The 288358-nt window shown below is 41.3% G+C and overlaps 2 protein-coding genes, 1 non-coding gene and 1 pseudogene across 3 annotated transcripts; 2 read left to right on the top strand and 2 right to left on the bottom strand.

Moving 5' to 3' along the window:
- The first annotated feature begins 56932 nt into the window (after positions 1-56932).
- CHRDL1 (chordin like 1) lies at positions 56933-181618 on the top strand. Its single transcript, XM_041741286.1, is given in 13 exon segments — positions 56933-57218; positions 57220-57335; positions 61128-61276; positions 90177-90289; positions 92256-92349; positions 141262-141404; positions 143064-143157; positions 157331-157398; positions 164119-164287; positions 167695-167889; positions 173843-174010; positions 176035-176124; positions 179208-181618. Coding segments are annotated over 13 exon segments (1566 nt in total). The 5' UTR covers positions 56933-57182; the 3' UTR covers positions 179339-181618.
- Positions 181619-217199: 35581 nt separating this feature from the next.
- On the top strand, positions 217200-217585 carry LOC121482613 (annotated as a pseudogene).
- Positions 217586-236517: 18932 nt separating this feature from the next.
- Positions 236518-236931, bottom strand: LOC121483449 (60S ribosomal protein L32-like). Its single transcript, XM_041742003.1, has one exon. It carries the CDS (start codon positions 236899-236901, stop codon positions 236518-236520), a length of 384 nt encoding a protein of 127 aa, XP_041597937.1. The 5' UTR covers positions 236902-236931.
- A 1898-nt stretch (positions 236932-238829) lies between these two features.
- On the bottom strand, positions 238830-238932 carry LOC121483651. The gene has a single exon (XR_005985779.1). It is a non-coding gene; the product is annotated as a U6 spliceosomal RNA (small nuclear RNA).
- Positions 238933-288358: the final 49426 nt, after the last annotated feature.

Here is a 288358-nt window from a genome sequence, read left to right as displayed (position 1 = left end):
TCAATGGATGGTTGATGACATTGAGTTTGTCTCCACTTTTTGACTATTGTGAATAATGCCACTATAAACATTCAGGCACAAGGTTTTGCATGGACATATGCTTTCATTTCTCTTGGGTGTATACCTAGGAGTGGAATTCCTGGGTCATGTGGTAACTCTGAGTTTAATCTTTTGAGTAGTGCCAGACTGCTTTCCAATTCGATCTTCTTTTGCTTGAATTATTTCAACAGCTTCCTAATGGTCCTCTCTACTTCTGCCTATACTCCCCTTCATTTTATCATTGCACAGCAGCCAGAGCAATTCTGCCATAAAGACATTTAGATGGCACTTCTTAGTCTCATGTAGAGTAAGAGACAAAGTCCTAGAAGCTCTATATGGTCTGAGCTCTCAATTACCTCACCTGACTTCATTGGCCAGCACTCTCCATTGCGTCACTTTGTAGGACAATGGCTACGTCCTTATTTCTCCAATATGCCATCTCTTCCCATACCTCAGCATTCTTGTGCTTGCTATCTGTCCTGCCTTAAATGCTCTTCTCCCAGATAACTCCCTGGCTGCTCTACCGCTTCCTTCTGGATGTTGTTTCAATGTCATTTTCTCAATGAGACCTTTCCTGGCCACCTGATTTTTACCTCCAAACACATCATATCACCGCTGTTCTGTTTAATTTATTTTCCTTTGGCACTTAGGATTATCTCACATACTATACACTTCTTTATCTAGCTCATTGTCTGTCTCCTGTATTAGAGTGAAAATTCAGTGACAGCAGGGATTTGTATCTGTTTTAATCGTGTTCACTTCTGCCTACCCAAGAACCAGACCATGTCTGTACCATAGTATGAAGGAATACAACAAATATAGCAATCAATAAAGTAACAAACAATGGAGTGAATGAATGAATAGTTAAGACCATGAGCTTTGGAGTCAGACAAGCCTAGTTTTAAATCTCAGCACTGCCACTTGTTAGTAGTATAACCTTGGGCAAGTTTCCCTGAGTCTCAATTTCTTGTATGACTCATAGAGCTGATGTAAGAATTTTAATGAGATAATCTATGTAAAGCCCTCAGTGTAGTTCTTGGCATACAGAAAGTATAAGTGACATATAAAACTAATAATTATGAAATGTCTTTTAAAGTGTAGTTTGAAAACAAAGAGGATGAATTCCTAAGCCATGTCTGCTTGAGGGTGGACATGGCATCCTCAGATATAAATCGTCAAGATTCCTGAACCAGGAAAGAGATAACACACTTTGGGGGGTTATAACGTATCCCTAGGGATCCTGTCCATTTCCCAGCTTAAACACCCCTCTGAATGACCTCTATAAGAAGAGATGAGTAGGAATGCTCAGTCAGTTATGCATTAGACTGTTGGTTTCAGCTCAGGTCATGATTTCAGGGTGGTGAGATCAAACCCCATGTTGGGCTCTGCACTCAGCGCAGAGTCTGCTTGAGATTCTCTCTCTCCCTCTTCCTCTGCCCCTTTCTTTCTCTCTTAAAATAAATTAAAAAATCTTAAAACAAAAAGAAGAGATGAGGCTTCCTCTGACTCCAAGTATGTTTGAAGCCTGTCCCTTCCACACAATCCTTGCACACCCTGACTTAGCTCACCCATGATTCATTCACTATAGTGACCAGCCTGCCACAAGAGATTCCCAAGAAGGAGCAGCCCAGAAAATGTTGTAAGTCTAACTTTGCTGGAATCTCATCAGGAGGCAGCAGTAACTGACTTCTATGCCCAGCTGCAACCAGTGGGAGCTCAGAATCATTATGATGTGGCAGTGGAATGAGGGGGTGGTGACTGTCAAACTTGAGCCTGCATCAGAATGACATGGAGCACTAATGATCAAGCCTGGAAAAACACAAATGATTGAGTTCCACACCCAGAGTTTCTGATTCAGTGAGCTAGGGCCCAAGGTTGTACATTTCTGACAAGTTCCCAGATGATATAATGCTGTGGGGAACATGGGATGAATACTTTGAGAATCACTGCTCCAGTCCAACCACATAATCATCCCTAAGCCTAAGAATCTGGGGCCCAGTTCTAGGAATCTTCATTTCAAGCAAGCCCTCTGGGTAATTCTGATGCAAGTGTTCTATGGACTGACCACACTTTATGATGCATGGTATGGGTGCCCAGACCCTATCCCTGACGATACTGGTTGAGTAAGTTCTGGGGGGAGGCCAGAGAATCCATGAGCTGAGCAAGCCCTCAGATGGTTCCAATGCACATTACAGTTTTGAGGTCATTGATTTATCCAGTTGGATGGACTGATGAAACAGCTCTCATCTATCCTTTGTAAGTCACATCCAGGAGATGGAAAGGATGTTTGAGAGAACTGCTTTTGAGAGTAAGGGCCATTGTGTAGGTCACAGTAGTGGGGAAGAGAAGGCAGTTAAGTAGCTGCAAACCTCAACCAAGGTTTCCAGGTGGGCCAACTTTTGGTCAATTGAGTAAGAACTTCTCTGATAGCAGTAGATACGGGCAGAATCTTACTCACCCTTCAAGACCCTCTCTGAAGCATCTGTTGTCGTCTGCCTCAGCAGCTTCCCGAGGGCCAGCTCAAAGTTGTCCTTTGGAAAACTCATGGAGAATTCTAAGATGGCAGGGTTGAGAGGAATCTCAGAGATCCTGCCCCTAACTTCCCTGTCGTTTCCTCAGACAGTGGCATTAGGGTGTAGAGACAGGCCCAGAGAGAGGAAAAGGGATCCTGCACAAAATCTAGTAACAATAGCTAGGAGCGGTGCTAGACATTTTATATACATTGTCTCCTGTGATAATCACAACAATCTCATTAACTGAGCACTCATTATTCCCCTTTATACTGTCCCCTACGCCTTGAGACCTAGAGAAACTTCTGCTCCTGGGTGTATGTGTACACTAGAGTAGAGGTTGCTACAAGGGCATGAGGTGGAGAAAACAATAGCCAAGTAAACATTACCATCTCCCTGGTGGCAAATTGCAACCACCTAGCAACCATGCTTGGGGAGGAGGATTGGCAGCTCTTTCATGACAGGGGCCTGGGGAGGAAAGGAGGCAAAGTGGCTGCCCACCTGATAACTGCGCATGTGCAGTAAGCAGGGAGGAGGGGGCAGATTCACACGTGGAGATGGCCTTTCTTCTGCCCAGAGTTAGGGAAAAGGCAGCTATACAACTGAGCATGTGCAGTTGGGACAAGGTCATCAAACGGGATCCTGGGACCCAAGCAGCGAGTTGACTGTAACACGTGTGAGGGGCAGGGGCTTCTACACGGCTAGGGAGTAGCTGGACTGAGAGTTGAGCTCAGGTCTGTCTGAAATAAAAGCTTCATTTTCATAACTTTTATGTCAGTGGATCTCACAAGTTAGTGTGCCTCGGTGAGATCTGGAGAGCTAATTACAAATACAGGTCCCTGGGCCAAACCCGCAGACATTCCGATCCAGAAGATTCTGGGGGGTTCAACCAGGACCTCTAGGAGGTTTTGCTGCAGCTGATCCACAGCCCATAATTTGAGATTTACTACTTTGAACATTCTAATAGACCAACACCATTTCCTGGCCACAAAAACAGTGGTCATTGTCCACGCCCACACAAAGATGACCCACATCTTCCCTTGCACTCTGTGCCCAGATGTGTTCAGGCTTGGCCACTACCACACTGTTCATCAGAAGAGTGCTGCATCCCAATCTTCAGCACCAAATGTTCTGGCCAATGGTCCCAATTCATGGCCTCCCCCCCACCCCGTCCCTTAATACAAAAAGGTATAAAGTGACCACAGCTGGTCCCTAATTACTGACTACCCTTTAGTAGTTCTTGAATTTTGTAATTCACATGGGGTAAAACAAATACAAGAAGGTCAAGAAAGCACAAAATTCATTGTAGGGACTTCTTTCTCACCTGCCGTCCTTTATCCCTAGTCATTCCCTCTAAAGGAAACCACTATCAATAATATTTTGTGTTTTCTTCCCATTTTTTTAATCAAGTACTGACTTTGAGGGCCACTCTTCAAATCTACCTGTTTGCCATCCACAGGTCAATACTTAGAGTTAACGCTGAGCGAGTTTGTGCCAGTCACTTTGCACAGGGTAGCCTACATAATCCTCGCAATGATCCTGGGAGGTTAGGTAGTATTATTCCCATTTCACAGATAAAGAAACTGAGGCTCAGAGAGAACGAGTTGTTTTCCTAAAGTCACACAGAAAATGCATGGCAGAGCACTAGGACCTAACTTTCTCCGAGCCGATATGACCAACAGGATATTAGAATAAAAGCTAATAAGTACTGGATTCATACTGTGTGCCAGGCACTGTTCTGAGCACATCACCTGCCCTGCCTAATTTCAACTTTCACAATAACCAAATGTGCTGGGTATAATTTTAATTCTATTTTATAGATAAGGCAGGAGAAGTGCAGAGAGGTTAAATAACTTACCCAAGACCACACAGCTGGTAACAAGCAGAGCTGGGATCCAAGCTGGGCAGTGTGGCTTCAGTGTCTGCCTGTTCATACTTGAAGCTCTGTCGTTTCCTCAGATAGACGGAGCACATATATGAGTCTAAAATCCTCAGATTTCAGGATGTCTTGGTGGCTCAGCAGTTGAGCGTCTGCCTTCGGCTCAGGGCTTGATCTCAGGGTCCTGGGCTCAAGTCCCACATCAGGCACTCTGCTTAGCGGGAAATATGCCTCTCTCTGTGTGTCTCTCATGAATAAATAAATAAAATCTTTAAAAAATAAAATAAAAGCCTCAGATTTCATACTGCTAAATTCACACACAATTACTCCTGGTGTCCCCAAGTCAGATCACCCCCTGTAGTGGCAACTTTGATGTCACCTTCATGCTTTCCTGCACCCCCAGGCTCCCTCATGCTAAACCTCCAAAGCCAGCAGATATGCCTGCTGGTCTGCAGTGGCATCACCCAGATGGCATCAGGATTACCCAGCAGACTGCTCTGCTTTAGTGCTGCCAGATTGTGGCCCTCTGGCTTCTCAGATCCCTTGGTTGGCTTCTTTGGGCAATCCCTAGACCTTGAATGTGGGTTTGGGACTGAGTCTTTTTAGCATCCCCCCCTTTATTTTTCTCTGATGGCACCTGCCTTGGATGGCCCTCCAGATTTTGTGGCCTGGCTTGTCTCAGCAGGAATGCCCGCTCTTGCTCTCATCCTGCAGGACCAAACCTCAACAGCAGCTGCTTTTTCCTCCTTCTGGCTGGGCCAGCCTCCGCCTCCAGACCCCCGCTGTTTGTGGGGAGTCAAACAGGTTGCCTCCAACTCAAGATTGCTCCGCAGAGCCGCCACCTGCCGTCTGGGGACAGGAAAAGGCTGATTGCTCTTGGCAGGTGCTCATTCTGGCAGCTAAGTTAGCCACAGATTGGCCAGAGCTTCTCCTCTGTGGGTGATGATGCCTCTGGGTACAGCCGCCACAAGATCTCCAGCCCTGCCTCTACGCCACCATCTGGAGAAAAGAGGAAGCGACCTCAGGGGGAAAAAAAACCCCTAGGAACTACAGCAATATCTGCTCCCTTCCTACCCTTCCCTGCCCCAAATCTCTCTTCCTACAGGAGCCTGAACACAGGGGAGTGGGAAGCAGAGAGGGGGCACTTCTCTAGCAGCCAATCAGCTCCCTTGCTGGGTCTTCTAGGGATTTCCTGACCACTGTCCTCTGGAACTTGTCTGAGAGGGGTGAGCCAAGGCTGCCATCTGCAGCCCCCTGGCCTGGAGATGCTCTAAGGGCTCACCCACACAGAGAGGATGTGGGAACTCAGATACCGAAAAACACATCCTTGTCTTAAGTTCTAACTTCAGTTTCCTTCAATTCAGCATAGCATTTCTTTCAGTTAGAAGTATAAGCAACAGCCTGAAGTGGTCCTAACAGTACCTGTGACTTTGTCATCAAGTGGAAGTCACAGATGGTTGCATATCACATTGAAACAGCTGCACCCATCTCCAAGTAACGTTTCCGCTCATCGCTGCTTTGAAATGATGGCAGTAATGAGACTTGCCACTGGATCTTGTCATTTTATGTGTGATCAAGCAGCACATAAATTGCATTATCACAAATTCACTTTTATTATTTTGAGAACCATGTTTCAGTATAATGCGTCCCCTTTTTTATTCCTACCAGCTTGTTTTATGCAGTTAAAATGTGATTCTAAAAAGGGGGTGCTGTCTGTTTCAATGGCCTTCCAAAGGGCTCCATGCACCCCAAGGTCAAGCATCCTAGCTCCTAGGAATTCTGTCTAGCTCTGGCCCATAAAACTGGAGGGATTGGGTCTGCATTTTGAGCCACACTGGGAAGTTTGGGTTTCTGGAAGGCTGAAACTGCAAGCAGAATACAACAGAAACTTAGGTAGAAGCTGTCATACCACGATGCCAGCCCTCACCTCTCACCTTTGCCCCAGGAGCCCACCCTCCCTCTCCCAGGCCAGAATAGCTCTGCTTCAGTAGGAAACACACACTGCAGGCATATACCACCAGATGGCACCATTGTATGAGCTGGTGGTCAGGAGGGGACTCTGAAAGGAGCCCATTGCTGTGACAGTCACTATTCTGAAGTTGGGGTGCCTGTCGTCAAGGCCAGGCTAGGACCCTCAGAGGCCTGAGAGCACCGAAAAGACTACAGTGTCCCCCTCATGGGAAACTAAAAATAAAAGCAAAACCGAAGTGCATATGATTTTGCTGAATTTCCAAGGATGTATTTCTCAATTTCCTGATTGCAAAATTCTGGATAAGGTCCTTGAAGTTGAATGTTTCCTGTGCCCCTGATGTGCATTTTGTCTGCCTGTCCATCAGGAAGCCCAACACTGCCTGTTGGTGAAAGGGTAACCACATAAAATCCTGCTCTGGACCCTAACTGAGCCTTGATCTCCCCCACCCTGCCCCCAGTCACAGTGTATTGGACCCTGGCAAAAACCCAGGATGCCTGGTAACAACCTCAAGATTATTGGTGGGCTAAGGGGCTTTGGAGAACTCTGGGGATCCTGTCCCAGCCAATTCACATGGTTCAAGCCAGCCCCAACATGGGTGGGCCCCAAAACATGATTTGGAAAATGAATAACCCCTAAGTACACATAAGAGTCCACCATGTGAATGTTCTGGCCAGATATAATGTCGCCTACAAATCTTACCTGTCAGTGTCACCCTGCCCTTTGCAACCTAGGCATCTCAGGATTTTAGCAGTTGCTTCTACAATCACTCCTGCATGAAGTTCTGTCAAGCCTCATCAAACAGGCTACCTGCCCTCCCTCCCCCATCTGCCACCACCATCAAGGGACCCAGTACTCTGTAAAAAGCAAAACTGAGAACTCCAGGTATGGCAGGACTCTGCAGTGCATTTCTGTGACCATATGGAACCCTTCACAATTCCAGTAATTCTCAACCTCTTGGATGAACTCCTGTGGAACTCAGGCCAGTTCAAAGTTGGAATTCCAAATCACGTACATCCCCAATCAAATTCAGGAGCATGACCAAAAACAACCCCACCATTTTATACCTGTTCCAGGTTCCTGCATCTGATGGTGGCCTGCAGCTTGCGAATAATCTCAGCTTTTCTAAACAGCAGCTTGCACCAGATCCCACAGGACCCTCTGTCTCTGGACTTCATTGTGATCACGCCTGTACTCCCATTAAGTTCAGCCAGTCCCGGACCTGCTGTAGCAGTACTTATACCACTAAAATGAACATTTTAGAAGTGGAGGGGTCCTTGGCCTCTCTCTACCTGTCTGAGTCAGCTTCATGGAGTCATGCGAGAAAGAAATCCACTGATCAGGAGAAGGATCCTTCTGGACCCTTTGGGATAAACGGCAATTCCTGCTTTCCCCTGGGCACTGTTTTAGTTTTCTGCACTTGCTGTCCTACTGCTGCTAAGTGCCAGAGAACAAACAATTGGGTAGAAATAAAGGTCCACTGCCGAGGGTTATAGCCTTCTGTCATACAAACTTGAAAAAGGCTGCCCTTAGGAGGGCTGGGGCTGGTGGGGGTGGGGGGAATGGCAAGAGCGAGATCTAGCCCATTCCTGCCTGGTGCCTGCAAGCCAGCTGGCTGCTACTGTTCCCTGTGGGCCACCGTCAACCATCAGGAAGGCCAGCCCAGGCCTACAAAGTGTTCATAGTTGAGTTCCATCTACCTCCTCACAGCTCTGAGCTTAACCCTGTCTGAAACTTTTCAAACTCCTTTAACAAATACATTTTACGATTGCTATGCACCAGGTACCATTCTAAACTATTTGCATGAAACAAATTATGTAATCTTTGCAACAACTCTCTAACATAGACACAATTTTTCTTTCCAGTTTAGAGATGAGGGAACCCAGGCACAGAGAGATAAAGTAACTTGCTCAAGGTCAAACAGCTGGCAAGCAGCAGCGTCAGAATTCAGACCTGAGAAGCCTGACCCCACAGTTTGTGGGCTTAATCCCTGTGCTTGAGTCCCTTATGCCATGTGATGCCTCTGACAACTCCCTTGGCTTCTCTTTTAAGTTGTAGTCTACAGTCTCTACTGTGTTTATTTTTTATTTTTACTTTTTTACTTTATTTGAGAGAGAGAGAGAGAGAGAAAGCAAGTGGACGGAGGGTCACAGGAAGAGGGAGAGAATCCCAAGCAGACTCCACTCAGAGTGCAGAGCCTGATGCAGGGCTCAATCCCACAATGCCAAGTTCATGACCCCAGTGGAAACTGAGAGTCGGATGTGTAACTAATGGAGCCACCCAGGCACCCCTGTGCTGTGTTTCATTTGGTCCCCCCTATTCAGCATCAATGTCCTGCCTGTTGCCACCCATCCACCAAGACTTCACCCAAGCAGAATCCCAGGAGGATTAGTTATTCCCCCCAACCCCCTTATGGTGTAGTGAAACTCTTTGGATGGGCTCCAAAAACAGATGGCAGCGGTGGCGGGTGGTGGTGGTGGTGGTGGTGGTGGCAGTAGTCAGGGGATGAACGGGAAAGCCTAGCAGTGAGGATGAAGGAGAGGCCGCCAATGCCAAAGAAATTTTGAAGGCATAATCAGCGGGATTTCGATGCTTGAGAAAGAGGAGGTCGGAGCCCATTTCCAGGCTTCTTCAAAGATAATCATCTGGCTTGCGTGGCTGAGCAGGTGGATGACAATGCCACTCAGTGAGATATGGGCACAGAAGAAAAAGCAGGTTGGCAGGGAAGGTAGTAATAACAGCTGGCGTTTATGACACACACACACCACCCAAGTGAGAAAGCAGTTGCTGATCAGTATGCTCACTTTAGAGATGAGGGAATGTGAGCCTCTGAGAGTTGAAGGAATTATCTTCAAGTCACACACACACCAGACCTGTCTGACTCCAAGTCTGCGCTTTTCATCAGCTGGACAGAAGACAATCTGCCTGTGTTCACACCTTCTCTTGTTCTGCCTGTTATTTTAATCCTGGTTATTGTCCCACCTTTGTGCTTCCTATTTTGCTGCTTTTCTAGAATCTTCATTTTGGCTTCATTCTGGCTGCCGACCTGGCAATGACTCCCAGACTTTCTACAGTCTTCAGTGTCTAAATAGCTGCACCCCCTCCACCAGTGCTGCTCCAGCCCCTCTCCAGCCCCTCTCAAGCCCCACTGCTTCCTCTTCCCTACATCCAGGTTCATGACTACAAATCTGCAGGTTTTAGGCCCCTTCTCCATGTCCCACCCACAGCTGAGCTTCCATGCCTGCATTTCTCTCTTCCAGACTAACTCTGTGATGAATATCAGAGCTCTGACTCAGTGTCGCGCTTGAAACTATGTGTCTGCATCTGGGGGCTCTCCAAGCACGTGTGTTTTGGGTTCATGCCTGCGTGTATAAGGCAAGGATTGGTTCCACTTGAGGGCGCCCTACTGGTATTTATTGGGCGGAAGGCTAGACCTCACCCATACCCTGAACAGTCCCACACAGTGAAGAAAGCTCTAGATTCTGCCCAACTTTTGAATGCCCACCCTTCTCAGTTAGTCCTGTGGGTAAAAAAAAATGTTTGTAATGATCTGTGCCTAGAACATCACTCTGCTTCACACATCAACACCAAGTGGGTTTATTTGCAGGGTTTTAGTATATGCTGAAATCTCTAGGAATATGACTACAGTGTAAACTGAAGGAAAACTGTACGTTGTTTTCCTCAGAACTCTCCCAAGAGTTGTTTCATATTTTTGAAGGCCACGTGGCAGACAGTAATCCTGCTTGTAGTAATTAAATCAATGCCCCGGGGTGGATGTGCATTTGTAGCATTTGCTTTCCCGGTGTTTCTACACATAGTGGAAATTTCTGTCTGTTCCCTTAGATCTTCTAGCGTGGTGTGGCCTGAACATCTGCAGATGGACTCATGATTAATCACAAATACTTTGATTTCTCCTTTGCATTACAGGTAGGTCTTTTTCTCTCTGTCTCCTACACACACACACACACACACACACACACACACAGAGATGCATGAACTTACCTGTACAGTAGATACATTATATTGCCTAAAAGTTTCATTTTTCATTTCAGGATAGTAACGCTGTAGTAGTAAGTTATTCATCAAAAATGCAAGCAGTTGCAAACCATAAATCATGCAGTTTCGGGTTTACTATATGTATACATCATTTAACTCTCACAAAAACTGAATGAGCTGTGGATCATTTTCACGTGTATCTTGCAGATGAAGAAACTGAGACACACAGAAGTTAAGTAATTTTCCCAAGGCCACACAGCTAGTAAGTCACTGAACAGCAATACCAAACTAAATCTGTTTGACCCCAAATGGAGGACATATTCAGCTGCTGGTATACGTGGTAGATCACCTATAATGTTTCTTACTGGTGTTAGAACAGGCTCAGGATGATTACAAGGGCCATATATTTTAAAAACGTTTGAAGGTTCATAGGAAAAGTCTACACAGCTCCAGGATGACTGCAAACTCTCGTGTACACATTTGGATATATATTTTTTAACATACATGACACCCATTCAAATGCGTTGAGTCAAATTTAATGGTATCTCATTCCTTAATTGCTTCTTGCAGCCAATCAGATTGTATAAGGCCTGAAAGCAGCTCTTTGGCAATCATCCTTTCCATTTGAAAAAGTAAGGTACGTTATCTGACAGTGATTGTAGCAGTGAGACCTGAAGTTTCCATCTGGACTATCCCGGCAAACCCCTGCTTCATCAGCAACTGGCCACATTCATAGGACTTGGTGTGACTATCAAGCGAGATACTCAAATCTTTACTGTTCCCAATTAGCGAGATAGATCAGGTGAAAATGCATATCCCACACCTGCCTTTTTCCCAGAAGTTGTTCTTTTATCTTGTTTGGCTTAGCAGTGCCTCTGCTAAGAGACCACAGGTCTCTCTCTGAATTCCAATCTCTGAATTCCAATCACTAGGTGGCAGCCTTCTCAAGGTTTTGAGTAGCCCGAGAGGCTAGTTTGGTTTAATGCCGGGTTTTTTTCCCCCTTGTTCATGAATCATAGGTCAAGTTCACCATTGTTTCTACTGCCGGAAGAATGCCCAGATGTTTTCCACGCTGTAATTTCAGAAAAGGTAACTTGTCTTTGGCAACTTGTTGACATTTTAACAATGATCTTAAGCCTGCTCTGGTACAGCTGGATCTCCTCAGTCAGGTTCAAATACTCCTTGAGCCCATTGTCCGTCACAAGCACTGTGCTAGATGCTAGATGCGGGGGGGGGGGGTATAGTAATGAAGCCAAAAGGGCTTGGCTCTTAAGAAAGGGGAAGTCTAGTTCGGGAGACTGATGTCTAAACAAAGCAAAACAAAATCCTATATGACAATATCCTAAGCACTGTGATGGGGTGAGCACAGACTAGGACACCCACTTCAATCCAGCGTCTCAGAGGAGTCCTGGATCTGGTGACACCAAAAGCTGAATCTTGACAAATGGGCAGGTATCATCCAGGAAAGAATGGGGGAGAGGATTTCAAATAGAGGAAACTAAGCAGAAAGTTCACAACTATGTGGCATGTGCTGGGAAACCAGATGGGAGATGTTGGGCATGGTAAGAGAACAGCTGTATGAGGTGCACGGGGTAGGGAGAGGTCAAGTCAAGGGATGCAAGAATCATGTCACAACCAGAAACCACTATGTAAACCATCTATTCCTCTCAGCTGCTTCCTGAGAGAAAAGCATCGTGATCTTCCCTGGAGAAGGAACCATCTTCTCGTTTTTCGCAATCCTGTGGTGGCAGGTGAAAATGACCTTTGCAAACCTTTGTGGAGCCTCTGCTAAGTACTGAGCACTTTCCCAAGGGCTTCTGCATGCAGCGCCTTCTCTTCTTCTGAACCACTGTATTTTACACGTGAAACTTATAGAACACTGTATATTAAGTATGCTGGAATTAAAATAGAAACTGAACCCAAAAAATATTACCTCACTTAATCCTCTCGACAGGGGACTGTTATTATCCCCATTTCACTGATGAAGACACTGAGGCACAGAGAAGTTAAACAGCTGGCTCAAGGTCACTTGGCCGATAAGTGACAGAGCTGGGATTTGAATCCAGGTAGTGTGGCTTGGCAGCCACGAGGAAATGAACTGGGGAGCGGTGGGGGGGCAGGAAACAAGCAGGGACATCTCAGGCAGGGGACACAGCCACAGGAATGATGCAGCACGGAAGGCTGGGAGCCGCTGAGGGATTGGTGGACTGTAACGTGGGGGAGCTGAGAGGTCGGAACTGTAAGACTAGAGAGGCCCGCAGGGGCCCCTGGGGGTAAAAGGCCTCTGGTGCCCTGGAGGCAGCGGGCACATGGCAGGCAGACACTGCGAAGTTTCCAGCAGGGGGCAGATCTAATGCTAGTGGTACCACAATCGGCTCCCTTTTGAGATCTCCATCAGGTAACAAACTCCCCCTGCAACACAGGCATCACCCCCAAAGCTTGTACACTGCAGTTCCAGATGTGTTCGAAGCCAGAGTCTCACCATGAGGTTCCTGGTGGGCAGTAGCTACAGCACCTGGATGGCAAACTTGTTAGAAAGGCCTTTTCTCCGGCCCCATCCTGGACCCACTTGAACTGGAAATTCTGGAGGAAGGGCCTGGTGATCCGTGTTTTGACAAACGTCCAGGTGAATCTGAGGCCTGCTGATGCTTGAAAACCACTGTCTGAAGCTGTCGCTTCGATATTGCGTGTGTGTGTGTGTGTGTGTGTGTGTGTGTGTGTGTGTGTGTGTGATTTCTTTCTTTTCCTTGCTCCCTGAGGGCAGGAAGAAAACTTTCTCTTTTAGCACCCTGCCTGCCACCTCTCCCTCCTGCCCTTGGCACAGAGCACCATGCAGATCCCCGCTCTGGCACTGGATACCTGTGCAGAAGTCCATTATTCTTTCTAGGCCTCAGTTTGGTCATCTGTAAAATGGAAAGAATAGTAATAACACCTACTTCGTTCCTTATTGTACCAAGAATTAATACAAGGGGCACCTGGCTGGCGCTGTTGGTTAAGCAATGACTGGTGATTTTGGCTCAGGTTACGATCTGGGGGTGGTGACATTGAGCCCCAAGTCAGGCTCCAAGCTCAGTGTGGAGTCTGAGATTTTCTCCCTCTGCCCTCTCTCCATTCATACTCTGTCTCTCTAAAATAAATAAATAAAATAGTTAATGCAAGTTAAAACTATGAGCACAGCTGTTCTTTTTTCTTTTAGCACAGCTCTTCTTGATGCATATTATTTCATATATTATTTCATGTATTTTTATATTATTTTATAAATTGTATAACATCTGATGCTCTACTTTTACATGAATTATATTTTAAATGATTATATAATATATACATAAAATTGCATAATAGTTATACTAATATTATACAATAATTAAATAATAATCATATAATTACAGTGATCCTACAGGGCTGTCCTAGCACTCCAGGAGCCTGACTTTGCAGGGAGTCAGAGAGGAAGAAGGGGGAAAAGGATAAGTGGCAAAATAGGCCTGGTCCCATTATATGAATTGTCCAGAAGAGGCAAATCTATAGAAACAGAAAGTAGATTAGTGGTTGCCAGGGGGTGAGGTGGGTGGGAATGGAATGTGGGTATGAGGATTTCTTTTGGGGGTGATGAAATTGTTCTGGAATTAAAGAAAGGTGATGGTTTCACAGCTCTGTGAATATACTTAAAACCACTAAAATGGGTACACTTTACAGCATGTGAATTATATCTCAAATTTCCAAGGCTTAAAAAGAAAAACCCAACCTGAGTCAATCAGATTGGTCAATCTGAGAAAAGAAGTCGGGACCTTTGCCTTTTTTTCTCCCACTAAGCCTCAGGAAGCTAGGCACAGAGCAGGTGCAGGAAAAGAGTCTTTGGCTGTATTTTATTCTAATTTATTTGCTTACCACATAGGGGCACCTAACTCATTTCTTGTGTCATTATTTCAAAAGATATTTTTAAAAAGTCTGACGTTTTCATTAAGATCCACCTTATCAATGGCATAAAATTAAATTGCAAGAGACAGCACAACCCAGACTGGCACATAATGGGGTATCTCGCAAACATGTGTCATATGCATGAGTTCAACTTGGGTGAAAACAACAACTTTTTTTTTTTTAAATCTCTAAGGCCTCAGGCAACATAACCTATTCAAATAGTCCTGGAAGATCTAATTATATCCCCAAATGACCCAAACCACTTAATTTTCCCTTTCTGCTTTTAGAGTTTCCAAGAAAATTATTCAATGATTATTTTACGGAGTGATAAAAGCAGCCTTGTACCTTTGTAATACAGAATGGATGAATTAGGGCTTGAGAAATTGTAGAGTTTAAGTAGATGCTCAACATTGTTAATTGTGGGGGGAGGCCACTTTATTTTATTAAAGATAGTCTAAACATGTCTGCCTTAGAGAGTCTCCCTGTGACAAGACTGCTTGCTGCCAAGAGAGTTCTACCAGGAAAAAAAAAATCTAAGACCAAAGAACAACAACAACAACAACAACAACAACAACAAAAAATACCCAACTAAATATGCATGAAACAATGAATGCTGGCAAAAGTAATTGAAATTAAGGCAAAAGGGAGCGGGTACCACTATCTAGTGGTTAGAGGCAAGGATGCTACATGCCACAGACTTAACTTTATTAGGTCTCAAAGAATAAGCCAATCTAAAGAATGTGACTGCGTATATAGTACAAGGGTTGAGCATGCAAGTTCTAGAATTAGGCTTCTTGGGTTCGAATTATTGACTCTGTTCTTGGTTGTCCCAGCTTCCCTAAGACATTATTCTATTTCTTTCCTTCATAGTACTTTTCACAATCTTTATTGTTATGCCCTGACTCCCACTAGATTACAAGTTTTATAAATAAGGCAAGGAGCCATATCTGGCTTGGCATACAGGAGGTTCTCAATAAATACTTGTAGAAATGACTAGAACCCTTAGCTTTGTGTTCTTGGGCAACTTGCCTCTCTAAGCCTCAGGCTTTTTTACCCCTTATTTGTTAATTGAGGATAGTTATAATATCCACTTAAAAGGGTTGTTGAGAGGAATCTACATAAAAGTACAGTGCCGGGTACCTAGCAAAAGCTCAAAAAATAATACATATCATTATCCTCCTCCTCCTTTTTCTCCTCCCCCCTCCTCCATCTTCTTCTCCTTCTCCTCCCCCTCCTTCTCCTTCGGGGAGAATTTCTGGATAAGCAGTATGCAGATACTGAAATCAGCAACTCAATAGGCTCTCCTTTTTTAAAAGTGTCATTTTGTTGGTTTAAAAAAATCATCTGAAATAAACCTAGCAAGAATATTAATGCATACATCTGATTCATGAATAATTGGGTGGTACTTTTTATTACTCCTAAATTTTTATATCTGTGACGGTTTTAAAATATGGCCCCACAATCTTTGACACTTTCCTATACATAGGTGGGTCTCTCCCCAGTTGTTGAATTTTCTGTTGTTGGTATTTGGTTTTCCCCCAGCTTCATTGAGGTATAATTGACTAGTAACATATACATTTCAAACAAAGTTGGTGATGATTTGATATATGTATACATGGTGACATGATGACCACAGTCAATCTAATTAATACATCCATTACCTCACATAGTTGCCATTTGTGTGTGTGTTGTGAGAACACTTAAGATCAACTCTCTCAACAAATCTATTTGTCTCTGTTTATTTTCCTTAGCATAATGTCCTCCAATTGCATCCATGTTGTCATGGATGTCAGGATTTCCCTTTTTATGGCTAAATAATATTTCAGAGAGAGAGAGAGAGAGAGAGAGATGTTTTCTTTATGCATTCATTTATCAACAGACTCTTAGGCTGTTTCCATTCCTTGGCTATTGTGAATAACTCTGCAATAAACATGAGTGTACAGATATCTCTTTGAGAAACTGATTTTGCTTCCTGTGGATATAAGCTCAGAAGTGAGACTGCTGTCTCACAGGTTAGGTCTATTTTTAAGTCTCTGAGGAAGCCCCGTACTGTTTTCTTTAGGAGTTGCACCAGTTGTCATTCCCACCAACCATGCATGAGGGTTCCCTTTTGTCCGCACTCTTACCAACTCTTCTTATTTCTTGTCTTTTTGCTAATAGCCATTCTGGCAGGTTTGAGATGATATCTCATTGTCATTTTGATTTGCATTTCCCTGATGAGTGACATTGAGCATCTTTTCATGTACCTGTTGGCTATTTGTGTGTCTTCTCAGAAAAATAATTATTCACGTCCATCCCCCACTTTTAATCACATTAATTTTGGCTGTTGAGTTGCATGAGTTCCTTATGTATTTTGGATACTTCTCTCTTATTGGATATAGGGTTTGCAAATATTTTCTCTTATTCCATACGTTGCCTCTTTGCTCTCTCGATTCTTTCCTTTGCCTCACAGAGCTTTTTAGTTTGTTGTAGTCCCATTTGTCTATTTTGCCTTGTGGATTGCATTTTTGGTGTCATATCCAAGAAATCATTGCTAAGACCAATGTCAAAGAGCTTTCCTCCACGTTTTCTTCTGGGAGTTTTGTGGTTTCAGTCTTCCATGGAAGCCTTTAACTAATTTTGAGTTGATTTTTTGTGAGCAGTATAAGGGTCTCATTTCATTCTTTTGCATGTGGCTATCCAGCTTCCCTGATACAATTTAGTGAAGAGACTGTCCTTTTTCTATTGTCCATTCTTGCAGTCAAAGATTAGTTAACCATATATGTATAGGTTTATTTCTGGAGTCTCTATTCTGGGCTATTGGTCTGTGTGTCTATTTAGTGCCAATACAATACTGTTTTGATTATCATAGCTTTGTAATATGCTTTCAAGTCAGGGCATGTGATGCCTCCAACTCTATCTTTTCTTCAGATAGCTTTGGCTGTTTGAGGTCTCTTTGCACTTCCATAGGAGTTTTAGGATTTTTGTTGGATCTTGCAAGCTCACTTGTATCCCATAAGGTGTTATAGAAGTGACACCGTGAATTCTGAGGCCAGATGAAGAAAGTGATTTCCATTTTCACTATGCTTGCTCAGGCATTCACTCTTGGAGCCCTGAGCCCCCATGTAAGAGTTTTGACCACCTTGAAGCCACTAGACACAGTGGAAACCAGTCATGTGGACAGGCCAAAAGTAGGATTTCTAGTCTTTGAGTCCATCCAGGCACCAGGGAGGTGGGTGAACAAGACTTCAATGAGTCCAGCCCCAGGCTATCAAGTCAAGCCCATCCTTCAAGTTTTCCCAGCAAAGCGAACAAACACTGTGGAGCAGAGAGAGCTCTCCCCATTGTGTCTTTCCAAAATTCCTGACCCAGTGATTCCATGAGCATCAGGGCTATTTTAAGCTGCTAGATTGGGCAGTCATTTGCAATAGTGTGTTTGAAATATTTCATCTTTTTTTCAGTTTATATTTATTTTTTTAATTGAGACATAATTGACATGTAGCATTGTATTAGTTTCAGGTATACAGCATAATCATTCAATACTTGTATATATTGCAAAATGATAACCACAATGAGTCTAGTTAACATCCATCAGCATATATACTTAGAAAAGTTTTTTCTTATAATGACACCTTTTAAGATCTACTCTTGAGAGTATGCAACCCAGCAAATATGCAATACAGCATTTTAATTATAGTCACCATGTTGTACTTTATATTCCCATGAATGACGTATTTTACTACTGGAAATTTGTACCTTTTGACCCCCCTCAAGCACTTTACCCATCCCCCACTCCCCGCCCCTCACAACAACTCATTTGTTCTCTGTATCTATAAGCTCAATTTTTCTATCATGCCATAATTTTATTTTTTTTAAGATTTTATTTATTTATTCATGAGAGATGCAGAGAGAAAGGCAGAGACACAGGCAGAGGAAGAAGAAGGCTCCACACAGTCTGATACCGGGAAAGGGGTGCATGCCTGCCTGTGGCCCATTCATTCCCCGCAACTCTAACCCGGCCTCCCCAACTCCCTAAGCCACTAGGCAGGGCCGGCCAGCAGAGGGCGCTACACCACCCCCTGTAGGGCCTGCAGACTGCCCTGAGGGGCTTCACTCAGTTGCTGCTGCCACCTTGTACCCTGGGAGGAGGAACAATTTTTTCTTGAGAGAGTAGCTCCCCCTTTCAGTGAGAGAAACCTCTCCCAATAAACAGAGTGGCTGGCTTGACTGTCTCCCACCGCCCCACCTCTACCTAGCCACCAACTGGCCCAGGGTCCCCCAAGATTGCTAGGTAGGGGCTAACCTCTTCTACGTATCATTCTCTTCTGTGGGCTTGCCTTTACTTCTCTCCTGTCTTCCCTGCCTCTTTTTTCCCTCCTCCCACGTTTCTCCTGATCCTTTTTCGTATCTTTTCCCTGCCCACTTTCTGCTTCCCCTTTACTTCTTGGGCTTCCCATAACGGCCTCTTTTATTGCCCTTCATTTGATCACTCTTTCGTTTCTTTTTTTTCTAAGATGTTATTTATTTATTTATTTATTTATTTATTTATTTAGGGAAGAAGAAGAAGAAGAAGAAGAAGAAGAAGAAGAAGAAGAAGAGAGAGAGAGAGAGAGAGAGACACTCAAACAGACTGCACCACCCTCTGATCATGACCTGAGCAGAAACCAAGAAGTCTGGGGCTTAACTGACTGAGCCACGCAGGTACCCCTAGTTGCTTCTTTTTTTCTTTAAATCTCTCTCCTTTTCTCCTGTTTCCTCTTTTCCTCTTTTTCTTGTTCTCTGATTCTTTCTTTCTCTCTTCTTCCTTTTTGGTCTGTAAACTAGGCTCTATCTGCCATTTATATCCAGAGGTTGCAAACTAGTGGCCGATGAGCCAGATTCAGCCTATAATTGGGTTTTGTTTAGCCTACAGGGTACTTTTTCCCCCAATATATATATCTTTTGCTAACGTTGAACAATCATGAGATTTCCTTTAAAAAAATCTGAATCTCAAGCTTTACTTGAAAAACATTATCTGGTAAACCTGATCCACATTTCTACCAGAAGATAATCAGTGGGAACAGAGTTGGCATTGCCTTTGACCAAGCCCAGAAGCCTCCTTCCAGCACATACACTACCCGGTTGGACCTTGCAGGTATGAGGATTTCAGCTCCCTCCCTGCATCTCTTCTTTTTTCTTTCCATGGTTTTTCATGGGAGGCGGTGATCCCACTGGTTAAGCTCCCAACCTTTGGGGTCATTCAGATCTGTGGTCAAATTTCAGTGTGTCAAGCTGTGTGACCTCAGGTAAGTCTCTCAAGTTCTCTGAAGCTCATTTTTCTCATCTGTAGAATATGGGCCTGTCAATGCCGATCTTGTTTTTGGGTTTATTGGGGATTATTGACGGGGGGCGGGGGGTGCAGGGGGGATCAAATTAAATAATGCTTATAAAGTACATAGAACAGTGTCCTACACAGGGTAGGCCCTCAAATAATGATATTAATTTTCTTTCCATTCTTATTTACATATTTTTCATTGCTTTTCAGCCTCCTTTCTTTGTCCTTATGTCATTCCTTCTTTTTTTCTCTCTTGCTTCTACATCCATTAGTGTATGTAAGTGTATAGACTCTATTATTCTCCTTATTTTTGCTCTCATTTCCTCTTATTTCTCTCTCTTCTCCTTCTCTTGATCTTTGGGCTTATTTAAGTATTGACTCTCTCTCCAGGCTTGCTTTCTTTCTTACCTTCCCCCTGGTTCCCCACCTTGCTCCCTCCGTATATATATGCCCCAATTCCTCATAGGTTTAAAAATATGAAGTTCCAAGAGCACCTGAGTGGCTCAGTCGTTTAAGTGTCTGCCTTTGGCTCAGGTCGTGATCTCAGGGTCCTAGGATCGAGCCCGGAGTCAGGCTCCCTACTCAGTGAAGAGCCTGCCTGCTTCTCTCTCCCTCTCCCTCTACCCCTTACCCACCTCCTGCTCATGCTCACTCTCTCTCTCTCCCTCTCAAATAAGTAAACAAAAATCTTTAGAAAAAAAGGAATATGAAGTTCCAGGGTTATGGAATATGTGTGCAGTTAACCCTTGGGCAATGCAAGGGTTCAGGGCACCCACCCCTATGCACTTAAAAAAAATCTGTGTATGGCTTTTGATTCCCTCAAAATTTAACTACAAGTGACCTGCTGTTGACCAGAAGCCTTACCAATAACATAAACAGTCCATTAACACGTAACTGGTATGTTTTATGTATTACATACTATATTCTTACAAGAAAGTAAGCTAGAGAAAAGTGTTACTAAGAAAATCAAAGAAGAGAAAATACATCTCCAGTACTCTACTGTATTTATTGAAAAAAAATCCATGCATAAGTAGACCTCACAGTTCAAACTCACTTCAAGGGTCAACTGCCTACATAATATTAAATTGTTTCTCATGGCCCAACCTTGAAAGGATTTAGGATGGGTTAAAGGAAGTAAAAGCTACAAATCCAAAGATCGTTCCTTGTGAGGCAAAAGTAAGAATGATGCATCCCCACTTCTAGGTTCTTCAGGCTCTAGTACACCAAGTTCAACACCGTAGATTAAGCTCTTCCCTCTGTCCAAGACAGTGCAGTTTCTAGGAGCCTTTAAAAAGAATCTTATTGTGGGGCACCTGGATGGCTCAGTCAGTTAAGCATCTGCCTTTGACTCAGGTCATGATCCTGGGGTCCTGCCTAGCATGGAGTCTGATGTGGAGCTCGATCTCATGACCCTGAAACCATGACCTGAGCCAAAATCAAGAGTTTATGCTCAATCAACTGAGCCACCCAGGTGACCCTAAATACAAGCTTTCAATTAGTTATAGTGATGGGCAATTGTTAGGTAATGAAGGTGGAAGCCTTCTTACTTAGGCTTCAACCAAGAGAGGCCTCAACTAGATACTGAGTAGTTGCTGAAATTCCAAATGGGAGGAGGCATTTCATGGGTGTGGGTGAAATTGACGTAAAGTAGGAGTAGTTTGGGGCCTTCCTTATTCCAATTGGTGCCTTATAAACATATTTATTCTTGCAAAGTAATTTCTGCGGAATCCTCTAAATTTACTTCTAAGGGTACCTTTCTGATAAGAGCTTGGGGATTTTGCTATAAAAAGATGATACTGGGGATGCCTGGGTGGCTCAGCAGTTGAGTGTCTGCCTTTGGCTCAGGGTGTGATCCTGGGATCCGGGATCAAGTCCCACATCGGGCTCTTTGCATGGAGCCTGCTTCTCTCTCTGCCTGTGTCTCTGCCTCTTTCTCTCTGTGTCTCAAATAAATAAATAAATAAATAAATAAATAAATAAATAAAATCTTTAAAAAAGATGCTGTGATAACGTCTATGCAATGATAACAAAGCAATTTTAAACCCATCCCTCTTTCCCTCCCTTGGAAAAAAAAGGCCCTGGTTAAGTGTCTGATTTTGGCTCAGGTCATGATCTCGGGGCCCTGAGATAGAATCCTGTGTTGGGCTCCCTGTGCATTGGGGAGTCTGCTTGTCCCTCTACCCCTCTCTCTACTTGTGTGCTCTCTTTCTCAAATAAATAAATAAAATCTTTTTAAAAGAATTTTAAAAATTAAAAAATATATCATCTACAAAGAACAACAAAAATAGAAACAAACCATGGATTTGTCCTAATTTAATGCTATAGACTTCTAGGTCTGATTCTGGGAGCCTGGGAGTATGGTGGTGCCCCTGATGTTCACAGAAACATTGAATCAAGGAAGCAATTGAGAGACAAAAAGTAGGAAGGCAGTTGCCCATTCATTAGTTTACGAAATAAAGGTTCAAGTAAAGGAAGCTGTTTGCTCAAAATAAAGAGCAGTAGTTCTTGGACTTTAGGCTGCATCACTTGGCCTTATTAGGGTTTAGAAATCCCATCTTAAATAGTCTTGTAAGTGGCTCTGTTAAAGGAGGTCTTTGTACAGAGCACACTTTCGAAATTTCCATACATACTGCGATGGAGGGAGTTCATCATGTGTTAGGAAGAGGTGATAGTCCCAAAATGATGCAAAGGCAATGTCAAAGACCAATCTGGGCAGCTCCACACAAGTGTTTGCTCAGGAGCAGCCCAACCCAACCAGGCCTTTGGTTGGTAAGTGGGTCCAGATCCTTCCTTCCATTCCAGTTCAGTGTTCCCTGCCCTGACTGGGTAATAGATCATGTATTTCCTTGCACTGTTATATTAGGGTCTTGTCTTTGGTTGTTGGTATCTGGCTTCAGGGATATGGGGATATGGAGACTAATCAGTAGTGGGGTACAGGGAAGTGTTCGGTGCTTTGGGATAGGGCAACTCGGATGCACACAGAGATGAAGGCTCTGGGTTTTGCACTGAGATTTCACAGATTTCTCAACATGAGTTGAGCTTGCCACTTTGAAAGATATTGACCCAGGACATAGGGCAAAAGATCTGTACTATAAAGGTACATTTCAGAGTTACGAGTATAGATAAAGCATACCTCAGCTATGCAGAATGAAATGATTTGGTAAGTATGCTGTTTATTCGTCAGTATAGACAAGTGACCCAGACAATTCAGGCCATCCGCAATGACTACATGAACTACACAATTGCCAACTCACCCTCTCACTTTGGATTATTGTAAACATGGTTCCAGTTACCACTTGGGAAACTTGCCTTGAGAAAGATCAAGTGAAAAGTGAAAAGATCCAGATAAAGAGAGCTGTGCTTGAAGAGCCATAGAGCTGAGGATTGCTTTGAGATTGTAAAAACCAAAGGAATACTTGGCCAAAGGAGACAGACTCGGGGAGGACAGCTTGAAGCTGTTTCAATTTCTGGAGAGACCAATAAAACTAACTGACTCCTTTCTTCCCTCTAATCCACAAACAAAGGTTACTCAATGAAGCCAATGGCAAATAAACACAGGAGAAGTAAAGTGGATAATGTCCTCCTGCAGTATGTCACCCGTTTGTAGAAGTCACTGCTGCAAGGAGCTGGAAATGCTGAGGCCATCCTTTCAAAGTGGATGGGCTAATTCCATAATTGGCTCTAGTAACATTTGCATCTTTGGCCTCAGTTAGGGAGAATTCATCTTTTTGCCTCACGTTCTAAGCCCATAACTTGGTGGGGTCGGGGTATAGCTTCAGATTCATATCTCCTAAGAGAAGCAATATACAATTAGCACACACTAGGAATTTTCTTTGGCTGGTTTGGATCAGTGGTACAGGAGGCTGGATCCTGGATCCATTTGGCTCTCTCTTCTCTTGGAGCCTTTTTGTTTTTGTTTTTGTTTTGAGTATAGCTGAATTCATGTTTCACAGAATCACAGTATCACACAATTCAGAGTGGGAAGCATAATTTAAAAGGACTTAATTCAGCTGTGTCATTTTTTAGATGGGATTTGGAGCCCGGAAATGACTGGCTTAAGGTCACAAATCTAGTTCTATGCAGAGAAAGGGAGAAATGTAGTCAAACCAGTTATTTGCTGTGGTACAGATGAAATACTCAGATACTTGTCTGAATTGACTAGATCAGTGGTTTTCAACTCTGGCTGCAGAAGTGGTATTCAAAATATTTAATAATGGGTACAGTGCTGGGCACTGACTAATTACAGTGGAATCTGGCTATCTGCTCAAGCAGGGTTCTGGAGGACTCCTGCTGGGCCAGTCATTAACCCTTTAGTTACTGATTGTAGGGATGTCTGGGGTTCTGGGTAGGAAAAGAGGAAGTGTCCAGGATAGTTGGGTCTCAGAGGATTTACCAACTTAATTGAAAGCATCCTTGTTATTTTCCCAACTGGTATGGCTATACCGGTGAATACTGACTTAATTATTCACCTTGCTGGGCCTGCACATTAGAATCATTTGGGAATCCTTTAAAAATATCAGTGCCCAGGAAATTTTCATGTGCAATGAAGGGTGAGAACCATTGGAATAGATGTTCTGGCATCTAGTTCTGGAGGTTTGGGAGACCTATTTCCTTTTAAGCTTAGCTCACAACCATTATTCAGAAAGATAACTAGAATGAGAACCAGTGATCAAGCTTGTTGGACTTCTTCTAAGACCTCTGGACTTAATCTTGTTTTCCAAACAAAAGTATCATGTGAGGGAAGGCCTTGATGACACTGCCTGGGCTCCACTTTCTGGACAAACTGTCTTTGCAATAAACTGAAGTCATCATATTTGTCCCTTATTAGAGGACAGTCTGAAGTGGCGTTGTAGTGGAGTTAGAGAATCCAGGGTGTGGAAGTGGATAAGAAGTGTGAGGAGACAAACGATAGCCTGGAGAACAAAATTTGAGAAGGCGAGTCAAATGCTAAATATGGGCGAGCATGGGGAAGTCAGACACAGGAAGAGATGCGGGGAGAAAAGGGATGCTTCTAAATGATCATAACTACCATCGCTTTTGTTCTCCAACATTTTATTATCAGTATTTTAAAACATGCAGAAAAGGTGAAAGAATTTCAACTTCATCTCCTCATCCTTCTACCCACGTTCATCATCTTATTATTTTGATACATGGTGAAGTAAACTGCAGACAACAAACTTCTCCCCAAATACTTCAGCATACCTAATCATGAACCAGAGTTCAGAATTTGTTTATGGCACATTTTTCTTTTGAGATAGAAGTTACATAAAATGAGACGCACAAACCTGCACTGAAACACCAATGAGTTATGCAAAATTAATACACATGTGTAACCCAAACCCTTTTCCAGATACACACCACCACCATCACCTCAGAAAGTTCCTCATGTCCCTTTCCAGTCAATCTCTACTCTTAGCCCTGCCTCGAGCAACCACTGTTTTTTTTCCTTACCATAGATTAATTTTGCCTGTTTTAGAACTTTCTATAAATGGAACCACACAGTTCATATTTGTTTGTGTAAAGATTCATTCAGCATAATATTTAAGATTCATTCATGTCATTGTATTAGTAATTCATTCCTTTCTATTGCTGAGTAGATACATTCCATTGTATGACTATACCACAGGGTTGTTGTTGTTGTTGTTGTTTTTTTAAACCATTCACCTATCAATGAACACATGAGTTATTTTCAATCTGGAGGTATTATAAATAAAGATGTTATAAACATTCATATACAAGTTTTCATGTGAACAAATGATTTCATTTCTCTTGAGGAATACTGAGGAATAGAATTTTTAGGCATTAGGGTTGCTGTAAATTTCGTTTTAAAATAGCTACAAGATATTTTTCCAAAGTGGTTATACCATTTTACACTCTCAGCAAAAATCTATGCAAGTTCCAGTTGTTCCAAATGCTTGCTAACATTTGGTGTTGTCATTCTATTTAATCTTATTCATTCTTTCGAATGTGTGATGGTATCTCATTATGAGTTAAATTTGCAATTCCCTAATGACTAATGATGTTGAATACATATTCATATGTTTATTAGCCATTCATATATCTTACTTTGTGAAAATTCTGCTAAAATATTTTGTCCGTTTTAATTAGATTATTTGTCTTTATATATCCTGAATACCAGTCCTTTATTAGATCCAAGCTTTGTGAATATTTTCTCCTATTATGTGGCTTATTTACTCATTTTCTTAATGGTGTCTTTTGATAGAGATGTTTTTAAATTTGGTAGTCGCATTTATCAATTTTTTATTATATGGTTATTATATGTGTCCTAAGAAACTTTCATCTACCCCCCAATGTAGAAATATGCTCTTGTGTTTTCTTCTTAAAGATTTACCACTTATGCTTTTACATTAGGTATGTGATCCTGCTAAAAAAAATCAAATTAATTTTTATATGATTTGATATAGGGATGAAGGTCAATTTTTTTTCCAATTTAGATATCCAGTTTTACAGCACCATTGATTTAAAAAACTACTTTCCCAGTGGATCATGTTGGTTCTTTTGTCAAAAATTAAGTGTGGGTCGGTTTCTTGGCTTTATATTTTTCTTCCATTGCTCTGTGTGTCAATCTTTATGTTGATACCATACGGTCTAGATTATGATAGTTTTACTGTAAGCACTGAAGTCACATAAAGTCAGTTTTCTGATTTTGTTTTTTTGAAGTTTGCTTTAGATATCTATGTCCTTTGCATTTTGAAATAAATGTTGGAATTAGCTTGTGCATTTCTACAAAATGCCAGATGTGAGACTGAATATTTTTTAGAATTCCATTCTAAATTAAAATATGTTTATTGGCATTTTGGTTGTTATAGTTTCCTTGTGTTATACTTTTAGTGGTTGCTCTAGGGATTATAATATACATTCCCCACTTTTCTTTATCTACTTAATCTCTTACCTTTTCACATATGATATAGAACTCTCTCAGTTGTTTAAGTCAATTTACCTCCCTATCTATATGCTGTTGCTATCAGGGGCAATATATCAATGTACATATTGTTTTTTGAATATTTATTTATTTATTTATTTATTTATTTATTTATTTATTTATTTTAGAGAGAGAGGAGGGTGAGTGTGTGTTTGGGGGGTGGTGCGGGCAGAGGGACAGGGAGACAGAAAATCCTAAGCAGGCTCCACACCAAGCTTGAAGCCCTACATGGGGCCTGATCTCATGAACCTGAGATCATAACCTGAGCCAAAATCAAGAGTCAGATTCTTAGGCAAGTGAGCTACCCAGGCACCTCATATCTACTTTTTAGCATTTTAAAGATATTACTCCACTGTTTCTACACTCCATGTTTTTCTACTAGTTCCAACATTTGGATCATTTCTAGATTGTTTGAATCATTGTTCACCTGGATAATGTCTCATTTTCTCTTTTCTTGTTCTCTCTGGCTTTAATCAGTTTGACTGTGATTTGCCTAAGTGTGGCATTCTTTGTATTTAACCTATTTGGGATTCACTGAGATTCCTGAACCCATAAATGTGTATCTTCCACCAAATTTGGGATATTTTCAGCCATTATTTCTTCAGAAAGCTTTTTGACTTCAGTCTCTCTCTTTCTTCTTCCCTTCTGGAACTTCATTTGCACATAAGCTAGGACTTTTGATATTGCCCCAGTGTTCTCTGAGGCTATGTATTAGTCTTAGGGGTTTTCCCCCATTTTTTCTTTTTTCTTCATATAGTATCCTATGGATCTATCTTTAAGTTCACTGATTCCTTTTGTCATCAACATTTGGCTGTTAAGCCCATTGGGTATATATATATATATTAATTTCAGATATTGTACTTTTCAGTTTTAAATTTTTCATCTGTTTCTTTTTCTTTTCTTTCTTTTTTTTTGAGAGAAAGAGAGAGAGCTCATTTGAGTGGCAAGAGAGGGGGAGTAGAGGGAGAAGGATAGAGAGAATCCCAAGTAGCCTCCATACCCAGTGTGTAATGTGACATGAGGCTTGAGTTTGCAACCCTGAGATCATGACCTGAGCTGAAATCGAGTCAGACGCTGAACCGACTGAGTCACCTGGGTGCCCATCATCTATTTCATTTTTATAGTTTCTATTGCTCTTCAGAGGTGCCCAATATTTATGTCCATTTTAGGCCTATTTTCTCTCATTGAGCACATTTACTTATAACATTAGTAAGCAATATAGTTACAATCGCAGCTTAAAAGCCTTTGCCTGATGATTCCAACATGAATCATTTCAGATTTGCTCTTCATTGGATGTTTGATCTCTACAGAATAGGACATAGTTTCCTGATACTTCATTTATCACATAAGTTTTGGATTGTCACCTGGATGTCATGAAAATTACATTGTGGGAACTCTGGGTAATGTGATATTTCCTTGAGGATTGTTGATATTTTTGTTTTAGGAAATTAAATTGGTTGGACCCAAACTGCCATCTCTGATTCCGGGATGGCAACTTGATCTCAGATCAATTGTTTTATACTTAGCTGAAATTCTTGGAGTCCATTCTGCACCTCTAAAGTTCAGAGGTCAACAAAAGTTGGGGAAGAATTTGTAGGCAGAATTCATACCTTCTCCTCTTTGCTGCTTTCCTTTCTGAGAGTCTTTCTTCACTTCCTACCAGTTGTGGTTGCCTCAAATCCTAACTTGTGGTTACTCTATCCAGAAAAATTGTCAGTTTTCTGTCAGAGCATTAGCTTCCTCCATGTGGCAAGGACAAGGGTCTGCCTTCTGCCAAAATACTGTGAAAAAAGTAAACGTACCCTTTGCCATTCTCTTTTACCAAGTGTTGACTCCCCTCCAGAATCAGCCTGCTATCTGTTGCTTTCCAGTCTCTTGAAGGAGTTGTTTTTCAAATTTTGTCCAGAGTTTCTATTTTTTACCTTCAGGAGGATTGGTCCAATAGATGCTATGTTTGCCATTATCAGAAGTAGAACTCTAGCTTATTTTGAAAATATTTTAAGTTACAGAAATAATACATGGCTATAGTCTTTATTCTATGTATTAAAATTTCAAATTGTATAAATGAGTAAAGTGTCTCTTGGCTGACATCATCTCACTTTTCTGCCTGAAGATAAGTATATGACATATAACTTACTGTATTAATCACCATTATCAGTTCGAAACACATCCTTCCAGATCATTGTTTACAAAATAAAATACATATACATGTATACTAATACAAAATCCAGGGGGGTGCTTTACTAATGTAATGAGATAGGTGGTATAATATGGAGGTTAAAATGATAGGTTCTAGAGTAAAACTGCCTAAATTCAAACCTCCATGTTAAAATTTACCATCTATATGTCCTTAGAGAATTTTCTCAAACATTCTTTGCCTCAGTTTTATCACCTGTAAATAAGGATAATGGTATTACCTACCTCCTAGGTTGGGTTGAAATGATGGTAATAATCAATTAATATATGTAAAAGACTTGGGACGATGTTTAGCCCATATGAAGCCCTCAATAAATGCTAGCCATCATTGTTATGCTATAAATCACTTCCGCCTTTATTAATGTCTGAACATATCTATCTATATAATTTTTATCCTTCTGCATAATATTATATATTACAGCTGCATCCAGATTTTTTTTTTTGCCCATTACCCTACTTAGGGATATTTTTCCACTCTTCTCTGTCTTTCATGAAGTACACCACAATAAATATCCTGTTATGTGCCCCTTTATGCACACAGAGGAGCATTCTTCTAGGGATAAATACCTAGAAGTGAAATTGCTGGGCCAAAATATATGTACAGTTCAGTTTTGAACATAATGTGGAATAAAGCAGATGGGTAATTGAGTGATACTCTTTTTTTTTTAATTTTTATTTATTTATGATAGTCACAGAGAGAGAGAGAGAGAGAGAGAGAGGCAGAGACACAGGCAGAGGGAGAAGCAGGCTCCATGCACCGAGAGCCCGACGTGGGATTCGATCCCGGGTCTCCAGGATTGCGCCCTAGACCAAAGGCAGGCGCCAAACCGCTGCGCCACCCAGGGATCCCGAGTGATACTCTTAATTCTCTCAACACTACCGTACTTACAAACAAGTATTTCCAGTGTGGGAAAAGAGGGAAATAGATGTAGTGTAAAAAGAGATTTAAAAAAATATCTCATGTCATCCTGAGTATGAATTGGGATGGCTAGCATAAACAAATCAGTAGGGTATTTTACTTAAATAAAAAAACAATGCTCAGAGATTGGTCTTAAAATAACATTTTCTGTGAAAACTGGACTTCTGGGAGAAACAGCTATCAACATCCTTCCAGTGGCCTGCAAGACCCAGCATGATCTGGCCCCAACAGTCCTGAACTCCCATAATACTTCCCCCCTCCCTCACTCTGCTCTTGCCACAATGATCATTCCATTTCATATGGGAAGTCACTCCTGGAGACATTGGCACTCCTGATCTCCCTTACACTTTTACTGTATTTTTTCCATGTATATAGTTTTTTACATATATATGTATATATAGTGTATGTATGTGCATACTGATACAATATATAACTTACTGCATAAATCAAGTACTGAAAAAATAATTCTGCATTAACAAACTATCCCAAACCTCAGTGGCTTAAAACGATTGTTTATTCTCAATCACGTATCTCTGGGTTGACTGTGGGTTGGCTCTAAGTGGCAATTTGGGTCTGGTTCTCCTCCACCTGCCTCTTGTCTTCTTTGCGTCAGTGGGTTCCCAGGGACACATCCTTCTCAAGCCTGTGGCAGAAGCACAAGAAAGCTAGCCCCATTGTAGAGGCACATTTCAAGCCTTTGCTCGTACCACCTCCACCAACATTCCATTGACCAAGGCAAGTCTCATGCTCAAAATCAATATTAATGGGCTAACACAAACTAATAATATACTCTGTCTCTTGTAGGAGAAGTTATAGAGTCACTAGGCAAAGAGGACAGGTAGAGAGATGGTACAAGTTGGAAGACAATACTTAGCTAACACATGAGTTGTGTTTATTGTTTATCTTCTGTCTTCCTTGACTGGACTAAGATCCACAAAGGCACGTTTTTATTCATTGATATATTCCAAGTACCTAGCACAGTACCTGACACCTAATAAGTGTTTAGTTAAACACTTCTTTAGTTAATAGACAATTGAAGTATTCCAGTTGGAACGAATGTCTCCTCCCTCCTTGTTTCCCCAGCACCTGCTTTAGACCTTCCAGGTGATACCCAGTGCATCTGCCTTAAATGTGGCTTCTTCAGGGGATATGATGGGACTTTGTATCTACTAGTACATCCACCCGCCCAGTAGCAAGGGAAGAGGGCAGAGACCTCAAGTCTCAGCCTGCTACTCTGAGCTGTGAGAAGACACTCTAGCTTGGCGGGGGGAAGAGGGAGCAGGGAGGGCGGGGGTTGGGGAGCATGGCCTGCTGCTCTATCCCACATGCTGTGTTCTTACAATGACAAGTGAAAAGCAAAGGTCGCTTATGACTCAAAAAGAACAACTATGATCATGATGTAGAATCAAAGGAATGAGACGTGAGACTTTTTATCCCCAAGCAAAAATTATTTGTGCTTTCTCATCTCTTCCAGGTCCTGTATGACACTAGTAACATTCTGAAAAATTTCCTTTAAGATGTTATTGAATCAGGCATAATATTTTACCTTCTTGGGGGATCTCTGGGTGGCTCAGCGGTTTGGCGCCTGCCTTCAGCCCAGGGTGTGGTCCTGGGGACCAGGGATCGGGTCCCGCATCGGGATCCCTGTGTGGAGCCTACTTCTCCCTCTGCCTGTGTCTCTGCCTCTCTCTCTCTCTCTCTCTCTCTCCTTCTCTGTGTGTGTGTGTCTCATGAATAAATAAATAAATTCTTAAAAAATATATTTTACCTTCTTTGCAAATGAACAGGACAGAACTTTAACCCTAAGGATCTAGAAGGTGGGAAAGAAGCTATGTGGGGACAAATGACTTCTTTTTTTGTTTGTTTGTTTTAAAGATTTTATTTATTTATTCATGAGATACTCACACAGAGAGAGGCAGACACACAGGCAGAGGGAAAAGCAGGTTCCATGCAAGGAGCCTGATGTGGGACTTGAACCCGGGAATCTGGGATCATGCCCTGAGCCAAAGGCAGATGCTCAACTGCTGAGCCACCCAGGCAACAAATGACTTCTCTAGTGCTCATTGAGTCATCTAGCAGCAGGCCTGGCCAACAATAATAATTTTACACACACATACACACACACACACACACACACACACACACAAATCGCTGAGCCCCAACTACAGAGATTCTGATTTAATTGATCTGGGCATTGAGATTTTAAAAAGTAAAGCTCCCGCAGGTAATTGTAATATATGACAAAGCTTGAGAGCCACTGCCCGTGGCTTGATACAATTGTCACAAACTAGTGAACACCTGATGGATGGGGATGCTAAGAAATTTCTCTCTACCGGATCTTTCCTAATGGCATAAAAACATGTCATTAGTCCATCTTTAAACTGAAAGCCTCTTCTCAACTCCACTTCCCCCCCTATAGCTATGTCTCTGTCTTTTCCTTTTCTCCTTATAAGAAAACTCCTGGAAAGGCTTCTCTGTACTCTAAGTTGCCCACTTTCTTCTTCCTACTCCCTCTCGAACCCACTCTAAGCAAGTGTTGGCTTTCCACCACTTCTCCAAAATTGCTCTTATCAAGGTCACCAGTAACATCCACATGAGTAATCCAAGGATCAATTCTAAGTCCTCAACCCACCTGACCCATCAGCGTACATTTTCACGGCTGATCACTCACTTCCCCTTGAAATAGTTTCTTCACTTGGCTTCTAGGATGCTACACTCACTTCTTCAGCCTCTTACCTCTATGGCCACTTGTTCTCGGTCTCCTTTGCTGATTTGTACTTGTCTGCCTATCTTCTAAATGTTGGAGTGTCCGGGGCTCAGTCCTAGTACCTCTTCTATCCTCACTCAGTCCTTAAAAATCTCATTCAGTCTTAATACTAATGATATTATATTTAAGGAGGCTTTTGAGGGTTTGTGTGTGTGTGTGTGTTTTTTTTTTTTTTTTTGAGAGGGAAAGTGCCTGCATGCATGCAAGCAGGGTGCGGGAGGGGCAGAGAGAGAGGAAGAGAGAGAATTTTAAACTGGCTTCATGCCCACCACAAAGCCCAACATGGGGCTCCATCCAGAAATCATGACCTGAGCTGAAGTCAAGAGTCAGACACTTAGCTGACTGAGCCACCCAGGCACCCCTAGATGTCTGTTAGGTATTTTAAACATTGACACGTCCAAAACTCAGCTCCTGATCTTCCTGCCCCAAACCTGCTTCTACTGCCATCTTTCCCATTTCAGTAAATGGCAACCTTTTACTCATATGCTAAGATCCGAAACCTTGGAGCTTTACCTTACATCTGTTCTATCAGAAAATTTTGTCGACTCTACCTTCAAAGTTTACTGACAATCTGGCCACTTCTCAGCACTCTGCCACCGTGGCCAAAGTGACCAGCGTTATCTTTCATGGATGATTACAGTAGGGCTTCTAGCTGATATTCTTGCTTCTGCCCTGGCCACCTTAAGTCTACTCTCAAGGTAGCAACTAGAGTGATCCTATTAAAGTGCAAATTAGATGACACTCCTCTGATCAAAATCCCTTAACAGTTTACCATCTCACTCGGTGTTAAAACCAACAACTCAACTGTGACCTTCAAAGTCCTATATGACCTTGCCCTGTTCCCTCTCTGACCCTCATCTCTTTATTACTCCCCTCCTCAGCCCATCCCCTCCAGCCACATGGGTCTCTGCCATTTGCTGACCACACCAGGCACAGTCCCCACCTTAGGGCCTTTGAACTTGCTGTTCCTTCTGCTTGGAACACTTCTCTTCCAGACGTCCACATTGCTCACTTCCTTGGTCCCTTCAAATGTCACCTTCTCAGTGAGGTCATCCTATTCCAGAATTGCAAAGTCCACCCCCACCTTCATCATATACTCTCCCTACTTCCCTCTACTTGATCTAACATAATATATATTACAAGTTAACATATTAGATATTTTGCTTATTTGTCTTGTTTATTGTCTTTCTTCCCAGTCCCCACTAAAATGTATACTTTGTAAGAGTGATTTTTGTCCTTTCTTTTCTAGTTGTTCCCCAGCTGATGTTCCCCAGCTGATGTTCCCCAGCTGATGTTCCCCAGAGCTTGCAACAGTGTTTGGCACATAGTTGGTGCCCAATAAATACTTGTGGAAAGGATGAATGAATGAGAGTAGAAGCTAAGTTCTTTATTAATAGCATGTATCATTCCTGGATGAACTATCAAGGCAGTTATCAAAGTGGTTAAAGGCATAGGTGCTGGAGTGTGATAGTCTGCATTTACAAGCTGTATGACTTTGAGCAAGTACTTAACTTGCCGGAGCTTCAGCTTCCTAGAGAGACACAGGCCCCTCAAGTGAGACACATCATTGAAGTGATCAGCTTATCTGCAAAATGGGTCAAAACAGGCTCTGCCTGATTCCATGTATATGAAGTATCTAAGATAGTCAAACTCACAGAAGCAGAGAGTAAAATAGTTGACAAGGGCAGAGGAGGAGGAATCAATGGGGGTAATGTTTCAGTAGTGCAAGATGACTAAGTTCTAGAAATCTGCTGTACAGCATCGTGCCTATAGTTAATAGTATTGCTACTATACACTTAAAAAAAATCTGTTAATGGGAATTGAATGGGGAAAAACCAGAGAGGAAGACAAACCATGAGAGACTCTTAACTCTGGGAAATAAACTGAGGGTTGACAAAGGGGAGATGGGTAGGGGGATGGGGTAACTGGGTGACGGGCACTAAGGAGGGCACAGGATGTGATGAGACTGGGTGTTATACACAACTGATGAATTATTGAAAACTACATCTGAAACAATTGATGTACTATATGTTGGAAAATTTAATTTAAATAAAAAAATAAAAATAAAAAAGAAGATAGATCTCATGTTAAGGGTTCTTGCCCAATGAATAAAATTTAAATTAAAAAACAAAGACAAAACTAAAAAAAAATTGAAGAGCCCCGTAACTGTGAAATAAATTGATTTCTTAATTAAAACTCCAATTATCACACACAAAACACAGGTTTTGCATGCATGAAGAAACTAAATACTCAAGGAGGTTCAAAACCATTAGGACCATGGGCCTTAACTTCGATGCCAAGTTGAATGAACATCTGTCCTAACTCGAAGTAGATATGCTGACAGAAGCCAATATGTGAAATAGTGAACAATGCAGGAACTTTACCCATGATCTGGATTCAAATCTTAGCTTCATCATTATATGACCTTGACTTAATGATGACTTAGCTCCTTTAAGACTTAATTTCCTCCTCCGTCAGATGGAGATAAATACAGCACTGGCTCATGAGGTTGTGAGGAGTACATGAGATAAAGCATACTTAGCTCAGCATGTGGCACATATTACTATTATAATTATCATTATTTCAAACACCATCATTCATTGATTTGGGCTTTCTAAATTATTTATTATTATTTTTATTTGTTTGTTAAGATTTTATTTACTTATTCATGAGACACACACAGAGGCAGAGACACAGGCAGAGGGAGAAGCAGGCTCCATGCAGGGAGCCCCATGTGAGACTCGAACACGGGACTCCAGGATCACACCCTGGGCCAAAGGCAGGCACTAAACCGCTGAGCCACTCAGGGAACCCCTTTATTTGGGGTTTTAAGAAACTTTGAAGCCTAATAAATATTAGATGCTGCATAAATGTTTATTTAACATGTGAATGAATTAGAATCTGAACCAGGTTCATCTGCTTAGTAACCCATACCTACCGCCCAGCCCATCAGCGGATTGTTTTCTTTTACAATTATGGACTGCGATGAAGACCCCAAATGCACCTTTCAGGAGCATCAGGCAAGCGGTGATGATCATTTAATTAACATTGTTAACATTTATACTTATGCTTCTGAAGCAGCTGGAAAATCAATGAAATCTTTAACATTTCAGGAAAAAAGATAAGACTGAGAAAGTGCAGAAGAGGATCAAATGGGTATTTTTTGGTAATTAGAATATTTTTGATTAAAATGAAATCTATGTGACATCAAATATATGTTGAGAATGGAAGAGGGGTCGCTGGAGTCCATTTTCAGCTGGAATTCCTAGTGTCTCCTCGATGTGTTAATATCCAACTGTACACAAATGCAAAAATTGATGTAAAATTGCTTCTGAGGCTGCCCTCATAATTGTCAAACAACTAATGAAAATGTCACTTCGAAGTCTGCTTGGTTACACAGTTGAAACATGTGGTTGGCTTAATTTTTCACTTCTCACCAGGTTCTTTGGGGGGCAAGCAGACAAAGCCCAAATTTACGGGCTTTTTTTTCATTTTTTATCTGATATCATGAGTTTAAAAATGGAAATATCTGAGCCCTAATAGGTCACAATCAATTTGTCATCGAAGCACAAAAAACACAGAAAGCGAGAGACATTCTGCAAGAAACCAAGAATGCCAAGCAAGCTTCAGCTTTGAGAATGGTTCTTTTTTTAAAAATCATTTATTTATTCATGAAAAACACAGAGACAGAGAGAGAGGCAGAGACACAGGCAGAGACGGAAGCAGGCTCCATGCAAGGAGCCCGATGCGGGACTCCATCCTGGGCCTCCAGGACCATGCCCTGGGCGGAAGGCAAGCGCCAAACCTCTGAGCCACCCAGGGATTCCCTGAGAATGGTTCTTGATGGAAAATCAGTTGACTCTGGTTTTAACACAATCACATTCTTATTTTTATTAATAAGGGTACCTTGTATCTGAGTCACTTTTTGTCCACTTTTCCTCAAAGGACATTATCTCATTTGCTCCTCCAAATAACTCCTCAAGATGAATGGAGTAAGTAAAACTCCGTATTCATTTTAGAGATAAGAAAACAGAGGGAGAGAATTGGTTGGTGAATTCCAGGTCACGTAGATGTTGAATGATCGTATATAGACTGGAACCCAAATTTCTCCCCGAGGGTCAAAAACTTTCATTATACCACAGCACTTCCTTCTGCCCTCACTGCTTTACACATTTTCCTGAACTCATGAGGTGAGCATCATGGAAAGAAAAAGTTCTGAAAAAACTGTCCAAAATTATTTGAATCTTTTAAAAGCCTCTTAAGGGGTTTCTGGGTAGCTCCATAGGTCAACCTTTAGCTCAGGTCATGATCTTGGGTTCCTGGGATGGAGCCCCACATCAGGCTCCCCGCTCAGCGGGGAGTCTGCTTCTCCCTCTTTGTCTGCTCTCCATTCATGCTCTCTCTCTCTCTCCCTCTCAAATAAATAAATAAAATCTTCTTTAAAAATCTCATTAAATTAAAATGTATTCTTCCCAGCCTTGCATCACCTTCTTTTCCATATTGTCATTTCCTCCAAAACTCATGATGCAACTGCAAAATCTAATAAGGAACTTGCTTTAGGCATTAAGGGCCTTTTCTCACATGTCTCTCTAATTTCATTGGTTCTTCTCATTTAAAGGATAATTCCCTAAATAAAATGTTATTTTCTGGATGGAAGCCTAGGACGGAATAAGGATGTGAGAAAAACGCGAAATCTGAATAAAGTGCATAATTTAGTTAATAGTAATGTACTAGGTGTTAATCTCTTCACTTTGAAAAGTGTGCTAAAGTTATGTGAGATGGTAACATTAGAGGTAACCGGGTGAAGGGTATACGGAAACTCTCTGTATTATTTTTCAACTTTTCTGTAAATATGAAACTTTTCCTAAATGAAAACTATGTTAAAATATAATTGCAAGGTACAGTAAATTTGAAATTCACCTTTAGTATATCTCACTTGGAAAGATATATATATATATATATATATATATATATATATATATAATCAGTATATATTATATATAGATATAGATATAGATATAATTATCAGTACCATATATTTACTTTCCCCTTTTTACTCTATGTAACTCCCATGTTGGTGGGCAGTGGAGGAGGTGAATCAAGAAAAATATAGTCTCCAGAAATAATTTCAACCTTGATTTCTCCTTTGAAACATCTACCCAGCTTCCAGCAAATGCTTCTTGGAGTTGTAAGCACATGGCATCCATCTGAAGAATAAGCTTTGTATTGACATTGGAAGTTAAAGGAGTAGAAAGCTGCCCACTGACTCATGAAGATAAACAGTGAGTATCACATACCCTCCCACCTGCCAACAAACTGCATGATCTTTTCCCTAAATCAAAGTTCATAAGCCATACACCGATGGATTGAAAGGGGAGGCGATTCTCAAAGCAAACCCCATCTTAAAATAATTTTGTAAACCATATAAACCACCTTCCTTCTTCTTCCAAACACACTTCACACCCAGAATCTCCAGTAAAATTCTCTATTTCCAGCATGTTGCCTCTAAGTGGCACTTGTCAGTATCATAAAAAGTACTGAGTTGTGACAAAGAAAGGGAAATATGTTAAGAAATCTAGATTGGAATTGCGTTGGCACTAATGGTGCTGTAACTTTAGCAGAGTCCATGTTCTTTAGTAAATGGTGAGATAATCTAAAACATGAGTAGAGGAATACCAATGGTAATGTTGATCCAGGAACCACATTCTTTCTTAAATTTTCCCCACCCCACCTATCCTGTCTTTCAAGCAAAACTATCAGGAGAAAGAAGAAGAGAAAAGAGGCTAAGTGCTATACCATGTTTTTACCATACAGACAATGCCCCTACAAAACAAGTCCTTTGAGATTCTCTTTTTTTTTTTAAGATTTATTTATTAGATAGAGAGAGAGAGCATGCGAGCAGGAGAGAGGGGCAGAAGGACAGAGAGAAAGAATCCTCAAGCAGACTCCCCACTGAGCTCGAAGCCCAAACCGGGGCTCTATCCCAGGACCCTGAGATTGTCACTTGAGCCCAAATCAAGAGTTGGCCACTTAACTGACTGAGCCACCCAGGTACCCTTCTGTCTCTCTTTTTTTTAAGTGAAATTATAGGCATATATGTTTATTGTGATTACAGATATACTTAGATTTATTTCTATCACCCTTTTGGGGGACATTTTTTCTTTTCCTTTTTTAAAGTTTTTATTTAAATCCCAGTGAGTTAACATACAAGGTAATATTAGTTTCAGGTGTATGATTTAGTGATTCAACACTTGCATACAACATGTGGTGTTCATCGCGTCAAGTGCCCTCCTTCATCCCCATCACCTATGTAACCCATCCCCCCCACCCCTCTAGTGACTATCAGTTCATTCTTTAGAGTTAAGAATCTGTTTCTTGGTCTCCCTCTCTCTCTTTCTCTCTCTCTCTCTCTTTTCCCCCCCTTTGCTCATATATTTTGTTTCCTAAATGCCACACAGGAGTGAAATCATATGGTATTTGTCTTTCTCTGACTAACTTATTTCACTTAGCATTATATACTCTCTAACTCCATCATGTCTTTGCAAATGGCAAGATTTCATTCTTTTTATGGCTGAGTAATATTCCATTGTATAGATATACCACATCTTCTTTTTGCATTCATCAGTTAATGGGCAGTTGGCCTGTCTCCATAATTTGGCTATTGTAGATAGTGCTATTATAAATATTGGGGTGTGTATATCCCTTTTAATTAGTATTTTTGCAGTCTTTGGGTAAAAAGTAGTGCATTTACTAGGTCATAGGATAGTTTTCTATTTTTAACTTTTGGAGGAAACTCCATACTGTTTTCCACAGTGGGTGCACCTGTTTGAATTCAGTAGGGAGCCATCCCCATCCTCCCATCTCCCTTAGACTTCTTTTGATCTTTGAGCGACATGCTTAGGATCTGATTATTTAAAAGTCTTTGAGTTTATATCTGTGTAATTCTTTTTTAGAGAGAGAGAGACAGACAGAGAGTTTAAGCAGAGGGAGGGGAGGAAGGAGAGAGAGACTCCCAAGAAGGCTCCTTACCAGCACAGAGCCAAAGTGAGCTCAATCTCACAACCCTGAGATCACAACCTGAGCTGAAATCAAGAGTCAGACACTTAACCAATTGAGACACCCAGGTGCCCCTTTGAAGTTCTTGATATATTAACCAGTATGTGATATATATATATATATATATATATATATATATATATATATATATATATATATATATATATATATATATATATATATATATATATATATATATATATATATATATATATATATATATATATATATATATATATATATATATATATATATATATATATATATATATATATATATATATATATATATATATATATATATATATATATATATATATATATATATATATATATATATATATATATATATATATATATATATATATATATATATATATATATATATATATATATATATATATATATATATATATATATATATATATATATATATATATATATATATATATATATATATATATATATATATATATATATATATATATATATATATATATATATATATATATATATATATATATATATATATATATATATATATATATATATATATATATATATATATATATATATATATATATATATATATATATATATATATATATCTCTATCACAATTATTGGGGATAATAACTAGTTAAATCAAAGGGGGTCACATGTGGACCAATGATGAGGTTGTATCTCAAAACAAGGATTTTGATTAATCCATTTCTTCCAAATGGGGGAGTCAGCAAGGAAACTGGTAGTGAGTCAGCATAGGGAGCCCTGAGTGGAGGTTCTGTGTCTGAAACTTCACTTAAGAGGAGTCCTGAGAGCAGGAGGAACCATCGCCTTCCCAACTAGTTTAGGGAACCCAAGAGAAGACTGATCTTGTGGGTTCAAGAAGGACACAGAAATAAGTACCCACAGCCCAGAGGTATGTGAGATCAGAAGGAATGTCTACAGATGGGCCTGAGGCAGCCCCATTGAATTTCCTGCAGCTTCGAAGGGACAGACATAGAGAAAAATGCTGTGACCCATGAGCAGAAGGATCCTGGATGTCAAAAGAGAGCTGGACATGGAGTACCCTCATGCAGAGAAGGGACAATGCAACAGGGATATGCTTGAATCCACTGCCAAGGACCAGGCAGAAGGTATCATATGCAAGCAGACTCTGGTATCTCCCCCTACTAGACCCCCACTCACATCTCCCCAACTCCATTTGGAGCAAACTCTGGAAGTGCCTTAGAACTTAGATACAACTCAGGAGAAAGGGGAGGTACCCAAAATGGAGGACCAGAAGTGGTGAGGATTGAAAGTTTACCAAGGGCTTGAAGGAAGACTTGATATAGAAATTAGTTTTTTTTTTTTGTGGAAGATTTAAGAAAATTTCTTACACAACTGAGCCAGTAGCCTCACATACGCAACCCCTGCATGTATATACATTGTCCAGTCAATCCCAATGGCTAACTGGGAATATGAGATATGGCAGCAAAGCATACAGATTTCCCTGGCCTTTGTGCCATAACAGACTGTGCAAACTTTGGCAAATCTCTGGGCTCCCACTTCATTTATATAAAATAAGGGTGTGGGTAGAACCTAGGTCAAGCTCTGACCTTGCCAGTAACTCACTGTGTGACCTTGGTCATGTCTTTTCCCTTCTCTGGATCTCTGGTTCCTCATTCGTAATACAAGGGAAATAGATGAAGTCTGCACCTTCCTTTTTAGCTCCAACTATCTATAACTGAACTTTCATGTGGTATTCTTTGGACTTTGAATATACTAGATGCAACTAATATTCTCTGCTTTCACAAACTATTAATGTGAAGGTAATTCTTACTTTCTTCTAAAAAATTTAGAGCCAAATTGGGTTTATAGAGGGTCATTTATCCAGATCTATAGCCTGCCACTCAGGTGGCCAGAAACAGTTGGGATATTAATATTCGACCATGAATAACCGGCAGGATTCCTCCACAGAGCTAAATATAGTCCATTATTTTAATTTTTCTAAATATTATTGGCTTGGCTGTCTCTGCTTGAGAACTGTTTCTAGGGTCATGAATACAATCAGATAGCCTTCTTCTCCTAAAGCAACCTCTAAAAAGGGAAGGTGAGTCTACTTATTTTTTAGGAGTCTGTGTATTATTTTGGCCCCCTGCCTATTTTATTTATTTGCCTGTGAAACACCACGAAGATGGGGAGGTGGATAGAATGAGACATGGTATGCACAGATCTGATGAGCTAGGTATCTGGAGATGGGGAGCCAGGGGATTCACTGTTAGGTGGATGGGGAAAAGGAAGAGAGGCAGTGGTGCATACCAAGCCATGTGTAGACACATGACCTACCATCTTGAATGCATGGATACACAGATGGGTGGGATAGTGAGGGGTTAAGAGCACAGGCCTTCAATTCAGCTAGACATGAACTTGAATCTTGACTTACTAGCTGTGCAAGCTTCCTGACTCCTAAAAGATAGGATGATAGTAATAGTGCCTGCCTCAGACGGTAGTTCTGAGGCCAACATAAAAGAATGCATGTAATGAGTACCTAATAAATAATAGTGGCTTGATTATTTTAAAAAAGAATTTATTTACTTACTTACTTATATGAGAAAGAGAGAATTAGAGAGTGAGAGAACATGAGTGCGGGTGGGGGAGCAGCAAGCAGAGGGAGAAGCCAACTCACAGCTGAGCAAGGACCCAATGCAGGGCTCCATCCCAGGGTCCCAGGTTCACAACCTGAGCCGTACACAAATGCTTAGCCACTAAGCCACCAGGTGCCCCTGGTGGCCTGATTATTAAGAACAAACAGCAAGTCCACAGAATTACAAAATGAGAAGGGATCCTCAAGACCACTTACCTCAGCCCTTCGATTGTATAGATGAAGAAGCCAAGACCCAGAGAAGTAAAGGAACTTGTCTGAGGGCACACAGCTGCCTAATGATAGTGACAGCACCCGGGACCATGGCCTGGCCTCCTAAAGTCTCTTTCTGAGATCTTTCAAATCACAGCATGGACTGATATAACTTGCCAGGATTGCGATGAGGCTCACTTCGCTCTTCTGGTCCAGGACAAAGGCCTGGGTAGATTCTAGTCCGTGGGAACCAGCTGGTCCCCAGGGAAGCTTGAGGACAAAAAACGGGTCAAGAGCAGCTCCCTCAGCAGCCATGAGCAGCTGCTTCTGTGCCCCCTGGTGCTCGACCCCCGTGGGTCGGCTCTAGTACTAGACACCTCACTCTCTCCCCAGAGGGTACTGCAGCAATGGAGTCACTTGTGGCTTCAGCACTACCTGGAGGAGTGAAAACAACCTGTGGTTTTTCTCCTGAGAAGTACGTGGTGCTTTGCCCCACCAATAAGTTCCTTCTCACCACCACCAGAAGAAGCAAGAGAGATACCATTTCATGATGTACACAGGGTGATATCCAAAGTAGTTAGTTTCTGGCCCAGCGTGGGCAGCTTGCCACGTGGAGAAGATGCCAGAAGACCCACAAGTGCTGGGCACTGAAAGCTTTCTGCTGTCCCAGCCATTAACCCTCTAGCTGTGAATTGTGTGGAGAGCCCCAGGGTCCCAGGGGAGGGGCAGGAGGTCTAGAGATTGCAGTTGACCCTTGAGGGATCCATGATCTAATGGTGGTACAACTGTACTGGAGCCAACTGCTAACTGTTAGCCTGAGTGTACTCAGGGAGGGCCTTTAGGCCTGTGGCTGACAGAGGGTACCAGCCAGAGCTGGGCCCAGCCCTCTTGAAGCTCATGTGTTAGAAAGTTGTGCCCATGCCAGGGTTCTAAGACAGCTGGGCAGAAGCGTGAAACCCCAATCTGGGAGCAAGTGAGCAGTTGACAGCAATGCATTCATTGTTCCCAAGTCTGAGAAGGCTCCTTGCGGCCACTACCTTGGCCTTTAAAGGCTTCAACTGGGGACACCTGGGTGGCTCAATGTTGAGTGTCCACCTTTGGCTCAGATTGTGATCCTGGGGTCCTGGGTTAGAGTCCCACATTGGGCTCCCTGCAGGGCACCTGCTTCTCCCTCTGCCTATGTCTCTGCCTCTCTCTCTGTGTCTTTCATAAATAAAAAAATAAAGTCTTAAACCAAAAACAAAACAAAGGCTTCAACTGACGAAAGAGTCAGGAGCCTTTAGACACTGTGCTCTAGTTTTGAGATGACCTATCTGCAAGGGATTGATCTAGCATTGTTCTGAAGAGAAGCTAAAGGAAAAGATGCTTGCTCTGTAGACACCTATATATATATACATATATATATATGATATATATGTTATGATATATATCTTATATATACTCCGATGAATTTGCCAGGTAGTCACTCTCTTTCTTATCTCCTGTGGTGAGGTGTTCCAGGAAGCTGCAGGAGCACTGGATCTCAAAGTGACTCTGCAAAAGCATATTGAGCCCATGGTTTTTGAAAAAAGTCGAACTTGTCAAATGGGCTGCCTGGAGATGATAATTAAATTAAATTAAATTAATCCCAAGAACTACTATTATAGGATTGGCTGATTACATAGGTAGCTAAGACCCACTAACTACCATTTTCCTTGCTGGACTAAAAAAAAAAAAAACCACGGCAGTTTTTGTTATGTACGAAGAAGTAGTGAGAGCGGCACAGCCCTGTCCACAGAAGGAGCTCCTCTTTACGTGTAGTGTAAATCGAAGGCTAGGACAGAGGCCCCGAGTGTGCTCTGGCCTGATGGCCTCCCCCCTGAAAGCACCTTGCTGTGCTGTGCCACAATTAATCAAGCTTTCTAGGTTTTAGTTAATTTCAGGACCCCAATAAATTGGTTTGTACTGGCATTAGTCCAGCCCTGCTAATTTCACAGCCGTATGCTCGGAAACGTGTTGCAAGTTTGCACAGGACTTAGCAAGCAGGAAGCCGGAGCAAAAAGCATAAAAGAAACTCTTGTTTGGCTTAAGTTCCATTAATATTGGGGAAAGCTGCACTCTAAGTGACAGAAAACATGGTTGAACACATGGACTTTGTAGCTGGGAGTGGGTTTCTCTGTGTTCTTTATATCCTCCCCAACCCGTCGTGGATTTGAAAACATTAAAATTAAATAAACCCAAACCTTCGCTTGACATTTCTCTTTGTCTGATTGTTCTCAAGTTTTTGTCTCTGATTTCACAAGAGTTCCTTGAGGAATAATCACTGGAGCCCATAATCTAGTAAAAGGTTCATTTGGGTTTAGGCTTTTTATTTTTAAAGATATGATTCTTGGAGATTTTTTTTTCTGATTACAGGCGGCTTTTATGACTGAGAAGTTACCAGGGAAATTCAAAAGCAGCGAGAGCAGGGGTCCCTAAAGGAGAACAGACATTTGGGGCCCCATGTGTGAATTAGCTGCTATGGAGCATAACCCCAACTACCAAGTCTTTCAGGCTTTCAAGAGGCTCAACGATATCTCTGGCATTGCTGACATTGGGTTCTAGAATGTCCTGCTGCCAGAGAAAAAAACACAGGTTGGAAGGGGCCAATAGGCTGAGTGGATAGGCACCTGGAATATGATTTGACCGGGACTGCTTGAACTTGAAGGAATCTGAGATCAGTTCTACTCTTCCATTTTACAGATGGGAAAACTGAGGCCCACAGGAGGCTGGGATACCACCCATCCAAGGCAGAGACAGGACTAGAGCCAAGAGTCCTAGTTCTCAGTTCAAGGATCAGTCCAGGTTCTGCTGCTGCTTCCCTTGTGTCAAGAACATTGTATTTTCTCCCCTATGAAAAGGGGGGAAAAGACATGGACACTTGGTTATTAGGCCAACGTGAGAGTGGCTGTTTAGATTTTCAGATTGTCTTGGCAAAGCTCTCTGGACGTGCCTATTCCTTGCTAGGTTTTAAAATCATCTAAACACAGAGAACACTGGAGATGAGTGTTCGACACTGTCTACATGATGCCTAAACAGACAGTTGATTCAGTTAAAAAATATTATTCAAGTTACTGGTTTGGCAAATACAATCAACTGGTGGACTGAATCTTTTACTTTTTAACTCCTTGAAAGGCAATATGGGGTAGCAGAAAAAGCCCTTGACTGGCTGTCAGAAAACCTGGCTTCCAGACCGAAGAGAGCCACTTACTCGACAACCCGCCCGCCCCTCACCCCAGTCCCGGGCCTCAGTTTCTCCCTTTGTAAATTAATTGGATTTGGACTAAGTTCTCTCTAAGATGCCTTAGAATTTTTGTCTTCGAGGGGCCTTTATCTTTTTAAAAATATTTTGTTTATTTATTCATGAGAGATGCAGAGAGGGAGGCAGAGACATAGGCAGAAAGAGAAGCAGGTTCCCGGCAGGGAGCCTGATGCAGGACTCGATCCCGGCACCCCAGGATCACGACTTGAGCCAAAGACAAATGCTGAACCACTGAGCCACCCAGTCATCCCTCGAGGGTCCCATCGTATACAGACTTGGTTATTTTCCAGTATGGTATGGGAAAGGATGATGTCCCTGCCTGTGGTCTTTGCCATCTGTGTGAGGTCAGCAACCCTGTTTCCAGCATGAGCAGAGTTTTCTGGATGTAATTCACAGCCTATTTCCATTTCACTCCCAATATGGCTTCTAAATAAGCAGCTTACTGCTATCCCTGGTCCTCTCCCTTAGTGTCCTTCTAAAGAGAAAGGGGTCCAGGTATTCGGTTGACAGGAAGGAGTCAGCAGTACTGTCAAGAGGGCGTGTACTTTGTCATCTGAACTCATCAGACTAGAGCCAGCCCTTTGTCAGCCCACACTTCCTTCTCAGGTCACCCAGGACCAAACGCCTGTGGGATTTTTAAAAAGAGATGGCGAACAACGAAGTAGTGTTGACTTAATGATGGGTTCCATGTCAGGTGCTGAAGCCGACCCTTTCTGGTTGATTTCTGATGCTCAGCCTATGAACAAGATCTCCTGGCTTATGCCCCTGACCCTCCCCATTTACTTGCTGAAGGTTTTCTGAGTGGATTCAAGCCCATGGTGTTCTGGCGCCAGCTCCCACCAACTTGTGAGAGGCAATTTTGCACATCTCTTACTGATTCCACGTTAAGTGACAACCATTAGGAGGTTGAAATTGGCCATGTTAGGAATATTTACATAACAGAAATTGGAAATTGCTACAAATCTGGATTCCCCCCACAAAGAGTCAATTGTTAGACAGTTATCACTATATGGCATGGTTCAAACTCAAATGCTTCCAGGAACCAGAAAGGTCACTTGAATGACTACAGCAGGCCTTCTGGTAATGAGGGGAACACAGTCAGGAGTGATGGGGACTATGACAATTGGTGACCACTCATGCTGTGTAAAAGCAGCAGCCAACTTCTGGCCTATGTTACTGGGCAGAGATGTCAGCCACACCTTGCCATCAATTCCAATTTTTATAAGAGGAACCAGAAATCAAGGGTTTTTTTTTTTTGTGACATCTCTAAATGACAAAAATTAAAGATAGTTTGGAACCAATTCAAATTTCGAATAAAAAAAAATCCCTGTTTGATCCAGGCAAAACCTGCGGGCTGGCTCTCCTCGACCTTTGGGTTAACAGCTTGCCATTTTGGCTTTTGGGACCCTCTGTTTCTTGCTCTTATTCCCTGGGTTACAGCTCTGATGCTGAGTGGTCGGTGTCACAGCGTAATAGAAAACAAACTTTCTTCCGCTCCTCGTGAACTGAAAGAATAAGAGAATTTTGGAGCCAAGAATATCCAGGTGGCTTCTTAGGATTCTACTCAGGCCCATGTCCTGTTTTCTAGTTTATGTGCCATGAAGCTGGATAAAAGGATGTGAGGCCCAAATCTGCACCTAACATTTTGATATTTTCCCGGCACCAGGAAAATACCTGGTGCTTGTGTGCGAGGAGAGCGTGACTTCCATCTTGGCATCAGCTTCTCTACTGTTGCACTTGAAGGCATGTTGGCACTCTACTCTCCAACTCACTCCCTGCTTAGAATAGGGTGGGAAATTGGGCTAATTATTGGTTTTCTCTTCCTGTTTTTTTTATCCCTACTCTCTTCTAAAGACAGGCAAACTGAAGCTTGAGTAGCTAATAAAGGACGTTCCTGAATGTGGAGTAACTTCTCACATTTGGACTAAGTAGATGGGAGTAGGGAGGGAAAAGTAAGGATGGAAACAACTAATGAGCACCTACTGTATGTCAGGCATCATGCCAGGCACTCCACATGCATCAGGATACTGAATCTCCACAGAAACATTGTTGTCCTCCCCTTTACATATAAAGAAACAGACTCAGAAAAGGTATATGGTTTGGTGGGATTCACATTCAGGTATGCTTGATTCTAAAGCTTTAGTTCTTTTGAGGATATCATGCCACCTCCCCGAGGAGAGCTAGATGCTGTGCTCAAGACAATGAGATAGTTACTTCTGTTAGTTCCCCTGAAAAATACTAGTGGATAGCTCTGCTACTTTGCTTGAGTAAAGACAGATACTCTGGGATGCACCCTGGTGGTTCTAGGAAATTGTGGGAACCTGGGGGGTCCTATAATAAGCTATATCTCAACCAAGGCGATCTAAAGCAATTAAATGCTCTATAGCGATAGAGCTTCTAGAAAGGCAGTTTCTATTCCACCATATGGCATTTTTCTATGTACAGTATAATGCTTGGACACATTATATCTTGTTTGTTTTAATGACATCCCTGGTTAACAAGTTTTACACGCCTTTGTAAGACTACTCAGAAATGCAGTTAAACTATGTGAAACCAATCTCTGATCAGAAGTGGGTGTATGTTATGCTCTGTCCATTTGGCTCATTCATGGTAATTGTGAGCACCCTACAATTTTGGATGAAGGGATGCACCTCCTTTCAGTTTTTGTATATTTACTACAATCCTGCACACTATGATGAACTTAACCTTGAGTTGTTTTTTTTTTTTATTTTTTTTTTTATTTTTTATTTTTTTAAATTAACTTTTATTGGTGTTTAATTTACCAACATACAGAAAAACACCCAGTGCTCATCCCGTCAAGTGTCCACCTCAGTGCCCGTCACCCATTCCCCTCCAACACCCCCCCTCCTCCCCTTCCACCACCCCTAGTTCGTTTCCCCGAGTTAGGAGTCTTTATGTTCTGTCTCCCTTCCTGATATTTCCCAACATTTCTTTTCCCTTCCTTTATATTCTCTTTCACTATTATTCATATTCCCCAAATGAATGAGAACATACACTGTTTGTCCTTCTCCGATTGACTTATTTCACTCAGCATAATACCCTCCAGTTCCATCCACGTTGAAGCAAATGGTGGGTATTTGTCGTTTCTAATTGCTGAGTAATATTCCATTGTATACATAAACCACATCTTCTTTATCCATTCATCTTTCGATGGACACCGAGGCTCCTTCCACAGTTTGGCTATTGTGGCCATTGCTGATAGAAACATCGGGGTGCAGGTGTCCCGACGTTTCATTGCATCTGAATCTTTGGGGTAAATCCCCAACAGTGCAATTGCTGGGTCGTAGGGCAGGTCTATTTTTAACTCTTTGAGGAACCTCCACACAGTTTTCCAGAGTGGCTGCACCAGTTCACATTCCACCAACAGTGTAAGAGGGTTCCCTTTTCTCCGCATCCTCTCCAACATTTGTTGTTTCCTGCCTTGTTAATTTTCCCCATTCTCACTGGTGTGAGGTGGTATCTCATTGTGGTTTTGATTTGTATTTCCCTGATGGCAAGTGATGCAGAGCATTTTCTCATGTGCATGTTGGCCATGTCCATGTCTTCCTCTGTGAGATTTCTCTTCATGTCTTTTGCCCATTTCATGATTGGATTGTTTGTTTCTTTGGTGTTGAGTTTAATAAGTTCTTTATAGATTTTGGAACTAGCCCTTTATCTGATATGTCATTTGCAAATATCTTCTCCCATTCTGTAGGTTGTCTTTTAGTTTTGTTGACTGTATCCTTTGCTGTGCAAAAGCTTCTTATCTTGATGAAGTCCCAATAGTTCATTTTTGCTTTTGTTTCTTTTGCCTTCGTGGATGTATCTTGCAAGAAGTTACTGTGGCCAAGTTCAAAAAGGGTGTTGCCTGTGTTCTCCTCTAGGATTTTGATGGAATCTTGTCTCACATTTAGATCTCTGATCCATTTTGAGTTTATCTTTGTGTATGGTGAAAGAGAGTGGTCCAGTTTCATTCTTCTGCATGTGGATGTCCAATTTTCCCAGCACCATTTATTGAAGAGACTGTCTTTCTTCCAATGGATAGTTTTCCTCCTTTATCGAATATTAGATGGCCGTACATTTCAGGGTCCACTTCTGGGTTCTCTATTCTGTTCCATTGATCTATGTGTCTGTTTTTGTGCCAGTACCACACTGTCTTGATGACCACAGCTTTGTAATACAACCTGAAATCTGGCATTGTGATGCCCCCAGCTAAGGTTTTCTTTTTTAAAATTCCCCTGGCTATTCGGGGTCTTTTCTGATTCCACACAAATCTTAAAATAATTTGTTCTAACTCTCTGAAGAAAGTCCATGGTATTTTGATAGGGATTGCATTAAACGTATAAATTGCCCTGGGTAACATTGACATTTTTACAATATTAATTCTGCCAATCCATGAGCATGGAATATTTTTCCATCTCTTTGTGTCTTCCTCAATTTCTTTCAGAAGTGTTCTATAGTTTTTAGGGTATAGATCTTTTACCTCTTTGGTTAGGTTTATTCCTAGGTATCTTATGCTTTTGGGTGCAATTGTAAATGGGATTGACTCCTTAATTTCTCTTTCTTCAGTCTCATTGTTAGTGTATAGAAATGCCATTGATTTCTGGGCATTGATTTTGTATCCTGCCACGCTACCAAATTGCTGTATGAGTTCTAGCAATCTGGGGGTGGAGGCTTTTGGGTTTTCTATGTAGAGTATCATGTCATCGGCGAAGAGGGAGAGTTTGACTTCTTCTTTGCCAATTTGAATGCCTTTAATGTCTTTTTGTTGTCTGATTGCTGAGGCAAGGACTTCCAGAACTATGTTGAACAGCAGTGGTGAGAGTGGACATCCCTGTCTTGTTCCTGATCTTAGGGGAAAGGCTCCCAGTGCTTCCCCATTGAGAATGATATTTGCTGTGGGCTTTTCGTAGATGGCTTTTAAGATGTCGAGGAAAGTTCCCTCTATCCCAACACTCTGAAGGGTTTTGATCAGGAATGGATGCTGTATTTTGTCAAATGCTTTCTCTGCATCTAATGAGAGTATCATATGGTTCTTAACCTTGAGTTTTAAAATAAATATATTCCATGAAATTTTCAATAAGCCAAATCTTGCCTTTTTGATGGCCTTTATGATTAAACCTGGAAGTGTGCTCCTTGAGAGTGTTTCACTTCAAATTCTTCCACAAAAATCTTTAAATCACTTAAAATGAAAATAATTTCTATAAAAACTCTGTCAGACATAGTACAAAGCACAAACAAAAAAAAATACCTTGGGTTCTTTTTGTTGGATACAAGCACAAGTGGAAAATGACAGCTTGACTAAAAAGAATATACCAAACCAAAGCAACATAACTGCTTCTATTAACTCAGTTTCTGAGATTCTATAAGCTACTCTCTCTGTTTGCTTCCATAGTTTTCATAGAGTTCTAGGAAACAGAATTGTTTTTACTGGTGCTATCAGTCAGGATTGGCCAAGTTATGCTGCAAAAATAAGCAACCTCCAAATCCCAGAAGCTTAATTCATAAAGTTCCATTTATTACTCACTTCAGATAGCTAAAATGAGTCTGCTGCAGGCTGTATTCATCTTTGTCACTCAGAAACCCAGGCTTTAAACACATGTATTCAGGATTCCTATGGTGGTGGGAAGGGAATGGGGCAAATCATGCAGTGGTTCTTAAACCTGCCACCCAGAAGTGACACATCACTTTTGTTAAGATTTCAACAGCCAGGGATGCCGGGTGGCTCAGCGGTTGAGCGCCTGCCTCTGGCCCAGGGCGTGATCCTGGGGTTCTGGGATCGAGTCCCACATCAGGCTCCCTGCAGGGAGTCTGCTTCACCCTCTGCCTGTGTCTCTGCCTCTCTCTCTGTGTCTCTCATGAATAAATGAATAAAATATTTAAAAAAAGATTTCAATGGCCAATGCAAATCAGATGGCCATTCTCAACCCCAAATAGGGAAGGTGGGGGGGTAAATTTCGACCACGAACCTGAAAGGAGAAAAGCTGGAACTCTCAGAAGAACCACACCAATGATCATGAATTCTGTATTCTAGCACTTTTTAGGAATGACAGGCGGGAAGAAAATATAATAAAGAGACAAAAATTTGGTAACAAACAAGAATACATGCAAGTAATAAAGAGGCTCATATTAAAATATAACTGAAAGGCCCTAAAAAGGCTTATAGAGTGAATTGTCAACTTTTAAATATTGAATCGAGGATCTGATTAATACATAGTCAAAGTCGGTCTGTTTTCCTGTATAAAGAAGCAAACCTATACCATAGTACACTCCTCATCAGTCTTTATGGGTCCTGCCATTTTTTTGGAAAAGTAATCAAATAACCTGAGTTTTCCAAGTTCAGATAAGACCAGAAGCATTTGAAAGGCTGAAATTTATATTATCAGAACATTGTTCAGTAGGCTTCATTCTGAATACCTCTACTTTCACATTCATTTCTGCCATTTGTGACAACACAGAAAGACCTTGAGTGTACTAAGATAAGTGAAATAAGTCAGATAGAGAAAGACAAATACTCTATGATCTTACTTCTATGTGGAATCTTAAAAAAAAAAAATCCAAACTCAGAAACAGGGAGTAGAATGGTGGTTGACAGGGATGGAGGGGTGGGAGAAACGGGGAGATGTTGGCTAAAGGGTACAAACTTCCAGTTATAAGATGAACAAGTTATGGACGTGTATTGTACAGCATGGTGACTAGTTAACAAAATTGTACGGTATACTTGAAAATTGCTAAAAGAGCAGCTCTTAAATGTTCTTACCACATACCCAAATTGTAATTACATGAGGGGATGGATGTGTCAACTAACATTATGATAATCATTTCAAAATATATAAGTATAGCAAATTATCATGTTGCCTGCCTTAAACTTATACGGTGTTATATGTCAATTATATCTCAATAAAGCTGGAAAAAATAAGATGAGTATGAGTTCTGCAATACACAGTATTGTGACACATGACAGTCAATTGGATCAATATATACTAGCAGCAAATACTGGAAACCAAAATCCAAAACACTATAATATTATGTTGTACACCTGAAAATAACGTGACATTGTGTGTCCCCTATACATAAATCAATAAATTTTTTAAAACCACAATAACATTTGCAATTGCTCCAAAGAAAATGAAATATGTAGGTGTGAACCTAACAAAACATGTACAGGATCTATATGCTGGAAACTGCAAGCACTGATGAATGAAATCAAGGAAGACCTAAGAAATGGAGAGACATACTCTGTTCAGGGACTGGAAAGATCAAACACATGAAAAGTTGTTAATTCTCCCCAAGTTCATTTATAAGTATAATGCAATTTTGATCCAAATACAGTCATGTTTTTTATAGACACAGATAAGCTTATTCTAAAATTTATACAGCAAGGTATGGGACCCAGAATAGCTAAAACAATCTTCACAAAAAATAAAATGGGACAAATCACTCTACCTGATATTAAAGCCTCTATGTGACTACGATAATTAAGACCATGTGTTGTTCGTGGAGCTCAGACACATAGATCAATGGAACAGAGTAGAGAAAGTAGAAATAGAGCTGCACAAATATGCCAAACTGATATTTGACTAAGGTGTAAAAACAATTCAATGGCAGGAATATATTTTCCAACAAATTATGCTGGCGCAATTAAATATCCATAGGCAAAAAAGTGAACCTTGATCTAAATCTCAAACCTTGTGTAAAAATTAACACAAAATGGATCATAGATTTAAATGTAAAACTTAAAGAGTGGCTGGCTGGCTCAGTCAGAAAAGTATGTGACTCTTGATCTTGTGGTTGTGAGTTCCAGCCCCACGTTGAGTGTAGAGATTAAATGAATAAACTAAGTTACATTTTTTAATTGTAAAACTTAAAGCCAAAACACTTTTAGAAGAAAAATATAGGAGAAGATGTTTGAGATCTAGGGCTGGGCAAAGAGTTTCTTAACATCAAAGCACGATTAACAAAAAGAAAAATTAAAAAACAAAACAAAACAAAAAGAAAAATTAATAAATTGACCCTCATCAAAATTAAAACCTTCTGTTCTATGAAAGCCCATGGGAAGAGGATGAGAAGAGAAACTACAGACAGGGAGAAAATATTTGCAAATCCCCTATGTGACAAAGGACTAGTATCTAGAATATATAAAAACTCTCAAAATTCAACTGTGAGAAAACATTCCAATGGAAAAAAAAAATGTGCAAAATACAATGAGGAAACAGTTCACTGAAGAGGATACACAGATGTCAAATAAATACATGAAAAGATGGGAGATATCATTAGATATTAGGGCAATGTAAAATATAACCACAATGAGCTATCCCTATACACCTATCTGAATGGATAAAATTAAAAATAATGGCAACCATTGGGCCTTTATCCCTGGGAAATGAAAAGTTATGTTCACTCAAAATCTGTAGACATATGTTCGTAGCAGCTTGATTTGTAACTGCCAAAATCTGGAATCAACCCAGTGTCTCGCAATTGATGAATGGTTGAACAAGCTGTGATACATCTGTACCACAGAATATTAATCAGCCATAAAAAGGGAATGAATTATTAATATATGCAACCACTTGGATGGGTCGCCAGAGAATTTTGATGAGTTAAAAAAAAAGCCAGTCTCAAAAGGTTACATAGTGCATGATTCCATGTAAAACTCCTAAATGACAAGATTACAGAGTTGGAGAACAGTTTAGTGGTTGGCAGGGAGTTGGATGACAGGGAGAGAAGCTAGGTGGGACTGTGAAAGAGTAACACTGGGAATCTGTGGTGCTGGCATTGTTCAGTATTCTGACTGTGGTGGTGGCCACATGAAGCAATACACGTGATAAAATTTCATATAACTATATACACAGGCAAATGGATGCATGCAAAGCTGATAAAGTTGGAAGAAGGTGGATGAATTGTACCAATATTGTACTACAGCTAAGCATGATGTTACCATTGGGGATGAAGGGTATTCGGGATCCCTCTGAATTATTTCTTAAAATTGTAAATCTACAATTATCTCCAAATAAAAAGTTTTAAGGAGTAAGTCATGATCTGTGCTCATTTGATAGGAAAAAATTAGGTATGGAGAAAATCCTCAGTTTAGTTTAAATAAGACCTGGTAGGAAGTATAGGTTTGGACTCACCCAAATTGGAGTTCCCAATTCAGAAATCCAGACAAAGTAATACAAGGACCACCAGCATTTCCAATAATCAAGAACCTTTCAGAAAATTCTGGCAGCTGCCTTATATAGTTTTCAAGTATGTAAGAGATGATAAGCAAAAACTGCCCAGTTGGTAAGAACCATTTGATCACTCTATATTGCTTTAAGCTTTTTAAAAAAATTTTTTAAGCTTTTAAGCCACTAGGTTTTGGGATGTTTTATTATGTATTAATCAGAATATTACATCAAGCAACGGGGAGTGAGTGAGTGGTTGTAGCCAGATAGATGAGTTCTATTTTATTTTATTAAATATTTTATTTATTTGACAGAGAGAGAGAACATGAGAGAGCACAAGCAGGGGGAGAGGCAGAGGTAGAGGGAGAAGCACGCTCCCCACTGAGCAGGCAGCCTAAGTGGAGCTCCATCTCAGGACCCTGGGATCATAACCTGAGTCAAAGGCAGACACTTAACCAACTGAACCACCGAGGTGCCCTCAAATAGATGTTTTAAATTTCAGTAAGTCTGCTGATTTTCAATGCTGGGATTATGTTTGTCTCAGGCTGTTTTTCCTGAGACCCATTTTCCTGAATACACAGTCTCTCATCAAGTTGGCAGTGATGATGGGTGTTGGGGAATGTAGATACAAAGGAAATCGAACAACCAGTCCTTGACTTGAAGAACTCACAGTCTTGTGAGACAAAACATCAGCACATTAAATGGCATGAGAAGTTATAAGGCAACAAATCAGCAAGTTCAAACTAATATACTACAGCCCAAAATTGAATGCATGTGGCAATGTATGGCTACTCAAACAGGGGGATGGAGCTAGACATTTTCAACCCTGAAGGCAACACTTTAGAAAGGGCCCCTTTTCCTTTGTTAACACTGAAATAAACATCTCCAGCAATGCAGGGGCTAGCTGAATGATATTACCACTTCCAAAGAAAGAAAAAGGAGGTAATTTCCAAAGACAGTTATTCTTGTTTTAATTTTCCTTTGTTCTGATATGTGATTTGGGGGCAAGCTACAATTTCCCTGAGCATCCATTTCCTCATCTCCAGGCTGGAGTAACAATCAGAGGGTGTGGGATGAAAGTCAGGAAACCTGAGTTGGAATCTCAAATATGTCATTTACCAGCTGCATGACCTTGGATACATCATCTCCCTCCAGCCGGCTAATTTCCTCATCTATGACATGGAGATATTGAGCTTCATGGTTCAGAAGATCCCCACGGATTCTGACACTGGAGGCCACAGACAGTTCACAGTTGATCGTGAAGGGTTAAAAAGGAATGCTGATGTATATGAGAGTACTCTGTAAGCTATAAAAATACATAGATGTTAGAAATATCAGTATGATCCAGTTCTATGAATAATAATAATAATAAAAAGCCCTGTAGTTCTCTTCCAAATTTAGGAGCTTAAAATAAAAATGGTACTGTCAATGCAGCGCTTTTTTGGGGGCCCTTAGAGGATTCTGAGAATTCTTTGTAACTGCCACTCATCAAGTAAACACAACTTTGCAGTAGTCTGTCTCAGGCTCACCAAGGCATCTGCAGTGCTATTGTGATTTCAAGGCTGGGTCCTTGGCTCAACTGGAATCCTATGGACTGCTACAACAGTGGTGGCTGTGGTGGGCTATTCCGAGAGTTTTCTTCAAAACCCTTGACAGTAAAGGCCCTTTTTCAGGGAGCACGGGGACCTTCTTTGTGGGAGAAAGCAGATTTCTAAATCGTCCCCTCTCCCTACACACACACACACACACACACCCATCTCCACTCTGCTTTTAAGGACACCAACACTTTGCCACTTTTCTAGCCCGTAGTGTGGATTCGGGAAGCGCCCCGAAATGATAAGCAGTTTGCTGGGGCATAATCTGCGAGGCCAGCTCATCCTTCGTCCGGCACACCGGCTCAGGACCGGACCACGTGCACCAGAGGGGCCCTGTGCCGGAGGAGAGGGGTTGCGGGCTTCCAGACACGGAGGTCGGAGGGTGGCCGGGGTCTCCAGGGCCCGCGCGAGTGGTGGGGAGCTCCTGGGTGCATTCCAGCGCAGAGGGGGAGGAGGGGCCGGAGAAGAGGTGCGGTCCCTTTAAGACCCCAACGCTGGCTTAGCCAGAGGAGGGGGGTGCAGTGGGGGCGTTGCGTGATGGGAAAGTCGCCGGCTGAGCCTCACACTTTCTCCTGATTTCTTAACTTTTGGGCCTGGGGAGCAGGAATAAAGCGGCCGTGCCGGGGTGGGGACGGGGTGCGGGCGGCGGCGGCTGCGTGCCCGCGGACTTCCCGCCTGCGCCCAGGCGGCCGGCCTCTCCGGCCAAGTGGGGAGCGAGCGGCGGGCGGCGGGCAGGCAGGTGGCCCCGGGCCGCCGCCGCGCCCGCGCCTTGGCTCTGCCTCCAGGAGCCCAGCGAGCCGCCGCTCCCTCGTGGTGTGAGGGCGGTGATGTTTTTCCTCCCACCCACTTCTGAGTCCCCCCTCCCCCCCTCGTGCGCACTCTAGCTCTCGCCACAACCTGCAAGCCCCAGACTTCGGAGGAGCGCCCCGGGGAGCTCGGAGCGCGTGCACGCGTGGAAGACGGAGCAGGCCAGTGGCCAGGTCAGTGAGCAGTGCCTGATGCCCGCTCCCCCTGCCTTCCTTTCCATGCTTTGCACAGGTGGGGTGACTTCTGTTGGCCCAAGCCGCCCCTGGACGGTCCTCCCGGGGTGCCCCAACTCGCTCTGGGGTCCAGTTGCTGGCGCCGGGCTGGAGGTGGGCTCTCCGGCTACGGACCCGCGCAGATTAGGGACCTCGGATTCGAACTCATCACTTGCCGCTCCTCGCTGGGCTTACTTATCTTCATGCTCTGGCGCCCAGGGGAAGCCACTTGGGTAGCCACCCATTGGGTTCCGCAGTCCTCTTAGTTACTGCCCGTGTCCGGAGCCTTTTTTTCTGGCTTGCTGAAGTGCCCTGGACCAGCGGGTGATTAATATGTGCTAAAATTAATGAAACAGGGCGGTCGGGCGAGAGGCTTCTCTGTCCTCTGGGTATGTCTCATTTTCCGGCCCAGACCTCTGGGGTCAGAGCTTGAGACGCTAGGCTCAGGAAGCAAGGGAGTACTGCCAGAGCTTAGGGCCTGGAAAGCCTGCCTTCCAGACCCTCCCTGCTGGCCCTGCCACTAACTCTGTGAGAATGGGCAGTTGAGTTCTCCGGGCTCCAGGGTGCCCATTTTGAAGGTGGAGTTGTTGTGGGGCATAAAATGAAATGATGGATATAGCAAGGTGTTTTGCAAGCCAAATGCAAGGCATTGTTTGTCAATCATAAGCAGCAGTGAAGGCATTGACTCTGAGACACAGACACCCTGGGCTAGATAGGGTTGCATTTTTTGGTGGAAACCCACCACCAGTGAGCTGAGCTTTTCTTGTTGGGTGGTGGAGTGGGGAGAAGATTTCAGCAGATGGACGGGGGCCCGAGACCCCAGGGTCTTCTTGTTTGTCCCAGAGAGAATGCTACCCCAGGGGGCTGTACCACAGGAGACAGTGAATGTGAATTTACAAGGTCAGTCAGGCCTCTCAGGAAGATTAAAGAGACACTGTGGACCAAGAAGAACTGGCTGATGTGCCCATCCCTTAGCCTTCCTTTGGGAATGTCCCTTTGGTTCTCTTCTATCCAGGAGACCTCTTCTAAGAAGGTCTGGACTTCTGACAACTTGATGGCCCTGATGGCCTGGCAGTCCCAGCCCCGCAAGGAGCCTTTGGTCTCTTTGCTTGATGCAAATGAATTATGTGAATGCTTGTTTCATGGAGGTACCTTAATGGATTACACTTCTTTAGGTTCTGACATGTTTCTTGTTCTCTTGCAAAGCCCCTGCCTCCCCACACTCCTCCCCAGTGTTAGTTGCAGGATTTTGTTTTCTTACTTGCTTTCTTGTGGGGGAGGGGGCCTGGATCCCCCAAAACATGTCGGTGGCTATGTTTCTAAGTAAACTGTACAAGAGTCAGTGCAAGTTCAATGGCACAACAGCCTGTGTGAAGCAGAGAGTTAATGCAGAAATAACTCCAGTTAACTGGGTCAAAGTATAATTTGAAAAATTAAGGACACTTTGGCTCTTTGCAAGTATAAGAGTCGGCATGTTTGCTGAGCAATGCTTGCTTAGGTTTATTGCTTTCTGCCCAACAAATGTCTTGAAGCACCTCCCTCCCCCAAAAGAAAAAGTTAAAGGGATCAAGAGAAATTGAACGGGGCGGGGTGGGGGGGGGAGTCCTAGGGAGAGAATTCTCCTCAGTTTATATTTCTGCACGGAATACAAAGACAGGACTTCAGATCTTGTAAATCAAAAGTGAATATTTATAAAGCGATTCATTTTCTGATGTTCTCCGTCACAGCCTGGGAGGCCACACAGATGACAGGAACGCCAAAAGAGATTAATTGCTCTCTCGTCACCAACTTTTCTATTTGCTCATTACATTAGTTGGGACCCAAGAAAAGCAAAAAAATTCTGAGAGCCGTTTTCTTGCCAGCTTGAGTTATGAAGCAATGCTACTGTTCGCCAAATCGCCCAGCCATTGTACAAGAAAAACAACCCTGTTGGTTCTTGCTTGGGGAGACCCGCAAATTGCAGTTTGAGAACTACTCCCTGAGATCCATATGTGATTGTGATAAATTGGATTTCAGCAGTTAGAAAAATCTTTCTTGTTCGAAGGCTTGGGAGATAAGCTTATTAAATGAGGCTCAGAAAGAGCCTCACTGGGGTGGGAAGCTATGTTAAACTGTTCATGGAAATTATTTGCTTCAAGGGAACCTGGTCACCCTCAGAGGACAGAGACGTTCTGAGTGATTGAAGCTGGATCACAATCTTGGGAAGGAGGTAGAGAAGACACGCGGGTTCCGCAAATCAATTGTGGCATGTGATTCTGTATGATCAGTTTTTCTTTGGCTGCGTAGCCATAGTTTCAAACAATGGCTTTCCAGTTATCCAGACAAGTTAGAAACGTTCGAAGTAGGAGCTATGGCATCTGCATCGCGGCCCAAAGACAGTTCAGTTTTCCAGAATGATCATCTTGCATTTCTGGCAGATCTTTATTCTTAAGATTTAGGTTGGCTCCTCAGAAGATATCAATTCTGCCTTCAGCTTAGGTTAGGGATCCTGGGATCCAGCTGTGAGTTGGGCTCCCTGCTCAGCGGGGAGCCTGCTTCTTCATCTCCCCCTGCTTTTGCTTTCAAATAAATAAAATCATAAAAAGGGCAATCAGTGTGTTCTCTTCCCATCTGGGGTTAACCCCGCATTAAAACGTGGTGTTTCCTGAACGTTTAAATATTTTCAGATCATCTGTTGGAAGGGTGTTGCAGACTCTGAAGTCTATGGAAATGACCTGTGGCGGGACCTGAGCTATAGCAATCTTTCTATGTTCTAAGGCTCAAAAGGTTGAAGATTTCCACCCCTTCAACTAGAAATGCAAATATCAAACTTTTTTTTTTTTATGATAGTCACAGAGAGAGAGAGAGGCAGAGACACAGGCAGAGGGAGAAGCAGGCAGAGGGAGAAGCAGGCTCCATGCACCGGGAGCCCGATGTGGGATTCGATCCCGGGTCTCCAGGATCGCGCCCTGGGCCAAAGGCAGACGCCAAACCGCTGCGCCACCCAGGGATCCCCGCAAATATCAAACTTTTAAGAGTTGTCGCTGTTTTGATGGTCTTTGGCATGGTGGTGGAGTGTGAACACATTGTCTATTTAAATTTGCCTAATGTCTTTTAAAAATGGCCCACTGGAAATTTCCATTTCTCAGTAGATTTCATGTGAGAGCAGTATGTCTGAACCATCAAGGTGTTTAATTGTATCCATTTGCTAATAACATCCATCTTTTCCATCAAAAGTAACCAAACTGCGGATCTTTATAGATCTCATAGAAGACACAGGAGAAACATTGACCAATTTATGCCTCATCCCTGAAGGATTAATCATAGCAGTAGTCTTGAAGCTGAGATGAGTTAACTTTTCATTTCAGGAAGTATTTGGGTCCCATGCCTATTATTTTTGTCTTGGTTGCCAAAGGAGCCGTTTTGCAAACCTATTTCCCTTTTCTCCCAAAGAAAATCTCTTGAGAAATCAATTCTAATTCTGTTAGAAAGGATGATTTCAATATTCATTTTTATTTTCCTACGACTTGCTTGTAAGGATTTTAGCCTTAGCAGTGGATAGGAATGCATGCTCATCTGCTTGAATTCCCCCCCCCCAAACTTTGTAAGATAGGAGAGGCAAGTTCTCTTTCTTACACAGAAAAACAGGGCTTACACGTGCATAAATACTCCAGCATATTTTCCCCCTGACAAGTTAAAAGCATAAGCATTGGTGATCTTCAGTCAGTTTCAGAGGACCTAAGTCTCTTTTTTTCTGCTTTTTTTCCCCAGCAGCTTGAATACACCGGGCCCTGAAAGTTTTGAGTGGCCTTTTACAGTGGCCAGGATGAGAAAAAAGTGGAAAATGGAAGGCATGAAATACATCTTCTCCTTGTTGCTGTTCTTTCTTTTCCTAGAAGGAAGCAAAACAGAGCAAGTGAAACGTAAGTATCTTGAGTTTGAAAAACAGGATACTTTCTTGTAATTTCTATGAAAATGTGGTTATAATCTGTAGGGATGGTGATTTAGCTCAAATGTGGCCATACCATTATTCTAGGAGGAGAAAGTCAATGTTACTGGTTTATGCACGAGTTGATAAAAGAATAAGAGCTTTGAATCGGGCCAACTCAATTTGGGGCTGTTTTTTCTGAATATCATATAGTTTTCATCTCCTAGAACACATGACACATTAGCCTATTTTCCTTTTCCTGTTCTAAACTGTACAAATATCATTCCATTTTACGTAACTCTAGAAATATCTGACAGATGAGCTGGATTTTTTCCCAAATTTCAGACTCTTCAGCAAAGGTTTTTAGTTTATGAAAAAAAAAAAAAAACACAGAAAAGAAAAAAAAAGAAAAAGAAAAAGTCAAGCAGGCTCTGCCTATTCCCTTATGCCACAAAATAAAGAAGGAAAAAAATCTTCACATGAACTGGATTCAGATGAGAAATCCTTTGAGGAAATTGAGATTCCAGGGACCGTGAACAAATTGGATGCCGTTTATTGAAAGAACGTCCCCGCAAAGCCAGGGAATATTTCTAGAAAGTCAGCGATCCGTGTGATGGGCTAACACATTGGAGAAAGCCGAGTGGCAGCAAGGCCAGGGGGGTGGGGGGGATAATTAAGCCTCCTGGCTGCCACATTTGGGGGATTTATGCGTAATCGTTGACATTGCTGCTCTGGTTAGGAGCTTTCTGCTGAAAGGACGAGCCTCACCTTCTTGGGGCCACTTGCAGCCCTCTCTGGAGGCGGACTCTTGCTCTAAACTGGAAGGAAAAGCGACAGCTCCAGTTCCCGTCTTTGGCTGCATCAAAAGAAGCTCAAAATGGAGCTGGTCCAAGAGGGGCATTCATTCTCTGCTCCACTGAACTTATTCATGAGGAGGAACTGGGAAAATCTTCTTGGTCGGAGCTGAAGCAGCATCTGAAGCCCATCACTTAAACATTTCTCTCCATTATCAACAGAAGTTGAATGTTGCAGGCATGAGGCTTGGCGGCAGGAAAATTGGTGCCGGATTCATACCACCATTAGGTGTCTTTCTGACCCACAGTGCTTTTCATAATAATCTCTGTCTTCTGCCTGGGAGAAGGGGTGCTCTTGATGGGGCTCCTATGAATGAGTGACCTATGGTGGTATCTAGAGCAATGGGAAGGAAATTTGGCAGGGCACAGTTATTGGCAAGGAAACCTACATCAGTCTCCCTTCCTCTTTCTCTCTCTTCCTCAAATTGACCTCCTCCTTCTATCAGGAAGCTCTTCTTTGAGAGGCTGTGATAGAAACATTGTCCATCCATTCTCAGCTCTGCTTACAAGCCAGCTGGGCCAAAGATCCTTGCTCTCTTCTGAAGAAACTTCCCTTATGACCTATTTCTGATGGCATCACGGGGAAGCTTGCAAGTCTTAGAAGCCATCTCTTCTGGGAAGTCTTCCATATGTATGAAGAACTGAGGAATGCAGTCCATGCAACCTTGAGCTTAACCGACAAACCGAAGAAAAATAGGACTTCAAAAGCATTTACAGGCCCTAAGCTATCACATTCTAAAGTGTTCTGCTACCTATGAATTTGTCCCAAGCCCTTTTGTTACTCAGTTGGTGTCAGAATAATTATATAGAAGGTGGCCTAGGGCCCCAGTTCTGTTCTAGTGGCTCAAGTTCACAGTCAGATGATGAGGCTAAGGGCATAATTATTCCCTGAATGAACAGCTCATTCCGGGCCACAAAGTGCCATTCTGTGTGGCCACGCCCAAGCTAACTGTCTCGAGGACATGTGCTAAATTATCTCCACTAAAAGGGAAATCTCAAAGCATATGATGTCTGTATGTTGCCTTGATACACACACATACACACACACAATCATACACACACACAATGCATGCACGGAGATTGTACTGCAGCTCTAACAATGAGACATTAGAAGCAATGGAAATGTCAATCTACTGGGGAATGGTTACATAAACGATCCATGTAATGTACTACTATGCTACCATTAAAAACATCACATATTACAAATTTGAGAGCCCTGCTAAATGCCGAATTAACTCCTTTTTAAATTTCTTGAATTTTATTTTTTAAAAGATTTTATTTATTTATTAATGAGAGACACAGAGAGAGAGAGAGGCAGAGACACAGGCAGAGAGAGGGAGAAGCAGGTTCCATACAGGGAGCCCAATGCGGGACTCGATCCCCGGACTCCAGGATCACGCCCTGAGCCGAAGGCAGACACCCAACCTTTGAGCCACCCAGGCGTCTTGTATTTCTTAAATTTTAAAATTAATAGTACTTGTGCAAAATGATCTGAGAGTATCTGGGCTTTATGAAGAATGTGTGTCCCTCAGCTATCAACACACTTTCCAAGGGTAGCCATGACTAATAATTTGCTATGTATTCTTCCAAACTCTTCTCTCTGTGTCATAAAAACACACATACATGTTTGTAGGGTTTTTCCTTTTCCAAAGATGGGGTATGATATGTAGTGTTCTGTAACCTTTTCTTCAGGTACGGTCTAGGACATCCTTCCGTGTCAGAACCTTGCCACATAATGGTGCCATATTCTTTCTCATGCTTGCGTGCTATCTGGTTGTATAAGCATGCCACGGTTTAATTAACCAGTCGCTAGTTGTATATATTGAGGTTGTTTCCAGGCTTTGCTCTCACAACTAAGGCATTGATGAACACCTTAGGGCACTTAGGCCAGTATTTGCGAGGAATTGTTTTGTCAGAGTGGCTGTTTGGTTTTCACCTTGGTAAAGTGCCATCAAATTGTCCTTCAAAAAAAGTTGACGTCAGGTCACACTTCCACTGTTTGTGTATGAGTGTCCTTTTTTAATTCCTTCACCAAAAATTACAATTAATCTTTGTATCTTGGGGCCCATTTAATAGGGGGAATTAGATTTCAGTTTTGCTGTGATACTTTTCCTATTACTAGAGAATCTTTGCATTTAGTTTTCCATCCAATCGTATTTCTTCAGTGAGCAACCTATTTTGCAGTTAGATTGCTTGACTTTAGTGGTTGGGAAAAACTTATTTATTAACATGTTGTTATTTCGAACCTTGTTTAGTGACTTTTGATATTTACTTTAAAAAAATTTTTTTTTATTTATCCATTAATGAGAGATATGGAGAGAGGCAGAGGCCTAGGCAGAGTGAGAAGCCCAATGTGGGACTTGATCCCTGGACTCCAGGATCATGCCCTGAGCTAAAGGCAGGCATTCAACCACCGAGCCACCCAGGCATCCCAACCTTTGGTATTTTTTTTTAAATTTTTATTTATTTATTAGTCACACACACACACACACAGAGAGAGAGAGAGAGAGAGAGAGAGAGGCAGAGACACAGGCAGAGGGAGAAGCAGGCTCCATGCACTAGGAGCCCGATGTGGGATTCGATTCCGGGTCTCCAGGATCGCGCCCTGGGCCAAAGGCAGGCGCTAAACCGCTGCGCCACCCAGGGATCCCCCAACCTTTGGTATTTAAAATACTATTTTCCCCCTCTGCCGTTTGCTTTAAACTTTAATTTGGATTTTCCCAAATGGAGGTTTTAAGTTTTTGTGTAGTCAGGACGGTTATGTATTTCCATTATGGCTTCTGAATCTCTTCTTATTCCTAGGGAGGTCTTTACCACTTACTCTATTATATATATTTTTTTTTACTACTGCTTCCATAATGTGGGGTTTTACCCGTAGTTCTCCATTCCATCTGAAATGTGTAGCCATCTATGGTGTGCTATGGGGAGCTGACTTTTTTTTTTAATCTGTGGGTGGAAGGTTCATGACTTCTTTTTGCTCATCCTTGTGCTTCTGTTCATTCTGGAATTTCCACAGTTGGCAAGCATGACATTTAAAACATGGATAAAAATCTGCAATAACTCCAGGAAACATAAAAGTGTAAGGGCTGTAAACCCTCACATCTCTCCTTGCTGCCTGATGCCATTGTACACAAGGAAGCCAAGGCTTTTGACTCTTCGTGGGTTGGTTTAAGTATAAGCTTCTGTATCAATTCAGATGCTCTGCAGCCTGCTTGCGCCCTCCTGTCTAGGGCATCAGGGTGGAAGGAGGAGTCGTGCCTTTGGTTAAAGATGCTCACTCAAAAAAAAAAAAAAGATGCTCACTCCATTGGTATAGAGGAGTCTAAAGAGGTCTGGAGAAAAGGCCATATTTGCAGAAAGCTGTTTCACCAGGAAAGGAAGGGCTGGATGCTGCCACTTGCTAGTGGCTAATTAGCTGTAGTTATGTTGCTCTCTCAGGAGACAAGATGGGTTCAGGAACCCAGAGAATCCTGATCGTTTATTGCAATGGATGACGGAGCCGTGTGCGGCTTATCGAAAAGTCTGTGTCCAGAATCAGCAAGGTTTGAGGTCTGCAGCCAGGGGGAAAAAGTCTTTCTGTAACTGCATTATGCTCTGTTGTTAAAGTTGCAGTCAAAGAGGCCAGGAAGCTCTTTTGAAGTTCAAAGGAGCGGAACATTCAGCGCATAATAACTCATGCAAATATGGGACAAACGAGTTGAAGAGTTTGCCTCTTTTGGCAGTTCTAACGTGGGTAATGAGCGATCAATCAAAGTGAGGTGGAAGAAGTGAGTTGTTGGGAATGTTCAGTGATGTATTTCCAAAGGACCAGCCTGTGCCAGGACTGGCAAAGGTTCTGGAGAGAGGGATTGTCCGTGTTATTTCATGGAGTCCGTTCCTGCTGTATAAGGTGACTTAGCTGGATCTTCCAAGGGACTAGAATCTCACTCATTTTTTCTCTTCAGGAGAAAAGCATCCAACATTCACATTTGGCCAAAAATGGGCCTTTTATATGAACCTACCCAGAGCTTCTCTGTTGTGAAAACCAACCAGAGAGGCTTGAGTTTTCCTCTTCCAGATTCTCGCTTGGAGATTTGAGGTGATTATCGGACAGTAGAAAGAAGCAAGCAAAAGAGTTAGATATCTTTGCCTCTTGGAGGCTCTTGTAGGTGGGAGCAGATGAAAGGGAAAACACCTTAACTTTGGATACCTTAACGCTTTGCAAAGTACATTCTTAATTATTCTTTATGTTGGGAGTGCCACCAGGGTGGGGTGTAGAGGCTCTGGAGTCAGCTTAGATCCCAACCCCCAGCTCCATGGCTGGCTTGCTTGCTTGCTTGCTTGCTTTTTTTTATTTTTTTGCTCCATGGCTTTCTTATGGGCTTTGAGAATGTTACCTAAGTTCTCCAGCTTTAGTTTCCTTATCAGCACAAGTAGGGGAAATTATAGCTTGACAACCATGAACATGGTCACTAGCAAAATCATTGGTATTGTGTGTGCCAAGTGCCTTGCCACAGGGGCTGGCATGTAGTTAGCCTTAAATGAGCAGTAACCAGTAGAGGAACTCTCTTGCAAGCCAAATGATATTATGCTCTTAATTTTTCAGTAAGAGATTTGAAACCCAGTGAGGTCAAGTGCCTTGATAAAGACAGACAACAAGTCCGAGCCAGGACTAGAACTAAAACCCAGGTCTTCAAAATCAGTGTTGGGTTCACAACCCCACTTTGGTTCTAGCAGGTCTCTGGGGACAGCCGGTTCATTCTCTTGAATAGAAGCCCATTCCTTTGCTTATGGCAGCCCCTTAACACATAACAGATGATCCAAGTGTGTGAAGAGAGAACTTCGTGACCAGAATTCTTGATAGGCAGTATACTATGTGGGAATTATTATTATTATTTTATTTTATTATTTTATTTTATTTTATTATTTTATATTTTACTATGTGGGAATTAAAAGGGACTGACACAAACGTTATTCAGGAACCTGAATAAGCTAAGCCAAAGCAAATTTGTGAGGAAGGGTAAAAATATGTGCCTTTATGTCCATGCTTCTTAGATTTCCCTGACTTCTCAGTAGGATTGGAATGTCCTCATAGTCTGATGGGAAGAAGTCTGTCCTGACTTTAAAGTCAGGAGACCTGGTCATTTCTGTTGCTTGCTATGTGGTATTGGTTGAGTCATTCAGGCTCTCTGAGCTAAGAATTTTCTACTTATAAGTGAGGGTTCTTGCTTTCTGGACAGCAGAGTAAAAGACACCAGAGTAGGCACTGAGGAAGTGGGGTAAGGGAAGTTGAGACCCTGCCTTTATGTCCTTGGAGCATACCTGGACTTTTATCATTGTCACGAGGTTATTGCAAAGGGTATTACTCCCGTAGCTTTATAGGCTGCCTGCTTCTAAAAAAGATTTAGATACAGGTTGTATGTGAAAGAATAGCTGCAAGCTAACAGTTTTAAAGATGAAATAAAATAGAGCACATCTGAAGAAAGTAGAAAGTGTAGATGTTTTTAGCACCTGGTTTGGTGTGCTATGGTATTCACACTCTAAATTTGGCTTGTGCTTCCGAAAAGATAAAAAGAGGCAGTTTGGGTTGGCTGGCAAGAGGAAATGACAGTTTTATCTACAGGGACTAGTCCCTACCTCCCACCCACTCAGGCAGTATCAATCATGGGATGTTTGCATAAGGCACGTTTGAGTAGTACAAGGATACCATCAGTAACCTTGGTTTCAGAGAAGAAAGAATGGCCTTTCTTTATTGACTCTGTAAAGGAAGAAGGCAAGTAGTAAATCATAACTCAATAAAAGTCCTTCTGTAAGTGCTAAGGCAGTGTGGTCCAGATCCTTTTAACTTCAGAGGATCTCGATGTAGGCTAGGTTGTCAATTATCAGACACCCTAAGCAAGGGTTATATCAAAATTATTTTTTAATGATTTTAAAACATGCCCAGAAAGAAAGCTAAGTTGCCTCCAAAAGATAATAAAAAAAAATGAAATAGATGCTCGCTGTTAAACAATCAGAAGACAAAAATATAAGAAAACAAAAATCACTGGTAATCTCAGTGTGTAAGGAAAACCATAGCTAATTAGTATATATGCTTCTAGTCTTTTTTTCATGCTCATTTATACATATTATCATACATATACATCATTTTACAGAAATGAAGCCCTGCTTCAGAATCAGCTTGGTTTATTAAGTCAATTCACAATCTATTCTCTGAAATGCACTTGCAATGGTGATAGATCCTATGTCGTTTGAAGTGAAAGCTGGATTTTCTCGATTATCTGTTGCAGGGCATGCAAAGTTGATCCCGTTGTGAAAAAAGATCAAGAGCACATCTTGAATTCTTGACGATAATGGATAGAAGGCAAGCCTCCTTTAGAGACTTGCGCTGCCACCAAGGTGCTGATAGGAAGGACAACTTGTTCGTCCAAACAAAAGCTTTTATTTTTACCCAAAGTTCTGTGCCAGATGACATGTAAGAGATGATTTTTAGCCAGAAAAATAATCAGGTCACATTTTACCAGTCTAGAAGCCTTTCTGTAAAAGATCTCCACATGGCCTCATCGTGAGGCCTGATAAGAATACCACCAACTCCCAGTTATCCATGCTAATGGCAGGGAAGGGCCTAGAAGAGCCCAGTAAGTTGAGATTTCATGGAAAATCTCAAGTTCTCATCTGAGCCAGTGGTGTGGCCTTGATCACTGTCAGACCTCTTCGAAATATGGACTCTCCTCTTCTCATTGAGTTTGCCCACCTGCTAGTAGAAAATTGAACTAGCCACAAGGCAGATAGTGGAAGGGCTATGATGGGTTTAGGTCGCTCAATATATATTAATTTGAATTAATTGGGGCCAAATGATCTAATAAGTAGGAGTAAGGTAAATAAGGCCAATATAGAGGAATAAGCTGCACGTACAGGACGGAGATTTTGGCTTTTTCCTGGCTTTTCTTTTTCACTAGCTTCCATAAACCTGGAAATGAAGTCTTAAAGCCATGAGGAAACCTGATAGAGATTTCAATCCCAGAAACCCAATTGCCAGGGAAATAAGAGACTTTTACATCTTTAACGATGCTATGGTGTCTTGCCCTTCCTCTACTCTGCTTCAAGTTTGATGAATAACAGAAGTAGTTATGCTTTTATTTTTTTCTGCCTTATTATAGTCTATAGTAGTCTTTTAAAAAATAATTAAAAAGGAATTGGGTTACTTGATTTGTCCACTTGTGTAAGGAACAGCAAAGATTCATCGCTCATTTCACTGGCTGTATGTGTCATAATAAAATAAATATTATTGCAATACTTGCATGATGATGTGTCTACAGTTATAGCTCTTATCAAAAACTGTTCCTTGGGAACCCTGGGTGGCGCAGCGGTTTGGCGCCTGCCTTTGGCCCAGGGCGCGATCCTGGAGACCCAGGATCGAATCCCACGTCGGGCTCCCGGTGCATGGAGCCTGCTTCTCCCTCTGCCTGTGTCTCTGCCTCTCTCTCTCTGTGTGACTATCATAAATAAATAAAAATTAAAAAACAAACAAACAAACAAAAACTGTTCCTAAGAATGTTTTCTTGCTTTTAGCCTGGCGATGAAGTTATCAACCTTACGACCTAGCTCTGGGTGCTAGACAGTAACAATTGGGCAAAATATTGATGGTATAGTGGCACATCTCTGTTGTTCACTTTTAATCATCATTATATCTGTTAACCGGGGCCCCTAAAGTAGCAGGGATTGCCACTGCTGATTTGGGCCAGCCACACCATTTGAAAATTAGCTATGATGATGCAGGTTGAAGGTCCATCTCAAATGTTAGTTGCAATTCCTTTGGGACCAAGTTCTACTCACAGATACCATTAATTAGTGGTAAGTCATGCATTCTCCAGCTGGTATCTGTCAGCCACTGGCAAGTGATAAGCTTACTTTTTCTTGCCTGTGTCGTGTAGAAGTTGGCGAGTCATCGTTGTTTTAATAAAATCAGCTCACATGTGCTTCTTGTCCAAAATGATACACTGGGATTTTAGGCGTGGTCGATTATGTGTGCAAGTCATTAAATTCTCCCATGGGCTAACGCCAAAATTTTGTAAAAGTTCAGACTTAGAAGCATGTGTTGAAATGGACTTGACCATAGTTTCTTAAAATTGATAATGGTTCAGCGCACTCATCGAGCAGTCGGCTAGGATTGTGCCAACTGCTCAATCCTAGACACCCATGGTAAAACATGTATTAAAGATTATAATGTTTACTCTCATTATGTGCTTTTAAAAAATCAGTGTTGGTAATTGTAGAAACTTTGTTTAGTAACTCCAGTGGCATTACTGTTCCACTTCCTGTCTGCCTCCACTTCCTGAATTTGCTCCTTCCAATAGTTTGTGGGTTTCTATCTGGGGCATAACTGGACAAATTGCTGAGATAATAGGACCAATGAAAATGATAACGCTAATTCAAAAAGATATACCCACCCCTATGTTTATCACAGCATTATTTACAATAGCCAAGATATGGAAGCAACCCAAGTGTAGATGAATGGATAAAGAAATGTGGGACACACACACAGACACACACAGTGGAATATTACTCATCCATAAAAAAAGAATGAAATCTTGCCAATTGCAACAACATAGTTGAACCTAGAGGGCATTATGCTAAGTGAAATAAATCAGACAAAGATAAATACCATGTCGTTTTACTCATATGTGGACTGTAAAGAACAAAAGCTTGGGTACTATTTTATAGTTTGTGCCTTTATCCCAGTGATAGATACAAAAAATGCATAATAAAGCCTGCCAGCTGTACTGTTTTATACAGTCTGATTATGACTTGACTTTACTGTGGCCAACACCTGATTCTTTAAAAGGTGATCAGAGCTTTTTCAAAGGTCTGGTGGAAGGTTAATTTGAAAAAACATCAGGCAAGAATGTGTAGAAACCTTTTCAATTTCTCAAAGTGGGTTACCTGTACCTGACAAGTATGTCGCTGGAAAGGCAGAATCTTCTAGTGGTTGCAGCCTTGGGTCTGAAGCCATACTACTTAGGTTTGAATCCCAGCTCCATGCCCTGACCAGTCACATTAACTTGGGTACATTACCAAATCTCTCTCTTCCTCAGATTCCTTGTCTGTAAAATGAGACTAATAATGGAACCTACCTTATGGAATTGTGGGAATTTAGTGAATTTGTCAATGTGAAACCCTTAGTGAGCCTGGCTTATAGGCAGGTGTTCAGCAAATACTAGTTGCTGTTTTTGCTCTTGCTGTTATGACCCTTCTCATTTGATTCTGTTGTTTAGGGCTGGGTTCCCCAGCTGCTTTTATATTTACCAGCTACCTCTTAGACTTTGAGCCACATTTAGAGCAGGAAAATTCAGATTGATTAGTTTTCACATGTTGTCCAACAACGCTATTCATTTTATTTAATTTCTTAAAGATTTTATTTATTTATTTGCGAGAGAAACAGAGAGAGATGCAGAGACATAGGCAGAAGAAGCAAGCTCCCTGCAGGGATCCTGATGTGGGACTCAGTCCCAGGACTCCAGGATCACGACCTGAGCCAAAGGCAGACACTTAACCGCTGAGCCACCCAGGTGCCTCCCAGCAACACTCTTTAGAGACTGACTTTGGGGAAAGTGGAATCTGTTGACTGAAATAAGTTATTTTTGATAGATCTATGGATTTCATGAATATACGAGCTCTGGTATATTGAAAGGATCCATTTTAATAATAGTGCCTTTGAAATAACCCACCTTAAAGATATTTTGGAATTGAGATGGCAACTTGCTTATTGTATAAAGGATACCCTCCTGTAGCACAAGTGAATACTGTTCCTTTGGAAACAGACTTTCCTGCAAGCTAAAACCTTTCAATAATTTGGATGTGAGTTTTAAAAATATGTATATACACTTGAAACCCACACTTTGATGGCTTGTCTTATTTTAGTGTTTCCCGAGTCTGTCATAGGCCTTGATCTTTTATTTATCCCTTTTTTTTTCTTTCATCTATTAAGGAGTAAATCACCCAACCATACAGACACATAGCAGATAGTGAAAGCTCATCCCCTTTCATATTTTAAATAGGTAGATTTAATGTCAACCTCTGAGGGAGCTAATTCAAGCAAGTACAATAATCTGGAATTAAATGCATAATGCACAAGGTTTCATCTTACTTTGCAATATGGATTTTTTTTCCGGACATCTGTGTCTCTGTGCCTTCCATCTCTACTTCTGTCTCTTGGCTGCAATATGGATTTAAATCAACAAACTAACTTGTAGCTTAGCTCCATTTATGTCTTAGTGGCTGCAGGCCCATACGAGTAGAACTATTTATGCTAAACTACTAATGTCCCTTGAATAACCCCCTTCATGGATTTGCTTCTAAGTGTATACCCATATTCTTTCTGAAGTGTCTAGATAAATTGTATATATGAAATGCAAATCACCTAGGTGTTTGAGAGTGAGATTATAAATTTACTGTAGACAAAGTCACTCGCCTCTCACCCACATGTGGGAGGTAGCAAAAGATGCCTCATTTAGATATTGTTTTGGGAAACTCATGATCACTTCTCATCAGTTGAAGATGCTGGAATTGTTAACATATTTAAAATACTTCCTACTCCATTCTAGAATATTGTGGACCAAGAGTCTTAATTTGTGTCTATACCAAGAAAATTGTATTTCTAAGACTTGGCTAAAAAGCATGCAAGTTCTGCCTAAAAAGTAATTTTGATTTTCTGAGTTCTTCCAGTTAATAAATGGTTTTGAGCAGGACAACTGGGTGGCTCAGTGGTTGAGTGTCTGCCTTTGGCTCAGGGTATCCAGGATAGAGTCCCACATTGGGCTTCCTGTGAGGAACCTGCTTCTCCGTCTGGCTATGTCTCTGCCTTCTCTCTGTGTCTCTCATGAATAAATAAATGAAATCTTTTAAAAATTCTCAAAATATAAATGGATTTGAGCACTTACCCTTAGCTCAGAAATGTATATTAATATAACAATATTAATAATAATAGTAATATTACAAAAGGGGAAATAAAATACTTATTAAAAATGAATATATATTCAACTTCCTGATAAAGGAAAATACTGGTTCTGTTTTCCAGTACCAAATTGGCAGTTTCACTTTAATTTTGATTAAATTTTTAATGATGATTCTAGTATAGTTAACATATACAATATTATATTAGTTTCAGGTGTGTAATATAGTGATTCAACAAATCTGTACATTACTCAGTGCTCATCATGATAAGTATACTCTTTAATCCCCTTCATCCATTTCACCCATCCCCAAACACACCTCCCCTCTGGTAACCATCAGTTTGTTCTGTATAGTAAGTAAGGGTCTGTTTTTTGGTTCGACTCTCTCTTTTTTCCCTTTTGTTCATTTGTTTTGTTTCGTAAATTTCGCATACCAGTGAAATCACATGGTCTTTGTCTTTCTCTTACTTTGCTTAGCATTATACTCTCTAGCTCCATCCATGTTGTTACACATGGCAAAATTTCATTCTTTGTTCCTTCTGAATAATATTTCATTGTATATGTATACCACAAACTATTGGAACTAAACCAAGTAAGAATTGTCTGCACAGTGAAGGAAACAATCAACAAAACTAAAAGGCAGCCTACTGAATAGGGGAAGACATTGGCAAATGACATATCTGATAAAGGGTTAGTATTCAAAATATATAAAGAACTGATACAACTCAACAGCCAAAAAGCAAATAATCTAATTAAAAGTAGGCAGAAGACATGAACAGATATTTCTCCAGAGAAGACATCCAGATGGCCAGAAAATATATGAAATGATGCTCAACGTCATTTGTCAACAGGGAAATGCAAACCAAAACTACGATAGTACCTCATACCTGTGAGAATGACAAAAATCAAGAACACAAGGAAAAAGTATTGGCAAGAGTGTTAAGAAAAAGGAACCCTCACGTGTTGTTAGTGGAAATGCAAACTGGTGCAGCCACTTGTAGAAAACAATATGGAGGTTCCTCAAAAAAGTTAAAAATAGAACTACCCTATGATCCAGTAGTCACACTGAGTATTTACCAAAAAAATATGAAAACACTAATTCAAAGGGATACATGCACTGCATGTTATTTCAGAATTATTTACAATAGCCAAATTATTGAGACATCCCAAGTACCCAAATTGGCAGAGTTTTATTCAATTAAACCATCCAGTGTTGGGCATTCTCATGTACTGCAAGTGGGAAGGTAAATTAGTATAGCTTTTCTGGAAGGCAGTTTGACAGTACAGGTCAAGAACTTGAATACACTCAAAACCTTTGACTAATCTACTTCTAAGAATTTATATTAAGAAAATAACCAGTGTTGCATATAGAACTTTATATTCTAAGATATTTATCATGGAGTTTGTTTTTTAAAAAGAGAATGAAACAACCTAATACCCCCAAATAGGGGATTCGTTAATAAATAAATCATGGTTCAATTATGTTGGTGTAGAGTCATGACACTAAGCAGGAAGTATAAGGGAATATTTAATGGCACAAAAATACTCATGTTAGTTTTAGAATATGGCTCACAAAAAATGCATTACTATATGCTGTTAATTTTGCGATAAAACCTTTTTACACAAAATGCACAGAAAATGAGCTTGTGGTTACTGGTCTGAAATGTAAAGGGCTTAGAAGTCATCATTCCCATTGTCACACAAAAAAAGCAGAAGGAACAACTTTTCATAAATCAATTACAACACTGACATCATAGGGCAAACTGCCCTGTTTTTTACTCTAAGATCTGAAAAGCCTGGTGAATGCAATCACCACTGCTGGATCCTAGTAGGAGGAAGGTGAAGGCTGATGTACTAGCTTGAGAGAAAAACTTTTTTGTGAGTTTCATCCAGGTTCTCAGGATGAAGACTGGAGAAGAATTCAGTGCTGCTCCAGACACAGGAGAGAAAAAGTAACCATTCTGAAATAAGCCCAAAGCTCTTAGTTCTCCTTAATTAATGCCTGCCCTCAAAGGAAATGATTTTACTAGAGTTTAACTGATTTGCATTTTGTTGGAGTCTAACCAGCTGGGGAGAAAGGAAATACCCAAGTCTACTAGCCTTCCTGTCTTATCTACACTAGTGGAGGAGAGCGGACATAATCAGCACTTTGGAGGTCACATCTCAGAAGCACAAACCCAGTAAAAGACTGAGAACTGATCATATGATTGTAGAATGTTTCTCCCTCCAGCCCCTGCCACAATTTGCCACCACATCGATAGGCCCCTTGTACAGGAGATTATAGCTGAAAGAACTGCACACCTCAGACACTATTTAAGAAAGAGTATCTAGGGAAGCCAAAAACAACAAGAGGGAAACAAACAAGGACATTAGAGCAAGTTTTAGCTCTGATATCACAGCTATGACAAAGAGTAAAAGTACCCTAATTCCTAGCTAGGTTAACATAAAACCTCATGCCAAAGGCTTATTTAACTTAGTTTCTTTTATTCAGTACATCATGTCTGACTTTCAACAAAAAAGCAAAGGCAGGTTAGAAGGCAAAAGACACAGTGTGAAGATAGAAGTCAAGCATCAGAACCAGACTCAATTATAGAATTTACTTTGGAACTATCAGACTGGGAATTTGTAATAACTGAGTAATATGCCTAGGACTCTGATAGTGAAAGTGGATAATATGCAAAAATATATGGAGAATGGAAACAGGGAGATGGAAACACTTAAAAATGAATTAAAAGGAAATGTGAGAAATCCGAAAAGCTGTAGCAGGGGGTGCTTGGGTGGCTCAGTTGATTGAGTGTCCAACTCTTGTTCAGCTCAAGTCATGATCTCAAAGTTGTTAGATCAAGCCTTGTGTCGGGCTCCATACTCAGTGGGGAGTCTGCTTGAGATTCTCTCTCTCCCTCTGCCTCAGCCTCTCCCCTCCTCAGGTAAATAAATCTTTAAAAGAAATGTGGGGGTGCCTGGGTGGCTCAGTCAGTTGGGCAGCTGCCTTTAGATCATATCATGGTCTTAGGGTCCTGAGATGGAACCCCATATTGGGCTCCCTTCTCAGTGAGGAATCTGCTTCTCCCTCTCCCTCTGCCCCTCCCCCTGCTCATGCTCTTTCTCTCAAATAAATCAATAAAAATTAAAAAAAAATAAAAAATATGAATGGTCTATACATATCAATTAAAAGAGACTAATGTAGTAGGTAAAAAAAAAAATAAATCAAGACTCAACTAAATGTTGTCTACAAGAAACCCACCTTAAATATAAAGCTCTATGTAAATTAAAAGTAGAAAGATGGAGAAAGATATAGCATGCTGACACTAATCAAAAGTAAGTGGGAGTAGCTATATTAATTACAGATAAAGTAGGCTTTCAGAGCAAGGAAAATTACATGTATGCACTTAACAGGGCATCAAAGTATGTGTGGCAAAAAACAGAGCTTCAAGGAGAAACAGACAAATCCACTATTATAGCTGGAGATTTTTACATCTCTTTATTAATAATTAACAGATCCAGAAGACAGAAAATCAGTAAGGATATAATTAAACTGAACAGCACCATCAATCAACCAGATATCATTGACCTCTATAGAATATTTCATCCAACAACAGTAGAATACACATTATCCTTAAGCTTATGTGAATCATCCATCAAGATAGACCACATTCATGGGTCATAAAACACACCTTACTACATTAGATATAATAGACGTTATTATACAAAGTAACCTCTCAGACCACACTGGAACTAAACTAGTACTCAGTAATAGAAAGATAGCTATAAAAAAAAAAAAAAAAAGAAAGATAGCTATAAAATCCCCAAATATTTAGAGATTAAATAATACAATTTAAAATAGCATATGGGTTGGGGTGCCTGGGTGGCTCAGTCAGTTGAGTTTCCAACTCTTGCATTCTGCTCAGGCCATGATTTCCTGGTTATGAGATTAAGGCCCAAGTCAGGCTCTGTGCTTATCAAAATTTACAGGATGCAACAAAAGCAGTGCTTAGGGGAAATTTGTAGCATAAAATCAATATATTAGAAAAAGAAAGATGTAATGTAAACAATTTGAGTTTCACCTACCTAGAAAAATAGGAGCAAATCAAATCCAAAGTAAGCAGAGAAAAATAAGTCAAAAAAATTAAAGCAGAAATCAATGAAAATGAAATGAGGAAACAATAGAGAAAAATCAATGAAACCAAAACTGGTTTTTGAAGAGATCCATATAATAAATCTCTAAGCAGGTTAATTAAGAAAAAAGGGAGAAGACAGAAATTACTAATATCAGAAATGAAAGAAAGGCCATCATCACTGTTGACCCATTGACATCAAAAGGATAATCAAGGAATATAATGAACAACTCTGTGTCCACAAATTTGATGATTTAGGAACTATGAACCAATACTTTGGAAGATACAATTCAACAAAACTCACACAAGAAGAAATACTCTGAATAGCTTATATCTATTAAATAAATTGAATCAACAATTTGTAACCTTCCAAAACAAAGTACCAGGCCCAGATGGTGAGCTGATGAAATTGACCAAATATCTAAGGAAGAAATAATCCTGACACTCTTCAGTCTGGATTAAAAGATAGAAGCAGGAAGAATACCACTTAACACATTCTATGAGGCCAACATTAACCTAATACTCAAACCAGGAAGAGATGTCACAAGAAATGAAAACTACAGGTCAATATCTCTTATGCAAAAATCCTCAGCAAAACATTAGCAAATTGAATCCAACGATGTTTGAAAAATCCACAAGTTATGGAATTTATTTCAAGCATACTAGGCTGTTTCAGCATTCAAAACTCAATTAATGTAACCTATCACATCAACAGGCTAAAGAAGAAAAATCACATGATTATATCAATAGATGAATAAAAGGCATTTGATGAAATCCAGCACTATCCGGCAAACCAGGAATACAGGGAAATTTCTTCAACTTCATAAAGCACATCTATGAAAATAATCTATGACTAACACCACACTCAATGGAGAAAAGTTAGGTGCTTTCCCCTTAAGATCAGGAACAAGGCAATGATGTCTCCTTTGACAACTCCAATTCAACATTGTACTTGAAATCCTAGCTAATGCAATAAGATGGGAAATGGAAACAAAGGGTGTAAAGGTTTAGAAGGAAGAAATAAATCTACCTTTGTTTATAGATGAAATGATCATCTATGTAAAAAGTCCTAAGGAATCAATAAAAAACCCTCCTTAATTTAATAAGCAATCATAGTAAAGTTGAAGGATACAAGATTAATAAGGAAAAGTCAGTTGCTTTCCTATATATCAGCAATGAACTATTGGAATTTGTAATTAAAAACACAATGCCATTTACATTAGCACCAAAAAAAAAAAAATACTTAGGTATAAATCTAGTAAAATGTTTACAAGATCTCTAAGGAAAACGATAAAATTATCAGGAAAGAAATCAAATAAATGGAAAGATATACCATATTCATGGATAGGAAGACCCAATATGGTCAAGATGCCAGTTCTTCCCAAGTTGATATGTAGATTCTATATAATACCAATCACAATCCCAGCAATTTACTTTGTGGAAATAAATGAAGTGATTGTAAAGTTTCAGCGAGAAGGCAAAAGACCCAGAGTTTCCTACACAATATTGAAACACAATGAGTTTGAGGACTGACACTACCCAACTCGTATGTAATAGCCAGAAATATACCCACACAAATATAGTGAACTGATTTCTGACAAAAGGAGCAGTGACATTTCATTGGAAAAAGGGTAATCTTTTCAACAAATGGTACCAGAAGAACTAGATACCCACATGCAAAAAAATGAATGTAGACACCGACCTTAAAACTTTCCCCAAAATCACTTGAAATAGATCAAATGTCTAAATATAAAATACATAAATATAAAACTTCTAAAAGATAACATGTGAGAAAATCTAGGTGACCTTGGGTTTGGTAGTGAGCTTTTAAACACAACACCAGAAGCACACTCCATGACAGAAAAAAATTGATAAATCAGACTTCATTAAAAGTAATAAGTTCTGCTCTGCAAAAAAACACTGTTGAGCAAATGGAAATACAAGCCACAGACAGAGGGAAAATACTAGCAACACACGTATCTGGTAGAGGACTTGTGTCTAAAATATGCAAAGAACTCTTAAATCTCACACAAAAAAGAAAAGGAATTGACCAAGCCAATTAATAAATAAACGAAGAGCTAAACAGACACCTCACCAAAGAATATCTTCTTATATATATATATATATACAGGTCGTAAATAAGTATATGGAAAGATGCTCCCCATCATATGTCATTAGGAAATTACAAATTAAGTCACCACACCCATCAGAATGGCTGATACCAGAAATACAGAGAACACCAAAAATACTTGTAAGGATATGGAGCAGCAGGACCTGTCATTCATTGCTGGTGGGAATGTAAAATGGTATAATCACCTTGGAAGACAGTTTCAAAGTTTCCTACAAAGCAAAGCATTGCTTCACTATGTAATCTAGCAGCCATACTCCTAGGCATTATCCAAATGAGTTGAAACCATGTCCACATGAAACGTGTACACATATGTTTATAGCAGCTTTATTCATAGTTTCCAATAATTGGAAGCAACCAGGATGCCCTTCAGTAGGTGAATTGGTAAATAAGCTGTACGCCCATACAACAGAATATTACTCAGTGACAAAATAAATGAGCTGTTAAGTAATGCAAAGACAAGGAGGAACTGTAAATGCATATTTCTAAGTGCAAGAAGCAAGGTTAAAAAGACTTCACATCCTGTGATTCCAACCATATGACATCTTGAAAAGATGAGACTATAAAGACAGTAAAAAAAAAAAAAATCACTGACTTTCAGGAGTTGGGGGGATGGGGGAGATGAACAGACAGAATACAGGGGATATTTAGGGCACTGAAGCTATTCTGTATGATACCATAAAAGTCACTATATATCATCATGCATCTGTCATAACACATACAACTACGCAAAACAAAGTGCATGCTCACATAAAGCACGTGCTTTAGTTAATATATCACTAGTGGTTCATTAATTGTAACAAAGGTACCACTGTCAATGTAAGATGTTAATAACAAGGGAGTTGGGGGTGGGGTCAAGAGAGGCCATATGGGAACCCTCTGTACTTTCTGCTTAATTTTTTTTGTAGACTTCAAACTGGTGTAAGAAATAAAGTCTATTAACTAAAAAAAAAAAAAAGAAAAAAGAGTAGGAGTGATCTTCTGAAAATGTTAAAAGTGGTGATCTTCTGGTAGTGGAATTAATATGTGATTTCTCATTCCTCTCTATATTTCTTTTGTTTTATTAAGGTATGACTTACATGCAACAAAATTCACCCTTTTTGTAGGGTGCAGTTTTCTGACTTTTGACAGAGGCATTCTGCCAGGTAGACACCACCATAATCAAGATACAAAAATGGCTCCATCATCCACATTTCCTCTGCGCCCCTTTGTAGTTAAGATTCTTACCCCCTCCCCGGGCCTAGATAACTATGGATCTGTTTTCTCTCTCTGCAGTTTTGCCTTTTCCAGAATCAAAAGAAGTGGAATCATACCACATGTGGACTTTCAGTCTGGCTTTATTCATTTAGCATAATGCCTTTGAGATTCATCTATGTTTGTGTGCTTCCGGCTTTCATTTCTTTTTATTGCTAATATTCCATTGTGTGGATGTTTATAAATTCATGAGTTGAAGGACATTCTAGTTGCTTTAGGTTTTGTGGATAATGAAAAGAGCCATTCTAAACACATAGGTATACGTTTTTGTGTTAATATATGTTTTTTTTTTTTCTGTTATGATGATCACTTTCTTGTTGTAGATTTTAACAGGATTTGGGGGGAATTTGCATGCAGCTTAGTGACACTGTGTCAACAATATTTCACTAATCAGTTTTTAAAACCTGCATTAGCTGACTAAAGTGCCAGGGTTTTCATGAACTGCATATATGTTTTTATTTCACTCAGAAAAATACCTAGGAGTGACATTGTTGAGTTGTGTAATAAGTAAGTGTTAAGTAAGAAACTGCCAGCTTGTTTCCAGTGTGGCTTTACAGTTTTGCATTTCCACCAGCAAATATGAGGAGAGTCCCAGTTGTTTCACATCCTCACCAGTACTTAGCATGGTTTAGGTTTTTTGAGTTTAGCCATTCTGATAGGTGGGTGATGATATCACATCGTGGCTTCAAGTTGCATTTCTCTGCTGATTAACTATATGTTTGATATCTGTATATACTCCTTGGTAAAATGCCTTCAAATTGTATTCCCATTTTAAAAATTGGATTGTTTCCTTATCCTTAAGTTTTGAGATTTCTTTACACATTCTAGATAAAAGCCTTTAATTAGAAATATGATTTGCAAATAATTTCTCTCAACCATGGATTTACTTTTTATTCTCTATGCTCTTTTTCTAAAAAAAGATTTTATTTATTTTAGAGAGAGAGAGTGTGTGTGTGTGCACAAACAGGGGTAGGGGCAGAGGGAGAGAGAGAAGCAGATTCCCTGCTGAGCGGGGAGCCACTCAGGGCCCGATACCGGTACCCTAAGATCATGACCTGAGTGGAAGGCAGAGGCTTAACCAGCTGAGCCACCCCGGAGCCTCTCAACACTCTTTCAAAAACAGAAGTTCTTAATTTTAACAAGGTTCTATTTTCTATTTCTTTTATGTATTGTGGTTTTGGTGTCATATCTTAGAAATCTTTGCCTAACCCAATATCACAAAGATAGCCTTCAATAATTTCTTCTAGAAGTTTTATTTATTTTTTTTCTTTAAAGATTTTATTTATTCATGAGAGATACATATAGAGAGAGGCCGAGACACAGGCAGAGGGAGAAGCAGGGTCCCCGAAAGGAGCCCAATGTGGGACTCGATCCCGGACCTTGGGATCACACCCTGAGCCAAAGACAGACACTCAACCACTGAGCCACCCAGGCATCCCTCTTCTAAAAGTTTTGAAATATGAAAGTTTACATGAAAGTCTATCTATGATCCATCTTGAATTAATTTTTGTATATGGTTTGAGTTACAGATTCATTTTAGTTCATGTTTTGTACATGACTGTCCAAATGTTCCAGCAGCATTTGTTCAAGAAGTCTGTTTCTCCGTTGAATGGTCTTTGCACCCTGGTTGAAAATCAATTGAATACATAAGTGTGGGTCTATATTTTGACTTATCATTCTGTTCTGTTGGTATATTTGTCTAACCTTTTGCCAAAAACACATGGCCTTGAAAACTATGATTTTACATTAAGTCTTGAAATCACATCATATATGTCCTCCCAAATCTTTCTTGGTCAGAATTGTTTTGGCTATTCTAATTCTTTGCCTTTCGACATGAACTTTTGAATTAGTGTACCAATTTTTACAAAATATCCTGCTAATATTTGGTCTTAGGTTTCCTTGAATCTATAAATCACTGTGGGGGGAATTGACATCTTCACAGTATTGTGACTCCTGATTCACAAACAAGACATACCTATCCATTTTTAAGCCTTCTTTGATTTCTTTTATCATCGTCTTGTAGATTTCTGAGTACAGATCGTGGACACATTTTGTTGGATTAATAAATACCTCAGTGTTTCCATGTTTGGAGGGAGCTATTTCAAGTGGTAATTTTTAAAATTTCAATTTGTTTGTTCTTTATAGAATATATAAATGTGATCGGATTTTTTTCTGTTGGCCTTGTATTCTGTAGTCTTGCTGAATTCTCTTATGATTTATAGCAACTTTTTAATTTATTATTTATTGAAGTTTGATTTGCCAACATAAAATATGACACCCAGTGCTCATCCCATCAAGTGCCCTCCTCAGTGCCCATCACCCAGTTACCCCATTGCCCTGCCCGCCTCCCCTTCCTACTTTTCCCACTTATTTTCCCTCCTTGCCCTTGTAATCCGTTTTACTATTTCTTATATTCCCCGTATGAGTGAAACCATATGACGATTGTCCTTCTCCGATTGACTTACTTCACTCAGCATAATACCCTCCAGTTCCATCCATGTCGAAACAAATGATGGCTTTTTGTCCTTTCTAATGGTTGAGTAATATTCCATTGTATATATAGACCACATCTTTATCCATTCATCTGTCTAAGGACACCGAGGCTCCTTCCACATTTTGGCTATTGTGGACATTGCTGCTATAAACATTGGGGTGCAGGTGTCTCGGTTTTTCATTGCATCTGTATCCTTGGGGTAAATCCCCAGCAGGGTAATTGCTGGGTCATAAGATAGTTCTATTTTTAACTCCTTGACAAACCTCCACACAGTTTTCCAGAGTGGCTGTACCACTTCACATTCCCACCAGCAGTGCAAGAGGGTTCCCCTTTCTCCACATCCTCTCCAACATTTCTTGTTTCCTGTCTTGTTAATTTTCCCCATTCTCACTGGTGTGACATGGTATCTCATTGTGGTTTTGATTTGTATTTCCCTGATGGCCAGTGATGTGAAGCACTTTCTCATGTGCTTATTGGCCATGTGTAGATCTTCTTTGGTGAAATTTCTGTTCATGTCTTTTTCCCGTTTCATGATTGGATTGTTTGTTTCTTGGGTATTGAGTTTAATAAGTTCTTTATAGATCTTGGATACTAGCCCTTTATCTGATATGTCGATTTGCAAATATGCTTTCCCATTCTGTAGGTTGTCTTTTAGTTTTGTTGACTGTTTCTTTTGCTGTGCAGAAGCTTTTTATCCTGATTAAGTCCCAGTAGTTCATTTTTCCTTTTGTTTCCCTTGCCTTCATAGATGTATCTTGTAAGAAGTTACTGTGGCCAAGTTCAAAAGAGGTGTTGCCTGTGTTCTCCTCTAGGATTTTGATGTAATATTGTCTCACATTTAGATCTTTCATCCATTTTGAGTTTATCTTTGTGTATGATGTAACGGAATGGTCCAGTTTCATTCTTCTGCACGTGGCTGTCCAATATTCCCAGCACCATTTATTGAATATTCCCCTGGCTATTCGGGGCCTTTATGATTCCACACAAATCTTTTTTTTTGTATATTTTTTTATTGGAGTTTGATTTGCCAACATATAGCATAACACTCAGTTCTCATCCCATCAAGTGCCTCCCTCAGTGCCCGTCACCTAGTCACCTCAACCCCCCGCCCACCTCCCTTTCCACCACCCCTTGTTCGTTTCCCAGAGTTAGGTGTCTCTCATGTTCTGCCACCCTCACTGATATTTCCCACTCATTTTCTCTCCTTTCCTCTTTATTCCATTTCACTATTAGATTCCACACAAATCTTAAGATTATTTGTTCCAACTGTCTGAAGAAAGTACATGGTATTTTGATAGGGATTGCATTGAATGTGTAAATTGCCCTAGGTAGTATAGACATGTCCGTGATATGTATTCTTCCAATCCATGAGCACGGAATATTTTTCCATCTCTTTGTGTCTTCCTCAATTTCTTTCAGAAGTGTTCGTAGTTTGTAGGGTATGGATCCTTTACCTCTTTGGTTAGGTTTATTACTAGGTGCTGTATGGCTTGGGGTGCAATTTTTAAAAAAATTTTTTATCTATTTATTCATGAGACAGAGAGACAGAGACACAAGCAGACTCCACGCAGGGAACCCGACATGGGACTCGATCCCGGGTCTCCAGGATCAGGTCCTGGGCTGTAGGCGGTGCTAAACCGCTAAGCCACCAGGGCTGCCCTGGGGTGCAATTTTAAATGGGAATGATTCCTTAATTTCTCTTTCTTCAGTCTCATTGTTAGTGTGTAGAAATGCCACTGATTTCTGTGCATTGATTTTTTATCCTGCCACACTGCCGAATTGCTCTGGGAGTTCTAGCAATCTTGGAGTGGAGTCTTTCAGTTTTCTATGGACAGTATCATGTCATATGCAAAGAGGGAGAATTTGACTTCTTCTTTGCTAATTTGAATGCCTTTTCTTTCTTTTTGTTGCCTGTTTGCTGAGGCTAGGACTTCTAGTACTATGTTGAATACCAGTGGTGAGAGTGGACATCCCTGTCGTGTTCCTGACCTTAGGGGAAAGGCTCTCAGTGTTTCCCCATTGAGAATGATATTTGCTGTGGGCTTTTCATAAATAGATTTTAGGATGCTGAGGAATGTTCCCTCTATCCCTACACTCTGAAGAGTTTTGATCAGGATTGGATGCTGTATTTTGTCAAATGCTTTCTCTGCATCTATTGAGATGATCATATGGTTCTTGTTTTTTCTCTTGTTGATGTGATCTAACACATTGATTGTTTTACGAGTGTTGAACTAACCTTGCATCGTAGGGATAAATCCCACTTGGTCATGGTGAATAGTCTTCTTAATGTACTGTCAGATCCTATTGGCTAGTATCTTGTTAACAATTTTTGCATCCATGTTCATCAGGGATATTAGTCTATCATTCTCCTTTTTGGTGGGGTCTGGTTTTGGAGTTAAGGTGATGCTGGCCTCATACAACGAGTTTGGAAGTATTCCATCTCTTTCTATCTTTCCAAACAGCTTTAGTAGAATAGGTATGGTTTCTTCTTTAAATGTTTGATAGAATTCTCCTGAAAAGCCATCTGGCCCTGGACTTTTGTGTCTCAGGAAGTTTTTGATGACTGCTTCAATTTCCTCACTGGTTATTGGCCTATTCAGGTTTTCTATTTCTTCCTGTTCCAGTTTTGGTAATTTGTGGTTTTCAGAAATGCATCCATTTCTTCTAGATTGCTTAATTTGTTGGCAAATAGCTGCTTATAGTACATTTTTTAAAATTGTATTTCCTTGGTATTGGTTGTGATCTCTTTCATTTATGATTCTATTAATTTGTCTTTTCTCTTTCTTTTTAGTAATGCTGCTAGTGGTTTATTATATTTTATTAATCCTTTCAAAGAACCAACTCCTGGTTTTGTCAATCTGTTCTACAGTTCTTCTGGTCTCTATTTCATTGAGTTCTGCTTGAATCTTTATTATCTCCCTTATTCTGCCTGGTGTAGATTTTACTTGCTGTTCTTTCTCCAATTCCTTTAGGTGCAAGGTTAGCTTGTGTATTTTTTTCCAGTTTTTTGAGGAAGGCTTGTATTGTGATGTATTTCCCTCTTAGGATTGCTTTTGCTGTATCCCAAAGATTTTGAACGGTTGTATCTTCATTTTCATTAGTTTCCATGAATCTTTTTAAATCTCTGATTTCCTGGTTGACCCATTCATCTGTTAGTAGGATCTTCTTGAACCTTCATGTGTTTGAGTTTCTTCCAAATTTCTTCTTGTGATTGAGTTCTAGTTTGAAAGCCTTGTGGTCTGAAAATATTCAGGGGACAATCCCAATCTTTTGGTATCGGTTGAGACCTGATTTGTGACCCAGTACAGTATGTGGTCTGTTCTGGAGAAAGTTCCATGTGCACTAGAGAGGAATGTATAGCAACTCTAAATCTTACTATTTATAGTAACTCTAAATCGATTATTTTGGGATTTTTCTTTGTAGACAGCCATCTAATACCATCTAATATTAGATCAGTTTTGTGTTTTATTCTCTAATATGTATGCCTTTTCCTTCTTTTTCTTATCTGATTTCACTGGCTATGCTCTCCAAAGTGGTGGAGCAGGCATCCTTGTATAACTCTCAATCTTAGGGAGAAAGCATTGTCTTTTTCCATTAAATATGATATTAGCTGTAGGTGTTTTGGAAGATGCTCTTATTAGGTTGACAAAGGTCCTTTTCTATTTTGCTGAGAGTTTCTGTCACAGGTTGATGTAGAATTGTTAAATGCTTTTTCAGCATCTATTGTGTTGATCACATGATTTTTCTTCTCCAGATTGGTGATGAATTATGGATGAATTATGTTGCCTGAATTGTGAATGTTGAATTAGCCTTTAATTTTCAGGATAAATACCACTTGCTCATAAAGTATTATCCTTTTTATATATTGTTGGGTCTAAATTACTGAAGTTTTATTGAAAATGTTTGTATCTATGTTCAGGAGGGATATTGGTCTCTATTTTCCTTCTTTTTTTAAAAAAAAAAAAGATTTTATTTATTTATTTGTGAGAGACACAGAGAGAGAGAGGCAGAGACACAGGCAGAGGCAGAAGCAGGCACCCTTCAGGGAGCCTGGTGTGAGACTTGATCCCAGGGCCCCAGGATCACGACCTGAGTCGAAAGTAGATACTCAACCACTGAGCCACCCAGGTGCCCCTCTATTTTCATTCTTGTAATACCTTTAATCTTGTTTTCATGTCAGTGTCATGCTTACATCAGTGATTTAGTTGGGAAGCAATCTCTCCTCTTCATATTTTCTGAAATATTTGATATAATGATAGAATTCACCACTGAAGCTATCTGGCCTTGGAGTTTTCTTTGTGACAGAGGTTTTTTTTTTGTTTTTTTTTTACTACTAATTCATGTTCTTTAAAAGATATAAGAGGCACTCCTTGGTGGCTTAGTCCGTTAAGCCTCTAACTCTTGATTTCAGCTCAGAACGTGATCTCAGGGTCTGAGATCCACCCCGTGTTTCAGGCTCTACACTCAGTGGGTCTGAGATTCTTTTCCTCCTTCTCCCTCTGCCCCTGCCCCTGCTCATGTGCTGGCTCTCTCTCAGAAATAAATAAATAAATAAATAAGTAAATAAATAAATAAATGGAATATTCCTGTTATATAGTTCTTCTAGATTGAGCTTTGGTAATTTGTGTCATTCAATGAATTCATCGGTTTCATCTAAGTTGCTAAACTAAGTGACATAAAGTTATTTGTAATACTCCTTTTTTATGCATTTTAAAAAATGCCCTCTGTTGTCCCTAATATTGAGAATTTGCATCTTCTCTCTTTTTCTTTGCTTGTGTTGTAAGAAGCTTATCCATTTTATTAATTTTATTATAAAACAGGTTTGGTCTCACAGCTTTTTTTTTCTGTTGATTTTCTGTCTTCAATTTCACTGGATTATTTTGCTCTAGTTTTTCTGGTTTCTTAAGGTGTTGGTTTGAGACTTTTCTCCTTTTCTAATATAGGTATTTTAGTGATATAAATTTCCCTTTAAGTACTTCTTTAGCCGAACCCCACTGATTTTGATATCCTGTGTTTTTATTTTCACTTAGTACAAACAGTTTTCTAATTTCCCTTTTGATTTTTTCTTCGACCCACAGGCTGTAAGATACCAGTATATTACAAGTGGTTGTCTCCTGCAGGAATTTATGTCATGTTTTTCATATATATACATTGACGTTATTATTTTATTCTTTTTGGAACTTTGTGAATGTATTCCAGTTTTCTACATTAAGTATGCATCACTTTTCTAAAAAGAAAATAATCAGTTAACATAAAATAATGCTCTGCATTTTGTAGTACTTTATAATTTACAGAGAGTTTCATTTAATCCTGCAATCTCTGCTTGAGAAACAGATAATCTATATTCCACAGATGTGGAAAACTGAGATTGACAGTTTATTTTTTATTTTATATTTTAAAATTTTATTGTTTCTGAGGAGGGAGAGGAGAGGAGAGGGGGGAGTGGCAGAGGAAGAAAGAGAGAGAATATCAAGCAGACTCTGCACTGAGTGCAGACCCTGGCACGGGGCTCAATCTCATGACCCTGAGATAATGACCTGAGCCAAAATCAGGAGTTGGATGCTTAACTGACCAAGACACCCACGCACCCCTATTTTTAACTTTTTTTTGAGATTGACAGTTTCAATAATTTGCTCAATGCCACACAGCTAGAGCTAGTTAAAATGCAAACCCAGATTTTCTAACAGTTCATCATTCTGAAGAAGTTGAAAATCAAGATTTGAAAAGTAAATTGGAATTTATCTTGTGAGTAGCTGGAAAAAAAAAAAAAACAACATTGAGCGTCTTTGAAGCAGTGATTGACCTGAGACAAGGATCTCAGTGTAGTTTTAATCTGCATCTCTCCTTACTAGTGAGGTTGAACATCTTTTATGTTTATTGCCTATTTTCCTTTTTTCTTACCCCAAATTTTTACTCATGTCCTGGATAAATAGATCATCTTTTTACTGGATTGGTTGGTCCTTAACTTATTAATTTAAATGATCAGAAAAGGTTCCCGATACTAACATTTTATTTGTTGGAAATATCTTCTCCCAATTTCTTGCTTATCTGCCTTTCCTTTATTTTAAGATTTGGATCATCAGAGAAATGGTGTACTGGAGAGTGGGGGAAACTAATGTGTTTGCTACAAGATACAGTCTTGGTTTGCTTTGACCTTGTATGATGGGATGCAGGAGGTAGATGAGGATGGGATGCAAAGGTGAATCATGTGGTTTGGAAATTCATTTACCAGTCATTTGCTAATTGATTATATTTATCAGCCACAGTATGCTAGGCCTGCTAGCAGAGAGTGAAGAATAAATGTTGCCTGCTTTTAAGGAACTTTTACTTTAATGGAGAAATAAGACATGAAAAGTAATGCAAGTAACATAGTATGTGCTCAAGTAACTGTAGCACAAGATAAGCTGTGGCTATGAAAATCTCTGTTCATCAAAGAAGAAGGAGGCATTGCTTTTGAGTAAATTGGGAGTTGCTTATATATAAAAAAAAAGTCTGTAAGTTGGAAGAAAGCAAGGACTATGGGTATTTTTGCTCACCATTTTATCCTCAGCAGTCATCAGAGTGCCTGATAATCAGTAAGTGTCCAAATATTGTTTAATGATTTAATGATATTAGCATGCATGGGCAAAGCCATTTACAGGAACTTAACATAATGTTTTTAGTTCATTACTCCTACACCACCTCTGGGCAACTCTGAGAAGGATTGATCAGCATTTCGGATGTTCGCTTGCATTTCAAAAGCAAAGGAGTACAACTTCTTTCAGGAAGGACACATGACAGGCTCCCTTATCCTACTGTTTTAACAGAGCAGTAACCAAGATCTGTGCTTCACTCGGGCAAAGCTGGGTCTGAATCTCCTGTCAGTTACTTACTGGTTATATGACTCTTGATTTCCCTCATCTATGAAATGATACTAACAGTGCTGCCAACCTTACTGGATCATGGTAGGATCAAATAAGCACAGCACTTAAAAGCCTGAGCCCATAGGAGAGCTTCTGTCAATATTCCCTATGCCTCTGCTCCTGATATACACTAAACCAGGTAGAATGTGTGATTGCCTTTGGGTTTAATGACTTTGTCCATGGTGTCTAACAGTCATACTCTCCATCTCCTTCCTTGCAGATTCAGAGACATATTGTGTGTTTCAAGACAAGAAGTACAGAGTGGGTGAGAGATGGCATCCTTACCTGGAACCTTATGGGTTGGTTTATTGTGTGAACTGCATCTGCTCAGAGGTACAGTGCCATACCCAATTTTGCTCCTCATCATGCATTGGGTACTTCCAATGCCCGGGTTTGCTAGGAAGCAGGCATGGTTAAAGCCTAAGAGGAGTTAGGAAGCAGCTTATAAGGAGAAATATACGTCTCCTGACTAATTTTTCCCTTGGTGCCTTTTGGTTGGATTTGTGTGTGTGTGTGTGGGGGATCTCTGAGTATTTTCTAGGGACGTATATTTATGGTCTCTTAGGCAGATGATATGGGACGTGGTGGGAGAATGTAGAATAGTTTGATAGTGGGAATGGGGAAACAAAGAGTTTTTAGTACTGGCCTCTCACTTGAGACCTTGTGGAATTCCAAACTATAACTCCTCCTTAGTGCCCAGGTAGAACAGAAGCAGTCACTTGCAAGCCAGATTTCTTTTGCCATTTACACAGAATATTGGGCTCGGAGTAAAGACAGACCATGTTTCCAACTCTGGCTCTGCCACCTGTGAGCCCTTTTACCTCGGACAAGTTACCTAAACTCTCTAAGTTCCCTTCAGCTTCTTTTTCTTCAAAACCCAATTTTGAAGGAGTTTTCATTATCATCACAAGATAATGATACTGTGTATTTCATATGACTGTGGTAAGGATTAAATTCACTAATACAATTCAGCTACTTGAAAATGGGCTTGGTCAGAGTCAACATTTAAGAGATGTCAACTGCTGTCAGTGTCATCATCCTCACTATCATTATGGCTATTATTTTTATTAATTTGTTAACTCTAGAGCAGAATTCAGTTTAAAGCCTTAAGGAGGCATTGGTGTAGGCCCCAGCCAGGAGTGGTTTCTGATGTGCTTTGTTGATTTCACTTGAAGATGATACTACTTGGCTCTGATGAGAGTGGCACATAAGGAGGCTCTGTGGTGTTTCCAAATGCAACAATCCAAAAAACGTGTTCTAGGAGAAAAGAAAGAGGTTTAGGGTATGGTAATTCAGATTTGTATAAAAGAAGCCTGCCTCTTTAAATGGCTAGGGTAGGTAGTAAATAGAGCATCTGGAGACAGATTAGCTGCCTGGTATGACATGATTGTGTCAGATTCTTGACCCAACATGCTGGAAATGGACAGCTAACCCTTGGGGGCTGAGCTTTGCTGTCTGCAGGGCTGTGAAAATGTTAATATGATCCCAGGGCCGACAGCTCAAGTGCTAGGCATCTTCTCTTTCCCTATCCTCTTTGTCACCCTCTTCCCCCACAAGCACATGATAGATGCAAGTCACCCTTGTTTGGAATGAATTATGGATGGAAATGCTAATGATAAATTTATTTCCAAAGGTTTCCTTTGATCTAGCAATGGTTGAGAGCTGTCAGAGCTGGGGATCTTGTAATTGTAAATCAGGCAGGGACCCAGTCAGTCACCCTGCCCAGGCATACTAGGTAATCAACCCAATTCCAAACCCTAACCTGTTCTCAGAAAGCTTATGACTGAAATGGAAAATGAGGAGAGAAGGCAGCCCAGCCTGCTGGACCAAGGCAGAGTTATATGGAATCCAGGACTCATGTGCCAGTGATGTCTCCTTGCCCAGGGGTGGCTAGCAGCTCAGAGGACCCACCACTCATTGTCCCTTCCTTCCCATGGCATCAGGCAAGTGATTGTGTAATTAGACTAGGCACCTGTCAATGTGCAGCTGGACCAGGAAATGGTGAAAACACTACATAAGCAGGCCAGGAGGTGCCTGCCACAATTGGTGAGAGGCTTTGATAACTGGAGCAAGAGTGACCCCAGCTTTAGAAAAATATGCCAGTAAACTATCAACCAATCCAGCAGAGGGACTAGTGATGCGAAAAGGGAAGAAAATGCTGATTTCATTCAGCTTCTTGGGAGTGCATCATTCCTTGTCTGGGTGAGTCCCTGCATGACTATTTCCCAAAAGGGCATGAGCACAGGTGACCTGTGAAAGACCTTAACGTTTTTTTCATGGTTTGCCCCTTCTCTTCCAGAATGGGAATGTACTCTGTAGCCGAGTCAGATGTCCAAGCCTTCATTGCCTGTCCCCCGTGCATATTCCTCATCTGTGCTGCCCACGCTGCCCAGGTAAACTGGATTTCCTCTTTCTTTCCCAGCTGTGGTTCTCCTTCCTCCCACTTCCACCCAACCCACTCCATCTGCCTAATTCCCCAGAACAGAAACTTCCAGACAGAAATTACAATAGGACACTTTTAGGCAGCCTGCGCTGGCCCCTAAATACTGTTTATAGCCCAAGTGGGGCATATTCTAGGCTCTAATAAGTTATTCGTCACCCAGTAACAGATTTTCATTGGGCTTTTAATCACTTGAAGGTGGATGTCAGCTGGGGGAAGGGAATTGTGGCCCAGAGAGTCTGTGCCATAAAGAGCCTCTTCTTGCCATAGGCAGCTGGCACCAGGGGAGTTGTAGCATGGTGGCACGTGTCTTAAGCAATTAGTACTGGGATTGCATAAATCAAAGGAGCTGAACCAGTAAGGTTTATGATAGTATAAAGCTGCTTGCCCGCTGAATAGTCACCTTCTCCAGACTTCACAGTTATTATGTACACATTGTTAAGAGCAAATCCCAGGGGAAGGCGGGCAGAGACTTTTTCACAAGGCTGTTAGGACATCTACTTTGATGGTTTGCGGCTAGAGTGTGTGTCTGAGGCAGGGGCTCCCTCAATGACACTTTGTTCACGTCTGACTGGGGCCTGGCTCCCACACCAGAGGCATGCAAGCGTGGAATGATTAAGAGAATGTCTGAGGGCTGGACCATGGCCCTAGGAAAAGCTAAGTGACAGCCTCAGGATCTGGGTAGTAGAAGCCTTATACTCCTGTAAGTTGATCTTGTTTCCCTCTAGGATGAAGATTCTTGAGCTGAAGTCTGTGGGTGGATTTTATGGGGTCATTGAACCCTTTAAAATTGTTTTGTTTTTGGTGTAACTATGTATACATGTAAATTCCTTTAGAGAAGTTCCATAGCTTTATCGGTATTTGTTAAGGGGGTGTAGATGGCCCTAAAAACATGAAGAACCACTAGTCTGGGGCATTGGTGGTACTTTTTTAAGTAGTAAGGAACCTCCAGAACTTAGAGAAACGAAAAGTGTCCAGGTAGCAATGATAGGAATGGGGCCAGGAATAAAATTCAGTGAAAATTTGGCTAACATTTCAGTTACAGAAATGGGGGTGTTTACTTTTTTATTTTTTAAGTATTTTATTTATTCATGAGAGACACAGAGAGAGAGGCAAAGATATAGGCAGAAGGAGAAGCAGGCTTCCTGTGGGGAGCCGGTTGCAGGACTTGATCCCAGGACCCCAGAATCATGAGCTGAGCCAAAGGCAGATGGTCAACCACTTGAGCCACCTTGGCATCCCAGGGAATGGAGGTGTTTAATGGAGAAGAAGACCCCAAACCATTTTGGTCACTACCTTTGTGAACTATACTCTCCTGCATCAATAAATACACTCTGCTGAACACAGGGGGTTCTTTTTCCCAGCTGGCAAAAGATCATGCCATGTCACATTTATCATTCTGAATATTGGTGATGATAGTATATGCTTTAAGATGTAAGAGACTGATTTGGCATAAGATCTACCTGAAAGTTGGCTTTTGGAATAAATCCCCAAATAAGGCTTACTATTTTTATATGTGTTTCTTTGTTTCTTCTAATTAAACTGGATTATGGGGATGCCCGGGTGGCTCAGCGGTTGAGCGTCTGCCTTTGGCTCAGGGCATGATCCCAGGCTGGGGATCGAGTCCCACATTGGGCCTCCTGTGAGGAGCCTGCTTCTCCCTCTGCCTTTGTCTCTGCCTCTCTCCTGAATAAATAAATAAAATCTTAAAAAAAATAAACGGGATTATGAAGGAAGGATTTGGTAGATGGGAGTGAAATTTCTGATTAAAAAGGCCAATCTGGAGATTTTTTTCTACCTTTTTCCCCCCATAAGTCGCCAAAAGTGCTCTAATGCCATAGAAATTTATCTAAACTATGAAGATATTGTTCTTTCCTGGGAAGGAAGTGACCCAGATGCGAATCACAGGGTAGAAGAGTGTACAGTGCATTATGGCTATCACCTACCCCAACTACAGAATAGGAAGCAAATTTTAAGAAAAAGGAAAAGTATAAGCCAGCAGGTTTTCTGAGTGAAGAAGAAAGCGTTAAAGGAATTGAGGTCATAAATAGCAGAAAAAAGAGAGTTGCCTTTAAGAATTAAATAAAGCCAATTTTGTGAACTATAGAAAGGAGGTGTTCATTTTCTTTTCCTTCTTGTCCTTGCAGGTCATGTCCTTGTGAATTCACTTTCCTTCTTGTTAACTCTCTAACCTTTACCAGTTCTTTCTTTGAGCAGTGGTACCAAGGTTCCTTAATCCTTAATATGCAAAAATGTCTTTATTTTGCCCTCATCCTTGAGTGATAATTTGGCTGGGTATAAAATTATAGGTGCATGCTTGTTTTCCCTTAGCATTTTGAAGATACTAACAAATGGTCTGTTGACTTCCTCCATTTGTGGATAAGAAGTCTGCTGTTTGATTGTAGTTCTTTTGTAGGTAACTCATTTTCTCCTTCTTCTAGCTTTTATGGTTTCCTCTTTTTCTTTGGTGTACACGATAAGGTGTACAGATATGTCATTTATTTTTATGCCTGTTCAGTACATAATTTTTTCAGCCAAAGGACACAAATTTCTTTTCAATTTTTACTCACTGGTTTTCTGAAAATTACACCTTGCCTTTTTTTTCTCATTTTCAAAGTTGCCTTTGGCATATATTTTTGCAGCTCATTTAACTTATCCTCTGTGTGTGTCTCTCTCTCTTTTTAAAAAATGTATTTATTTTAGAAAGAGAGAGACCATTGCAGGGAGGGGCAGAGGAAGAGGGAAACTTAAGCAGACTCTGAGCTGAGCATGGGGCTCAATCTTATGACCCTGAGATCATGACCTGAGCTGAAACCAAGCATTGGAAACCTAACTATACCACCAAGATGTCCCTATCCTCTGTGTCTCTTAATGTGTCCTTTATTTTTTTTTCATCCTGGTACACTCCCCATAATGAAATAATTCTTCAGTTCTGTCCTCCAATTCATGAATTATTTCTAGAGCCTTTTCATGCCTACTTTTTAGGCAGTCTGGTTCTGTTTGTTCTTTTATTTTCAATAACTGTATTCCCCCCCCCCCCACGTTTTTGGATTACATTTTAAAATATCTACATATTGCTATTTAGTAGACCCATGTTAGTATTTCTTGGGATCTTATTTTCTTTATTTCTTAAAGGTATTTAACTATCTAATTAGAGTCCATCTTAGATTGTTTCAATGTGTTTTTTCAGGTGTAAATTCTCACTCTAACTGGGTTTCTTGACTTTCCTGGGTTTCTTTTCTTACTTCTGAGTTTCTCCTTGCTTTCTAAAATCTTTGTTCAAAAGCTCATTGTCTGAGTGTAGAGGGATGGTTTCCCTTGCATATGTGCTTCCTTTCTGGTGGGAAGGTTATTCTAGGCCATGTAGTTCACTTAGCTCTGAATCAGGTCATATATTAGTGTCTTAGCTTGGGCTCCTTCATACCTGGATGGTTTATTTCCACCTCTATTTTCTTTTCTTTTCTTTTTTTAATATTTTATCTATTTATTAATGAGAGAAACGGTGAGGCAGAGACATAGTCAGAGGGAGAAGCAGACTCCCTTTGGGGAGCCCGATCAGGACTCGATCCCAGGACCCCAGGATCATGACCTGAGCTGAAGGCAGCCGCTCAACCACTGAGCCACCCAGGTGCCCCCTATCTCTATTTTCTTATACAGTGCTAGTCCCTGATGATGATCTTAGACTGGGACCTCAGCTGCAGCTGCATACCTTGGGCAAGTAGTCCATTTGAAGGAGCTACTCAGGTGGGAAGAGCTATGTCAGCCCCTGGTTACATGTGAGGAGTGTGTCCCTCATCCCCATCTTTACATGAGAAGCCACTTGGAGGCCATAGTTCTTGCCTGGTCTTCTGGCCCAACTGTCTGTATCCAGTCCCAGGTGCCAGTGGACCATATGATTTTGGCCCTCCGTTCTTTGCTCTGCTCTTCCTTCTGTGTTTTATTCCACAAGGAATCGTCTTTTGTTTCTGAGCATGATTTTGCAGTTTTATTCATTCATTTTTTTATTTACTCACCCTTTTAATTACTTATTTTTTTATAAAAGTGTAAGTTTTACATTTTATCCTTCACTCTTTGGTGAGAAAAGAGCAGGGCATTCTCTCCTGTGTTCAGCCTGCCATATTGACCTGGAATGCAAACTGGCTATTCTTTCTGTTGAAGATCAAACAAGAGTAAACAGGTTTAAACCTTAAACCATAGCAGAGAAGAGTGGAGTTTGGTAAGAGGATGAACTGTGGGACACAGTAGCTGTTAAATCCTAGTATAAATGTCTAAAGAGAATTTTAGTCTCTGTACAGGCATATTTCTGTAAGGAAAAAGATGCCCACCCATCTGAGATAGAGTTGTCACAATTCTGCTTTGAGACAGGGCAATGGCTGTGATGACTCCTCTGTACTCCTTCCACCCCAGTGGTTATTAGGCATGAGGAAACTCATGCCTTCAGGGCCACAGGAATGTTTGGTCAAAGGAAGGGGCTCCAATTTTCTGTCTTAACCCAAAGGGGAAGGCACCGTGATGAAAATGTCCTCATTTAACAATAGGAGCTTTATAGCCAGAATGATGAGCGAGTCCTGTATTAAAAAGAGAAGACAAGCAAGGAAGCCATATACCCAAGGTTTGGGCTCTACACACTGTCCGATAGCAGCGTGGGCTTCAGGGAGCATTTATATGGACAGAGATGGATTCCGTAGGAGGATCCTGCTGGACATGTCTAGAGCTCATCTTCCACAAAGGAGACAGAGGAACCAGCACCCCCCATTTGTTTCTATGTTTCTCCTGGTTCTTGCTCTCTAAACTCTGTACCCTAGACATTTCCAAGGTTCCCACTTGCATTCGAGGTTGTCTCCTGCAGCTCCTGCTGAACCATGGGAATCAAAGATTGCAGACTGCTTTTCCAGAATTCCCAGAGAGAAATCCACACTGATCCCCATTAAGAGAAAATGAAAATTTTTTCATCAGTACTTCCTCAAGTGTCCATGGCAGAGGTCAGGTCTTGGTTACATACAACAGGGTGCTCTACTGAGCCCAAGGAGGCTGGTACTGCATGGAGGTTGGAACATTCTTAATGGAAAAGTCAAGACTGCACAGAAGTCAGAAGGGTCACTAAATCTATCCCAGTCTATAAGCAGGACTCTCTATAGACCCTGATAATGGGAGATTTATAGGAATGAAATTCTATATCTTCTCTTTTGGAGAAGTGGAGTGGTAAAGGGGGAAGGAGAAGAGAAAGATTATGACTTCTTTCATTTTGTTCTTTGTATACAATTTTATGAAAAGACTCATAGTGACCAGGAGCCTAAGTCCTGATATTACATAAGATTTTTTTTTAAGTAGGCTCCACTCCCAGCATGGACCCCAACGTGGGGTTCAAACTCACAACCCTGAGATCTAGACCTGAGCTGAAATCAAGAGTAAGAATCTCAGCTGACAGAGCCACCCAGAAACCCCTACTTAAGTTTTTTTTTAAAATGGCCATTCCTAATGAATTTGCCACTCAGAATTCATAAATTTGGGTTCCTTTGGGGGTATTTGGACATTCTTGGGTCATTATAGAGCTGTTTTAAAGTTGCGAAAATATCTGATTTGATCTCTTACCAGCAACCTAATCCACAGCATTCCCTTTTTGCTGGGTGTGAAAAATGTAGTTCTGTGAAATGGTTTTAAGGACAGTGATGGTGTGGTTTTGCCAAAAGAGGCAACCCTCACCACAGACTTTTAAATTCAAGGGAGATTAAAGAAATGACCTCTCCAGTGATGCTTTCTAATCTGTGTGTTTGTGTAAGGAGAATCTGGAAGCCCTGTGTCACTTGTCTCCTGACAGTAGTTGGGTTGTGAGCTAGCTGGCAAATATAGGCATTTCTGCTATAATATGATCTATTCATTTCTTAATTTTTAAAAAATATTTTATTTATTTATTCATGAGAGACACAGAAAGAGAGAGAGAGAGAGGCAGAGACACAGGCAGAGGGAGAAGCAGGCACAGGCTCCATGCAGGGAGCCTGACACGGGACTCGATCTTGGGTCTCCAGGATCACGCCTTGGGCTGAAGGCAGGCACTAAACCACTGAGCCACCCGGGCTGCCCGCATTTCTTCATTTTAAAGAAGCTTTTTATAAGTTTTAAATTTCAGTTAGTTAACATGTAGTGTAATATTAGTTTCAGGTGTACAATTTAGTGATTTAACACTTATGTGCAACATCCCATGCTTGTCACAAGCCATCCTTAATCCCCATCACCCATTTAACCAGTCTTCCCACCCACCTCTCGTCTGGTGACTTATCAGTTTGTTCTCTATAGTTAAGGGTCTATTTTCTGGTTTGCCTCTCTTCCCTCATCCCATGTTTGTTTGTTTTGTTTCTTAAATTCCACACGAGTGAAATCATATGGTATTTGTCTTTCTCTGACTTATTTTGCTTAGCATAATACTCTCTAGCTCTATCCACATTGTTGCAATGTACAATATTGCCCTGTGCAACATATAATATAATATATTACATATATATACATATGTGTGTGTGTGTGTATCCCCCAAATCTTCTTTATTCATCCATAAGTCAGTGGCCATTTAGGCTCTTTCCATAATTTGGCTATTGTTGATGAGGCTGCTATGAACATCAGGGTGCATGTATCTCTTTGAATTGCATTTTTATAGTATCCTTTTGGGTAAATACCTAGTAGTGCAATTGTTGGATGGTAAGGTAGTTCTATTTTTAACCTTTAAAAAATATTGTATTTATGTATTTGGGAAAGAGAGAAAGAGAGTGAGTGAGAGCACAAGAGCAGGGGGAGGGAGAAGCAGACTCCCTGCTGTGCAGGCAATCCGATGTGGGACTCGATCCCAGGATGCTATGATCATGACCTGAGCTGAAAAGCAGATGCTTGACCGACTGAACTACCCAGGCACCACTATTTTTAATTTTTTGAGGAACCTCCATACTGTTTTCCAGAGTGGCTGCAATATATGCGTTTCTGAAAATCCTCACATTCTGCAAAATCACACACTGAAACGTAACAAGGCTTAAGGAACAAACAAGATTGGAGAAATAACTGGAAATTTATACAACTTTGTAAAGAAGTAGGGAGCCTACTTCTCACTCTCCCTCTGCCTCTCTCCCCATTTGTGCTCTTTTTCACTCATTCACTTGCTCTACTCTCTCTCTCTCTCAAATAAATAATAAAATCTTTAAAAATGAACTATACTAATAAAAAGCCAGCATGATTTAAGAATGTATCTTAGATATCTAATAAATAAAATAAAATTACATTAAGTGCAGACTTCACCTTTTCAAATGGTGATACACCTCATCTTCTTTTTTAGCGGCACCTGGGTGTCAGTGGTTGAGCATCTGCCTTTGGCTCAGGTCGTGATCCCGGGATCCTGGGATCAAGTCCCGCATCAGGCTCCCTGCAGGGAGCCTGCTTCTCCTTCTGCCTTTGTTTCTGCCTCTCTGTGTGTGTCTCTCATGAGTAAATCAATAAAATCTTTTAAAAAAATAAAATAAGATGGCAACACTAGCTTGAGGGAAGAGGGAATCAGGAAGGGTTGAAGCTGCTGAGTTGTAAAGATAGGAGAGAAATGCCCAGAGATCAGAAAGAATCACATTATCAGCACTTATAGAACAGAGCGTATGGCCAAACTCAGCCAAGACAAAGAATGGGGGGTGGGGTGTGAATGGGAATTAGAGAGAGTACTGTATCTTTTCATGGTTTGCCAGTTTCAGTTGAGTTCATGTACGTGGCCTTCAGCTGCTATCCCTCAATAGAGTAATGTACTGGGATAAATAATAATGTGCTGGGAAAAATCATGTATGAACCAATGCAGTTTCTACTTTATACCAATAGTGTTCTCTTATTTACCACTTGAGTTTGGACAAGTTAGGATGACACAAATCTATACCATAGGGGAAATCGCCTCCATAAGATGAGGTAGATATACATCATTTAGCCTTCGACAATTTCCAGTGAGGCTTGCTGGTCGCTCGACCACTCTGATTCTGGTTTTTGGCCTTTAATCACTGGCCTAACTACACAGTATGTTCCCCTTCTTGTTCTATGACTGTGTCCATGTCTGTGACTTTTACTGTTACAACAATCAAGTAAACAGGCCTGTTTTGCTCTCTCCAGTGGTTAAAAAAAAAAAAACAAGGGGGGATTTCTTTAATTTCTGTTGTGGTAAGGTAGTAAGGTACGCATGACCTAACATGATTTCAGAGTATATGACTCAGTGGCCTTAGGAACAATCAAAATGTTGTGCAACTATCACCAGTGATGTAGTTCCTGAAAATTTTCACCACCCCAAAGGGAAACCCTGTGCCAATTAAACAGTATATTCCCTTCCTCCACCAGCCCTGAGTAACCACTAATCTGCTTTCTGCTTCTATGGATTTGTCCTTTTCTGGACATTTTATGTGAATAAAATCATGGAGTATGTATGTATCCTTTTGCCTTTGGCTTCTTTCACTCAGCATAATATTTTCAAGATTTATTCATGTCACATGTATCTGCATTTCATTCTTTTTAAGGGCTACATAATATTCCACTGTATGGACATGCCACATTAATTCAGTAGCTCATGGACATTTGGGTTGTTTCCACTTTTTGGCTATTGTGACTAGCGCTGCTTCTGTTAACATTTGTGTGCAGGTTTTTCTGTGGCATGTTTTAAATTATTTGGGGTATCTCCCTAGGAGTCGGATTTCTGTGTCATATGGTAATTATCTTTGTACCTTACCGAGGAATCTTGTCTGATTTTCAGCCACCTCATCTTCTTTTGGTTCATCTCTTTGAGTATCTGTGATGGCCATCTTCATGGCTGCTAAGTGCTGCTGTTGCCATCCTCTGTGTCTGATCTCCATTGCTCTCTCCTGTCTTCTTTTGTTCTTTTCTGAATTCTCTATTCACCTCCCCCTTGGATTTTATTGAAAAGAGTAAATTCCTTTTAAACAGTAAAATAACAGCCAACTATCATACTCTTCTTCCTTTAAGGCAACTACAATAATTATAGTATGCAAGATGATCGTTGGGGGCCATTTCCTTACCTGCAAAAGATTGATGTATTTTCAAAAAACCCTTTTCTGACTCCAGAGCTATCCAAAATCCTCAGGATTTTAAAATATTAGTCTTCAGATAGCAGGAGTTTTACTTTATTATTATTACTGTTGTTGTTAGTTTTCTTATACCAATTGTTGAGAGGTATCCACAGAGATATGCACTGCTAATCACCAGCCCCTCCATGTCTATGCTGTCTGCTCTCTTACATCTTAAACCCTTTCACTGTCTTCCATGCTTTATTTCTATTATCTTTCTCATGCACTCAGTCCTTGAACACTGTGCAGAGTACAAAGTGTTACAGCCTTCTTCAGAAAAGTGGCACCCAGCTTGCCTCCTGCCAAGTGAGGTTATCATTGTCTCTGGTAAACCCTGGGGATTTAGTGGTTTTTGAAAAAGAATGTGGGGATGCCTGGGTGGCTCAGTCAGTTAAGCACTCGGCTCTTGATTTTGGCTTAGGTCATGATCTCAAGGTCGTGAGCTCCAGTCCCATGTCAGACTCTGTGCTCGTTTCAGTCTGCTTCTCTTTCTCCCACTGCTCCTCCCTGCTCTCTCTCTCTCTCTCTCTCTCTCTCTCTCTCTCTCTCTCCTTCTCTAAGAAGTAAATAATTAGAAAAAGAATTTGATTTCCTGCCAGCATGTTAGAAGCCATATCATATAAGAACAAGACTTTTCGGATAACTATGCCTTTGCTTCATGGTAGAGTAGAACCCCTCTATTTCAGTGGACATTAAGCAAAGCTTGCCCCAGAGAAAGGTAAAGAAGGTGACACTTTGTTGAGGGATACTGAGAAGCTCCATTTGTCCCAAAGAAATCTTTCATTTGTTTTCTGTATTTAGGAAACCTCCACCATTACAGTCACTCTTCTGGGTTAAAGTTTGTCTCCAGGAGCACAATTTTATGGGATGATAATAGAATCTACTAAGGAAGCATTTATATAGGCAGGTAAACTTGAAAGTTTCTGGGCAAATAAACTTTCTGGATAAGACAAAGTTAAATAGGTAGCTTTTAATGCAGGACTTCTCAGAGCCTTTAATATATTAATATACATTATGAATCTATGAGACAGGTGTATGGGATGCAATCTTTTTCAAACTTATTCAGCTGAGGTTTTTTTGTAAGGCACTTTGAAAGATTAGTGTGCTTTAGTATGTATTTTAAGAACTCTTGGATTATGCCATTCAGTTTCCAGAAGTTATTTATATAATAGCAATAAGTTATTAGTATATAGAGTATCTTAGTTTGGAGAAGTTCATTAGGGTGTCAGGCCCTTTTAAAACAAGTCCCCAGACTAATGTGGCTCAAACTTTTGTGTGTTTAAGGACTACCTTGGGAGATTTGATAAAATGCACTCTCAGGCCTTACACTAAACATTCTGATTCAGGTGAGCTGCAGTGGGTATTCTGCACTTGAAACAAGCACCTCAGTTAATTCTGATGCAGTTGGACTGGGATGGCACTTAGGTCCCAGGGAAGATCTTGGTAAAGGAGATCAAGAGCGCTGCCTACCGAGAGCGGTGCTGGGCAGGGTCTTGGAGGAGAGGACCCTGTGCACACGCCAAGGGCAACAAAACAGCATAGTTTCTCTGATAATGGGGAGCATAGATACAGCATGACTGCATGACACTTTCCCAGGACCAGCCCTAAAGTGACATGTGCATAGTGTTCCGTCTGGCCAGGCAGCTTTCCCAGAGTTCCCACCTAAAGCCTTCCTCTTCTGCTACTTTCCACATTCAGAGCCTCTGGCCATCATGTCCAGAAAGAAGGACCCTCCGTGGGGGAGCTCCCTGCTCCTCCCCGCCCATTGTCCGTGACTTGTTGTTGGCAAGAAATGAATGGCATTTCTCGGAATTCGCCCAGGAATTTCTGCTGATAAACAAATGAAACTCTCAAAGGGAAAAGCAATCAACATAGTTTGAAATAAAATCAGTGTTTTCAGCTTAGTCTGTTTTCAACTGCATCTGAATTAAGAGTCACATCTAGGGTATTTTAAGGAAAGGCTTAGTAAAATGCCCTTTAGTGAGGGTTCTTCCTGGTTGTGGGGCTGCCTCTTAAAGCAGGACCTGCTTTCAGAGGAAGCAGAGCAGGTGATTATCGCCTCAATTTCCCATCACCTGTGCCTGTCCGGCCAGCAGGGCGACAGCCCCCATTCTCTTCCCTGTGTCCCTGCCAAGCTGCCTGACCCCTAAAATGCTATCATTATTACGGCTTCGTTGTCTTTATTTTTTAAATATTTTTTAAAAAGATACATGTATTTATTTGGGAGAGAGAGAGAAAGAGAAGGGGGAGAGGCAGAGGGAGAGGGAGAGAGAGAATCTTAAGCAGACTGCACACCCCATCGCAGGGCTCGATCTGTGACTCTGAGATCACGACCTGCACCGAAACCAAGATGCTTAATGGACAGAGCCACCCAGTTTTATCTTCTTAATTCAGGCATTGGTCTATCTTTGAAAGTGATGACTTATCTAGAGAGCAGGAGTTGATGGTAGAACATGGAGATGGATGGGGGGGATACCCCAGGGCCACTAGCCTGGGTACCCAGAGGAGTTTTGGGGGATGGGGGCTTAAGGGGGAGGCTGGAGAGTCAGGCTCTATGTTTTCCATGCTCTTGTGGGGCACCAAACCTCTCGGTAATATCAAGGATAAATTCTTTATTTGTGGCAGAGGACACAATAGTTTCTAGGATGAGTTGCCAACTCTCAAGTTTTTTACTTTGGGGTTGTTAATTTAAAACCAATATGTTCTAGAAGGAACCAAATATCCTTGCTATCTGTTGCCTAGAGCTAAAAGGTTTCACTCCAGGTTTTGGATGCAAAATCACTATGACCCAAAGGTTTACCAGATTATTTGCAGCCACTAAGATAAATAACAGTCTTTATTAGAATGATTTTCATCTGATTTTTGCGTTTGGAGTTTTACACTGTCAGCTATTCCCTAAAAGTGATTTTAGAAACTGGCAGACATAGGGTGTCAGTTGTTGCAATCTGTTCCAAAATCTACCTCCTCACAGGACTCTTTTTTTGGCCATCAAAATAGGCTATTGTATAAATGTCTTGATGTGTTGTCGCTTATCTTTGCCACATACATGCTAAGACCCAGAGAGTGGGAGGTGGTTCAGCAGTGCGTGTGTGGCTCCTGAAATAGTTTTTTTTCCTAGGGCTATGCTCCCTGAATAGGAGAGAAGCTATGAAGGATATGTACTGTATCTTTAAAGAAAGGAATAAATCAAAGTTGTGGGCAGGACGGGGAAGAAGAAGGTTGGTTGGATTTTTTTTTTTTTTTAATTGGAGAGAATGGGTAAGACCTCAAACTTGGGAGTAGAGGTTACTTTTAAAACATCAAGATAAGGTACGTGTCCTTGCAAGCTCGATTTTTCTTTCCTTTAGCAAATTCCTGCAGTTTTGATTTGTTTTTTCCCACATTTGCAAAATCATGCCCTCAAAGAATCTAGGGCCAAATCAGAGTCCACAGTCACCATCATATCCTCTGTATGGCGTATTCTATTATGACTGATCGGACAGAAATGGGGGTTGAGAAGGAGGGGCAAGGAAATTTGGCTTGCTTTTTTTCTTGCTTTTTCTTTGTTTCCCTTTTATCTCTTCCCTGCCTCTCTTCTTCCCTTCTTTCCATTCTTCTTTTTAAATGTCTTTTAGTTTTTTATTTTTATTTTTGTTAAAGATTTTATTTATTTATTCATGAGATACACACACACACACACACAGAGAGAGAGAGAGAGAGAGAGAGAGAGAGAGAGAGAGGCAGAGACACAGGCAGAGGGAGAAGCAGGCTCCATGCAAGGAGCCTAACGTGGGACTTGATCCTGGTTCTCCAGGATCAGGCCCTGGGCTGAAGGCGGCGCTAAACCGCTGAGCCACTTGGGCTGCCGTCCTAAATGTCTTTTTATTTAATTTTTTTTTTCTGTAGCCTGGGTGGCTCAGTCAGCTAAGCGACCGACTCCTGATTTCCACTCAGGTCATGATCTCAGGGTCCTGAGATCAAGCCCCATGTTGGGGTCTACGCTTGGATCAGAGTCCTCTTGGGATTCTCTCTCCCTCTCCCTCAGATCCTGAGATCATGACCTGAGCTGAAATCCAGAGTTGGATGCTTAACTGAATGAGCCACCCAGGTGTCCCTATCATTTTAACCACTTTTAAGTATACAGTTTTGTAGCATAATGTACATTTGTATTGTTATGCAACCATCACCACTATCGATCTCAGGGATGTTTTTCGTCTTCCCGTACTGAAACCCTATTCCCATGAAACAAATCTGCATTTTCCCCTCCCTCAGCCCCTGGCGACCATCTCTTTCCTTTATGTCTCTATGAAGTGGACTGCTGTAGGTACCTCCTGTAAGTGGAATCAAACAGTATATTTCCTCCTGGGACTGCTGCCTTTCACTTAGGGCAATATCATCAAGATGCAGCCTAATTGTGGTGTGTCTGTTTCTTTCCCACTGGGGAAGTGAGCAGAGAAGAAATTTCAGAAGGGGATGGTGGTACAGAGGAACAGCTGAAGTTGGAGACAACCAAGGGCTCCTAGAAGAATCTAGCAAATGTCAATTTTCAGAGCACACTTTTCATAGGCTGAGGAAGACTCCAAAAACCACTCTGTCTTGAGCAGTGACAGCCATGACTGGTGGTAACTGGTGCTAATGACTGTGTGAAGTCCTGGCTTTTGAAAGACATTTTCATTATTAACGTTTCCTGGGGAACTTCAGACCGTGTCATCTATTAGCAGCTGATGACCAGCAGGTCTTGTCATTTTTTGGAGAAATACATAGAGGTAGAATGGTGTCCTTGTTTCTCTTTATCTGGAGAAGTTACATTTCCAAAAGGGCCTCCTCTGAGATTTCTTTCTGAGGGGAAGGACATCTGGGCCATTCAGTATGGTTCGAGGAGAAAGATTATTAAAGGATCAGAGTAGCAAACCTAAGAGGCAATGTTGGAAGAAAAAGATAATTAATGAGCCCCGTGAAAGGAAGATTGAAGAGATTTCAACAATTTTCTGAAAAATAAATGGACCCTCGAGGATGCTGATCAGCTTTCTCCTTCCACCACCAAAGATGGGGAAAGGGAAGAAATGGACTTTAGCACAGTTGACATGGAACAATGGACTTGGGCAGGGCTTAAGGAAGCTGATGCCCCACGGTTTAAAATCTGTGTATAACTTTTCGACTCCCCCAAAAACTTAATGACAAATACCCCACTGTCGACTAGAAGCCTTACTGATAACATGAATAGTCAATGGATACATATTTGTGTGTTACATGTATTATATACTGGATCTTACAATAAAGGAAACTAGAGAAAAAATGTTATTATGAAAATCCTTGTAAGAGGAACTCCTGGTAGGCTCAGTCAGTTAAGCATCCAACTCTTGGTCTCAGCTCAGGCCTTGATCTCAGGGTCATGAGTTCAAACCCCATGTTGTATTCCATTCTGGGTGTAGAGCCTACTTAAAATCATAAGGAAGAGAAAATACATGTATGGTACTGCACCGTATTTACTGGAAAAATAGTCAGCCTATAAGTGGACCTCACAGTTCAAAGCCGGGGTTGTTCAAAGGTCAGCTCTACTTCTAGACATGGATAAGGGGAGCAGGAGTCTTTTAAAAGTCAACATATAACAACTCAAACTTAATGCTGAGTAAAACCCAGACACATGTATATGCACAAGTGCATACAATGCATTTCGAGTAATATGAAGTTCAAAACAGGCAAAATTAAACTATATTGTTTACAGAGGCACATAAATGTGATAAAACTATAATAAACAACAAGGCAATGGTTATCCCAAAAGGCAAGATTGTGGGTCCTTCCAAGGGGAGAGAACAGGCCCCCTAGGGTGTCGGCAATACTGACACATTTTCATTTGTTTTTGGATGGTAATGATTGGAGACAAATGTTGACCTAAAAACCTTTAAATGTTACAGTTAAGCATAGGATTGTGTTTACACATATGGCTGTTTAGGACATGTTATTTTTGTGTAATTGTTTACATTATATTGATCTTTTTGGCGTTTGGTTTGGTTTCCTTTGGTCTGGTCTGGTCTCCCCCCCCCCCCCCCGCTCCCCACTCCCACATGCGCTGATCAGTACCAAAGCCTGGACAAAGGCTGTGCCCTCCGTCCTCCGGGCATGCCTTTGGAATTAATAAGAAGGCATCTGAGGGCATTTGGCCTTTGTCCTCTGAACCGCAGAGCCCAGCAGTATATGGGCTTTTTAGATGAAGCCATCTGGCTCAGGTCTGTATCACTGACCAGAGGGCCCATTTGGCTTTTGGAATCTAGGCAAAATTTGGGAAGAAGAGAAAGCTTTGGTTCTATGGGTTCCACATTCCCTCCCCACATCCCTTGAGGCTGTATTGTGCTATCATATGTTGGGGGGAGGCACAGGGCCAGAAAGGATATGGGGTCTTACCCTGCTTCTTCCCCCCAATTCACTGTGGAACGTGCATAGAGCTGGCTGGCCTCTTTGCGCCTGTTTTCTCAACTTGTAAAATGAGAGTGATAATTCCTCCCTTCCACTAAGGTTCGCATTGGCAGGGAAAACAAAGTTGATGTGGGAAATTGCTTTGAAAAGTATAAAGAGGTGTGTATATAAGCAAGGCAGTATCTGGCAAGGGAAAGAAGGAATTTGAACCCCAAGTCCCCCGATTACATCATTAGTAGGGAATGTGGGCAAAGCCTGAAACTCAGGCATTTTCGTATATGTTCTCATAGATCCCAGTGACAGCAGGCCCATAAACAGGCACTGGCCATATGTCTCCAGCCTTAGGGAAAAGTTGTGGGAGGCCTAAAGGTGACAGGTTTAATGAGTGTCATCTCTGCCTTTTTACAAAAGATTTATTTATTTATTTATTAGAGAGCGAGAGTGGGCATGCATTAGCAGGGGGAAGAGCAGAGGGAGAAGGAGAGAGTCCTCAAGCCCCAACATGGGGCTCCATCCTAGTACTCTAAGACCATGACCTAAGGCAAAATCCAAAATCAGCCACTTAACTGACTGAGCCACCCACACGCTGCTCTGCCCTTCCTTTCTATTTCACTCTGAGTAGATATTTAGAGGTGCCCCAAGTGAGCACGCTGCTCAGTAATGCTCATGTTCCCAAAGCCGAGTGAGCACTTAGCAGAGACATGGTAATGCCCAGAATTGCATTGGGAGACAAGGTAGCAATCTTTGGGGTTGCCTTGAAAGCTTGACTGATTTTTTTTTTGTTTTGTTTTTTGATTTCCTTTTGGCTAGGCCTGCTCCTGCCCCTTGCCTCCAGTCATAAAGAACGTTGAGCAGGATTCTTTGCTCTGCACTGTCAAGTGGTGATTAGGCTGCCATAATCCCGTTAACAGGCCAGGAGTGCTCCAGTCCCTAATGTCTTACAAATTCATGTTCTGGCTGGAGCCTGTCATCCTGCACCTTGTCTAGGCACACAGCATGACCCTGTTGCAGGAGGTCTATCAGACCACCAGGATCAGGCAAAAGAGCTATTGCCATAGTGCTGCCTCCAAACCTGGGCAGATCAGGGCCTCCCTACCTTTCTCCCAGGGCTTTGGAAATGTTGGGGGAACTCTTTTGGTCATCACAGTGATTGGGGAATGTCCTTGACCTTTACTGGGCAGGAACCAGGGATGCTAAATGTTCCACAGGGGGCAGGAACACAGTGCTGTGAAGAAGTGTCCCATCTGAATTCTGGCAGTGACCCTATCGAGAAACACTGGACAGTGGCCTTATTCAGAGAAGCCTAGGGAAGGGAGTCTCCTCCCAACCAGAAGTTGGTGGTTCGTGTCCATTCACTCACTCACTCACTCACTTGTTCGTTCTTCTCACAAATGTTTACTGAGTACAGGCTTTGGGCCAGGTCCCATAAATAGTGCTGAGGGCTCAGTCCGTGCCTCAGAGAGCCCACAGGCTAGTTGGGGAGACAGGCCTAATGAGATGACTAGACATAATGTGATGAGTTCTTCAGTAGAGGTGTGGACAGGGATAGGCAGAGAAGGGAGGAAGGGAAACACTCTTCAAGAACCAGGAGCCAGGCTCTTCAAGAAATCAATACTCAAGCTGAGTTCTAACAGACAAATGGAGCTTTTCCAGGTGGAGGAGGAGGGAGGGGGAGGGCACGTGCAAAGGCAGGATGGGGCCTGGAGTGGGTGTGGGCCGTGAGGGAGGCGGTTTGGAAGGTTCGTTGGCAGGCACCCAGTCTCAAAGGGCCTCCTGTGTCCTACAGTCAGACTTTATTTTGTAGAGCCAGCCTGCTGCAGACATCGGAAATAGATGAAGTTTGTCTGTCATGCCCCCAGACATCTTTTTGCACCTCCTTTCCTGTGTCTCGGTTCCCCCACAGCCTCACACCCATCCCCGCCCCTCAGCTGTCATGCAGTCACTTAGCATCTGAGGAAAGGAAGGCTGGGTGACCCCTTCCAGGGGCGTTCAGCCTGCAGCAGCACAAAGGCCCACCCTTCCCCAAAAGAACCCACTACAGATAGAATTCTAGACACCAGGGGGAGCGACTTCTGGGAAGACTTGGAAGCTGAGCCCTGAGGAGATAGTGCAGAGGGGGCTTCCCTTTAGTGGACACACACTCCATGAGAGCCTGAGCGTACTTAAGGTGTGTGTGAGAGCTGGTGAGCTCCTGTGCATGGGAGCAGCTGCGAAGGGGAGGGGCGGGCAGTGATGGTTCCCCACTCAAAGGACCAGTGTGAGGATTCAGTGAATTAATACACTGAACGGGCTTAGCCCCAAGCCAGACCGCAGCCCACCCTCAAACAAATGCAAAAGCTCCTTTTATTATTTTCTTTTTTAAAAAAATATTTTATTTATTTATTCATGATAAACACAGAGAGAGAGAGGCAGAGACATAGGCAGAGGGAAAAACAGGCTCCTCATGGGGAGCCCAATGCGGGACTCAATCCCAGGACCCCGGGATCACGCCTTGAGCCAAAGGCAGATGCTCCACCACTGAGCCACCCAGGCGTCCCTCCTTTTATTATTTTCGAGGGTGGGGCCTCACAGTTGGGTCTGAGGGAGGCAAGAATGTGCCAGCCAGGAGGGAGATGAGGACTTGATGCAGAGACCTCATGGCAATCTCTGGCTGGTTCTGAGTCTGTGTGTTAGCAGGGCCACGTCATTGCCTCCCCACCAAACAATATGGTGCTTTAGGACACGGCTTATCAGAATGGAAATCTCCAGTGGAGTCAGAGCATTATTCAGTGTATGTTGGGGTTTGCCTTCTTACTCCCCACCCCGCCCCCTTGCAGAGCACATGTAGGTGGGAAGCTGCAGTTTCCCAAACAGTGCAGACTTGCCTCTGCCATCTGCCCCACCACCATGGGAACACCAAGATGGGAGAATCACAGCACCTAAGGCCAGAGCCTGGGAGAGACGCATTAAAAGATATTAACTTGAGAGGGGCTGGATGAGGGAATGAAAGTGTTAGCTAGAGAAGGGAAGCAGCAAAAGGGGGAAGAAAAAAAAACTGGGACAGGATACATAAAGATCATCCAGCTGCCCCCCAACTGAACTTACAATGTTTTCTGTGTTCTCTTTGGAAGGCAGCTTGGCTTGTCCAGCATTCAGTGAAAATTTGTTGATTGACACTGCGTTGGGCACAGGTTCAATAGGAGTGTGCCTTCAGCTATTTATTTGATTTTCATACAATTGCACCCTTTGCAGTAAGATCATTCTGATTCTCCTGGCACTCCGGGGGCAGCGAATTTGATTGTGCAAATAGGTCCCTGTAATGACACTGTCCTCCCTGCCCCCCTTCGGAAGAATGGGGCATGAGGTTGCATGACAAAAGTTAAACTCTCCTCTCCCCACCAAGGGAAGCAGAGACTCCTCCTCTGAGTCAGAGGTTTGCCAGAGCGCCCTTGCTCTGCAAGCCTCCCAAGTCAGCCCACACCCGGCCCCCACCATCCCCGCTCACATGCATGTGACCCTCACAGTCTCACCACCCTCGCACTCACACCCACACCCATCCCATGAGCTAGAGGAACCCTGGGGAGCCCTTGTGCCTGTCTTGCTCTTCTTTTGTTTTGCTTTCCTTCATTTGCTTTGTTTTGATTTGAAATCAGTCTTTGGGATTACATTGGATGATCTTTTTTTCATGTTATTAGTAGTGCTGTGAAGAGAGCATGTAAGGACTTTATCCTCAGTCCTGGCCATGCCTGCTTCTCCCAAATAATAAATACGGCGCTGACTGATCAAACTGGTCCTCGTCAGACTTTGCCCACCATACCTCTTGGAAAAATCACCCGAGGGAGCTCTGAAAGATGCATGTGTTGTTGGATTATCTAGATTATTCACATTTCTTTTTTTTTTTTTTTTTTTTTTTTTTTTTTTTTTTTTTTTGGTTCTTTATTTTTTTTTTTTTTTATTTTTTATTTTTTTTACATTTTATTTTATTTTTTTTTAATTAACTTTTATTGGTGTTTAATTTACCAACATACAGAAAAACACCCAGTGCTCATCCCGTCAAGTGTCCACCTCAGTGCCCGTCACCCATTCCCCTCCAACACCCGTCCTCCTCCCCTTCCACCACCCCTAGTTCGTTTCCCCGAGTTAGGAGTCTTTATGTTCTGTCTCCCTTCCTGATATTTCCCAACATTTCTTTTCCCTTCCTTTATATTCCCTTTCACTATTATTCATATTCCCCAAATGAATGAGAACATACACTGTTTGTCCTTCTCCGATTGACTTATTTCACTCAGCATAATACCCTCCAGTTCCATCCACGTTGAAGCAAATGGTGGGTATTTGTCGTTTCTAATTGCTGAGTAATATTCCATTGTATACATAAACCACATCTTCTTTATCCATTCATCTTTCGATGGACACCGAGGCTCCTTCCACAGTTTGGCTATTGTGGCCATTGCTGATAGAAACATCGGGGTGCAGGTGTCCCGACGTTTCATTGCATCTGAATCTTTGGGGTAAATCCCCAACAGTGCAATTGCTGGGTCGTAGGGCAGGTCTATTTTTAACTCTTTGAGGAACCTCCACACAGTTTTCCAGAGTGGCTGCACCAGTTCACATTCCCACCAACAGTGTAAGAGGGTTCCCTTTTCTCCGCATCCTCTCCAACATTTGTTGTTTCCTGCCTTGTTAATTTTCCCCATTCTCACTGGTGTGAGGTGGTATCTCATTGTGGTTTTGATTTGTATTTCCCTGATGGCAAGTGATGCAGAGCATTTTCTCATGTGCATGTTGGCCATGTCCATGTCTTCCTCTGTGAGATTTCTCTTCATGTCTTTTGCCCATTTCATGATTGGATTGTTTGTTTCTTTGGTGTTGAGTTTAATAAGTTCTTTATAGATTTTGGAAACTAGCCCTTTATCTGATATGTCATTTGCAAATATCTTCTCCCATTCTGTAGGTTGTCTTTTAGTTTTGTTGACTGTATCCTTTGCTGTGCAAAAGCTTCTTATCTTGATGAAGTCCCAATAGTTCATTTTTGCTTTTGTTTCTTTTGCCTTCGTGGATGTATCTTGCAAGAAGTTACTGTGGCCAAGTTCAAAAAGGGTGTTGCCTGTGTTCTCCTCTAGGATTTTGATGGAATCTTGTCTCACATTTAGATCTCTGATCCATTTTGAGTTTATCTTTGTGTATGGTGAAAGAGAGTGGTCCAGTTTCATTCTTCTGCATGTGGATGTCCAATTTTCCCAGCACCATTTATTGAAGAGACTGTCTTTCTTCCAATGGATAGTCTTTCCTCCTTTATCGAATATTAGATGGCCGTACATTTCAGGGTCCACTTCTGGGTTCTCTATTCTGTTCCATTGATCTATGTGTCTGTTTTTGTGCCAGTACCACACTGTCTTGATGACCACAGCTTTGTAATACAACCTGAAATCTGGCATTGTGATGCCCCCAGCTAAGGTTTTCTTTTTTAAAATTCCCCTGGCTATTCGGGGTCTTTTCTGATTCCACACAAATCTTAAAATAATTTGTTCTAACTCTCTGAAGAAAGTCCATGGTATTTTGATAGGGATTGCATTAAACGTATAAATTGCCCTGGGTAACATTGACATTTTTACAATATTAATTCTGCCAATCCATGAGCATGGAATATTTTTCCATCTCTTTGTGTCTTCCTCAATTTCTTTCAGAAGTGTTCTATAGTTTTTAGGGTATAGATCTTTTACCTCTTTGGTTAGGTTTATTCCTAGGTATCTTATGCTTTTGGGTGCAATTGTAAATGGGATTGACTCCTTAATTTCTCTTTCTTCAGTCTCATTGTTAGTGTATAGAAATGCCATTGATTTCTGGGCATTGATTTTGTATCCTGCCACGCTACCAAATTGCTGTATGAGTTCTAGCAATCTGGGGGTGGAGGCTTTTGGGTTTTCTATGTAGAGTATCATGTCATCGGCGAAGAGGGAGAGTTTGACTTCTTCTTTGCCAATTTGAATGCCTTTAATGTCTTTTTGTTGTCTGATTGCTGAGGCGAGGACTTCCAGAACTATGTTGAACAGCAGTGGTGAGAGTGGACATCCCTGTCTTGTTCCTGATCTTAGGGGAAAGGCTCCCAGTGCTTCCCCATTGAGAATGATATTTGCTGTGGGCTTTTCGTAGATGGCTTTTAAGATGTCGAGGAAAGTTCCCTCTATCCCAACACTCTGAAGGGTTTTGATCAGGAATGGATGCTGTATTTTGTCAAATGCTTTCTCTGCATCTAATGAGAGTATCATATGGTTCTTGGTTTTTCTCTTGCTGATATGATGAATCACATTGATGGTTTTACGAGTGTTGAACCAGCCTTGTGTCCCAGGGATAAATCCTACTTGGTCATGGTGAATAATTTTCTTAATGTGTTGTTGGATCCTATTGGCTAGTATCTTGTTGAGAATTTTTGCATCCATGTTCATCAGGGATATTGGTCTGTAATTCTCCTTTTTGGTGGGGTCTTTGTCTGGTTTCGGAATTAAGGTGATGCTGGCCTCATAGAACGAATTTGGAAGTACTCCATCTCTTTCTATCTTTCCAAACAGCTTTAGTAGAATAGGTATGATTTCTTCTTTAAACGTTTGATAGAATTCCCCTGGGAAGCCATCTGGCCCTGGACTCTTGTGTCTTGGGAGGTTTTTGATGACTGCTTCAATTTCCTCCCTGGTTATTGGCCTGTTCAGGTTTTCTATTTCTTCCTGCTCCAGTTTTGGTAGTTTGTGGCTTTCCAGGAATGCGTCCATTTCTTCTAGATTTCCTAATTTATTGGCGTACAGCTGTTCATAATATGTTTTTAAAATCGTTTGTATTTCCTTGGTGTTGGTAGTGATGTCCCCTTTCTCATTCATGATTTTATTAATTTGAGTCTTCTCTCTCTTCTTTTTAATAAGGTTGGCTAATGGTTTATCTATCTTATTAATTCTTTCAAAGAACCAACTCCTGGTTCTGTTGATCTGTTCCACAGTTCTTTTGGTCTCGATATCATTGAGTTCTGCTCGAATTTTAATTAACTCTCTTCTTCTGCTGGGGGTGGGGTCTATTTGTTGCTTTTTCTCTAGTTCCTTTATGTGTAAGGTGAGCTTTTGAATTTGAGATCTTTCCAGTTTTTGAATGTATGCTTGTATTGCGATGTATTTCCCCCTCAGGACTGCTTTTGCTGCATCCCAAAGATTTTGAACGGTTGTATCTTCATTTTCATTAGTTTCCATGAATCTTTTTAATTCTTCCTTAATTTCCTGGTTGACCTTTTCATCTTTTAGCAGGATGGTCCTTAACCTCCACGTGTTTGTGGTCCTTCCAAACTTCTTGTTGTGATTAAGTTCTAATTTCAAGGCATTATGGTCTGAGAATATACAGGGGACTATCCCGATCTTTTGGTATCGGTTCAGACCCGATTTGTGACCCAGTATGTGGTCTATTCTGGAGAAAGTTCCATGTGCACTTGAGAAGAATGTGTATTCAGTTGAGTTTGGATGTAAAGTTCTGTAGATATCTGTGAAATCCATCTGGTCCAGTGTATCATTTAAAGCTCTCGTTTCTTTGGAGATGTTGTGCTTAGAAGACCTATCCAGGGTAGAAAGAGCTAGATTGAAGTCACCAAGTATAAGTGTATTATTATCAAGGTATTTCTTGAGTTTGGTTATTAATTGGTTTAAATATTTGGCAGCTCCCACATTCGGGGCATATATATTGAGGAGTGTTAAGTCCTCTTGTTGGATAGATCCTTTGAGTATGAGATAGTGTCCCTCTTCATCTCTCACTATAGTCTTCGGGGTAAATTTTAATTTATCTGATATAAGGATGGCAACCCCTGCTTTCTTTTGAGGACCATTTGAATGGTAAATGGTTCTCCAACCTTTTATTTTCAGGTTGTAGGTGTCCTTCTGTCTAAAATGAGTCTCTTGTAGACAGCAAATAGATGGGTCCTGCTTTTTTATCCAGTCTGAAACCCTGCGCCTTTTGATGGGGTCATTAAGCCCGTTCACGTTCAGAGTTACTATTGATAGATATGAGTTTAGTGTCATCATATCTATTCAGTCCTTGTTTTTGTGGATTGTTCCACTGAACTTCTTCTTAAAGGGGAATTTTAAGAGTCCCCCTTAAAATTTCTTGCAGAGCTGGTTTGGAGGTTACATATTCTTTCAGTTCCTGCCTGTCTTGGAAGCTCTTTATCTCTCCTTCCATTTTGAATGAAAGCCTTGCTGGGTAAAGTATTCTTGGTTGCATGTTCTTTTCATTTAGGACCCTGAATATATCCTGCCAGCCCTTTCTGGCCTGCCAGGTCTCTGTGGAGAGATCTGCTGTTACCCTAATATTCCTCCCCATAAAAGTCAGGGACTTTTTTTCTCTTGCTGCTTTAAGGATCTTCTCCTTATCTTTGGAATTTGCAAGCTTCACTATTAAATGTCGAGGTGTTGAACGGTTTTTGTTGATTTTAGGGGGGGATCTCTCTATTTCCTGGATCTGAATGCCTGTTTCCCTTCCCAGGTTAGGAAAGTTTTCAGCTAGGATTTGTTCAAATACATATTCTGGCCCTCTGTCCCTTTCCGCGCCCTCAGGAACCCCAATTAAACGTAGGTTTTTCTTCCTCAGGCTATCATTTATTTCCCTTAATCTATCCTCATGGTCTTTTAATTGCCTGTCTCTTTTTTCCTCAGTTTCCCTCTTTGCCATCAACTTGTCTTCTATGTCACTCACTCGTTCTTCCACCTCGTCAAGCCTCGTCGTTAGGACTTCTAGCTTGGATTGCATCTCATTTAATTGATTTTTAATTTCTGCCTGATTGGATCTAAATTCTGCAGTCATGAAGTCTCTTGAGTCCTTTATGGTTTTTTCTAGAGCCACCAGTAGCTGTAAAATAGTGCTTCTGAATTGGCTTTCTGACATTGAATTGTAATCCATATTTTGTAACTCTGTGGGAGAGTGGGCTGTTTCTGATTCTTTTTTTTGAGGTGAGGTTTTCCTTCTAGTCATTTTGCTCAGTGCAGAGTGGCCAAAAACAAGTTGTATTGGGAAAAGGAGAAAAAGAGAGAGAAGGAAAAAAAGAGAAAAAGAAAAAAGAGAAAGAAGAAAAAAATAGGGGAAAAAGAGAAGAAAAAGAAAGAAAAAGAAAGAAAGGAGAAAAAAGAAAAAAAGGGGGGTGGGGGAAGCAATCAGAAATCAAGAAGAAAGAGAGAAAAAAAAAAGCACAAAACAAAACAAAAAAAAAAAACAAAAACAAAAACAAAAAAAACCACGGGGGAGTATCTTCCGATTCTGTGTAGTTTAAGTCCCTTGACTTCCCTTGGAACTGGTCCGTCTCGCTGGTCTTCTGGGGGAGGGGCCTGCTGTGCTGATTCTCAGGTGTTAGCACTTGGGGGAGCTGCTCTGCCCCTGCCTGGTGCAGGGCTCGGTGGGGGTTGTTCACCCCGTGAGGCCCCGGGAGGAAGCCACAGTGGCGGGGGCAGCTCTGGGACCCTGGAGTCAGCCCCCGCAGTAGCTCCGGGGCTCTCCTTCTGCAGGGCCTGGGGGCTCCGGGGCGGGGCCGCTGATCTGCTCAGTTCCAGGCAGGAGCGTCCTCGCTGTCCTGGGCCCTCCCGGCCTCTGCCTGTCCCGGGGGAGGCCGGATCCTGGGCTGTGTCCCGGCGCCCTGTGCTCCGGAGCCTGCGCTGTTGGATTCGCGCTCCCGGCGGTGCAGCCCCCTCCGCGGAGCCGCCGCCCGAGCCCCTCCGAGCTGTTCCCGGAGCCGCGCAGCCCCCTCCGCGCGGAGCTTCTTCCTCTGCGCGAGCCGCCGCCGCTGAGCTGTTCCCGGAGCCGCGCAGCCCCCTCCGCGCGGAGCTTCTTCCTCCGCCCGAGCCGCCGCTGCCGAGCTGTTCCCGGAGCCGCGCCGCCCCCTCCGCGGAGCTTCTTCCTCCGCCCGAGCCGCCGCCGCCGAGCTGTTCCCGGAGCCCCGCAGCCCCCTCCGCGGAGCTTCTTCCTCCGCCCGAGCCGCCGCCGCTGAGCTGTTCCCGGAGCCCCGCAGCCCCCTCCGCGGAGCCGCCGCCCGAGCCCCTCCGAGCTGCTCCGGGTCCCGCCGAGCGCTGCAGCCCTTAGGGAGCTCGGCGCACTCTCCGGGGCGCAGTTCCTCTGTTACTGTCCCAGGGAGCCCGAGGGCGTCCCCGCCTTTCTGGGGATCCTGCTCCAATTCCCGGGGAGCCCCTTTCCGCGGGAAGGTCGGTGCAGCTCCTGCTCCTCCGGGCCGGGGCTCTCCTGTCCTGGGGACACTCGCCCCGGCCTCAGCCCGGCTCCTCGCGGGGCCCCTCCCCCTTGGAGGCCTTTTGTTCCTTTATTTCTTTTTTCCCGTCTTCCTACCTGGATAGAAGCGCGAACTCTTCTCACTGTAGCGTTCCAGCTGGTCTCTCTTTAAATCTCAGGCCGAATTCGTAGGTTTTCAGGATGATTGGATGGTTTTCTAGGTAATTTGCTGAGGACAGGTGACCTGGAGACCCTACTCCTCCGCCATCTTGCCCCTCCCCCCCCCACATTTCTATTTAAAAGGGAAGTTTTCATGAGATGACTTCTATTGGCTTTTCTGAAGGCCCTGGGAAAAGATCAAAGGAGAAGAGTCAGTGGAAGAAGCGGTAATGGGGGCCAGAGCACAGCCCCGCCATCTGGGAACATCAGCATTGGTCACAGCTGGACAGCCATGATGAGCCCAGGCCTAGAGGGCATGGAGGGGGAAAGTTGTGTGTTCTCTGGTTAGCTTTGGTGCAGGTTGTCTCAACAGGTGCTGCCCAATGGAACTTTTTGCAACAATGGAACTCTCCTATATTCACACTGTCCAATATGGCAGCCACTAGCTCATATGGCTCTTGGGCTTTTGAAATGTGACTACTGTGATTAAGGAACTGCATTTAAAATTTATTTAATGTCAGTAATTTTGAACATACACAGATACACGTAATTAGCGCCTACCATTGTGGATAGCATGGCTCGGTATCATTCGTTGGATACTTTCCTGTTGCATTGAATTTAATTTTGTCTCTTCCAACCCATCTCCTTAGTGTCTTGCAATTAGACTGTAAACTTCTTGAGGACAGGAATGATATATCCTACAACCACAGAAAATCATGTCTTGAAGGGATTTTTTTTTTTTTTTGTCTATTTCTCTCCCTCACATTTTTGTGAACTGGGGAGATGGAGGAAGACTCTACAATTAGCCTGAAACCACAGGGCGCATTACAAGTAGCTAAGCCTGGAGCCCAGGTCTCCCAGCCACCTAGACTGTGCTTCTGCCACATCTCTCTCGCGGATGAGTTTCAAAAATAGTAAATACCCTCTTCCTTCTCTTAACGGTTTATGACTGAGATTAATGTCCTGATATTTGGAAATAATTTGGATCCCAAGTCTGTCTTTATCTCCTCATGAGCCAAGGCACAATGTAGGCTCTGGACAAATCGAATGTTCGTGGAACGGATTAATTCGCTGAGTCCTTTCTGGTGTCTCTTCTTTTTTAGGTTATATTTTCCAAGAAAATGGGGAGCCCAATGTGGGACTCGATCCCAAGACCCCGGGATCACGCCTTGAGCCAAAGGCAGATGCTCCACCACTGAGCCACCCAGGCGTCCCTTCTTTTATTATTTTCGAGGGTGGGGCCTCACAGTTGGGTCTGAGGGAGGCAAGAATATGCCAGCCAGGAGGGAGATGGGGACTTGATGCAGAGACCTCATGGCAATCTCTGGCTGGTTCTGAGTCTGTGTTAGCACAGACTGTCTCATTCAGGGTGTTTGAGTCGGCTGGCACTCATGCTGTCATAGCCTGGGGAGGCAGGGGCTCTGCTCTGTGGACGTGTCTGTGGCCCGGGCAGGTACTCACGTATAAACTAGAGAACCTCCGGAAGCTGCCTGGCAGGCTGATGAAAATGTTGTAGCGCTTTGTGCCCTAAGGACCTATCTGCATTTCGAATTCTCTAGAATTGATGGTAACCAGGAACAACAAGCATAACTCTCTCCCTTCTCCACTTTTCTCTGACAAAACATAATCACCTAGGACAAAGGTACCACAGGCAGGGCATAGGAGCCAGAGCTTACTAGTCACCCTGGAAATTGAGAGGAAACACCTGATCCACAGTGCTCACTTGAAAACCAACTGCTACAAGAGCCAAATCAACTCATAGGTCCAAGTAAAGTATGCATTTTCATCTTTCTTTTCCTCTCTCCATTTCCTACCCCGGGCCTTTGTCCCCACCCCAGAGCCAAGCAACAGTAACTCACAAATAGCTGAATTGAAGCAAAACCTGTTAACAGCCACTGAAGGCTGAGTTTTAGCCAAGCAGCTGGCTCCTCCAGGCGGCCCTGCCAAAAGCCAGGCTGAAGCAAGGAAGCAAATGGCCTGCATCCCATCTGCAGTGGAATGGCCAGCTCGTTTGTTGGTACCACCTAATGAAGGAGCGATCTGGTTCTGAGATATAAGGCTTCCAGGGACCCACCCAGTCCTAAAATCTTAAGCCCAAGTATAGTCATTGGATGCCAAGGACACTGGAGAAAATCTTTGGAACATGTAGTACACCAAGCCAATTGGAGTGCCTGCTAAGCCAGTCCAGGATTCCTAGCATTCCAGCCACGCCATATACACCCCCACCCCCAGAGGGCAGCCAGTGGCCACAGCGGAGGTTAAGGTCCATCGAGCAGGCTGAGACCCTCATGGGACCCTCTGAGAGTCTGCTCCCTTGCTTAGGGTCTGCCTGCTTGCTTTATGCTGAGTTCGGGGAGGTGGACAAACTGTACCACCCAGTTTAGCCTAAGAATCTCATTTGCCATGGAATCTCTAGGCAGTGAATCATTTCGAGCAAGTACTTAAGCAACTTTCCACTGAGTCATCCTGAGAACTGTCAGGTTCACTAATCCTGACATATACGGTGTATATCCTTTGTTCAGATTCTGTCCCCATCCTGATAATGGGAGAGAGGGGTTGGTAAACAACAGAGCTTTAAAGATGTACTTTATTGGAACTCACTTGTAGCAGAGCTCCCTTTGCCTATCTCTGAAAAGGCCTGAAGCACTAATTAAAATCCTGCTGGTGCCGACTCTTGATTGGTGTGTGCCCTTTCTTGGCTACATGGCTACCAAGAGTGTGTACTCTTTACTCTGGTGGAAGCATGTGTTGGATTTCTTTTCCAGACACTCCATGGATCTCTTTTCACTTGGCTTCTTCTAGACCAGGGGTCAGTACTTTTCTTTTTGCTGTAAAGGTCCAGAGAGTAAATATTCTAGGTGTTGCAGGCCATACAGTCTCTGTTGCAAAGACTCTTCCACTGTAGTGTTGAAGCAGCCATAGACAAGATGTAAACAAACGATCATGTCTGTGTCCCAGTAAAACTTTATTTACAAAAACAAACTGCAGGTCAAATTTGGCCCATGACTGCTCTTCTAGACATAATGTGCTGATTCAAATTAGCTGGCAGGACCTGTTTTCAGCTGCTACTGTGTTTATGAGTATCTCTTTGGGGAAGACATGTAAAAATTGTGGGAGTATTTTTCATCTTTCCCATTTTGAATGTGAAAGCCCATTCTTCATTAAATGTTGGATACCCTATAATAATCCGAATAGGCTAAATTATGATTCAGTCACTACTTACAAATCTCAGTGGCTTCAAACAAAGATTTATTCCTTACTCATGCTGCCTGTACTCCTCAGACTGGCACATGTCTTTCTCATGCAGGGACCCTGGCTGACTGATCATTGCCATCTGGAATTTAGTTCCAGGGGCATGGGAATGGAACCTAGCACATTTGGCCATGGCAATCAAAGACTTCTGCCCATAAGTGACACAGATTACTTTTGCTCATGTGTCGTTGGCCACTGCAGGTCACATGGCCATGTTTTGACTTTGAAGGGACAGGGAATCGCAATGCTATCATTGGGTCTGTCTGAAAGGAGAACAAGAACATTGATGAATAGCCCTGATGACTATCACACATTCCAAAAACCTTTTTTTTTCCAGGTTTCTTCTTCATATCCTTTCTTGTCCAGCTGATTATCTGTTTATCTCTTGCCCAATTTTGCCTGGCTTTCTTAGTCCTGCTAGTCGTTGATATTGACACATGAGAGAATAGCTTAGGAACTAAAAGGCATTGGGACAATACTTATTCCTTAAAATGCTATATTGACCAGCCATGAAAATAAAGCCAGGCCTTCGAGCTGGGTCCTTCATGCCATTGGATCCAAGGATTGATTATTGCTGGGCAGCAAGCCTGAGAACAGTTGGACATCTCATGCCTCTGGGTTTGATTTCACTTTGGTTTGCTTTTAATGGGAATTTGAATCATAGGGGAAGTTCTAAGCATATTGATTCTAGGCAATTCCTGCCCTTAGAGCTATGGAGGGCAGTTGTCCAAATGGAAGCAAGAGGTCAAAATGAATGGTGGAAAGTGATGTTAATGCAATGTTACAGGCTACAGAGAAATTTATGGCCCATGATTTTGGAGGAGGGAACATATTTGTAGGGACAAAGGAATAAGCTAATTGCTCCTAATGTCTCGGTGACTCAACACCATGGATGGGGGGGCTCTGTTCCTTGTAGTCACTCAGGGATCCAGGCCCTGTCCAGGATGGTGGCTTCACCATCCTCTGGGGCCTTGGCGTCCTCCATGCACATGGCCCTCAGTTTAGGGAAAAGAAAGGAGTGTTGTGAATTAGGTTTTGCCAGTCAGGCTTCTGATACATGTATATCACTTCTCACCACACTCCATTGACCTGATTGCATTCCTATAGCCCCACCCAATTGCACACAAGACTTTGAAATGCGGTGTAGCTGGGTGTTGGGGTGGGGGTGAGGTAGAGAGGAGGAAAGTGGGTTTAAGGACCACACACCATTGTGTATATTACTGAATAGCTGCCTTTAGCAAGTGTGACTTTTCCTAGTAAGAGCTTCAGCTTCTGAGTGTCCAACTGAAGTTTTTACTTACATCCTTTCAATATTGAAATGTTTGCCACTCACAGAGCATCGTAGGCTTTGGTGAAGTAAGAGTCTAGTCTTGCCTTCAGAGAACTTGCATTATAAATAAATATAAAGGCAATCCCCGCCCCCGCCCCCACCCCCGCCAAATCTCACATTTTGCATTGTACTTCACATGGCCTCAACTCGTAGGTAAAAGCAGTTATATTCTTGCTGGTACAGAGGCTTGGAATGTGTGTCCTAGGGGCAGAAAAGTAAAAAAAAAGATGACATTCAGTGAAATGATGATCAGTGACCATGGGCAACTCCTTCTGAATCCTAGACTGTTCACAAATCATTCTAAGAAACTAAAAGGCAGGCATTAAAAGGAGAACTTTTTGCCCTGGCTACCAGGGTACTCAGTCTTTAATGCTCACATTCAATAATTATATTAACTCTATAGGTTGGTATTTATTTTTTTTAAAAAGATGTTTTATATTTATTTGAGAAAGAGAGTGAGCAAGAGGAAAAGCATGAACAGGGGAAGGGGCAGAGAAAGAGAGAGAAGCAGACTCCCCACTGAGCAGGGAGCCTAATGCATGACTAGATCCCAGGAGTCTGAGATCACAACCTGAGCCGAAGGCAGACACTTCACTTACTGAGCCACGCGGGTGCCCCTGGTTGGTATTTCTTACAACTACTTCTTCCTTCATGTTTTTTCAATTTACTTTGTAATTACTTCATGGCATTTGCCTTTTCTTGTAGGAATAAAGAGGGAAAAAAAGAAATAAAGAGGTAAAAGGTCTTTTTTTCTTGTTTTATTTAATGCTGAGTTTGAAGATTAATATTTGTGAAAGAGATTTTTGGTATGTATTGTGGCTTCTGTGCAGTTGATTTTACATGGTGTAGTTTTGGAGAAGAACCTCATGTTGAAGAAAGTCTCAACTCTCTAAACCAAAGGGGTGTATCGCTACTCTGAGGGCAGCTAGAGCTTCTGTGACTAGCCCATAGCTGTTGGTCAGAATGGAGAAAGCCCTTTCAAGTTCCTTTTCTCTGTAGCTTTATGTTGAATATTTATGGGTCAGATCATTTGTTTTTATTATTTCCTCTACTCCAGAGTTTCTCAACCTCTTTGGGAGCCAGGGAATTCTTTCTGGTCAGTTGCTGTCCTGTGCACTGAAGGATGGTTAGTGGCATATCTGACCTTTACCTGCTAGATGCCAGTAGCACCGCACCCTCCTCTACTTGCAATGATAAAAAAAAATATTCCTCCAGACATTGCCACATGTCCTCTGGGGGAAGCATTGCCCTCAGTTGAGAACCATTGCTTTAGTCTGAAAATATTTATGATCTTGCATAGATACCCTCACATCCCCTCAGGATCCCAGTCTTTAATTCAATGTATTTTGCCATTTCTCATAGAGATGGCAGTTGGAGACAGAGGTTAGGGGTGGCAGGGAACAAAGTTCTAAGATTGCCTGCATTTCTACTCCCATGGGGCAGAGGATGAGGCAATATGGAAGAAACATCACGTGTGTATGTCCAGAACTGGGAATTAAAAAAAGGCCTTCTCAATACTCATGAACCTGTAAAAAGCTGACTCCATTTCTAGGGTATTGTCAAAAGTTTGGAAGAAGATGAGCTCTAGAATCTGAAGCCCTAAAGCAGTACCTCTCAAACTTTCATATGCCCATTAATCACTAGGACCCTTGTTGAACTGCACATGCTGAGTTGGTAGGTCTGGATGGGGGTCCAAGATTCTGCATTTCTAACTGGCTCTCAAGTTGACACTAACACTGCTGGTCCCCTACCACACTTTGAGTAGAGGGTATGTGGTCCCGGAGAAGTGGAGCTGGCTGATTGATTCAATTTTCTGGCTCTGTAGAGGGAATGGTTCTGTTCCAGATTGTCATTGGCCCAGTAACTAAGAAGGTAATCTGCAATTTTTAAACATTCCTTCCTTCTTTTTTAAAAATACCTTATTCATTTATTCGTGAGACACACACACACACACACACAGAGAGAGAGAGAAAGAGAGAGAGAGAGAGAGAGAGAGAGAGAGAGGCAGAGACACAGGCAGAGGGAGAAGCAGGCTCCATGCAGGGAGCCTGATGTGGGACTCGATTTCAGGTCTCCAGGATCACGCCCTGGGCTGAAGGTGGCACTTAACCGCTGAGCCACCCAGGCTGCCCACATTCCCTCTTTCTACCCCTCTTAAGAAACCACAGACCTAGGACGCCTGGGTGGCTCAGCAGTTGAGCGTCTGCCTCTGGCTCCAGGCATGATCCCAGGGTCCTGGGATCAAGTCCTGAATGGGGTTCCCTGCAGGAAGCCTGCTTCTCCCTCTGCCTGTCTCTGCCTCTCTCTGTGTGTCGCTCATGAATAAATAAATAGGATCTTAAAAAAAAAAAAAAGGAAAGAAAGCACAGCCCTAGGTTATAGCCTCCCCTACCCACTTTCGCACACTCACCCTAACCATTTGGGGCTCATAGGAAGTGAGGTGATCATGTGCTTCCTTTCGATCCCTGTATCTTTTTAGACCACCTCTGTGAGAGAGAGACAGAGACAGAGAAAGCACAAGTGAGGCAGGAGATTCTTTTCAGAGTGGGGAACTTAGGAAAAGCAGTTCAGACAGGATTTTGTGTGAGTGGCTATGTTAACCAAGCTGTGCTTTCAAATAATGCAGTGTTGATCTTGACAGCAAAAGAGTGTAGCTCTACTTCCAGGACCAGACACCACCGTGGTTCTTGTTCTGGCTCACTTCCTTGCTTTAGTGTCCTCCCCTGAGGAGGGAGATAATGATGACCCCTACCTCCTGGGGTGGCTCGGGAGAACAGAGCTAAAGCCTATGGCGTACACATACTGTGCTGAACAGGGCCTGCTCAGCAGAAGCATGAGTCAGTAAATCCCAGTTGCTAATGATACTGATGCTGTCTCTGTAATTATCAGAACCTGGGCTGTCAGATCTGTTTCTGCCTCTGGAGTATCTGTGCAGACCATGCTCCCACAGGTGACATCTGGCATTATGCTCAGTGTTTCCCAGTTTGAACTGGGCCAGTGTGTGAACTTTGAAACCACTCCTGCCAGAGACCCCAGTCCTTTTGAGAATGAAGAGACCCCCCCACACACACACCCTGCTTTTGAGAATGACTGGCCTAGAGCAATGATTGAATCTTGTATTAGATTTCCAGTCCTGGTAAATCCAAAAATGGCAGCACACCTTATCTACCTGCTTAATCTCTGGCCCCTGCAACCACTGCTGCCCATAATCATTTCACTTGGAAGTGGGGAGAAGGGCCATCCTGTGAGCATCAGGCTGCTGAAAGAAGAGTCCCAGTTTCAGGAAATCAATATTTTTTTTACTATTCATGCCTCCATTTCCTGAGGGATAGTCGCAGTCCCATGGCAATCAGTGGTAGGATTCTTTTGAATCCACATTCCCTAACCCAACTTGCTTTTCATTCTCTGTAATGTATGCTCTTACCTGTGTTACCCTTTGCCCAGCAGGGACTTCGGCTTCCATACTTAAAGGTTCTCCTATCATGGGAAACACGATATTTGTTGGTATCCATATTCTATGCTCACAGTATCCCTTTTGGCGGGTTAAAGGATATCCGAAGTCCATGAGAAGGCAGAGGAACTGCCTCTTTTGGTCTCCAGGAAGAAGTGGACTGACTTTTCCTAACAGCACTTGGACTGGGGCAGCAGCCTGGAACCTTTGTCTGCCATCGCCTTCTTTCAGCCTCTACCAGTGGCCTCCAGGGACCACTTTCTGAAGCCTGCCACTAACACTTTTCCAAACACAACAAAACGCTGTGTTGGGGGATATGTTTTCTCAATTAATCCTTAAGTCCTGAATGCCTCTTTTCTTCCTTGAGTATGTAATGTGGTAACAATGGGTTCTTTCTCTAGCCTCCTGACAGATCCTGCCTCCCACCCCACGGCTTCTCGTCCAGTCATCTTAGACCAGCCTCTCCGAAATATTCATCTCACCAAATAACTTCATTGCTGAAATCATTTCACTGGCTTCCCCTCCTCTGCAGGAAAAATCCAAACTCCTGGGCTGGACTTCTTTCCTCCCTACAGCCTGATGTCACTGGGCCGCTGTTGTTGCGAGTGCCAAACTGTATGGTTCAAGTTAACAATGTTTTATGGGGGATGTTTTCTCTTGTTTTACAGGGCTGGCTAATGAGACAAAGAAAAGAAGGGAAAGGAGAAAGAAAAGGTTCAGGAAATGCCCACAGCTACCTAGGGATAGAAACACGTTAGGTCTTAGCAGAAGCTCGAGTGATTAAGGGTGGAAACAGGGTCCTGAATTCAGTAGTGTCTAGTGTCCACGAGATGGCAGATATCCAGATCCTCAAGGTATCTAGTTAGGAGTCATATTCCTAATATCCAGGGATGTTCATAGCTATCACATCAATGGGAAAAAAAGTGCAGTGGTTTAGTAAAATTAGTCAGGGGAAATGCAGGATTTTAGTTAAACAGGACTATTTACTATGGGACTTTGGATATCCGTTAACCCGCCGAAAGGGATATTGTGAGCATAGAACATGGATCTTTTCCCAACTTTAGTTGAAGCACAGCATTTTGTTTGAACAAGGCATCTTGTGGACTAGGAGTGCTCTGCCTAGCGGACTTGGGAAATGCTGGTGTAGGCAATACAAAGGAATGCTTGACTACACTCCCCACTGTCTCAGCCAGATGCCTTGCATTGTTTCTGTAAATGCTGCTTGAGGGTAGTGACTAATTTGTCCATTTCAAAGGGTCGTTGACCTTCAAAAAAAAAAAAAGGCCAAGTTCCCAAAGGATTAGAACTGAGTAATAGAACTCATTCTTTATTTAGGGGAGAAGGGGAATGACAGTGAGTGACACATGTTACTACAAAACCTGTCTATTAACAATCAGGTGTTATGCAGAATACTTGATTTCGCATTCCCATTTCAACTACAAATGCATTTGTTATTACACCATTGGGTAATTAGGAAATTTTAAAAACCCATTGTGTAGTAGTTTAGGAATGAGAGAATTGGTGCCACTGCAGAAGGGGATTCTTATTGTTGGGCTGCATAATCCAAGTTCGGATGGAGACTTGGGATTCTGAACTTGGCCCATGAAAACAGAAGGATTTGTTTTATCTTTTCCCCAGCTGTTGGACTGGATTTTAGTGGGCTTCCCTAGCCCTCACGTTTTGTAGCTCCGGGTAAAATTAAGTTTGAGTCCTTGCTTTGGCACTAAATTAACAGAGCCCTCTTGGCAACTCTGGCCTCACCTGCACCTGTCAAGAGAGGGAGGCCATTTCCAGTTTCCTCTTGGAGATATACACAGGAAACTCTAGAAGGCTTATGTGACCAGAGTGGAATGGTCCATGAGCTGAATAATGGAGCTGATGATAAAGCTATTGAATAAAGTGGAAGAAGACATTTTGACAGAACGGAACATAGAGGTTCCCTCTAAAGACTGGATTATGGGAAGTTTTCGCCAGTGCACAGAAAGCTGAAAATGAGCATGAGGGATCCTGGAACCCTAGAACATGGACTGAATTGCCAGCAAAATCCCCATGGTGCTAAGGTGAAACCCACAAGCTCTTCACTTTATATTAAACGAGTGGAGGCAACTCTTTGGGTTCATGGAACATTTTGAGAAGCTGGACCCTCTTCTCAGAAGAATGCACCTACCCTCAGGCACTCAAAATTCTGTAACTCACTTCAGAATCCCTTTCAAGAGTCATGCTTCTAGCACCCCAGCTCTCTGGAACTTCAGTGAAGAGCAACCTTGCCCCTGGTTGTGCACATAACTCTTCATGGAATTAATAATAAACTCTCAACGTTTGAGCTTGTATTACTATGTGAATGTTTCTTCCTCTGCTCCAGTGCTAGAGCCAGCAGAAGATGGAGAAGTCAAGACATAAGCCTTGCCTCCTTTACACTTATGGGTTCCTTAGAAAACAGTACACTTGTCATCAGGTGTTAGACTAGACAAACAGACCATTAGAGCTGCCACAGGAAATCAGAGCATGTGGGATGGACAGTGAGGGCTGGATAAAATATGAGTAAGCAAAGGATAGTCTGTGGGAGTGGTTGGGTCAAGCATGAGCCAAGGCAGAGTTGCCAAGGAGCACAGTGAGGCCAAGGACCCGCTGGTCTGAAGTGGAACATTCTTTAGCCAAGGGATGTCTCTTTGAGGTGTGCTTCATTACCCTGGCTGGGCCATGCCACGAAGGTGCTCCCCACCTAGAGCTTCAAGCCTTGGATGCTTGCCCACAGGCAGGCGACTGACACCACAAGGCTAGAATGGGCATCTGAAAGGCAGCAGGTCACAAACTGAGGGGACTATTTTGAGTTGGCAGAACCATCATGAGATGTAGTAAGCTCTGGATCCTGGACCACTGGAGCAGACTCAGTGATCATTCTCCTTCTACCTTCGGATGAAGTGCACTTGGTAAGCCGGAGATAATCATAATCAATGGGCTCTGTTGGGTATAGCTTCTTTGTTCCCAGAGCCTTTTCCAAAACTGGGATCTTGGGCATTCTCACCACATCCCCGTGAAGTAGAATCAAATGAAATGATGGTGCCTGACCGATACTTACTACCTGCTTGCAAACACAGAACATTCTTTAGAAACCGAAGCACAGAGATGCAGACTGACAGAGCAAATCGGTGGCACAACCCCATCCCCATCCCCAGATCTAGTGCTGGGGCTGCCAACAGCGCTTGTCTGCAGAGAGATGGTCTTTTCTCTGGCTCAGACTCTCTCCTCAAGCCATCCTTCCCGGCATCTGTCTGACAAGAGGGCATATCCAGGCAGGGTCAGCTACTGACTGCCAACAGCTGAAACATTAAGGGAAGTGGGATGAAAAACAGTCCACAGATGGGTTCCGGGTGAGGAGGGAAGAAGCAGGATTATACCAGGGTGTGAGCTTTCAGCACTTTCTTGCACTCTGCACTCCAGCTGGACGGGCAGATGACTGTTTTCTCTCACTCAGCACCTTCTTGCTTTGGGACAGAGTGTTGTGTCTGTCTGTGGAACTGCAGAGTGATCTGAACCTGCTGCAGGAATTTCCTGGCCCGGGTCCCCACCAGGGAGTTAGGCTGGGGTGCGAGTTGGGAGGCCACGAGTCTTGTGGAAGGTGTGGGCCTGAACACAGTCTGGAAGATTCCGAGCAGGAAAATACTCCCTTGCCATCAGCCCCCTCTTTCAGCTCAGCTGTCTGGCAGACCTACCCCATCTCCCAAGTGGGGGTACCCCGTGGCATGGCCACAGAACACCAGATAAAACTATGACTTGGGATTGACCACCCCACCCTACCTTACCTCCCACCCCTTTGTGGGTTCTCCTTTCCTTTTTCATCTACCTTTCCTTCTTTGCCTGCCTCCCTATCACCTTACACAGCACCTTCATTTTGCCCAGGCCTGCCCCACTCTGATACTCAGCCCCTGTGTCTGCATTTTAGGATGTTGAAGTTGTTTAGTTTAATTGGTAACAGTTTTATTGAGATATAATTCACATATCATTTACTCTTTTGAAGTGTGCCATTTATTTGGATTTAGTGCCATCACAAGATACTACCGCCATCACCACTGGCCACTTCCAGAATATTTTCCTCAACCTCAAAAGAAGCCTCATAGCCACTGGCAGTCACTCCAGCTCTCCTCCCCACAGGTCCTGGCATCTGCTGATCTACTGTCTGCCTCTATGGATTTGTCGATTCTGGACATTTCATACAAATAGAATCATAACATTATGTGACCTTTTGTGTCTGGCTTTCTTCCTTAGCCTAATGTTTTCAAGGTGGATCTAGGCTAACTGAATAATATTGCTACTATGTGGATATACCACCTTTTGTTTATCCTTTAATCCATTGATGGACACTTGGGCTGTTCTTACCTTTTGGCCATTATGAATCATGCCGCTCTGAAGATGCGTGTACCACATCTGTTTGAATCCCTGCTTTGACTTCTCTGGGTACATGCCCCACAGTGGAATTACTGGTTCATATGGTAACTCTGTATTTACCTTGGACGAACTGCCAGACTGTTTTCCAAAGCAGCTGTACCATTTTACATTTTTACACTCCCACCAGCAGTGGAGGAGGGTTCCAGTTTCTCTACATCCTCGCCAACACTTGGTGTTACTGACTTTTTTATTATAGCCATCCTAGGTGGGTACAAAGTGGTCCCACACTGTGGTTTTTTCTCCCCTACACCAATGCCCTGCTCTTTATTGGGGGACTCTTTTCCAGTCTTTGGGACTCACTAGTGTGAATTTATTAAACCTCTGGGAAAGGTAAAGCCCCTAACTAATGTTGGAACCTGGGGCTATGCCAGGCACTCTGGCAGAGCAGAAGAAGAGAGTTTAGGGACAGAGTGGACTTGCCACCTTTGGAAGCTCTAGTGTAGCAGGAACAGTCTGCCCTACCAGTCAGCTGAGAACAAAGGCATAAAAGGATTCTTGGTGAATGTGATGGCTCAGATGTGACTTTCTAGTCACCACTCAGAATCTGGCAATTTTTAAGTTCTACGGAGCAGTGGAATACAGTTGTTTCAGCGTGGTCTGCTAGAACAAAAATACCATAGATTGAGTGGCTTCAACAACAAATATTTATTTCTCACAGTTCTGGTGGCTGGGAAGTCCAAGATCAAAGTGTCAGCAAATATTGTGTCTGGTGAGACTCCACCTCTTGGCTTGCAGACAGCCACCTTCATGTGTTTCCTCACATGCTGAGAACAGAGATCATTTTCCCCCTGTCTCTTCTGATAAGGGTACTAATCCCATTCATGAGAGCTGTGCTGTCTTCACCTAATCACCTTCCAAAGGTTCCATCTCCCTTTTTTCTTTTTCACATTTTTATTTAAATTCGAGCTAGTTAACATACAGTGTAGTATTAGCTTCAGGTGTACGATATAGTGATTCAACACTTCCACGTGACACCTGGTTGCTCATCACAACAAGGGCCCCTTTTAATCCCCATCACAAATTCCCCCCATCCCCCCACCCACCTCCCCTCTGGTGATCATCAGTGTGTTCTCTAGAGTTGAGTCTGTTTCTTGGTTTGCTTCTCTCACTCTTTTTCCCCCCTATGCTCATTTGTTTTGTTTCTTAAATTCCACATAGGAGTGAGATCATATAGTATTGGTCTTTCTCTGACTAACTTATTTCATTTAGCATTGTATTTTCATGTTGTTGCAAATGGCAAGCTTTTGTTCATTTTTATAGCTGAGTTATATTCCGTTGTACACATGTACCATTTCTTCTTTTTTTAAATGATTTTATTTATTTATTCATGAGAGACACAGGGAGAGAGAGATAGAGAGAGTCAGAGACACAGGCAGAGTTTGGAGAAGCAGGCTCCATGCAGGGAGCCTAACGTGGGACTCCATCCTGGGTCTTCAGGATTAGGCCCTGGGCTGAAGGCAGCGCTAAACCGCTGAGCCACCTGGGCTGCCCCCACTTCTTCTTTATCCATTCATCAGTTGATGGACATGGGGGCTCTTTCCATAATTTAGCTATTGTGGGATCCCTGGGTGGCGCAGCGGTTTGGCGCCTGCCTTTGGCCCAGGGCGCGATCCTGGAGACCCGGGATCGGATCCCACGTCGGGCTCCCGGTGCATGGAGCCTGCTTCTCCCTCTGCCTATGTCTCTGCCTCTCTCTCTCTCTCTCTGTATGACTATCATAAATTAAAAAAAAAAAAAACATAATTTAGCTATTGTTGATAATGCTGTTAGAAACATCAGGGTGCATGTGTCCCTTTGAATCAGTATTTTTGTAGCCTTTGGGTAATACCTAGTAGTGCAATTGGTAGGGTAGTTCTATTTTTAACTTTTTGAGGAACTTCCATACAGTTTCCCAGAGTGACTGTACCAGTTTGTATTCCCACCAACAGCACATTCCCCTCTCTCCACATCTTTGCCAACACCTGTTGTTTCCTGTGTTGTTCATTTTAACCATTCTGACAGGTGTGAGGTGATTATCTGTTCATAGTTTTGATTTGTATTTCCCTGATAAATGATGTTGAGCATCTTTTCATGCATCTGTTATCCATCTATATGTCTTCTTTTTAAAAATTTTTATTTATTTATTTATTTATTTATTTATTTATTTATGAGAGAGAAAGCACATGAGCAGGGGGAGGGGCAGAGGGAGAGGGAGAAGCAGGCTCCCCGATGAGTAAGGAGCCCAATGTGGGGCTTGATCCCGGGACTCTTGGATCATGACCTGAGCCGAAGGCAGACACTTAACCAACTGAGCCACCCAGGCAACTCTGTCTTCTTTTTTTAAAAGATTTTATTTATTTATTTATTTATTTATTTATTTATTTATTTATTTATGAGAGAGATGGGGTGGGGAGAATGCAAGCAGGAAAAGGGGCAGAGGGAGAGAGAATCCCAAGCAGACTCTATGCTGAGAATGGAGCCTAATTGGGGGCTCAATCTAACGACCCTAACATCATGGTCTGAGTCGAAATCAAGAGTCACATGCTTAACTGACTGAGCCATGCAGGCACCCCAACCATCTGTAAGTCTTCTTTGGAAAAATGTCTATTCATGTCTTCCACAAAGGCCCCACCTCCTAATAGCATCTCATTGGAGATTAGTTTTTTAATATATGAATTCGTGGGGGAGAGAGGACACAAACTCAAGTGTACTGCAGGCACTATAAAGATTAGGCAGGCCCACATCTCTTCCCTCACCAGCCTACTTTCTACCTTCCAGAAGTTCTGTCATTTATAGCTAATAGTAACACAATGTTAGTAACAGCAGTTACTAAGCATTAATATGTACCCAGTAGTATGGCAAGCACATTATTATGCATCTCAAATTGTTGGTTCCTCACAACAGCCTATGAGGTGGGTCCTGTTATCTGCTCCATTTTTTGGGTGGGGGAACTGAGGCTCAGTAGTGTAAAGTGATTTGCTCAGCTAATAATGGTAACTAATTAATAGTGGAGCTGGAATTTGGACCCGAATGGGAAACTCCTCTCTCTTCTCAGTTGGACAGATCTTAGAGGCTGTATTTTCAGTAATCTCCTCCACATAAGCCCTAAATTCTGGAAAGTTCCACACCCCTTGCCTCTTGCTCTACAGCTTCATTATGGTTAAAGCATCAAAGGCCCCTGTAACAATTTAATTATCTAGAAAAATAACCTGTTTGCAAACATTGTCTTCCATTGGTACCTGGGTATGAATGGAGATGAATCCCAAGCCTCCCTACCAGGACCTCAGTGTGGTGGGCCAGAGAGTTCAGCTTTTATGGAGGAGGACAGTTTGGGAAAGATCTGGAAGTCTTAGGCACTGAAAGGAAGAAATCTAAATGGTAGGAATCCCTGATGTGGCTGCTGCACCCTTCTGAAGCAGTACCTTTGCTCTTAGTGAGCATCCCAAAGAAAAAAAGATGTGGGCTCATCTGAGCCCACATGGCCTCAGAGGCTGAGCACTGTTCCTTTTTGGAAGTGGGCTATAGGCGGCCACTGTTCAGGATACATTTATTCTGCAGGATTTTTTGCATCCTTGCTTTATGCAGCACCCAGCTGTCCCACTGCAGCTGCGCTCCTTGGAGGAGCCTAAGTGGTTTCCCAAGAGCACCCTCAGGCGTCCGCTTTCTTGCTGTCTGGCCAAGACCTAAAAGTGGCCGGAATTTGCATACTTTAAAACAGTTTGTTTTAGAAAGCAGAAAGCTTTAGAAAGCTCCCACTTTCTGCGGAGGTGTTGAATGGTGTCAGGAAGAAAGAACCATCTCACTGTGGTCGGACTGGGGATAGAGTTCTAACTAGGGTCTGTTCCATGAGTGGAGTAGAGCTGTGACCAGCTTTGTAGGATTGATTTTCTATTGTTGGAAAGGACCTGAAATAGTCACCTAGTCTAGCCTTTGGCCTTCAAGTAGAATTTTTTTCCTCCAACAGAAACTCTTCAAACTGAATTTTGAGAATTTTTTTCCAACCGAAACTCTTCATACAATTTTAGAATGAGAAATACAGTTAAGAATTGCCTTCTAGTGTCTAACCTAAAATTGTTCACGATGCAGGTGACATTTCTTCCCGTTGCCATAGTTCGGCAGTTTGCAGTAATCTGACCTCTCTTCCAACCTTAACCCATACGAGTTATCTAAACATGTTATTATTTAACATCTTTTAATGCCAGCCCCTCCAACAAGAGTAGGATTTTCCTTGAAATCAGGGACATGTCTTATTTACCTCTGTAGCTCTAACCTAGCATGGTGCCAACTATTATCAAGATACAGTCGAGGACCTGTTTGTTCTAGGTATAGTCAGAGACCCCCATAAGTAGAAGTTGAATGAAGAAGGGAAAAAAAAAGTAAAATAGTCTCTTAACTGTCTTTATTCCCAGAGTACCAAGGTACACATAAGCACAAAGCAAACAACATTTAATTTTTAAAGATTTTTTAAAAATCTATTCATTCACGAGAAACACAGAGAGGCAGAGACAGAGGCAGAGGGAGAAGCAGGCTCCCTGCAGCGAGCCTGATGTGGACTTGATCCCAGGACCCCGGGATCACACCCCTAGCCAAAGGCAGATGCTCAGCCACTGAGCCACCCTGGTGCCCCCAATGCCATTTAATTAATTGCCCAGTTATCCATGGAAACAAGGAAATCCTTCTATGTTTTTCAGGTTTAATAGCATTCCTCTGTGGGCCTTCTTTCTATACCATTTACTGTGCACTGTTGTTACATACCAGATACTTGGGGGCTTTTTCAAATAAATGATCTCTAAACCTCACAGCCATGGAAGGTAGATGACATAGTCACTTTGAAGATGAGGAAACCAAGATGCAAAGGGATTAAGTAGCCTTCCCAAGGTCACTGCTCAAAGAAAGGCCAAAACTGGGATTTGTACCTAATGTTCACAGACCTCAGAGACCAGGCTCAATTCTGTTTGTTTGCATCAATGTGAGACAGGGCTGAAAACACTGCCTATAAGCAGCTCCCTATCTCAGGACTTCGTTCCTTGACCCTTTGGCCTTTTCCTTCTCGGGTTTCTGAGATCTGGAGTCAAAATCTTTGGACTGTACAGTTGTGTGTGTGTGTGTGTGTGTGTGTGTGTGTGTGTGTGTATCTCATCATAATTAAATTACTCCAAGCCTTCTGTCTTCATCTCTAAATTCCCCTCTGCCACACCTCCAGCATGGTCTGCAGATGTGCTGGGATCACACCAACAGAATGACAGAGAACCAGACTGGAAACATTAGCACCAGGCTAAGCCATCAAGAGTAAAGTAGGAACCCAAGTAACAGTAGCAATGGGCAAGAGAAGGGAGGGACTTGGAGTCCAGGAGATTGGCAACTGATCCCTGGGAGCTCTGGAGAGGTTTGCATTTCTCTCATAAACACTGGGAGTTGATTGGTCTCCTGACATGCAAGCAGCCTTTCTGACTTGCCAAGAAGTGGCCCACCAAGAAAATAGAAATTTGAGGGTAGGGGGAGCAACCCTACCCTCAAAAGAGAAATCAGCAACCAGCATGAGGACATTGGGTTCTGGAGGGTGGGAAGGAGGCCAGTGCCAGGAGGGGAGAGAATGGTGTACCAAAGGAAGTGGATTGGACCACAGACTTCTTGGTAGGATTTGCCTGTTTCTCTGAAGAGAAAAAAAAGAAAGCAAACTTGTGGCAAAGTTATTCGTACTGAGATGTTCTTGACAATGTATAACCTCTCACAGAAATACTAGGATTATAAAACCTGATGGCAGAAAGGCAACCTTTTACCCCAAAGGAGTAGACTTGTAGGGATGGCATTTTAGGCACCAGTGAGATCAAAGAAAGAGATATTTAGGCTAGGAGAGCATTTTTCTGAGCCCCCCTCCAGAAGTCATGGTTCTGTTGCATATAAGACCATCCCTAATGTGGGGGAGGGCTGGAAGAACAGCTTCTTTTCTAGGCACAACTATAGTCTACACAGCTTCGTGCTTGTCGGCTACCCCATGATCCTCCTCAGAATAGCATTCCTCTGAGGGGCCCTGAGACCAGCTCTGCTTTGGACTATTTTTTTTCTGCCAGTTTCTGGCCAGGAACACTGAATGTGTTCCCAGGACTGTTGGTTTAGAAGCCCAGTCACCTTGGAAAATCTAGGAAGGAAGAGGGCAGAGAACCAGGTGGCCTTCTAAAGATGCAAGAGGAGATTTGAATCCCATGTCCCATTTTTTTATGCTACAACTACCCATTTTCATTTGATAAAACTGCAGATTACAAGTCACTTCTCCCACTTATTTATTTCTGAGACTGTGCACCCTTTACTTCACGTTATAAATTCGGAATGTAAGGACCCTGCTGTTCCACTGTACTATGAAGCTAGCATTTGCATCCATGCCCTAAATAAACTAATTTATTATGATGATGAGTTTTGATTTTTATGGTTTTTAACCATGAAGTTTGGGGGTGGCTTTTTCCCCATATATATATTTATTTACATATTAAGATAAATATATATATTTAAAATAAATGTATTTATAACATATAAATATAAGTAAATATATTTTTTAATTCTAGTATAAGTAACATACAGTGCTGTGTGAAGTTCAGATGTACAATATGGTGATTCAATACCTCCATACATCTCATTCTTAGAAAGAAAAATGGAGGCCAAGAGGGGTGAAGTGGCTTGTGCAATGTTATGGAGAGTACCCCAAGCTGGCATTTCTGACTCAGTGATCCTACCTCCCAGTTTAAAAAATATATTTTCTTTAGTAGAAATCGGTGTGCAACATCCTGCTTTGATATATATATATATATGACTACTACAGCCACGTTAATTAGCATCATCTCTTCACATAGTAACCATTTACCCTGTGGTGAGAACACTTGACATCTGCTCTCTGAGCAAATGTCCGGTATACAACCTAGTATGATTAATTACAGTCATCATGCTCTCTATCCATTAGATCCCAAGGCATAATTCATCTTACGGAACCTCAACTTTGTGCCCTTTCACCAACATCACCCCATTGCCCCCGCCCCTGAGCCCAGGTAACCACCGTTCTACTCAATGCTCCTATAGATTTGACGGGTTTTTACATTTCACAAAAAGTGAGGCCATACAAGTTTTTTTTTCTTTCTGTATCTGGCTCATTTCACTTAGCGTGTTCATCCATGTTGTTGCAAGTTGGGGAAATGTCTTTTTTTGGGTCAAATACTATTCCATTGTATATGTACGTGTGCCACAGTTGCTTTATCCGTTCGTTGACTGACAGGATGTTTCCATACCTTGGCTATTGTGAATAATGCTGTAAAGAGCATGGAATGCAAGTAACATGGGAGCCCAGATCTCTTCCAGGTACAGATTTCATTTCCTTTCCACACGCCAGTATTAACACCCACTCTGTAAAAAGAGCACAAATTGTGAGATGGGAAAACTCTATTTTTGAGTCGGCTTTCCTGTTAAATAGCTAGGTGTTGTGGGCGGAATCTTTTTGGATGTCAGTAGCCTCGTTTCCGTAATTCTCCCATCACTCCATTAAGGCTATTAAAAGAATGAAATAATAAGTGGAAAGATATTTAGATAAATTTGTCGTGTAAAACAAGCAGTAAGCATGCTTATAATCGTTTTTTTCTTTGATTCTCTTTTGTCTTTTTCTCTTTTGCTTCCTCCTCCATCTCCCGTTGAGCTGATTAATAGATTCAATGCTAGGCAACTCTGAAGACCCTTGCAAGAAAGACTCTCAAGGAAAAAAAAAAAAACCTCACCCTGCAGTTGCTTCCCCATTGACCCTTTAGCAGCAGACTCAATTTGAAAGAAAATCAATCCACATTATTTTGAAGCAAAATAATTCCAACCTTCTTTTTCCTTTTTTGGCATTCCAAAGATCTGTCAACTCCTGTAAGAGTCATGGTAGATATTCTTTTGTAGGTCATCCCAGTTTTCTTTCACCACAAAATACTGAGATTTGATATAATTAGAGCCCAGGGGGGTGAAGGGGCTGGCCTCTGTCCTTTCTCCAGTGAGTTTCACTCCTGTCTACCAGCTGCAGCTATCTGGTTGCGTGTATTTGTGGGCAGGAGCAGGGGCTTAGGGTCAAATGGTATGAGTTAAACATTCTCTAGGAGCTAAGGTTTCTTCTTTCTTTTTTCTTTTTTGAAAGATTTATTTTACAGGGAGCATGTAAGCAGGGGGAGGGGCGGGGGGAGGGAGAGAGAATCTCAGACTCCTGCTGAGTGTGGAACCTTAGTTGGGGCTCAATCCCTGGATCTTGAGATCATAACCTGAGCCAAAATGAAAAGAGTTGGATGCTTAAGCAACAGAGCCATCCAGGTGTCCCTAAGGCTTCTTCTTGTTAAGGTACTACTTTTGTATCCTGTACAGAGTCGTTAATAAGTAGTGAGTTACTCAGAAATTGCAGCCAGATCAATTTATAAAGCAAAGTGTAGAGTTCAGTTAGTTATGCAAATTGCTGAAGCCAAAGTAAGTGTAATAGCAGTTTTCTGGTTAATGTAGGCCAAAACATTGTAGAGAGACAACATAGCCTTCCTGTTCCATTGGTTTTGGTTTTAAAATTAAATGGTCCCTTCCTTGTTACAGGTTTGATGTGATTGACACCGCCCTTGGTGTAGTGGTAAGGTTGGAAGATTCTAAAATCAGTCCGACATCAGTTCAAATTTTGGTGCTACCACTTGCAAATTGTGTGACCTGGAGCAAGTCAGTTAATTTCTTAAGCCTTACTTTCCCCGTCAGCAAAATGGGCATAATCATGTCCATTTTAGAATATTATTGGTAAAAGCCAATGTGAGCATGTATGGAAAAGCACTCACCACTGTGCCTTGCATATTAATTAGGGCTCAGTAAATGTTAGCTATTATTTTATTATTAATATTACTATTACCATTAGCCTTTATCATTTTCACCTACATCCTAAGGAAAATTTCTTTTTTTTTATGATTTTATTTATTTATTCATGAGAGACACACAGAGAGAGGCAGAGACATAGGCGAGGGAGAAGCAGGCTCCTTGCAGTGAGCCCAATATGGGATTTGATCCCCGGATCCTGGGATTACGTTGAGTCAAAGGCAGACGCTCAACCACTGAGCCACCCAGGAGTCCCTCTAAGAAGAATTTTATTCTGTTTTTTCAAAGGGTGAAAGATTTATTCGATCTGAAGGGATAACAGAGTATCATTCTGTTTTTTTAAACAGCTGTATTTATACTGAGGTATAATTAACCCATAAGATGAACTCATTTGCGTTATACTTTTGACTCATAGGAAGGAAGGGATGACAGTCTAATGTCTAAGCCTTCCCCTAGTGAAACACACAACTACCCTGATTTCTCTTCTTCCACTGTTCTACAGAGGGCACTTTCCAAGCCCTATTTAGATCTATTGTTAATTTGTACATCAGTGATGAGTTTAATCTGGGGGCTTGTTCATTGTTGGGTGTGTGTATGCACGAGTGCATGAGTATGTACACACAGGCACATACACCATGCATTTTAAGGAATCCCGGTAAAAAGAGTTCTTGAGACCATTCACTTAGAGCCAAGTCCCCAGGTGCATTGGTACATTGACTTTTTGCTACATGGCCACCCTGCACTAAATGCCACAGAGAAAAGAGACCTGTAAGGTAGAGTCCTGGTCCTTAAAAAGCAATACATCTGCATGTATACAGAGGTTGACAGAAAAAAGGTGGAGTTTAGGGTCATCACATACTACATCTGGGACTTCAGAGAAGTCAACCTCAAGTGAAAAATGAAGTTAAGCCTTACTTGATTGATAGGGTTGTTATGAGGCTCCCTGGTAATAATTTATATGAAATCTCTGTAAATTTTTGGCTAGGTGACTATAATTCACAAATGGGAGTTAAAGTAACATTCAGGTGCCGGTTTGTGCACTTTGGAAATGACATGTCTTTCAAGGTCCAGATTATGGGCTGGAGCTATGCGGGGATGCTTCCTAGAGGAAAAGGAACTTTTCCCAAGCCTTTAAAATCAGGACTGCAGTAGGTGGAAAAGAGTGGGAGGAGGGGGGTGATCTTGGTGGTGGTATTTAAAATAAGCAAAGACTCTCTGTCAACTATATATTAAAAAAAAAAAAAAAAAAAAGCAAGGACTCCAGAGGCCGGAATAAGCATACAAACACATGCCAAGTGATACAAAACATGGGAGGAGGTAAGGTTACCAAGGTAGTTGTAATAGATGATTCTTCTTCTGAAAGAACTCCCTCCTTCCAGCCAAGTTAACACGTTATTCGCCTGGTCTCTTAGCTCAGTGCGGGCAGGGGTCTTGTCCTTCTCCGATTTCTCTCTAGCGCCCATCACAGAACCTGGCACATAGTAAGCATTCAATAAACCCCCAACAAATGAAAGAATAGATGGATGGTCATGTCCCTTGCCATTCTTGTCTGGTTGCTTTCATATTATCTAAAGTCATCAGCCACTGAATCGGGGGTTATCTTGAACTCCCTCTATGTGGTATAGCCCCCTCTGCTGTTGGGATTTATGAAATTCTCTGCAGTGATGCCTATACTCGGTGTGGTTTTTCTCCGCTCTGTCCCAGAAGACTCCCTACCCCCAGCGAACAATAAGGTGACCAGCAAGTCCTGTGAATACAACGGGACTACTTACCAACATGGTGAGCTGTTCGTGGCTGAAGGGCTCTTTCAGAACCGGCAACCCAATCAGTGTACGCAGTGCAGCTGTTCGGTAAGACCCAGCGTCTTCTCATTCCTGCTGGCCCCTACCCCAATACCAGAGCTTCTCCAGTGCTTACACCTTTGCTTTGAGCCTACACAGTGAGTTGTTTGAAAGGAAGACAAATTGCATTTATTTTTTTAAAAGATTTATTTATTTGAGAGAGAGCGTGAGTGTGTGCACAAGTAGGGGGAGGGGCAGAGAGAATCTCAAGCAGACTCCCTGCTGAGCGTGGATCCCCACATGGGGCTCAATCTGACAAGCCATGAGATGACGACCTGAGCTGAAACCAAGAGTTAGACACTCAACCAACTGAGCCACCCAGGTGTCCCAAGACGAATTGCATTGAAATCCTCAGCCTCCCTGTTAATCTAGACTCCCTGAATTTCACAAACCCTGAACAACCCTGACCTCTGTTAAAGAAATCAGACCCTGTCATATCCTGGTCTTAAAGCTTTAGGACTGTTTAAATGGATAGACATGACCTGATGGTCCTGGTCTGCCATCCTTTTAACAATAGTCACCCCAGCAAAGCCTTCATCAGAGGGACTCAATTATTCGAAGCTTTGGGGATGCTGTGGCTAGAAAAGCCATTGGCACCATCGAAGGCCACTCAGTCCAATTCACAAGAAAATGGGGGATCTTTTGGTTCCCATCTCTGATGTCTTCTCCCAGCCAGTTTGCTCTGGATAACTTGCAGTGAGAACGCTCTCAGTGAAACATGATTGTTCCTGTGATATCACTTGTCAGAAGAACCGTATATACCTTAGGAATAAGGTGTACTGATTATATCTTCATGGAATTGTGCAGTTCAAAGAATGTAATAGGTAGGACCAGAAAATGGAATAAAATGGTTGTTTCAACTGAAGTGTGAAGCATTGAAGTTAGAATTAGGATTTTTTTTTTTCTGTAAAGGCATTAAACACTGGATTGCCAAGGAAAGTTCTAGAATCCCTTCCCTTGGGGACTTACAGTAAAAATATGGTATCTTGGTGGTTTGGGAGAATTTGGTTGTGGCCTTGCCCTCCTAATGACTTTTCAGGGAGCCTCCTAGCCCCAGAATAATATGCTTATAAGAACAAGTTTTAAGGAAGGATGTTTGGAACATAGAACTTTAGGGAGTGGAAACTATGTCAAGACAGACATAATAGCAGGTAAATTTGATCCTCTCCCTTGCCTGGTGCTGAACTGGGGAATCCATTCACATCGTCTTGTGTAGTTTTGTATTACCCCAGACAGCCAGTCTCCCTGGTTTGGAGTGTTATAAAAGATGGCTGTCATACAAATCTGCATTCCCTGGAATCCCAATATCCAGCTGGGGTGTGATGTGGACCACGGAATACAGTGAACAGAGAAGACAGGAGCAAGACCATATTTTGGGGTTTGGCAGGCCAGTGGCAGCCCTAACACTGACTGCTTTGTACCATCTTAGATCAGGATGTCCAACAAGGATTGCCAACTCTTTGGTAACATAGTCTCTGATGTGGAGAAATAGTAAACAGAAAAAAAATAAAGCATCATAACATTTAGGAAGCTCTAGAACTAACTATGGGAGAGTTCTGGGAATGGGTGGCATGTTTTGGATTCCTACTCATCCCAGGTCCTGAGCTAAGAAGACTTTATGCTTCTACCCAGATCCTTCTGACCTTAAATTCTGTTTCTCCTTGGCAGGAGGGGAATGTGTACTGTGGTCTCAAGACTTGTCCCAAGTTAACCTGTGCATTCCCAGTCTCTGTTCCGGATTCCTGCTGCCGGGTATGCAGAGGTATGTGTCCCATATCACAAGACATAGGGGTGCTGCCATCCTGGATAGCTGTCCAATGTCATAAGAAAGGGAATTTTTTGTGGAAACGTTAGGTTTTAGCTGGGTGGAGAGGAGGGCAATCCATTCAAAAAAGGGAGGAAAGAAACACTGATTTTAAGGGCCACCACCTGAAAGAAACTGCCCTAGCATGTGGCAGAAGAATAAGAGTGAGTGTCATCTACTGAGAAAGTGAGTGCCTGTATCTTTTCTCCCTTGATCACTTTTAGCTGGGCCTCTGTGTTATTGAATTGTGAAACATAGGCCATTTCCATGAATAGCCTTAACAGGAAGAATGGGCCTTGCAGAGCCCTGATGTGACCATTTTGAAGACTCTGCAGGGAAAATCTAGGTATATTCTTTAAAGCCCCACAGTCAAATGGTGACAAACTCAGTAAAAGCAAAATGGAAGGCAGAAGGTGTCATCTTCTTAGATTATAGCCAAAATGGCATCATTGTTTTCAAGCCAGTGTTTTTTTGTTTGGTTTCCATTTCTTTGATAATGACGCCATTTCTATCCTCTCAGATCGAGCATAATCACCTTTAATTTCTCCTTTATTGCCTCTTCTCAAATTATTAAATCTTCAGCTGTCTTCTCTATCCCTTTCCTTTCTGGCTTTCCCTCTAGCAGTATTCTGATTTTGTCTTCTTTCCTTCCACCCAATCGACATATTTATTGAGCATCTACTGTAAGCTCAGCCCAGTGCTAGAAGCTAGATACTTATCAGTAAGTAGAGTAACCTACAGGGCACTGCTAGACTATAAGGCATCTTTATGCAAATTACAAAGAGAATTATTTTTTACTTAAGAGACTTTACTGCCATTTTCCAGAAAGTCCTTGTTAATGCACCCCTTCTGTGCAGCACATTTATGCAGTACATACCCTCTACAACCAGATGTGGCATACATAGCAGCAAAAACCCATTCTTCACTCTTGTGGAACTCACATTCTACCAGAGAAGACAAATGATAAACAAATAAATAAAGATTGAAACAGTGTACTTACATTTTTCTTCTCTGGACTGTAGTAATTGTAGTCCACACTGGCTGGAGATGAGGCTGAAGAAGTGAGCGGGGGTCAGACCATGCAGGACCTTCAAGGCCATGGGATGGAGTTTGCATTTCAGTTTCTAAATACCTTGGGAAGCCACTGGAAGGTTGTGAGCAGGGCATGACATGAACCAGTTGATGTCTTAAAAGATCTCATTGGCTGTTGTATCCATACTAGATTGGAGGGAGGCTACAAAGCAAGGGGAGAGCCCAGGAAGAAGGCGAGTGTAGTAGCCTGTCTCGTGTGAAAGGGCAGGTGTCTGGTTTGGGGACACAGTACAAACTAGTGGTTCACACTGGAGCCTCTGGAACCAGCTGCCTCGGCTCTGAGCCCAGTCTTGCTACTTTCCAGCTGGATCATGAGCAGTGCATTCAGCCTTTCTAACAATCTCTAAAGGGAGGATAATGTTGGTACTTACTTCCAAATGCCTGTGAGGTGTAAATGAGATCTTGCAGGAAAAGGACCATTTAGAATATACATCAATCCCCTGCCTCATACAGTGAAGGCCTCTCACACTGTAGCTTCAACTTACCTTTCTAGCCCATATTCTTCCGTTCCCGCACCTTAGGTTCTTCTCTCAGTGTTCCTGTGCTGTCTTACCTTTGTGCTTTCACTACCCGCCCCCGCCCCCCGCCAGCAAGATTTCTCCAACATTAGTGTGCTTCAGAATCACCTGGAGAACTTTCAGATACTCAGACAACAATTGCAAGATTGTGATTCAATGGCTTTGGGGTGGGGTCCCGGCATGTACATGTGGGCAGGCCCCATTGTCCACTTGGAGGCAGGTGGCCCGTAGACTCTGCTTTAAGAACCTATTCCTAAGACCATGTAGATGACTGGAGGCAGCCCTAACAATGGTTCATATTTGGGTTTAGTGCACTTAAACTGAGCACATTAAAAATCTGAAAACTGAAAGCAGTAGGAAAGTAACAAATGTCATTCTGACTGGCCGGAGGATCTAATTCCAACTATATGGCAACTGACTTTGGGATGAATGAGTCACAGCCATTTCATGATAGGGAACTAGGAGGTCAAGGGAACAAAATGGATGCCTAGGTACAAACTGACATGTACAGCAAGATCTTGGAGGAGGGAAACTTGCCTTTTTTCTGGAAAATCCTTTTCCTTTCATCTCTGCCTATGGAAATCCTACAAGTTTCCCAAGACGTAGCTCAGGTACAACCTCCTCAGATTCCGATGCAGGCAATCCTCTGGCCACATCTCGATAAATACTAGACAGAAGGCCTTTCTCTCTCCTCTGCCTTCCCCCTGCCATCCTTAATTTCTCCATCCTGAATTCCCGCTTATCCAAAGGCCAGCCCAACTGCCACTTCCTCCATGAAGCATTTTTTTTTAATCTATAAGTGAGTAAACCATCTTCCTTTCTGAGACTCCACAGCACTTCCTGGGTGCTTCTCTAGTAGCATTTATCACTTCATTACCTTTTGTTTTTTATTATGTTTTTTATTATGTGTGTACAACATTTTATTATGTTTTTTATTATGTCCTCCCTATCAATTATGAGCTTCTTTTTAAAGATTTTACTTATTTATTTATGACAAACAGAGAAAGAGAGGCAGAGACCTAGGCAGAGAGAGAAGCAGGCACCCTGAGAGGAGCCTGACGTGGGACTCGATACCAGGACCCCGGGATCATGACCTGAGCCAAAGACAGATGCTCAACCACTGAGCCACCCAGGTGTCCCCAGTTATGAGCTTCTTAGAACAAAAGCTATTTCTGGTTCATCTTCTTCCCCCTGCCCCCCTGCACTGCTCTAGGTACAAAGTAGGTGCTCTTTGAATGAATGCACACTAGCTTGGAAGTACTGCCAGAAAGTGATAGTTTGAATTAGATGCACCTGACATATGATATTATTGCTGTGTTTTCTGCCTCTGAATTACTGACAGGCTGTGGTAGGGGTGGTAATGGCTGTACATTGATTCATGGTCGGTAAGAAATCATTTGGTGTCATTTCTGATGACCAGGTACTTTTCCAACCCCATCACACTTCAGGAAATGACCTCGTTCTGAGTATCAGTTTATGCTCATCCCTTTTCTTACGCCCTTTCTAGTGGTCCTCACAAGTCAGCGTGGATTTCATGACAGCCTCATTTGGTTTGCCTTGTATCTTTCTATGACGCTTTCTCACAGTGAGGGTGTACATCCATACAGCTATGACATTTAAGCCAGAAAAGATGAGCATTTTGTTCCTCATCTCCCTACCTATCTTTGCCCCCACCTTAATTTGAGTCTGCTCCAAAGGGAAGAGAATCCGCACAGAGTACACGTGCTTGCTCACATCACCAGCTAGTTGCTATAATCCACTTGTCAGATTGAGATTATATTGTTTGAAGCAAAGGAAACCGTGAGAAATCTAAACTGAAGAACAATGAATAAAAGAAAGGCAGCTGCCAAAAGACATACTATTGCTCCTGAGAAAAGGCGTGGTGCCACGGACATAGGCTCTGAAGCCAGAAGGACGCAGATTTGATGTAACTGAGCTTCCGCCTACTAGTGATACCTCTGGCAAGCTGCTTACCTACATGGAACCTCATTTTTTTTTCAGCTCTGAAAATGGAGCTTATAATACCTAACACCTATGGAAAGGTAAAAATTAACCAAGGTGATGTAGAGAGCTAGGAAAGTCTTTTTCTTTTCCTTTTTAATTTAAAGATTTTATTTATTCATGAGAGACACAGAGAGAGAGAGGCAGAGACATGGGCAGAGGGAGAAGCAAGCTCCCTGTGGGGAGCCCGATACGGGACTCAATCCCAGGGGTCCTGGGATCATGACCTGAGCCGAAGGCACACATTTCAAACACTAAGCCACCTCAGCTTCCCTAGGAGAAATTCTGATACAGAGTTATTGCTTCATATGAAATAATTATTATATTTCACACAATATTATTATATTTATTGGCCGGAGTTAAGTATGATTTCACCCTCTCCTCTATGTCTGATAGTCTTGCCTTTTTCTTTACTTAATATCCACACACAGAACTTAATTTCTCATCCCTCTTGTGGTAACAGATCCTGGGGCTCACCATCTTCTCAGCGATTCTCTTGTCACAATTTAAATTTCCTTTCTTTTATCATGTCCTCAAAAGCAATGCATAAAAGCGAGCTGTGACGGATCCTGTGTTGTCCCTTCATACACTTGACAATTCCCGAAGTTCTTTCTCCACCATCTCTCCTCCAGCCTAAATAAACCCTTCTCTTTCATCTTTCCCTATGAAGACTAAATCCCACACTTTCATAAAATTGATGCTTTTCTCTCTGCCTCAAATTTCTTTCCATCTTTCAGTTGCGTATAATGTGATTGAATCTCCTTTGAAGTGCTAATGTTGGAAGCACCTTATTTTTTTTTCCTGCTGAGATGGTGTTTTTACAAAGGTATATCTTGCATAAGCGTATTACTCATACAGCTGGGAATGCAGACACACTTCTCCCCTATGCTGACCACCCTAATTGCAGACAAATACTGCAGAAGAAATACCCTTTTAAGTGCTGAACTCACAAACGTTAATATAAAGGGTCCTATTTGAACAGGTTCTTTCTCTGCGCTGTCACCCAACACAGGTGTGCACTCTCTTCCTGGGTCACACGGCAGTATTAGCCACAGACTGGATCTCAACCCCAGCTCCAGGGCTTTCGACTGTCCCTGAGGCTAGGAGTCAGGAGAGCATTGGCATGTCATTGCTGGCACTTCAACAAACCTCATCTGGACTGGAAATGGAGTGCAAACAGCCACTGGAACCTTTAGAGAAACTTGATCAGAACAAAAATCTCATACGACTACCACATTCTGGGCAGGCAGGCCTCAAACCTATACCCATTCCCAGCTTCCCTCTCCCACTTATCATTTCTGCTTCCTGTCTCCTGCCTATCTTGCCAAAGCAAAGGGGAAGGCTCTGTACTTGGACTCTAGACAAGAGAGAGGTTTGGTGTTGTTGACTGTATCGAGAGGCATACTCGCCAGAGTACGTATGTGGCACTTACTATGTGCCAGGCAGTGGTGTAAGCACATATGTGTGTAATACCTCATTTAATCCTCATTACAGGGATGCCTGGGTGGCTCAGTGGTTGAGCATCTGTCTTTGGCTCAGGGTGTGATCCCAGGGTCCTGGGATCGAGTCTCACATCAGGCTCCCCGCAGGGAGCCTGCTTCTCTCTCTGCCTATGTCTCTGCCTCTCTCTGTGTGTCTCTCATGAATACATAAATAAAATCTTACTCTGTGTGTCTCTCATGATAAATAAATAAAATCATTTTTTAAAGTTAGGGCATAGCAATGGCAGTCTTACACTCCCAGGATCTCACCAGGGAGTGGAACTGGCCACCTGATGCTGTAGGAGCGTCTATAACGGTCCTTCCTCTGTTTTACGTGTGTATAATACCCTAGTCCAGGCTTTTCTTCTTACAGAAATACTTGATCCGTTGGTCAGTGCCTACCATATCTTACCACATTATACAGTGTCAGTTCTTCAGATGGTTTTAAAAGGTGCTTTATAAAGCAATCTTCCCCTTCTTTAACCTACTACTCATCCTCATTCCTCTGACGCCAACATGCACACCTTATACTCTGGGCTGGCTGTTCCCTTTGTCCTAAAATATGCTCTGTTCCTTCCCACTTTTGTCTCCTGCTATATGCCTCTCTTAGCTCTCACTCCCCACAAGCTTAGAATAGCTTTCCTCCTCTCTCCTACAGATTACGATCCTAACCCATCTTTCAAGAGCCCAGCTCGTGTCCCACCCTTTCTAAAGAGCCCCACCTGATAACTCTAGTCCTCCTTGAGCTCCTTGGACCACACTTGGGGCTTAGTCTGGCTTGTAGAGTCCAGTATTTAAAACATTTTCTTGTATTGTTCATCATTTCATTGGTCTCAGCTCCTTACCTGGGGAAGGGCCACCCTTTTCCTCTGTTTACCCTAGCATAGAATTACGCATATCTTGTGGTGGATATATTAAAAAGAAAGAGCTACAGCTATGAAAATCTCTTTTTCTCCAATTTATTTTTTATTTTAATAAATTAATTTTTATTGGTGTTCAATTTACCAACATACAGAATAACACCCAGTGCTCATCCCGTCAAGTGTCCCCCTCAGTGCCCGTCACCCATTCCCCTCACCCCCTTCCCTCCTTCCCTTCCACCACCCCTAGTTCGTTTCCCAGAGTTAGGAGTCTTTATGTTCTGTCTCGCTTCCTTATATTTCCCACACATTTCTTCTCCCTTCCTTTATATTCCCTTTCACTATTATTTATATTCCCCAAATGAATGAGAACATACACTGTATGAAAATCTCTTGACAGCATTCTAAGTGAGTCCTAGGTAGGGAGGCCAGAGAGATGACTGAACTTACAACTTAATCAATCCAAGCTCATTTATCCAATACATTTCCAAAGAGCCAAAGGAGAAAATTGAATCTTGCTTTATGAAATTGGAGCTATTTCTACAAACTTCCACAAGTGACCAAAAACCAGAAGCAACTGTCTAAAAGCAATTTGTCAGTATTCAAGACAGCTACCATTTTACCTAAGGCTTTTTATTTCTCTTTCAAAAACAAAAACAAAAACAAGCAGCAAAATTACACGTGAGGTGCCGTCTTGGCTGGAACCCAGAGGTCTTGAGGGAAGTGGTGAGCAAGGTAGTTCATTTTTGTAATAATGTCAAAAAAATCTCCCCAAGTTTTCAAACTTCTCAAAATCAAACAGAACTGGGGAAAATAACAGCAACTCCAAATATAGATCCTCGTGTATTGGCCTAGCATCATTTTGGGTTTTGTCCACATTTTCTGCAGAAACACCACCATCACCAGGTCATGATGAGGAAGAAGACATCATTAATGAGACACACTGCTCAAAAAAGATAAAAATGAATTCAGTCATTTATGGTTTTTGAGTTGCTGTGCTCTAACTGAAACTTCAAAATGTGCTGAAACACTCTGACCTCTTCAGTGACAGAAGAGTCTGACAACCATTAATAAGCCCTGTTCTCAGGTGAACCATTCATGTTCATGAAGATGGGGACCATCTGACAGCCCACCCTTTGCCTTCCTCTTTCCTTCTAAATCTCCACTGGAAGCTTCCTTTTTCCATGGAAACTTTCCAGCTTGTTTTTGTTCTCTTTCCAGCCCTTGTGCTCAGATTTCATGTTCAGGTACTTACTGACACTCCCAGGACTCTCACTCCTCTCTGGTCATTGTGTTCCTACTTGGGATGTCTCTTATGTCTAGAATGTTTATTTTGTATTTTAAAGATTTTATTTTTATTTTATTAGAATGAGAGAGAGAACAAGCAGGGGAGAGAGAGAGAAGCAGACTCCCCACCGAACAGGGAGCCCAGGATCCCAGGATCATGGCCTGAGCCAAAGGCAGACACTTCACCGACTGAGCCACCCAGGTGCCACTTAGAATGTTTCTTCTTAGACAGAAAGCCCTTCAGATGGTGGATGAGACAGCATTAACATTGACTTTCATTCTGAGCTTAACAAATGAATAACACCGATTCTTAATTGGCCATGTCGAATAAACACCCCCATCCTGCTCTGGGATTGAGGGGTTTCTCATATGTATAGGGATCTGGTTCTATAATAAAAATAAGGAATTTCCAGTGAAGTATTTCAGAGCAAGTACTTCTTCACAGATTAAAGCTACTCTTCCTTCAGCCCTGTCCTTCTGACTGCTTCAAGGGATGCCATGACTGCCCAGAAACACACCACCACATGTGTGCATTATTCTCATTGGAATAATCTTCGTGAGCCTAGACCCCAGTATTTCTAGAAATTGGTCTGATTTGTTGACTGACAGCATGAACAAGAAAATGAAATGTGAGCAAGACAAGTAGTGTCAGGCAGGGGGAGTCATATTTGAATATTATCTATGTTACAACAAAGTCCAAGTCTCTTGTAGCCAAGGCAAAGTGGACAGTGAATACCACTTATTCAAGCAAATCACTAGAATGACTACATCCACTTACCCCTTAGATTTAGCCATGAAAACCAGCCCCATGTCCCCTACTCCCACCAGACATCCCAGTCCTCTTTGGATAAGGCCGGGGAGCTAATGCAGTATTTGTGAATTGAAGGACTTTTAAATGGACTGCTCCAGGTTGACCAGCAGTAAACATTGATAGATCTCTGAGCTTCCCTTCTCCATCTATCTGCTTGTTATTTTCCCTGTATGGATGTGGTATCATAGGACTCTCTTTATTTGGGTCCTTGGACTGTTATCACTCTGCTTTATGACTACAAGATTCACTCTCTCCCAATGAAGCAGGTATCTGCCCTCTTCAGCCTCATCTTAAGTCAAGAGAGAATAAGGGATGGCATTAAAACTCAAATGCCTCTTTGACAAAGATGACAATTAGGAGAGGACTAGTATAATTATGAGAGAATCTAAGCCAGTTCAGAAGGAATGGGGCTAAAAGAATCTCTGTGGCCTTTTTTCTTTCTTTTTTTCTTTTCCTGCATCCAGGATCCTGGCTTTCAAAATGGAATGAACAAGGGGTAGTGGAAGGGGAGGTGGGCGGGAGGATGGGGTGACTGGGTGACGGGCACTGAGGGGGGCACTTGGCGGGATGAGCACTGGGTGTTATGATATGTGTTGGCAAATTGAACTCCAATAAAAAATAAAATAAAAATGAAATAAATAAAAAAGAAAGGGAAAAATATCTATACAAAAAAATCAAAATGGAATGATTTTAAAATGAGATAATTTCCTTTCTATGAGCAGGCATAAATGTTTTTCTTATTGTTGGGCTTCATTTTTTGTTTAATCTAGAGCCTTTCCTTGTTAGATACTTCAAATGCTCATGGGAGTCCTTAAGTTGGGTTTTCCCCATGGGTAAGCTACTCTTGAGGGGAAGGAGGGAAGAAGAGGAGGGAAAGGATGGGAGGAATAGGAAGAATAACACTTGCTGTGCCAGGCACTGCTCTGAGCTCTTTGCTCACACTAATCCATTTCATCCCCCACTACTCTCTGGGCTGGATTTGATTGTCTCCATTTTAGCCATAAGGAAGCTGAGACTCAGAGAGGTTCATCACTTGCCCAGAGTCACACGGGTGCAAAGGGGCAGAGCCAGGACTTGGACCCAGGTAGTCTGGCTGGCGTGGGTGGTTCTCTTAGCCGTGACTGTTATGTTGCCTCTCAACTTGGAGATGTGGAGCAACTTTGAGGACTCTGAACTCTGAGGCTACAGGGAGGAACAGACTTTGTGACAACTTTGCTCCCCAGGGCTGGACATGGTAATTCTTCCAGCCGAGTTATTGGGATGAGACTCAAAGGCCCCATTTCTAAGTATCAACTTGGATCTGCATAACCACAATGCCATTGGAAGAGCAGACTGTGGGTTGTGGGTACCATCTAGCTAATAACTTCTCTGTGCCCTCTCCCATAATTCCGTCTCACAAGCACACGCAACTTTCACAATGCCCTTTTTAAAAAGTATGTATTTCTGATTTTTCTGGATAAATGCTTTTGTATTCTTCAGATTTGGCTTGCTCCTCTTGGCAGGATTCCCCCTTGTCTGTGCCTTTGTGTGTCTCAAGCAGATATTGAGTTTAAAATGCTAAGAGCTTGTATTGACAGCCCAAACAATAAAGTGCTTTGACAGTGAAGTATTTTCTAGAAAACATGACTGTCTACAAAATACTGGAGGGCTTCCTGTGGTACTGTATATCGTTGTTAGCTCCAAGGTCTAACAGTGGAGAATCCTTGTGACCCGGGTTCTTTAAAGCTTCACTTAAATTTCAGCATGCTTGCTCCCTCGCAACAGAATTTGTAGAATTAGATGTTTGGCAGAGGCCCCTGAGTCATCTGCTTCCACTCTCTCATCTCCAGCTTGGGTATTATCTGCTGGCCATCAAGTGGCTCACCCCAGAACCTGGCACGTAGTAGGTGGAGATGTCATGATCGATCACTTTCTTCCTCTCCGCCCTCTTCCGGTTTCCCCTCACAAAAGCCCTTTAATAATTTGCCCTGGTTCTGCTGATTTTGACATGTTGCTCTGAAAGTACAGAGATCCCTTTCCCTTGTCACAGAGATCACCATACAGCCCCCACCCAGTCTCGGGGATTCATTTCATTTCCATGTGCCTTATGATTAGAGCGACTACATATCTTATCATCCAAACCAAGACACTTTTGAAAGGGAAAGGGCTCAGTAATTATGCCTGTAGAAAAAGAGGCATGAAACTGGGTTGTCTCAGATCCATCAGTACCTATAGGCACGCTCTTTATGATGTGTGTGGTTCAGAAATGGCCACATGCTGGCGTAGTTTTGCTTTCTGAGGCTTATCTTCATGGGTATCTAATAATCTCATTGTACACTTAGTCCTTTTGAGAGGACAGGGTTTACTTCTGTGACCTACTCAAGCTAACCAGAGATTAATGGAAGCCACGGGAGTTATAAACAGTCCGAATTGTAGCCCAGCTCTTGACTGTATTTCAAATGCTTGTTCTCCATTTCTCCCATTACCAGAAAGCCAAGCCATTTTAGCTCTATAGGGTACCACTCAGATTATAATTGAGGTTTGAATAAACAACACATGTGGCTTTTAAGGTTAAATGAATATTGTTTGACATACAGTACACTAGAGTTGTTTTTCATTTTGGTTTTAAAAATTGGTTAAAATTACATCTTGTTGCTTCTCAGAATTAACTAGAATCCATCTGTCTCCATTAGAATCACAGGGGGTTTTTTTGTTTGTTTTGTTTTAAGTAAAGCCTTGGCTGAAAAAAGAAGCTCCCTCTCACTCAAGATAATTTACCAGTGAATAGGATGGGGGAGGGAGGAGGGAAAGGAACAGGTTTTAGAGTATTGGTGCTTGCTTTTTTCTTTTATGCATTTTGTCTCTTAGATATATTTAAAGTGTAGTATCTAAAGTAGTAAATGGATAACTATTATCATCTCTCCAGACAGATTTGGCCCAAGTCTAAGAGAATCACTCACAGCTGAACAAAATGTGAACGTCTGAGAAGATTCTTCCAATTTAACTATGGTTCAAATTATATCGAATGACTCCTTACTTATAGAACATTCCAACTTAGAGAATGCCATTTTGATGATGTCAAAAGCTCAAAAGCAACCAAAATAGTAGTCATTCCTACTTGAGATCTATACAGAAGTAATGACTCCAGTAGTTTTTAATGAGGTGAAAGGATTCCAATTGAGGCACACATGCCTGTCTGCAAATGCTTAGGTGTTGCAACACGTTGGTGTTACAGGATATTAATAGTCCACTCCCATGCTTGATCCCGACTTGCCTCCTCATTGTCTTGCTATCTTACCTATCGGCTCACTTAACAGAGACTACTTGCTTCGAGATTCTGCTTGGACGCTAAGTATTTCAAGACACTATCTAAAAGCCCTTTGAAGACTCTAGAGTCTAAATGCAATAAATTGACCTTCTCAGAAGGTCATGCTAAGTAAACATTGCATGCCAGTACCAACCATTAAATCTACATTTGCAAAGGGCATTTGGGGAAGAGAGCTCGTCTCTCATTTTTCTTTTTTTTTTTTTATTTTTTAAAGATTTTATTTATCCATGAGAGACAGAGAGAGAGGCAGAGACACAGGCAGAGGGAGAAGCAGGCTCCATGCAGGGAGCCCGATGTGGGACTCGATCCCGAGTCTCCAGGATCATGCCCTGGGCTGAAGGCAGGCGCTAAACTACTGAGCCACCCAGGGATCCCCTCATTTTTCTTTTAAAATTTGTTCTCTTTGGGCTACTTAGATTAGAAAACATATCCTATAGCTTTGACATTCTGTTCTGCCATTTGCTCGTGAATCTCTTCTGGTTTCCAGTCTTCTCTCCGGTCCCACATTTTCATCTGGCTCACGACAAAGCTTAGACCTGCCACTGCCAGTGAAAACACAATGAGTACATTTAAGTTCATCCCACCTTACTGTCAAGGGCAGTTCCATTTCCCAGCTGGCCATACTTGCAACCCTTAGCATCCTTTTATGTAAAAAAAAAAAAATTTTTAAGATTGAATTATTTATTTGAGAGTGAGATCATGAGAGCAGCAGGGAGGGGCTGAGGGAAAAGGAAAGGGAGAATCCTCAAGCAGACTCCCCGACGGACATGGGGCCTGATCCCAGGACCCCAAGATCACGACCTGAACCGAAATCAAGAGTGGGCTGCTTAACTGATGGAGCCCCCCAGGTGCCCTCCAACCCTAACATCCTTTTATACTGTTTTTTCCCTTACCACCATTCTCTGTTAGCAAATATCCCCCAAGGGATCTTATCATTTCCTTTTTATCTGGAGTAGTCTGGTTTGTCCCTCTTTCATTGTTTCATTGTTTTCGAGATTCTCGGGACCTGTCACATGTTACTACAACAGCCTCTTGGTTGGCCTCCCAAGATTCCACTTGCTCCCCAGCTAAGTGACACTCAATTGCCAGGCAGAGCTGCCACAAGTCACCTCTTTCTTTTACTGTAGGAACTCTACATAAAAATCAGTAACAGGATAAAATGTGAATTCTTTAGCCTCTTTCTGAAGTCTACACAGCAATTATTTACTACCCTTACTTAAGACTCCCTCCCCTCTTCCCCCTGTTCCCCTTTCCCTCTTCCTTTCTTCCTCTCCACCATCTCTCTTGTTTCACATCTGAACTTTCTACTACAGCCACAGCCACATCCTGTTGGCTGTTTCCAGCATGTTCCTTACTGTTTCAAAGCTCTGCTCCTTTGCAGTTACTTATGTTAAATCATATCACCATGATGCCTACTTCTAAAAACAAGACTGATTATTTTGGGAAGCTTTCCATGATTCTGTCTTACTGATCACTTACTCCTTCAATCTCTCCCAAGCACCTCTTGACGAATCCTAATTTTTTTCCCCATGAGATGATCTTTAAATCATGAAGGGCTAAGTCATAACTTTGTTATATGTCACTGCCAGATAATATTGCTTTCAAAGGAATTTCGAGGTCTTTGGCACATCCTAAAAGCCAATGATATTATCTAATTTTCCCTCACAGGACTACCACATCCTTGAACCAGTAACATGTTACTATCTCCATGTGGGCTTTGAAAGCTCGAGGGATAAATTCAAACAGAAAATCCATAAATGCTGATACTTTTTGGTATTTCCTGTTACCCTGCCAAATACATGGTTGAATTGATACTGAGTGTAAGACCAAGCTCTTCCCAGTGACTTGGTTGGTCATAGATAACATGAGGTAAAATCCTTGGAAATTGTCCTGTGGTTGCTGATCTTTAATCAGTAGAGGAATATCACTGTCTGTAGTGTGTTGTTCTCAAGACTAAAAGTCAGATCTTCCTCCTCAAACCAGTTACTCTGGCAGTGAGGCAATTATAAGTAGTTCACTGTTCAAAGAATGGACATACAAACCAGGGGAAGTGATCTCAGGCAAAAAAAGAGGAGTAAATCTTGGATATCTGTTATGTAAATATTCCAGCCACCACAAGTCTTACCTTAACTTTCAGACCAGGGCCTAACTTTCCAGAGACATAATGGTGATTTTAACAAATTATAACAGCCCAAATCCTCGAATCTCTTATTTTGTAAGGGTAGTTTAAACACAGGTTAAATATGACCTGCAAAATACTTAACTGTCACTGGATAAGATAAGCAAAAATGAGGCTGACAGCTCTATTACAGTGGAAAGTGATTATTTTGTCTTTTGTTTCCCAAATTTTGTGCAATGTGAATCGATCGGCTCTTTTGAAAAGTGGCAGCTTTCTTCAGAGTTGTTTTGAAAAATGAGGCAGGCCCAGAGAGGAATCTTTCAGGGTCACTTTATGAAGGAGAGCCATTTTTTTTGAGAGAGAGAGAGAGAGAGAGAAGGTGGGGGGCAGAGAGAATCTTAAGCAGGCTCTGCACCCATCACAGAGCCCAATACAGGGCTCGATCTCATGACCCTGAGATCATGACCTGAGCCAAAATCGAGTCCAACGCCCAACCAGCCGAGCCCCCCAGCACACAGAAGGATAGCCATCTTAACAACAGTTAAAATGTCTGGAGAAATTTGGGATCATAGAATCAAAAATGTTGCTAGGTCACAAGGGTGACGGTTTTCCCTTCTATGTTTGTATGACTCTTTCTTTATTTTGCAATAAACAGGGGATGGAGAATTGTCGTGGGAACATTCTGATGGTGATATCTTCCGGCAACCTGCCAACAGAGAAGCAGTAAGTGTGAATAGCTCAAATAATTCAACACCCCGCAGCACCAGGCCAAACTTTTCTCCTTCCATGGCTGTTATCTTAGGAACTCCATAAAAGGGCCCATTTATAACACCATTTCTCTTTCCCTTGCCTTAGAAAATTAAATGATATTATCACCAATCTCAAAACATGTAAGTCCACTGTATATTTGGTAACTAGGGCCAGGACACGGGCACAAAAAAAATCACAGCCCCAGCACCTAAGTACCCCTTATCTAGATTGGAAGTTGATAGCCTTTTGGGCTAGCTTGCCAAATCTTTGCCTTCTGGATGGAAGGCAGGTCACTGCCTCTGTCCTCAATAGTCCTTAACAGAGGAGCTTCTATGGGATTATAAGGTGGATCTGTCCATTCTTTAGGCAGAGGTACTGTGGACATATCTCCATAAAGCCTCTCCTAAGCCTTAGGCTCTCAGTCATACAGCAGCAAGAGAAAAAAAGGTAGCAGCTACACACTCCTTCCCCACCCTGCAATATCCCATTTCTATGTTCAGTGTATAGCAACAGCATCTCTTGTTCCTGTGTATTTCAAAGTAATTCGCAAAATGCAATCCCTCTCTCCAAAACATATGTCTAAGTACAGCAATACCTTGAACTTCTTAAAATATGAAAAGGAGATGTTCCAATTCAAAGAATATCATCATACTGATGGATTATAAAAATACACAAAATGTATGAAGGCATTCATGGTACATAAATGGGTATTGATTGAACCCCTATACAAAAAAGTATACAGGGCATTCAGTGCAACATTATTTTTATAAGAGCAAAGCCAGTGGAAGGAACCCAAACGTAAGTAATAGGGGCTTGGTTGAACACACCCAATCTGTGGGACATGGTGCTGTTGTTAAGTAGAATGCAAGATATCAAAAGTGTACTCAAGTGGAGGGATCCCCAAGATAAAGATTTTATTTATTTATTTAAAAGACACACAGAGAGAGGCAGAGACATAGACAGAGGGAGAAGCAGGCTCCTCAGAGGGAGCCTGATGCAGGACTCTATCCCAGGACCCTGGGATCATGCCCTGAGCTGAAGGCAGATACTCAACCACTGAGCCACCCAGGTGCCCTGATCCCCAAGACATATTATGTAAACAAACCAAGGTGCAGGGTGCAACTCATACTGTCATTTCCTGTGTGCCTGCACAAATTGAATGCATATGAAAAGATCTGGAAGGTCAGATACCAATAGGTTATGAGTGATAATCTTAGAGAGGTAGAAGCAGCAGGGGGAAAGGGAGAGCGTGATTTTTTTCTTTATCTCTTCTGTATCATTGGATGTTTTTCAATGAGCATCAATCTGTTGTGCAGTATATAACGTTTAAATGATTGTTTAAAACCTGTGGAATTAGTTCTCAACAAGCATTGTATAGAAGGCCAGAGTCTAGGGAATTATATGGCAAGCCTGAGGATGGGGAGGGGGGCAGGTGTGAGGAAAGTGTTGATAGGAATGTAATAAAATAGCCAGTCTAAACATCCCGGCGTTGCTTAGTCCATGTGTCCTGGTTGTCTCATGTGCCACTTCTGACCTGCATATACCCAGCTCACCAGCACACCCTCAGCAGGGAGTTGAAATGATGTCTGCTTTATTCTCTGCTCCTACTATTTTCTAGACCTTGCTGTTTCTGAATGAGTGTGGAAGGATTGTGGGTTGGGGGAATGTGACGAACAATACTCTGGATATCTCAAAAAAAAGAAAAGCAGCATTCCTGCAAGAGAGAATGGGCTTCCCAGTTTCCCAGTGATTCTGGATCCTCAGGATGGGTGAAACAGGAGATGGAGATGAAGGAGGGCATTTGTGATCATTGTGATGAGCTCTGGGCGTTGTAGGGAAGTGTTGAATCACTATATTGTACACCTGAAACTCATATTGGGCTGAAAGTTCACTAACTGGAACTTTAAAAAAAGTTTAAAAAATTTAAAAAGATTTTCTCCACCTAGCTCTATCTGCTAAGCGTTGAGGCCAGGTTGGTGGTCCTGCTGATAAGGCCATTAATTTGCCTTTCTTCCTGAATTCATTTTATGCTGCCTCCAGCTCCACCCTTGTCTTGCAGTCTCGTCTGTCCTTCTTCCGAAACTGCCAGTGATGGGACTGAGCTTAATCCCATACTTCCTGTAGCAGAAAGAGGTCAGGTATAGAATGCAGGGCCTTGAAATATTGATTTTCAAAGGAGTTTGAGACCTATCTTTAGAAACAAACATTGGGGCCCGGTAGAACAAAATGTCCAGATGGTTCCACTTTATTATAAATAAATATTTTCCTTTGTTCTAAAAGGGGGTAGATACTGTGGGATATGATTTGAATAATAAAGAGCATCTGTAGTACTAGAAAAATACGTACCTGGCACACAGTAGGCCCCCCAAAAATTCATTTTGAATGAATGGGTATGGAAGGCAGGGTGAAATGTATGTGAGGGGCTTTTCATGAATGTGAATGCACAGAAATTTGTCCCAAATCAGAGAGAGAGGCTTCTAACTTGTTGCTGGCTCTTGACCAGCCGAAAATTAGAAGGTAGGAGAACCCATTCTGAATATCCTTTGCAGGCCTAATGCTCTCTATGGGATCAAGAAATGCAGCGCTGGGACACCTGGGTGACTCAGTGGTTGAGCAGCTGCTTTTGGCTCAGGAGCCTGCTTCTCCCTCTGCCTATGACTCTGCCTCTCTCTGTGTCTCTCATAAATAAAATCTTAAAAAATTAAAAAAAAATTTAATGCAGCACTAACAGCACATTGCCAATTCAGTAGACTGTCACTTTAATAGACCATTCATATTTACAGGAAACCATCAAAAACCTTAGTTTGACAGAAACACAGAGGATTGCTTTATTTTGCCAAGTGGGCTGAAAACCATCAGTTTACCAAGTTTTATGAAGTCCACAGGAAGGAGAACCCGTCACCAGTGGCTCAATTACAACTCCTTTGTAAAAACCTGAAGTGGTTTCTGTTTGGTTTCCGGATCATAATTTCATATGCACTGGTCCTAATACCATGGGTGTGTGTGTGTGTGTGCATGTGTTTCTGTGTGTGTTACAGGGAGAGAGAAGTAGACACAGGTCATAAAGCCAAAACATGAAAGCAAGCCGAATTTTGTTTTGGACAAAGGCCAAACTCTGACTTTGCCCCCAATAGATTACTCAGAGATTTACCATTAGAAAAGGGAAAGATTTAGCGATAGAAACAATATGAAACAGATAGAAATCCATGTCTCACTCACATTGTCAGAACAATGGTTTGGGAAGGAAACTGGCCCAAGGGTCTCTCAGGTGGGGATGGTCCTAGAGTGCCAGTGATGAAGATATAATGTGCTCATGGCTGTGTGAATCATGACACATTCTGAAGACATTTTTAAAGAGTTACTTATTTATGACAGACAGCACAGGGTGGGGGTTGCAGGGGCAGAGGGAGAGGGAGAAGCAGACTCTCTGCTGAGCAGGAAGCCCAAAGCAGGGCTCGATCACAGGACCCTGGGATCATGACTTGAGCCTGAGCTGAAGGCAGACTCATAATCTACTGAGCCACCTGGATGCCCCGAAGACCTTTTTTTAAAATTAAACTTTTTATTTTATGGTAACTTTAGATTCATAGCCCTGAAGTCCCTTTGAAGGCTTTTCCTGAACTGTCCTATTTTCCTATCTCTGCCAATAAAACCCTCCCATCTTAGACCTAGGACAAGTAAGGAAAAAGTTCCTGGGGAACTTTCTATAATGGGATTTTCCACCACCAGAAAAGAAGTGTGTGAGAACTACTTCAAAACCCTGAGGTAGAGGTACCTGGCTGGTTGGTAGAGCTCAGTCAGTGGAGCATGTGGCTCTTGATCTCTGGGTTGTGAGTTTGAGCCTCGTGTTGGGTATAGAAATTACTTCAATCAATCAATCAGTCAGTCAATCAATCTTTTAAAAAAATGCCTGAGAGAGTTACCAGCACTGAAGTCAGGAAATCAAATAATACCAAAATATTGAACAGAATAAAACAAAGCATAGGTATATGGCCATTTCTACCTTGACCTGCTCTCTCAAAGCCAGATCTTCACAGCTGGGTTTGAAGATAAGCTCCAGTTTCACTTAGAAGTCCAAGGCCTTAATGTCTTTTTTCTCCCTTGCATTAAGTTACAAGGTCAGAATGGTCAAAATGGTAAGCCTCTTTCATTCCTTTGTTTAGGGGAGCAACTCTAAAAGAGCCATTACCCTTAAATCAAAAACCCCCACCCCCAGGTTGTGAACACTGTATTTTAGCAGACTTTTTCCTTTTTAAGATTTATTGATTTATTTGGGTGGGAGAGGGCAGGGACAGCAGGAGAGAATCTCAAGCAGACTCCCCACTGAGCACAGAGACCGACATGGGGCTCAATCTCACAACCCCGAGTTCATGATCAGAGCTGAAACCAAGAGTTGGATACTTTACCCGACTACACACCCAGGCGCCTCTCTCTTAGCAGACTTTGATATTTTCTTCGGAGAAGCTTTTAGCCAACCATCTGCAGGCCGCTGAGCTTGACCACAACATTCCCTCTCCCACTTTCTCTTTCCTTTCTTCCTGTCTTCTCCCCCAATCCTCACTCTCCTGCCATCTCCAAAAACTCAATCTTCACTGTCACCCTGAATAAAAAACCCCACTCCTCTCTGGCCTCGGTTTCTCCATCTGTAAAATAAAAGACTTGAATAGGGGGATGTTCTGGAGAGCTAATCAAAATCCTTAAGGTTTTTTGTGTTGTGTTTCTTGTGGTGTTTTTTTTTTTTAATTTGTTTTGTTTTGTTTTTTGGTTTTGAATCTTTTTTTTTTTTTCTGCCCTTACCCAATGTCCAGGGTCTGAGTGCCTGGTACCGAAGAACAGCTTTTCACTTTGTTTTCACCCTCATGAATCAGAGAACTTCTTGTACTTGCAGCTCATTTTGGGTCAGCGACCTTTTCTCTCTCAAGTTCTAGCCCCGGTGAACTCCCTTCCTTCAGCATCATTGGTAGGACACCCACTAGCCAAACTGTCCTCTCTGTGTTCCTTTGGCAAAACTTTGCTAAACTCCAGAAAGGACAGAACAATCTGTAACGGTCTTGGTGGAATGTGAGTGAAAAAGACACATGAGCCATTGTGGGAATGAAAAATATTTGCACTAAGAATCCCATCTGTGTACATGATAATCAATTGATGCAAATTCTTATTTGTGTGAGATTTCATAGCAATGCACCACCATGGACTCTTCCTAGATTGACAGAATTATGTTCTCTTTCTCTTATGCCAGCTCCTGTTCTCTCCCCCCTTCTCCCACCAGTGCCTCCCTCCACAAGAGAGTAATAATAATTCCCAAAGCTACATTTGCGACATGTGTGTCTATGGGACATAACTGTAATACATGTTTTCTGGGATGGTGGGGTCAGAGGATCTTATAACTACCTTCTCAAGGCCCCTTGCCATTTCTAACACTGAATATAAGCATCTTTCTAATTGCCTGTGGAAGATTTTTAGTGGGTCTCCTGTCCCACTAGTGTTACCCCTAACACTTGCCCCTAAAACAAAATGTTATATGGTTTTTTGCTTGAGGGTCCAGTCTTCATCCATTCCATCCTCCTCTCCCTTCATGCTCCCTTAGCTCCTGGGAAAGGGGTGGGTAGCAGAATAGTGGGCTCATCATGTGTTGAACCCTCGCTAAGAGAGCAATGGTTGCATCATTTGGACTATAAGATTTTCAGCTTTCATTAGGGACCACGGCATTCATTCAGCAAGTGTTTAATGAGCCCCTTATAAATGCTGGACACTGTTTGGGGCCCTGGAGATATAGCAGTGAGCAAAACAAAGTTCTCACCTCTGGCTCACATCCTGGTACTGTCATATACCGTCAATTCTACAACATGTCTAGGGTATCTCTACTCTGCCATGTAATCTCATGCCATTGGCTGCATTTAGTGTCAGTGCATCTAATCTGGACTATCCTAGGGTCCCATCTCTTCCTCCTGCTCAGTTTACCCTATACATGATCCGGAATCAATGCTTGGAAACACAATTCTGAGGATTTCCCTACCTTAAAAAAAATCCCATAAAGGCTCCCACACCATCACCTCTGTTGCCTACCACATAAAGTCTTCACCCCTTCGCCTGTCATGTAAAGTCCTCCCTGATCTGGCTGCAGCCCATGTTTTGGAATGTTATCCTTCAACTGTTCCCTTTTATGGACTCTATGTTCTCTGCTACACCTTCTCAACTTGGAATCACTGCCTGGAATATTCCTCACCAGCTCTGCCTGCAAAAAGTCTGTCCAGCCTTCATGGTCCAGGTCACAAACCGTCCCCAACCAGTTCTCTTTCTCTTCCTACTTTGCACAGCAATTCCTACTTCTGTGGCCTGTGTCCCATTCTGCCCTTGTGTTGCAGGCTGCTACTTTAATTCTTACGTATGAGATTCTCGGGAGCGGGAAGGACATTTTATTGACCGTTCTTTGGCTCTTTGCTCCCTCTGAGGTTTGTCTATGAAGCTAGCCCAGTCTTCGGCAAGAAGAGAGGGAAATCTCAGTCCGTTCTCAAGGCTGCTCTTATTTCACATCCCTGTGTTGCTACCAGTGTGGGTGGATGTGTAGTTCATTTAAGATCAGAGCTAAGCTCATTGCTAGAAGTCATCAGATGGACTCTAGCTGTGTATAAGTCTATTCCTGCCTTCCCTCTGGCAGATTTGGGGAGCTGAATGTGCCCTGTCATTTTACAGAGACATTCTTACCACCGTTCCCACTACGACCCTCCACCAAGCCGACAGGCTGGAGGTCTGCCCCGCTTTCCTGGGGCCAGAAGTCACCGAGGAGCTCTTATGGATTCCCAGCAAGCGTCGGGCACCATTGTGCAGATTGTCATCAACAACAAACACAAGCATGGCCAAGGTAAGGAGCATGCTCCTTTTGTACCACATCCACAGCAGTTCTACCACAGCGCACCCCCTCCCCTGCCCTGTATTTGGAGGGCTGGACCTGGAAAGGGCCTTGTCTCCCATGCATATCAGAAAGTTACACAAGCATCACTTACCATCAAGTTTCAAAGCGAGTCTGTCTTTATTTAGGACAAAAGGCACAAAAGCAGGGAACTAATGCAGTGCCCAGCGTTTTCTCAGTTGCCCTAGGGGGTCGCAGGGCACTGGGGGAAAGTGTGTTGGATTGGATTGGCTGGTTAATAGAATGAGAGGTTGGTTGTTTTTCCAGTTGGGCACTTGATATTCACAGATACTCAGTGCCAGACACTTCTGAAGCTCTTAACCCTGTGCCTTAGAAGCAGTAATTCTCATACCTCTCTGTGCCCAGGATTCTCCCCCAGCCTCTTGCTCAAGAGATATATTCTGGGCCCTAGGCTCAGAGATTCTAATTCATATGAGGAGATTGTCGTTAGAAATGAGTAATCCAGTAAGAAATCCAGAAACATCCTGGCCAAGCACCAGGAGAACTGACATTAGGTTAACAGGGACACGCAGCCCACTCAGCCGACCAGGTGGCTGCAGCAGGCACCCACACACGTCCGTGGCCCAGACCTTCCTGAGCCTAGTTCCCCAGTCTCCACTTCCACCCCAGTAGTGGGGGTAGGGGGAGGAGAAATTCAATCAAACAATTGACTGCTTCTTACTTTTTTAGGCTCTTTAGAGCAAGAGCTCAGCTGGTTCCTTTTTATGAAACCACAAACATGTTTTGTTTCCTTTAAAGGAGAAACAAATCAAAGCTGGTTCTCTGAACGGGTTAAAAGTAATAAATTATTAAACCAAATGATTGAATAACACGGGTGAAAACCAATCCGTTACAAAGGACCCCTACTATAAATCTCAACAAAGCTGGTCAAACCAAAGCTAGTTGATCACATCTGTTACCAGTTAGATGTAAATTTCAGATTACAGATAAAAAACATTGAATCGCTTTGGAAACTAACAGGCTTAAAAGAAGAACATGCAAAATAAAACTCTTAATAAAAAATGGTGATGTATTAGAAGAATTGGAAGTATTTATTATCGATCTGGGTTTGATTTGAAGTGTATTATTTTTAAATTCTGAGGCATTCTGATACAAATTTATGAAATGCGGAAGAGTAGGAGGTAAAGATGTAGTTTGATTTTCAATCCTAAATTGCCTCCAGTAGATTCCATTTGCCCTGAAAGTATTTCAAAGCCTTAAAAAAAAAAACCTGTGGGCAAATGGACTTTGAAAATCCTAAATCCCATAATTTCCAGAGGCCTCTTCATTTCAGGCAAAGGCTCATCCCTTGATTTTCTGTGTGTCCTACCAAAGGCCCAGCTGGTTTACATTTTTTTATTGCTCTCATTGATTTGGATGCATTGGTTCTTTCCTGACCTATTATAGGTTACTGGAGAATCACTTGCTCCCACTCCCAACCCTCAGTGCCCCAGCTGGATGATTCAAAACCATCTCGAGAGTTTGTTGGTGGGGAGAAGCCATCCTTTCCCACTAGAGCATTGACCTCCCACTCTTAAATCTCAGAGTGTAGGCTCTCACCCAGTCTATATTGTTTCCTTAGCCCAAATGTTTAGAGGAGAGTGATCCTGGCTATATAACACCGGAGGTCCTACCTGCCCTTCTCCGTAGCTTTCGTGTTAACAGACATGCTCCACTGAGACATATCTGCTTGGTCCCTTGCTTGAGTCAAAGAGAAGTAATAGGACTCTGCCATTTTGAACTTGACCCCTGCCTAAATTTGCTTGAAGCAGACTAGGTACTCACTTGGTCACATGGTCTAGAAGGGAGTGTCACTATCTTTGGAGGAGAGAGAAGGGGTAGGGGCAGGAGAGAGAACACATCTGGCCTGTCTTGTCACGTGATTCCATCCATGGCCCTGAGCCTCAAAGTCCACGTGTCAAGTCCCTGTTCTAGCTCCCTGTATGGTTGGGAGCTTCACTGGTTTAGGTTCTTGGTTCTTGGAAATCTTTGCATGGATTGACCTGTGAGAGTGCCTAGTACTCTAGCAGTACTTGCAAAGGACAGGAAAAGGCAGCCGACATCATCCATATTTCCAAATGGGACCCAGTGGACTTGATGAGAAAGAACTAGCCCAATGATTCATCATTCTGAGGCCATTGTCTCACAGCCAGATCAGTTCCTAGAAACGCCCCAAGTGGGGCTGTTTCTCCCACCCTAGCCCTGCCTTAAGTGATACAACCCACCCTAGAGACATTGTTGATCAGGATGCTGACAGGTCTCCCTGGGTATGATGAGGTGATGGGAATAATGAGAAACACACCCAGTCCCAGCCATGGCTTAAAATCTCCAGAATGTCTCAGCACTTTCAAAAAGGGAGAGAACTTATTCTCAGCCCTCCCCATTTGCAGCCCAATATAGTTCTTATCCTGGAGCCTAGCCCTATGCCTTACAGTGGGAGCTGGATATGTTTTGGTTAGTTTGCATTGGCAGATGTTCCTATGGCCCCTTCCCTTCATAGGCCTCTTTGCCTGCAGCTCTTAGGATACTTGCTCTTGCATGGCACCAGTGACTTCACCTCCCACCCAACGAATGTGAGACCACCAAAGTCTACCTGTAGGACAGGTAGTGATTCACTGTAGTGGAATCTATAGCCACTGAGGTGGGCAACAGAAGATATTGCCTGGAGATTAGAGGCATGAAAGGCTCCTTCATGATCCTTTCCCTCTTGATCCCATTTTAGTGCCTTCCTTCCCATGCCAGACAGAAGGCCATCTCCATTAACTCCATATCCATCTGTGTTGGTGGATCAGATTCTCATAACATTTGATATTTTGAAAGGATTTGCTTCAGGATCTGCAAATACTGGCCCTTTGGGAAGAGCAATAGTTTCTGCAACTGGCCTCCCTGGCAGCCAGTATCTCTGGGAAATTTTTATACCAAGAAGCATATCCACTTGGGCCATACAGATCTTTTATGAAATTGCAGGTATTGACACTAAATTCTACTAGAGGTTCCTTTGCAGATAACCAGGGCAGATGGAACTCTGTTTTCATGCATTGTTTCACTCCTCCACTTTCAGAGTATTTAGTGACTGCTCACCATGTGCTGGGCACTTGTGAGCACCCAGAGGCTGCTCCTGAAGGACCTGAATGGTTGCTAATGATAAAACAGGAACTGAGCTGGGTTTTTTTGTTTTGTGGGGAGGTTGTTTTTGTGTTTGTTTTTGGTTACAGAGGCTGCTCTGTAAACATACATCCACAGCCATGAAAAGGACAAAGGATACTTGATGTCTTGAGGGGTTCAGGGCTTACATTCTGAGCACAGGGGCCCGTTTCAGCTCCCTAGCCCTTAATTTCCAGTCCTATGTTCTCTTCCAGTGTGTGTTTCCAATGGAAAGACCTACTCCCACGGCGAGTCCTGGCACCCAAACCTCCGGGCATTTGGCATTGTGGAGTGTGTGCTGTGCACTTGTAATGTCACCAAGCAAGAGTGTAAGAAAATCCACTGCCCCAATCGATACCCCTGCAAGTATCCTCAAAAAATAGATGGAAAATGCTGCAAGGTGTGTCCAGGTAAAAAGGCAAAAGGTGCGTTGGTTGGAAGCCCTGCCTTTGGTTGACTGAGATCCCCACAGAGTCCTTCTCAGTATTCATTAAGCATCAGAAACCTAATCAACCTGACACATCATCTCAATGTTACTAGTTCTAACAATGAACTTCATTCCCCCCCTCTTTTGAAGGGCTGATAAGATTGTTGCTTAGAAGAAATTTACTACTCAGAAATAGACCGGGAGGGGTGCCTATGTCTGCTAAACTTTTGGCCCCATGTAGCCCTAAGCGCCAGACTTAAGCCTGGCTTTTCTAAATTGCAGAGAAATTGAGTTATGAGGATTATACAGAAGAGCAGTAGCACCTGACATTGATGTCACTATCTAACTGATCAAGCACAATCACATCCGTGACCCTTTTGAGACAGGATGGGAGGCAGGTGAGGTAGAGTGGAAGGAGAGTGGGTTCTGGGCCTGAGTGAAGTTGTTGTGTGACCTTGGAAATGTGACAGATCTGCTCTGGCCTCCATCAGCTTTTCCTTAAAATGGTATGCTTAGAACAATTAATCTCCAAGCACCTGTCCTAACGCTACAGTTTTATAATGATACTATTATTGCTCTATAAAAGTTAAAACTGAAGCATATTGAGTGACCTGCCCTGAGTCCACAAATCGATAATAAAAATCAAGGTTTGGATGTCAGGTCACCTACAGCCCATTGTCTTTTCCAGGACAGTAGAAGATATGAACTGATAACAAAAAAAGCAAGTGGATTAAATAGTGGTTTTAACGCATACGATATAGATAAAAACATAGTCTGTAGTGTTGGAGTTGACAGCATAGGGAATTGGTGATCCATCATTCTAATCCTGGCTCTGCCACTGGTTTCCTGTGTGATGTAGAAAAAGTCACTGCACCTCTCTGAGCTTCAATTTCCTTATCTGCAAAATGAGAGGGTTAGAGTGGATGATTTCTTAGGGTCTTTCCAGCTCCCAGCATTCTAGGAGTGAATGAATTCCATGTACATGAATTAATCTATCATTTATTATGCCTACCTGCATTTTTGTAAACACAGGTGAAAAACCAAAAACTTTTTCAAGGTAGGCAGAGAACTAAATCGTATATTCCTTCAACTTAGGCAATTCCTTATGATCAGCAGGCCAACATGAACTTAGTCAATGCATATTTTTTTGAGCATCTTCATGTAGGCCAGTCATTCCCAAACTTGTATGCACATTGGAACCCCCGGGAAAGCTTCTAAAAATACCTGTGTCCCATTCCCAGAGATTATGATTTCATTGATTTCAGGTGTGGGCTGGGAGGGAGCCCTTTGAAAACATCCCCAGGTGATCCTAATGTGCAGACAGGTTTGGGAAGTTCTGACATAGGTAGTTTATGGCCTTGCTCAAGATTTGGTTTGTGTACCAGAAGAACTTGGAAGCTAGTGAGAAATGCAGACTCAGGTCTCACCCCAAACCGACTGCACCAGAAATCAGCATTTTAACAAGATCCCCCAGTTGATCCCCATGCACATTAAAGTATGAGATCTATTTGTGGCACAAACAAAATCTTTCTTAGTGGAATGGCCCTCATCTTCCACAGTAAACAGTGGGTAAGATGTAGATAGGGAAGACAGGACCTATCTGATCTGGAGTAGAGAATTGGGGCATTAGATCTGATGAGGAACTATACTCATTAGGGGTAGGGAGAGAGTACAGTCTGAGCATGATACAGACATGAGGGCTACCAAGCCACAGTAACCTATCACGACCTCCAAGTGTGCAATCTTACTGGATCCTCAAACCTTTTAGTGCCCCTTAGGAGTAATTCCACCAACACAGTTTTCTCTTTGGTCAAGAGTGGAACATCTACAGTCATATAAGTAATACAGCATGATAATTTCAGACAAAAGCTAATCATTATCTAAACTACCACAGGGAAGGTAAATCCTTCCCACTATACAGTACTGCAATTTCGACCTCAGACCTTCAGACCAAATCCCATTTCATCGTATGCTTAGGCCTTTAGGGATGCGGGTGATTCAAACAAGAAGTGAACACATCAACTGAATATAGAAAAAGAATTGTTAAATAAATACTGTGCTGTATACTACGACCAGCAAAAATCATTGTAGGCCAAGATTTAATTGCATGGAAAGATGTTTGTGACATATCTGATAAGTACAAAGAGCATGCTACAAAACAATATTATGATTCCACTTGCGTTAAAAAAGCAAGCCTGTATAATACACTTAGACAAAAAAGGCTGGAAGGGCATATCACAGACTGTTAACAGTAGCTGTCTTTGGATGATTAAAGTTCTCATTTTCTTCTTTTGGTTTATCCATATTTTCCAAAATTTTCGACAATGTCTATTACCTTTGTAGGTAGAAGAATAAGTTATTATTTAAAAAACTGCCCTTCAGAATCCCAGTCCACAATATGTCAAAGAGTCTGGTTGACCCAACCTTTCTCTCTAGAAGAGCTACTTTCCCACCCTGCTCAGGGGGTAGAGATAGATACAGGACTTAGAGAGCAACATGGAAAGTGAGAATCTCTGTCCCATTCTGTGTGCCTGTCTCTCAGTGAGCAAGGCAGGAGTATCAGCAAACTGAGTGACACCTGATAGTAACATTGCCTAATGGAGTCATTATCCACAGATGCCAGGGCACCTGCTCCAGCTACTCAGAAACCTCGGAGCATTAGGGAACATGCATTCACTTGTGCCTTCAATCTGAAAATACATATTATGTGCCTACTATCTGCAAGTAGAGAGAGAGATGAACAAGCCAGACAAAGGCCCTTTGCCAGCCTGATCCTTACATCCTATAGGGAAAAGAAAGACAACACAAACAAGGTGATTTTACATTGTGATGGGTACTGTGAAAAAGACCAAGCAGGATCAGGTAACAGTAAATGGGGGTGGGTGGTGACAATGAATGGCACTTTCTTTAAAAAAAAAATTATTTATTTATTTGAGAGAGAGACAGTGAGCCAGCACAGGTGGGGGAGAAGCAGAGGGAGAGGGAAAAGCAGACTCCCTGCTGAACAGGGAGCCCGACATGGGGCTTGATCCCAGGACCCCTAGATCACGCCCAACCAACTGAGCCACCCAGATGTCCCTGAATGGCACTTTCAAAAGAATGGTCAGGTGAGGCTTCTCTGAAGAAGGGATACTTGACTGAAGTCCCGAGCAGTTTAAGCAACGAGAAAGGGAAAGATCACAACATCACCAGCCTCTTAGAAAACAACACATGACAGAGAAAAGGGGACAAAGAGTGAAGAGGGAGGAAGATAGATGGAAAAAAGAACAGTAAAGTCAGTTATTTGTGTTGAGAAGGGAAAAGAGAGAAATAGAATTCACTGATGACCCATCCAAAAGCTTCATTATAACAAATGATCACAGGCTCCTCCAGTCACAAGCAAAGGCCAAAATAAAGGATGTGAGGTTTTTTCTCTTTTGCCCTTGCTCTGGTAGAGGCCAGCCTGGCGTTGCACAGCAGTGGTCACCTACAGTGTTGTGTAGGACTTCTACTCCTTGAAGGCTCTCCAACTTCTCTCCCGCCCTCACTACACCTCCCTGATGTCTGGAATACCCAAAATTACACGCTTCTTTTGGTTTATAGCAGAAAACACCTCTTTGAGACTTAAAAGTTACCTAGGTGGGGATAATACATCGCCAGTCCTCTCCACTTCCATAAGGAAATGCTTTCTCAGTTTCTTAGTTCTGGAGTGCTCGGGATACAAGCATTCTTCAGGGAAGCGGAAATGGATGGAAATGACTTGAGACATAGCAGGCTTCCTTGGAAGGAAATGAAACGAGGTGAACATGAAGCAATTAGAAAACACATTGAAGTGAAGGGTGTGGAATGAGGAGGATGTTGCCCACTGGGTAGCTTGAAAGACACATTTGGTTTACTCAATATTTTCAAATGCCAACTAAGGTTGAGTCACTGATGGGGTTTCTTGTTTGTAGAGCCCTTCTCCTGAACAAACTAAGCTCTTGGTGGGGTGTGTAAGATGACTCTTCAGGACACTGGGAGAATTTTCAGTACATTATGGGTATTTACAGTGCCATCAAGGATATCACTTAGCAGTTATAGCTGTAGCCAATATTAAGCTGGTGCAAAACTTTTTTTTAAGGTTTTATTTATTTGAGAGAGAGCACATGAGCGTGGGGAAGGAGCAGAGGGAGAGGGACAAGCAGACTCCATGCTGAACGCAGAGCCTGACGCCGGGCTCTATCCCATGACCCTGAGATCAAGACCTGAGCCAAAATCAAGAGTCAGATGCTCAACCGACTGAGCCACCTAGGCACCCCGTGGTGTAAAAAAATTAAAAACTGAATGCAGCTCTCATTCTTTTTTATGATAGTCACACACACACAGAGAGAGAGGGGGGCAGAGACACAGGCAGAGGGAGAAGCAGGCTGCATGCACCAGGAGCCCTACGTGGGATTTGATCCCGGGTCTCCAGGATCACGCCCTGGGCCAAAGGCAAGCGCTAAACCGCTGCGCCACCCAGGGATCCCCTCAGCTCTCATTCTAAGTGTGATACATACATAGAGGTCCCTGTATACCCAGAGACCCACTTCTCCCACGTTATGAAAAGTGCCAGCACACATCCCTTAATTACCTAATACATCAAAAAAGGCTGGCCCATTGAGCAATTAAATAATTAAAAATGACAAAAGGAGAAAGGAAGCTTGGCTCTAGGATGACCTGCAAACGGAGTAGTCCAACTTGGAATCATCAAGAGAAGACTGATTTTGTCCTAAACACTGCCAGAATACTGGTGAGGGTGGGAAAGCTATTCAGGTCAGTGAGAGATGCACGATAGCAATTTGATTCCAGCGTCTGGTTCAAATGCATCCAATTGGCTATTAACAAGTCTCCCTAATTGAAGTCACAGATCCAAAGCGCCCAGCTCTCAGTGGTTTCCTCAGATAATCTTACAGGTGACTTCTGCACATACTCAAAGTTTTCAGGCTGTCCATGGCTTCTCTTTGTTGTTCTGACTTGAGTATACTTTAAAGACACAGCTGAAGAGGGTACTGACCATGAAGCCAGCAAGGAAATTGAACTCATGGATAATCCAACTAGGAGAGAAACTTTTTATTTTTGGTTGGGGGCTGAGGAAAGAGGAGGGTGGAGCAGAATGGGAAGGATGAGGGGGCTGGTATCTTTATGCCTGGAAGCTGAAATACAGCAGTTTAGTTTATACTTTAAATGATCCATAGTTGAGGGATTTGACCAGTCTTTGTGCGTGTGTGTGTGTGTGTGTGTGTCCCAACCATTCATTTGGCATAGCATACATATGACTAATCTGACATCTAGGTTTTGGCACTGGTGTTGATCTGGTATTATCTTTCCCCTTACAAACAAATCAAAGAGCATTCATAAATGTCAAGCCAATTTGAATAGATCCTTTGGGCAAGTATATGCACATAAATGAGTGTCATAAATGTTTTCTAAGTATACCTAAGTGATGTCAGGGAAGATAACCAAAGCGCTCTGTCAGCCCATTCCCTGGGTCTCTGTTGGTAACACCGAGCTAAACAGACCATGACCTGGACCCAGCATGGAAAATCCTATATACCCTGAAATGCCTAAGAGATTTGTACCTGGCCACATTCTTCCTCCTCATGAAGGCCTACTCCTCTGTGGCGGGCAGGGGAGCAGTGGCAGGGGGTGGATCCAGTACACTTTGTGGGTCAGTGTTCTGCCGAGCTCTGGATTCTGTCACCATATGGCCTTAAATGGAAGGTCATGTGTTCCTTTGTGATTTGGTGGCTGTTACAGGGTGGCCTAAACTGAGCCAAGGAAATATAGGTGGGATTTCTATCCCCGTGAGAAGGCTCTTGTTGACTGTCCACGTTTGACAAGTGCCAGGTGTTCTGAACAACGAGATACCTGAATGCAGATGTTTGCTTCTAGTTTTGGAAAGCCATTGTGAACCTCTGCTTGCTTCCTGATTTCAGAAGAACTTCCAGGCCAAAACTTTGACAGCAAGGGCTACTTTTGTGGAGAAGAAACGATGCCTGTGTATGAGTCTGTGTTCATGGAGGATGGGGAGATCACCAGAAAAATAGCCCTGGAGACAGAGAGACCACCTCAGGTAGAGGTCCACGTTTGGACCATTCGAAAAGGTGAGCAAGACAATATTAATTCCTTGTCATTTTTTGTAAGGGGTTGGAGGAACAGGAAAAGAGGGGAAGACTTACCTTGATTTTTGCTTCAAACTATTCTTCTGTTTGGCTCAGTTCTCCTGATTGCTCAGAAACTAACACATGACTAACACGTTTGTGATTATGACCTTTCATTTCAACTAGGACCTGTCCAAAAAGTAAAGTATCGACCCTTAGGGTTTATTGTCTTTCTCATACCAACAAAGGCTGGAGGAGTCTTCCTCCTCTCGGAGTGCACATCGGAATCTTCTGGGAGAGGTTTTTGTAAATACCAAATGCCTGAGCCCTATCCCCAGAGATGCCAATTGATCGGCCAGGAATGGGGCCTTGGCATAAGCATTTGTTCATAAGGCTCCACAGGTGATTCTAATGTGTAGCTAAGATCACAACCTACCAGACTATAGCCTACCATTCTTTCCGACACGAAGCTCAACCAACACGTAAATCTATTCATGTGGTGCGAGGCTAATCTCTCAAAGCATGCTGTGTTCTCTGGAGTAAGACACATTGAAAACATCATCCCCACCCTCAAGAAGATTTAGTCTCACCAAAGGGACAATCCCAGTCTTTATGTCCCTCCAATTCCTTTTCTGCTTACTCAGCTGACTGCCATAGCAAGCTCTTCAAACCATCCCACAGATATGAGGCTAGTGTTGATCTAGTCTGGTCAAGTTTTCTAGAAATCTAAGAGGTAAGATTTCAGTTGGGAAATAAAGCACATCCTTTTTCTCCTGGCTCCTGCATAAGGCTTGAGAGTGCTCAAACTTTACTGTGCTTCGAAATCATACAAGGGAGCTGGTTTACAACATGTTCACCTGGCCCCATCCAAGAGCTGTGAATTCAGTAGGCCTTGGGTAGTGCCCCAACATGTCACAAACAGCCAGTGATTCTAATTCAGGTGGCACCTGGACCATACTTTGAGCAACAACTGCTCGAGTGTTAGTAGGGCTTCTTTGGCTCCCTTTCCCCAACTTTTCTTACCTAAAAGAGCGAGTTCCTCCACACCCCTTAAAAATATGCTAGAATGCACCTGTGTTTCTCATCCGTGTTTATTTTTGCTCTATACCTAGGAATGTTGGTTTTCTGTCTCTGATTCCCTAGCTCCTCTGTAACTGGTCACCTAGGACTAAGCCCTCTTCTGTTGGCTTCCCTAGCAATGGGCCTGGTATTTTTTGCTTCACATCGCTCACCTCCTTGAAGCATGCGGGTGTCTTTCAGCTTGCTAGCATAGCACCTAGATGACCTCTTGTTCAGTGTTTGGCTAGCAGAAAAAAATCCAGGCTTCAGTTATGTTGCCCTCTCTAGACATGAGGATGAAGTAGGCTGGTAGCTTGTTGCTCCTTAACTGCAAGGCCATTTTTCCAGCTTGTGTGTTACGCCGATAAAAGCTTTTCAGGCAAAGTTGAGACCGGGTGCCCCCCCCCCCCTTATTTTAACTTTCCCCATTTTCTGTAAGGGAACACTGAAGGAGCTGTGAATATTTCCCAAAGGGAAATACGCTTTTCAGTAAATTTGGGAACAGGGATGGCTTCTCCATTTACACAAACAACCTGTCTGCAGTTCCACTGCTGGCTCTCACTGCTGGCCAGAAGGGCAGCCCAGTGGTTGGCAAGAACATCATCTACCTGGACTTGGGGTGAGGGCAGAATTTCCAATCCTGCCTTTGGCTCTAGAAGCTCCCACCAGCACCCATGCTCGATTCTGTGTGGCTCTTCCCAGGAGGGGGATCCCATGGTCAGCAACACTATCTTCCATATCTCTATCCTCCGGAGAACCAGAGGGGGAGGCCAATGAGCCAAGGAAACAGATGGAGTCAATTATAACCCTGGAGTCATCCAAGTTCCTGGTTAAGCACATTACACAGCCTAGCTCGATGCTCCTAAGCCCCTGTAATGAGATGATATGCTCAACCCAAGCAGAAAAAGGGGGGGGGGTTCCAGTTAGAGAGGGCCTGACCACCTGCCGCACTTTTCACTTGGCCCCAGGCATCCTCCAGCACTTCCATATTGAGAAGATCTCCAAAAGGATGTTTGAGGAACTCCATCACTTCAAGCTGGTGACCAGAACAACCCTGAGTAAGTGGTACCTGCCTTTCTTTACTCCTCCCCAGAAAACGCCTCCAGCCTTCGATGTAGCGTAGCCCTAAAGAAAGTCCCTTTGCCTTCTCCATTAATGTTCTCTTTCTTCTCTGGAGGACCCTAGCAGCAGAGGGGGTGTCTGAACGTGAACTGAAAAGCTTAGACCTGGGGAATACAAATCCAGATGCAGTCTGAGCATAAGCTACCTCGAGTCAAGGTTCCCCTGATTATCTTTAATGAAAACTGTTAACCCTAGAGTCTCAAAAGGATCAGAGAAAGTTCACAGGATTCCTGGGTTGGTAACATTTGTAGAGACTTCACATCCAGAAGGCTACATCCTTCTGTGGTGGGGATAAGAGACAGAGAGAAGTTGAACGCATCCCAATTCGTCAAAGCTCTAGTCGACTCTTTGGAACTGCCTCCTGAGCGGTCATGTTTCTCTAAAAGCATCTGGCCACTCAAGCATACATGCAGGGCTCCCTCTTTCTACACAGGATGCAGCCTAAGGACTAGATACTTCTAGGCCCTGGGGGGTGGGGAGCACTTGTGAAGGAATACAAGGCCCAGAATTTCTATCCACAGGGATTGCCAGTGGGCAAGAAAGAACACGAAGATGCCTTCTCTATGAATCAATCTAGGTCGGAAGAGTTAAATACCTAAGCACTCAGAGGAAATCTGCAAGGAACAATGAGATGAGAGCCAGGTGGGCTTAGGCAAGGAAGGCTTCCTGGAGGAGGTATATTTTGAAAGAGAAGGGTGTGATAGGGCAACAGGTCAGGGCATCCATTCAGGGAGAGGGAGCAACTTAACTCAGGAGCAAACAAATGTGGGAGTGGGTGGCCCTGGAAGAAACTGGAGAGACGTTCATGTAGAAGGCAGGTGGCATTGATAGTTGATACAGACTTACAAATGGCCTCATAATATGAAAATGGTGCTTTGGAAAGAAGTCTCTTGGCTATCAGATAGATTTAATACAAATTTACTTTGGTGAAGCCATATTCCAAAGAGCCCAGTATGCCATGCTGAGAAGTTCAGCTTGCTTTCCAGACCAGAGAACCCCAAGGTAGTGTTTTAAGCAAGTGCACGATGCATGCAGATCTGTTTTTTTTAGAAAGGAGTCCCGCTGTGCAGAGTGAAAAGTGAACTCCCATGGTGAGTAGCTGGTGGTACTCTGAATTAGGAAGCTCTTATACCATTAAAAAAGAAAAAGAACTGAGCACTGGGTGTTTTTCTGTATGTTGGTAAATTGAACACCAATAAAAATTAATTTATGAAAAAAAAGAAAAAGCTCTTAACACTGTATTAGGTCAGTGAGACAGGGAACAGAGGTCACTAAGAGGGACAACTCTGGGGCTAAATCATCAGGATCATTACAAAGAGAGAAAGGAGTTTGGAATGACTCCAGGAATAACAACTTTACAGACCTGGTGAATAGTGGTAATTAGCTAATGGGAAACTGGAGAATAAGCAGGTACTGGTGGGGAGGGGGGAATGCATTTCACTCGGAACATGTTTAGATGAAAATACTTAAAGGCCATCTGAGCAGAATTTATCCTATGGGCAGCTGAAAATAGGGTTGATGAGGTCACTTGTTTATTCTGTAGGGGACAGAAGACCATAAACTGAATGGGAGGAGAATCCAAATGAGGTGGGGGTTGGGGTTGGGAGTCCTTACGTGAGTAAGGAATAAAGGGGGCAGAATCTAGGATTTGGTACCAATGATGTGACTTTTGAAATTACCAAGTAATTTCACAGAACACGTTTTTGTTTGTCCCATGAGCAAGGCACTGTGCTGGGCACCAGGAGGGAAGGCGCCTCAAAAGATGATTGAAATAAATTCTCTGTCCATAATAGAATTTGGGGTATATAACGAATGTAGATGGTGTGTACCTCCACCTGTGTGCAGCTGAAGGAAGTGGGGAATGAGATGATCCTGTGGGGTCACCTAGGGACAAAGCAAAATAAGCCTGATCCTTCCTCCCATGTAGCTATCAGATCCTGACACACAGCAGGGCTTCCGTGGAAGCCAGTGCCTTGTTCAACCCTTCTTTCCTGTTGAGTTGGAGAGAACAGAGAAAAGTGAAGGATCCCAGGAAGAAGGGAAGGAGCAGAGGAATTGAGTCTGTAAGGGAAGAGGGTCATGATCTCCTGTGGCCTGGGAAAGAAAAGAGGTTCGAAATAGGTTCTGGATTAAGAGGAGCTCGCTGACCTTGGACCAGGAGCTCCCCAGCTTGTAACACCATGAGAGCAGAAATAAAAAGACCACAGAGGATATCCAGGGTGGGCAGTTTGTTACAAAGATTATTTGCCGTGGCAAGATGACAGCAGGACAAAGGAAGACCTTGCCACCCAAGGATCAGGAAAGTCAGAAAAGGGATGGTCCAGAAGAGAGAGGATCTAGAGTAGTTTCCAATGCTCAGAACAGGGTGTGCACTCCAAAATGTTTGCTCAACTAGCATGACGGAATGGGGAAGAGGCAAGTTGGTAAGGACATGCTGGATGCATAGACACGTCCATGGAGGAAGAGGAGAAAATAGGGAATGGAAGAGAGAGCCACTGGGGGGAGGAGTGAAGTGAGAGGTGCAAAAGGGGTTGTAAAGACAGCATCTGAGCATGGAGGAAAATAGGTGGACAGTTTTTAGCCAGGGGTGGCACAAATAGAGAAAAGAGTGGTAAATAATCAGGTCCCCTAAACTAGTATCTGGCCCCGAAAAAGTAAGCAGAGCCTCAGTAACACGCAGGTACTGCTTTATTTGACCTGAGGCCAAATCAGCTACCTAAATAGCTAATGACCTGATAGAGGAGCATTTTGCAAATGCTAAACATACTGGAAAAATTCCAAGAATACTACTTCGGTTCAACTTGTGAGGAAGTTATGTATTATTCGTGGCGTTCTTAAAAATACTGAGTGTTGAACACTCCTCGGCCTGTTGTCCGTATCTGTTCCCCAAAAAGTGTTTTGGGGGCTGTTCTGCTTGAAACCACATGACATTTGCAAGGATGGGGTAGATTGGTTACACTCCTCATTGGCTCTGCTCTCTCCTCTTTCATCTCTGGGCTGCTTTGTGTTTGCTTTGTAGGCCAGTGGAAGATATTCACCGAAGGAGAAGCTCAGATCAGCCAGATGTGTTCAAGTCGTGTGTGCAGAACAGAGCTTGAAGATTTGGTCAAGGTTTTGTACCTGGAGAGGTCTGAAAAAGGCCACTGTTAAACGAGACAGATGGTGTTGGAGAGGGTGAAGCAAAAAAACTGAAGCTGCAGCTGGACTGCGGGCTTATTTTGCTTAAGTCACCAGTGCCCTAAAACCCCAAACTCAAATGCAGTTCATTATCCACGCCATGCACAGTATAACTTGCTCCTTTATGTGGAGTGGTGTGTCAGTCCTTAAACATCTCCTCCAAAGAGACTAGAAGAGTCTCGAATTATTTGTGGGAGGAAGCAGGATAGAACACCACAGCACTGCTCTAGTTTCTGGGAGAATCACATTTCTTTACAGGTTAAAGAGTAAACAAAACCCTAGGGTTTCTATCTAGAAAGTCACTCCAGTGAAAGAAAAAGACAAGAATTTGCTTAGTAGGATTTGTGTAGTACAGAGAAAATATGTGTATGAAATTATACTCTTCGACTTTTAGGATGTCTTGTGTTTTTAAGAAAAAAATAATTCCCCCTCCACATCCACCCAGAGACGCATGCATACGTGCACACTCACGCACACATGCGCGCACACACACACACATACACCAGACACTAAACTGCAACCTTCCTTCTGAGGCAAAGCCAGCACAGGCTCTCCCCTCCTTGCCTGGCTCCCAGGTAGCTTGGAAGTTGTGGGTACCCAGGAGGAGAAAGAAGGAATTGTGAGCAAAAGGCTCTGCCCTTGGGTCAGTGGTGTGGTTGCCACCGTCACCAACTATGGTGGCAAGGTGAAGAATAAGAACACCGTCTCATGGCCACATTCACTTTGAAGCCCTAAATAACTTTTCCCTAGTGCTACACTTCTCTTTTTTCCCTGAGCCCGTGAGGCCCCCATAAAGAAGTTAGAACTGGGATAGAATCTTCTGAAACTGAGTCCACACAAGACAAAATAAATGTTGAAGAAAATGGTGGCTCAGGGTCCACAAGGTAACCTTCTGTGTTTTCAAGTCCATAGAAATCACCGACGAATAGCTCAATATTCATTCATTTTCTTGATGCCAGAGTCTGTAGTCCAAAACTTTAGGTTAAATGATTACATTCTAGAATCTCCTTAAAAGGGCAGGGTTCCTTCTTCTCCAGTTACAGGAGTTCATTTTGACTTTGCAAAAGGGCTCAGTCCCCCACAAGCTTCTGATTATTGGCTCTTCAGTTAGAAGAATTATTGCTCATTAGGGGAGGTGGACATTCTGGTTAGGATCTTTGTTCTAAACTTTGATACCATTCTCATCTCATCCACCAAGCAGGGGTTTGAATCATGAATCCTAGGGAAGGCTGCTCCAAAAATGTCAATTTGCAGCTGGATACCAGAGTGGAACTTATCCATTCTGAGGCCTGGCTTTTAGAAATCATTTTTGTGGCAAAACTCTAAACTCCACCTGGCTCTCAAGTGGGCCTTCTAGATTCATCCCTTCTGAGAGGCATGAATGAACGCTAATGAGTACTCAGAAGTATTAAGGAAGCAGACATCCCATATTCCCACTCCATGACTGCAGGAAAGAGGAACAGTGTTTTCCTTACTGTAGTTGACACCAAGAGGGAAAAATGCAGAGGTCTTTATGGCAACCTGGCATAAAGGAATCTGTTCTCATAAGAGACGGGGGTGCCTCATGGCCAGGCCTTCAGGAGACAAGCCTCTTACCAACCCTTCCTACATAGTCTCTGTGGGAAAGGGAGGGAGGACACCCAGGGCTGAGAGGCCACAGAGCATTATTGCAGAGGCTGCTTAGTAGCTGCTGCCTCCCTCCCAGAGGTGGCAGTATTTCCATAGTGTGGAAACAAGTGACTGGATCCCGAAACAAAGTGGTGATTTCCCCTTCTGGATGACTCACCCCAAAGCCTTTCCACCCAGGTGTTCTCTGAAATCTCAACCATAAGGGAACACCCAGAGAGCTTCCCTAGATAGACTTCTTCCCCCAGGGGCTGGGACACACCTTTACAAAGTACTGTGGGAAGCAGGAGCTGGGGAGCTGTGCTAGGCCAACGGAGAAACCTTCCAGCGTTTGGTGTAGGCAGTAGGACAGTAGGGAGAAGAGGCCGAGCCACCTGTAGCTAGGAAAGGAATGGATGTGGTTCTTCTTGTATTTATTTGTATCATAAACACTTGGAACAATAAAGACCATAAGCACAATTTAGCAGTCGTAGCCATTTTCTAGTTAACTCGTGTAAACCAGAGTAACATAACAGTATTAGCCTTTCGCTCTTCTCACAGGACAGGTACCTAAATAGGGTACTTATTTATGTAGTCGCTGTATTTCTGGATTTTTAAATTAATAAAAAAGTTAATTTTGAAAAATCATCTGCAGGAATGCCATGTGAGTGATTGTCTCTCTGGCTTGGTATTGACCTTGGACTGGGTAGCAAGTGATGGGTGGGCCTGACCGTTTTGCACGCAGCTCGACACCCTCTCTCTCCCACTGTAGCATCCTCTGGTAAGAGTGAGGACTCTGGGGTCAGCACGCCAGCAGTTTTAATCCCAGCTCTGGGGGCGCCTGGGTGGCTTAGTGGCTCAGGTCATGATCCCGGGGTCCTGGGATCGAGTCCCGAATCAGGCTCCCCCCCGGGGAGCCTGCTTCTCCCTGTACCTATGTCTCTGCCTTTCTCTATGTGTCTCTCATGGATAAATAGGAGTGGTGGAAGGGGAGGAGGGCGGGTGTTGGAGGGGAATGGGTGACGGGCACTGAGGCGGACACTTGACGGGATGAGCACTGGGTGTTTTTCTGTATGTTGGTAAATTGAACACCAATAAAAATTAATTTAAAAAAATAAAAAAATAAAATCTTTTTAAAAAATTAAAAATCTCAACTTTGTGCTTCCCAGCCATGTCAGTCTCCCCGTCTATAAAATGGGGATAATTATAGTACTATCTTTCGCCTGCAATTGCACGGTGAGGCTTAGTTTAGCCAGAGCACATCCAGTGAGTAGCCTATGTTCATTTATGACCGTGGATGAGTTCAAGAAGGGCATGGCATTGAAAATGGCCATTGATTTCTGGCATCCCCTTTAGGCAAAGACATTTAAGGGACTGGGGACAGAAAGCCACTGACTTGGGTTTCAGGAGGGCCTCAGTTTCAGTCTGCTGCTCCGTAGCAGAATTGTATAGGGAGCAGGTTAAGAGTTTTGCCATCTATGTTGATCCAAAGTAAGTTCCCTCAAACCCCTAATACCGATTATATGTGTGCTATCACAGAAACCAAGAGCACTAAAATGTCAGATAATGGGACAGAAAAGTGTGCACTGGTGTGAGCCAACACAGAAGTCACTGGTGGTGACATGTTGGGGGACTGATGGGGGCAGAAACCAGAAGTGAGTGGGGAGATGAGGAATTGGAGACAGAAGTTAGAGCCACTCTTTGGAGAAGCTTCATTACAGAGAGTAGAGAGATTACATGGAAGAAGTAGCTGGAGGATTATGGGGTCAAAGGAAAGTTTTTGGGTTTTCTTTTTAGTTTTTATTTTATTTTAAAGATTTTATTTATTTATTCATGAGAGACAGAGAGAGAGAGACAGAGAGAGAGAGGCAGAGACACAGGCAGAGGGAGAAGCAGGCTCCATGCAGGTCCCCAATGTGGGACTCGATCCCAAACCCTGGGATCACTCCCTGAGTCAAAGGCAGATGCTCAACCGCTGAGCCACCCAGGCCTCTCTCGTTTTTGTTTTAAAGACTTATGTATTTATTTCAGAGAGAGGGAGGGAGTGTGCGTGTGTGCAAGCAGGGGGAGGGGCAGAGAAAGGGGATAAGCAGACTCGCCCCTGAGCAAGGAGCCCAAGGCAGGGCTGTATCCCACAACCCTGAGATCAGGACCTGAGTGGAAACCAAGAGTCAGATGCTTAACCGACTGAGCCACCCAGGCACCCCTGGAAAGTTTTTGTTTTAAATACGGGAGATACTTGACCATGTCTGAGCACTGAAGGGTGGGACCCTATAGAAAGAGAAAGATGAAAGGTAACAGGGAAAGGAGTATACCCTGGTGTGGGAGGTACATGAGAAGCCATTTCCCCGTGCTGAGCCTCGAAGCCCCCAATTCTTGACCTACAACCTGGACCGAATTTTGGCCACTGGTTGCCAACCCCTTACTGTGCATTAGCTGTTACCCTTCATCTCTGTTAGCTTGTCCTGCCCCACCCTTATACCCAGCAGAGTTTCTTCTAGAATGAAAGGCTCTAGATCCCACCATTACCTGACCTCCAGTGGGATAACCACATAGAACTCATACAAGACACTCTGGCTCCCTCTGGCACTCTGCTCTCTTTCCATTGTCACCCACATTCCAAATTTCACTGAGCCCTAGCAATTTGGTCTCCTAGATGTGGCCCATGTTTGCTGCTGTTTGCACATCTCTCCTGCAGGATCTTTTTCTTTGTAGTCTCCACTTCCAGGTGATTCCCAGGAAGTCCCAAAGGTCATCTCATGTAGGCTCAAGGACCAGTCCTGCCTACGACCACGTGGTACCCACCCTTTCCATTCCCTTCTTCCTCTGGCCTCCCTCTGTGATGGGCACTGCTGGAGAACATGGCCACCAAATGCTTCCATCACCACCCATCTTCTGACACTCACCACCATTGCCCGCTGTGACATGGCAGGCAGGGGCTCCTTCTGCAGGCCCAGATTTGCCAGCATGGTGGTGGCACTCTGGGATCCTCAGTCATCTTCCCTGGTGGCACCTTATCCTGTGTGCCAGTGGAGAGAATGCCTCCTTCCCTACCTGTGTTTTGTTTTGTTTTGTTTTAAGATTTTATGTATTTATTCAAGACACACACACACACACACACACACACACACACTCACAGAGGCAAAGACACAGGCAGAGGGAGAAGCAGGTTCCATGCAGGGAACCTGATGTGGGACTCGATCCCGGGACTCCAGGATCATGCCCTGGGTCGAAGGCAGGCGCTAAACTGCTGAGCCACCCAGGGATCCCCCCTACCTGTGTTGTTAATTAATACTTTGCCACCTTACGTGAAACCAATTTAACATATAGCTATTGGTGGTGTATTACGTGGACCAAGGCAGAGGTCTTCTTGTGTCTCAGAGTCTCCTGGACTTCTGTAAGGAAACAAATCCTTCATTCTCCACTTCCAGCCCTTTTGACCAGAGTGCAGAGACTGTGCTGAGTATAAGCCTCCAAGACAGACAGACATTCCGGTCTGTCCTCCTAATCCCTCTTCCTTATGATTCACATGTACAGCCTCTTTTCCCCACTGACTCCCTCAGGAGATCAGTCATGCAGATTGATTTTAGGAGGCCCACACCACCAGTCAGCCAAACAAGCTCAGATTCCTCTGAAACATCTATGTGGGAGACATGAGTCCTTAAATGCAGAGCTCCAGCTCCAGTACATGGTCTCCCAAATATTTCATACACATTTACAAAGTTGTGCCTTTGTATATGCTCTTCCCATGGGCTAGAATGTTTCTTCCCTCTCCTTCACCCAGCAAACTCCTATTTATCCTTCAAGGCCCAGTGGAAATGTCACCTCCTCTGTGGAACCTTACCTGCTCCCTTCCTAGTTGACTACCATTTATCCTTTCTCCCTATGTACTATATCCTCCCACCATGCCAACTCCATTCTCTTGGAACTTATTGTGTAGTACAAAGTCCTTAGTACTAGGAAGTACTAAGAACAACTTAATACTTAGAAGTCCTTAATACTTATGTGCCTTTGCACACAGCTCCCTTTGCCTGAAATATTCATCCCCTGGTGTCTCTACTTAACACCTACTCATCTTTTAAAACTCATGTTGCTCATCTCAGACCTTGTCCACCTCTTTCAGGCATGGTTATTAGTTCCTTCCCCCGTGCTCCTAAACAACCAAAGCACTTAGCTCATGCCAGTCTCTGTAGTACAATCTAATGACATGCATGTTTTCTTGGCTAATCCTCAACCACAGCCCTGTGTGGTAGGTCCCATTACTAGCCCTATTTCAGAGATGAGGACATTGAAAGCATTCACATTATATGCCATTACAGTGGACCCTTGAATATCTCAGGGGTTACAGGTTTCAGCCCCCCACCATGGTAAAAAATTTGCATATAATTTTTGACTCCCCGCAAACTTAACTACTAACAGACTACTATTGACCAGAAGCCTTGCCAATAACGTAGAGTTGATTAACTAATATTTTGTATGTTATATGTAGCAGATACTGGATTCTTACAATTAAGTTAAAGAAAAGGAAATATTATTAAGAAATGCACGAGGAAGAGAAAATACATTTACAGTACTGTACTGTGCAAAATTTTCATGTTTAAGTCGACCTGCCCAATTCAAACCTGTATTCTTTGAGGGTCAATCATGTGCATAAAAATGACGTACTTGCCCAGCCCCAGTCTCCATGATTAGACTGGAGTGTTCTGAGAGGGCAGAGACCTACTGGCCAGCCCTTTAGGCATTCAATAAATATTTGCCAAGTGCATGGTCAATCTAATAAGATTCTTTCTCTGGTTGAGAAAGAAAGCAGTCCAGAGATTACTATATCCAGGGGCTATGCAGCCCTTAGAACAGCTTTTTTGTCAACCTCTCTTAGGAAAAACTAATAAAATCCTGGTTAACAAATAGAAATGAAAAAGTGCTTGTTTGCCTCACAAAATGATTTACCATAAGGCATCTTCTAAAATAACTCACAGATACCAGATTTACGTAGCGACTTTCTTTTGCAGTGCTTAAAGCAAGATGTCCACATTTGTGGCATAGGCCTCACAGCTGTGAAGGATTCTTGGTAAGACTTCAATATCGTGTATGACAAGTAGTAGCTATATTTCTGTATAGACTATCTGTGTTGTAATATTTGGAATAGCTGTAGTGCATATTACAATAGTTACATCTCTATCCGTGTGCATGTGTGAGCATGTGTGTGTGTGAATAATTAGATTCTGACATGGTGTGTTGTTGTGCCCAAGATTGCGAATCCCAGAAACCATCAAGGAGCCGACACCAATGCAAGCGCACGAGGGTTTATTTAGCAAGCTCGAGCTTGGGCTCAAGTATACTCCATACAGCGGAGCAGGGACTTGGACCCCGAAATGGGTTACAGCTGTTTTTTTTTTTATATATATATAGGCTGGTCTAGGGGATTTTCAGAAGGGGTGGAGGAATTTCTCAAGTTCTGTTTACATTCTGATGTGGGGCTTTCAAGGGCATTGCGCTCTGTTCTCATTCTTATATGGGACTTTCTACCACGGGCGTGGGCTCTGTTGTCTTTCTGATATGGGATTCTCTGCTGAGGGCAATTCTGAGTTCTGTTGTCTTTCTGATATGGGATTACCTGCCGAGGACATTGAGGACATTCTGCAGTTTTTCCCATAAAGTTCAGCTCTTATTCACAGGGGCCTAAGATGGCTGTGCTTGTGCTAATGCTAAACTTGAGGTGAATGGCTTTGATTTTTCTCGGCCTCCACAGTGTATGGAGCTTTCACAAAATGGACAATACAAGATACCCAAAGCCTGGTTTCAAGTTAACATAGACAGGAGTTCTGAGCTGCCTCCAAGTACAAGCAGTCTCCAATCTGGGAATGAAGTGTTGGCCTGCAAATTAGAATCCAGCATGCATTTTGATGATGTTATAGAAACATCATTTTAGGGACACCTGGGTGGCTCAGTGGTTGAGTGTCTGCCTTTGGCTCGGGTCATGATCTTGGGGTCCTGTGATTGAGTCCTGCATCAGGCTCCCTGTGAGGAGCCTGCTTCTCCCTCTGCCTATGTCTCTGCCTCTCTCTCTGTCGCTTAGGAATAAATAAATAAAATCTTTAAAAAATATCATTTTATTTGGTGCTTGAATTCCTAGGCCAGTCCCCACAAGCCTCTTGAATCCTGAACATAACCAAGTAATAATATATATATATATATATATATATATATATATATATATATATATAGTCCCTGCTTAAGCTCAGTCCCAGGGGCAAGGGTGGGTGGTGAGGAGAGAAGAGTGAGCAGAAAGTTTCACCTTTCTGGGCGGGGTGGCTGAGAGGTGGGTGAAGAGCAGGCTGTAGGCAAAATGGCAAAGGCAGCATTTGTACTTGACAGCCTCCTGTTTGATCACACATGCTGCTATCCACTGCTGCCACTCCACCCTTCGCACCCAGTTGTCTCAGACCTAGTCCTGCCTGGCCTGGATGACGGATGACCACAGGTGGCAGGCTCCACGGTTAGGGACCTCACGGGGCACTCAGAGCCTGAGGTTCCCACCTCGGGACTGCTGTCTGGGCCTTAGAGAGGAAGCGCATTTAGTGAAGTGAGTGAGAGATAACCCTCAGATCCTTTTTCATCTTGAAAGACTTCATTACTCTTGATTACTCTCACAATGAATTCCCCAATTACAAAATTACAGGCAGAGGGCTGGAGGGAGTGAAAACCTTCTGGCAATGGAGACAATAGGAGGGAGGTGTGTGTGTGTGTGTGTGTGTGTGTGTGTGTATGTTGGGGTGGGGGGCTGGGGGTGAAGTTTAATATGGGGGGGCAGGGGAAGTAGGCAGCATCAAGTAAGGAAGCCATGCTCACCTTTCCATCTGAGTCTCTGCTGATCCACCTCTACCCTTTGGAAAGATCGTTTACGCTATTCCTCTTTTCCAGCTTTCTCCTTTTACTTCTTTTAGTAGTAGTAGTAGTAGTAGTAGTAGTAGTAGTAGTAGTAGTTTCAGGGGTAGGATTTAGTGATTCATCAGCTGCATATAACACCCAGTGCTCATCCCATCAAATGCCCTCCTTAATGCCCATCACCCAGTTACCCAACCCCTCCTCCCCTCCAGCTACTCTCAATTTGTTTCCGAGAATTAAGAGGCTCTTATGGTTTGTCTCCCTCTCTACTTTCATCTCCCTTTATTTCTGAACCTGCTACTTCTTTAAAATGCCCATATTTGGGTTTGTTTATAGTGGGAAATAGCAACTTGAGAGGGTGCAGTGTGTGGAGGCCTGATGAAGAGGGAGGGGCTGCTCCTCTACTAGCTTTGTTGACAACTGTCTGCGCTGTGTGGGCTGTCCAGCAGCACTCAGAAGGCTGTGGCCATGTGTTAGCCCTAGGAGGGGGCGCTTAGAAGTGAATCCTGAAATTCAGGAATGTATCCATGGAGAGAGATGGCTTCATCAGGAGGGAATCTCAGAAAAAGAAAACACTGCACAAGGGCTCTAACCATTTTCAATCTGGTTGTCAAGATATTCACCTTTGTTCAAAGTATTACTGCAATTTATAATAAAATCACATAATAAGTTTGGAGTCAGGGCACCTGGGTGGCTCAGTGGTTGAGCCTCTGCCTTTGGCTCAGGTCATGATCCTGGTGTCCGGGATTGAGTCCTGTATCATGCTTCCCGCAGGGAACCTGCTTCTCCCTCTGCCTATGCCTCTGCCTCTTCTGTGTCTCTCTAGTGAATGATAAATAAAATCTTAGAAGAAGAAGAAGAAGAAGAAGAAGAAGAAGAAGAAGAAGAAAGAAGAAAGAAGAAGAAAGAAGAAGAAAGAAGAAGAAAGAAAGAAGAAGTATTAGTAGTAGTTTGGAGCCAAACCTAGCAAAGAGTCCGGTCCTATAAGGAAACCCAGAAAAGGCAAGGAATTAACACATGCAAACAATTCACATTTCTCTCCCTTTCTCTCTCTTCCCTACATCTCTCTCTCTCTCTCTCTCTCTCTCTCTCTCTCTCTCTCTCTCTCCTCTCTCTCTCTCTCTCTTTTTAAAAGATTTATGTTAGAGAGAGGGTGGGCAGAGGGAGAGAAGCAGACTCCTCACTAAGTGTGGAGCCCGAGACAGGGCTTGATCTCCCAACCCATTAGATCATGACCTGAGCCAAAATCAAGAGTTGGACACTTAACCACTTACCAACTGAGCCACCCAAATGCCCCCCCACCCCATCTCTTAATCTCTGATTCCCTGTCTGTAAAATTCTATAAAAATAGTCTGCTTCTGGTGCTGGGTGGCTCAGTGTTTGAGCATCTGCATTTGGCTCAGGGCATGATTCTGGGATCCTGGGATCAAGTCCCATATCAGACTCCCCTCAGGGAGCCTGCTTCTCCCTCTGCCTATGTCTCTGCCTCTCTCTGTGTGTCTCTCATAAATAAATAAATAAAATCTTTTTTTAAAAAAAAGAATAGTCCCTGCTTAAAGGGTTGATGTGGGACTTAAGTGAGATAACATACTGTGTTCGTGATATTGACAGGTACATTAGCAAATACACAATAAATTCCATTTTTAAAAATTTGGTGAGCCATTTGTCCTCGAGCTCCCATAGTTCAAAGAAAGGGGAAAGCAGCCAAGTCTTGGCTTCTTTTAAGCAAAACAGTAGAACCTGAGCCTGGTTTTAAGGGAAGTACCAACCTGGGACAACTAAAAAGGAGAAGGCTTCTGGGGGGTCCTGATATAGAAAAGGAGAGCGTATGTCCCCATAGGACTTCAGCCAGGCTTTTGTAAGAGCAAGAATCTGATTTCAGTGCCAAGGAGAGAAGGAATAAATCTCCCCACCAGAATCTGGGAATTGTGGCAACTGCCGTCTGTTTTGAAATGTAACCACATGACTACAAGGTAGGAAACTCTGACTGACCACTTTTGTTCTGAAAAAAAAAAAATGACCTGGAGGTGGTTGTTGACCATAATTTCCATAAAAGCCCCCTAGTGTGACATGTGACATGGCTATTTCCAATGTTCTTTTACTTATAGGCTGTAAGAATAGAAACACTTCCATTTATTCATTCACATGTGGAATGCCCAGAGAGGGCCACATACTAGACTTGGTTTTGGGGTTCCAGTGGCAGACAAGATAGAGATGGCATTTGCCTGCATGGAGGTCATTGTCTACCAGAGAATAATCCTAAGAGTGGTAGGAAAGGGCAAGATGAAAGGGGCTATGACAGTGTAGGTCAGAAGCTCTTGTCCTTAGCATTCAAGGACAAGGAAGATGTCCCCGAGGAAATGACATTGAAGGGGAGGCTTGCAGAAGGCTTAGGGGTTGGGGTTCCACACCATATTTTGCTTGCAAACAGGGTGTCCTTGTTTTGAAAGAGTTCAAACAAGCATGAGACTGAAACTCGGATTTTACGAGTGACTCCCATGACCACGCAGGTGCACCTGGGAGAGATAGAGAGCTGGGCATCCCCTGTACGAGCTCTCCTGTAAAGAAATCGCACCAACGAAAGTAGACAGCAGAGTCCTAAGGGGATGGAACACAAGATGGAAATGTTAATGGAGGAAAGGGCTATGAATCTGAAGTCTTGCCTGAAAGCTCAGCCTGAAGGGTGACCCTCCCAAGGGGATGAGGGACCCACAGAGGTGCTGCTGCAGAGGCAGTGAGGCACCCAAGTGAGTAGTGTTCAACACTGCCACTGTTTAGAATTACTGGAACATGTTGATTATCCAGGTATGACTAGTTTTTATAGTTAGTCCTACTGTGGTTTTACATTCTCTATGAACACCATACCTGCTTAACTGACCACAGCCTGTGGACCACTCTGGCCCTCCACCCCAGCCCCATCCTTCCACCCCTGCTCTTCTCACCCTCACCCCCCACATCTGCCATTAGGTGGCAGTCAGAAAGAGGTTGGAGAGAGGCAGATGCGAAATTTTCAGCCCAGTTCTCAAGAGCCTTTCCCCCTGCAATTCTAAGAAAAATCACTCTAAGAAAATAAGCTGTCTCTTGGGATATGGCCTCCTCTCAAGCAACTGAAGTCATCATGCACTGGCCTTATTAGTGCCAAAGAAAGTAGTTACTTATGGCTCTGAGGTCATGTCAGGTAGAGAGGAGGATTGAGGCAATTGGGTGGTTTTCAGGCAGCCCCGAATCCCCTTCTGTGGGGACTGGCCAATTGTTTCTTCAAATGTCTCTTTTGCTTTGGCTAGTGGAGACCCAGTCTGAGTGTGATTACTCTCCTGGATCTGAAACAAAGACACAATCACATGGGGTGGGATTGGAAAGGACCAGATATTAACCCCAAGCCACAGGCAGGGGGATGCCTGGAGCAAGACAACAGGCTTGAGAAGGCTCTGATGCAATGCAATGGGGACAGAAGAGGGTGTTTGGTTGAAATGAAAAGGTCAATGTGCATTTGAAGTCAGAACTGTGGTTGATGGGACGCCCTAAAGTTTTGGAAACTGAGGACAAGCTCCAAGAATATTGAGACATTCTGGCAACTTTGGAGAGGGAACCCCTCCAGAAAAACACAAGACAATTCAAGCTGATTGAATGGCTTTGGATAGAAAGTGAGACTCCGGGTTGGATGGGATCGGGAGGGTTTGCAAGCAAGTATGGGGTGGGGGAGTTTCTGGGAAGAAACAACAGGAAGAGAGAAGCTCCAAAGAAAAGGAAGCCTGAAGTCATCTAACGTTTGGGGGATAGATGTTACTGTCTCTTTGCCCTCCCAACAAATGAAGAAGTGAGCAGATTTGGTCTTGATCGCAAATTTGGCAGCCCCCTCCTTCCTTTCAGACTCCATCCCTGATGCTCGGCACCCTCTTTTTCCCCCTCGAGTGTCTTCCAACACTCAAGAACATTCAGGGTTTGGCTCTTTGGAGTGGTACCAGCCAAACAATAATCCATCAGACACTGACTACTGACATCAGTACAAAAACCATCGATTTCCCCAAGCCCATGTGGCACTCCAAATGCTGGAGGTCCTTAGCCCACTAGACCTGCTCGGGGCCATTTCTGATCCCCACTCTGGTTTTAGGATGGAATTATTTAATGGCCTACACAGAAGCAATCCAGTTAAACAAGACCATTGTGTTAATGACTGCTGATAAGTTGACACCCTCCCAAGTGAAAATTTTATACCCTGTGAAGAAGTCTTGTACTTAACTCAGTGGTCGCTCCACTTTTTTGAGTCCACATGACCTCTTTTGTCAATCAAAATGTTCTCTGAACTTAAAAGTGGCATGTAATTATAATTAGGGCACTGTTAGATTTGTTGAAAGCATATTTGACATTTGTATAAAAGAATTTGTGATAAAGTTAATATATCCAGGTGCTCACCAAAGAAATATCAAATGATTAAGGTTTTGGTTTCTTTTGTTTTTGGTAACTGGTCAGTTTTCACTCATTTATAATCAGTAGGAGAGACTCTCTAGATATTGGGACAGCTCTATGATTTGGGTCTGTAACATGTAATAACTGAATTCAGTACCCTAGATTTATGTTAAGCTATTAGTATTTTCTTTTTTTTAATTTTTTAATTTATTTACTTATGATAGTCACAGAGAGAGATAGAGAGGCAGAGACATAGGCAGAGGGAGAAGCAGGCTCCATGCACCGGGAGCCCGATGTGGGACTCGATCCCGGGTCTCCAGGATCGCGCCCTGGGCCAAAGGCAGGCGCTAAACCGCTGCGCCACCCAGGGATCCCCTATTAGTATTTTCTTGATGAAAATTACCCTACCTGTATTTCTCCTAATTTCTGGATCCTGGGCTCCTTGTGCAATCTGAGGAAGGTATTGCAGTCAGAACCGTGTACTGATGATAAAAGCCTCTGGTAGCAATAAAGTTGTCCTTAACCTTTAAAAAAAAAAATGTTCTCTGATTATCCCATAAGAGTAGTTGGACTTTTTGTATCTGCTGATTGAGAAAATATATAATGAGAAAAAGTTACTAGGAATTCAGCCACATTTAGAAGGCATTGTGCTTTTAATCACATCAGCCATGTGTGTTTTAGAAGTAGTAGTGAATATACGTGTAAAACAAAATGCCTCATTCATAATAATTAACTGGTTAACCTGGTTGTGACCTCAGATTAAGAACCACTCTTTTAACCAGAAGAAATGATTGAAACAGAAAGTTTAATCTCTTTGAAAGGTTCATAATGAAGATACTTTTGTGCCTGCAGGGTAGGGTGGAGCCTCTCCCATGTACCTCCCAGAAGTATTTTCTGTAGGAAATCTGGGCAGGGTTAGTTAATAGCTGACAAAAGAAAAATGAAAAAACGCTCATGTTTCAGGGAGCCACCCTAACTGCTCCTTTGAATGACTTCCACAAAGACCAGTGCTGGAGGAAGCTGGTGGAACACTCAGGGTTTGACTTGTTGGAGCGGAGATAGCCAAACAATAGGCTATTAATCAAATTTGACCAATGTCACAAATACAAAAGAATCAATTTCCCCAACCAGAGCTAACAGAGAAGCATTGCACAACTCTGAATATACTAAAAACCACCTAATTGTACATTTAAAAGATTGAGTTTTATGGTATGCAAATTATATATCAATAAAGGGGTTATGACAAAAAAACCTCAACCACAGGTGGTGTCAGGAATATTGAGGTCAACATAGTTACCATATTAAGCTCTCCATAACTGAGCCCCCTGGTATCCCTACTATCCAGGGACTGTAAATTTAGCCTGTCCTTAGCTCTGCAGAAGGCTGATTCATATTGATATTATCTGACTTTGTATATTCCAAGGAGATTATTAAGAACATCAGGCAGTGGGGGGCACCTGGGTGGCTCAATTGGTTGAACATTCAACTCTTGGTTTCAGCTCAGATCATGACCTCAGGGTCGGGAGATTTAGCCCCACTTTGGGCTCCATGCTCAGCACAGCCTCTGCTTGTTTCCCTCTCATTCTGCCCCTCCCTCTGCTCTCTCTCTCAAATAAATAAATAAAATCTTTAAAAAAAAAAACCAGCAGGTAGTGGAATAGAGTGGAGTGGTTAAAACACCAGCACAGAAACCAGACAGTCCTGGTAACTTGACCTTGCTGTGTAACTCTGGATAAGTCATTTCATCTCTCTGAGCCCCACCTTACTCACCTCATTGTTTTATCATATGACTTTGTTTCTGTCCCCTAATACTGCTTTGAAAAATAAATGAGTTAATGAGCACAAAATTCTTAGCATAATACCTAGCTAATGCAAACTGACCTAAGTCACTTGATCATGTACAATTATGATTTGATACATAGTGATAACGGGCAAAGAAGTTTGAGGTGGTGAGAGATCTAGCTAAACCTCTGTGTTCTCCCTACAAGGTTACAATAAAAACAAGGGCTTCTATAAAATTCTGCCTCATACAGACATTATTCATTAGCAAAGTAAGTACAGCTCATCATAAAACCTCTTCTATATGCTTGTTGAAGTTCTAGATCTCTGTCCTTTTAAGTGCTCTGAGCACATGCCTCCATGAAAGATACAGTACATAGTTTTCTCGTTAGCTTCATAGCATCAGAAATCCTCCGAAACTAATGGCAGAACACAGGAACAGTTGGGGATCAAATCACTAGTGTTATTCTTTAGAGTATAGAGTAAAATGTTGGAGTGTTCTTACACCCTGTTCATGTGAAGCTATTCAGTGTCTTATATTTAACTAATATACATATATTGAATACTTTTTTTTTTCAGAGAGAGCATACAAGCAGTGGTGGTGGGGAGGAGCAGAGGGAGAGGGAGAGAAAGAATCCTAAGCAGACTTCACACCCAGCACAGAGCCCAACATGGGTCTCAATCTCATGAGATCACAACCTGGACCGAGATCAAGAGTCTGATAATTAACTACTGAACCATCCAGGTGCCCTTATATTGAATACTTTTAATTTTACAAATAAGATCCCATTTCTAGTATTCATAACAACAGTATGGCATTAGTTTCACCAATAAAAAAGGTTTGATGTACAACCTGCCAGTTAGCAAAATATCAGTTCTTGAGAGGGATGGCAAAAGGACTTGTAGTAGCCATTTCTGTAGTATAATCCTTTCTTTTTTTTTTTTTTGTATAATCCTTTCTAATAAATTCTCTCTGACCACCCTGGATTATGCACTAATTGTATACTCAATTCTTTAATGAATATAGGACTATTCGAGGTCCATTTTATCTAAGTTGCAGAATTAAAGGCATAGAGTCCTTTATAGTATTCTTTAATTTTCTTTTTCACGCTTATAGGTCCTGTGGTAAGAGTCCATTGTTCATGACTGATATTGATAATTTGTGTCTTTCCTCTTTCTGTGTTGGTCAATCTGGCCAGAGATTTGTTAATTTTATTGATCTTGTCAATAAACTACTTTGGTTTAATTGATTTTCTTATGCTTTTCTGTTAATTTCATTGATTTCAGGTCTTATCTTTTCAATAATTTCTTATGCTTCCTTTGGGTTTAATTTTGATCTTCCTAGTTTCATGAATTAGAAGTTGAGATTACTGATTTTAGACCATCCCTAATTCTAGTATAGGCATTAACTGCTATGAATTTCCCACTGAGGGATGCTTCAAATGCATCATACAGCTATGACATGTTGTATTTTTATTTTCATTCATTCAGTTCAGAATATTTTTTAAAATTTACCTTGAGAGTTCCTTTTTCACTCCTCAATTATTTAGAAGTATTTTCTGTCATTTCTGAGTATTTGGAGATTTTCTAGGTATCTTTGTTATTGAATTTTAGCTTGATTCTGTTGGGATTGTTGTATTATTTCTATTCTGTTAAATTTCTTAAGGTTTGTTTTGTGTTACATAATATGTTTTCTCTTGGCATCGTTCCATATGCACTTGAAAAGGATGTATTCCCCTGTGTTGGATGAAGTATTCTATAAATGGAAATTAGATCAAATTGTTGAAAGTGTATTCTGGTCTTCTCTGTCCTTACTGATTCTCTGTATAACTGCTCTATCGATTGCTGAGAGAGGAGTGTTGAAGTGTTCAACAGTAATTGTGGATTTGTCTATTTCTTCTAATTTTTATCAATTTTTGCTCAAATATTTGAAGCTCTTTGCTAGATAAATTACACATTTTAAAATATCATATCTTCAGGGAGAATTGTTGCCTGCATAATTATGGAATGTCTTTTAGTATCTGATAATATACTTTATCTGATATTAATATTACTATTCCAGCTTTCTTTTTAGTGTTTTCATGGTATATCATATTCCATGGTTTTCCTTTTAACATATGTGTCTCTTTATACTTAAAGTGGTTTCATATAGATAGTATAGAGTTGATGTATAAGTCAGGCTTCTCCAGAGAAACAAATCCGATAGGATATAGAGATATGTCTCTCTGTGTGTGCTATACACACAATAATTTATAGTATATAATAAATATATATTTATTATGAGGAATTGGCTTATGTAATTATAGAGGTTGAAAAGTCCCACAATCTGCCATTTGCAAGCTGGACACCTAATAAAGCTAAAGTTGTAATTCAGTCTTGAGTCCAAAGTCCTGAGCACCAAAGCAGCCAATGGTATAAAACCTGGTTTTAGGATCAGACAGAGGAGATGAGATAAAACGTCCCAGCTCAGGAACAAGACAAGGATGTCCACTCTCACCACTTTTATTCAACATGGTATTGGATGGCCTAGCCATAGCAATCCAACAATAAAAAGAAATAGGCATCCAAATTGGCCAGGAAGAAGTTGACACAGAAGTTGATGCAGATAACATGATACTATATGTAGAAAATCATAAAGACTACACACACACACACACACACACACACACACACATAAATATATATATATATGTAATAATTAAAGAAGTAATAAAGTTGCAGGGCAGAAAATTAATACTTAGAAATCAGTTGCATTTCTATACACTAATACTGAAGTAGGAGAAAGTGAAATTAAGAAAACAATTTCATTTATAATTGCACCAAGATGAATAAAATATGCAGGAATTAATTTAACCAAGCAGGTGAAAGACCTATGTTCTGAAAACTATAAAACACTGAAGAAAGAAACTGAAGACAACACAAACAAATGGAAAGACATTCCATGCTCATGGATTGGAAGAATTAATATTGCTAAAATGTTCATACTACCCAAGTCAACCTACAGATTCAGTGCAATCCCTATCAAAATACCAATAGAACTTTTCACATAACTAGAACAAATCATCATAAAATTTGTCTAGAAACACAAAAGACCCTTAGTAGCCAAAGTAATCTTGAGACAGAAGACCGATGCCGGAGGTATCACAATCACAGATAACAACATATCTATAAATCTGTAGTAATTCAAGTAGTGTGGTACTAGCACAAAAATAGACACAAACATCAATGAAACAAAATAGAGAGCCCAGAAATAAGCCTACATTTATTTGGTCAATTAATATGCAACAAAGGAGGCAAGAATATAAAAGAGAAAAAGATAATCTCTTCAATAAATGATTCTGGGGAAATGGACAGCTACATGTAAAAAAATGAATTGGATCACTTTCTTACATCATACACAAAAATAAACTCAAACTGGATTAATGACCCAAATGTAAGATCTGAAACCTTAAAACTCCTAGAAGAAAATATAGGCAATAATTTATTTGACATCAGCCATAGAAACATTTTTTCTAGATATGTCTCCTGAGGCAAGGGAAACAAAAGCAAAAATAAACTATTGGGACTACATCAAAATAAAAAGCTTTTGCACAGTGAGGGAAAATATCAGGAAAACAAAAAAGGTAACCTGCTGAATGGGAGAAGATACTTGGAATGATAAGGGGCTAATATCCAAAATAAAGAACTTATATAATTCAACACCAAGAAAACAAAAAAAATCCAATTAAAAAACATGCAGAGGACCTGAATAGATATTTTTTCAAAATAGACATACAGATGGCCAACAGACACATGAAAATATGCCTAACATCACTAATCATCAGGGAAATGCAAATCAAAACCACAATGAGATATCATCTTACACCTGTCAGAATGGCTAAAATCAGAGACAAGAGATAACAGGTGTTGGAAAGGATGTGGAGAAAAAGGAACCCTTATGCAATATCAGTGGGAATGTAAATTTGGTGCAGTCACTGTTTAAAACTGTATAGAGGTTCCTCAAAAAATTGAAAATAGAAACACCATATGATCCAGTAATTCCACTATTAAGGATTTACCAAAAGAAAACAAATACACTAATTCCAAAAGATGTATGCACTTGTATATTTATTGCAGCATTATTTACAATAGCCAAGATATGGCAGCAACCCAAGTGTACATCAATAGATGAATGGATAAAGAAGTTGTGCTACACACACACACACACACACACACACACACACACACACACTGGAATATAACTCAGCCATTTAAAGGGGTGAGATCTTGTCATTTACAACAATATGGATGGACCTAGAGGGCATTACACTAAGTGAAATAAGTCAGAGAAAGACAAATACCATATGATTTCACTTATATGTGAAATCTAAACAAAACAAATGAATAAATAAACAAAAAGCAGAAATATACCCAAAAATACAGAGAACAAACTGATGACTGCCAAAGGGGAGGGAAGTGGGAGACATAAAATGAGTAAGGGAAATGGGAGATGCAGGCTTCCAGTTATGGAATGGATAAGTCACAGGGATAAAAGATATAGCATAATGAATATAGTCAATGGTATCGTAATAGTGTTTTATGGTGAAAGAGTTTATCTACACTTGTGGTGAGCATAATATAATATATAGAGTTGTTGAGTCACCTTGTTGTATACCAGAAATTAACGTATCCTTGTGTGTCAACTGTACTTCAGTAGAAAAATAAATAAGTAAAATAAAATGTCCCAGCTCAAGCAGTAAGGCAAGAAAAAAAAGAAAGAAAAAAGAAAACTACTCCTTCTTCTACGTTTTGTTCTATTCAGGTCCTTAGATTGGATGATGCCTACCCACGTTGGGGAGGGCAATTTACCTTACTGAGTCCACGGATTGAAACACTAATCTCAAGTGGAAACACTCTCACAGACATATCCAGAACGAATGTTTAATCTGGGCACCCTAGGGTTAATAAGATTAATCATCACGGTTGAGTTTTGTGTTTCTATGTAATCTGTTAATCTCTGTCTTTTGGACCATTTTAATTTAATTTAATTATTGGTATGCATGGATTTAAGTCTGCAATCTTATTTTTTTTTATGTTTTTTCCCTTTTTTAAATCTTGTCCTGCTTTCTTTTGTGTCATTTGAGTATTTTTAGTGTTACATTTTAACTTACCTATTGAATTTTAAGTAGATCTCTAAATAATTTTAGTGGTTGCTCTAGGGATTAAAATATACACCCTTGATTTTCAACAGCTCTAGGGTTATAATTAATCTTTTATCACTTTTACTAGAATGTAGAAACCTTACAGCCATGTGAATTGAGTCCCTATGCACTCTCTGCTGTTACGTTGTAGTCATTATTATATATATTACGTTTACATATAGTGGAGTCTCCATCAAATAATGTTATAATTTTTACTTTCAATCATCATAACAGATTTTTTTAATTTAAAAAGGAATAGTCCATTATATTTACATATAGATATTTATCATTTCTCTTGATCTTTTTTCATTCTTGAAGATCCCAGTTTCCATCTGGTATCACTTCCTATTTGCCTCAAGATTTTACACTTGGTTTTTAGAAATATTACTATGATGTGCCTGTGCACGGTTTTATTCGTATTTATCCTAGTTAAAGTTCACTAAACTGCTCAAAATTTTCAACAAATTTTGGACATGTTTAGCCATTATATTAATTTTTTCAGATTTTATTTATTTATTTGAGAGAGAGAGAGAAAGTAGGAGAGCACAAGCGTTGGAGAGGGAGAAGCAGGCTGCCCATTCAGCAGGGAGCCTGATGTAGGACTTGATCCCAAGACCCTGGGATCATGACCTGAGCCAACGGCAGCTGCTTAACCAACTGAGCCACCCAGGTGCCCCTATCTTTAATTTTTTTGCCCCTCTCTTCTCTCTTTCTAGGATTCCAATGACATTTAAGCTAGAACTTTAGTTGTCATTCTATAAGTGTCTAAAACTTTATAGTTTTTTCCCAATATTATTTCTCTCTTTGTTTCAGATTAGATAGATATAATTATTTTATCTTCAAGTTTACAGATTCTTTCTCCTTTCATTTCCATTCTGCTATTAAGCCTATTCAGTGAATTTTTATTTCATATGTTGTATTTTTTGATTCTGGTATTTCCATTATGTTTTTTAAAAGATAACAATGTATTTTTTCTACTCACATTTTCTATCATATCATTGATCACAAGCATAGTTTTCTTCGTTTCATTAAACATAGTTATAATACCTGTTTCATAATCCTTGTCTACTCTTTCTGACATTATGGTAATCTCTTGGCCACTTTTCTATGTCTTTTTTTCTTGTAATTAGGTGATACTTTCTTGTTTCTTCATGTGTTAAGCAGTTTTGTATTATAACCTGGATATTCAGAATGCTTGGTTGTGTAGGTTCCAAGATTCTGATAAGATTCTGAATACCCTGAAGAGTATTGATATTTTTGCGTTGGTACCAAATAAACTTAAACTGCCAACTCTTATTATTTAGCTGTGCTGGTTTGCATCTGTCTCATATATGCATGGTTTAGCAGTAAGTTAGAAACTTAGGCAAAATTTAATGCTCCTCTTCTCCAGCTCTGTACTTTCTGGAATTTCTCCCTCAATTCCCAGTGGCTGTGGTTGCCAAAAACTGTCCTCCAGTTCTTCAGGCCAGAAGGACTGCTAACTTTCTAGCAGAATATTAACTACTTCACATTCTTGGGGAAGATGGTGAAGTAGGAAAATCATAATCTCACCTCTTCCCATAAATATAGATAGATAACACTCACATCAGTGTAAATAACACAGAAAAGGAACCAAGATTGTCAGAACAGACTCTCCACAGCTAAATATAGAGAAGAATCCACATCAAAGTGGGTAGGAAAGGCAGAGACACACTTGGAGTTAAGCAGACCAGTGAGAATATCCTCAGGAGGAAGAGACCCCATGAACACGGAGAGAGCCGAGAAACAGCCAGGTACCCAAGGCACAGAGAACTCACATGGGGAAGACAAATCCCTATAACATTTGACTTTGAAAACCAGGGCCTAATTTCAAAAGTTCTTACAATGAGCATGGCTTAACACCTGGAACTTTAAAAATCATCAGCCTTGGCCCTGCGAGAGCCATGAGGACTGTAAGAAACTGAACCCTACCTTTAAAAAGACATCACAACAAACAGCCCCATGGAGATAGAGCATAGAAACAGCAGTTTGAAAAACACCCGGGGTATACGGGAGACAGATTTGTTTACTAGTCTCAGAGCATGTACTGGAGGGGCAGGGATCTTTGGGAGACTTCTCCATGAACAAAAGAACTGAAAGGTGCCATTTTCTTCCCCCACCCTCCAGCCTAGATACATGGACACCCGTGGGGACAAGCACAGTGCCAACACTCTCCACCTAACTTGCTAAAAACAGTCCTCCCCCACGTTCTCGTATGGAAGTGTTGAATCACTATGTAGTACACCTAAAATTAATATCACATTGTATGTTAACTAACTAGAATTTAAATAAGAACTTGAAAAATTACTTTGAATATAAATGGATGAAATGCTCAAATCAAAAGACATAGGATGATGAAATGGATTAAAAAGGGGCAAGATCCATCTATATTCCGTCTATAAGAGACTCATTTCAGACCTAAAAGCACACGCATGTTGAAAGTGAAGTGATGGAAAAGCATTTATCATGCAAATGGAAGGAAAAAGAAAATCAGGGTAGCAATTCTTATATTATATAAAATAGACTTTAAAACAAAGACTGTAGCAACAGATATAGAAAGACACGATATTATCATAAAGGGAACAAAGAACAAGATATACCAATTATAAATATTTATGCACCCAACATGGAAGCATCCATATACACAAAGCAGCTAATAATAAACATAAAGGAAGTAATAGATGGTAATACAATAACAGTAGGACTTTAGCACCCCATTTACATCAGTGAACAGATCATTCAAATGGAAAATCAACAAGAAAACGATGGTTCTGAATGACACACTGGAACAAATGGACTTAGCAGATATATTCAGAACATTCTATCCGAAAACAGCAGAATACACATTCTTTTCAAGTGCACATGGACTATTCTCCAGAATAGATCACAGATTAGCCCATAAAACAAGTCTCAACAAATTCAAAAAGACTGAAGTGATACCTTGCATCTTTTCTGATCACAATGCTATGAAACTAGAAACTAGCCACAAGAAGAAATCTGGAAAAAACACAAAAACATTGAGGTAAAATAACACGCTACTAAACAATAAATGGGTCAACCAAGAAATCAAAGAAGAAATTTAAAAAATTCTTGGAGACAAAGGAATATGAAAACAAAATTCTCCAAAATCTTTGGGATATAGCAAAAGCTGTTCTAAGAGGGAAGTTTATAGTAATACAGGCCTACTTCAAGAAACAACAAAAAAAATCAAATAAACAACCTAATCTTATACCTAAAGCAGCTATAAAAGGAACGACAAACACAAAAAACCAGTAGGAAGAAGGATATAATAAAGATTAGAGCAGAAGTAAACAAAAAAGAATCTTAAAAAAAAACAATGGAACAGATCAATGAAACCAGGAGCTGGTTCATTGAAGAGATGAACAAAATTGATAGAAATCTAGCCAGACACATTAAGAAAAAGAGAGAGAGGACCCAAATAAATGAAATCAAGTCAATGAAAAGAGATAACAACCAACATCACAGAAATACAAAGGATTAAAAGAGACTATTATGAAAAATTTTATGTGAACAAATTGGACAAACTAGAAGAAATGAGTAAATTCCTAGAAACATATAACCATCTAAAACTCAATCAGAGAGAAATAGAAAATTTGAACAGACCAAGTACCACCAATGAAGTTGAATCCATAATCAAAAAACTCACAACAAACAAAAGTCCGGGACCAGACAGTTTCACAGTTGAATTCTACCAAAGTTTTAAAGAAGAATAAATATCTGTTCTTCTCAAATTATTACAAAAAATAGAAAAGGAAGTAAAATTTCAAAATTCATTCTATGAGTCCAACATTGCCTTTATACCAAAACCAGATAAAGACACTACAAAAAGAGAACTATAGGACAATCTATCTGATGAACATAGATGCAAAAATACTCAGCAAAACATTTGCAAACTGAATCCAACAATACATTTTAAAAAATCATTAACCATGATCAAGTGGGAATTACTCCTGGTTTACAAAGGTGGTTTAATAGTCACAAAGCAATCAGTGTGATACATAACATCAATAAAATAAAGGATAAGAAACATATGATCCTTTTAATAGATGCAGAAAAAGACCTTGACAAAGTATAACATCCATCATGATAAAAACCCTCAGCAAAGTAGGTTTAGACAGAATATACCTCAACATTATAAAGGCCATCTATGAAAATCCCACAGCTAACATCATATTCAATGGTGACAAACGGAGAGCTTTTTCTCTAAGATCAGCAACAAGACAGGGATATCCACTCTCATCACTTTTATTCAACATAGTACTAAAAGCCCTAGCCACAGCAATCAGACCACAAAAAGGAATAGAAAGCATTCAATTGGTAAGTAAAAGTAAAACTTTCACTACTTGCAGGTGACACAATACTACATATAGAAAACCTGAAAGACTCCACCAAAAAAAAAAAACTACTAGAACTGATAAATGAATTCAGTAAGGTTGCAGAATACAAAATCAATATGCAGAAATCCGTTGCATTTCTATACATCAATAATGAAGCAGTAAAGAGAAAACAATCCTCCCTACAATTGCACCCAAAATAATAAAATACCTAGGAATAAATTTAACCAAGAAGGTGGAAGAACTATACTCTTAAAAGTATGAAACACTGATGAAAGATATTGAAGACAACAATAACATATGGAAATATATTCCATGCTCATGGATTGGAGGAACAAATATAGTTAAAATATTCATACTACCCAAAGCACTCCACAGATTTAATGCAATCTCTATCAAAATACAAATAGTACTTTTCACAGAATTAGAACGAATAATCCTAAAATTTGTACAGAACCAAAAAAGACCCTGAAGATCCAAAACAATCTTGAAAAAGAACAAAACTGGAGGTATCACAATTCCAGATTTCAAGATATACTACAGAGCTGTAGTAATCAAACCAATATGGTACTGGCACAAAAATAGACACAGAGATCAATAGAACAGAATGGAGAACTCAGAAATAAACCCATGATTATAGGGTCAATTATTCTTCCACAAAGGATGCAAGAATATGCAATGGAAAAAAGTCACTTCAACAAATGGCGTTGGGAAAACTGAACAGCAACATGCAAAAGAATGAAAGTGAACCACTTTCTGACACCATATTTATTTTTTTAATTTTTTTATTGGAGTTCAATTTGCCAACATATAGCATAACACCCAGAGTTCATCCCGCCAAGTGCCCCCCTCAGTGCCCATCACCCAGTCACCCCAACCCCCACCCACCTCCCCTTCCAGTACCCCTTGCTCATTTCCCAGAGTTAGATGTCTCTCATGTTTTGTCACCCTCACTGACATTTTCACTCATTTTCTCTCCTTTCCCTTTATTCCCTTTCACTATTTTTTATATTCCCCAAATGAATGAGACCATATAATGTTTGTCCTTCTCCGAATGACTTATTTCACTGAGCATAATACCCTCCAGGTCCATCCACGTCGAAGCAAATGGTGGGTATTTTCGTTTCTAATAGCTGAGTAATATTCCATTGTATACATAAACCACATCTTCTTTATCCATTCGTCTTTCGATGGACACCGAAGCACCTTCCACAGTTTAGCTATTGTGGACATTGCTGCTAGAAACATCGGGGTGCAGGTGTCCCCGCATTTCACTGCATCTGTATCTTTGGGGTAAATCCCCAGCAGTGCAATTGCTGGCTCATAGGGCAGGTCTATTTTTAACTCTTTGACGAACCTCCACACAGTTTTCCAGAGTGGTTGCACCAGTTCACATTCCCACCAACAGTGCAAGAGGGTTCCCCTTTCTCCACATCCTCTCCAACATTTGTTGTTTTCTGTCTTGTTAATCTTCACCATTCTCACTGGTGTGAGGTGGTATCTCATTGAGGTTTTGATTTGTATTTTCCTGATGGCAAGTGATGTGGAGCATTTTCTCATGTGCTTGTTGGCCATGTGATGTCTTCCTCTGTGAAATGCCTGTTCATGTCTTTGGCCCATTTCATGATTGGATTGTTTGTTTCTTTGGTGTTGAGTTTAATAAGTTCTTTATAGATCTTGGAAACTAGCCCTTTATCTGATACGTCATTTGCAAATATCTTCTCCCATTCTGTAGGTTGTCCTTTAGTTTTGTTGACTGTATCCTTTGCTGTGCAAAAGCTTCTTACTTGATGAAGTCCCAATAGTTCATTTTTGCTTTTGTTTCTTTGCCTTTGTGGATATATCTTGCAAGAAGCTACTGTGGCTGAGTTCAAAAAGGGTGTTGCCTGTGTTCTCCTCTAGGATTTTGATGGAATTTTGTCTCACATTTAGATCTTTCATCCATTTTGACTTTATCTTTGCGTATGGTGTAAGGAAATGGTCTAGTTTCATTCTTCTGCATGTGGCTGTCCAATTTTCCCAGCACCATTTATTGAAGAGACTGTCTTTTTTTGCAGTGGATAGTCTTTCCTGCTTTGTCAAATATTAGTTGACCATAAAGTTCAGGGTCCACTTCTGGGTTCTCTATTCTGTTCCATTGATCTATGTGTCTGTTTTTGTGCCAGTACCACACCGTCTTGATGACCACAGCTTTGTAGTACAACCTGAAATCTGGCATTGTGATGCCCCCAGCTATGGTTTTCTTTTTTAAAATTCCCCTGGTTATTTGGGGTCTTTTCTGATTCCACACAAATCTTAGAATAATTTATTCTAATTCTCCGAAGAAAGTCCATGGTATTTTGATAGGGATTGCATTAAACGTGTAAATTGTCCTGGGTAACATTGACATTTTCACAATATTAATTTTTAGGGCATAAATCCTTTACCTCTTTGACTAGGTTTATTCCTAGGTATCTTATGCTTTTGGGTGCAATTGTAAATGGGATTGACTCCTTAATTTCTCTTTCTTCAGTCTCATTGTTAGTGTATAGACATGCCATTGATTTCTGGGCATTGATTTTGTATCCTGCCACGCTACCAAATTGCTGTATGAGTTCTAGCAATCTTGGGGTGGAGACTTTTGGGTTTTCTATGTAGAGTATCATGTCATCGGTGAAGAGGGAGAGTTTGACTTCTTCTTTGCCAATTTGAATGCCTTTAATGTCTTTTTGTTGTCTGATTGCTGAGGCGAGGACTTCCAATACTATGTTGAATAGCAGTGGTGAGAGTGGACATCCCTGTCTAGTTCCTGATCTTAGGGGAAAGGCTCCCAGTGCTTCCCCATTGAGAATGATATTTGCTGTGGGCTTTTCATAGATGGCTTTTAAGATGTCGAGGAAAGTTCCCTCTATCCCTACACTCTGAAGAGTTTTGATCAGGAATGAATGCTGTATTTTGTCAAATGCTTTCTCTGCATCTAATGAGAGGATCATATCGTTCCTGGTTTTTCTCTTGCTGATATGATGAATCACATTGATTGTTTTACGAGTGTTGAACCAGCCTTGTGTCCCGGGGATAAATCCTACTTGGTCATGGTGAATAATTTTCTTAATGTGTTTTTGGATCCTATTGGCTAGTATCTTGTTGAGAATTTTTGCATCCATGTCCATCAGGGATATTGGTCTGTAATTCTCCTTTTTGGTGGGGTCTTTGTCTGGTTTTGGAATTAAGGTGATGCTGGCCTCATAGACCGAATTTGGAAGTACTCCATCTCTTTCTATCTTTCCAAACAGCTTTAGTAGAATAGGTATGATTTCTTCTTTAAACGTTTGATAGAATTCCCCTGGGAAGCCATCTGGCCCTGGACTCTTGTGTCTTGGGAGGTTTTTGATGACTGCTTCAATTTCCTCCCTGGTTATTGGCCTGTTCAGGTTTTCTATTTCTTCCTGTTCCAGTTTTGGTAGTTTGTGGCTTTCCAGGAAGGCGTCCATTTCTTCTAGATTTCCTAATTTATTGGCGTAGAGCTGTTCATAATATGTTTTTAAAATCGTTTGTATTTCCTTGGTGTTGGTAGTGATCTCTCCTTTCTCATTCATGATTTTATTAATTTGAGTCTTCTCTCTCTTCTTTTTAACAAGGTTGGCTAATAGTTTATCTATCTTATTAATTCTTTCAAAGAACCAACTTCTGGTTCTGTTGATCTGTTCCACAGTTCTTCTGGTCTCGATTTCATTGAGTTCTGCTCGAATTTTAATTAACTCTCTTCTTCTGCTGGGTGTAGGTTCCATTTGCTGTTTTTTCTCTAGCTCCTTTATGTGTAAGGTTAGCTTTTGTATTTGAGTTCTTTCCAGTTTTTGAATGGATGCTTGTATTGCGATGTATTTCCCCCTCAGGACTGCTTTTGCTGCATCCCAAAGATTTTGAACGATTGTATCTTCATTCTCATTAGTTTCCATGAATCTTTTTAATTCTTCCTTAATTTCCTGGTTGACCCTTTCATCTTTTAGCAGGATGGTCCTTAACCTCCACGTGTTTGAGGTCCTTCCAAACTTCTTGTTGTGATTTAGTTCTAATTTCAAGGCATTATGGTCTGAGAATATGCAGGGGATGATCCCAATCTTTTGGTATCGGTTCAGACCCGATTTGTGACTCAGTATGTGGTCTATTCTGGAGAAAGTTCCATGTGCACTTGAGAAGAATGTGTATTCAGTTGAGTTTGGATGTAAAGTTCTGTAGATATCTGTGAAATCCATCTGGTCCAGTAATCATTTAAAGCTCTCGTTTCTTTGGAGATGTTGTGCTTAGAAGATCTATCAAGTATAGAAAGAGCTAGATTGAAGTCATCGAGTATAAGTGTATTATTATCTAAGGATTTCTTCACTTTGGTTATTAATTGGTTTAAATATTTGGCAGCTCCCACATTCGGGGCATATATATTGAGGATTGCAAGGCCTCTTGTTGGATAGATCCTTTAAGTATGAGATAGTGTCCCGCTTCATCTCTCACTATAGTCTTCGGGGTAAATTTTAGTTTATCTGATATAAGGATGGCTACCCCTGCTTTCTTTTGAGGACCATTTGAATGGTAAATGGTTCTCCAACCTTTTATTTTCAGGTTGTAGGTGTCCTTCTGTCTAAAATGAGTCTCTTGTAGACAGCAAATAGATGGGTCCTACTTTTTTATCCAGTCTGAAACCCTGCACCTTTTGATGGGGTCATTAAGCCCGTTCACGTTCAGAGTTACTATTGACAGATATGAGTTGAGTGTCATCATGAAATCTATTCAGTCTTTGTTTTTGTGGATTGTTCCACTGAACTTATTCTTAAAGGGACTTTTAAGAGTCCCCCTTAAAATTTCTTGCAGAGCTGGTTTGGAGGTCACATATTCTTTCCATTGCTGCCTGTCTTGGAAGCTCTTTATCTCTCCTTCCATTTTGAATGAGAGCCTTGCTGGATAAAGTATTCTTGGTTGCATGTTCTTCTCATTTAGGACCCTGAATATGTCCTGTCAGCCCTTTCTGGCCTGCCAGGTCTCTGTTGATCCAATAATTCTACTGCTGGGTATTTACCCAAAAAAATACAAACACATGCACACAAATACAAAAACACTAATTCAAAGGGATACATGCACCCCTGTATTTATTGCAGCATTATTTATAATAGCCAAATTATGGAAGCGGCCCCAATCTCCTTTGACAGGTGAATGCACAAGAAGATGATATAAATATAATGGAATATATATATTTATATATATGAATATAAATGTTACATATGTAATGGAATATTACTCAGCCATAAAGAGAGTGAACTCTTGCCATTTGCAGCAACATGGGTAGATCTAGAGGGTAAGGGAAATAAGTCAGAGAAAGAGAAATAGCATATAATTTCACTCATATGTAGAATTCAAGAAACAAAACAAATGAACAAAGAAAAAAGAGACAAAGTGGGATCCCTGGGTGGCGCAGCGGTTTGGCGCCTGCCTTTGGCCCAGGGCGCGATCCTGGAGACCTGGGATCGAATCCCACATCGGGCTCCCGGTGCATGGAGCCTGCTTCTCCCTCTGCCTGTGTCTCTGCCTCTCTCTCTCTCACTGTGTGCCTATCATAAATAAATAAAAATTAAAAAAAAAAAAAAAAAAAAAAAAGAAAAAAGAGACAAAGCAAGAAACAGCCTCTTAACTATAGAGAACAAACTGATGGTACCAGAGGGGATAGGGATGGGTGATGGGTGAAGTAGATTATATGAATTAAAAGAACACTTATCATTATTAGCACTGAGTAACGTATATAATAGTTGAGTCACTATATTGTACACCTGAAACTAGCTTAACACTGTATGTTAACTGTGTTGGAATTAAAATTTTTCTAAATAAAATACAAATTAGAAAAAGAACATTAACTGCCTCACATAATCCCATCTTTCATCTACCCTCAAGTTAAAAGGAATAAAAAATAGGAAATATATTCTTTACTTTCCTTTTGTTCATGTGTCAACATTCTTTGTTCACTCATCAATGCCTTCGTGTCATCATTTGTTCTGTTTTGCCTTGAGCAGATGATGGCAAGCTTTTTCTATAAAGGGCCAGATAATAACTATGTTAAGCTTTGTGGGTCATATAGTCTGACACAAGTAATCAATTCTGCCATTATAGCATGAAAACAGCAATAGAGACTATATAAACCAATTGCTGTGGCTGTGCTCCAATAAAACTTTATCTACAAAGACAGATGGCTGGCTAGATTTGACCTATGGCCCATAGTTTGCCAAACCCTAGGCTCCAATTTACAAGAGGGTCAAATCTAATAGGAGCTTACTTGACTACAGCAGTAGCTGAAACTTATCTATATAATATTTTCTGTTTTAGCTAATTCACTTTAGGATACTTCCATGTTAATTGACTAAATAGAAGGAAATTCAAATTAACACAATTTAAAGTGGGGGGTGAGTGTGAGTGACATGGTTCAAATAGTCAAAAGGTATAAACATCCAGCTATAAAATAAATAAGTCACGAGGAAGGAATATACAAATAACTATTAACCACAGTTAATAATATCGTATCATATATCTGAAAGTTGCTAAAATAGTAGATGTTAAAACTTTTTGTTACAGAGAAAAAATTGTAAATAGTTTTGGTGATGCACATTAACTAAACTTACTGTAGTGAATATTCTGCAATATATATAGATATAGATACATTGATATATCATTTTGTTGTACACCTAAACCAATATAATGTTATAAGTCAATTACATCTCAGTTTAAACAGTTAAAGTAGAAGAATATGAAAAAATACAAAAATGTCAAAAAAATTACAAGAAGGATTATAACAATCTTACTATAAATGATCTGTAAATTTAATGAATTGGATTTACAAGTCAATGCTAATTAAATTTTTTGGTTGTCTGACTTAGCATTAGAAAGGACAAGATCCATTGATTCATCCAAAAAACCTTTACTGAGCATAAATTTATTATGTGTCAGGCATTGTGGTAGGTACTGGGGATGCAATGGTGAGCAAAACATCATAGAATAATATTTGAGAGCATGGACAGGAACCAGCTTCCATGGGTTTGAATCCAGGCTAAGTCATTTATTTAGTTTTCTGAACTTCAGCAAGCTATTCTGCCTCTTTGGGTCTCACTTTCCTCTATGTGGATGATAATGATAATGCCTCATGGAGTAGCTATGAGAATTAGGTGAATTAATATTTATAAACTGCTAAGAAAATTGCCTAACACATAGTGAGTGTTTGTTAAACAACAAAGACTTTTTTTTTAAAGATTTTATTTATTTATTCATGAAAGACAGAGAGAGAGAGAGAGGCAGAGACCCAGGCAGAGGGAGAAGCAGGCTCCATGCCGGGAGCTCGACGTGGGACTCGACGTGGGACTCGATCCCGGGTCTCCAGGATCACACCCTGGGCCGAAGGCAGGCGCTAAACCGCTGAGCCACCCAGGGATCCCCCAACAACAAAGACTTTGACGATCTCTGATCCTAAGGAACCTGGAGTCTAGTGGGAGAACTGACTTGAATTTAAAAACCACACCAGTAAATGTTAAGTTCAAGTGTGGTCAGTGCTACAAAGAAGACTTACACTTGCTTTATGGTGATTTGACCAGAGAAGGCATTTCTGAGGAAGTGATATTTGAGCTGAGGATAAGTAGGAGTAAATTAGGCAAAAACCATATTTTTGGACAAGCAAGATGAGTTATTCTGTTTCCTGTCTTACTAAGTACTCTGTTAGATGAAAGCACAACCCGAGTCTCAAACCTCTGTAGACTCCATCATGCCCAGTAAGCATGATTGGCATCCCAGACAAGTCTGATGATGTTTATGACAAGTAAGAGCCACCATTCTGGAGGCTGATTCTTCCCTCTTACCTGGCAGCCCTCAATCTGGAAAAATCTTCACAAACCAACTGTGCAAAGAATGTTTGGGGGTGTTAAAGCATTCTTTCTAGAAAAAGTCAAGGCCGGTGAGGGGAAGGAGCAGTTTGGATGCTGAATGTTAACTCCCTTAGTATTTTGGCTGCTGTATTATTATGGAGCATTTGCTCCATAGACTCAGCCCTGGGAATCTAAGAAGTGCTAATCAAAGGATACTGTAGGCTGAGTTTCCTCTTGCCTCCCTATGGCATTCACTTCTGAACCCATGATCCTCTGGGGGGGGCATTCTTTACAAGCTAAAGTCTCCATTCTATCACATGTGGCCAAAGAATCAGAATCATCAGGCACCTGCAACAATTTTATTTCCAGGATTCTTTCTCTTGTCAACTACAGACCAGGAAACAAATGTATGAAAGCAGATATATTTTTTCCTCATCCAAAATTGGAGCAGATGACATAATTTGCAGTCTGGAACTGCTGAAAACCTTGAGCAATCCATTTTAGGGCACTTTGAGGAGAATATTTCCATACGGTGTAAAGATTGTACCAATCTAACTTCAGGATCCACCCATTTTGCTTACAGCTTTGCAGTATTTTAGGAGGTTTTGTGTCTACTTGTAAAAATAAAAAACAGATAACAATAAACAACAATACATCAGTTAGGATTGGACTCTGTTTGCAAGCCACTGAAGACCCAATCTGAATGGTCTTAATCACCCCAAAAGGGAAATTATTGGCCAATGTCACTGTATAGTTCATGGATAAATTCAGTTTTAGGTGAGTTTTATTCTGTTCAGTTGCTTTCTCTCTCTCCATCTCTCAGCTCCACTTTCTTGGTTAGATCTCTATTCTCAGGTAGACTCTCCCTTCGTGGTCTGAAGATGGACTTAGCTGCTATTTCCAGGGCTGCATATTACTTACCCCATTTATGTCAAACAAGGAAGGAGCTTACTTTCCTCAGTATTCCCAGCCAAAGTCTTAAGATTAGGTGTCATCTGAATAGCTTGAATGATATGCCCATCCCAAAATAATCACTATTGAGACTGTGGATCAAATGAATGGCTTATCCTAGGTCATGTGTTCCACCTGGGATAGAGTTGGCTGCCTCAAAATTGCCTGTATCCCTAAATGGGAATCAGAATTGGTGAGAATGGACAAAATGGAAATGCATGGTGGGAAGGCAAACAAGAAACTGCCACTCTGTGCAACAATGATTGTTGCTTATATTAGATAAGTGTTTTCACTTTAAACTTCTGGAAGTCCTTTTCTGTTCATTATCATATGGGAGCCTTGCAACAATCCTTGAAGGGAGCTAACGCTGGATATAGTAGAGGAAACTGATATATCAGATATATCAAGTGAATTGGTAAGTCTGCACAATTGCAGAGTGTTAGAGACACTTGACTCTCAGGCTGTAGAAATCTGGATTTTAGGAACATCAAATCCATATGTTGGGTTGTTTTTATTTCATCTTATTTTTTAACTCCATAACCCATTCTTATTCCCCTCTTACTCCACATCCCCAATGCCATTTTAGTATGTTTAACATGTAGGGTTTTTTTGTTAGACTATGTTTTCAAACTCTGTATGGTTGTTTTGTGTGCATGTATCCTTGATCTATATAAGTAGTTCTATGCTACCTGTTTCAATGTTTCTTATTTTTTTCATGCCACACTGTTCTTAGATCATTCTATGTTGCCATGTGTATTTTTAATCTGTTACTTCCAGTTGTTGTGTAATATTTTATGGCACACATCCACGTTTTATCTATCCACTCTCTCAAGTCAAGAATTCCCACTGGAATTATGCTAAACTGCCACCAGCACAAGTAACAGCTCCAAGAACATCTTTATACATGTCTCCTTATGAGCTTCTTTTGGGAATATTCTCAAATATTCAGTAGCAGAATTGTTAGGTGAGAGGACATGTGTATATTTAATGTGACTACATTAACTATGTAACCCTCAGGCCAGTGGGGCTTTCCTTGGCCACTCTTTCTTCAATTTCAACCTCTCTGTCAATTTCATAGTTCCCTTTCCTGCTTTAGTTTCTCTGCTTGCACTTACCATTATTGAATAAATGAAATATCTGTATGTTATCTTTATTATCTTATAACAATTATCATAATAAGATTCCAACAGATTTGTGTCTGTTTCATTCACTGCTTATATCCCAAGCACTTAGAAAAGTTCTTGACACATGAATGGTGCTTTATAAACATTCATTGAGTGAATGGAGTAGTGCCAAATTGTTCTCCAGAATAGCTGATCCAGTCTACATCATGCAGAATGTAAGACTTCTTATATCCCCATGTCCTTATCAACACATTATCCACTTTTTAAATTTTTGCCAGCCTGAGAGCTGCTTAGTTAAACTTGTGTTTCTGTAATTACTAGTGAGCTTTAGCACTTTCTCATGGATGTCATTCTATCTAAGTGCTGCCTTTGGTAGTAAGCTCTTTGTTACCAAAATGGCAAATCAAGTACTAGTAGATTCCCAGAGAAATGCCCTGGGCTATACATCCACATCCCTAGCTAAAAACAAGCATAGTCAGAATGTCTAACATCCAATTTACAAAAAGCACTCTAAAACCCAAAACAAGTATTCAGAAGATCAATTTCAACTCTACCTCCTAAATCATGAACCTTTTGGTTGCTACAAGCACATCAATAGAACCTGTGGAAGAAGTAGAATTCCATGGCATGCTTCACTTAATGGACATAAAATTATTGGAATAGCCATTTTTTTCCTTCATTAAGGGAAATGCCACTCACCCCCCACTTCTAGACCTTTTCTAGATTGTCTCAGTCCACAGGAGAGAGCAGGTTTTAGCTTCATCTTCTGCTCTGATCTAAGCAGCTTGGTGTGCCAAATGGGCAAAGACTTAGGGTCAAGGAGACAAAGTTCTAAGAATTCACTCATTCCATCTTTATTAAGACTCTATGATGTGCCAGAAAGCATTCTAGGCCCTGGGGATACAGTCCCTGACCTCAGGCAATTGCAATCTTGTGGGCAAAGAGTCACACTGTATAAGCAATTATATTCAGGGACTATGATAAGGTTTATGCTGGAAGGAAGAGCAGAATGTTGGTGTGCACAACAGAAGGTCATTTGACCTGGCCAGGGAAAGGAGAAACAAAGGGATGAAACAGAAGGAAGGTTCCTCGGAGGCATATTGCTTGAACTGAAACTAGAAGATCAAGTAGAAGCTTACCAGAAGGATTAGAACAGGGGGCAAAAAGAAAAGCATGTGCACATTCCAAAAATATACAGACAGCTCACTGTGGCTTAAAATGAGGGGAGGAAGGTGTGGTAGATGTTACCAATTTTTGTCAAATATTCCAGTTCTCTGCCACCCCATCTTTCTGAGTACATTGTAGATAGCAATTCCTGCCCCCTCCTTGTGCCCAGGGAAGGTTGATGAATTAGAACAGAAGTGATGACTGTCATTTCTAGGTTGATCATTTCACTACCAGAGTGAGAGCCACCAGGTTATCTTTCTTTTGCCCCGGCGATAGGCAATGGGCCAGGTGCTGGAAACTCCATGAGCCTTTGTCCCAGAATGGAGAGGAGGTGGCCCAGAGTCCCTGTTGACTTGCAATTGGCAAGTAGCTGAGAAATAAATGACTGTCACTTTCTTTCACTAAGATTTGGTGTTTGGTTGTTATTGCAATGTAACCTAGCCTATCCTGATTAATATGGAAGACAAGGGAAGCAGGAGTGAGGAATGGAGCCACAGAGGTAAACACAGACCTCATCATGATTTCACTTCTTCTTAAGCCATGTTAAGAAGCTTTACCTAGGGATGCCTGGGTGGCTCAGTGGTTGAGCAGCTGCCTTCAGCTCAGGGCATGATCCCCAGGTTTTAGGATCAAGTACCTCATCAGGCTTCCCACAGGAAGCCTGCTTCTCCCTCTGCCTGTGTCTTTGCCTCTCTCTCTGTTCCTTTCATGAATAAATAAAATCTTTAATAAGGAAGCTTTACCTTGTGGGATTAGTGGTTGCTATTTCCTGGTCTGCAGAACCCTTAGTGCCTCAGGGAGTATTCAGTGATCTAGGCCTCTGACCCTCACTTCCATAAGACACTTCTGCTTTTATCCATTATCTATTAAGACTTATTCAAAATTCCATTTTTAAAATAAGGCTTCACTAGCAACAACAAAAAAATGAACTAAAAGCCCAAATGAATCATGATCAGACTAGATTTTAGAAAGATTGTTGTAGATCTGGAGATAGGATTGCTAATAGGCAAGACTGGAGGGAAAGAGATCACTTTGGAGGTTGCTACAAGAATCCAGATAAGAGATGATGGCCAACTGAACTACGGAGGTGGCAGTGGGGTGTGGAAAATAGTGAATATATTTAAGAAAATAATTGGGAAATAGAATCTATAGACTTGGTGGCAGATGGACTCTGAGGGTGAGTGAGAGAGAGAAAGGCGTCAGGGATGACTCTAGGATTTCTGCCATGGACTGAATGACAGTGCCATTCGCTGAGATGGGAATCACAAGAGGAGAAGCAGGTTAGGGAAGAAGCTGATGAGCCCGCTCCTGAATATGTTGATGGCTACATGCCCCGAAAACAGTCAGGTTGGGAGTACTCTCAGGAGAGAGGTCTTCGTTCAAAAAGTTCCAGTTCTACAGTCAACAGAAAAAAAAATGAAATCTGGGACACCTGAGTGGCTCAGTGGTTGAACGTCTGCTTTCTGATTATCGTGATCTTGGAGTCCTGGGATAGAGTCCGCATTGCACTCTCCTGCTTCTCCCTCTGCTTACATCTCTGCTGCTCTCTGTGTCTCTAGGAATGAATAAATAAATAAATCTTTTTAAAAAGGAAAGAAAGAAATGAAATCTGACCATCTGCAAAGACCTGGATGGAACTAGAGGGTTTTATGCTAAGCAAAGTAAGTCAGAGAAAGACAAATATGATTTCACTCATGTGTGTAATTTAAGAAACCAAACAGATGAACATAGGTCAAGGGAGGGAAAACTGAAATAAGATAAAATCAGAGAGAGAGGCAAACCATAAGAGACTCTGAACTCTAGGGAACAAACTGAGGGTTGCTGGAGGGGAAGTAGGGTGGGAGGATGGGTAACTGGGTGGTGGGCATTAAGGAGGGCACTTGATGTAATGAGCACTGGGTGTTCTATGCAACTGATGAATCACTAAACTCTGTCTCTGAAACTAATAATACACTATATGTTAATTATTATATTTAAAAAAAAAGAAGTCTGGGACGTCTGGGTGGCTCAGTGGTTAAGCATCTGTCTTCGGCTCAAGGTGTGATCCTGGAGTCCCAGGATCGAGTCCCACATCGGGCTCCATGCGTGGAACCTGCTTCTCCCTCTGCCTATGTCTCTGCCTCTCACTTTCTGTGTCTCTCATGAATAAAGAAATAAAATCTTAAAAATTAATTAATTAATTAATTAATTAAAAAAAGAAGTCCCAGTTCCACTACTTAGTAGCTATGAGAACTTGGGCAGTTCCAACCCTCTGAGCCTGTTTTCTCATCTGTAAAATGTGCTGAAAATATCCAGCTTCATCATGTTGTTAGTTTTATTAAACGTAAGAGTTTGTGCAAGAAGGCACTATGGAAATTCTAAAATGCCAGGTAGATGGTAACATATTGGCCATATCCATGCCTCCAGTGTGGTGTGCCTTCTTTCTGGCAGAGGTGTGAGCTCTGGCTCTGACATTGGCTGCACTCCCTGAGGGGTGGTGAGACCACCTAATTGCAGATATGACTGAGCCCGAAGTAAACCCGAGGATCTACCCCCTCACAAATGCCCTCCTCACCAAGAAACTACTGGCCCTTGTTCAGCAGTCATGAAACTATAAGCAGCTTCGGCAAGGGACCAATGAGGCACCAAAACCCCCAACAGGGCATCTCTGAGTTCATGAAAATGGCTGCAGACCCTGAGTCCCTAGAGATCACTCTGCACCTCCCACTGCTGTGTGAAGAGAAGAATGTGTCCTACATGTTTGTGAGCTCCAAGCAGGCCCTGGGGTGGGCTTGTGGGGTTGCCGGGCCAGTCATCGCCTGTTCTGTCACCACCAGAGAAGGCTCCCAGCTGCAACAGCAGACGTAGGTCAGTTCAGCCATCCATTGAGAGGCTCTCAGGCTAACCCAGTGGCCTCTGCCCCACTTGGCACAAAGTTCTCCCCCTGGGGTTGTGCACCATATTGTTCACATGTAGAGTCTCCAGCTACCTTCTCGATGTATGTTCTAGTACTAGATCTGGTTTCTGCATTTTTGTACTGTTTTCATTTGGTTTTACAGGTTGTTATCCATACATGACTCCTGCACCTCACCCCAGTCTCCCATTCTACTCTCCCTGGGGCATCTTGTCCTCTCTTTTGAAAATAAACTAATGCCAAAACAGATGGAAGCCGAGTGGGGACACCATTCAAAGGCAGGGGAGAGCTAGGATAGAGATCTGCTTCTGGCTTTCAGTTGCTAACTTCCTGTTTGTGCGAAGGACATGATGGAAGTAAACAGCATTCATTGTCACCCTTGTGCCTGGCAGACATAATCGCTCTGTGCATGTTTTCTCTCTAAGGGATTATGTATCATTTGGGGAGAAAGCACATATTCTGTGAGGTCGTCGGGTATATGTCCAAGTGTCATTTGCTACTTGCTTTGATAATGTGATCTTATTCCCTCTGCTCCCTAACTCCCAGTCATGCCCCTGAGGGTGGCAGGGCAGCAGCATTCCAGAGATGTGCTGCAGAATTCTAGAGGCTGCCTGGGTGAGTTAGACATGGGGTAGCTGATCTAGGTTATGAAGGAGTCCAGAGTGGCCAGAAAGGGTGCCAGCTGATGCTGGAATGAAGAAGTCTGGGCAAGTCATGGAGACCTGACTGGAAGCTACATTTTAGAGATGTTGGAATCTAGGAAACATCCTCCCTGGTGAATGGAGATGTCTTCAGTGGACACTTGGTACCAGCTCTGAGAGCCCTTACCCCTGTTTCCTGCCACGATGTGGGTATATATTTTTATCACATCATAAGGACAGTGTTAGCATGTTATTCTTGTGAGCATCCTAATAAATAAATATATTCATATCCCTCCCAAATGGTAATAAGTATTTTCATGGGGAACAAAATAAATGTAAAGAGGAGGGGAGAGTTTTCAGGGAACATTCAGGAATTCTTTGGCCTGAAGAGAAACTACAGAGTTTTGTCTGATTCATGGTGGCATCACCAGGGACTTTCCAATTTCTGGGAAGCTTATCCCTACAAATAAATTATTTCCAGTGGCTTGGTGTTGTGGCGATTTAGCTCACTTGAGCCAGAAGTAGGGGATTTGGAGGAAGTCTGCCTAACCGCGGGCAGTGGGAAATTGGGATGGAGCCAATGTAAATGTGGCAGGCTGGGAAACATTTTCGCAGACAGAAAGCATTTAAACAACTTTTTATTGTGGTGAAATATACATAACATAAAACTTACCATTTTAACCATTTTTAAGTATACATTTCAGTGGCACTAAGTACAGTCATATTACTGCACAACCATAACCAATATCCATCTCCAGAACTTTTTCATTATCCTAAACTGAAACTCTGTATTCATTAAGCAATTAACTCTTCATTGCCTCCTCTCCCCCACCCCTGGAAACCACTATCCTACTTTCTGTCTCTGAATTTCATGATTCCAGGAACCTCATATAAGTGGAATCAAATAACGTTTGTCCTTCTGTATCTTGTTTATTTCACTCAGTATAATGTCTTCAAGGTTCATCAATTTCATAGCATGTGTCCAACTCTTATTCCCTTTTAAGGCTGAAAAATATCCCATTGTATGTATCTACCACATTTTGTTTATCCATTCATCCATTGATGGACACTTGAGCAGTTTCCATCTTTTGGCTGTTGTGAATAATGCTGCTATGAACACTGACATACAAATATCTGTTCAGGTTCTTGCTTTCAATTCTTTTGGGTATATACTTAGAAGTGGAGTTGCTGGATCATATGATAATTCTATTTTTTTGAGGAACCACTATACTATTTTCCATGATGGCTGCCATTTTATATTTTCACCAGCTATACACAATGGTTCCACTCTCACCACATCCTTGCTGACACTTGTCATTTTCTGTTTATTTTCTTTTTAAAATCGTCATTCTAATGAATGCAAAGTGGCATCTCATTATGATTTGGTTCATAATTCCTTAATGATTGATGATGTTGAGAATCTTTTTATGTGCTTATTGGGCATCTGTATAACTTCTTTAGAGAAATGTCCATTGAAGTCTTTTGTCTATCTTTTAAAGACTTATGTTATTTATTTGACACAGAGAGAGAGAGTGCAAATGGGAGGTGCAGACGGAGAGGGAGGGAGAATCTCAAGTAGATTCCTCACTGAGTGTGGAGCCTGACAGAGGTACATTCACAATCCTGAGATCATGACCTGAGTTGAAACCAAGAGTCAGATGCTTAACCCACTGTACCACCCAGGTGCTCCCCACACCCTGCCTATTTTTTAATTGGGTTATTTTTTGTAGTTGAGTTGGAGGACTTCTTTATATATGCTGGATAATAATCCATTTTCAGAAAAAATAATCCATTTTCAGATATAGAATTCTCAAATATTTTCTCTCTATTCATAGTTTGCTTTCTTACTCATTAGTATCCTCTGTAGCACAAAATTTTTAATTTTGGTGAAGTCCATTTTTTTCTTTTGTTGCCTATGCTTTTGGTGTTATATACAAGAAATCATTGCCATATCCAGTGTCATTAAGCTTTTTCCCTATGTATTCTTCTAAGAGTTTTTTTTTTCTTCTAAGAGTTTTATATGTTTTAGCTCATATGTTTAGGTCTTTTGATACATTTCATTTTTATGTATGGTATAAGGTAAAACTCCATCTTCATTTTGTTTTGCATGCAGATGTCCAGTTTTCCCAGAACCATTAGTTGAAGAGACTGTCCTTCCCCCATTAAATGGTCTTGGTATGTTTGTCAAAAATCATTTGATCACATATATTAGAGTTTATTTCTGGGCTCTCTATTATATGCCATTGGTCTATATGCCTGCCCTTGTGCTAGTACCACAGTTTAATTACCATCACTTTGTAATAAGTTCTGAAATCAAATATGAGACATCCAGCTTTGTCTTTTTCAAAATTATTTTGTCTGTTTGGGATCTCTTGAGATTCTATATGAATTTTAGGATGAGATTTCCTATCTATACACACACACACACACACACACACACACACACACACACAACATAATTGGGATTGCATTGAATCTGTAGATTGCTTTGGAAGAAAGTATTTTTTAAACTTATTTTCACAGGGCACCTGGGTCGCTCATCATTTAAGTGTATGCTTTTGGCTCAGGTCATGATCCCAGGGACCTGGGATCAAGTCTCACATTGGGCTCTTTGCTCAGCAGGGAGCCTGTTTCTCTCTCTCCCTCTGCCTGCCGCTCCCCCTGCTTGTGTTCTCTCTCTCTCTCTCTGTGTCAAATAAGATAAATAAGATCTTTAAAAAAAGATTTTCACAGTGATTTTGTATTGTTAAACCAAATTTGTGTTTTATTTGCTGCTTATTTAAAGCACATTTTAATTTTTTTCATTTATTTTAATTGAAATATAGCTGACATACAATATTATATTAGTTTCAGATGTACAACGTGGTGATTTGACATTTACATACATTTTGTAGTGCTTGCAATGAATGTAGTTACCATCTGTCACCATACAAAATTATTAGAATTATTGAATATATTCCCTATGCTGTACTTGCCATCACTGTGACTTATTTTATAACTGGAAGTTTGTATTTCTTAATCCACTTTACCTATTCCACCCATCCCTCCAACACCCTACTTTCTGGCAACCACCAGTTTGTTCCTTGTATTTATGAGTCTTTTCTTTTTTGTTTGCTTATTGTTTTATTTTTTAGATTTCACATATAAATGAAATCATATGGTATTTGTCTTTTTCTATCTGGCTTATTTCACTTAGCATAATACCCTCCCAGTCTATCCATGTTGTCACAAATGGCAAGATTTCCTTTTTTTATGGCCAAGTAATATATATAGTATATATAATATATATTTATAAATATATATTTATAAAATAATATATAGTACATACTTATCATTTTCTTTATCCGTTCATTTATTAATAGACACTGAGATTGCTTCCATATCTTGGATATTGTAGATAATGCTGCAATAAACATAGGGATGCACATATCTTTTTGAATTAGTGTTTTTGTTTTCTTTGGGTAAATACTCAAAAGTGGAACTACTGGATCATATGGTATTTCTTTTTTTAATTTTTTAAGGAACTTCCGTATTGTTTTCCAGAGTGGCTGCAACAATTTACATTCCTACCAGTGGTACACAAGGATTCTCTTTTCTCCACATCCTCACCAACACTTGTAGTTTCCTGTATTTTTGATACTAGCCATTCTGACAGGTGTGAGGTGACACCACATTGTGGTTTTTATCTTGATTTCCCTGACGATGAGTGGTGTTGAGCATCTTTTCATGTCTGTTGGCCATCTACGTGTCTTAAAGTATACTCTTCAGTAAAGAATTTAGAAGAAGCAAATAAAATAATAATGATAAAAATATGAAGAACAGAGTTCAGGGAAGAGAGAGCATTTCAGTTCTGCAATATGGTGTGGATGTAGCCTGCGTCCTTTTGCAAGCCATTTGCATTCTGTGCCTTGGTTTCCATCTGATCTCAGACCCAAAGGACATTACAATTATTGCCTAAATCAAGAATCTTGATATCAGATGTACAGCTATAGGGTATACACAGATTTCATAGAAAAGCTTTACTAATGATATAGTTATTGTTAAATTAATTACTCTAGTTGAAATCAAAGGAAATCAAGTAATCACATGTTTATTGAAATTATATATCTGTCTTGGATGATGAAGGTATCTACAAGACCTTCAGGATTATCCAGAAGGAATAGCTTAAAAGGCTGAGAAGAAGTTTGGAACAAATATGCTGCCCCCCAAAACCTAACTCACCTATTCCAAGCTTCCTGTGCCTAGACAAGCTATTTCCTCCTGACCATATTACTTCCTAGTGGCACTACAAACATTTATAACACCAACCTAAAGTCAAGTGGAGCCAAAAGGCAGACGATACCTCCACCTTACTACCAGTCAAATATGGACATTCCCTACTTATGGGCAGAGGAAAGGCCAAAACCCTTATCTGTAGATAACTTCTTATTATTACCTATATGAGTCTTTGCCTGTCCAATTCCTGTATTAGTTATCTATTGCTATGTAACAAGTTATTACAAAACTTTGTGGCTACAAACAAACATTTATTACATCACAGTTTCTCAGGGCCAGGAATCTAGGAGAAGCTTATCTGGGTGATTCTGGTTCAGGGTCTTTTATGAGGCAACAATCAGAATGGGAGAAAATATTTGCAAGTCATATATCTGACAAGGGATTTATAGCCAAAATATATAAGGAAGTCATACAACTCAGAAGTGAAAAACAAATAATCCAATTTTAAAATGGGCAAATGATCTGAATAGACATTTTTCCAAAGACAATATCCAGATGGCCAACAGGCACATGAAAATGTGCTTCACATCACTCGTCATCAGGAAAATGCACCTCAAAACAATGAGGTATCACCTCACCCCTGTTTGAATGGCTGTCATCAAAAGATAAGAGGTAAGTGTTGGAGAGGATGTGGAGAAAAGGGAACCCTTATACAGTATTGATGGGAATGTAAATAAGTGCAGCCTTTCTGGACAACAGTATAGAGGATCCTCAAAAAATATTAAAAAGAGAACTACCGTGTGATCTGGCAATTCCATTTCTGGGTATACATCCAAAGGAAACTAAATCACTGCCTTAAAGATATCTGCACCTTTGTGTTCATAGAGGCATTAAGTATGATAGCCAAGACATGGAAACAACCTAAATGTCCATCAACAGATGAATGGATAAACAAAATGGGATGTATACATTATATAAATATGAATATTATTCAGTCATAAAAAGAAAGGAATCTTGCCATTTGTAATAACATGGATGAACTCTAAGAGCATCGTGCTAAATAAAACAAGTCAGAAAAAGACAAATAGTGTATTATATCACTTACTTGTAGAATCTTAAAAAAACAGACTCATAGAAACAGAGAAGAGATTAGTGGTTGGCAGAGGTGGCAGAAGGAGGATGGGGAAAATAGGCAAAGTTGGTCAAAGGGTAAAAACTCCAGTTAGAAGATAAATAAGTTCTTGGGATATAACGTACACCATGGTGATTATGGTAAAAAAAATACTGTATTGTATATTTGAAAGTTGCTGAGAGTAGATCTTTAAAAGTTTTCATCACAGGAAAAAAATGTATAGCCGTGTGAGGTGATAGATATTAAATAAACATGGGTGGTGATCATTTTGTAATATATATGTATATCAGATAATTATGGTGTATACCTTCAATTTGTACAATGTTACATGTCAATTCTATGTCAATTAAACTGGGGAGAAATAAAGAAATAATTATATTTGAAAAAAATATGTTCACATGCTCGAAAAGTGACCTCACATCTGACTGTTTGTGAAGCATGGACAGTGGAATTGGCAACCTTATGGAATGAACCTGAAATTCTTTTCCTTGGAGAGAAATGTCACTCTGATGCTGAACACAGGTGTAGGTTGTACAGTCACTACTGTCAAACCATTTTCTCTTTAATGATACTAAATAGCAGACATTCTAACCCCTCTGGCTTGCCTAGGCTAGAGTGAGAGAATGGTCAGCATGGCATCTTGGTGTCTCTTTTGGTTCCCAGGTTTCTAAAATATCAGTCTTCCTAACCTATCTCTAGGGCAAGTAGCAGCAATGAAGTTGGGGTGAGAAGAGCTCAGTGGAGAGAAGCCAGTTCCTCTGGAGCATCTCCTCAGCAGAGCCTCTAAATGTTGAAATCGATCATTCCCAAAGGGCGAGGCCAGCTCTGAGGTGGAAAAAGGCAAGTGCACCCTTTGTATCCATATGGCCTACTCATTCTCTGAGGAGCCTTGTAAAGGGAGGAAATGGTGAAAAGGCCCACTCGCCACAGCATAATTATCCAGGCTGATAAGGAACAAAGAGACTACTGTCAGTGGGGTTGGCAACCATCAAGCAGGGACTTGGAGTTGGATTTCCTCCAGCGTCCCAGGGCTGCTGAGAGATGGGATCATTAAGAGTTTATGGCTTCATGGAGCTATTTTAAGCCTGTTCCATTGCTTGATGCTGGCCTCGAATTCAAGCTGCTACAGACTCTTTTATCCCCCAGGAACTGTGGCTGGGGCTAAACAAAAGAGAGGCTGCTCCTTTGGAGGGAGGAGGGCATGGGGCCAAGAGATGGGCTTGTTGGGCCTAATGAGCTGCCTGTGGTGCTGCTGTCCCTGCTGCGGCTACCACAGCTGCTCCTATGCTGTTCCCGTTCTCAAGCAGCTGACTGGATAGGGCGTGCTCACATGGAATCAAAGACAACAAGAGCCCTCACTACTCTGAGGAAGGCAAAAGAAGAAATCTATGTCCTAACCTCCTTGTTTGGAGGGAAGATGAGTGGAGAATGAGAAAGATAAGGCCTCTCCAGGGGCTAATTGGTCATTCCAGAAGCAAAGTGTCACATTTGACCTGAGGTATCTAATAGGAGACCATTGTGCATTATGCTCAGAGACCTCAAGTTCTAGGCTTTTTTGCTCGGATGCTCCCTTTTCAAGGTGTGTAGAACAAGTAGCTATCTTGGGGGAAAAAAAAACATGGTAATTACGTTAGTGATTTTTCCCAGAGATTTTCAAGATCCGTGAGTCCCCACTAAAACCTAGCTTCCAATAAGTCACTCAACAAAAAAATTTTTAAATTCATACTATATGCCAGGAACTGTCCTAGATCAATTTAATATAATGGTGAACAAAGCAGACAAACATCTTTACTCTCACAGAGCTTATCTCCTAATAGAGGGTGACAGGCCATAAGCAAGATAATTTTATAAATATGGTGTCAAATGGTGATGAATGTTATGAAGAAAAGAAAACCAGAGTTGGAAAGGATGGGAAGTACAGGCTGGCAGTGAGGGTTCACAACTTTAGATAGGTCAGGGATGATCTCATAGAGATGGGGATATTTGAACAGAGATTTAATGGAAATGAAGGATCAGGATAAAAAGCTTCTGCATGGCAAAGGAAACAATGAACAAAACTAAAAGGGAACCTATGGGATAGGAGAAGATATTCACAAATGACATTTCAGATAAAGGGCTAATATGCAAAATCTATAAGGGACTTATAAAACTCAACACCCAAAAAAAAAAAAATCCAGTCAAGAAGGGGGCAGAAGACATGAACAGACATTTCTCCAAAGAAGACATACAAATGGCCAACAGACACATGAAAAATGCTCATCACTCAGCATCAGGGAAATACAAATAAAAACCACAATGAGATACTACTTCACACCAGCCAGATGGTTAAAAATTAACAACTTGGGAAACAACAGATGTTGGTGAGATTGCAGAGAAAGGAAGATGCAGAGAAAAGGGAACCCTCTTACACTGTTGGTGGGAATGTGAACTGGTGCAGCCACTCTGGAAAACTGTGTGGAGGTTCCTCAAAGAGTTAAAAATAGACCTGCCCTATGACCCAGCAATTGCACTGTTGGGGATTTACCCCAAAGATACAAATGCAATGAAACGCCGGGACACCTGCACCCCGATGTTTATAGCAGCAATGTCCACAATAGCCAAACTGTGGAAGGAGCCTCGGTGTCCACTGAAAGATGAATGGATAAAGAAGATGTGGTTTATGTATACAATGGAATATTACTCAGCCATTAGAAATGACAAATACCCACCATTTGCTTCTTGTCAATAATAATCTTGTCAATAGTAATGACATGGATAGAACTAGAGGGTATTATGCTAAGCAAAAATAAATCAGTCAGAGAAAGACAAATATATGTCTTTAAATGTCTCAAATATGACTTTAAGGAACAAAACAAAGGGAAAGGGAAGGGAAAGGGAAGGAAAAATAAAATAAGATAAAAACAGAGAGAGAGGCAAACCATAACAGACTCTTAACTCTAGGAAACAAACAGGGTTGCTGGAGGGGAGGTGTGGGGGAAGGTGAAACTGGGTGATGGACATTAAGGAGGGACCTTGATGTAATGAGCACTGAGTCTTATATGTAACTGATGAATCACTAAATTCAAAGGCTAAAACTAATACACTAAATGTTCAATTTAGTTAATTGAATTTAAATAAAAATTTTTTTTAAAAAAAGGAAGTGAAGAAGACACTCATGTGAATATCTGTGGGAAGATTGTCCCAGGTAGAGGGAAGATCATGGGCTAAGAGGTCTGGCATAATTGAAGAGAACAAGGAAGCTAGTGTGGCTGAACTGATAAAAGAGTGGTGTGAAATGATAAGAGCTGAGGTTGAAGAGATAACAAAGCCAAATAGTGGAGTGCCTTATATATTATGGATTTTAATTTTATTATAAAATGGGAGGCCACTGGCAGGTTTTCAGGAAAGGAGGAGTAACATAATCTTATTTATGGTTAAAAAATCATTTTGGCTGCTGTTTGGAGGATAGACTATAAGGAAGAATGGGTGGAAGTGGGAAGGCCTTTAGGAAGGAGCTGTAGTAATCTGGGCAAAAGAGTATGGTGATTTGGGCCAGTGAGGCAGTTATAGAAAGATAAGAAGTGGTTAAACTCTGATATACTTGAAAAGTAGAACTGATTGAATTTGCTGATGGATTGGATATGGGTGATGTAAAGACAGAAAGATGAGGTCAAGAATGACTGCAAGGCTTTGGCCTCAGCAATTGGAAGGATCAGATTGCCGGCAGCAAGTTGGGAAGGACAACTAGAGGAATAGCTGTGAGAGGTGAAAGAGCATCAGAGTTTGATAATTAATGGACTTGGGTTTGCCCAAATCTGGAGGCACTAGAAAAAAAGATAGTAGCTGGTGGCCACACTGGATGGGTCATGATGGAAAATGGATTGAAACAAACCTCGGTATAACTGCAGATGAAGCTAGTTGGTGGTGGTTTGGGGAACTGGACCCAGTTGGACATGAGCTGCTCTTCCTCTGCCTCTCCTTTCTCCTGCCTGGAATCCGGTGCCTCTACAGCCTTGCTGAGCTCCATCCTGCTTGGTCAATCCCTCATGTCCTGTTTTGGGGATGATAAGTTTTCTAAAGATCCAAATAAAGATTTTAAGCTTTGTGGGCCAGTTGGGCACTGTTGTAGTTACTCAACTCTGCCATGTAGTGCAAAAGCAGTCATTGACAATAGGTAAAACAAGTATGGCTGTGGTCCAATAAAAATCCTATTTTTAAAAGCAGACCATGACCTGATTTGGCCTGTGTATGGGTTGTAGTTTGTCATTCCCTGCTCTAGATGTGTGAAGAGCTACCCACAGAAAGGCAAGTCTCACATGGCCAATGGACCTTGTAACACACTTATAATCAAACTCCAAGATGAAATGTTAGAGAGGTATCTCTGGGTAGCTATCTCTCAAATACAGCTATATATTAATATTTTAGTGGCTGAACAAGTAGTCTCATTGGCATTCTTTTTTTAAAAGAATTTATTCTTTATTCTTTTAAAAGAATAAAATTTATTTTAAATTTTATTTATTTATTCATGAGAGACACACAGAGAAAGGCAGAGACACAGGCAGAGGGAGAAGCAGAGGGCTTCCTGAAGGGAGCCCAATGTGGGACTCGATCCCAGGACCCCAGAATCACAACCTGAGCCAAAGGCAGATGCTCAACCACTGAGCCACCCAGGTGCCCCTCACTGACATTCTTTTACTCTATAAAGTGACTAATCCAAGTTGGAACTCAAAACTCCCTTCATTTGGAATAAGGAGAAACAAAGGTGGCTGGTAAGCATTTTAATTTTTCCTGAATTTACCCTTATTACATTTAAAAAACAAAGTTTCTGGCCACTGCTCTAAAACTGTCTCTGTTCTCCCCAAGCCAGCCAACATATCCCAGGCCCTATCCTTCTCAGGGTCTTGCCAGGTGACAATCTAATCCAGTTCTAAATTATTAATGGCTTCCACCTCCCAGACAATTTAATCCAAAGCGTACTTTTGAGGATGGGGCACCAAATGGCCTGCCCTTTCTGAGGTCTGTACAAGGGTACTGGTACAATTTTCAGTCTATAGAACAGTTCAGCTCACATATGCATGATCTTTGGAATTTAGTGGACCTCTGTCAGATGGGCTATAGCAATGAGCATATTTGGAAGAAGCTTTTTATTTATGAAAAAATTTTGGATATATTTAAAAGAAGTAAAGAAAAAATGTAATGAATACATGTATATACTCAACACCCAGCTTAATAAATAAAATATTATAGATCTAGTCAAAACCCTTTGTATACACCTCCTTGGTGTCATTTTCTTCCCTTTTTTCCCCAAAGTAACCTCTATATTGAAGACGGTTGTGTCCTTTCTTTGTACTTTTACTACATATGAAGGGATACATGTGAAAACATCCCTAAACAATATATAGTATTGCTTTGAATGATAGTAACCTTTGTATTAGTGATATAATACCATAAAGGTGTTTTCAAGTTGGATCCATAATTGATAATACACTTCTAGTTCATTCATTTGCACTACTTCTATTATAAGAATATACCATTCACCCATCAATGATTTCTTTTTTTAAAAGATTTTATTTATTTATTCATGAGAGACACAGAGAGGCAGAGACATAGGCAGAGGGAGAAACAGACTCCTTGTAGGGAGCCCGTGTGGGACCCGATCCCAGGACCCCAGGTTCACGCCCTGAGTCAAAGGCAGATGCTCAACCACTGAGCCACCCAGGCATCCCCCATCAATGATTTCTTAGGCTGATTCCAATTTTATACTATTTCAAAAAATACCGCAGTGAACATTTTGGTTTAATCTCCTGGTACCATATTTGAGGAATGAAGTGCTGCTATTTTTCTGAGCTCTCCTCCCAATGTCCTTGGAGACTTACTCTATATAACAGCAGCCTATGTAGAAAGATAAAGTCCCCTCTTGGACCAAAACACTAAAAGGCCTTCAGAACCTCTTATCTCACTGTAGTTGGGTAAAGAGTTTCAATCTAAACCAAAATGACCAAGCCAGGAGAAGCTAAAGTGACAAGGTCACGGTCACCTTCTCCCTTGATTCTCAATTCGGTATCTTGGTTCCTGAGAATCAAAGCAAAATATTTTTGTTTGGCCACAGACTCTTCTGGCCTGGATTCACATGTATCCATGATGGAGGGAAATTTTTTAAAGATTTTATTTATTTATTCATGAGAGACACACAGAGAGAGGCAGAGACACCGGCAGAGGGAGAAGCAGGCTCTCCATGGGGAGCCCAGTGCAAGACTTGATCCAGGGACCCCAGGATCATGCCCTGAGCTGAAAGCAGACATTCCACCACTGAGCCACCCAGGTGCCCCATGGAGGGAGATTTTAGTGGTCAGTAAGAATCAGGTTACAATGTCATTCTGTCAAGTATCACATGTAGTGGAAGGCTTCCAGATTGTGGAGTCAAACCCAGAATGTATTATGGCACAAAGGCAAAAGGTAACTGAATAGCCAGCCACCCCCTGAATTTCCAAATTGTTCTCCAGGTGTTTCCTGCTATTGCTCTGTAGAGCTGGACAAAAGAGTATCTGAAGTTTATGGATTTCTACCAAGAAAACTCACATTATAAGTCAGTGAGAGACTCAACAGTTTGGACATTAATGTGAACTGTTGCTGTTTTGTTTTTTTCCATAGAAGAGTTCCTGAAGATTTTTTGTTCCTCACTGTGTTCACATTTACCCCCTTTATAGAGCTGCCCGTAGAGATTGTCAATTGTCAGGATCTGACAGAAACAGGAAAAAAAGTTTTGAAGCATCAATGGAGATATCATTTGACATCATTTAGCATATCACTTAGAATCAACGGATATTATCATTATATTATCAGGTTATAATAGAAATACTTTCTACCTTTTTGTCTCTGTTCATTACATCCATTATTTTTTTAAAATAATTTTTTAAAATTTTTATTTATTTATGATAGTCACACACACAGAGAGAGAGAGAGGCAGAGACACAGGCAGAGGGAGAAGCAGGCTCCCTGCAGGGAGCCCGACGTGGGATTCGATCCCGGATCTCCAGGATCGCACCCTGGGCCAAAGGCAGGCGCCAAACCGCTGCGCCACCCAGGGATCCCCATCCATTATTTTATAAGTATCTGATGCCACTGTCCTTAAAGACCCGAAGAATCACCGCAATTCTTTTATCTACATAGCATCCCTGCATTGAGGTTGGTCTGGAAAAACTAGTTTAAAAAAAAGATTTTATTTATTTATTCATGAGAGACACACAGAGAGAGGCAGAGACATAGGCAGAGGAAGAAGCAGGCTCCCCATAGGGAGCCCAACAGGGAACTCGAACCCAGGACCCGAGGATCACGACCTGAGCCAAAGGCAAATGCTCAGCCACTGAGCCACCCAGATGTCCCTGGGAAAAGTAGTTTAAACACTTACAGACAGGGATCCCTGGGTGGCGCAGCAGTTTGGCGCCTGCCTTTGGCCCAGGGCGCGATCCTGGAGACCCGGGATCGAATCCCAGGTCGGGCTCCCGGTGCATGGAGCCTGCTTCTCCCTCTGCCTGTGTCTCTGCCTCTCTCTCTGACTATCATAAATAAATAAAAATTTAAAAAAAAAATAAAAAATAAACACTTACAGACATGTTTACTTTCTTAGATTAAGTCTTTCACTGCTACCACCTACTTTCTCTGTGAATTCTTTCTAGCTACGTAGCCTGAAGCCAAGTCGGCAACCTCAGTGATCCTAACGACTTATATGCCCCATTCCACATGCAAAATCTTTTTCCCACTCCACATTCCAATTCTTTCTCCAAAAAAGTTAAGATGTTTCTACGTGATACAAAATCAAGATGTAAATCAGAGTAGCTCAGTATTGCTTGTAAAAACTGTCATGTAATCATACAAAACCAAACCAAAAGAAAAGAAAACTCATGGTTCAAGGATTTCTTTGGATTGTGGTCAACAATTTTGGTAAGTGTGATATTTATTACCAACAGCAAATGCAAAATGAAAGCCGGTAAACGGACTCACTTTGGGTTTTTTAATTTAAAAAATGTATTTACTTTAACACATGTTAGAAAAACATAACTATTACATCAGATTCATGATTTCAGAAATATTATTGCTTAGGATGAGGACACTTTTTTTTAAGTGAGTCAATTTGATGAAAAATATTAAGTGAAAAACACGAAGTGAATAGGGCAGGTAGTGTGTAGCTACAGCAAAAATAGTGAAGGACATATGTAAATGAGCACTACTTGGACAATACTGATGCAAGCAGATGTTTTTGTTTCCTTCCAAGGTCATTTCTTGATAAATGACCCAGGAGTTCTAAAGCTAATTAGAGTATTATTTAAAGATATTTGGAAATAGCTCAAAGTTTATAACTAAAAAAAAGTAACTAAAAGCAGTGCATACACTAAAGAATGTTATATATGCCAAATTTTTACATATTGAAGGCCAACAATGCATTAAGCTTAAGCTGCTCTGTAGATTCATTTATGATGCAGAAGTCAAGATAAACTTCATTTGCCATTCAGTTTAATCGAAGAATATAATGTAACTCAACAACATGCAGTTGGTTAAGAGAATAAAAGCAATTACCATTTGTGGACACCCGGCTGGCTCAATCCATAGAGTATCAAACTCTTGATCTCTGGGTCGTTGTGTTTGAGCCTCACGTTAGGTGTAGAGATTACCTAAAAATAAAATCTTTAAAAAATACTATCACTTTTTGCAAATACTTATCTTTGTGGGTCAGAATATTCTTACTACTGTGCAACCAAAATCAATTACAGATATGGATTGATACCACTGCATTATAACTCCCAATTTCAAGTGTTTGTGTTTATCAGAACAGTTTTAGTTTGATTAATTGTTCCTTTTAATAAGTAATTATGTGTTTGGGCTATCAAATACCTTTATATGAATAAAATACTGCTTTTAGCTGTTTTAATGTATTATAGAGTGTATAGAACTTTATTTGTAAAGGCTGCTTTATTTTTAAAAAATTTGTTATTTAATTTAATTAACATATATTGTATTATTAGTTTCAGAAGGGCAGCTTCATTAATAAACAGGCTTGAAAACTATTGAAGATGAAGCAGTCAGTTGAATTACTAAATTTGTCAATATCACAATGTACTAAGATTTTATATAAAATGAGAGAGAGGGAAAAATAAAAACAATAAAATAAATAAAATAAAATAAAATAAGAGAGAGGAAGATTCTGCTTAATAATGAGTTAATATTTATTTAGCACCTTTTATATCAGCCAGAATAGAGGAGATTTGCTACAGTAACAAATAATTCCAAAATCTTAGTTGTGAACCACAAAGGGTTATTTCTCATTCATACTATGTGTCCATCATGGCTTGGTTGAGCCTCCGTTCCATATTATTTTCACTCTGGGACCCAGTCAAATAGATTAGCCTCTACCTGGAGCATTGCAGTTAACATAGCATAGGGGAAAGGAAATATGATAAAGCATACCCTGGCTCTTAAAACCTCTGCCTGTATGTTACTCATGCCATTTTTGCTCATATTTTATTGACCAAAGCTAATCATTAATTCAAGCAATGCCTGAATTCAACAGGACAGAGATATACATATAATCATTCAACAAAGAGAGGCCCTTCAAAAAGGGTTAAGAAATATAGACAAACAGTACTAAAATCTACCATTCGTATTATACACAAGGCTCTCTTCATCTATATTTACAACAATCTTATAGGACAGGTGCTATAATTATCCCATTTTAGAGATGAAGAAATGGAGACTCAGAGATTCATGACTTTTTTGAAAGTCACAGTTGAATAGTAGCCAAGCTGGGATTTAGAACCCAACCAGTGTGACTCCAGAGCTTGTGCTCTTAAACACCATACTATTGCCATTTACTTTGGGCTTCTCATCAAACCCTAGGTACTACTCTTTAACCCTAGCCCCAAATGGGTATTTTAAATAGGTCATGAAAAAATTGGTTTTGCCAAATCCTATGACTCCAGAGGAGACTTCAGTATAATTCCAATGTATTGGGACGCCTGGGTGGCTCAGTGGTTGAGCGTCTGCCTTCAGCTCATGTCATGATCCTGGGGTCCTGGGATTGTGTCCCACATCATGCTCCCTGCAAGGAGCCTGCTTCTCCCTCTGCCTATGTCTCTACCTCTCTCTGTGTGTCTCTCATGAATAAATAAATAAAATCTTAAAAAAAAACAATTCCAATGCACTAATGTATGAATTCCACAAAAACAACAGTTCCGGTCATATTTCAACATAAAAGTCAAACACATTCAAAATAGTGATAGTTCATTGCCACTCAGGTTTTGTAACCAAAAAAAAAAAATATATATATATATATATATATATATATATATATATATTCACACACACATACATATACATACCTCTGTGTATTTATAAAGATCACTGCCAGTCTTGGAATTAAGCATGTGCTTAATCTACTTTTCCCCTTTCCTAGGATAGAAATGAGCCATCAATTACCTGGGGTCACTTAAGCCTGCCTTCAGGGTGTGTTCTATTTAAACTCAAAAGAAAGGGGACCCCAAAATCAAGGATGCTCACCAGGAAGACCCTAGAACTAAACGCTAATGAAAGAAGGCTCCATAGGTCTTAGGATCAAAAGATCCATGCTTTTCGGAACAATACCACTAATATTGCAGCTTCTGGAGAGGGCCAGGACCTGAGTTTTTATTAGATAGGATGCCCCCAAAGACCCTAGTCAATCAGGAAGCAAACAACTAAGAGGGAAAAGGTAGCTGGAGTTGTGAAACTGTGAAATTCCCTAACCAACCAGGGCAATAAATTACTGGTCACAGTCTCACCAAATTCACGGGTAAATTCCTATGGATGGATTCCATATTCATGTGTTTTCCTAGAACATTTATAAACTTTTAAGCAGGTAAGCGAACAGAGAAATATCTGGTCTTAATTTAAATCTGCAAAGTATTTCAGTGGAGCATGTCTGAGCTTTAATTCATTTTGTCCTTGTAACATCCCCATGAGGCAGCTACTCCAATGAACTGGACTTTATAAATGAGTGAACCAATACTTGCTAAGCTATGGTAACTTGTCCGTGCTCCAATAAGGCAGAATTTGTCTGTGTCTCTGCATTTCCAGCACCTTACACAGTACCTGATGTGCAGTGGGTGCTGAGGAAGTAGTTGAATGAATGAAAAACGGAGCGAGCAATATCCTCTTTGCACAAGACATGTAAGCCATTGTGATTCACCCCGGTCACATGGTCACCTTTCTCATCCTTCACCACTTAGATGGGGCCACCATCACTGTCTGACCTTTTCCAAGGCTTGAGGTGGGATGGCAGTGGAAGGAAGAGGTTGCTTAGCCAATCACATTCAAATTCTTTGTCCCCACATTTGCCTTGAAGAGCAAACAACTAATGCAATCCTGAAGGAGGTAGCTTTTGGGAAAGTGTTTTGCCTCAAATATTTCCAAACACAGTCTCCACAGACCCCATACATTTTTTCTAATGCAATTTGCACTCCCCATCCAAACAAGGCAGTCTAAAAAGGGCACCATTATGTATTAAAATTTTGGTCTTGATTTTCAGCCATCAATGGAATGAACCACATTTTGAACTTGAAAAAGTTTCATTTCTGATACTCTCTGCCATCTCACTTATAAAGGCAGAGAAGGGAAGTGGGGTGCCAGACAGAAGGCATCAGCCTGGTGTCTGTGGCATGAACACTCCAGAAATTCCATTCTCTGCAAAATCCACATCTCCTTCCTGTTCATCTTGTAGCTGGGGCCCACAACTTGGGACAGAGGCCACACAGCTGCTCTACTTTTATCCCTTTCCCTACCCTTATCAAAGACAGAAAGGTGCCGAGGTCCAGATAGTCAAGGGGACAGAGACCTAGAATCTCCTTTCCTGAAGACTTTAAGGGTGAGAGGCATTTCGATTGACTGGGGCAGTGGTTTTCAAATATTTCTTGGCTATGAAATGGCTTCTAAAAGTGAACCTCAATGTATGAAATAGATCCAAAGTGTAGTTACTCTGGACAACATAGGGAAGGGGCCCTAGACCTCTGACAGCTTTGTCCCCCCCTGCATCAGGCTCTGAGGACTACCCATGAAACCAAGAGGGTGTAGAACACAATTCAAAGGTTACTGCCCTAAACTGTAAGCTCCATGGCAGAGGAGTGTGGACCGCATCTGGCTTACTAGCCTCTCTATCCCCAGCTATGTGATCCATAGCTGGAGCATAGTAATAGCATCATAATCAGATGCACAATCAGAATCACATCATATTCATGGAATATGAACCTCAGTGATCAAGACACAACTTGTGTCTTGTGGGGATTGTTGGCAGTTAGCGAGTGACTCCACCTCCTATGATGTGTGTGTGTGTGCCTGTGCCTGTACAGTGAAGGGAAGACAGAAGAGCTGAGTGTTGAAGTGCACTGGAATTGAAATGAATGACCAAGTCTTTGATGATGAGCTTGCAACAGTTGCAGTGTGAAGAGGAGCTGCATAGTGAGTGATGAATGGCTAAGCAGGCTACTATGTCCTGCATATTTGCCAGCAATGCTTGTCGGTTTGCTCCTTCATGTGTTAGTGATCTCCTGCCATGTTTTGGGTTAGTTCCTCAGAGACAACACTAACTAAAACACAGTCCCTGCCCTCCCAGGGCTTACAGTCCTGGTGAAGGATATATGGAAACAAATCAGTGCTGACAAAATAGTGTAATGACTATAGCCATTTGAAAAGTGTTACACTGACATATCTTTCATTCTCTGCAAATCTTGATGCCCCAAGAGTCACCAAATCTGTGAGTGAGAGTGGATATCAGCTAGAACAAGAAGTCATTACTTAGCTCTGACTTAGGCTTTGGGTTTTTAGCCTGTAGCCACATTGTTTTTATTTTTATTATTTTTATTTTTTTGTACTTTTATGGTTTTATTAACGCAAATATGACATGCACATAAGCTGTCTATTCATTTTCTTTGCTACGCAGCCTGGCATTGGGATTGGTGACTCTGATGGCCAGCTGGGCTGCTCTTTCCACAGCGGTTCTTGGAGGATACATTATGAGCAATCTCTGCACAATAAGATTTGTTGCACATCAGCAGCACTTCAAGCTCCTTGACGTTGTGGACTAGGAACTTCCAGAAGCCACTGGGCAGCATGTGCTTTGTTTTCTTGTTGCTCCCGTAACCAATGTTGGGCATCAAGATCTGGCCCTTGAATCTTCTGCGTATCCTATTGTCAATGCCTCTGGGTTTCCACCAGTTGCGCTTAATTTTGACATATTGGTCTGACTGGTGCCGGATGAACTTCTTGGTCCTCTTTTTAATGATCTTGGGCTTCACCAGAGGTCTGAGGGCAGCCATGATGCCCAGCAATCGATGGCTGCCACCTCCGCAGGCAGCACTGAGGAAGAGAACCGCATTGTTTTTAAACATGAGATCCCCAGCTAAATAAAGTAGACAAAGGACAAAGTTCATCTTGATGTTTATTAATCTCTTTCCAAAAATTAGCTTTGACTTTCATTATAGATGTAGGCAAAAGACCATATTAGCCATAGCTGTGACTTGGCCATCAGTAGCTATCACAGACACTTTCCTGTCATATTAATAATGTAATAGTTCTTTCAAAATATTAATGACCCTCATTATTAGTTTGAAATTGTGGTGGTTACTCGATCTGACACTAGATCTTATCATTTAAGCCATTCACAAAGAGGCACAGGTGCTATTCTATCACTATTTTTAAAAATATATTTTGATAATTGTGTTTTAGTATCATTGGCTTTCTTTGTAATCCTATGCACTTTATTTTACCTATTTAAGCATATTATTGAGAGAAGGGACCCATAAGGGGCCATCAGAGTGATGAAGGAGGTCACTGTGTTCTGGCGAAGAACCTCAGTTAGATAATAATTTTAGGAATGAGGTTTCATCAGGGAAAAAAAGAATTTGCAAACACCAACAGCTCCCTTTACATATTCAAAGCAAAGCATGGGGTTTTACTATATATAAGATGTGATTATGTAAGATGTGATTAACTCAGTCTGGGATGCAAAGGAAGGTTCCACCTGCTTAGGAAGTGAAGAGATGTGGAACTGTAAAAGACAGTAGAGAAGGAGAGTAGCAAGTGGACAGATGCCAGAGGGACTGGGTAGAAACCCCCAAAGCAGTGAGGGGAGTTCCTCAGCCAGAACAAACTGGGAAGATGTGAATCCCCCTTGGAGACAACCTGCATTTACCTTGGTGCTGGAGCAATCTGGCATCCAGATGGTAGGACAGCAACAGGTGTGGCAAGTCTCTAAGTTCATGGGCCTGATGTAACACTTGTTTCTTCATAGCTGGCCATGTGGCATGTAGAACATCCAAGGTTCGAAGGAGTAGGGAGCCCCTAGTGGGCCACCAGAGGCCTATGTTTGGGATGAAGAGGTTACAAAATCAGGGGGCTTTGCAAACAGAAACAAATAGCTAGGGCTATGGATTTAACAACAGGTACAACCAATGAAGTCCCTAAAAGGCCAGAAGGGATCCACTGCACTTCAGTAGACATATTAGCACAGGGTTGTAGTGACTGTTCCACACCAGACATTCCATAGCCGAAAATAGTGAGTACCCAGAAGAAGGAGCGTGGATCCAAGGCCCTCTTGTCTTCAACCCACTGCTTCCACACCCAGTGTTTTGTAAGGGAGGAAAAATGAAGTTAAAATATGCAAGACTCAGCATTTATCCAGATTCTTTCCAGCAGATTCTTTCAACTGACACAATGAATTGTGTGTCTGCATTTCCTCCCCTCTCTGCCCAGCAGGATGGGAAGCTCCTGGGGGTAGTTTAGCTCAGCTCTAGAGAGCATTTTTGCACATCTGAGTTGCTGGGTATACATTCCAACTCTGCTGTATGTGTTTTGGCACTATGATATAGAAGTCAGTTCAAAGTCAAGAAGAGGACAAAGGGAGAAGTGTTCAGTTCCAGGAGGGTGGGGTGGTGGGATAGGTGGGTCAGAAAAGGTTGCACTGAGGAAGAAATGCTTGAACTGTGCCTTGAAAGATGAGCAAATTTTCCACACCAGGGGTACCAGGAAACACATAGCCTCTATCTATTCTTTTGGTCTTGAATGTCTTCTAAACTAGTGTTTCTCGAACTGTCATGTGCATATGAATCACCTGTGGATATTGTTAAGGTACAGAGTCTGATGCTGTAGGTCTGTATTTCAGCCTGAGACTCTGCATTTCTAACATGCTCCTAGGGGATGCTGGTGATGTTGGTCTATGGACCACACTTTGTGTTTTGTTTTGTTTTTAAATATGGAATGCTTCACAAGTTTGCATATCATCCTTAAGCAGGGGCCATGCTAATCCTGTCTTGTTCCAATTTTAGTATATGTGCTGCCAGGGTGAGCACTGGACCATGCTTTGAATAGTAAGGTTCTAGAATACTTTAAGAAATGTAGCTAATTTTTAAAATCTAAATTCAATTTTTTTTATTTTTTATTTTTTAATATTTTATTTAAATTTAACTTGCCACATATAGTATAACACCCAGTGCTCATCCCATCCAGTGCCCTCCTCAGTACCCATCACACAGTTACCCCATCCCCCCACCCACCTCCCCTTCTGCCACCCTTTGTTTGTTTCCCAGAGTTAGGAGTCTCTCATGGTTTGTCTTCCTCTCTAATTTTTCCCCACTCGGTTTCCTTCCTTTCCGTTATAGTCCCTTTCACTATTTATTATATTCCACATATGACTGAAACAATATAATAATTGTCTTTCTCCATTGACTTACTTCACTCAGCATAGTGCCCTCTAGTTCCATCCATGTTGAAGCAAATGGTAGGTATTCATCCTTTCTGATGGCTCAGGAATATTCCATTGTATACATATACCACATCTTCTTTATTCATTCATCTGTTAAAGGATGAATGGATGAACCGTGGTTCCTTCCACGGTTTGGCTATTGTGGACATTGCTGCTATGAACGTTGGGGTGCAGGTGTCCCATCATTTCACTACATCTCTATTAAAAAAAGAGAAATGTAGCTAATAATAGCTAACATTTACTTTGTCCTTTTGATATGGCAGGCATTATACAAAGCCCTTCATATACTATCAGTGCATCTGATACTCATGGCAACCATATAAGGGAACCAAGAATTTTTTGTAATTTGAAAATGACCAAAATCTCAATTTCAGAGAATTCTCAGTCATTTTCCCAAGGCCACTGCCATGATGAAACCGGAATCATATGCAGGCTGCCTCATCCTGGACCCTAACTTGTAGCTCCCAGACTCCAGACTCCATTCCCTCCCAGAAGGAGTAACACCTTAAGGTAACAATTTTAGTTTTGTGTGTGTGTGTGTGTGTGAGTGTGTGTGTGAGTGTGTGTGTGTGTGTGTGTGCGCGTGTGTGTTTAAAGAAGCTGGACGGGGGGCCCTGGATGGCTCAGGTGGTGAAGCATCTGACTCTCGGTTTCAGCTCAGATCTTGATATCAGGGTCTTAAGATAGAGCCCCATGCGGTGCTGGGAGCTCAGCCAGGAGTCTGCTAAAGTTTCTCTCTCCATCTCCCTCTGCCCCTTCCCGCCCTCACTCTCGTGCTCTCTCTCTGTCCCTCTCTAAAATAAATAAGTAAATCTTTATTTTTTTTTAATAAGTAAATCTTTAAAAAAATAATAAAGAAGCTGGACCTTTTCCTAGCAACCTGTATGTATAACAGACACAAATATAATTTATCTGTTTAGCAAAACTGGGGATTCCAGAGCCCACCTGCTCAGCCTTCCCTACTTGTCTGCCACAGCAGCTCCTAAAGCATCATCTCAGAACCCTGGGACCCTGGGGAACTCAGTTTACAACCCAGTGCTTAGGGATGTTATGAGTTACTCTTTTTTGGTGAGATTAGGAGACCATTGATTGAGAACAAACTCAGCATCTGGATGGAAGCTAAATGAGGGGTGCTAGAATACCTCTCATTTAGGGGTCCTAAAAGGGGGACAAACACAGCCACTGTTGACATCCATGTTTGCTCAGAGTTAGTTCTATTTAGGTACTATCTTCCTTGAGGCCTCTTTGGGTTTACCTGGTTTCTCACCCTATCTCCCCACCACTGGCTTGTGCTCTGGCTCTAATGAGTAGAAGTGGCCTTCTGGTTTGCTCCTCTCATCCTTTCAGTTAGATGCTTCCTCAATTCCCTGACAACCAGGGCTTGTGCCTTCCTGGGGCAGGCTTTAAAGTATCTAGTTCCATGGTTTTAAAATGTTGCTCTGTGTAATGTGGAGCTCATCCAGATCTTTCTGTCACTGTATTGGGTGGGTGGGGTAAGGGTACAAAGGAAGAGTAGAGGAGATTAGCAGGGGCAAATAACTTCTCCAGCAGAAAGCCTGAGAGCCTGAGGAATTGAGTCTCAATGCTGAGTTTTGTTCCTGACCCAGGCCATCCTGGTATGGGCATTCTAAGTCTTTGTCTGCTGTGGCCTAAGTGATGCTCTGACTCTTAGTTTCTGATATGGGCTGTGAAATGCTTTCTGCTACTTGCCTGAAGCTGGTCATCTCTCCTTCTGGAATCAGGGGAACCTTTCTGCCATGAGTGGCAACAAATTCTGGAAATTGATATGAGGTAATTATTTAAAATACATTTCAGCCCCAGGATTGCCTCTGATCATGCTCTAGTCTCTTCCATTCAGCTACCTGCTCAAGTGTCAACTGATGTTAGATAGTTAGTTAGGTTCTAACAGAAGACCTGCAGGTCAGCAAAGAGGAAGTCATGGCCAGGTATCAGAAGTCAGAGGCCTCTTTTGGGCACACTTCACAAGAACCCAGAGCAAATCAAGATGGCAGGTGCCATGATGGAAAAGGAAGAAACCCAACCTCAGGGCATGCAGCTCTCGTTCTCTCTCTATCTCTAGAGTATACTTTCATTTTAATAAATTTCCCCATTTGTTGTTGCTCATTCACTGTGTTCCGTCTGTCCTTGAATTCTTTCTCCTGAGGAGAACAAAAACCTTCAGTAACATCTTTAGGACAGGCTCCAGGGCCTGGGGTCTCTCTCCTCAGTGCACCCAGCAACAAGGAGAGAAGCCTTCCTTGACTATCCCATCTAAAGAAGCATCCCATACCCTGCTCTGTTTTCTTCATAGCACTTACTAGTGCCTGGCTTTCTTTATATTACTTATATATTGCCTTTCTCTCCGCTAGAATGTAAGCTCCAGCTCACTATTTTTAAAAAAAGATTTTTATTTATTTATTCATGGGAGACACAGAAAGAGAGGCAGAGACATAGGCAGAGGTACAAGCAGGCTCCCTGCAGGGAGCCCAATGCCAGAGGCTTGATCCCAGGAACAACCCCCTCCCCCACCCCCAGCATCAGGACCTGATCCAAAAGCAGACACTCAACCACTGAGCCACCCACTTGCCCCAAACTTTTTGTTTCTTATGTAGGAGGAGCAGAAGGCAGGTTGCCCCAGGATGGGCCACTTTGGCAGGAACACTATTTTGAGTTAAAATTAATCAAAACCCAGCATATGCTAGAAAAGCTCTCTTCCAGGTCCTCAACAGCCCAAATTCACCTCAGAAAGGAAAGCCTATGCTCTCCCTATGACCTAAGAAGATTATCTGCATAATAGGGCAACCTTTGTTTTTCAAAATATCACCTTTTGCCTTACCCCTCCCCTTAGCTCATATAAAGCTTCCTTGCCTCATTGCCTTCAGACTTTCCTTGTCTGTCTGGATTCCCTGTAAGTACACCATTAAATCTGATTTCCTCCTGTTAATCTGTCTCCTATCAATTTGATTCTTAGTCCATCTATAAGGACCTGGAAGGGCAAAGGAAGGTCTCCCTGACACTGGAAAGGTCGGCATGGATTTATAATGGTCGCTGCAGCATGGGGCTGAGTCCCTAAAGCCCCTCTCTCTTGAAAATTCTGTGATTCTGAGCCTGTGCACCTCCCACAGCACATTATCCAGCTGTAGGACATCTCTTTTACTAAGGAGTGCCACTCATGAAAGAAACTGCTGCTCAAATTGTTTTCCCCATCATAAAAAAGAAGAAGCAGCAGCCATGGAAATTACCAAACCACAACAGAGCTGTGGTCAAAGCAGTCTTGAATCAGCATTAACAGGAAGAGGGTGCCATGAAACAAAAGCAAATTTTCCCTTTCCTTTCCTCCCCCATGCTGATCACATTCTATTTTTCAAGACAATGGCAGCTATCCAGTGGACATTTAATTTATGCAAATCCACAGCAGATCATAGGTGGACTCGACACCTCAAGGGGCCACAGAAGGCAGACCTTGATGCTCTAATTGAGATTCTGTCCCTGGATGGCGGTGGAGAATGTAAATGCCTCATATACAATCTGGGCCACATCCATTAGTGCCCAAACTCGTTGCCAGGTGAGGCCAATGAGACACTGGCAGGCTTCAACGTTTTGAAATGACTGTTTAAAATTACACAAATAATATCTGCTCATTGAGAACAAAATGGGTAGAATATAAATAACTGGGAGGGCATCAAAATGATCAACAGCCCAGGGAAAGCTAATGTTCATATATTGATATTCCAGACCTTTCTTCAAGCATGAAAATACACATATTTTTCAAAACAAGGGATTATAATGTACTATTTTATGGCCTGAATTTTTTCCCTGAGCCATACATTGTAAAGATTATTCCTTGTCAAGACATGCAGGTCTACATTATTTAGGACCTCCAGTTTTTTGTTACATAAACATAGTTGCAATGAACATACTTGTAATTGAACATGTAATTATTTATTTAAGAAAATTATCTAAAAGTGGGATTTCAGGGTAGGTACATTTTAAAATTTATGCTCTTGTCTCTTCCCTGGTAACATTCAGTATTTTTGTATGACAATAATTATTATTACTACAACTACTATTATAGAAGCAGCAAACACTTATTTAGATCTACTATATGCCAGAAAGTGTTCTAAGCATTTTTTTTTAATTTTTATTTATTTATGACAGTCACAGAGAGAGAGAGAGAGAGAGGCAGAGACACAGGCAGAGGGAGAAGCAGGCTCCATGCACCGGGAGCCCGACGTGGGATTCGATCCCGGGTCTCCAGGATCGCGCCCTGGGCCAAAGGCAGGCGCCAAACCGCTGCGCCACCCAGGGATCCCTGTTCTAAGCATTTTATACATATTCATCCATTTCAATCCTCTGTACAAGTCCATGTAATAGGTATTATGATGCCCATTTTACAGAGAGGGGAACTGAGATAGAGAAAAATTAAGTAGCTTGATTGAAGCTATTAAGCAGCAAGGTCCTTATCCACCACACAGACTTTGTCAGTTTGATAAAGTAAAAATCAACCTTAAGATTTGAAGTTCTAGAGACACCTGGCTGGCTAAGCTATTGAGTATCTGTCTTTGGCTCAGGGTGTGATCCTTGGGTCCAGAGATAGTTCCCTCATCAGGATCCCTGCAGGGAGCCTGCTTCTCCATCTGCCTATGTCTCTGCCAATCTGTCTCTCTGTGTCTCTCATGAATAAATAAAATCTTTAAGATTAAAAAAAGAAATAACAGACTCCATGGATAATGTACTTGATTTGATGGATGAAATGGTGAGGACAAGTTTAGAAAATATTGGGAAATACTTTACAACTTCAACTGTGGGCTAGAACTTTAAATCTTTTTTTTTCTGTGGGATTCCATCCCAGGGCTCCAGGATCACTCCCTGAGCCGAAGGCAGATGCTCAACTTTTGAGCCACCAGGAGTCCTGAGCCACCAAGTGTCCCCTGTCATTTATTTCTTACCTGAAAAATACAAAATATCAAATGTAACTGTTAATTTTTAAAATGTTTTTTGGAGACGGAGGGGCAAAGGGAGAGGGAGAGAGAATCTCAAGCAGTCTCCATCCCCAGTGTGGAGCTCTATCTGGGGGCTTAGTCTCATGACCCTGAGATCATAACCTGAGCCAGAATCAAACAGTCTGATGTTTGAGCCACCCAGGTGCCCCTGTAACTGTTAATTTTTTAAAACAGTAGAAACCATTTTGAAAGTGAGTCATTGCTTCTGCTTTAGCAACAATGACAGCTGATGATGATCCAGGGGAAATGCATTCCAATTTGGACAATGTTCTACTTATCTACTAAAAAAAGCCCACCCCCAATGTCACTGAGTTCCACCTAAACCTTTCAGCTAATTTTGCATTACTTTTTTAATTGCAGTTATTTGCAAGCAGGTGTCACTGAAAATTCAGTAGGTTGGAGGCGATCCTGTTTCCTGTAGCTTTTATTACCTAAGTGTACAGACTACTTATACGTATTGTTTTACCTTCCGCTTCTACCACTGAAGTTGCTTGAGCTCCAGCTCTGTTCCCAAGAGCACAGGGGTGAAGTACGCTTCACCAGGATTTGCATCTTAGTCTTGCAGATATAAACCATGTGACCTTGAGTAAGTACTTAACCTTTCTATGGCTTAGTCGCTGCATCTGTGGGATGGAAGGGGATAAAATAGTACGTAATTCATTGGCATTTTTGAGATGAAGTCAGGAAATGGGTATAAAACGCTCAGAATGTGACCTATTATCTATTATTAAAGAGGCCTATTGTCTATTTGTCAAGAGTATACATTTTACGGTCAAACTTCCTAGATTCAAGTCTTGGCTCTGGTATTTTTTAATTGTGTGAGTTTGGGCAATTTACGTTTCTTCTCTGTGCCTGAATTTATTCATCTGAAATAAGAGTTCCTAAGTCATAGAGTTCTATGAAGAATTAGTAAGTTCATTTACATAAAGTACTCAGAAGAGTATCTGACACAAAGGGAATGCTGGCTAATAATGTTGTTGTTATTATTATTAAAGTGCTATAAAGACTACTTTAAATAGGCTTATAAAATGTTGGTGAGAGGGACACCAACCTGGTGGCTGGTGCCCTGGGTGGCTCAGTGGTTGAGCATCAGCCTTTGCCTCGGGTCGTGATCCCGGGGTCCTGGGATCAAGTCCTCCCCTGCAGGGAGCCTGCTTCTCCCTCTGCCTATGTTTCTGCCTCTCTCTGTGTCTCTCATGAATAAATAAATAAAATCTTAAAAATAAAATAAAATATTGGTGAGAATGTGGAGGAACTTGAACATACATTGTTGATGAGAATGCAAAATGGTGGAGCCTCCATGGAAAAACAGTTTGATAGTTCATTAATATTTTAAGCATAAAATTAACACAGAATCAAGTAATTCCACTCCTAAATATCTATCAAAATTAAGAATTGAAACTGACTATCCAAACAAAAACTGGTACAAAAGTTTCACAACACCATTATTCACAATAGGTGGAAATGACCCAAATGTCTGTCAGCTGATGAATGGATAAATAAAATGTGGTAACTCACACAGTGGAGTTTTATTTGGCCATAAAATAGAATGAAGTACTGAATTATGCTACAACTTGGATAAATGTTGAAAGCGTTATGCTAAGTAAAACAAGCAAGTCACAAAGCGTCATATATTACATGATTCCATTTATGTAAAATGTCTAGAATAGGCAAATCCATAAAGGCAGAAAATAGATGAGTAGTTTCCTGGGGTTGGAGTAGAGAGGGAGGGAACAGCAGGAATGGAAGTGACTGATAATGTTTATGTGGTTTCTTTCAAAGGTGATGAAAGTGTTCTGAAACTGGATTGTGGTGATAGTTTGAAACCCTTGGAATGCACTAAAAACCATTGGGTATATATTTAAAATGGGTGAATTTTATGATAAGTATTTAAACCTCAATAAAAGTTTTCTTAGAGGCATGTACACCTGAGAAGTGTTAAGTCCCTACCATAACACTTTGATGTCAGTTTTGCTCAAATGTGATGGGGTATTTTGGGAGTTCTAACAAACAAATGACCAAATCAGACAATTAGTCCTTCTCCAGACCAATGTTAACCAGATCTTACCATTGCTCTCCAGGATCTTTACAATAAAGTCATCTGTTTGAATCTAACTGCAGCCATGGGGATGCTTATTGTCCTGTGGTCTACCATATTTAGGATAATTTAATACTGTAAAAAACCCATGGAGGGTGCCTGGGTCACTCATATGGTTAAGCATCTGCCTTTGGCTCAGGTCATGATCTCTGGGTCCTTGGATTAAGCCCCATATTGGGCTCCCAGCTCAGTGGGGAGTCTGCTTCTCCCTCTCCCTGTACCTCTCCCCCTGCTCCTGCTCTCCCTCTATTTCAAATGAATGGATAAAATATTTTTTAAAAAAACATGACAGAGAGCAAGGATCTTGCCTATTTTTCAAATATTTATTCATTTGAGAGAGAGAGCAAGAGAAAGAGCATGAGCAGCAGGAGGGGCAGAGAGAGAGAGGGAGAAGCAGACCCCCACTGAGCAGGGAACCCAATGTGGGGCTCAATCCCAGGACCACAGGATCATGACCTGAGCCAAAGGTAGACACTTAACCGACTGAGCGACCCAGGTGCCCTAGATCTTGTCTATTTTATTTCCCACTGTATCCACAGTGCCTACCTGGCACATAGTGGGTGCTTAATAACTATATGAGAAATAAATTGATGGAAGGATGGACAGGTAGCATGAGCTGTGGAAAAACTTTGAAACAAGAAGGACTTAATTCCAATCTCATTTCCACTACTTACTAGATAAGCAATATCGAGCAAATCATTTATTTCCATTCTCTCAAACTTATTTTCTTGTAAAAGGGAGACATAGCATCTCCTTCATAGGTAGTAAGTTTCAACTAAGATAATATATACTATGTGATAACTCAATAAATGTTAGCCTCCTTCCCTTTTCTTCCACAAAATGGAAAAGCTCTGGGGCACAGTGAGTTCTCTACTGATAAATAGCTTTGTGTTAAGTCCTATTGTGGCAATAAACATGAGCATTGACACTTTCCTGAGCACAAACTCAATATCATGTGATATCTGTCCTCTATCATGGAAACTGGCAGTGAAATATGAGCCCATAAAATGTCAGAATTGGGAGGGCTTTTAGTAAGAGATAATCTAATCCAAGCCCTATGCTTGATAGAGAATCCTCAAATACCACAATATTAGTGGCCCATTTGGAGACTCTGGATTAATAAAAGAGTGGGCAAAGAAATAGCTGGATGGCAGACATCGGGGGACCATAAGTGAGAAATTCCAAGAGTGATTCATTGTCCTCACCCCTGAAAAAGTTCCCTGTGATATCTGACAGCTTAATCACCATGTGTGTATTTATATGGGCGAGGCAAAGGTCACTGTACAAAAGAGAACCACTAGAGAAACAGGTGTTCATCTTCAGTCTTCTAAATATATTAGTCAAAGCAGAATGTCCACAGCAGGAAAAAACAGCATATATATATAGAATCCTGCTTACGCTATAATTTTAAGAATGAAATTTTAGTTTCTTCATCAAACTTTAGGCCTTATTTATGTAAGAAGGAACTGTCTGAATTTGGCACCCTGGTGTCCAGTGAAAGGCAATTTATAACTAATATAGTAGGTGAATGTCTCATTTATTAAGGTCCTGAATTAAAAAAAAACAAATTATTAGATAACGAAGGAAATAATCGGATCATTTGGAAAGTAAATGAAGGATAATTAATTTGCTAACTTGTTTTCCATACTTGCTAACTTCAAATGTGACAGATAGGTTTATTTATACTATATAGAGAAAGTGTATCTCACAAATTCTGGCTCTTTATCTATAAAGTGCACAGAAACATCAAGGATAATATTGGAAGCCTAATAGGGAAAACAACACTGGGAGGTGTAGAGCCTAGTGGTTAAGAGCACAGACTTGTTTTTCACTTGAGATCAAAGCCTTGGCTGATGTAGGAAGTAATCCAACATCTCAGCAATACACACAGACATGCATATACATATACCACAAACTTATACATTCCAAATTTGTAAAAATGCCAGATATAAAAGTATTAATGCATACTTGATCTTGAGAAGAAGAAAAGAAATCTCCAAGCACCAGAAACAGAGAAAATATCCAAAGTGGTAGGTAGGATTTGAAGACTTGTGTCACAAATAGATAAGTGAACCAGATATAGGTCTTAGGATCTAGAATTTTCATGCTCAAAAGAAGATAGAAGTCAGGGTTGTAAATTCTGGGTATAGCAGAGTTAGATATGATATAACTGGGGAAGATAAAATGCAGAGAAATGGAAAAAGTATATTCTTTGAAAAAATCCTAGTTGCTGGCCTGAGGATAGCAATTATGTGGTCCCCGCTCCAAGTCAACCTGAAAAACTCAATGCCCTTAAATAGTGTGACATGAAAGAGAAGGGAAAAAAGCAAAGGAAAAACCTGGTAGTCAGAAAACACAAAAGTACTACATCAATAGTCACAATAAATGTAAATGGATTAGAAATGCCTATTTGAATACAGAGACATTCAGATTACATATTAAAAATTCAGCTATGTGTTGTCTATATGAAACACACCTAAAACATCATTAATCAGAGAAGTAAAAATAAAAATGGGGAGGAGATGGAAAAAGAATACACAAAAAGGAATTTAAGGTGAAAAGCATTAATGAAGACCAAGAGACATACCATTTAATTAACAAATAGTCATCCACTGAAAGACAACAATTTCAGTGCATCTAAAATTATAGCTCCAAAATATCTGAAGTGAAAGCTGACAAAATTCAAATGAGAAATAACCAAATCCATAATCACAGTGAGAGATTTTAACACATTCCAATCAGGAAGTGACAAAGTAGACAAAAGTTAACAGGGATATGTATATAAGATTTGAATAAGATAATAAAATTGAGCTAATAAGTACATATATAAAAAAACACTGATCAATCTGATGAGGCCACATACTGTATGATTTTAACTGTATGACATCCTAGAAAAGGCAAAACTCTGGAGACAGTAAAAATGCAGTGGTTGTCAGGAGATTGAAGAAAGGGACAAATGAATGAGCAGAGCACCAGGGATTTTTATGGCAAGGAAACTTTTCTGTACAATACTATAATGGTGAATACATGTCATTATACATTGTCAAAACCCATAGAACCTATGAAACCAAGAGTGACCTCTAATATAAACTATGGACTTTGGGTGCTAATGTGTGAAAGTTGGTTCAATGATTGATTAACTCTAACTTATTGATTGATTGCAACAAATTTAACACTGGTGCAGGTTGTTGATGTTGGAGGAGGTTGTGCACGTCAGTGGGAGGGAGTATATGGGAACTCACTGTACATTCTACTTAATTTGTTATGAACCCAAAACTTCTAAAAAACATAAAAGCTATTTTTTAAAAAAATCCTGCATCTACCAAATGAAAAACAAAACTTTTTAAGCACATAGGGAAACTTGCAAAAACTGAACACATTCTAGGACACAAAAATTTTGAAAAACAAAATGTGAATATAATACCTCATTCTTCAACCATAATGCAATAAAATGAGAAATAAATAACCAAAAGAAGTGCCTCAAAAAGTCATAGACTTCGGGATCCCTGGGTGGCACAGCGGTTTAGGGCCTGCCTTTGGCCCAGGGCGTGATCCTGGAGACCCAGGATCGAATCCCACATCAGGCTCCTAATGCATAGAGCCTGCTTTTCCCTCTGCCTATGTCTCTGCCTCTCTGTCTCTCTCTGTATGACTATCATAAATAAATTTAAAAAAAATTTAAAAAAAAAGTCATAGATTTCAAACTATAAATATGCACTTCTGATTTCTCAGGTATTAGGAAATACACATTTTTGAAAACTATCAAATGTTTATAACCGATTGATAAAGAAATGCTACATATAAGAAGCTATGCCATATAGCTTATTAGCAGTTCACAAGAACTCCTTTATACCAGCTCCCAAACCTTGGTTTTAAACATTCAGGAATTTTGCCAGCAAGTTGTTACATAGCTTGAAATCAGCCATGGTGGGATCATTCATACTATTAAAATCAGCAAATGCTGCAAATCAGGGCTTCCCCTCCCTTTTTTTCCTTTAACTTTTTTTTCAGAGTCTGTTTACCAGCACACCACTAGCCAAAGTGGTAATTAGAAAGAAATATAAAGATATAAAGGCATTTATTACAAAAACAAGAAACACTGAAAATTAATAAGTAAAATGTTCAACTCAAGATGGTAAAAGAATAAGAGAATAAAGCAGCCCTGTGCTGGTAAATGTTTAACAATCAGATTTTTTAGTGTAGTTCCACCATGAATATTGGTTGATATTTTCATTTATGTTAATGATCAAGACAGAAAAGAAACAACAAAAACTTATGTAGGAACTTCACTCATTTGTCAGTAATAAGAGTAACTTATTTGCTGACTCAGATAATAGTTTTCAAATACTGGAAGAATATTTCCTCCATATTTTGTGCTATTCAAAAATGTAATAGTTACAGACACAGCACAGTTTTAACTTCTATCTGCATTATTAATGTTTTCTTTATCACTTTCTTAAGTCTAGACAATCACCAACACAATAAATCAAACCCTAATTGACAGCGTATACAAATTACTGTGATTTAAATTGTGGTCAATTTCAAGCTGGCAACATAACATCACTGGGAAAAGATGCATAGTAGTAGCACATCTACAGCATCTCCTTCATTCATGTGTAATAGAACTAAATAACCTCAAGAGCATGAATAATAGTAAAATGTAGTAAACTAAGTGACAAGTTTGGAATGTTTATTAACTTTATTTTTAATTGTAATTTTATATAATTTAATTTTTAATAATGGCTGTCTTTAACAACCAGATGGCAAATTTCATGAAAATGTTACAATTAGTTTTCATTACCTGATATGAGCTGCTTCCAGCACACAACTGGTAAACTCAAAGAATGTAGAAGGAGAGAAGAAATGAAGATGAAAGCAGAAGTTAATAAAATATAAAATACACAAACTAGCAAGATGAGTAATGAAACAAAAAGCTGGTTCTTCACAAAGGTTAATGTAATAGTCAAATATTTGGTAAGACCAATAAAGAAAAAAGAAAAGGCACAAATAGGCAATTTAGGAATGTAAACTTGGAAAAATGTATACATATAGAGAGTTTTCAATCATTAACGAGTACTATATATGTTAATGATTTATGCCAGTGAGTAGAAGGAATGGACAATTTTATAGAAAAGTGTATAATTCAACATAATTCACTCAAGAAGAAATAAAAAATATAAACAAAAATATAAATATACCAACAACCATGAGAGAAATTGAAGTTGTAAATGAAAATATATCTCCAAAAAAAGATCTGTCCAGACAGTTTTGGTAGGCGAAATTTACTAAACCCTTAAGGAACTAATAATTCCATCTTTTACAAACTCTTCTATGAAATAGAAAAAGAGGATAAGGCAGCCATCTCATTTTATTAGTTGGTATAACTTTGATAATAAAATTAAACAAAAACAAGTAAGAAAAGTGTAGATCAGGGACACCTGGCTGGTTCAGCGGTTGAGCCTCTGCCTTTGGTGCAGGTCATGATCTCGGATCCTGGGATTGAGTCCGGCATAGGGCTCCCTGCAGGAAGCCTGCTTCTCCCTCTGCCTATGTCTCTGCCTCTCTCTGTGTGTCTTTCATGAATAAATAAATAAAATATTTTTTGAAAAGAGGAGATAAGTCTCACTTATGAACAGAAATGAAAACAAAACCCTAAATTTAAAAAATGTACAAATCAAATCCATCAGTAGAAACACACAACAAAAATCATTCTAACCAAGTTTATCCAGGAATATAAGGATAATTTAACGTTAGGAAATCTATCAAGTCTCTGCAGTAACAGATTCACTGAGCATTTACAATTGCAGTTGCCATGTTGGTCAGTTATCTTTACCAGAACAGATTAATGTGGCCTCAGGTATAAGGTATGTGGCCAATGATTTAGAAAATGTGATTTTTTTTTTCTATTCCATTCAGAAAAGGGTATCAGAGAAACAGATTTCATTCATAAAAAAACATATATTTATTTTACTTGTATATTTCCATATACTTACAGGTTTATGTTTGTTAACTCCTCTGCTCTCTGTCTTTACATAATTTGAAGATATTTGGATTGTGCACACATTTCAGGACATCACACAGAAATATGGCATTGTTGACATTGTGCTGATTAGGCAGGATAAACAAAGAGGTGACTAATACACTCGAGGACTTGTCAAGACCATGTACTACATGCCATGAAAGACAAATCCTAGAAAGATTCAGAGACTTGCCAATTTGTTAGTTTTTAGGGGTTCAGTGGTAAAGAACACGCCTAGATATCCATTCCATAGCACAAAAAAATATGTAGTATCCTGCATTCTTTATCACAAAAAAAAGGAAGCACAATACTTGATAGGGATTTTTGGGGCTCTAGAGCCAGCGCATTCCACAGTGACCCATACAGTGGAGACATAAAAGGCTGCCAGCTTTGAGTGGAGCTTGGGGAAAAACAGGGCTTTGCAGCATATCAAGGTTGTAGAAAATCAGCTCCTCTTTTTTTTTTAAGATTTTATTTATTTATTCACGAGAGAGAGGCAGAGACACAGGCAGAGGGAGAAGCAGCCTCCATCCAAGGAGCCCGACGGGACTCAATCCCGGGTCTCCAGGATCAGGCCCTGGGATGAAGGCGGAGCTAAACCGCTGAGCCACCCGGACAATCCGCCCAATCAGCTCCTCTTCTGTGGGAGGCCTATGATTTGAAAGACCCTATGTTACTGGAGACGCCAATGGTGAGAAAAGCTTATGGCATATTCTAATGGCAAAACCACAATGCAGGGCTCTGAAGTTCTGGAGGAAGATCATAATGCATGTGGACTAGAAGATTGCCTACACTAATGAAACATCTTGAGAAACATCTCTTAGAATTTTGCTGAATCCTGGTAGAGATGGAATGCTTAGCTATGGGACATCAAGTGACAAAGTATCCAGAACTGCTTATGAGCTGAGTTCTGTCATATCGACAAAGTCATAAAGTCAGTAAGATTCAGCAGGTGTCCAACATAAGACAGAAATTGTATTCTGGGATTGAGACAGAACAGGAACAGAGGACAAAATTAAGCTGCATTAGCATGTAGAGCAGACCCTCATGTCACCAACCAGAGTTATGGCATTACTCCTCCTTCAGTTTGCTCCCATGACAGGCTGGATGTAGATACCTTAATGATAAATATATCACAATATGTACAACATCTCTATGCAAAGTCTTATAAAACTTTACTGAAGGATATACAAGATCTAAATAAATCCGAGGATACATGGCAGTTCTTTCAAAACTCACCCATAAATATAAGTCAATGCCAAACAAAATTCCAATAGTACTTTCTGGTATCACTTGACAAATTTATTCTAAAATTTAATATGGAGAGATAAATGTCCAAAAATAGCCAAGAAAATTCTAGACTACCAAAGAAGAACTTGCCAACAAAATAGCATGAATTTTTATAAAACAAGAGCAATTAAAATAATGTAGTTTGGCACAGGAATAGTCAAATAGCTCAATAGAACAGAAAAGAAGGCCCAGTAATAGACTCATGTGTATACCAGAATTTCCTGTATCATACAGATGGCTTTACACATCTGAGAAAGGACAAACTATAAGTGGGATTCAGATCATTGGCTTTACGTATGGAAAAAATCAACTAGACTCCTTTCACCACACAGGGAAGTAAATTCTAGATATATTTGAAATCTACATTATGAAAAACAAAATTTTAGTGTTGGCTGGAATGAAAATAGAAACTTAAAAAAAGAAAACCAAAATTTTAATTAATTAAAATAAAATATGAATGGATGAAAAGATGAATATTGTTATGACCTCAGGAATACTTAAAATACAGAAAACTCCACAGATTAAGGAAATATTGATAGATTTGACAAATCAAATATAAAACTATATAGGAATAGATAGCACATACTAAATACAAAGTCAAGCAACAAATAGAAAGAGGTATTTGCAACATATGTAATAAACAATTAGTACCCAAAATAAATGAGGAACTTCTGATCAACAAGAAAAACACAAGTATCTCAATAGAAAAAAAAGATGAACAAAGGTTATAGATAGCTCAAGCTCACTTTAGAGGAAATCTGACTGGCAAGGAGGAGGAGAGGGAGAGATTCAAATTTATTTGTAATCAGGTAAAACAAATTTTAAAAAAGCATAAATGGGATGCCATTTAACGCCCATCAGATTAATAAAGATTTAAAAATCTGATGATATAAAGAGGATGAGAATGTAAAGCAGTACAGCCACTTTGAGGTATAATTTGGCATTGTTTAGTAAAATTTCAAAATATGCATCCCACACAAATCAGCAATTCCACTTCTGCATACATAACCTAGAGAAACTCTGGTACATATGCACCAGAAAAAAAATGTAAAAGGGTGTTTACTTCAGCACCATTTTAAATAGTGAAAAATAAGGGAAAAAACATATCAGTATAGGAATACACATATGAATTGTGGTATATTCATAAAATAAAATGAATGAGTTAGATCTGTGTATATTGACATGTACAGATCTCAAAAACATAGCGTAGAAACAAACAGTATCACTATTATATCAATTATATTAAAAACATTTTTAAGGTAAAATTTACACAACGTAAAACCAATTATTTTTAAGAGTACAAAAGACAATTCGTATGTTCTCATTATTGTGCAGTTATAACCTCATTCTAGCTCTAAAACATTTTCATAACTCCAGAGGGAACCCCATACCCATTAAGCAGTCACTCCTCATTTCCTCATCCCACCAGACCCCTGAGAACCACTATTAACTTTTTAAAAAAAGATTTTATTTATTCATGAGAGACACAGAGAGAGAGGCAGAGACACAGGCAGAGGGAGAAGCAGACTCCATGCAGGGAGCCCAACACGGGACTTGATCCCAGGACTCCAGGATCATGCCCTGGGCCAAAGGCGGCGCTAAACTGCTGAGCCACCTGGGCTGCCCCACTATTGACTATCTGACTCTATGTATTCGCCTATTCCGGACATTTCATATATATGGAATCATATAATATATGACATTTTGTGTCTGGCTTCTTCTTCCACTTCACATAATGTTTTCAAGGTTCATCCATGGTATAGTATGTATCAATTGATCCCTTTTATGGATGAATAATATTGCATTGTATAGATATACCACTTTTGCTTTTCTATTCATTAGTTGATGGTTATTTAGGTTGTTTTCACCTTTGGGCTTTTTCAAATAATGCTCTTTTGAACATTCATGTACAACTGTCTGTTTGAACACCAATTTTCAAATTCTTTTGGATATATATACCTAGGAGTGGAATTGCTGGATCATGTGGTAATTCTGTGTTGGACTTTGTGAGGAATCAAATTGATTTCCACAGTGGCTGCACCATTTTGCATTCCCACTAGCAATGTAGGGTTCCAATTTTTTCCAAAGTCCTGCAAACACTTGGTATCCTCTTTTCCTTTTTTGTTATTAAGACTTCCTAGTAGGTGTGAAGAGATAGCCATAGTGGTTTCCATTTGTATTTTCCCAACGACTACAGATATTAAATATCCTTTCATGTGATTTTTGGCCATTTGTATATCTTCTTTGGAGAAATGTCTATTCAAGTCCTTTACCCAGTTTTTAAGTGAGTTGTTTGTTTTTTGTTGTTGTTCAGTTATATTTCTTCATATATTCTATATACTAAAACCTCACCAGATAAATGATTTACAAATATTTTCTAACATATTGTAGATTGTTTTTTCCCTCACTTTCTTGATAATGTCCTTTGATGCACAAATGTTTTAATTTTATGAAATAAAATTTATCTGCTTTGTCTTCATATCTTCTGTTACTTGAGCTTTGGAGTTCATATCTAAGAATCCATTGTCAAATGTAATGTCATAAAAATTTGTTTTCTTCTAAGAGTCAACATTTCAGCTCCTAAACTTAGGCTGCTATTTTGAGTTACTTTTGTATATATTTTGAATTAGGGATCCAACTTCATTCTTTTGTATGTGGATACCCAATTGTCACAGCATCATTTGTTGAAAAAGTAATTACTGATATAAAATATAACAGGTATAACAATATACTATACTAAAAGTTACATAAATGTGGCCTCTCTCTCTTAAAATATCTTATTGTGCTCTACTTACCCTTCTTGTGATGATGTGAGATGGTAACATGCCTATATATGATGAAGACAAGTGAATGACATACACATTATGACATAACATTAGGCTACTATTGACCTCTGACAGCACATCAGAAAGAGGATCATCTCCTTCTGGACCATGGTTGACCATGAGTAACTAAAACTACAGAAAGCAAATCCACAGGGAGAGGGGGAGACTACCATATTTCCATATTTGAGTATAATGTGCCTTAGTGTAGATCTCTTCGAGTTTACCTTGCCTGGAGCTTATTGAGCTCTTAGATACCCCTTAATGTATTTTATTAAATCTGGGAAGTTTTTGGCCATCATTTCTTCAAATATACTTTCTGCCTGTTTCTCTCAATCCTTTCCTTCTAGGGCTTCTATTACATTCATTTTGGTGTATTCTATGGCATTCCACACATCTCTTAGACTCCGTCCATTGTTTATTCTTTTCCTCAGACTAGATAATCTCAAAAGGCCTATATTCAAGTTGGCTGATTCTTTCTTCTGTCTCCTCAAATCTGCTGTTGAATTCCTCTAATAAATTTTTCATGTCTTTTACTCTTCCTGTCAGCTCTGAAATCTCTATTTGGTTGTTTTGAATAATTTCTGTTCCTTTGTTGATATTCTCTTTTTGGTGACACTTTGTTGTTCTGGTTTTCTTTAGTGCTTTTTCTATTATTCTCTCTAGCTCTTTGAGCATACACATGGTTGATTTGAGGTCTTTATTATTAAATCTTTTTGCCTGGTCCTCATCTGGAACAGTTTCTATTAATTTCTTTATTCTTCTTGTGAATGGGCACATTTTCTTGTTTTGTTTTGGCATGTTTCATATTTTTGTTGTTGTTGAAACCTAGAAAATGTTTATGTTGGCAACAATGTTAACCAACAGTAACATTCATCCTTTGCTAAAAGGAATACAAAATGATGTAGCTACTTTAGAAGACAGTTTGGCAGGTTCTTACACAACTAGACATACTCTTACAATACAATCCAGCAATCACTCTACTTGGTATTTACCCAAATGAGTTGAAAGCTTATATCCACACAAAAACCTACATACAGATGGTTATAGTAGCTTCATTCATAATTGCCAAAATATGGAAGCAACCAAGATGCCCTTCAGGAGGTGTGTGGATAAATAAACTGTGCTACATGCAGATAATAGAATGTTATTTAGCACTAAAATTAAATGAGCAACCAAGTCATGAAAAGACATGGATGAATCTCAAATGCACTTTACTATGTGAAAGAAGCCAATCTGAAAAGGCTACATACCATGTGATTTTAACTATATAACATTCCAGAGAAGGCAAAACTATGGTCACAGTTAAAGGATCTGTGGTTTGGGCAGCCCAGGTGGCTCAGCGGTTTAGCAGCTGCCTTCCGCCCAGGGCGTGATCCTGGAGACCCGGGATCGAGTCCCACGTCGGGCTCTCTGCATGGAGCCTGCTTCTCCTTCTGCCTGTGTCTCTGCCTCTCCCTCTCTCTCTGTGTCTCTCATGAATAAGTAAAAATCTTAAAAAAAAGGATCTGTGGTTGCCAGTGGTTGAAGACAGTGAGGGATGAACTGGTGGAGCACAGAGTATTCTTAGGGCAGTAAAACTATTCTGTATAATACTGTAATGTATACTGTAATGTAATACATTACAGTATTATACAGTACTATACAGTTCATGACATTATACATTTGCCCAAACTCATAGAATGTACAACAAAGCTGGAATATAGAGTATGGACTTTGGATGATAATGATATGTTGATGTAGAGCTATTAATCACAACAAATATACCACTCTGGTGGATGTTAATAGTGAGAGAGGTTGTGTGTACATGGGAGAAGGGGGTATATGGGAATTCTCTGTTCCTGACACTCAATTTTGCTATGAACCTAAAACTGCTCTAAAAAATAGTCTATTTTTAAAAAAATATATTTAAAATACAGAAAAAAGAATGAACAGCTTTAGAGTCAGATAGGCCTAGAATTCCAGCTCAGCTTAGTACTAAGTCATGTAACCTTGGACAATTTGATCAAGTTCCTTGAACTTGTTTTCTTATTTTGTAAATGAAGATACCTCATAGGGTTTCTATGAGAGTTAAATAAGATAGCATCGGCACAGTGCCCGGCACACAGTATATTAGCAGTTATCGCAATAATCAGAGATTGACGGAGCTAAATATGTCCTCAATTTGTTCAAGGACCTGGAACTACAACCCCTCTTCACAGCTTAATCCAGGATCTAGTTTCTCATCCAATAAAATGCTTTCTCTTTACAATATTGAAGGCTGTTTACTCTAGCTTGGACCATCCTAGAACTAAAGAATAAGTTTACCATCCTTGTACTAACATTTCAAGAACAGTGGACTAAGTGTCCTTTAGTAATTCATTTTTTTAGTCATTTATTTTGTATCTCGTGAAAGAGGATAATTCCTACTCTACCCACCCACCTCCCAAAATTTCTGTAAGGACTGCATAAAGTGATTTGACTGATCACTGTTTGATTGCTTAAAGGGCTCTATAAATGTAAGGGATTCATAGTTACTTGAAGAAATGTGTTAAATTATCTCTTCACTGTCTCCATTTGAACCTAATTAGTCTCTGACCCTGTCCATATTCCTCTGAAGATGTGGAGATCAGTAAAATATTATTTAATAAATTCCTTTGTTTCACAAAAAAAAAAAAAAAGAATTGTGAATCAGCCACAGATGAGTGGAGGGCTGACTTCATGTTAGGCACATGATTAGTTGCTACTAGGGGAACAAAGATTAATAAAGCATGGCCTGGGCCACCAAGAAGCTTAAAGTCTAATAGAAAGACAAATATGAGAAATAAATATGTTATAATATGGTGGGTGTTTTGGGGCAGATATACATATGCCAAAAGAACACAGATGAATAAAAAATTAATTCTAAGGGATGTTAAGAAAGACTTCACAGAGTAACAGCATTAGTGCTGGACTTGGAAGGAGATGGAGAAAAGAAGAGTATTTTAGGTACAGGTAAACCCATGAGTAAATGGAAGGAGGCATAAAATCACATGGCATGTATCATGAGGATAATATTTAGGCATGGTGGGAGATAAAGCAAATAAAGTAGACAAGGAAGGGGGAAGCAATGAATTACATTTGGAAAATATTGACTTTTTTAAAAGATTTTATTTATTCATGAGACACAGAGAGAGAGAGAGAGAGAGAAAGAGAGAGAGAGAGAGAGAGAGAGAGAGAGAGAAAGGCAGAGACACAGGCAGAGGGAGAAGCAGGCTCCATGCAGGGAGCCTGATGTGGGACTCGATCCCGGGACTCCAGGATCATGCCCTGGGTCGAAGGCAGGCACTAAACCACTGATCCACCCAGGCATCCCCGAAAATATTGACTTTTAAGATGCCTATGGAACTTCTCTTTGAATGTTATAAACCAATAGGAACAGAAATATAAAGAGATTTGAGACATTGGTATACAGGTGTTAGCTGGATATGATAGGAGAGAGAGAGTGATCATGAATAAAACTTACGTTCTTGTTTGGGCAACTGGGTAGGCAATGGTGCCCTCAAAGAGGTAAAGAACATATAGGAGAAGGAGCAGAAGGAGCAGAAGGAGGAGGAAATCATATGGTCTTTTGGACATGTTGATTTTCAGATACCCATGGGACATCCAAATCAATATGTTCAGTAAGGATTTGGATATATAGATATGATCTTCTAGGAAGAGATTTGTGTTGGAGATATAGAGGTAGTAGATAGAGTAATAGAAATGTGTGAAATTATTCAGGGATAGTGTGCAGAATCAGAATAGGTGACAAGACAGAGCCACTGTGAATACCAACCATCAACAACTAGGCAGAGGTAGAATATCCAGCAATAGAGATCAAGGAAGAACTAGAGAGATATGATGAGAACCAGGAGAAGTGTCACAGAAGCCAAGAAAAGAGGATATTTCAAGGAGAGGAGGCCAACTGTGTGAAATGCCAAGGACTGAGAGATCAAGCAATATAAGGACTGACAAGTGGCCATTGAATATTTATTGAATACCTATTTTTCACTTGCAATTTTCCGGATGCAAAGGACTCTGAAAATATCAAACCTAAAAGCTAGAAAAAAGCACTGACAGTCAGTGCCTTGTTTTCTACTCATGTGGTCTGTAATATGCCTTCCTCAAATTTACCAATTACCATATGTGCTTGGTTTCCTCCTTGCCCCTGAACTGCCCAAACAAGAAAATCACCTGGCTACTTGTTGAAATGCTTGTAATCAAGTCAAGCAAAATAAAAAAAAAATCAAAAGCTTAGCCCCCTACTGGAACTGACCACATAGGCCTCCCCAGGGTGCAGAGGTTTATGTGCCATGCCTGGACTATATTAAAAAAATTAAAACTGAATTTGTAACAAAAGGGCCAAAGCATCAAGTCACTAAAAGCAGAAAATTCCACTTGCAACACAGATGTCGACTCTCACACTAGTTTATGATGAGAGAAAGTAAAAATTTATAATATGCTTTCCATCAAGTCCTACAGCCATTGAGCAGGGACCTCTGGGAGCCAGCCCAAAAATTCTACCTCATTTTCGAGGGAGAGGGCAAAGGGAGAGAATGCTTAGTCACAGAACAGGCTTTGTCTTTAAGAAGGCCACTCCTCACACCTATAGTTCTTGTGCTCTGTGATTTGGACTTTTTCAATATCTATACCAGAATTGAAGCAAAAATAAGTTGGTCCCTCAGTCCAAGCTCAACAGTTGTTATGTACCAACTGCAGATGAATTATTTATATACTGCCAGCCTTCTCGCATTCTTGGAAGTGAAACAAGGTAGGGTAAGCTAGATTATGCTGCAGTAGAAGCAATCTCAATATTTTAGTGGCTTATACTAAACATTTATTTCTTGTTCATACATGTCCAAAATAGGTTGGTAGGAGAGCAATGAGGACAATTCTACTGATCAGTAGATCTTAGTTGTCCTCACTCTTAGATCCCAGCTGATAGAAAAGGAGCCATGGAGGCGGGGCAAGATGGCGGGAAGAGAAGGGTCCCCAAGTCACCTGTCCCCACCAACTTACCTAGATAACTTTCAAATCATCCTGAAAACCTACGAATTCGACCTGAGATTTAAAGAGAGAACAGCTGGAATGCTACAGTGAGAAGAATTTACGCTTCTATCAAGGTAAGAAGACGGAAAAAAAACAAAGAAATAAAAAAGCATCTAAGGGGGAGGGGCCCCCACGAGGAGCGGGGCTGAGGTCGGGCAGCGAGTGCCCCCAGGACAGGAAAGCCCCGTCCCGGAGAAGCAGGAGCTTCACCAATTTTCCCGGACAGAAAGGCACTCGCAGGAAACTCGGGCAGGACCCCAGGAGGGGCAGGGATGTCCTCAGGCTCCCAAGGGCACTAATAGAGGAACTGCACCCCGGGGGAGAGCTTGCCACACACTGTGGGTTGAGCTCACTAAATGGCTGCAGTGCGCCTGGTGGAGCCTAGGAGCAGCTCCACGGTGGCTCAGGCAGCAGCTCCAGCGGAGGGGGCTGCGAAGGGGAGCGCGATTCCAGCGGTGCAGGCCCTGGAGCCCAGGGTGCCGGGAGACACAGCCCAGGATCCTGCGCTCCCCCCGGAACAGAGGCCGGGAGGACACAGGGCAGCAAGGACGCTCCTGCCGCTGGGTGCCCCCAAGCTGTGCAAGTCAGCGCCCCTCGCCCCGGAGCATCCAGGCCCCTGTGGACTGGGAGCTGCGGTAGTTACTGCGAGAGCTGACTCCAGGGCTGGAGAGCTGGCAGCCACCACTGTTGTTGTTCCTCCTGGTGTCACCTTGTACCTGGGACTGACCAGGGGCCTCACAGGGATAAACAGCTCCCACTGAGCCCGTGCACCTGGCAGGGGGCTGGGTAGCTCCCTCAGGTGCACACACCTGAGAATCAGCACAGCAGGCCCCTCCCCTAGAAGAATAGCCAGAGAGACAGGGGAAAACCAAGTTATTGACCAAGCAGCACTGGAAAGTTCCAGGGGAAGTCGAGGGATTTACACTATATAAAATCAGAGGATATTCCCCCTTGTTTTTGTTTTCTGTTTGCCCCCCCCCCCCGCCCTCTTTTTTTCTCACTTTTTCTCCCTTTTCCAGTACAATTTGTTTTTGGCCACTCTGCACTGAGCAAAATGACTAGAAGGAAAAATTCACCACAAAAGAAAGAATCAGAAACAGCACTCTCTCCCACGGAATTACAAAATTTGGATTACAATTCGATGTCAGAAAGCCAATTCAGAAGCACAATTATAAAGCTACTGGTGGCTCTAGAAAAAAGCATAAAGGATTCAAGAGACTTCATAACTGCAGAATTTAGATCTAATCAGGCAGAAATTAAAAATCAGTTAAATGAGATACAATCCAAACTGGAGGTCCTAATGAGTGGGTTAACGAGGGAGAAGAACGAGTGAGTGACATAGAGGACAAGTTGATGGCAAGGAAGGAAATTGAGGAAAAAAGAGAAAAACAATTAAAAGATCATGAGAATAGGTTAAGGGAAATAAATGACAGCCTCAGAAGGAAAAATCTATGTTTAATAGGGTTTCCAGAGGTTGCCAAAAGATGAAAGGGTCAACCAGAAAGTGTATTTGAACAAATCATAGCTGAGAACTTACCTAACTTGGGAAGGGAAACAGGCATTCAGATCCAGGAGATAGAGAGATCCCCCATAAAATCAATAAAAACCGCTCAACACCTCGACATTTAATAGTGAAACTTGCAAATTCCAAAGATAAAGATACTGCCAAGTATATCAATCAATTAATAACCAAAGTTAAGACATACTTAGATAATAATACACTTATACTTGGTGACTTGAATATAGCGCTTTCTACAATCGACAGAATTTCTAAGCACAACATCTCCAAAGAATCAAGAGCTTTATTTATTTATTTTTAAAGATTTTATTTATTTATTCATGAGAGACACAGAGAGGGAGAGGGAGAGAGAGGCAGAGACACAGGCAGAGGGATAAGTAGGCTCCATGCAGGGAGCCTAACATGGGACTCGATCCCAGGTCTCCAGGATCAGGCCCTGGGCGGAAGGCGGTACTAAAGTGCAGACGCACCTGGGTTGCCTGAAAGAAGAGCTTTAAATGATACACTGGACCAGATGGATTTCACAGATATTTACAGAACTTTACATCCAAACACAATTGAATACACATTCTTCTCAAGTGCACATGGAACTTTCTCCAGAATAGACCACATACTGGGTCACAAATCAAGTCTCAACCCATACCAAAATATTGGGATCATCCCCTGCATATTTTCAGACCATAATGCTTTGAAACTAGAACTAAATCACAAGAAGAAGTTTGGAAGGATTTCAAACACGTGGATGTTAAGGACCATCCTGCTAAAAGATGAAAGGGTCAACCAGGAAATAAGGGAAGAATTAAAATGATTCATAGTAACTAATGAGAATGAAGATACAACCGTTCAAAATCTTTGGGATACAGCAAAAGCAGTCCTGGGAGGAAATACATCGCAATTCAAGCATCCATCCAAAAACTGGAAAGAACTCAAATACAAAAGCTAACCTTACATCTAAAGGAGCTAGAGAAAAAACAGCAAATAGATCCTCCACCCAGCAGGAGAAGAGAGTTAATAAAGGTTCGAGCAGAACTCAATGAAATAAAGACCGGAAGAACTGTGAAACAGATTAATAAAACCAGGAGTTGGTTTTTGAAAGAATTAATAAGATAGATAAACCATTAGCCAGTCTTATTAAAAAGAAGAGAGAAAAGACTCAAATTAATAAAATCATGAATGATAAAGGAGAGATCACCACCAATACCAAGGAAATAAAATAGATTTTAAAAAACTTACTATGCGCAGTTATATGCCAATAAATTAGGCAATCTAGAAGAAATGGACGCATTTCTGGAAAACCACAAACTACCAAAACTGGAACAGGAAGAAATAGGAAACCTGAACAGGCCGATAACCAGGGAGGAAATAGAAGCAGTCATCAAAAACCTCCCAAGACACAAAAGTCCAGGGCCAGATGGCTTCCCAGGGGAATTCTATAAAACGTTTAAAGAAGAAATCTTACCTATTCTACTAAAGCTGTTTGGAAAGATAGAAAGAGATGGAGTACTTCAAAACTCGTTGTATGAGGCCAGCATCACCCTAATTCCAAAACCAGACAAAGACCCCACCAAAAAGGAGAATGATAGACCAATATCCCTGATAAACATGGATGCAAAAATTCTCCACAAGTTACTAGCCAATAGGATCCAACGATACATTAAGAAGATTATTTACCATGACCAAGTGGGATTTATCCCTGGGATGCAAGGCTGGTTCAACACTCGTAAAGGAATCAATGTGATTGATCATATCAGCAAGAGGAAAAACAAGAACCCTATGATTCTCTCAATAGATGCAGAGAAAGCATTTGACAAAATACAGCATCCATTCCTGATCAAAACTCTTCAGAGTGTAGGGATAGAGGGAACATTCCTCAACATCTTAAAAGCCATCTACGAAAAGCCCACAGCAAATATCATTCTCAATGGGGAAGCACTGGGAACCTTTTCCCTAAGATCAGGAACAAGACAGGGATGTCCACTCTCACCACTGCTATTCAACATAGTACTAGAAGTCCTAGCCTCAGCAATCAGGCAACAAAAAGAAAGAAAAGGCATTCAAATTGGCAAAGAAGAAGTCAAACTCTCCCTCTTTGCATATGACATGATATTGTACATAGAAAACCCAAAAGCCTCTACCCCAAGATTGCTAGAACTCATACAGCAATTCGGCAGTGTGGCAGGATACAAAATCAGTGCCCAGAAATCAGTGGCATTTCTATACACTAACAATGAGCCTGAAGAAAGAGAAATTAAGGAGTCAATCCCATTTACAATTGCACCCAAAAGCATAAGATACCTAGGAATAAACCTAACCAAAGAGGTAGAGAATCTATACCCTAAAGACTACAGAACACTTCTGAAAGAAATTGAGGAAGACACAAAGAGATGGAAAAATATTCCATGCCCATGGATTGGAAGAATTAATATTGTGACAATGTCAATGCTACCCAGGACAATTTACACATTCTGTGCAATCCCTATCAAAATACCATGGACTTTCTTCAGAGAGTTGGAACAAATCATCTTAAGATTTGTATGGAATCAGAAAAGACCTCGAATAGCCAGGGGAATATTAAAAAAGAAAACCATAGCTGGGGGCATCACAATGCCAGATTTCAGGTTGTACTGCAAAGCTGTGATCATCAAGACAGTGTAGTACTGGCACAAAAACAGACACATAGATCAGTGGAACAGAATGGAGAATCCAGAAGTGGACCCCCAACTTTATGGTCTACTAATATTTGACAAAGCAGGAAAGACTATCCACTGGAAAAAAGACAGTCTCTTCAATAAATGGTGCTGGGAAAATTGGACAGCCAGATGCAGAAGAATGAAACTAGACCACTCTCTTGCACCATACACAAAGATAAACTCAAAATGGAGGAAAGATCTAAATGTGAGACAAGATTCCATCAAAATACCAGAGGAAAACAAAGGCAATACCCTTTTTGAACTTGGCCACAGCAACTTCTTGCAAGATACATCCACGAAGGCAAAAGAAACAAAAGCAAAAATGAACTATTGGGACTTCATCAAGATAAGAAGCTTTTGCACAGCAAAGGATACAGTCAACAAAACTAAAAGACAACCTACAGAATGGGAGAAGATATTTGCAAATGACATATCAGATAAAGGGCTATTTTCCAAGATCTATAAAGAACTTATTAAACTCAACAGCAAAGAAATAAACAATCCAATCATGAAATGGGCAAAAGACATGAACAGAAATCTCACAGAGGAAGACATAGACATGGCCAACAAGCACATGAGAAAATGCTCCACATCACTTGCCATCAGGGAAATACAAATCAAAACCACAATGAGATATCACCTCACACCAGTGAGAATGGGGAAAATTAACAAGACAGGAAACAACAAATGTTGGAGAGGATGTGGAGAAAGGGGAACCCTCTTGCACTGTTGGTGGGAATGTGAACTGGTGCAGCCACTCTGGAAAACTGTGGAGGTTCCTCAAAGAGTTAAAAATAGATCTGCCCTATGAGCCAGCAATTGCACTGCTGGGGATTTACCCCAAAGATACAGATGCAGTGAAATGCTGGGACACCTGCACCCCGATGTTTATAGCAGCAATGTCCACAATAGCCAAACTGTGGAAGGAGCCTCGGTGTCCATCGAAAGATGAATGGATAAAGAAGATGTGGTTTATGTATACAATGGAATATTACTCAGCCATTAGAAACGACAAATACCCACCATCTGCTTTAACGTGGATGGAACTGGAGGGTGTTATGCTGAGTGAGATAAGTCATTGGGAGAAGGACAAACATTATATTGTCTCATTCTTTTGGGGAATATAAAAAATAGTGAAAGGGAATAAAGGGGAAAGGAGAAAAATTGAGTGGGAAATATCAGAAAGGGAGACAAGAACATGAGAGACTCCTAACTCTGGGAAACGAACTAGGGGTGGTAGAAAGGGAGGTGGGCGGGGGGTAGGGGTGACTAGATGACAGGCACTGAGGGGGGCACTTGATGAGATGAGCACTGGGTGTTATTCTATATGTTGGCAAATTGAATACCAATAAAAAATTATTAAAAAAATAAAAAAAATAAAAACTCTCCATCTTTCTCTCAACCTATTGAATTTTTAGTTTGTATCTTCATGGGGTTTAAAGAGATAAATAGGCATCTTGGCTGGATTGCAGACCTCATGAAAGACTAAAGTGAAGCAAAAACTAGTAAACAGTGCACATGAAGTGCTTCATTATCTACTAACTGTACCTAATTATTTCACTGTAATTTGGTTGTTCCATTGGAGGATAACTGAGAGTTGACTATACCTGCAATGAATACATTAGCTCAATAATGTGGTAAAGGGCTCCTTGTAGCCATGCAAGCCTTACCCATGCAGACTCTACAATGCATAGGGGACAATGCCTCACCTTTGCCTTCCAATTTTATATCTCCCAGGGTGTCCAGACTTGGGATTCACCCATTCATTTCCACGGTCAAGATCCTAGTGAAATGGTGCCCATGCCAATGGTTCTCTGGGTGCTGGGCAGAGCACAGTTAACAAACCTATACTAGCTCTAGAGACCAAAGATGAGATAAGCCCAAGTTGTAGCCAAGAAAAAAATCCATCAATCAAGCAGTTAGTCAAACATTTGTTGAGCACCTGCTGCATACTAGTGAGATACTTGCTTGTGGTTCTCAACTAGGGAGCGAGCATGTCTCCTAAAGGGCAATTAGAAATGCATAGAAACTTTTTTGGCACAAAGAAGGGGGATTAATGACACTACTAGAATTTAGTGTGAGAATTAGGAATGCTAAATATTCTGCAATGTGTGAGCTGATTCGCACAACAGAACTGTCCTACATTAAACGTCCATAGTACTTCCAGGGAGAAACACTATGCCAGGCTGGAGCATAGGGAGTATTCTGACATGAATACTCCATTCTTGCTCTCAAGAGCTAATTGGTGCCAGAGGGCAGGCAATCCTTCCCTGTTTACACTTGGCCTCCTTATTCTTTCCTTGGGAAGGAAAAATTGTAACTTCCATTTTAATGATGAGGAAAAAGAGACAGATTGGCTAGAGGTCACACCAGTTAATAAGTGGCAAAGCAGAGACCCAGTGTTTTGACTCCACAATTTCATTATGGAGTTCCGCAATGGTTAACCATAAAACAGTTAAGTTTATACTGTTATTTCCAATGTGAATCAGCTCTCAACTCTCAGCACAACAGCAAATGAGTAATGTGATTTTGGGTGACACTATTCCCTAGAGAATAAATAATAATGTCAAGATACATAAATGTTAGCTTTTTTAATTGAAATTTTTAAGATAATTATAGATTTACATGCAGTCATAAGAAATAATGCAGATATATCCCATGTACCTTTTACCCCGTTTTCCTGAGTGTTAACATCTTGAAAACCTATAGTATAAAATTAAAACCAGGATATTGACATTGATACAATCAGCCAATATTATTCATATTTCCTCTCATTCATGTGTATGTGTATGTGTGTGTATGCGTGTGCATTAAGCCCTATACAATTTTAGCATATATATAGGGGTTTGTGTCTCCATCACCACAGTCAAGATACTGCAAGTTTTAACACTTCAAAGATTCCTCCTGGTACCTGTTTATAACCGTACCCAATATCCTTCCTCACCACTCCCCATACAATTAACCCCCATAAACTTCCTATTTGTTCTCCATTTCTAAAATTTGTCACATCAAAAATATTATATAAATGGAACCACATACTACATAACTTTAAGGAATTGGCTTTATTCATTCAGCACAATTCCCTGGAGATTTGTCCAAGTGGTGGCACATATCTATTAGTAGTAAATTCCTTTATATTGCTGAGTAGTATTCCATGGTATGGATACACCACAGTTTGCTTAATCATTCACCTAATTAAAGACCTTTGAGATTATTTCAGTTTTTGGTGATTAAAAACAAAGCTACTATAAAGATTCATGTACATGTTCTTATATTCATGCAATTTTTTATTTCTCTGGAATAAATGCCCAATAGTGCAATTGCTAGGTCATGGGTAATTGTATGTTTGGTTTTTTAAGAACCTGTCAAACTGTTTTCAAGTGTGGCTGTACCATTTTACATTCTCACCAGCAAAGTATGAAAGCTCCAGTTTCTCCATATCCTCCCCCGCAGTTTTTCACTGTTTTTTTTTTTTTCATTCTTATAGGTTTTTCAAGTGACATCTCATTGTGGTTCTAATTTGCATTTTCCTGATGGCTAATGATATTGAACATCTTTTCATGTACTTAGTTGACATCTGTATTTATTTTTTGGTGAAATGTTTCTTCATGTCCCTTGCCCATTTTCCAACTGGATTGTCTACTTTTTAATGTTGAGTTTTTAAGAGTTCTTTATATATATTCTGGACACTAGTCCTTTGTGGTGAGTGTGGTTTGCAATTATTTTCTTCCAGTCTGTGGCTTGTCTTTTCATTCTCTTCATATGTACTTTCACAGAACAAAATTTTAATTTTGATGAGGCTCAATTTATCAATTTTCCATTTTATGGATCATGTTTTGGTGTCAAGTCTGAGAATTCTTTGCCTAGCCCTAAATCCTAAAGACTTTTTCCCAAATTTTTCCCTTAAAGTTTTATGTTTTACCTTTAAGACTATGACTCATTTTGAGTTAATTTTTGTATAAGGAATGAGTTTTAGGTAAAGGTTCATTTTTTTGCCAATGGATGTCCAGTTGCTCTGGTGCCATTTGCTGAAAAGACTATTCTTCTTCAATTAAATTGCCTTTGCACCTTTGTTAACTGTACATTGAGGTTAATTATGTGGGTAGCCTATTCTGTTCCATTGATCTATATTCCACCTATCTATGCATTAGCACCACACTATCTTGATTACTATGGCCATATAGAAAATCTTAATATTGGATAGAATAAATCCTTCCACTTTATTCTATTTAAAAATTGTTTTAACCATTCTAGGGCCTCTACTTTCTTTTTTTAAATTTATTATTTTTTTAATAAATTAATTTTTATTGGTGTTCAATTTGGGCCTCTACTTTCTATATAAATTTTAGAATAAGCTTGTTTATGTCTACAAAAGATCTTGTTGGAATTTTGATAAAATTTGTATAAAACATATAGATAAATTTGAGGAGGATTGACATTTTTACTCTGTTGATCTTCCAATCTATGAACACCATATGTCTCTTCATTTACATAGGTCTTCCATACTTCTTTCATTAGTGTTTTGTGATTTCAGCATATGAATACTGTACATCTTTTGTTAAGTTTATGCCTAAGTATTTAATTTTCTTTGGAATGATTTTTTTGGAATTATTTTAAAAGTTTGTTTTTAATTTAATTTTCTGCGTGTTCACTTGTTAATACATAGATATGCAATTGATTTATGGGTGTTGGTCTGTATCTTCAACCTTGCCAAATTCACTTATTAGTTCTACAGAAGTCTTTTGTAGATTACTTGTGATTTTCTGCAAAGACAATTCTGTGATCTGTAAATAAGGGCAATTTTATTTCTTCCTTCCCAATATGTATGCTTTTTATTTATTTTTTTCTTGTTTTATTGCAGTGGCTAGGATTTCCATTATGATGGTGAACAATGTGCTTATTATTGAAAACTGACCTCTGTGCTCCAGAGCCAAAATACATAACACCATGACAGACTTTGGGTATAAAGAAGGAAGACAGTTTATTACTTTGCCAGGCAAAGGAGGCTGCAGCAGGCTAATGTTTCCAAGACTGCAAGCCAGCCTAGGTTAAAAGGCTAAGGGGTTTTACAGGAAAATATAGGATCTGGGCAGTTTCAATGAGAATCTGGTACATGTTGCCAGCTGAGTTTGTCATGTCAAGGTGGTCTCATGACTAGCACTGGTGCCAGCCATCTGAGTCTTGTTACTAAGTATACATTGAGGTTAGCAAGATATCAGTATCAATACTGAGTTTCTGGAACAAAGGATTCTACAAAAGAACAAATGAAGGGAAAAGGGAGGCTTTAAGAATGAGGAAGAGAAAAATTTGTTTAAAGTCCAGCCTTGTTAAAGCATTAGTGTTTTCATCTTAATTTCCATCCATGTTTACATTTCTTTTTTTTTTTTTTTGAATATTTTATTTATTTGACAGAGAGAGAGAGTGCTCACAAACAGGCAGAGTGGTAGGCAGAAGGAGAGGGAGAGGGAGAAGCAGGCTCCCCACCGGGCAGGGAGCCTGATGCAGGGTTCAATCCCAGGGCCCTGGTAAAAGTATTAATGTGTATGCAAAATTCATCTTATATTCTCCTTTAGTGACACACTGGAATCGTGAACTCTCTGGTAACTCAGACAAGGCTTTCACAGCAGAGTAAGAAAAGCTACTTCATGCAATTGTTTTCCCCAAATGATTAAATTAAACATCTTTCCCTGTTGTTGGGTTTTTTTTTTTCATTTTTTCAAGTAAACAACCCCAGGATTTTTTCCCCTCTAATCTCATTATTACTATACCACAGGCAAGAAAGGCATTTGACACAAACACTTTGGGATCAGAATTTACAGTGTTTATTAGATTTCCTTTTGTTTTCTTGGTTAATCCAAATAAACATTTCTTTCCTCTTTCCTCTTTTAAAAGAAAAAAGTGTCTGTGGCCAACTTCTTTAGATTCTCTCTCTCTCTCTCTCTCTCTCTCTCTCTCTCTCTCTCTCAATCTTATTTTCTCTCCCTCCCCCCTCCCTCTATCTCTTTTTTTCTCTCTCTTCCCAACCTCTGACCCCTACCTCCTGCATCTCACAAGTTCTGCTCCCATAACTCAGTGAGGTTTTGTTTCTTTTTAACTTTTAGTTAGAAATTTCAGAGAAAGTCACATTTCAGCTTTTCCAGTTCTTTTTTCTCCAAAATACCTCCAAAATGACTATGACTTGTGCTATATTTCTCAGTAGATTCAACTTTTGTACTTACCTTCCTTCTCTTCAAAAGCTATGGCCTCCACCAATCTAATAGCAGTATGTTGTCATTTCACTCTCAAGGTGTCGGAGAAGGGGATCATTTCTTGCTTTTTTCTTTCAGTGAGCCCAAAGCCTGAGAGATTTCCCTTGAACTATCTGAGGGTTAAGGAAAATCTGTATCTGAGGGCCTCAGTCAGTTGAACAAGCTTCCATATGTTTACCTAAAGCAGAAGTAAGAAAAATAAATAAATCAGGCTCCAGTGTCTAGTTGTCTGTGATCCAAATTCTGTGGAAGTAAAAGGACTCTTTTTGGAAAAATAATTGAGTCAGGCCAGAGCTACCATTAAGCATTGGCAAAGCAAACAGCTGCCTTTCAGAGACTAATAACCACCTCCCTTACTTATTCATTGAGTCAGACCTTTAGGTCCCTTTTTCTCCTGATCACAAAGGCCTGACAAAGAAATTTGGGGGAAATGAGAAAGCACATTAACTGTCATTTTTCCTAGAAGTGGAAACAACCTGACCAAGCATGGCCAAGGGGAGTAGGGGAGAGATCCTAGGGGCACAGGTCTTTGGGCTCCTGCAAGGGGCTGGTGAAAAAATCACCTTGTAGCAAAAGGAAAACCTCAGGGAAGGGAGATTGAGGCCTCTCAAAGGCTTCTATGGCTATATTACAAAACCAATTCAGGCTTACCTTTGGCAGTCGCTAATCCTAAATATCACATCCTTCATGGTCAAATGCTACTGTCTGCTGTGTACAGGTGATTCTCTAGACCTGTTCAGAAGTATTGGTATATCTGGGCCTATGTACCTACTACAAATTCTACTTTTATCACAATATGTGACTGAGTGGACCTTTAGCTGGTGGGACATTCTGAAAGACAAGACACATATCCCAGTCACCGTTGGTCAGTACCCCCTTTATGGATCCAGAAATGTGTCTCCAAGTCCTGATGGCAAAGCACAATGGCTAATCTGGACTGGGCTGGAATGGGATGGATTCCATTAAACTAGAGCAGAGATAAGCCTTGTAAGGTATTCATAACACTAATGCTGGCTAGGATATCATCATTTCCTCCATTCCATTTACCTCTATCTCTCCAATTATGGAAATAATGGGGCAGAAGGTGGCTAAATATGCTTGGAGCTGGCAAAGAAAATGATAAGATACAAAAATGTATGTTTGTGGAAAAGGGAAGAAGAAATAGAATGACAAGCCATCACAGAGGAAAAGGCTCAGGACTTAAGAAATTGTTCTTAGCTAGATAGGAATTGACACCTAGGTTCCAAGAAGTCTGAGAAACAGGTAAATATTGTGATTGGAGAATGTTGGCTCAAAGACCAAGGGCAAAAAGGCCAGCCTGATCAGGAGCAATCTTCTAGAGCATGAGTTGTCCTTAGGAGGTAAATTAGACCAAAAGATCTTCCAGAGCAGAAATACACCCAGGATACTGCAATTTCAATAATGGCCAGCTAACATTTATTGAGCATCTACTATGTGCCTGTGTTTGATTGGGGTAATAAGAAGCTAGAGCATGAAGTCATGATCCAGTGGTGGAATTTCAATCACAATCCAATGTAGTCACCACCTCTGAGTCACTGTGCTCACTCCTAGGGATTTAGCAGTGAATAAAACACTATGGCCTCTAAAGACAGCTATGTGTTTACCAAAAGGCTTTCCTTCTTGTTCTAATGTACATAACTAGACTATACTTCTTAGTCCTCTTTATAGTTAGATGTGGTAATATGATTGAGTTCCAGCAAACAGAAAGTGAACAGAAGTGATATGTGCCACTTAACAAACCTAGTCCATAAAAAGCACCTACGGTGCATGATCTTCTTTCTCCCCCTCCCCCAATAATGGACTGGATATGGATTCTCACGAGGACCTTAAAAGCCACGTGTTAAAGATGCTAGCACCTCCATCAGCCTGGGTCCTGAATGACTTCATGAAACAGACTACATAATACTAGTATCTACCCTACGATCACCAACTGGACCTAATATGAATAAGAAATAAACTACTTTTTAAACCATTGAGACTGAGATTTAGGGATTTGTCTCTTACTAAAACTAGCATTATATCAATTCCCAAATCAGTGGTCCTTGCCTTCATGCAGCTTGCAGCCTAGTGGGTACACAGTAGAGGAATGTCCAGAGTCCTATGGAAACAGAGGAGGGATTGATCAACTCGGTCAAGAGTAATAGCAGAAGACCTCATATAGACTGTAACATATGTTGAAGGGGAAAAAGATTCTCCCCAAAAGACAGTGAGTCAAGTTGAGGAAAGCATATGTAAAGACCTTTAAAGTGAGAGAATTCAAGTTGAATATGGCTGAACAGCAGAAGGCAACAGGGTTGGAGGAGCTTCTCACTGGTGAGAAATGAAACAATGCCAGGCCACTATGAGGTCTATGTGATACCAGGCATCAGTATATTTGAAAACATATAGATGCTTGGAGTGGGCCAGCATGAGACAGTCTCCTTCATAATGTCAGTCCAAGCCAATTCCCAGACAAGAAGACAAAGGGCCAAGAAATAAAGGCTGTAACCTCACTTCTTATTATCGATAGGTCTGGACTTCTTGACTTCTATTCTATCTTACATCCCTCAACATTCTTACCCCTATCCACTAGAGAAAGAGCCCAATGAGTGGTCTTGCCCTCCCATTCACAGAAGTTGCTCTTCTGGGCAATAATCCACAGGTTGTCCTCTGCAGCTGCAGCCCATGAACACCTTCCAGGAGGCGAGATCCCAAGGGCCAGAAGTCGAAGGGAAAGACCAACCACCTGCATGTTTTGTTGTGTCTGATTAATTTCAAATGAATATTCCAATGCTTCATATGTTCCTGGACAGCTTTCCAACATCCTGCAATTAGCCTCAAATGGATATGCTCCACACAGGAAGATGGAATGAGAATGAATCTGATCTGAGGGTATAGACAAACAAGTGAAACTATAGACTGGACTGAAAGGGACCTTTAAGATCACCCCAGTTCAAATACCTTGTATAACAGATGAGAAAACTGAGTTCAAGGAGGGGTCATGGCTTGCCTTATATCACAGAGTAAGTAACACAGACAGGACCTCCAGGTCTCAACTCCCAGCCTAGTGCTCTTTCCAGCATACTCATCAAGCATTTAGACCAGTTGGAAGAAGCATGCTGAAAGTAACTGATTAAAGACCTAGTGGGTGGATCCAAGGCAGAGATTCTTAACATCCAGCCAGAATGTTACAGACAAGGGTCAGTCACATGCTTTTCTTGTACAGTCTTTCCATTGGGTTGCATGAGTCTGGGAACAACAGGCAGAGAAAAAATTAATCTGGACCTGTGCCTGATTCATTTGTAGAGAAAGGAGACAGTTGCCTCTGCGATCTGATTTGAGGTGCAGAGGAGGCTCTCCTGCCCCAAATGATCTTCTCCATCAGGCTGCTATTTCAGGTAAGTATTGCCTTTCCTGAAGGCTGGCTTTTAAAAAGCCCTGAGGAGAAAATACTGAAGACTGTTTCCAGCCACTAAAATCTTGGTATGAATTAGGAATATATTTGATTTCCAGAGGCTCTATCAATTCATACTGAGGAAAGCAACAAATTATCTAAGCCAGGGACTTAACCAATATATCATGGAGTGCTTGGATTTCTTTAGAACTCTCCTGTCTGTTTTTTTTTTAAAAAAAACATTTCTGTTTTGACGATTCATTGCAGTAAGAAAATGGCTCAGAGACCTGGATGGGGCCTAGAAGTCCAAGCTTCCTCATGCTGCAACCTCCATGGAGTTATGTTGTATGCACACTTCACTCCTAATCACTGCCATCAAAATGTCTCACTAATCATGCCCTTGAACTCAACACATAAGGAATCCTCCCTTTACCTCTTTCTGCACCTAGATTCACAACAATCAGTCCTGCTCCTGGTCTATGAGGTTGGTATAGCAAATGACAGCTTATAGAGTTCTCTCCCGGTAACCTGTAAAGCAGGTAAAAACAGTCTCATGCTCCTCATTTTACAAGTGGGCAACATGTGGCCCAGAAAGATTAAATGACTTGCTCAAAATCACATAAACAAGAGAGTTATCTGGAACTCAAGTGTTCTTTCTCAAAATTGTGTCTTCTCTCTCTACAATGGTATTTCCCAAAGTGTTTTTCACAGAGCACAAGTTCATTGAGAATTATCTTAACAGAGAGAGGGGTCCCATGATCCATGGTCCCAAATCCAAGAAGAAGCATTTACTTCTTTATCTATTTCTCTTATGGTGATATGCTAGGAACATCAGCATATTAGAGACTCTGAGATGTGATATGTATAATCCAAAGTTTCCCAAAGATATTTATGAATAAGAAGAGTTCACATTAATTGAGTACTTATAGTACCAGGCCTCATGCTAAGCATTTACAAGTGGTAGCTTATTCTATTCACCAAACATTCTTTTGATCTTTGTATTGTGCTTACTTCATTTTACCAATGGTGAAGCCAAATAGACCTTTTTCACAGTCTTGCTCTATGTGTGCAGTGGCAGAATCATAACAGGATTCTCAGCTGAATTGATCAAATTCATCTTCTCTCTACCCAGTGAGGCAACTGGAGTGCTATATATCCACAGTGAGGTTGCTGCTAATTGCAATGCCAGAAAAATGGGCCAAGGAAGGCCAGTTCAACTGGAAGCAACAACCAAAACCACTGATTAGTAGTTCTACTCCTGGGCATGCGCCTGCACACACAGGTGCACCCACACACACAGGTACACCCACACAGATTCATAGTGCTAAAAAGACTGGCTAACAAGGTCAATTCAGTCAAACACCCAGTCAATTTGAAGGAGAGGGAAAAAAGTAAGTCAAAGGACGTTCATGACTAAACTGGTCGGTCAATTCGCTCCATTCAGCCAGTAGAAAAGCTCCAATAGACACAGCTCAGTTGTCTTTGGGGAGATGAAGAGCAATAATGAGGCACAGAACCCAGGGAAAGAGAGTTGAATTGCAACACAAAGAATTAGGTTAAATGTAAGGGAAGGTTTTTGACAACAGAAAGATGTCCAAATGGCTCCTTAAAAGGAATTTCACAAGCAAAAGACAATGGGATTTTTCAGTAGAGAAACAAACTGGGAGAAAAATATTTGCAATGCACAGAACAGGCTAAGAGTTGATAGCTCTACTATTTTAAAAAGGCTCTTACAATTTGATATGAAAAAGAAGGCTTGCAATAGAAAAACAGCAAAGATTATGAACAGGTGAATCATATCAGAAAAATCTTGACTTGCTCAGATTCACAACAGAAAGTGTCTAGAATGCAAATGGCAAAGCCATATATGAAAATGCAAAATACCCTCACTTAATATCACAAGAAAATGCTTTTTGTCTTTCAGATTATAATATAAAAACTTCAGAGATTGTTAGTATTCACTATTGGTGAGTACCCTTATGCAAAGCTGGTGGGAATGTGAATTGTTTGAACTTTTTGTATTCAGGCAGTAGTTCTAAAAATCTTAAATACACAAGCCCTTTGACGTGGCAATCTCACTGTGGGGAATATATTCTGTAGAATTGGAAGTACAAGCTTATATGGGATATAAACTAAAGTACATCATTTAACAGAATACTCTGCAGGTAGTTTTTAATGGATTAGATCTATAGTGCTGACCCAGAGGAGAAATGTCCATAAAAATATTGGCAAGTATAAATAGATTGTAAAAGAATGTATATAGCGTGGTCTGATTTTTGCAAACCAAAAAAGAGTGGAAGCCTATGTGTTTATGTGTGTTTGTACATACAGAACGGTATGGAAATACACATATCAAGCTGATAATATTTACCACATTAGGAGGATAAAATTGGCGGAAGAGGAATATGGGAAACAACTCTCTTTTTCCCTTCATACACTGCTTTACTTTTTGTTACAATAAAACATATTATGGTTTTGTAGTAAAAAAAATCAGTGTTTCTATTTAACATGGAGTAAATATCACCTTTTTTGGTTAGCAGAAATTAAAGTAGAAATACTTAAAGGCATGTTTCACGTTTAATACCCCAAGGTCTATTAGGAAACAACAGATGGCACTTTCCCACTCTTAGAACCATTATGTGCAAATCCAAGAGAAAGAATCCCTTCTCCCCACTGATTAGACAGTCACAGTGGAAGCTGGGCTCAGGGGAAACTGTGTTGTGGAATCCAGGTCAAAGGCCAGTGCTGATGCCCACGGTCAGACGACGGAGCGTATATTCATAGCATGAAGTGTGTGACTACAACTGAAAAATAATAATAAAAAAATAACCCTGGTTTCTTCAGTGTCTCAAAAGCTGTTCTAAAGGCACTTCCCAAAAAAGGAAGTCTAAAATGTTTGAACACTAGTGGCTGCTCTGGTGTAAGCAGGTAACCAGGTAAGGCTGCATCTTAAAAGGACAACACTCAACCACTTCAAAGTTGTTCTCATCTGTTGGTGTAAAAGTGTTCTGGTGTGTTGATATAAAAAGCGCTAAAGACAGTCTCATTTTATGGGCACACCAATTCTTCTCCGTGCAATAAATACCTGACCCTGGATCTTTGTACTTTCATTTCCATCTTGGAGGGAATGGCTTCAACTATTTCAGGTGACTTAATGCAGAGCTATCTTGTTGTCACCTGCATTCTCAGGGTTCTGAGCCCTGCAGAGTGAAAATTGACCTCATATGGAAAGCCCAAAGGATACTGTCATGACTATTTTTACTGCTACCACTACTGAGAGAGCTTACCATTTTTGAGTGCCTCTTTACTATGTGCCAGGCACTGTGTCAGGTGACAACAAACTCAACTCACCAAGAGATTAAGTTGCTGAAGGCCACACAGCTAGTATGATTTGGAGCTACAGTGATTCAAAAGCCCTTTGGCCCTTTGCTCTTAAGCTGTTTTATGCCCTAAAGGGCCAGAGTGGTTCATCTTGATTCATCCATAAATTTATAGAATAATCCTACCAAACTTCCTGAGCACATACTATGTGTGAGGCATTGTGCTAAAAATGTAGAGAAAAATGAGATAGCTTTCCCATCCTTGAGGAACTTACATTAGATTGTAGGATATAAATAAGCAGCCATAAGTATAATGTAGTGGGACAACGTATTAAATGCCAGGGTCAAGGGATGCTTGAGGCATGTATGAGAAAACCCCAGTCCTGACTGGCAGCAGGGGGAAAGACAGATGTTTTAGGTCCAGAGAAGGTTTGATTGGAAAGAGACCATCTCAATATCTAAAGGTCAGTCACAGATCCTGACATTTCTTTAGTACTTTAGTTAGATCTAGAAAGTATAAGATACAGGAACACCCCTAAAGGAAGGAAAAGTATAAGATACAGGAAAGCCATGTGAAAGGAACATAATCTTTCTTTTCTAAAAAGAAAAAAAAGTGAGAAAACGTTAACTTCCAGAAATCAGTATGATGTGCTCACCCAGTAGATACTTCCACTAATGCAATTAGAAATAAAAGCAAAGCACTTGATGAATTGCCAGCAGGAAAAAACCATCTGAGCATAGAAGTTGCTCAAACTGCTTGAAATATACTAACAGGGAACTGGAGGGGTCAGCTTTTTGACATCTGGTGTGTGTGAGAAAGATTCTCTAGCAAACAGAGTAAGTACTATCTAGGGTACATTATTTGCAGTTTTTTGTGATAAAAGGGATTAAGTGTATATCCAAATGTTTGTTTCCTTAAACCTTACTTCATATTACTTATTCTTAAGATGACACCGAATATTGAAAAATTAATAATTGATGCTGTTATTTTAATAAAGGATTTTCTTTCATAGGATAAAAAGAGGTTAGGTCATGTTAATCCAGCTCCTCTTCATTTCACCTTAGAAGATGACTGTGGAGGGATGCCTGGGTGGCTCAGCAGTTGAGCATCTGCCTTCCACTCAGGACGTGATCCCGGGGTCCTGGGATAGAGTCCCGCCTCAGACTCCCTGCAAGGAGCCTGCTTCTCCCTCTGCCTATGACTCTGACTCTCTCTGTGTGTCTCTCATGAATAAATACATAAAATCTTAGAAGGAGGAGGAGGAGGAGGAGGAGGAGGAGGAGGAGGAAGATGACCGTGGAGAGGGTCTAGATGCACAAAGCTGTCAAGTTGGCCGGGGACATTAATGAGTGCTGCTGAGGAGACCAAGCATGTGTGTGGGCGTGGACTCATTAGACATAGCCAGGTATAGCAAAAAAAGAAAAAGGAGCCAGCTACATCCTACCATCAGGTCAGTGGACACCAGCTTTGTGAAATTGTTGCACCATCAACCCCCAGATAAGAATAAGGCATATTTGGATATTTGGAAGTTTCACATGGAAAACTTTTTGTTCATCCACTGCATCAGGGGATGTACTCTTGAGGAGCTAAAGGCTTAATTGGATTTGCAGTTCAATTTCTTATAGGCTTGTTCTGCCATTCTAAATAAAGGCCGGGGGGTGGGGGAGCAAAGAATTTTGGAAATAGTCAATATATACCAGTTATCTATTGCTGTGTAACAAATCACCCCAAAACTTAGTGATTTAAAACAACCACTATTTATTTGGATGAAGAAGCTTGTGCCAGCCTGCTGAATGAATAAATACTATCAAGGATAGATTACTCTGTTTGCTAGATAATCTTTCTCACACACATCAGACATCAAAAAGCTGACCCCTGCCCCAGTTCCCTGTTAGCATATTCCTGTTAGTGCCTCCTTAGATTTTATGTCCTAGGCCCTTAACTTGCCTCATCCTGGTGCTAGTTGCGATGATTCTTCTGAACTAAGCCAGCTGGGGTGATCTTTTCAGCATTCTTTTATCCTATGGTGGTCAGATCATGAGTCAACTAACAGTTTGATGATCTAGGACAGCCTCACTCACATGTCTAACATTTGGTAGGCTAATGACTGGGCCCCCATATATCTCTTTATTTGGCAGGCTGGCACAAGCCTCTTCATCTGATGTTCTTTATAGACTCCTGTAAGCAGTGAAAGAGAACAAGCCCCGCCATGTGTGAGCAATTTTCAAGTCTTTGATTACATTACATGTGCCACTGCCCAAAAGGTCAAAGCACATCACACAATCAACCCCAGAGTGAGTGTGGAAGGAGATTTTATGAGGGCATGGAACAGAGAGATATGAACAAATCATTGCCATTACTACACCACAGTGCCCAAAGGTCAATTACAGAAATGGAAGAGAATGGTTGTCATGAATGCATCAACTGAATAGTTGGTAACCAGGAAAGGACCAGAGAAGGATTCTTTCCAGGCTGCATCAGCCAGTCAGCAAAGAACTTCCTCACTGAATAAATGAAATTGGATTGATGTAATATGTGCATGTCTCAGTTTCAAAATGGGTTTCCCAAGGACATGTCCCATGTATGACTTGTTCCCTAAATCTCTACTTGGTAAGAACCCTGAGAGAGACATCCTCAATACTCCTGTAGGTAATATACCACAGGAGAGATTAAGGATTCTATCCACGTAATTCCTCCTCTAAGAGAAGTTAGGAATCCTTGTTTTAGTGGAAAGGCAATCTTAACTCCTACCCCTAAATACATAAACACCATTTTGCCCTTGGATGTAAGGTCTACTTCTGTTTGTAACTCAACTCCTCTTCAAATATGCATCTAATTGCATCAAGAAAGGAAAGTCACCATTTCTCTGATTAGTTATAGGTAGAATTTGGCAAATAAACTAATAAAAAGAAATAAATGGGCATTTGCTACTCATTTCATTTGATCTCAACTCCTACTTAGCTAATACACTCCAATATCTATCTGGAATGTGGAGCCTACACAGCCAACCACATTGCCCCAAATCTATCTTCAGGCCACTCTACAGCCATTTTGAAAATGAAAAAATATGCTTTGTTTCTGTCTTGGGAACTCTAAAGAGTAGAGTTCTGAAGAGCATGCTCCTTGCCTGATAGGAGCTTTCATTCAAACACCAACAACACTGGTGTATTCAAACAGAAGGACAAGGCAACGGTTGGGAGATTTTGGAATCAGTCACCTTGCATGGTGTACAAGCTTATCCCAAGACAAGGTAGTTAGAGCAAGCATCAAAGCCATCAAGTGTTTGTTCTAAAAAGTGTCAGCAGTCCAGGTCATTCATTCTTCCCTGGAAATCATTCCAGACACAAAGATTCTAAGAGGTTCATTTTAACTTGGTGGAATCCAGGAAGTATATTATTCACTGGTGAGATGAACTGACTGTATTTTAGCCATTGACAATTATTCCCCAGGCAGATCATCAAAATGCAGCTGTTGGGGTGATTATGAGAAATGATTTCACACACAGGTGAGATGGGTCATCTCCAGATGAAAGACCATGCAGCTAAGTTAGGGCTTATTTGTGAGTAAACACTGGAGGCATGTTTGAAGAAACCCTCAAACTGTTGGCATGACCAAGGATCTGAAGCAGTAATGGGATCATGGAGAATGTCTCAGACCTTACACCACTCACAGCTTGCCCAAGAGGTAGATCAATTCCACCAAGAGCCAGCTAATTCTGTAAAACATTGAGCTATTTTCACGCCATTATTTAGAAGTGACTTTTCCCTTTCACCGAATTCTGACTGTAAATGAGAAAGATAAAATAGGCCCTCTCAAAACTGAAGGCAATTAATTCTAACATCAAAAGTTTCCAAAACTGTTTCCATGACCTTCCCTATCATCCTTAACAACATTGCTCATTCTAGGGCAAAATGTCCATTTAAGAAGCAGTGTCCTACATCTGCTCTTTGGGTGCTCACACTGATTTAATAGGCTTTGGTGGAGTTGCTACTCAGTTTTTGAGATGCAATTGGTTTTGGTCCCAACCGGGTGTGGAGGAAGGTGACACTACTAGGACATTAGACTTTATCAGGATAATGGTCTTTTAGCCTACTCTCTGGGAAGAAAAGCCGTTGGATTGTAGCATGACTACATGAGGGAAGATAATGTAGGGTTTGAGGATTTTTAAAAAAGATTTTATTTATTCATGAGAGACAGAGAGAGAGAGGCAGAGACACAGGCAGAGGGAGAAGCAGGCTCCATGCAGGGAGCCCGACGTGACACTCAATCCCGAGTCTCCAGGAACAGGCCCTGGGCTGAAGTCGGGCGCTAAACCACTGAGCCACCCGGGCTGCCGAGAGTTTGAGGATTAAGCAAAGGAGTTTGGGCTGAGCTTACCCCTCCCAGACATACTCTCTACTCCATTTATACTGATTATCTCATTGTTGCCCCAACTTCAACATTTCTCACTCTTGTATTTTCTAGGCTGTTTCTCTACCTGGAAATATTTGTCTGTCAAAATTCTAATAAGTTTTTGAAGCTTATATCAAGTTCCATATTTTCTGAAAAGCTTTCATTGCGCAGATTAAGGATATCTGTCCCTCATCATAAGTGGTAGAACCCACACCAGCATCTGGCTACACCTCTTATATTGCTCTATGTCTCTTTTTTAAAAAGAGATTTTATTTATTTGTTCATGAGAGACACACAAAGAGAGGCAGAAACATAGCAGAGGGAGAAGCAGACTCCCTGTGGAGAGCAGGACTCAATCCTAAGACTCCAGGATCATGACCTGAACCGAAGGCAGATGCTCAACCACTGGGCAACCCAGGTGTCCCTCTATGTTTGTCTCTTAAGTATTAGCCTTACCTCGCTAACTGGATTGTAAGATCTTCAAAGGAAGGAACCACGTGTGCTTTGTTGCTCATGAACTGCTTTCCCTTCTATACACACACAGTGCCCAAAGGAGCATCTCACACATAGAAGACAATAAATGTTAATTATCTATATGCAGCAGAAGTCATTGGAGAGTCTTTAAAAAAAAAAGATCTTATTTATTTATTCATGAAAGACACACAGAGAGAGGCAGGGACATAGGCAGAGGGAGAAGCAGGCTCCCTGCGGGGAGCACGCTGTGGGACTCGATCCCAGAACCCCAGGATCATGCCCTGAGCCAAAGGCAGACTCTCAACCATTGAGCCACTCAGGCATCCCATTGGAGGGTCTTGAGTAGGTAAGTAGCCTCTTAATGAGAACAAAGTCCTCAGAATTGTTCTGAGGCAAACTGAAGGAAACAAAATATATCAGGTTGCTTCTCTCACTAGTAAATCATATTCCAGCACAATTAGCTAAATTGGTTCTTCCTACATGGAGAAATTGTAGAGAGGTGGCTGCTTTGAAGGAGGGTGAAGACTTCTGTTTTGTTTGTCCACATCTACATGTAGTCCTTTTGGTCAGAAAATCAACTAAGTGACTGAGGTTTATGGACTATTATTTCCTGCTTTTCAACCAGTGGTTATGACATCTGACAGATATAACACCAGCCATGGAACCAAGGTATCCAAGGAGAATGATCAGTGTCACCACAATCAGGATGAGAAAGTGGGGAGATCAGAAGAACCCTGAATAGGGAATCAGGAAAGCTAAGTTTGAGTTTAGTCCCAAGTCTAGCTGGGCAATTGGTGAACTGGCTACTTCATCTCTTTGTTTCCTCATCTATAAAAAATTATAAATAGCTCAAAAAGGCTGGAAGATGATGAAGCATTACTATATCCTAAAACTGGCTGAGATACGGTCCTGTTTCCTAGAACAGGAAAATTTCTTCACCAGTTCTGGGCTGCACCACAGCTATAGCCCACTAGGTGTAGCTGATAGGCATCTGGAACAGTCTGTTGCTGTAGGGTTCATCCATCTGACAAGGCCAGGCACACAGTGCCTTATGAACCCAAGCTGTGTTGAAACCCAAGCCAGTGTTTAACTTCTCACTATCTTCAATTCACCCACATGTCATCCAAGTCTCTCATGGAAGGGGATGTTCTTTTCAAGCAAGGAATTTTATTGAATGTCATAAATATTAGCTGTTACTCCACCTCAGAGCTTTAAGGTTTGGTGTTGCTTATAAGACTTCTTCAGGGATAAATTCAAATGCTCTTCAATTGTAAAAATTGTGTTTTATCACTGTTTATGTATTGGGGAAGCAGAGGGATGAAGATGAATTACTTTGGTCAGAGAAGAGTAGACACACACACAGAAAACCACTACTATCAACCTACAGTCAGTGTTAACTAGATGAATGGGTTGAACCCACACTTTAAAAACTGACACTGTTATTCATTTATCAGAGGCTTTCATGAGTAGATACTCTGTCAGGAATTATGCTAGGTGCTGCTTTGGGAGGAAACAATGTAGGATTCTTTCTCCCTCTCCATCCAGGACTCTCTCTCATTCCTAATGTCTCTCCTAGATGCCATGGTGAATATGCTGGGGAGATTAGAGCTGCAGTTTAACCTCTTTGGGCCTCTAAGTCAAAATGTCACTATTCCTGCCAGAGTAACCCATCCTAGAGGGTAAATCATCACACTGTATTCTTTCCCTGATTTCTCAGTCATCAGAGGCAAGGTGCACAAATTATTAAAAAAGACGCAAATTAAAAACAAAGTTGGAAAAGTACACAGAAATTATACTAAGAACATAAACAGGGGAGAACAAAAAATAGCCATGAAAATCACATTAGTCAGCCTTAAAAAGGTCAAATCAGTCAAATTTTCCATGAGCTTTTATCGACTATATGATACTTCTTTCCTCAGCCAAGGCTGCTGTTCTTTGACCTCCAAGGCTCTGATCCTCCATGGGGAGGCACAGAGAGAACCATCAGGGAGATGAAAACCCCCAAATTGAATCAATATTGGTTTCTAAGAACAGAAGAGGGAACCTTCTGCAAGGATGCAGTAATTATTTGTTTAATGATCCAGTAGTAGGCACTGGAGGGATCTAAAATGAAATGATATTTACCCCTAGGGTGGACAGAATATAGAAACTGGTTATCCAAAAGTAGGTGGCACTTGGAAATTCATATAGGAAGTCAATATCCAGTAAATATGTTGGCAGATATCAGGGACCCAACCACTGGGTTTGGGGTTTCTGACAGGATTCCCATCCCAAGAAGATACAGACAAAGTAGAACTGGAGGTACTAGACTGTGAAGCAAGGCAAAATTAATAATTGAGAAAGAAGGCTACAGGGCCATAAGAGCTGCAACACAAAGCCAGAGCTTGCCTAAAACAAGGTTAACCTAATGTCTTTTCCCAGAGTATTAGATGAGGAGACTGTTAATCCTTCTTGACCAAAGCTAAGTTTGGTCCTTGAAAGTAGATGTAGCTGAAGCTCTGCAGGAGGGAATTAAGTAGCTTCAGCTCTGGGAAAAGAGTATCTAGCCTTAGAAGCAGACAGCATTTGATACTTAGAGTCCTTCCCTCTGGTAGAAAATTAGTAAAAATGATTAAACCAAGATTTTATTGGCTGTGTCAGCCTTTTCCAGAGCACATTTACATTTTAACCCAAAATAAGAAATGAGTAGAGTGCTCATGTAGATATGTTTCTGGGTAGAGCTGGGGGTAGGAGGTGCAGAGAGTAAGAAGAAACCTAGTGTAGCTAAATGTCACTGGGTCTAGAGGTTCTAGAGATACAAATTGGCTACCTCATATGAAGGAGGCATCTGGATTTTTCACCTGGATTGCATTTTAAGACTATATGCTGAGAAGATAGGCCTTTATAGAGTTGAACCCACCTGCCCTTCTCCAGATCTGAGGAAAAGGAAAGACATGAAGCAGAGAGGGTAAGGCCCACCCACAGAATTAAAAGCAATCACCTGAAGCCTATTTGGATTTGGATTTTCCACGTTAGGAGTCAGAAACAACTGAACAGAAACCATTACATAAGAAGTTGTAAATTTTATAGCTTGGCTCCATTTGCTATTTGTGCTCATTCTCCTGTAGTGATCAGCCTTTAAACCCCTGGGGCAGGGGTCAGAAAACTTATTCTGCAAAATACTAGATAGTAAATATCTCAGACAATGCAGTATATAGACTCTTGTCACAACTACTCATTGCCATTACTGAGCAAAAATGGTCATAGACAATATGTAAACCAATGGGCATGCTGTGTTCTAATAAAACTTCATTTACAGAACCAGACAGGAGCCTGAGGTTTGGGCAGTGAAATATAGTTTGCCAACCCCCCCACACACACACACACATACATACACATTGCAGGCTGCTCTAGACCCTAATGTGACCCATGGGCTTCTCATTAGAAGCACCCCCAGAGGCGAGGGGCCAGGGAGATTGCAATAAACTCTGGAACCAAATTTAGAGAGAAAGAGTCCAAGTTGGGTAAACAAGCAAAGACATCGGGCCCTGCTACTGCAAGGAAAGATAGGATCTCAGAAGGTAGACCTGGAACATAGACAAGGCACTAAGGTTGAGTAGTGGAATTTCTTGTGTGGTGTTCTCTCGTGGTACCTCCCACAGTACCTCTCAAATCACAATGCACAACTACCTCCTCTACCTGTCCACATGGCCAGTTCTAGAGAAGAAAATAAATGTAAGCAACATGAAGGAAGAAAGTGAGATCAAGGGTACTTGGAAACAAAGAAATCTGACTTCTCATTGAAACAACTCAGGCAAGGAAAAGTCTAAGAGTGCCTAGGCTCCTGGCATAGGGCTTTTAGACCTATAGAAAGATTTGAAAATGTGGGTCACAGTTCTAGTAGTTATAAAGGAGAAGTGACTGTCATTAAAAGAACTTTTCTTGAGATCTGAATTGGACTGTGGAGTTTTTCTTAAACTTCTTTGAGTGTACAAATGTTACACTGTGTCCTTGAGGACTCTCAGAGACAAACAAGTGTGTGGACCTACTCTGAACTACACTTAAAATGCAAAATAGATTTATGTGGGTGAAGAAACATGTACATATGCTTAGATATAGTCTTTTGGGACATTTTTCTCAACTGTGCCCTGCAAATAACAACCGGATCCTAGACACATAGCCAAATTTTGTAGAATCCAACATTAATTCATATGGGAACAAAAACTGCTGTTTTTCACTGTGTCTTCTGACATCCTCGTAGACACTTGAAGGTGAGGGCACTTAGAAGACAAAGGATTTGTTATCCCAAGGACAAAGGGTTACAGTGGGAAACAACCCCAGCCGTAGTCCACTCCAGGTCAAAACGATCTGATCCCACTTCTTCTGTACTCCCTCCAGAAAGAGAAAGGCACACCCAGGAAGACTGTTCCAACTTAGTCACAACGATGGGGTAAGCCAACTAAGTAACTTTAGAGGAGGGGGGAAGGGAGGTTTACAAAAACACACCCTCAAGCATGTGCGTTCACTCTAGAGCCAAAATGAATCTGAAGAAGAAACAACTCTTTATTTTCCACTTAGTTCTCATTAGGCTTTCTCTCTTGTTGTGTGAGCAGAAGACAGTCTCCTTGGTGAATAAGGCTTGAAACAGAATCTAGATAGAACTCATGAATCAGACAAAATGGAAAATCAGTGACACCAATTCATTAACCCAGGAC

The sequence above is a fragment of the Vulpes lagopus genome, chromosome X (genome assembly GCF_018345385.1).
Source record: "Vulpes lagopus strain Blue_001 chromosome X, ASM1834538v1, whole genome shotgun sequence".
NCBI classification, from domain to species: domain Eukaryota; kingdom Metazoa; phylum Chordata; class Mammalia; order Carnivora; family Canidae; genus Vulpes; species Vulpes lagopus.
Note: the sequence above shows the minus strand (reverse complement) of the source record. Positions and strands in the feature narration are given on the sequence as shown.

What these genes read in the sequence shown, in the direction of transcription:
- LOC121483449 (XM_041742003.1), bottom strand. Translation starts at nt 236,901, where the DNA reads ATGGCTGCCCTCAGACCTCTGGTGAAGCCCAAGATCATTAAAAAGAGG.